This window comes from Lutra lutra, chromosome 7, assembly GCF_902655055.1.
Source record: "Lutra lutra chromosome 7, mLutLut1.2, whole genome shotgun sequence".
Lineage (NCBI taxonomy): Eukaryota > Metazoa > Chordata > Mammalia > Carnivora > Mustelidae > Lutra > Lutra lutra.
The window spans coordinates 99,870,285-100,080,019 of NC_062284.1; the positions used below are offsets into that span (position 1 = coordinate 99,870,285).

Genomic DNA, 209,735 nt, shown 5'->3' on the forward strand with positions numbered 1-209,735 from the left:
TGCACCGTGTCAAGAGCACCAGACTGAGAGCTAAGACACCCAGTATCTAAATGCCTCTCTGCCACAGTCTAGCCAAGGGAACCAGCAGCAGAGATTACTGTGGAAAAAGAGTACTGAACTGGGGCCAGGAGCTTGGTCCTCAAGACCTACCACAATCTAGTGTGTTACACTTTGAGCACCTTTTGCCCATTTTTAAAAATTGGGTTGTTTGATTTTTTAGTTTTAAGAGTTCTTTATATATTTTGGACATGAGTATTTATCAGATAGGTGATTTTTTCAAATACTTTTCTCATCTGTAGATTGTCTTTTCCTTCTATTAATGTCTTTTGAAGAGTGGATGTTTTAAATTTTGATGAGGTCAAATTTAGAAAATTTGTCTTTTATAGATCATGGTTTGGGTGCCGTATCTAAGACGTCATTGCCTAACCCTATGTCACAGAGATTTTTTTCTATGTGTTCTAGAAGTTCTGTGATTGGGGTTTTACTTTTGGTCTCTGATCCATTTTGGTTTATTTTTACATGATGTGAAAGTGTACCAAATTTCTTATTTGTTTGTTTGCAAATGGATATCCAGTCGTTCCTGCACCATTTATTGAAAAAGCTGTCCTTTCTCCATTGAATTTTCTTTGCATCTTTTTTGAATGTCAATTGGCCAGATATATGTAACCCTATTTCTAGAATCTCTGTTCTGTTCTGCTATTTGTTTATCTTTCTGTCAATACCAGACTGTCTGATTACTATAGGTTTATGATGAGTCCTAAAATTAGGTAGTATAAGCCCTCCAAATTTGCTCTTCATTTTCAAACTTGTTTTGAATATTCTTGGTTTTTTGTTTTGTTTTGTTTTGTTTGTTTGCATTTCCATGTGAATTTCAGAAGCAGCTTTTCAATTTCTACAGAAAAGGCTTCTGAGATTTTGTTTAGGATTGCATTGACTTTACACAGATTGTAAGATTCACCTCATTTAAAAAAAAAAATCATGTCTCAGGGGGTGCCTGGGTGGCTCAGTGGGTTAAAGCCTCTGCCTTTGGCTCAGGTCATGATCTCAGGGTCCTGGGATCAAGCCCTGCATCCGGGCTATCTGCTCAGTTGGGAGTCTGCTTCCTCCTCTCTCTCTGCCTGCCTCTGTCTACTGGTGATCTCTGTCAAATAAATAAAATTTTAAAAAATAAAAATAAAAAATAAAAATCATGTCTCAGGAGTCACAGTCCTTTGTTTTCTAATATCCATATTTTTGAAAACCATTGTTTCTCTCTTTCTTTCTGTCAGTGGTTTTAGGTGAGAATTATAAATCTCTTCCCTGTAACTCCATCTTGACTGGAAATGGCAGATGAGTAAACTAAGGTCTTTGACCCCAAATCCTGTGCTCTTTCCTTAAGAAGACTGATGGAAGAGAAGGTGAGTATAGTCTCACCTTCAAACCAACAAACAAAAAAGATTTTATAAGAAGTTAAATTTTACTCCTGTTACTACCTTCAATAAATGTTTAAAACCCTGTCCCCCACCACTTGATATAATTGGGTTACTACACATCAATTTTTAAATTCCCAAATTTTGATTTTCATACATTAAATCTCTCCTTTTTTTCCGATTCTTTGTATGAAAAGTCACAGAAAAACCAATACTGGAGCAAATTTACAGACATGGAAGAGATGCTGTTTCCTCTGTAATTCTGATAGTTAAATGATCTCCTCATACACAGGACATAGCCATTCAGTATGAAAAGTGGGACTGATTTTTCTGATAAATCTCATCTTGTCACAAAACAGCAGAACCCAGGACCATGGGATCTTGGTGGTTCTAGGCAGAAACCCTAATGATCTACTATATGTACTTAGCTTTTGACTTCATTAACTTGGAAATGAAACTGTTGGGAAAGCTAATCTAATGTCATCCATTAAATAAGAAAAATAAAAATTAGATCATTAAAGTGACGGTGGCTGGTGCCAAGGTGAACATAATGAAAAATACTTTATTACTCTCCCTTATTTCAGAGCAGTCCCTTAATTAAGATTTCTTCCACCAGCGAAACTAATTTCATAAGTTTATACAGCCAGCAAATTTCAATTTGCACCTCCCAAAAGTAACCCTTTTGCATTATAGGGAATCTGTGTTTATTCTCCAGGAAGGAAACGAGGCCGAAGGCAAGAGAGACACCTCCATATGGCGGGGCGATGACTCTCCGTCCTCCGCCAACAGTTGCATTTCCAATTCCTCAGACTCAATTTGGGCTTATCTACTTTGCACATCAAGAGCTAGTCTAAGAACTATGGCTAGAGATAGCAGGCTGGCTCTGGATTTTATCCCTCCTTGAATTTGTTGATGAAAGTAGAAGCCTGAATAGCGGTATTGTTCCCGTCGCTGGTTTCCATGAAGATGGGGCAGCATAAATTCAATAACTGTTCAGAATATTAATTTAAGCTTCAGCCTGACAGCCAATGATCACTGGAACATACAGTACTGACCCAGCTGCTCAGCTCTTTCAGAAATGACTTAATTACACAGTCGGAACAGCTGCTAGCGCCCGCCAAAGACAAGGGGGAAAAAGCCAGTTAAAGGAGAAACAAGACAGGATTAATTTGTGGTCTAACTCATTAAGACCTCCTGCTGCCACCCTTTGCCAAGCCACTGAGCCTTCACTTCTTAGAAAATGATCCCATACCTCCAGCCACTCTTAGTAGTTCCCTTGATTTTTCAGAAATCATAGCAACACCCAGGAGTCATTAAAAGCACCTGGAGCATGTAATCTGTTCCAAATGGGAAAAGCCTCCCCTGGGGGGACCAGGGATGGTCCACAGAGCCTCAGCCCTCCCCTCCGTGGGGGGGACTCTCCCTCTAGACGTAGCCACGCAAGCCCAGGGTGCCTCTCACTTTTCTTCCATCCCCTCCTACCCCTTCTCTCATCTTTCTTCTTCCCTTTTTCCATTTTTCTTTCTCCCTTCCTTTGTCACTCTCTGGCTGCGGGATCGAGGAAGAGGAATTGAGGCTAAGAGAGCTTCTGTCATTCCTGTAAGGCCATTGTACTGGTTAGTAAGCAATTTCTTTCTGCTTCAGAACCAATCTTTTCTGTGATGCTGAGGCCGGACTCTGCAAGCCACATTTCTGCTTTGTCACTGGCTCCTCGTTGGCAGGCCAGCAGGAGACTGTCAGGCTGGGCAAAGGAGAAGGGACTGCTGCTTCCCATTTGCTTCCCAGTAGGGTCAGCATCTTGCCCGTAGTGGTTTTCACCACTTCCTACATCCTCAGAAGAGCCCCTCAGAAATACCAGTGTCAGTCAACCCAGAGCTCTGGGTCCCAGTTATAAAGGGTTCTGCTCCGAGCGCTAAGGTTCTAATACCCTCGTCCTCTTCTCTCTGCCCCGCTAGCCCTGCAGGAGTCACTGCCTCCTAAAGTCACCATCCCTCTGTGCCTCCATGGCCTCCTTTTTTTTTTTTTTTTCATGCTGCATCTCCACTATCCATTGAACCAATTCTTCTGGTTAAATCCTTTTCTGTTAAAGTTACTGGCTTGGTTTCTGTTTTCCTAATATGCAGAGCATTCAAAACCATTAGGATTCAAAACCAAGTATGTTTGACTCCAAATCCAGGCCCTTGATACCCGCTCTGTGCTGTTCCCTCTCACTCCCTTTTGCTACCTGAGGCAAAGAGGCATTGATCTACTCAACCTCCTAATTTCTTCTCCTAGGCCCATCCATGCACCACATTATAAAAATCTACTTTTGTCAAGAACCCTGCTAACTCAGTTTGACCAGAACCTTCCACCCTCGGTATCTGATCTGGCTGCCCATCCTCCGGCACCCCCCAGGTGATGTCTGGTCACACCCTGACTTGTCTTCAGCAGGAATTCAGTTTGGTCAGTTTAGCCAGACCAATCCCCCTTACCCCACATGTTTCCTCTCAGTAATTCTCTATCTACTGACCCTCACCATGCTCCTTGGCTATAAATTCCCACTTTCCCGTCCTGTATTCCAAGTTGAGTCCCGTCTCTCTCTCCCACCATGAAATCCCGTTGCAGTGCTCCCCATACATTCATAATGGTCCTCGATACAGTCTGTCTCACCACCTTCAACAAATATCATAAAAAAATTTTTTTAATTAACAGTGTCATTCAAAAACCACTTTGAATCAAGTATCATTAGGAACTCAAGTTACAGTCTTTGGGTGCATTCCTTGGGGAACGTCCAAAACATTGTCATATTGGTGGTGGAAGGTTCCATCCACTGTTAATGGTTTGGAAAGCACCTAGCATAACATAAGTGAATATAAAGCCTCAGATAAATAAGACTGAGCTCTGATTAATATATTCCTAAAAAGATCACAGAATTGACACACATTTGCAAGTCATAGCAATAATGGGAACTTACCAGCCCTCTGAGTTTCAACGGGAAATCTCATTTCTCTAAAAGCAGAACATACAGTATACTTTTGACCTTGTCTTGCTGATAATTTCATTTTGCAGAGGAAGAGAAAGAAACACAAGGAACTTTCCTCCTAGATTTAATTCTGACCTTGGAGGAAGAACTAAAAACTGATTATTGAAGCAGAAGTGTAGGAAGCTGGGGGCCTGGGAATCTTTCACATTGGGGGTTAAAATGTCCAAGAAAAACCATTTGGGGAGGCTTTGATATGGATCCTAAAGTCAGCACACAGCTCTCAGAAGTTCAGAGGAAAGGACAGTCTGATCCCATAGCCAGATGATCTGAAAGAGAAAATAGTATATGAGGGGTGACCGGATCTCAAAAATGGAAATCTGGGGATGGAAGAGTATGGCTCTTGGCAAGGAGTGAAAGAGATCGGCCTCCAAAGATGCCAGTGTGCCTGCACAGAGAGTAGTCTACTGAGCTTAATTTATCAAAGTGTTCGGCAAAAGATGGGAGAGATGTACAGCAGATGGTGATCAGTCCATGCCCCTTTGTTACAGGTGCCATCTAGAAGTGAGCTCTCTAGGTCACTGCCTTCAAGATATTTACCTCCCAGGGAAGAGACAAATAAGCCAAAAAAATAAGCAATAAAACCATAAATACTTAAAGGATGACAGGTAAGTATAATAATGTTATGTGTATGTGTGTTGAACCAGTGGAAATTGACACTATTCTACCATTTTTGACCTACAAAGATGGTCATTTCATATGGGGTGACCCACCGTATTGTCGGGGGTTCGGGGTGACTTTCCACATAAGGTCATGCGCCAAGGCCTCTCAGAGGAGGTGGCAGATGAGCAGAGACCTGAATACAGGGAGGGAACAAGCCATGTCGAAACAGAAGAGCAGTTCAGATGTAGGGGAAAGCAAGGTTCAAGATTTTGAGGTAGGAGTACTGAGTGAGTGAGAAGAATGTCTCAAGTCCAGTGGCAATACAATGGAGGAAGAGGGGCAAGAGCAGGATGAGATAAGACGGAAGGGGCGGCCGGAGACAGATCATGGAGGGCCTTCTGGGGCCCCCAGGTCATGACAAAGACTTTGAGTTTGGTTCTGGGAATAAAATGAGAAGCCCTTAAAAGTCTGAGCACAGAGGTGATGTGATGAATGGACAATCTTGGGAACCCTGTGAAGGGGCAAGCATGGAAGTAGGGGTCTGCTTGGGAGGCAGTAAAGAAGGTGAGAACAGATAGACATTAGGACGCAAAAGTGGCAGGATTTGCAGATTGGATTGGATGTACAGTTGAGAATGAAAAGCTCAAGATGAAAGAACGTTGGCCTGAGCTGCTGGCTAAGGGGGCATTTACAGTGCTAGGAAAGAAAGAAGGTGAAAATTGACTTGGGTGGAAAAAATGAAGAGTTTGGTCTTTGATACCTTGAATTCAGCATTCTTCTCAGATATCCAATTTGAGATAACAAGTTGGAAGTTGGATAAACAAATGCAGGGTTTTAAGAATAGGACAAAAGGGGAGTTATTAGCATAATGATCTGTTTAATGCAAGGGAAGGGGAGAAATCCCCTAGGGAATGACTGTAGATAGAACAGAGAAGAGCACTAAGATCAGAGGTCCGGGCACTTCCGCACTTAGAGGCTGTGAGGAAAGGGATCCGGCAGAGGAACTCAGCAGTGTCAGCGAGGACAGAGGACAGACACACACACACTTACACACATGATCACTCTAAGTCCCAGTCCTTGCCACAGCCCTGTTTGGAAGAGGGACCTTTCAGAAGGCATAAGAGAAGCTAGAGAAGGATCCAAGGAGAACCCTCAGGCATCATCGGTTCCCAGAACTATGAGGGCGACACTCCAGAGGCTCTCCATCCCATGAGAATGAACCTCTGTGTCACCCCCTCCCCTTCTGCCACCTCTTCCAAACCCTAAGTGACAAAAGTCAGGTCCACATATTTCAGGTATTAAAAACTTCTCTTGTCTTGCCAATGGTCACAACAATTACAACTCACAAATCCTCATCCAACGGCCATCACTTGCTAGAAGTCCATCCAAAAGCAACTTCCTGCCTAGGATGTGAACTATCCGGGTCCAAGGAAACCCAGAGGAATTCTCAGACAGGAGTCGGCAAAAATACGAAAAGGCTTAAGATTCAATTAATTAGAAGACTAGACAAAGGAAATCAGAGGAGAGTCCAACAAGATGATCAAAGATAAAGTAAATTGTAAACAGAATCCCTCTGGGCGGTGCTGTTTGGAGACAACCTGGATTACACAGTCACAAATCTGCCAAAAAGAATTCTGGAAGAGGCTGGGTCTCTGTTACTGAGGACAGTTGGGTCACCGGGGCTTGCCAGCAGTGCTTATCTGCCCCTCTGGCTACAGAGTGAGGGAGAGATACCTGCCCACAGCCCCCTCCCTCCGTAGTCAGTCAGAAGAATGAGACCCCCAGCGGGAGAGGAGCCCTCCTGGCCCGTACACATACTGATCAGAACAACCTCTGGATTCAGGGCGCCTCCACCAGTTGCAAAGTATTTTATTCTAAATATTTCTGTAAATAAGTCAACAGACAAATGCAGATCTTGAGAGCACAAGACTTTTACAAAAGGCATTCAGAAGTTATGAGTTTAAAAAGCATTGATCCCCTTGTACATGGCTATGGGGATAAAATGATGCGGCCACAGTGGAAACCACCGGACAGTGTCTCATCGAAATGAAACCCAGACTCACCGCGTGACCCAGGATTGCCGCTCCTGGCATTCTTTCACAGCTCTCAAAAAAGTGAAGACAGGGCTCCAACTGGTATCTGCACACTCATGTTCATAGCAACGTCATTCACGATAGCTGGAAGGCAGAAGCCATCTGAGAGTCTGTCAACAGATGGATGAATAAAAAAATTCCCCTGCGTACAGGGGAATATTATTCAGTCTAAAAAAGGAGAAAGGGGCACTTGGGTGGCTCAGTGGGTTAAGCCTCTGCCTTCGGCTTGGGTCATGATCTCAGGGTCCTGGGATCGAGCCCTGCATTGCTTCCCTGCCCCCCTTTCTGCCTGCTTCTCTGCCTATTTGTGATCTCTGTCTGTCAAATAAATAAATAAAAATTTTTTTTAAAAAGGAGGAAATTCTGACACCAGCAACAACATGGATGAAACTTGAAGACACACTGCTGAGTGAATTAAGTCAGTCACAAAAAGACAAAATCCTAGGCTTCTCCTTATGGGGGATACCTAGAGTGATCGATTTGTAGACAGGAAATAGAAAACTGGCTGCCAGGTGCAGGGGTGGAGGGGGGAGGTCATGGGAGTTATTGTTTAAGGGCAACAGAGTTTCGGCTTAGGACAATGAAAATGTTCTGGAGGTGGATGCTGTGAATATACTTACTATCATTGAGCTGTACACTTAAAAATGGGTAAAATGGTAAAAACAAGATCGCAAAGTTCAAAGAGTATAAGGTTAAAAGGTGACTGTTCATTAGGCAAATGTGTCCCAAAAGGCGTCCTGACATTGCTTAGTTGGAACAAAAATCTCATTGTTAAAGAACCCATCTTTTAAAATAAGTGGAGGGGGGCACTTGGGTGGCTCAGTGGGTTAAAGCCTCTGCCTTCAGCTCAGGTCATGATCCCAGGGTCCTGGGATCCAGCCCTGCATCAGGCTCTCTGCTCAGCGGGGAGCCTGCTTCCCCCTCTCTCTCTGCCTGCCTCTCTGCCTACTTGTGATCTCTCTCTCTCTGTCAAATAAGTAGATAAAATCTTTAAAAATAAAATAAAATAATGTAAGTGGGAAGTGTGGCATGCAAAACTTGGTGTATGTGTGACTGCAGGTAATGAATTTGTGTGGCTCGCCTTTAAGATTCTTTCTTTCTCTTCTCTCATGTATGTGAGAGCTATAAATTCATCATTGAAAAATTACAGATCTCAGTATAATTCTGGTAGCTGGGGGGATAGTGTATTGTCAGGTGTGCTGGAGAAAAAAGAACTGGACTTTAAATAATTAAGCCAAATTGATTGCATTAATTAACTTACGTCCTTAATCACTAATTTCATTTTTTATATTTCCCCTGACTTTTGGGGGAGGAATAGTCTTTGTCTCAAAAGCAGACTTTAGTGACCTAACAGTTTGAATAGCAACCAGAGATAACAAAGCAAATATATTTAAATGGAAGCATGCCAGCAATTATTAGTTAATGGAAAGCTTTTATGATTTTGGCCTGAGGTCATTGCTTTGCCTGCTAAGCTATAATGTGGGCAGGGGAGAGTAACAACTTTGTTTTCTTCTTTTTTTTTTTTAATGAAAGTACTGATAAGTAATTTTGAAGTTTTTATTAAATTAAAAATTAAAAGTTGGTAAAATAGTCTAACAATATAAAAACTCTGTTATAGCTCAGTTGAGAGATTTCCTTTTTAAAATATTTTTAAATTGAGATATAAATTGACATATAATATTGTATCAGTGTCAGGTCTACAACATGGTGATCAGCATATGGAAATGCAGTGAGATGATCACCACAAGAAGTTTAATTACCCTCCATCACCACACATAATTACAAATTTGTATCAAATTTCTTTTGTTTACAAATTTGGAGGCTCCCCCCACTTAGCAACTTTCAAATATATAATACAGCATTATTAACTATTGTCACCATGCTGTACATTACATCCCCAAGACTTACTTGTTTATTTTATAATTGGAAGTTTGTAACTTTTGACCTCCTTCACCTATTTCTCGCCTCACCCCCTGCCTCTGAAACCACCAGTCTGTTCTCTGTATCTACGAGTTTGGCTTTTTTTTTTTTTTTTCCAGATTCTATGTTATCAGCGAGATCATACAGTATTTGTCTTTCTCTGCCTGACTTATTTCATTTATGTTCATCTGTGTTGTCTCAAATGGCAGGATTTCCTTCCTTTTTATGGCTGAATAATATTATATTGTGTGTGTGTGTGTATATATATATATATATATCACATCTTCTTGATCCATTCATCCCTTGGTGAGCACTAAGATTGTTTCCGTGTCTTGGCTATTGTTGATAATGCTCCAATGAGCACAAGGGTGCAGATAATCTCTTTAAGATAGTGACTTCATTTCCTTTGGATATATACCCAGAAGTGGAATTTCTGAACCATATGTTACTTCTATTCTATGGTACTTCCTCAACATTTTTGAGGACCTCCATACTGTTTTCCACAGTGGCTGCACCAGTTTGCGTTCTAACCAACACTGCCTAAGCGTTCCCTTTTTTCCACGTTCTCACCAACACTTGTTACATCTTGTTTTTTTTGTTGTTGTTTTTTAATAATCGTTATCCTACCAGGTATGAGGTAGTATCTCATTGTGGTTTTGAATTGCATTTAGCTGCTCATTAGGGATGTTGAGCATATTTCCATATATCTGTTAACCATCCATATGTCTTCTTTAGAGAAATGTTTATTCATGTCCTTTGCCTATTTTTAAATCAAATTGTCTGTTTTATATTGACTTATATGAGCTCTTTATATATCTTGGAAATTAACCTCTTATCAGGTATACCTTTTGCAAATATTTACTCCCATTCCACAGGTTGCACTTTCATGTTTTGCTGATGGTTTCCACTGCTATAAAGAAGCTGTTCAGATCAATATAATCCCACTTGTTTGTTTTTGCTTTCAGTGCCAAATCCAAAAAGTTGCTCCCAAGACTGAGATCAAGGGGCTTTCCCCCTATGTTTTCTTTATGGAGATGTATGGTTTCAAGTCTTATGTTCAAGTCTTTAACCCGTTTTGAGTTGATTTTTGTGTATCATGTAGATAATGGTCCAGTTTCTCAATTTTGCATGTAGCTGTCCAGTTTTTCCAATGTTATTAATAAGACCATTCTTTCCCCATCATAAGTTATTGGTTCCTTTGTCATAAATTAATTGACCATATATATGCAAGTTTATTTCTGGGTTCACTATGGGGGATATTAGAAGATAAATCCATGTGAAATTGGGGAATAAATTTCTATTGGCAAACTTTATTGGTAGTAGCTATACAATTCCCACAGAATGTATAATTGAGCGGAGAGTTCCAAGCACAGTAATTATTAAGATGAAAAAATGTGGATACTTAACATCAAAACAATACAACCTTTCTCTGTTAAACTTTATATAAAATATCTGAGACTATTATAAAATATGGGTGAAAATTGTATGGAAAAATATTAATAAAAATTGAGCTAATGTAATAATGATGGTAGAATTTTAACTGAAATATGCTTTTAGTTTAACTACGTAAATATTTCAAAAAGATTTTATTTATTTATTCATTTACTTATTTGAGAGTGGGAGTAAGTAGGGCAAAGGGAAGAGGGAGGGAGTGGGAGAGAATCTCAAGCAAACTCCTTGCTGAGTACAGAGCCCAATGTAGGGCTTGATCTCATGACCTCAAGACCATGATGTGAGCCAAAATCAAGAGTCAGATGCTTAACTGACTGAGCCACCCAGGTGCCCCTACATATGTATTTTTCATAATCAGTATTGATGAATCAGACCATCTTGTGAGTAAGAATATAACCTTGTTTTCTGTACTCTTATATGTATTTCACTAAAAAAAATTGATATGCATTTTAACCACATTTTAAATTACTCAAATTAAAGATTTAGCAGAAAGCCCTCAATATGACAGATTTCTCTGGCACCGGTTTGGTCTAGAGTTAAAACATTAAAACATCTGCCAAAAAGCCAACCTCGTGAGCAGGACTTGCTTTGCTGAGGAGGTTATACTTCTACTTTTTAAGTTTCTGAAGAAATGAAGTCCTTTATTTTATATCTTTAGTATATTAACAACTGATCATTAAAATAAAATACTATGCTCTCATTAAGAGAAACAGAGTGAATTAGCACAGGCTCAAAAATAAGATGAAAGAATGTTACCTTAAAAAATTCAAATGTTATAATGACTCCCCAGGGTAAGTGTTGGGAGAAAGTCTTTACACAGCAAGAGAAGATACAACAGGGAAGGTAATACCATAAGATTTTAAAAATAAAGAATAAGGAACTGGCTTGTCACAAAAGATGACACCCAAATGGCCAGCCTGTATATGAAAAGGTATTTGGTTGCATTCCTCATAGGGAAAAATGCAAATTGAAACCACATTGCAATACCACTGTGCACCCACCAGAATGGTTTTTTTTTTTAAAAATAAAGATAGAAAATATCAAGTGTTGGTGATAATGTGGAGCAAATGGAACCCTTTTACACTAATGATGGGTGTGTGAATTGGCACAACCACTTGGGAAACCTGTTTGACATTATATACTACAGTTAGACATGTGCATATTTATGACCCCAAAATGCCACTCCTAGGAACCAAGAGCAATGCATATGTGTGTCACATAGGTTCACCAAAAGATATTGACAAGAATGTTTATAACAGCACTATTTCAAATAGCCCATAAATGAAAGCTGCACAAGTGTTCATCAACAGTCAGATGGATAAAGTGTGGTATGTTCACACACTGCAATGCTATACATTACTAAAAACGAGGGATTGGCTAACTAACCCTCAACAGTATCCATGGGTCTCACAAACACACTGGTGGGTGACAGAAACCAGACACAAATGAGTAAATAGTGTATGATTTCATTTGTTTACATTATAAAATTGGTAAAATTAGTCTATGCTGTTAGAAGCTAAAAGAATGACTTGGTTGGGAGGTGTGGTAGTAACTGAAAGGAAATGCAAGGGGATTTCTGGTTACCGGTCATCATTAATGTCTCACTCTAGGTGCTAGTTATACGGGTTTGATCAGATTTTTAAAATTCAGCAAGTTGCACACTTTCCGGTATGTATGCTATATTTCAAAAATCGTTTAAAAATAAGGAGGGAATGAGGGACATCTGGCTGGTTCAGTCTGTAGAGTGTGTGACTCTTGATCTCGGGGTTGTGATTTAGGTGTAGAGACTAGTTTAAAGTTTTTTTTTAGGGGCGCCTGGGTGGCTCAGTGGGTTAAGCCGCTGCCTTCGGCTCAGGTCATGATCCCAGGTCCTGGGTTCAAGCCCCACATGGGGCTGTCTGCTCAGTGGGGAGCCTGCTTCCTCCTCTCTCTCTGCCTGCCTCTCTGCCTACTTGTGATTTCTCTCTGTCAAATAAAAAAAAAAAATTGTATTTAAAGTTTTTTTTTAATATTTAAAATATATATATAAATAAATAAGGAGGGAATGAAAACACTATTAATAGGAAAATATAAAAATGGATTCCATAACAGGGCCTCTCCTTGTCATACTAGGAGCTGCATGCCTTTGAGATTGCCTTGAGGGATAGTCCTCTTGAGGGACGTTATATTTTGCTTTTCTTTTCTGACAGCTGGTGCTCCTCTCTGATATGACCAACCAACAGATCAGAGACTCTGCACTGTTTGGAACAAGTTCCCAGGTTTTGAACTAAGAGTTGAGAAGGAAGGAAAAAAAAAATTAAAAACAAAACTAAACTAAACATGGCCACCACACTTTCCCATGACATTTCTACTTATGTATTGTTTGTAAATCACATTTAGTCACCCTAAGACCTAAAATGCAGCTTCTAGAGGATCATAAATGCTCTGAGATCGGGAGTGGAGGTAATATCTGCTGCTCTGGGCAGCCCTTTAATTCAAATACAGAATTTTATGTGATAATATATAATACAAAATGTCAAATTTGATAGGAATATATATATATATCATATATATATAAAATACATATATATGTATATGGTACAAACATGTGTATGTGTGTGTGTATGTAAGTATGTACAAAAGGCTTGGAAACTTACCTATATATTTAATAACAGAGTTCAAAAACAAAGGGAGGGAACTAGAGCAGGTGAATTGAATGTATCAACATGAACTAACGTTTTATGGCAAGGTTTCTAATGTCAACAATGTTGATCTTGGAGCCAGATAATTCTTTATGGTGGTGGCTGTCCTGCATATTGTAGGATATTTAATATACATGGGCATCTAGTGTGTAGATACCAGATGCCAATAGCAAGTCTCCTCTCCCCAGTCCTGACAAGTAAAAATGTCCCCAAACTTTGTCAAATGTCTTTTAGGGGATAAATTTGCCCAGACTGAGAACTATGCTTTATGGTACATTGTGCCTTTGGCTCTGACATTCCTGCAGGCAAAAGTCACAGTAAAGTCTGGAGTGTAGCAGACTCCACATTCTGACCTGTCTCAGTATTTGCCATGAAAAGGAGCCAGAGTACCTTGGCGGATATAGGAACCAGTCTTAGAGAAAAAACAAGATAGGCTGAAAACATTCTAATACCGTCAAAAAGTAAGAATACTTTTAGAAAGTTCTGACTAGTGTTAAAAGAAAAGCAGATTCCTACTATTAAGATAGAAAAAACCTGAACAAATTTATAATAATTAATAGTAATAATAGTAGTAGTAGAGTCCATTAGAATAAGTTGTGTCCATCAAAAGCATTATGCTATAAAAATAGTTCATATAAAACACATATACAAGGAGGTTTGTGGGACACACAACAGTTTACAATACTGTAACCAATTCTCCCACGCCCCCCCCCATAAAGCTGTTTATTAATTCATTTAAACTAATACAATTTCCATTCTTGTTTTAGACAACTCCTATTATACTGGCCATCACTGATAAATAGAGATAGGGAGAAAACCATTTTTAGGATTGCTAATACAAATCTAACAATTTGAGAGTTGCTTGTAAATCTTAACTAGGCAGGTCCTAGGCCGTATGTTGAAGCTGTTTTGTTTTGGTACCATTTTGCCCAGCATCAGTGTGGGAGTAGGAGACCCCTGGATTTCCTAATGGATGACATTAAGGAAGAACCAGTCCTAACAAAAGGTGGCCAGGAGGTTGTCTGGAGGAGCTAAATGGGACCGTAAGGCTAATCCTTAATGTCCCAGCATTGTCCTCCTAACCCTGCCACGATAGCAAGCACAGTCAATAATGAGGCTACTCCAGAATGTGTGTGTAAAGGATCTTAGCTGTTAAGGAAGCTAACCTAACCTCACAGCTTCAGAAAGAGGTGAAGGCCTATTAATTGGGAAATAAATAAAATTCAGCCAATCCATTTCCAAGTTGGAGGAAGGAGAGCTGAACACAAGAGTGAGTGTGCACTCCAAACCAAACAGCCCTCACTTCCAAGATTCCCCAAGCTTCTGCCCCTAAGCATACTCTCCATTACCCTGCTGCTAAGACAAGAGGAAAGAAGATAATAAAACAAACATTAAAAGGACATTTTGGGGTTTAGACTGAACTCTCTGAGACAACCTGTCTTGACCAGAGGGCTGTAACATGCTTTCTTGAAATGGGTTTTTGATAACTATAGAGTGTACTGTTCCATAGTAAATGGTAATAAGGATTAGTCATGATTTACTCTGTGGAGAACATTCATTTAACTTTCCTTCAGGAAATTCACTCACATTTGTAATCACAAATTTTGGTAAAAAAGACCTAGTCTTCAGAGCTAATGGACAGGCTTAAGCCAATCAGGGATGAGTGTGTAACCCAATTCAGACCAGTGAGATGGAGAAAATGCCACAATCTGTAGAGTGGACCAGTAGCAAAGTGTGTGTGGGGGGTGAAATTCTGAGGCCAGAAACAGTTGCCTCCCTGTTGCTGCCATGAAGGGAATGGGCCTGATGATGAAGGAACAGCTAAGAGGTGTAAAAAGTTGACTTCCTGAAGCCAGGACTAACTTCTGAACTATTCAGTTCTGGAAATCAGTTATCCCCACATTCTTTTTAAAATTGAAGCCAGCGCATGAAGAGTTTTCAATGACTTGTGACATAAAATATCTTAACAAATATGGTATGTTCCAAAAATTTTTAGAATACACACAAAACATGAAACTCAACAGTACAGTTACCTCTGTGGAGGGGTACTGGGAGTCTAGGTTAGGAGGAGGCTTCCTTTCCACTGCATAGGCAAATGGACTGCTTTAATTTTCTCTTTGCTTCTTACTGTGTGTGTCTTTCAGTGGAAAAAAGGTAACTAAAATTTTTTTAAACGTGTCTTAAATCTGTCAAATTTAAGGCTCGTTGCATCCATATCATTCCAGGAGCTAGTTCAAACCACAGATTCTCCCTTGAAGAATCTGATTTAGCAGGCCTGGGATAGGACCCAAGAACCTCTATCCTCTACAGTTCTCCCACTGATTCCAATAGCCAGCCAAGTAAGGACATCATTCAAATTCGTGGTTCTCAGCCCTGACTGCACATTGGAAGAACCTGGGAGAACTTGCAAAAGTGCTGATGTGTGACTGCTGCTCGAGAAGAATTACATAAGTCTCTGGGTAAACGGTCACTTATAAAGCTCCCTAGGCTGAACTTTGAAAAATCGAGTAATATTAGCTGTTGGAGAAGACATAGAGCACCCGGAATCCTCCCACATTGCTGGTAGGAATATAAATTAAGACAATGGGGCAGCCAGGTGGCTCAGCTGGTTAAGTGTCCAACTCTTGGTTTTGGCTCAGGTCATGATCTCAGGGTGGTGAGGTTGAGCCCACCTTGGGCTCCATGCTGGGTGTGGACCCTCTCTCTCTCTCCCTCTGCCCCTCCCCATCTGCTTTCTCACTCTCTTTCTTTCTATCTCTCTCAAAAAAAATTATTTAGTTAATACAACCATCTTGGAAAATGTTTGACAGTGTCTACCAAGGCTAAACATATGCCTTTCCTACAACCTAGAAATTCCACTCCTACGTATATGCCCAAGAGAATTTGGTGTCTGTGGCACCAAAAGACAGGTACAAGATTAGTCACAGAAGCTCTATTCGAAATCACCAAAAACTGGGAACAATCCAAATGTCCATCCACGGTAGAATGAATTTCCAGAGTTGAAACATTCTGAAAGACTTACTTGTAAATGAAATGTTTAATTACTTAAATTTATGTATCATCTATAGCAGATACACCACACAGGATCAAAAGCTACAGAGAGAGAGAGAGAGAGCTGAGTGTGGAAAGTAAACTTCCTGTCCTGTAGTCACTCAGTTTCCTTTCCCAGAGCAATTGTTAACAGTTTTTTCTAGAATATTTCATGCACACAAAGACAGATCCATTTGCTTCGCCCTGAAAAGAAAAGCAAACAGGAAAATGATGAAACTGATATATTCATATGTTGGAATACGACATAGCATATAATATATATATCATATATATATAACATATAATATAAAAGAGCAAACTGTGCAAGCAACAACATAGACAAATCACACATTCTATTCAGTTAAGAAAAAAACCCCAGATGCATAAGAATGCAGATTGTATGATCTTATGTATATGAAGTTTAAGAGCAGACGAAATTTGTTCATGGTGATAGGAGTCAGAAGAGTGGTTACCTCTGGGGAGGCTTCTGGGGTCCTAGAAATATTTTTGATCTGATGGTATACACAGGTAGATGCCCTTGTAAAAAGTCATCAAGCTGCACACTTAAGATTAGTGTACTTCACTATAAACATATGTCATGTTTTGATAAAAAGCACAAATAAAAAAAGCAGGAAAAAAATATAATGATTCTAATGGGCAGCCAGGGTTGAAAGCCACTGTTCTGTAGCCCCAGCCACAAACTGGCATTTAACAAATAGGTCCCACTCCGTTTTGTTAGTGAGGTCTACCTAGTTCCTCTTATTTCCCTAAAGCGCTTCTTTCAATGGATTCCACTGAAATTTGCCTTCTCGTTGTTAATCCCCACTGGCCTGAGTGTTAGTGAGAAGGAGTGAACTAAATGCTATGAATGTTAAACTATTTCTCTAAACCTCTATTTTGAGTTATAATAATTTCTTATACAATAATAACACTGGAAAGGATAACTAAAATTCAAAATTCATCTGGATATTTTCCTCTCCTGTGATTTTTCTAAATACATTTTCTAAACTGTATTATGGATTAGGAGTTGTTTTTTAAATACTGTACACTAAAGAGGTTTCTTGACATCATAAGCTGAAAATGCAACTAATCTGAAAATATCTACCCCTGCCTTCAAACTCTGCTCACAGCTATCTGACTAGGAAACCAATCACATTAACAGCATTACAGCCCCAGCTCTAGCACTTTCTTAATAAAGTGGTATACCTCGGGAGGAAACCAGGGCTGGCTGACGCTTCTTGATTCTGCCCAATAACAGCATCCAAAATGAAAACAAGTAGTCACAGTTTTTACTTCAAATTAAAGGGGCCAATTCAGTTTCTGGAATGAACAGAAATCCTATTCAAGATTAGGATTATAAAATCCTTAGGACTTCCACTATTTAAGATTAGAACCTTCTATTCCAAGTAGAGGACTTATCCTTCACCCTAGAAAATACTCTTTTTCTTATTTAGTAATGATGAGAAGCTACCCTGCATAAGGGACTGTGGTCAGAATACAAAGCAAATAAGACCTAGTTTTAACCCCAGTGAGGTTTATCAGAGGCGTATCACACATGCAAAAGGAAACATACCCGGTTACGGACAGAGCAAGACTTAACGAACCTAAGTTCAGACAGAGTGGCCCAAGGGTTCAGATGTGGCTAAGATTACTTCAGATTAAGAGGATATAACTGGAAGCCTGTCTTGACCATCTCCGCCCCAAGTCTCCTTTAAAGAAAGAGCAGTTAGAGGGCAAGAATCATTGAAAAGCAATTCAGACCCCGCAGAGCCTCTTGAAGAATGTCAAAGGACGCACAAGGGATCACACAAGAGTAAATCTTGTGTCCCTCTCCATTTCTCTCTATTTGCCACACACTGTGGCTCCGGGAGCCAAGTGAGCAAAACGATGGAACATGGGAGAGACTGTGAAAAACCCCTGCTAATTTTTCTTGTCCAGTAACAGATGGCTTACCTCGTCTTCTTCCATAAGCCTTTGATGTTGTTCCTCCTTCCTCCGTGCCCTTCAGAACAATAAGAAACTATACATCTAGCACTTGAGTGACACTAGTGATGTGGTTAGCCTAAGTATCTTTTCTTCACTTAATGTTGACAGCTACCCTCTGAAGCAGATCTCACTCATGTACATTTTACAGATGAAGAAACCAAGGCACAGAGGAGTCAAGTAGCTTGCCAGATTCACACAGATTCACATGCGAGAGCCAGAACCTGAATCTGGACTCCAAGCCCATGCTTCTTAACCTCTAGATGATATGCACATTCTAGGGCGCTGCTCCTTGAGGAAGTGTTCCGTGACAGCAGGAGCTCACACTTACAATCCACACTCTCATTTAGCCTCAAGGTGTTTCTTAATGTTAATATGTTGCCTTCAGCTAAAGCAATCCTGAGGGAGAAGAACAAAGCTGGAGGCATTATACTGCCTGATTCAAAATGCAGCACAGAGCTGTAGTGATCAAAACAGTATGACACTGACATAAAACAGACATCTAGAACAACGGGACCGAATAGAGGACCGTGAAATAAATATACGCATGTATAGTCAACTGATCTTTGACAAGGTGCTGCAAACAATTGGGAAAAGATGATCTTTTCAACAAATGGTACTGGGGAAACTGAATATCCCTACGCAGATGAATGAAATCGAACCCTTATCTCATGCTATATACAAAAACCAACTCAAAATGGATTAAAGACTTAAACACAGGACCTAAAATTTAAAAACTACTAGGAGAAAACATAAGGGAACAGCTTCTTGACAATGGTCTGAGCAGTGATTTTTTGGCTGACTCCAAAAGGGTTCAACAAAACAAAAAAAGATAGGACAGTATCAAACTAAAAAGTTTCTGCACAGCAAAGGAAACAATCAACAGAGTGAAGACAACCTAGAGAATGGGAGGAGATATCTGCAAACCAGACATCTCACCATGGGTTAATATCTAAAACATTATGAGCAACTCAACTCAAAGGGAAACAACCTGATTTTTCAAAAATGGCTAAAGGATCTGAATAGACATTTTCCAAAGGAAGACATACAAATGGACAAGTATGTGAAAGGTGTGCAACATGACTCATCATCAAGGAAATACAAACTAAACTACAACGAAATATTACCTCAGACTTGTTAGGGCGGCTGTCATCAGAAAGACAAAAGATAAGCATTGAGAACAGGGAAAAAAGGGAACCAACAGTGTATGGTACAGTCATTAGGGAAAGAAGTGTGGAAGTCCCTCAAAATTTAAAAATAGAACTATATGTTCAAAAGAAATTAAATCACAGTGCTGAGGAGATACCCACACTCTCGTATTCATTGCAACATTATTCACAACAGCCAAGATGTTGGAACAACCCAAGCATCCACTGATGGATGAATGGATAAAGAAAATGTAATACATGTACCCACACACACAGTGGAATATTATTCAGCCTTCAAAAGGAAGGAAATCTTACCATTTGCAACAACACGGATGAGCCTGGAGGACATTATGCTAAGTTAAAGAGGCTAGACACAGAAAGATACTACATGATGTCACCTGTGTGTAGGATCTAAAGAAGTCAAACTCTCAGAAGCAGAGAGTAGAATGGTGGTTGCCAGGGGCTAAGGGGTGATGGAAATGAATAAATATTCATCAAAGGGTATTAAGTTTCAGATATGCAGATGAATATGTTCTGAAAAGCTAGTGTGCCGTGGGGTAACTATAGTTAATAATAATGTATGGTACACCTGAAACTTGCCAAGAGAACAGATTTTAATGGTTCCTACAAAGAAATAGTAATAGTGAGGTCGGGCGCCTGGGTGGCTCAGTGGGTTAAGCTGCTGCCTTCGGCTCAGGTCATGATCTCAGGGTCCTGGGACTGAGTCCCACATCGGGCTCTCTGGTCAGCAAGGAGCCTGCTTCCCTTTCTCTCTCTCTGCCTGCCTCTCTGCCTACTTGTGATCTCTGTCTGTCAAATAAATAAATTAAATCTTTAAAAAAAAAAAGAAATAGTAATAGCGAGGTGATGGATATGTTAATTAGCTTGTTTAAACATTTCAAGGTCTATACATTTTAAGTATATATAATTTTTATTTGTCAATTATACCTTAATAAACCCGGAAAAAAATATGTTACCCATTTTTGTCTGTTTATGCCATCTCCACATCTACATTATAAGCTGCAACTCCCAGGACCCATTAGAAATCCCATATTATCAGGGCTCAGTAACCAGAGTGTGGGCTCAGTAATATCTGATTCTCTTTTCCTGCATCTCATCCCCTTGCTAGTACCTAACACAATGCTATATCCACACTAGGTAATCTCACAATATTGCTTGAACTGAAGACAATAAAGACACTAACTAAATTTATTTCAGAATTTTAGGCATAAGCTCTACACAGCACTTTCATCTCTCAGACTACACTTGGCATATTTGGGGCTATGAAACAAAAAAATTAAATAATTGCAGGAAAGCTTATTACAGAAGTTTCAGATGAATTATGGCAAACTAATAGCACTCTTGCCCCAAAATAACAACTGAACTAATGCATTGGTATGATGACTCTCAGCCTCTGAGTGAATTTCAATCATTTTCTTCTTCCTCTCTCTCTTAGAAAGAGCAATGATTAATCTGTTTGTGAAAGATCAGAACTGGAAAAATAAGGCTCACCGCCACAGAGCATGACTAATGGTCAGAGAGCGGGACTAGCAATACCCACAGAGGTCTGCCCTCGGCTCCCAATCTATTCTTGTAGCTCGGCCCCACTCCTCTTGCCACATGGTCTTTGTGCTTTGGGCTCTGCGTTCTGTCATGTGTCGTGAGGGCTGCTGGCTTTCCTGCCCAGACTCTCCTGCTGTAAATTGCGGCTGCCCGGGGCTCCGTGTGCTGTGCGCCAACACTGGAACTGCCAATATTTAGAATCCGGTAGACAGGCTTCCTCTGCAGACTTCTCCTTCGGGTCTAAAAAGTGCCCCTGCGAGAAAAAAGCATCGAAATACTGGGAGTCTAAGTCTTAATAGAATGAGGTTTGAAACTATTAAATTAGGAAACCTGAACTTCGTTGATTTTGAGATTACCTTCTAGGGCAGAGGATGTGTATTTCCAGCTTCATAGAAATAGGGGTTTTATCTAAGGGGGAGTGTTTTGAGAAGCTGAGAAAGACGCATTAAACACCTTCCCCTAAAATACCCCTCCTGTAATCTTGACTAAGTCAAGGCATTTTGAGTAAGGATGTCTCCTTAGGGATTACTCCCTTCCTCTAGCACCCTCTGCCCTGGAGCCTAAACCCCAGGCCTAGCCTGACTCCTTTTGTGTTCTGTGCCAGCTAAGAAGTACTAGATCCACCAAACGCCGACGACAGATCACATTTATGAAAGCTTGCTAAAGCCAGGCGCTGTTCCAATGCATTGTATTCACTCATTTAATTTTCAGAACAACCCAGTAATGTAGGCTTTTTCTCCACCTTCTACATCATTTATGATTGAACAAACTGAATCACAGAGAGATCTTGTAATTCGCTCAAGCTCATGTTGTAGATCAGGGGCAGAGCTGGGATTCAAACATAGTGTCCCCCACCCCAAGCACTGTGAAGTGGCTCTTCTAAGAAGGAAGTTGGGTAGTGATGGTGAGAATAAGGGGAAGAGGATGTAGAAGAAATGAGATGGCACAGGAAATCAAAGAAGGCCGCAGGTTCTCTGCCATGTCTCCCTTCAGGAGACAGAGTCTATCTGGCCTGGCCCTGTGATTGCTTTGACCAGTAGAATGTGGCACAAGGGACGTTGTATAGGATACAGGTCTGAGTTTTAAGAGGCCCAGCAGTTTCTGCCTTTCTCCTGTTGGAAGCCAAAGGTCAGGAAGCCCAGAGTATCCTGCCAGAAAGAGAGTCCACATGAAGAAGACTGGAGAATGCGACATCTCATGGAAGGAGGCTAGGAGGAGGAGGAAGGCACCCCAGCTGACAGCACCAAGCCCCCCAGGCCTGTGAGAAAGGCCTTCATGGACTTTGAGTCCAGCCCTGCTGCCAGCCAGTTGGAGTCTTGTGAGAGGCCCTGACTAAGACTGACAGAAGAACCACCCAGTCAACCCACGGAAGAGTAAGAAATGATAATCTTGTTTTAAGACACACAGTTTTAGGATGGTTTGTCACATAACAATAGTTAACTGATACAGATGGTTACTGAATTACTTGAAGTTCCTTCTTGCCCTGAAAGTTGATGGCTCATGAAGTGGGATAAGCATATTTGGGGGGTACAGAGTGCTAATGTAGGAAAAAATTGGAAGGTAAGTTAGGCACCAGATGAGGTGGGCCTTTAGGGCCAAGCTTAGGAATTTCAACCTTAGCTGGTAGGTTCTGGAGATTTCTGAGGAGGGAGGTGCCATGAGAAGATTGTTTTTTCAGAAGACTAACGCAGCAGCAGCATATAGAACAGACATAAGCATACAGGACACAGGTGAGAGGGAAGAAGGCAGAAAGACCTGATTGCTGAACCAAAGACTTGCGTAGAAATGACTGAGCAAGAAGCCACAAAATGCAGAATCAAGCATTCTGTCCTTAAAGCACAGAAGTTTTCTGCCTTAACTACAGACTCAAGTAACTCTTTATCTTTTCCAACTATGTGTGCTCTTTTTAAAAAATCCATGGAGGGGTGCCTGGGTGGCTCAGTGGGTTAAAGCCTCTGCCTTTGGCTTGGGTCATGATCTCAGGGTGCTGGGATCGATCCCCGCATTGGGCTCTCTGCTCAGAGGGGAGCCTGCTTCCCCCTCTCTCTCTGCCTGCCTCTCAGCCTACTTGTGATCTCTCTCTGTCAAATAAATAAATAAAATCTTTTTAAAAAAAAATCCATGGAAAGATACCTGGTGTGTGATTAAGGGCTTGGGTTTTAAAATAAGAAAACTTTGGTTTTACCCCTGTTCTCTGCCACCTTCTAGCTGCGTGACTCTGAGCAAGTTACTGAACTGTGCTACGTTTTATCTTCCTCGTCCATAAAGTGGACATAATGAAAATGCCTCACAGGCTCCGATGATTGTTTCTCTTCCACAGAATAGCCCACAATGGAAGTTTCAGACTGGTGGGTGGCTCTTCTTTTTTGTTTTTTGTTTTAAGTATTGTTTTCCCCTTTCACCTATTTCACCATCCCCACACCACCTCTCCTCTGGTAACTGTCTGTTGTTCTCTAGAGTTAAGGTTGTTCTGGTCATGCCCATTCCCAGCAGGAGGGAGGAGAGAGCGTTTAGAGGAGCACACCTAGGAAGTTTATGGGGCTGACCCAGAAGTGGTGCTCACTTCTTCCTCTTCCATAGGCAAGGACTTGGGTGTACAGCAGCAAAGAGGCCTGGAAAAATCCCAGCTATGATTCCATTCGGTGGGAGACAGAAGGGGAGAGAAGACCTGGGTATTAATTAACATGACGGAACTACTAAACCCGCCACAACGTATCTGCCACCAAACTGCACCCATCCCTTGGGTTGCAGCTTGAACATCAGAATTTTATTGTTTAAATTTATTTTTATAATTTTTAAAATTATGTTATGTGAATCACCATGCAGTACATCATTCATTTTTGATGTAGTGTTCCATGAGTCATTGAGCAACAGGATTTAAAAAATCTCCTCAAGTGACTCTAATGTACAACGAAATTTGAGAACCACTGGCTTAAGCCACCACCACCAGCGTTTGCTATTCCTTGCAGCTGAAAGCATTTCCAACTCGCAGGTCTTCTGGGGCAGCATTTCTCCACCTTCTGTGAAATTAGAATTACCCCGGGGGGGGTGGGGGGACTTTAAAATTTTTCAGGGCCTAGGGTGAATTCCAGACCAGTCGTATCTGAATTTCTAGGAGTGGGCCTCAGCCATAGGTAGTGTTGAAAGCTCTCCAGGGGATTCCAGTGTGCAGGCAAGTTGGAGAACCACACTCAGAAGAGGGAAATTGTCTCTTGCACACTTTTCTGTCTCATGGGCTAAGCCCACTCTTCTCAAACTTTCATGAGCATAGGTATCACCTGGGGTCCTTGTTAAAATGCAGACCCTGGGTCTGTGGGTCTGGGGTAGGGCCCGAGAGTCTGTATTTCTAACAAGTTCCGAGGTGAGGCTGACCTACTAGTTCATGGACCACGCTTCAGGTAGCAAAGGGTTAAGCAATCATATGGAGTCCTGGAACTTAAAATTTAGCAGTTCGTTCTAGGAATAAAGATTTGTGATAATTAGTGAAGACCATATGTAGGTTACTATTCTTTCCTTCAAGGGAACTAGCATCCCATAGTAAAAAAAATATGAATACTTTCATATTTCAAAGTTGCTAGAGGGCTGTTTCAAATTATCCCATGAGACATTCCAAAAAGGGAATATATGATAGATATCCTCTCTTTGAGAAGAAAATGATTTGACCTTTTGTCCAAGGAAGTTAGAAAACTGTGGGAAGAGAAAGTTTGAGGGTCACCATCTTTTATTTTAAAATAAAGTTTTCATTTTAACAAATTTAAGGTAATAAGAAAGCTTGAACAATAATTTTAGAGGAGCATGTAGGAATGCTCTCTTAAAAAGGGCACAAAATAAATACAGACCACAAAGGAAATGGGTAAGTTTGCCCTGGAATTAAAACTTCTATACATCAAAGTCCACTGAAACAGTGAACACACAAGCCATCTCTGTCTCCACCTCCTCCCATTCTTTCTCGAACTTCCTCCATTCAGGCTCCCCCACGACTACCATTCCCCATCTACACTCACCAAACTTTGATCACCTGCCCTTGGAGAAACCCAATGTTCAATGCTCAGACCTCCGCTAACTCAACTTTATTCCCCAGAAATTGTGTTCACTTGATTACAGAATACCTATACCTTATTCTTTCTAAGTTAATGTTTTAAAATAAATATTATGTGTACATACTTAACAATTATATTGTACTTAAAGCTTCATAAGTAAAAAACCAAAACCCATCATCTCACTCCTTGCCTCTCTTGATTCCTGTTCCCCAATGGCAACCGCTTTTACCTCTTCAGCTCTTTCTATCAATATTTAGGTGAATAATATTCTTAAATTGATATTTTGAATCATCAATTTTAGCTCTTACCTATTGACTTTCCACCATTTCTTCTGCTTCCTGCTCCCTACTTCCCTTCCAAACACACACACACACACACACACACACACTCACTCACTCATGTAAGCACACATCCATTTTCAAGTATATCAGATAACTCTTGATCCATTTCCCCCCAGAGAAAGCATCCTTTCCCCTGAGATTTCTGTCTTCTCCCTTCAGCATAGGAATGCCCTCTGCCTCTCTTCCATGATGGCCCTCCTGTTTACTAGGTTTCATGTTTTCCTCTTCAGTGGTCAACTCCCTTGCCGATCATCCTCCCACTGATTGACACATTGCCAGATGGAGAATTCCAGTCTGAAAATGATTTCCCTGGGACATTTTCAGGTACTGCCCCATTGCCTTTTAGTGCAGAACACTGTTTAGTTCTTTTCCTACTTCACCAGCTCTTCCTTCTTAGCTGGTTTTCGTTTGTGTTGTTTTGTTCTTGTTTTGTATTACTCTGTTTTTTTGTCGTTTGACAGTTTCTCTTCTTCCTGATGATGTCTACATGTTGACATGTCTCATGGTTGGGTTCTCCAGAAATCTTTTCACCTTCTTCTGTACTTACTGTTTAGCTGATCTCAATCAGTTTCAACATGTTTGATACTGTCTCTTTGTTGCTGACTTGCAGATTTCTATCTCCAGCCTGAAGGTCTCCCCTGATGCCACGCTCAGATAAGCAAATGCCTACTAAACACCTTGTGTCTAATAACTGTGTCAGACTTCACATATCCAGAACTAACATTTGGATTCTTTACCCCCCAAATGTGCTCTTCTCACAGCCTTTTCATTTTAAGAAATAGTAAATCCTGTCCTTTCAGTTGCCCAGGCCAAAAAGTCATTCCTGATCCCTCTTTTTCTCTCATATTCCACATACAATCTGTCTATAAATCCTGATTTTTTTTTTAAGTTTCCTGATGCTAGTCACTTCTCACTGTTTCCTCTGATTACCGTCCATGTTCAAGTCACCATCATCTCGTTCCTGGTAGTTAGCAAGAGCCCCCTAACTAGTCTATTTCCACCCTGGTCCCCCATAGTCTCTTCTGGACACAGCACCCAGAAAAGGAGTCTAACATAAGTCAGATCATGTCACTTCTCTGCTCAAGAGAAGTGCCTTCCTGTCTGTAAGGTCTAGCAACAACTTCTGTCCTTTGTCTTCAGCTCTCTGATTTCATCTATTTCTCTTTTTTTACCGTAGTCATTCACACTGCCCTCTTTGCTATTCCTTTAATACTCCAAGCAAGGGCCTTCCTGGACACTTTCTGTTCTCTCCATCTAGAATATTTTCTCCCCAGATAGCCCTGTGGCTCACTCCCTTGCTTTCTTGTTCTTTTCTCAAGTACCAGTGTATGAAATGTGACCTCCCTCACTGCCTGTATTGGTTTCCTGTGACTCCTTTGACAAATTACCACAACTGGATGGCTAAAATCAACAGAACATTATTGGCTCATTAATTTGGAGACCATAAATGTGAAATCAGTATCACTAGGCCAAAATCAAGATGTCACCGGCACTGTGCATCATCTAGGGGTTTTGGGGGTGAATTGATTCCTTGCCCTTGACAGCTTCTGGTACTACCAGCATTCCTGGACTTGGAGCCACATCATTGCAATCTCTGCTTCTGTGCTCACACTGCCTCTTCCTCTTCTCTATGTAATCGTCTTTCCCTTGGTCTCATATAGACACTTATAATTGGATATAGAGCCCACTAGATAATTCAAGATATTCTCCTTATGCTAAGGTCTTTAATCACATCTGCAAAAACTTTTTTTTTTTTTTCAAATAAGGTAAAATTAACCAGTGCCAAGAATTAGCATGTGAATCTTTGGGGAGGGGGAAGCATTTTTTAGTCTATAACACTTTGTCCTCTGGCCCCAAAGATTCATCTGTCTCCCACATGCAAAATGTATTCACCCAATTCCTATATTTACAAATCTAGACCCATTAAAGCATCAATTCAAGACCAAAATCTCATCTAAATTTTCTCAGCTCCCAAGGCCCATATCACATTATCTAAATTACCTAAGACAGGAATGAGGTATACTCTGGGTATGATCCATCCTGGTACAAAATTCCTCTCCATGTGACCCATGAAACTAGAAAAGATATCTGCTTCCAGAATACAACGATGGGACAGTTAAACATTACTGTTACAAGAGAGAAAATGGAAGGTAGAAGGGAGCCACAGGTCCTAAGCAATATTAAAACCCCATTACTCTTAAAATGTAAGTTCACTGAAGGCAAAGACTGTTTTGTTTGTTACTGTATTTTCAGTACTGAGGATAGTACCTAGTATAAGGTAGTTGCTCATAAAGACTTGTTGACTGAAAAAAATAAATGAGAGAGTGAATGATGGAAAAGAAATAGGAACTCTCACTTGCTTCATCTCATGGAGATAAAATTAGCTCCCTACAGAGAATCTTTTGGTAATATCTAGTAAGTCTGAAGATGTACATACCTTTCATCCAGTAATGCAACTCTTAGGAATAATACATTAGAAAAACTCTTGCACAAATGTCTATGAATATATGTGCAGGAACTTTCATTGCTACATTATTTTGTAATAGCAAATAATTGGAAACGACCGACTACCCACTAATATACTGACTGAGGGCACTAATCATAGGCATCTGAATCATGCTAAGTGAGGAACCGTATTGACTTAGAGTCACAATGAGAAACAAAGCTAATGATTCTGGTAGAACTACCCAAAAGAGACTTTGTAGCAAAGGCAGGCAAATTCTTTAATATTTAAGGACTAAATGTCAAACAGATACAAAAGCTTAATTATAGTAATACCTTATATTTTTCTGTTTTCAGAAATAGTGCTATTATCATAATTTCTTTCTCTCTCAGCCATCCTTAAAATCCACACGAACACACACAAACGTGTTGTAGCACTTGCAAATAAATACATTATGATACTTAATGTCTAAATATTTCAGCTGCATCTCTTAAGAATAAGGATGCTTTTAGATTTAACCAAAATACCGTGATCATGTCTGAGGAATGCCTAATTCCCACAATATCATCCATTATCCTGTCCATATTAAAATTTCCCAATTATCCCAAGAATGTCTTTTATACACCTCTTTAAAAACAAAACAAAACTTTGGATTTAATGTAAGTTCATGTGTTACTACATAGGATCACTTTTCAGAGTAATCCAGGTTTAAATGCGTATTGCTAGGTGAAAGAAACCAGTCTGAAAAGGCTACATAGTGTATGATTCCAACTCTGTGCTATTCTGGAGAAGGCAAAAGTATGGAGACAGTGAAAAGATCAGCGGTTTCCAAGGAGTGAAGGGAAAGGATGAATGGATGGAGCGCAGAGGATTTTTTGGGCAGTGAATCTTACTCTGTATTATACTAGAATGACAGATGCATGACGTTATACACTTGTCAAAACCCATAGGCTGGATCATGCAAACAGTGAACCCTAATGTAAACTATGAACTACTATTAGCTAATGATAGTGTATTAATATTTGTTAATCAACTGCAACAAATAGAAGAACTAAATGCAAGATGTTAATAATAAAAGAAATTTCAGGGGTTGGGAAAGGGTATATGAGAAGTCTGTGCTTCATGTTCAATTTTTCTGTAAGCTTAAAACTGCTCTTAAAAAACCAAGGTATATTAAATATGAAAAAAGCGCAATCCTACTCTTTTTATTATGCCATTGTTTTGAAGAATCTAAGACAATTGTCTTACAAGGTGTATCACATTCTACATTTGTCTTATTGTTTGCTCATGTTACTATTGACTTCTCTTTCCCCTCAATTCAAGTCTAGAGGCTTGATTAGATTCAGGTTAAATACTTTTGTCAAGAATACATCAGAGATGGGGCGCCTGGGTGGCTCAGTGGGTTAAGCCGCTGCCTTCGGCTCAGGTCATGATCCCAGGTCCTGGATTCAAGCCCCACATCGGGCTTTCTGCTCAGCAGGGAGCCTGCTTCCTCCTCTCTCTCTGCCTGCCTCTGCCTACTTGTGATTTCTCTCTGTCAAAATAAATAAATAAAATCTTAAAAAAAAAAAAAAAAGAATACATCAGAGATGTTGTGAACTTCATGTTGTATCATATCAGAAAGCACATGCTGTCAAATTGCTCCACTTTTAGTGATATGAAAGTTGATCTTTTGGCTAAATCTCTTCCTTGCTAAAGGACCATCCTTCTCTTTGCAATAAATAAACTGTACAGTGACATTATCTAGTCCCCTAGCAATCTTTCACCCAATAGTTTTAGCATCTATTGATTTAATCATTCTTGATTTAATCAATGATTACACTGGGGGTTGCAAAATGATTATGTTAGTAAATATCATTATGATAATATTTCTTATCTTGCAAATCTCTTCTCCTTTCTTTTCCCTTTCTCTTTGTCTTTTCTATCACTATTATTCAGTGTGTTGCCATTATTGAGACTCATTATTATTTCTGATGGTCTAGTCCTTCTGACTTTGACTAGTGCGAGCCCTTTGATCTGGTTCTTAAAACCTTGTGACACAATCCCATTAGCCTTCGAGCATTTTCTTTCTTTCTGAAACAGTATGTCAAGACTCACCTTGTGCTTTTCCTGCCTTCGACATGGACTCAGACATTTCCCTCAGAGTGCCTTAGTTCCCTTTACTGGAGAATGCTTTTGTGTTGTTTTCTCATTTTGAAGGCAATGCATGTCATTGTAGAAAACCTGGGGGAAAAAGTATAAAGAAGAAAATGAAACACTATTCCTCTACCATCTAGAGCTAACCATTCTTTACATTTATTGTACTTATTTCCAGGTTTTTAAAATACATATTGGGGCGCCTGGGTGGCTCAGTGGGTTAAAGCCTCTGCCTTAGGCTCAGGTCATGATCCCAGGATCCTGGGATAGAGCCCCACATCAGGCTCTCTGCTTGGCAGGGAGCCTGCTTCCTCCTCTCTCTCTGCCTGCCTCTCTGCCTGCTTTTGATCTCTGTCTGTCAAATAAATAAATAAAATCTTAATAAAATAATATATGTATCTATAGGAAAATATTTTAAATTTAAATTATGGGCAGATATTATATATTTGGTATTATATTATGCTTTTATTTGCTTTTTTATTTCCATGTCATTAGATATTCTTTAAAATCATGATTTTGATTTTTTTTTTATAGAAACCGTGTCTTGGGTGCCTGGGTGGCTCAGTGGGTTAAAGCCTCTGTCTTCAGCTCAGGTCATGATCCCAGAGTCCTGGGATCGAGCCCCATATCAGGCTCTCTGCTCAGCAGGGAGCCTGCTTCCTCCTCCTCTCTCTCTCTCTCTCTCTCTCTCTGCCTGCCTCTCTGCCTACTTGTGATCTCTGTCAAATAAATAAATAAATAAATCTTTAAAAAAAAAAAGAAAGAAACCGTGTCTTAAGTTTTTTTTATCTTTTGCAGAGCATCACGATACCTATTCTGACAAAAGGAACACCATTCCACAGCCACTAAGCTGTATTGTAAAGCTCCATTGAGGAATTAAGGTATCAGTCAAGTACAAAAAAAAAAAAAAAAGGATGGCATAGAATGAACACATGCTGTGAAAACAGAAAATTTCCAAAAGGTGGTTTGTTCATGTGAGATTTACTCAACTAGTTACTGTGAGTGGGTGCATTTCCTCGAATCTGGGTACTTCAGTGTCCTGAAAGACAATCACCTGAGAAAAATACACCAAGACTATTTTAATTGCCCAAAGTCAAATCAAGTTTTAAAAAATATAGTTGACCAACAAGTAAAAAGAGATTACCCTTCTGCTACTTCCTTGCTCTATGACCATGGGATGTTATGTAATTGCTCTGTGACTTGGTTTTCTCATCAGTTGACTAGCGCTAGATCCTTCTACAGGGCATTGTTGTGGCAGTTAAGTAATCATTAAAGTGTTTATCACAGAGCCTGGCATACAGTAAGGGCTCAATAAGTGCTAATAGTTGAAATTGTCACTGCAGGCTGAAATGGTGAGTAGGGTTGAGCTAACATTAATGGGAGAGCAGGGTTTAGGTTGATGGGAGAGGCACCTAGAGCCCCTCTGGAAGAAAAAGGAAATGCTAGCACAGAGTTCAAGACACACAAGGTCTGGGGTGAGCCTGTGGAGCAGGGTGGGTATCACTGTTGTGAAGATTCAACAAGATTGCCCTCATGATAGCGCTGTAGTTCAGAGTAAGCATTTACCTCCTGTCCTTCTTCCTTGGCGTTTTTCTTCATATACAAGTCTAGTGTTACTGATGACTTGGTTAAAGCATTAGAGGTATTTTTTATAGGGAAAGAGTTGAAAATTTCTCATTGGAAGTAGACAAAATATCAGCCAAACCCATGCCAAGATGGGTTTTAGTAGTGCCCAAAGAGTTCTTTACAGCTTTGAAATAGTTTCAGTGTCCACCTGACCCAAAATTCTCTCTGTTCTTGCAGCCTCTTTCAGATCTAATCAGTTTCTTAGAGGTACCCTGGCCCCCCAGTGGGATTATAAATTGGCCAAGCATAGACCACTTCTAGCCATGCAACTACAGGAAAACTGCTTAATCCCCTGGGTGCCTCATCTACAGAACAATTACAACTATAGTGTCTACTAAACAAGGTCATTGTAAGAATAAAATGCAATGTCAAATATGTAGCACCCATTGTGATGCCAATAACTCATATCTATAGGATAAACAATAAAAATGTAGTATTTATTTATGATGATATAAGGTGGAAAACCCACTAGTTTCAGGTTTCAGATCCTCCCTCCCATGACATTATTTCTTATCCAATTTGTCAGCTAGACTGTCTGCCTGATACATAATAAAAAAAATAAATAAATAAAGGACTTGGGGACATTTTAAAATTATTTTAAAATAAATAAATAAATAAGAAAATAAAAGAAATATGAGGTACTAGGGTGGCTCAGTCGATTCAGCAGCTGGCTTTGGCTCAGGTCATGATCCCAAGGTCCTGGGATCTAGCCCCGCATCAGGTTCCCTGTTCAGTGGCAAGCCTGCTTCCCCCTCACCCTCTGCCCTTGCTCCTGATCTCTCTCTCTCTCTCTAATAAATAAATAACATCTTCTAAAATATTTTTAAAAGTAAGTGTCGGGTACTTAGATCTTAGGAAAGAGCATCCTATGTCTATTTCCTCTCCTGTTATCCATGAATCTTACTCATTAATTCCACAAATTGTATTGAGGACTGTGTTAGGTTTCACTGTGCCTGGATCGTGAGCATTCACAGAAGGTATGTGTGGACAGAACAGGTGGAACTATTCAGTCTGCTGTGAGATTGTTCAGGGTTGAAATTGGGAATACACGTCTGGTTATGACACCACTTAGTAAGCAAGTGTAATATAGGTGTCTTCACTCCTTGGAAGTTCTCCTTACTCTCTTTGCTAGTACTAAAGACCTATATTAGTTAGTACCTGTTTTCGCTCAGTGAAAGAAATCCAAAGAGGGTTTTCATTTTTTAAAAAAGGGGGTAAAAAGTGAAAACAGCATGTTCAGTGATTGTTTTCCAGGCCCTGCTACGGAGGCAGAGGGGCCCCACACAGCTCCTTCCCGGAGAACCACACTCAACATCTCAGCATCTCAGCATCAGGCCACCAGGGCTTTGAACTGGGTCTCTGAGCATCTGGGCTTTATCTCAATTTGTTCTGTGAGTCAGTTAGCAAGATGTATCCCAAGGTGTCAGAAATGCCTAAGAGAGGTTCTTTAGGGGGTCTGGGAATACTCAAAAAATTTTCATGTAAATCAATGGGAACTGCTTTTTTGTTTTACTCCATTTCTGCTTACGGAAGCTTTCATAGGAATGCTCTACTTTTGGATAGCGAGGGAAACCTGAGTTCAAATAACTGTAAGATCTAAGCCTTTTAAGAAGACACATCTTCCAAAGAGCCTCAAAATCAAGGTGGACATGGGATAACTTTGTCTGGGAACATAGTCTCTGGATTATCACCATGAGTGGGTGAGGGACATGGCTACATCTCTGGAACATTCCAAGTTCATTTTTGAAGTCTTTGCCATGGCCATGGCGACAGACTCATGCAGCCATCCTGTCAGAGGAGCACGACAGGCTGGGGGACTGGAACCAGCAACATGCGTTTAAATCCTGGGTGCCTAAGCAATATTTTGGGAAGGGTTCTCTTCTAGCCTACAACTTCTAAAAATGTTCTGGGCTTAAAGTTTTGGCCCAGGGGTTGAGGCAGTGTGCTGTAGAATGCTTCTGGAATAGTTCAGTGACCTCAGACAGGCTATTCCAAGTCTTCCTAAACCACCCTGCATAGTTCAGTTATGTTCTGCAAAGAGCATCTAAACAAGTAAAAGAGCACAACTTATTGGGCTGATGGGTAGGGGGAGAGGAAACTACGAATGGTCCCACCTGCCTTAGCTTCCCTTGTTCATCCATTTACACGTCATCTCAAGGACCTTTTATGTACCAAGCACTCTGCCAGCTGTATAAACCTTGCAGGTTTCAAGGCATTCCTCTCCTTGAGATGAAATGACTCCAAGACATAGTATTAGTTATAATTACTAATTAATTAGTGCTAACTGCACCAACCACAGATCCCTCACAGATCACTCAGGTCCCCATCTTCATAGTCCCGGAAGGGATTGAAATGTTAGGGGTCAGGGAAAAGCCATCTACACCAGCCTCAGCTCCTATGATGAGAGAATCACAGGTCTCTCTTCCTCAAGTCTTATCAGAAGTAAGAGTGTTATTTCTCATTGGCTCCTTTCCCCCCAAGGCCCCATCAGGGAAGACAGTCTATTATTGGTTCGATTTCTCGATCTTCTTTAGAGACATAAATTTAATAAATCAGAGCGCTCTTCTGGCTGGGTCAGGTTGACCAGGATAAAATTAATGTTTGCTTCAGGACACATGTTGATCTCGACCCCTGTCTGCATCGAAAGTTTTTACCTTCAAGAGGGAGGAAATTAGTACTGTTCAGCATTGGAAAATGCTAAATATACAAGCTGATCCTTGATGTACCTTTTCTTACAAAAAGCTGGATTGAGATCATCACAAACAAAACTTTAAAAAAAAAAACCCTCATCACTTGCAAAGGGACTTTCAGGGGAAGAAACAAACCCCCTAACTCAAACTACATGAAAGAATAAAGAAACAAATGTACATTGTGGTAGCACAGGAAGCTCACAGGTTAGGCAACCTCCCAAGCCGGTTGATTCAGAGGGGCAACAAAGTCCACAAAGACCCAGGTTATCTTTGTGTCTTCACCCCACAATCTTTTGTGTTGGCATCATCCTCAGGGGAGCAGCATGGTGCTGGCAATAGTTCAGGGTTATCAAACCTGGACACAGCAATATTCTTCAGAAGGAGAGAGATGGACTCTTCTTACTGATCTGTCCTAGGAGCCTTTCCTCAGAAGCCCCAAACAGATTTCAGCCCTTCCCCCGCCCCGTGCCTCACTGATTCCTTAACACTGGCAAGGGGAATGGGATTACAGTTGGCCGATCAGTGCCACCCCCCCACCCCCCAAACCTGAGCTGGAATCAATATCACCTGAGCACCTCGCTGAGTGGAGGGGGGAGGATATCTGACCAATGTCAGGATTCTGCTCATGAAGAAGTGGGAGGATGGATGCTGGATAGATGACATATAGTTGCAGGAAACAGAAAACTCAATTTACAAGTGGCTTGGGCCAAAAAGCATTTTTCTCTCTTCGCATCAATGATTGTATTAGCTGGCTGCTGGCGTTGATTCAGAAGCTTGATGATGTCATGGTTAGAAACCCAGTGATGCTCTTGACCTTTCCGTTGTGTTTGGTTACCTCTTGCTCCCAAGATCACCCTTCCAGCTCCATACATCATGTCCAGATTCAAAGCAGAAAGAAAGGGGGAAGGGGCACAGGCTGCACAAAGTACCAAGCCCTGGAATCCATGGGGCAGATGGAAAACTAAACTTCATGTCCCAATTTTACAAGGATCTACAGTTCACATGGGAAGACAAAGGATAACCTAGAAGCCACGGAACAATGTCAGGACCAGGAGGAGCCTGCCAGCATCTAGGGGGCTTGCACCCCGAAGGGAGCAGATCTGTGTCTACACAGATATATATATATGAATAGACATTGCTTTTTTGTGGGGACAGATAAATGTATCAGAGGCTCTTGGATGACAGTATTGCCCTGGCAGGGGTTCATGGTGGCTGGAAATAGAGAGCATTTAATGAGTCTAGCAGCAGAACCGTTGAAGTGCAACTGAATGTAACAGGACAAAAACTTCTCTGGCGATGACACTGTCCGAGCCTGGTTGGTCTCTCAGCTCAGGTTTCAGATGGGGTATGTATTGCTGAGAGCTGTCTAAGCGACATATTAGATTCTGTGACCATGACTCAGGTTTGGAAGAGGTTTAAGAAAAGTACTTATTCTTTAGCTAGTCATTTGAGTGTTGCCTGTCTCCCATAACATCTTAAATTCAGTATGGGCAGGAATATATGCCTTACTTGCCTTTATACCAAGACCCTAATGTCTGGCACATGTGGGTTTCCTCTAGATGTTAGTGACATCCTCCTGGACCATGATAATGCCTTCACAACACTATTAGTCCCCAACTCCCATCTTCTCGTCCACCTTTCCACCTTCTCTTTCTACCTTGCTCCTCCTTTGTTCACAGATTGGACAGAAGGTCTGGCTCCTCCATGACACTTCATCTCTCATTCGTTGGACTCTCTGTAGCACTCAGTACCTTGAACCACAGCCCTCTACCACATGGCTTCTGGACCTCACTCTCATGTGGTTTTTGTTTCTTGAGGGATTCTTCTCAGGTTCCTCTTTAAATGTGTTTTCCCCTGAGCCCTGTCCCAGGTTCTTGGCTCCATTTCCCACTCTCTACATCTTCCCTGTGTTCTCCACCCAAATTCATGCAACTCAGACCTTTGCTTCTATCTCCCAAACTCTTATCTATTACAAGACATCTCCATTAGTATAGCCCACAGGTACCCTGAACTCAACATGACCAAGACTGGGGGGACAGCATCTTGTCTCCAAACAGCATTCCTATCTTATTAAAAGGTATCAGTACCTTTAAGCCAGAAGCCTGCAAGTCATCCTAGAATCCTCTTTTGAAAGCATTTCATGTGATAGTCACTCTGATTAAGATATTGCCATCTGAATATGTGACAAACTTAACCCCCTCTTCAAACTGTCCATCATGGCATGTCATTATTTGGTGACCCTCATGTGAAATTTGCTCCTGCTGCCATTTCTTCTCCAAGCCAGTCTGAATTAGTTGCCCTATTTCTGGGATCCAAAAGCACCAATAGTAGCCAGTCCCTTCTTCTATTATAGAACTTACGATTAGATCTTTTTAAAGATTTTATGTATTTATGTATGTATGTATTTATTTATTTATTTATGTGTTTGAGAAAGAGAGGAGAGAGTATGAGTGGGGCAGAGCAGAGGGAGAGGGAGAAGCAGATTCCCCACTGAGCAAGGAGCTCAGCGCAGGGCTTGATCCCAGGACTCCAGGATGATGACCTGAGCCAAAGACGGACACTTAACCAACTGAGCCACCCATGTGCCCCATGACTAGATATTTTAATCATGGGTTTTCTTCCTCATCTTATTCTTGTTTCTATACTAGGCTGTGATTTACTTCAGGGCAAAAACCTTGTCTTAACAATTTTAGAATCTCTGGGAACTGGCACACATAGGACCTCGCACACAGTAGTTTTGAAATCGGTGTTTGTTGCACGAATGATTTGACAAATGGCTGACAACATTTTTAAACTACAAAAATTCATCAATACATTTTGATTCAAATGGAAAAGAGAAAAAAGCCACCTGTGGTCTCACTACCCAAACTGAACTACAGTCACATTTAAGGTTGATTTTTTGTTTTGTTTTATTTTGTTTTGTTTTGTTTTTGAGAAAGACAGAGAGCACAAGGGAGGGATAGAGGGAGAGAGTGAGAGAGGGAATCTCAAGCAGGTTCCACGCCCAGCATGGAACCTGATGAGGGGCTCCATCTCAGGACGCTGAGACCATGATCTTGGCTAAATGAAGAGCTGGATGCTTAACCAACTGAGCCACTCATTACCCCTCATTTCATCTTTACTTCTTTGGATATGATTTATTTTTACCTAAGTATAGATAGACTGTACTTATAATTTTGAATTCTACTTTTCCACTAAGAATACCATAACTTTTTCATATTGTTAAATATTTTTTCCAGCCTTATTGAGATATAATTGACACATAACATTGTATAAGTTTAGGATGTCCAATGTGGTGGCTGGATATACTTATATATTGCAAAGATGGTTACCACAATAAGGTAACCATCACCTCCCACAATTATATTGTGTGAATGTGGTGAGAACATTTAAGATCTACTTTCTTGGCACTTCCAATACACAATACAGTTTCGTTAACTATAGTCGCCGTGTTGTACATTAGGTCCCTAGAACTTACTCCTCTTCTAACTAGAAGTTTGTATCATCTGACCAACATTTTTCCCATTTCCCCTACTTCCCAGCTCCTGGCAATCACTGTTCTACTCTGTTTTTATGAGCTTGACTTCTTTAGATTCTCTGTACAAATGACATCATATAGAATTCGTCTTTTTCTGTTTGACTTATTTCACTTAGCATAATGCCCTCTAAGCCCATCCCCATTGTTTTAAGTGGCAGTATTTCCTTCTTTTTTTCAGCTGAACAATATTCCTTTGTATTTGTGTGTGTGTGTGTGTGTGTGTGTGTGTGTGTGTGTGCGCGTGTGTGTGTTTTGGGGAACCTCCATACTGTTTTCCACGATGGCTATCCTGATTTACATTCCCACCAACAGTGCACAAAGGTTCACTTTCCTCTACATCCTTATCAACATTTGTTATCTCTTATCTTTTTGATAACAGTCATTCTGACAGGTGTGAGGTGGTATGTCATTGTAGTTTTGATTTGCATTTCGCTGATGATGAGTGATGTTGAGGTATTTTCCTCTGTCAGCCATTTGTATATCTTCTTTGGAAGAATGTCTATTCAGATCCTCTGCTCATTTCAAAATCAGATTGTTTTTATTAAATTGTATGAATTCCTTATATGTTTTAGATATTAACCTATATAACATATATGGTTTGCAAATATTTTCTCTTATTGCATAGGTTGCCTTTTCATTTTGTTGATTCTTCTGATGTGCAGAACCTTTTCTAGTCTGAGGTAGTCAATCATAATTTTTTATATTGGTCATGGTATCATGAAAAAACATTTTTGTTTCTTTTTTTTTTTAAGATTTTATTTATTTATTTGACAGACAGAGATCATAAGTAGGCAGAGACGCAGGCAGAGAGAGAGGAGGAAGCAGGCTCCCTGCCAAGCAGAGAGCCTAATGCGGGGATCAATCCCAGAACCCCAGGATCATGACCTGAGCCAAAGGCAGAGGCTTTAACCCACTGAGCCACCCAGGCGCCCCACATTTTTGTTTCTTTTTAAAAGCAGATGCCTACTGATGGTTGATACTTTCATCAGTTCAGAAAGTACAAAGATTAAGTAACAATCAACTATAATTCCACTACTCAAAGGTACAGTTAATATTTCACATGTTTTATTATACTCACTAAAAATGAATTCTCCATGCCTGAACTACATTTTATACTGCTACAGTTTCCTTTAGTTATTATGAAATCAGAAACATTTTTCTTTGTCATTTGAAATATTTCCCAAATATTTTTTTGAAGATTTATCCATTTATTTATTAGACAGAGATCATAAGTAGGCAGAGAGGCAGACAGAGAGAAAGGAGGAAGCAGGCTCCCTGCTGAGCAGAGAGCCCGATGCGTGGCTCCATCCCAAGACCCTGAGACCACGACCTGAGCTGAAGGCAGAGGCCTAACCCACTGAGCCACCCAGGTGCCCCCAAATATTTTTTAATGACTGCATAATAGTCCATTATATGGTTGCTCCCTAATTTCCTTAACTACTCCACTAATGTAGGACCTAAAGGCTATTGGTGATTTGTTAGAAATTATTGTAAATAAACATAACATTCTTATACATATATTTGTGTGTGGTTCATAATGTAAATTCCTAGCAGATGAATTGACCTGTAAAAACATATGAATATTTTAAAGGCATTTGATACATCCTGTCAAAATGCCTTCCAAAAAGTTTTGACCCGTTCATTCTCCTATAAATAAGAGGAGGCATTTCTTGCTGCCTCTCCCTCAACATTAGGCAGTTATTCTCCATCAGATTGACAATTTTTTTTAAAAAAATGCGATTTTACTGTTGCCTTAATTCTTATTACTTCCATTGCTGATGAGGGTGAAACTTCAACATTTTTAAATAGTCATTTATAGGGGGAGGCTATGCATGTTAATAGGAGAAGGCTATATATTGGAACTCTCTGGACCTTCTTCTTAATTTTATCGTGAACCTAAAACTACTCTAAAAAATAAATCTTTAAATATTGAAAAAAGACAAAAAGAAAATAAAATGGCCACTTATAAATAAACTTCTTTTATAAATTGCTTATTCATATTTTGCAGATGCTAGTTTTTTATAGAAATATTACAATTTTCCTATTGATTTAAATGTTTTCTATATAAAATATTTGCTTTATTGCTATTTTCACTATTTTTGCTTGTTGTTTACTCATTAATTTTGTTAATAATTTTACTAACATGTAGATTTTGCTGTTTATGTAGTCAATTCAGTATTCTCCTTTATGATTTTTTTCAGTTGATTTTAACCTTTTCTAGCAAGGGCTTTCCTAGCCATAAATCAGATAAATCTTTAGCTATCTTTCCTTCTAGTATTTTTATGTTTTTGATGGACTCATATTTAATGCTTTTATTCACTTGAATTTATTTTGGCATGTCATGTGAAGAAAAGATCTAACTTGACTTTTTTTCTCCCAAGAGTTAAGCAGTTTTCAATAATAAAATATTCTGCATTATATGGCATTTCAAGACAAGATTGACAAAAGGAAGTTGAGATAATGTTTCTGATTAAATAAAGCCTTATAATGTAATTTGGAACATGAGTGAAGGGTATGGAGGAGGATGCGGGGGCAGTTTGAGGCCAAGTATGAGACAGGCCTTGGAAACAGGAAGGGTCTCATTTCTGGAAGTATCTTCAGGCTGGTGCAGGTGCAGATAGAAAAAGCAGGCATGTACTTTATAGAACCTCTCAACCCCAGGAGCCTTCACACATAACAGGATTACTTGAGCAATGCCTAGGTATGTTGCCACTTCCATCCTTTTAGAGAGGCCTAGAGATACAATAAGGTGAGAATAAAAGCAGATGGGAAAGATATTATTTTAATTTTCACTACTTCATACCCCAAGCCCCATCCTGAACTTATGTTAAACAATGACTCCTATCTCTACAACTTGCTAAATGTATTAAAGCCTATAGGAATGCTGTATAAACGGAAGGCAGATCTGTCTGTGAAAATCTGGGCTGTTATCATAAAGATGTGCAATTCACATGTATATTTAAAAGTTGGGGTGATTTTCCAGTAGGAAAGGAGTCACTGATGAGGCGATTCCATTCACCACAGAAGAGGATCAAGAAGGTCAGTGCAAATGACAGGGGACTGCCTTCACTTAACAGATCTGGATTTTGTTGGGAAACTCAAGTACAACACTTAACATCACTTGCCAAGGACCTCTCTGTAGTTTGGTAGGCCAGGTAAGCTGACATGCCCATGCATAGTACTGGGAAATTTGCCCTGTGCCCTTTTTAGTCATTATAACAGAAAGACTTAACTTCTTACAATATCAGCACTGTCATTTTGCAGAATTGAGTGCATCAGCAAAAAAAAGAAAAAAAAAAAGAAGAGAGAGAGAGATTGGAAATTTGCAGCTGCACAGGCAAGAGCATACACATACATGTTTGGCTCAGCCTTACTGATGAGATCTTGACTTGGAAAAGAAACAGTTTTGTAATTCATACAATTTAAAAACCAGACCATAAAACATCACTAAATAAGGAGTTGTCACAGAAACATAACAAATCCTTAGGTTACCCAGCCACAGCCTATATACAAACTATCCAGACTCTTCTCTAAAAAAATGATGGAATGTTCAAGCAGTACAGAATTCAAACCATATTGTTGTACAACTCCCTTGTCTTACATTTTGAGGTTTTTATCTTGATTTTATGGTGCTTTTTATCATTTACTAGTTGTCTACTAATCACCATTTCTTAGCTTTCTTTCCCAGCCAGGTTACAGGTCCCTTGAGCACAAAGGCTGCATCATCTTCCTTGTGTGGCTCTCCAGCCTAGGGCCTCATGAGTGAAAGATGCTCAGTGAATGCTGGAGATGGTCCTGGTGCTTTACCCACATCCTTCAGTTCAGTCCCAGACAGAAAATACTACAAGCATTTATTCCATGTTGTTGAAGAGCCCTAAAGGATGAACAAGACAAGCTTTAACAATAGTTAATATATGATGATGGCAAAAATAACTGGTATCTGGCAAAAGAAAAAAAAATGATTTGACTATCTTATCATTCAAGAATCATGATCTAATTTGTGGGTTAGCCAACCCCTGGCTTTCCTCTCCTTTATGAAGAGGAAGTGAAAACAGAGGAATGCAGACTTTTCAGTCTGGGCGTTAATGGCCAACTCCTCCTATCAGTCTGGTCAGATGCAGGGTTGACCATTTTCATGAACTCCTGGAAGCTCCCAGAAGCCTCTTCCCTACGTGTACAAAATAACTGAGCCTGGAGCTGGGGGGACAGGTGGTTATTTTTTACACCATATTTGAAAGTGTTTACTAAGTTTATAGCAGCAATGTCCACAATAGCCAAACTATGATAAGAGCCTAAATGTCCATCAACAGATGAATGGATAAAGAAGATGTGGTTCAAAGGGGCACGTGCACCTGAATGTTTATAGCAGCAATGTCCACAATAGCCAAACTATGGAAAGAACCTAAATGCCCATCAACAGATGAATGGATAAAGAAGAGGTGGTATATATATACAATGGAATACTATGCAGCCATCAAAAGAAATGAAATCTTGCCATTTGCGACGACGTGGCTGGAACTAGAGGGTATTATGCTTAGCGAAATAAGTCAATCAGAGAAAGACAACTATCATATGATCTCCCTGATATGAGGAAGTGGAGATGCAATGTGGGGGGTTTGGGGGGTAGGAAAAGAATAAATGAAACAAGATGGGACCGGGAGGGAGACAAACCATAATGTCACAAAACAGAGGGTGACCAGGGGGTGGGGGGTAGGGAGAGGGTGGTGGGGTTATGGACATTGGGGAGGGTATGTGATATGGTGAGTGCTGTGAAGTGTGTAAACCTGGCGATTCACAGACTTGTACCCCTGTGGCTAATAATACATTATATGTTTATAAAAAAATTTTTAAAAAGTATTAAAAAAAAATGTGGTTCATACATACGATGGAATACTATGAAGCCATCATAAAAAAAATGAAATCTTGCCATTTGCAATGACCTGGATAGAATTCCCTCCAATTCTATTATTACAGAATTAGATATTATGCTAAGCAAAATAAGTTAATCAGAGAAAGACAATTATCATATGATCTCCCTGATAGGATTTGAGAAGTAGGGCAGGGTGTTGTGGGGGGAAGGAGGGAAAAAATGATACAAGATGGGACCAGGGAGGGAAATAAACCATAAGAGACTCTTAATCTTAGGAAACAAACTGAGGGTTGCTTGGGGGGCTGGGTAGGGAGAGGGTGGTTGGGTTATGGACCTTGGGGAGGGTATGTGCTATGGTGAGTGCTGTGAAGTGTGTAAGACTGATGATTTACAGACCTGTATCCCTGGGGCAAATAATACATGTTAATTAAAATAAGTAAGTAAATAATTAAAAGTTATCCCTCCTTGGAGATAAAAAAAAAAATGGAAATTTGGTGCAGTGGTAATTTAAAGAACTGAGTTGGTCACTTCTTTAAAATATAATTTTATCAAGGTAAAATAATCTCACTTTAGAGCATTTTCCTCACCTCAAAAACTTTCCTCATGTCCATTTACAGTTAATCACAGCTCTCATCCCCCAGCACTAGGCAACTACTGATCTGCTTTTGTTTCTATAAATCTGCCTTTTTTAAACACTTCATGTAAATGGAATCAGACATACAATATACAGTCTTCTCAGTCTGGCCTTCATCACTTAGGATAATGTTTTCGAGTTTCATCCTTATTGTAGCATAAATCAGTGGTTCTTTCATTTTAATTGCTGACTATTATTCCATTGTATGGATTTGCCATATTTTGTTTATTCACCAGTTGATGGATATTTGAAAAGTTTCCATTTGGGGCTATTATGAATAATTCTCCTATAAACATTTACATCTACATCTTTATGTGGACACATGTTTTCATTTCTCTTATAAAGATTCCTAGGAGTGGAATTGCTGGATCATTTGGTAAGTTTATGTTTGACTTTTTAAGAAACTGCCAAACTGGTTTCCAAAGAGGCTGTATCATTTTACATTCCTGCCAGCAATGCATAAAAGTTCCAATTTCTTCACATCCTCACCAACATGTGGTATTATCTGTCTTTTTTTTTAAATTATAGTCATTTTAGTGGGTGTGTAATGGTATGTCATTGTGGTTTTTAATTTGCATTACCCTATGACCCATGCTGTTGAGCATCTTTTCATGTTCTTCTTTCCATGTGTATATATTCTTTGGTGAAATGTCTATTCACATCTTTTGATTATCTTCTTATTACTGAAATGTAAAAGTTCTTTATATATTCTTGATACAAGCCCTTTACAGGTACCTGAATTGTAAATATTTTCTTTCAGTCTGTGGCTTATATTTTAACTTTCTAAATGGTGTCTTTTGAAACACAGACGTTCTTGATTTGGTAAGGTCCCGATTTAACAGTTTTTTCTTTTAAATGTCGTGTTTTTGATGTCAACTATTTTTATATTGTGTCAAAATAAAAAATTTTATAAAGAAAACATTGACCATCATACGCATAATATGTAATTTTATATGAATGTACAGTTTGATATTAGATGAAGTTAATGTTCTGAGGAAAGTTAGCACCAAAGCTTTCTCTGCCGTCCCTCCTAAATTACTCTGTACTTTGCATAGAAGCAACAGTAGCACTCTGCTGTAAATTAGTGGTAAGGTTTTTGACAGCCATGATGAAAGAAATCCACAGTATATCACTGAGCCCTGAAGACTCAGTCTGACACCTGGGCCACAGTACCGGTAAAGTCACACTTCCTAAGCCAAGGTTTATTTAATTGTATTGGGCAAACAAAACTACACAGACACTCTTTTGTCTGCCTTGCTGGTTTCCTTCCTGGAGTGTGCTTCCTGTGTGTGTTTTTGTCATTTTCCTTCTTCTTTTCTTTTCCCCCTGCCTCTGCTGGAGTTGTCACCATGTGAATAGGAGACCCTCAAATCCCCAGACAACGGGATTCCCAAAGGGTTGCTGGATTTGTTGTTTCTTCATTGTGCTGACAGGAGCTATGTGCCTGACTTTTGTTGAACAGTAAATATGTGTTAGAAGCCAAAGTATCAATAATATAATGCCTTATGCCTCTGAGGCATTGGTGCTTCGCACAGTGAACAAAGAAGTTATGTTTTAGAAATAAAGACAAGTGTGGTGTTGACAGTATACGCAGAGTCCCTTGTCATGTGGCAAGGCAGGAGGGAAAAAGAAAAAAAAATTAAGACCAAGAATTCTGAATACCAAATTCAAAAGCCTCTAAAGGAAGCAGCTGGAAGGATTTACTCCTATTTTTGAGTCAGCCATCAGTGGGCAGCAAGGGCTGAGAAATGGTAGCTGGGATGTATCTGAGAGAGCAGCAAGGAAAGGAGGCAGAGGCAGAGTCTAGAAGGATGAGGAGCTGGAGCAGAGGGTGCAGAGCCAGCAGAGGGGAAGGCAAAGGTGTGTGGAAAGAGCATGTAATTAATGGTGCCAAATGCTGGGGAAGTGAGGGTATTGTGTGGCAAGATGGAAGTGTTGACCTTGAAATGGAGTAGGGGTGCATCCTCTGAGATGAAGGAATAAAAGAAAGGGTATGACTGATGAAGTTCTAGAACATAGGTGAGGTTCGGTGGGATGAGGTCCGCAGCCGATGACCAAGAAAGAATTCTTGAGATATCTTTGGTGCAAAATGGTGGTTTTTTAAAGCACGGGGACAGGACCGTGGGCAGGAAGAGCTGCTGCCCCGGGTTTTATGGGGTGACAGGTTATGTACCCTGGAGTTGGGGGGGAGGTAAGGAAAAGGGAGGTTTCAACCGAACTTTCATATGCTAAAGAGGACCTACAAAGATACCTGATACAGGAGGAGGCTGGCACCGGAGGCCTTGCAGGCATCAAGGTTGTTTTTCACTTTTAGCAAGCCATTAACATGAAGATAGTTGGGAGATTCTTAAAGAACATCACATTTGTCCAACCCAGGAGTGGGGGTGAGGGGGAGATTGCGAGGTGTCAGCCGTTTGCTTTGTCCTCAGCCAGCCTTCTGCTCCCTCCTCATGACTACAGATAAATTTGTCATTTGGATAGAGTATAAAATTGAAAGAGATCATTCCTGTTGAAATCAATTTTACTTGATGAAGTAGAAGGTCACCTGAAGCGTTCACATAGGGATATTAGAATGGTGAAGTTTTGAAATTATTATTGTTAATTATTAATAATGGTTATTATAGTGAGGGAGATGGAGACTAGAGAGAACCAAGAAGAAGTTAAAAGCCAATGAGTGAGCACAACTAGGGTGAACCGTAGAATGAGAAAACTATGTGGTTTTCTCCAGCCACACTTGATGGCTCGCATTTAGGAACAATGAGCAAATGGATTGACTGACACAGGTTTCCTGAGGGGAGGAGGCCCACACAAGGATCCAGGTGGGAGGTATAGTCTGGATGATCAACCGTATAGACAAGGATGGGTAGGAGAGGAGGGGAAGATAAAAGGTCTTGATACCAGCTGTTTACAGGCTTACCTATATACACAGCCTCACCTTAGGATCTCTTAAAAACTTCAAAGCCCAAGCTAAATTTCAGGTGAATTAAATCAGTCTCAGGGCATGGAATCCAGACACAAACATCCCTCCTTTTCAAAGTTCCCCAGGTAATTCTGATATGAAGGTAATTTGCGAACCATCGGCACATACACTAGCACAGTGTTCTCAAAAGTGTGGCCCCCAAACCAGCACATCAGCATCACTTGGGAACTTGTTAGAATGCAAATTCTTGATCCCCACCTCAAACCTATTGAGTCAGGCATTCTGGGGTTGGGGTTCAGCAATCTGGCTTAACAAGCCCTCCAGGTGATTCTCATCTTGTTCAAGTTTGACGAATGCTGAATTAGGAGGAAAAGGAATGTTGGTCCTGGTAATCCCTTGGAGAGCAGAGATAGGGAGAGAGCTAGAAGGACTGGTATCCTTTCCTGCCAAGCATTTCCAGGCTGTAACTAGCTCAGCTTTGATGCTGGTGTTTTGGATAATCAACCACACGTATGTTTAAATATCCCAGAATTCTGTCGGATTTGGGTGCAGTGAGAAAACTTACTATATAGGCCACATGCATAGATTTTCAGTGTTTACGGGAGATAGAAAACAGTAACATCAAGAGTCACAAACCTGGGCAGAGTTTAGAAATGGTGGAGGAGCAGCACCAGGGAGCCGGGAGAATCCTGACTCCAACCCCTGCCTCCAGACTTGGAGGAGAAACAGAGGCCTCCACAGGAGACGGAAAGCAGAGACTGCACACCTTTGGGAGAAGGTAAGCATTGGGAGAGGGTAGGCTTTGGTTGATGGCGGTGAAATAATATTGTCAAGAAAAAAAAACGGGGAAGCACTTTCTGTGGAACGGTGCCTTACAGAGAGCATGGTAGGAAGGGTGGAAAGTTTGGAGAAAGGGGTTGGGAGTGGGGGGAGCAGACTAAGGAAGCATAAAGCTACAGAAGACAAAAGAACAATGCTGGATAGATTTTGGTATCAAGAAGGGTGGGGGAAGTGGGCCAGTTCCATTTGCCTTTGGGGCAGTGGCCACGATTACCTTATCAGTATGACCCGCCTCGGTAAAAAAATGACTAGCTTCCTCAGCTTGAATTATTTGGTGCCTTCGTGGCTGATGGTCCCAAAGAGCCCTGTCACCACCCCCCAGGGGGCTGAGTCAGCATGTGGTGAAAGCCACAGGCCTGGGGAAGGCAGTCTCACGGCGGGTGGAGCACTGCAGGCCGCTGGAGGACACGTCGAGGTGGATGGGTGGTGGTTGGGCCTGGTCTTCAATTCACTCTTTCATTTGGGAGGCTTTCCTCCTTCCCAGAGCTCTGGGTCTTCCACCAGCAGAGATGTGCCCGCCTGAAAATGCTCCCAGGCCCCAGTTGTTATCATGAAGGAAAGCCGAATCAGAAGACCTTGAACACTTTTAGATATGGCTTCTCCTGGCTCTGACTGATAAGGGAGACCGGAGGAGAAAGAGAGGAAGGAATAAATCAAGATGATAACAAAAGCAGAAGAAAACAGATCCTTTTTGCTGGGCTCTGAAGTTTGGCTTATGATCTCTCTGTGACTCACAGAATTTTGGAATGAATCATAGGCATGTATGAATGAAGTATTCCTTACAGCTTAGTTTATGGACCAACGATTGCTTGGGTTGGTCCAAGGCTAAATTGTGAAACTGGTGAAATTTGTTTCTGATTGGGCTTCATCTGAGGGCCATTTTTTTCCCTCTGGAAATGCTTCTTGGGTTTTTCTCTCCCTATAGTCAGTCCCACGTCCACCTGAGCTGGTCAGGGATAGAGACAGCACGGAGGGTTATCCTCGTCCTCCTACCTAACGTTTTGACGTGCAGTTATTACAGACCCCCACTCTCTGAAGGCTCTTAGCCTGTTGTCACACTCCGCAAATGCTCCTATTACAATTCTTGGGATTGTCAAGATCCACAATGGTGAGACTTTCAGTTGCTTGGACTTAGGAATAACCTTCATAATGTGGACCAACTGATAAGGCCGAGACACTGACCATCAGCCAGAACAGACCCCGCCTCCAGAAAGCAGCAGGGTGCATCCTGCCCACCCAGCTTCGCCATCCTCCCATGGTCCTCTCTGCCCTGCCTCAACTGTCCACTCCCATGGGTATATCCTGGACTTGCCATTGCCATCAACAATGACCCCTTCTCCATCCCGGCCACCATCTGCTGACCTTTCAGCTTCTCTCTCCCACTCTAAACATCTTTAATTCCAGCAGCCCTTTGACACACCTACAGGCTATGTCCTACCCCCTTTTCTAGATCCCTCCACCCCTCATTCCCTCATTTTTTTTTTAAGATTTTATTTATTTATCTGACAGAGAGAGATCACAGGTAGGCAGAGAGGCAGGTTCCCCGCTGAGCAGAGAGCCCTACTCGGGCCTCAATCCCAGGATCCTGGGATCATGACCCGAGCTGAAGGCAGAGGCTTTAACCCACCGAGCCACCCAGGTGCCCCTCATTCCCTCATTTTATCTAGCTCACATTCCACAGCACATCATCATTATCCCTCAAGCTCCTCTCACTCGCCTCTTGCTACAGTGTACTCAGGTGACAGCTCTCATCATCATGAAACTCCCCTCATCCCACACTACAGACTCAGGTTTGCATCCTATTTAATACCATCTTAAAAACAAAAACCCTATCTTGATCCCACATCACCCTCCAGCCACTGAGCCCTTCCTCTGCCCTCTTTTATAGTAAAATTCCTTGAAAGAGTTGTCAGTCTTCACTGTCCTATCTCTTTCCTCCTGTTCTCTGTGGAACTCAGTCTTACCAGGATTTCCCCTCCACCATGCCCACAACGCTGCTCTCATCAGGACCCCCAGCAACCTCCACTACAAAATTCAGTGGACAGTTCTCAGTGTTCATCTTATTTGCTTGATAGGTAGCATTTCTTAACTAATCACTCCCTTCTTGAAGCACTTTCTTCTTGAATTCCAGGATTCCTTACTTGCCTGGATTTCCCCTCTATCATTAGCCATTCCTTCTCAGAGCCCTTTACTGGTTTGTTCCCATCATACCGACTTCTGAATGGGGCTGCACTTAGTGCTCAGGCTTTAGACCTCTATGTAATCAGTCTCTTACTGAGCTCATTTCTTTTCATGGCTTTACTTGCCATATTTTCCTTGATTATTCCAATTTTATATTTCTAGCAGAGACCTTTCACCTGAACTCTAGCCTCACATGCCAACTGCCTATTGGACATCACTGCTTGATAGACAACCCGCATCTCATGTTTGACAGGTTCAAAATGGAACTCCTCCTTACCTTCAGACGGTTCCTCCTACAATTCTTCCAGCTCAATAAATAGCAACCATAACTACCTTTCCAATTACTCAGGTCAAAAATCATAGAGTCATCCATATATCTTCTTTTTACTCTCAGACTCTACATCTTATCCATCAGCAAACTTCAATATATATCCAGAAGTTAGCCACTTCTCATCACTCCAGTGACTTTCACTATGGTCCAAGCTGCCAATGCTTCTTACTTGGTTATTGCAATAGCTTCTTAATCGGTCTCCTTACTTTCATTTTTGCTCCTCCTCCATTCAAGCTTCAATACAACAGCCAAAGTGATTCTTTTCAAACATTCAATGGCAAAGCTCCTCCTCTAGAAACTTCCCCAAGGGAGCCATTTCCCTGAACGCAAGAGCTAAATGTTTAATATGGTTGACAAGGCCCTACAACACCATGTGTTTCTTGCCCCCTATGCTTCTCTGACCTGTGTGCTTCTACTCTTTCTTTTGTTCATGCCATGCGGTGGCCTCCTTGTGAGTCCTCAGATGTATCAAGAGTGTTCTGGCTTCAAGGCCTGTGTACTTGCTTTTCTTTCTGCCTGGAAAGCTCATCCTCCAGACATCTGCTTTGTTAGTTCCCCAACTCTGAACATTGTTTAACGCCAACAGCTTTATTGTCCTTTTTCCAGGAACCACTGTACTTAACATTTCAACTTATCTCCTCATCCTCGGCTCTGGCTCTTCTTACCCCTCTTTGTTTTTTTTTTTTTAATTTTCCCAATACCTAACCACCATCCAACACATGTATTTGTTTGTTTGTTTATTGTATGTGTTCCTTAATAGAATATAATCTTCATGGGGCTAGGACAGGGATTGTTATCTGTTTAGATTCCTGTGTTGTCCTCTGTACTTAGAACAGTGTCTGGCACATATTGTGTGTCCAATAAATATTTTCTCAATGAATGGATGAATACAGGTGAAAAGAACAGTAAGGGGAGCCATCATCCATAAAACCTAGACCACCAATATCAGAAACCACAATCCATTAGGAGAAGTATTATAATAAGAGGGGTCACAAGAGAGTACTATGTTGCATAAGCAACCAATCCCATGAGAAGGAAGGGAGGAACTAATTTCCTTTTAGCAATCAGATATTATCTGGTGCTTTTTCCTCCTCATCTCATGTCTAGTAGGGAGGTGAACCTCAAATGTTAATCTAAACTCAGACTTAATATAAATCTGGAGAAGTCCTAATATAATTGAACTACCTCACGGCCAATGCCAACACAGTATCCCATTTGAAAGAAATCAGTCTAATATCTAAAAAGGAATTTATACTTTTCTTCCAGTTTTATTGAGGTGTAATTGACACACAACACTGTATAACTGTAAGGCGTGCAGCATAATGATTTGACATGTATATATATTTTGAAATAAATACCATGATAAGGTTTAACATCCATCACCTAGTGCAGTTATAAATTTTTTTTCCTTGTGATGAGAACTTTTGGGATCCACTCTCTTAGCAACTTTCAAATATACCATACAACATTTTTAACTACATTCATCATGTTGTTCATTACATCCCCCGTACTTACTTATCTTATAACTGGAAGTTTGTACCTTTTGATCATCTTTACCCAATGCCTCCCTTCCTCAGCCTTCTGCTTCCGGTAACCACAGATCTGTTTTTTGTATCCATTAGTTCACTTTTTTTTTTTTTTTTAATATTCCACATGTCAGTGAAATCATATAGTATTTGCCTCTGTCTGTCTTATCTCCTAGCATAATGCTCTCAAGGTCCATTCATGTCACAAATGGCAGGATTTCCCTCAGAAAGAACAAGCCATTCTTTTGAATGGCTGAATAATATTCCTGTGTGTGTGTGTGTGTGTGTGAGAGAGAGAGAGAGAGAGAGAGAGACAACTTATTTATCCACTCCTCCATTAATGGACAATTGGGTTGTTTCCATGTCTTGGTTATTATAAGTAATGTTACCGTGAACATGAGGATGCAGTTATCTCTTTTCTGTTGTGATTTAATTTCCTACTGGTATATACCCAGAAGTGGAATTGCTGGATCAAAGGATAGTTTTATTTATAATTTTTTGAGGAACTTCCATACTGTTTTCCATAGGGGCTGTACCAATTCACATTCCCATCAAGAGTGCACAAGGGTTCCCTTTTCTCCATATCCTTACAGACATTTATTATCTCTTACCTTGTTGATGACAGCCATTCTAACAGTATAAGATGACATCTCATTGTGGTTTTGATTTGCATTTCTTTGATGATTAATGGTGTTGAACATCTTTTCATGTACCTGTTGGCCATTTGAATATCTTCCTTAGAAAAATCTATTCAGGCTACTTTGTCCATTTTTTAATTGGATTGGTTTGTTTTGTTTGGCGATTGAGTTATATGAGTTCTTTATATATCTTGGACATTAGCCCTGTATCAGATATATGATTTGCAAATATTTTCTTTCTTTTCATAGGCTGTCTTTTCACTTTGTAGATGGTTTCTTTTGCTGTGCAGAAGCTTTTTAGTTTGACGTAGTCTCATTTGTTTATTTTTATTTTCTTGCTCATGCTTTAGGTCTCATATCCAAAAAATCTTTGCCAAGATTGATGCCAAGAAGTTTACCCCCATGTGTTCTTCTAGAATTTTTATAGTATCAGGTCTTATACTTATGTCTTCAGTATATTTTGAATTAATTTTTTAAAGTGGTATAAGCCAGGGGTCTGGTTTCATTCTTTTACATGTAAATATCTAATTTTCCCAGGACCATTTATTGAAGAGACTGTCTTTTCTCCATTGAGTATTCTTGGGTCCCTTAGCAAATATTAGTTGACTGTATAAGCATGGGTTTATTTCTGGGCTTTTCATTCTTCTGTTCCATTGATCTATGTATCTTTTTTTAATGCCAGTATCCTACTGTCTTGATTACCATAGCTTTATCATATAGTTTGAAATCAAGAAGTATGACACCTCCAGCATTGTTCTTATTTCTCAAGAATGTGTTGGCTATTTGAGATCTTTTGTGATTCTATAAGAATTTTAGGCTTGTTTTTCCAAAATATTATTTAAATCTTTACTAAAGACTCATTAAGCGATACTAAGTAGAATTTACTACACAACATGTGGCATAATTCCTAAAGAATTCTCTTCCCTGTTGAAAGCATTATTTTTAAAATTAAAAGCACAATTTTTTTTTTTTAAGGATTTTATTTATTTATTTGACAGAGATCACAAGGAGGCAGAGAGGCAGGCAGAGAGAGAGGAGGAAGCAGGCTCCCTGCTGAGCAGAGAGTCTGATGCGGGCCTGGATCCCAGGACCCTGAGATCATGACTTGAGCTGAAGGCAGAGGCTTTATTTAACCCACTGAGCCAGCCAGGCACCCCTAAAAACACAATTCTTATACAAGTACATAGTGAGTGTATGTCAGAGTTTTATTTTAACTCATTAAGATGATGATGAAGCCATTCAAAGATGGTAAGAGAATATAATGTATATGTAGTTTAGTGAAAGGAAAAACGAATGAATGCAGGAAGAAAATTGTTAGATACAAAACTAGTTTATTTCTTAGGGACAAATTAAACCATTATCTTTGGAGTTGTCTTTTCTACTTTCAGAAGTAATTTGCATCTCTGCAGAGCAAAAGTTATTTTCTACAGGTGTCTTAGTCAACTCAGGCTGTCCTAAAAAAAAAAAAAAAAAAAAGGTCATTGGTTGGGTGGCCTAAACAACAGAAATTTATTCTCTCACAGTCCTAGAAGGTGGGAAGTCCAAGATCAAGGTGTCAGCATGATCAGTTTCTGATATGATCTCTCTTCCTGACTTGAGGGTGACCACCTTCTCTTCCCCATATCCTCAGGTGGCAGAGAGATGGAAGGCAAATTTTGCTGTCTTTTCTATTTGTTTTGTTTTGTTGGGCTTGGGTGTGTGTGTGTGTGTGTGTGTGTGTGTGTGTGTTTTAATCCCCCCTAGTGTCTCTTCTTATAATGGCACTAATTGCATCAGAGGCACTCCTCACCCCCCTGCATGAACTTATCTAAATATGTTAACCTCCCAAATGCTTATCTCCAAATCATACTGGGGGTTAGGAATTCAACATACAAACTGAGGAAAAGTGGAGGGAGGCTCAATTCAGCCCATATCAATAGGCAAAATACATTTGCATTAGCAGTTTTCTGCAAGTTTAAAGGCTACCCTTACAAATTGTTAAATGGTCTAATAAATAACTGGTAGTAAGTCAGACAACTTTATACCCTTCTGAATCCAGAGGACCCTTATGAAGCCCTATGAGACAGGGTCCTAGAATGGAAAGGAAGTCATTTCACCTTTCAGTGTTTGGAACATTTTTTCTTAACGTCATTCATTTGCTTCTCTATAGACCCATTCACGATCCCGATTTATGAGGTCTGAAGTTTGTACAGTTGTAGGAGGAGTGCTCTCTATGAAGAACAATATAACGTAAGCGTGTAAATGCAGTCCTTGAGTCCCAGCAACTTAAAAAGGGGTCTGTGCTAGTGAGAACTTCATGGAAAATCCATCTCCAGCCCTTTTCGTAAGCAATTTCCTTACCTCCCTCCAAATCTTTCTTCTCTTCTAAACATTCCATAAAAATCTTCACCTTTCATTAATTCTCCTTTCCCCATTCAAAACTCGTGTGTGTGTGTGTGTGTGTAGTAAATATATGCAACAAAAAATTTACCATTTTAATCATGTTTAAGTATACAATTCTATGGCATTAAGTACATTCACAATGTCCTACAAGCATCTCCACTATCCATTCCCAGAACTTTCCATCATCACAAACATAAAATCTGCATCCATTATAAAATAGCCCCCACCCCTCTCTGCCCTCAGTCCCTGGGAATGTTTTTCTACTTTCTTTCTTTATGGATGTGCCTAGTCTAGATACCTCATGTAAGTAGAATCATGCAATATTTGTCCTCTCATGTCTGGCTTATTTTATTTTATTTAGTGTAATGTTACCTTCCCATTCAAAACTCCTCTCCAGCTCTTCTTGGCCCTTGACTTTCTTCTCATGTCTTTCTAAAATAAATCATTGTAACAACTCCAAGCAACTTCTAGTTCTTGCTACCCATTATCTCTACAGCAAGAGGTGAAAAGAGCCCTTATTAGAACAGGAGAGGAACTGGATAAGATGGTGAATATGAAGATAGTAATATGTGCCCCCTCAACACTTACACTTTGGGAAAAGTTGAATACTTCTTTACACTAAGTATGAAAGAGTAATAAAGCCTAATGTGTACCTTTTGAAACAAGAATCAGGAAGCCTTAAGTCAAAAGAACGAAAACCACTCTTTGTGGAATTTCAGGTAGAGGGGACAAGGTGTGTGATATTTGAGGGTTCTAAAGAATGGCTGTACTGATTTTTTGAAAAGTCACCAGGAACACTCAGTCTACAGAATATCCATCCCCTGTCCCATACCAGTTCATCATAGCATCATCCCCGTGTGCCATCTGCTGGGATGACAAATGAAATCACCATCCTATCAGAACCGCCACCACTTCTCCTTGCCATGTTCCCCCCTCTTTTTACAATGATATTGGTGGCTGTCATGGGTATGGGATACACCGTGTTTTCTTAGCTTATAGTAGCTGGCTGGAGATCCACTCGACATGAGCATCAGAATGCCTGTAAGTCACCTTCATCGTGCACTACCCCTTGAGTTAGAGATGCGATCTTACTCTGAACAATGACTGAAAGAGGCAAGAAAAAAAAATGGCAAATAGATTTGCAGAATGTTGACTTCATTCAGAAGAGTGCATTAAATAAATAATGTAGTGAGGCTTTTGGAGAAGGTGACAAGACAAATGCAAATGCCCATTTTTCTATATATTAAAAAAATCCTCCAAAGCATGGCTGGCACTCAGCATGTCGAATCTGCACAGCCGTGTGGGAGTGCTGGCTCTGTGACGGTCTCTGTCCTGGGCTTGCTGGGCTGCTGCCTGCCCCAGCTTCCCTGCTGAGGTAAGAGCCACACGGAAGTGAGGCCTTCCCTGGTGACTGAGAACAGAGCTTGTCAACCAGCTGGGAGACAAGAGTCAAGCGCTGGGAAAAGGTGGCAGATGAAAGGCTGGTGAGGCGCTAATGTTATTCCCCCCAGAGGGTAGCAAGTTGGAAGAAAGGCTTTCCTGCAATAGGCTTTGTGCTCATGGGCCCTGTGGATGCCATAGCCACTGGGTCGTGGGTAAGGAAAAACACCTGCCACTCAACACTGAGGTTGCTAAAGCCACTTTAATTTTCCAGGAGAATCCCTTTTATGTGGGAGAAGGAAAGCATCAGGGGCATTGCTTAGCAGATTCTGGAACACAATGAGGGCTGTAATGAATGCAAAGTTGTTGGGTACATGGCCTGAAGTACTCATTAATAGAATGCAAATGTTCTAGAAATAGATTTTCTTTTCCATTCCCTTTAGGGCATTCCATGTATTTCTGCTATGTCCAGAGAAACCTATTTTCCTTTATGCTCTGAGCTGAAACTCTTTATTATATGACTGGTTTAAAGATACTTTAGATGTCTACCCAGCTAACGTATACACAGAGAAGGGCAAATTCCATGCTAAAAAGAGCAGGGGACTCTGATGGTCAGCAAGGTATTTACCAAAGTCGTGGAATGCAAATGAACAGACAGTGAACTCTGTAGAATTAGGCTTTAGTGCCTGGAATTATTACCCAGACTCGGTTTTCTTCAATGCCCTCAGAGGAACAAGCAAAAGAGGAGACAAAAGAAAGCTTCTAGGCTAATCTGATGTTTATTAATGGCCCCAGGCTCAGTGGAAGAGCGTGGAGCTGAGTTTCAGTAATTACCATGTAAAGCAGGAAGGAACACTGAGCTAATCATATTAGAGAAGAGACATAAAGCCAGAAAATAGGAAGTGAAGAGAAAGACCAAGCATCCAGGTTTCTTATTCCTTCATCATCTAAACCTACCTTCTTACCCCAGATCTTTTATGTTGAGAAGGAGAAAAATTACTTTATATTCACACCCCCAGATCTCCCAGCTCTCTTACCTGTAATATTTCATAGGTCCAAGGCTAGATAGGCAAATAAGATAGGGGTTTTCAGAGTGAACTCTCTGGTTTCCTCTGCCCTCCCTGACCGGGCAGCATATGGACCTTGAACCTGCTCCTTCACCTGTTCCATGCTTCTTTACAAACACTTAAACTGATGTACCTGAAGAAAGACTTAATGAGGCAGGATCTTCACTCCTGCCGCTGAACTTAAACTTCCCATTAAGGAAAGACCTAATTTATGAGGCTCCCAAAGTCTCTTCCTTTCAGAGTTGGGAATGAATGTTATCATTTAACAAAATAGAAAATCTTAGCTAAAATACCATATTTTTCTGTTTCCTACTGTTCTGTAAATGTTAGTCTTGTTGCTAATTGCTGGATCTCTTGCTGATAGGTGCTTCAAAGGAAGCTCCCGTGTTCAAGCTCAGATCCTGCAGGCTGAGATGCTGTGGCGCAGGGAAGATTAGGCCACAAGTGGATTTCATGGGTAAGTAGAAGCAGTGCGGTGTGACAGGACAAGCACCTGACTCTGGGCTGGTCTCAGCGCGGTCACGAATTCATCCACGGAGGGACCTTGAACCCTTCATACCTCTGTTTTCTTTTATGCAAAATGGAAAAATACATTTTATGGTATTCTGAGAGTCCAATGAGACCATATGTAGGAAAAGTTTTTAGAATTACAGAAAGCCATGCAAATAGGTGTTTTATAGTTAACTCCATGTATCAGCTGCCTCACCGGTATTTCCTCCCTCCCCACAATCCCAGCAAGCACCCAATAGTCACCTACCATTCACTTTTAGATAACCTGACCAAAATATATCACATCTAACCCACCTCCCTTTCTCATGGTCCATGTTCCTCTACACGCTCTTAAAAAGACGCACCTGGAAAAAAACAAAACAAAACAAAACATTGAACGGTACATTTATAGGATTGTCCAATCTCGCCCCTAAGCTCCAATTTCCCAACTGAAGAAAGAACTCAAAGCCAGTCTACAATAAAAAGCTTGTTTTTATAAATGCAGTAAAAGATTTTAGCATTATTTTTAAAGAATCTTAACATGGTTGAAATAAATATACATTCATCATAAAATCTGTTATCAAAGTAACACCTCATCTTGTATTGTTTCACATACCTAGACTTGGAAGAAAGGAAAAAAGTTGGATGAGAATAAGAGCTAAAATTTATTGAACATCACTATGAGCAAAGCACTCTGCTAAGTATTGTCAGATCTAAAGTTAAAAGCACGACTCATTCAAATATAAAGGGAGCACATGTCAAAGATTTCTTAACTCCTGAACAAGGGAACCGCAAGAAAGTTCAAAAAGAATTAGAAGATGGAAGTATTTATAGAAATCGAAAAAGGAAGAGGACCACTTGAATAAAACTTGTAGTTTAAGTATAGATCTGGTTCATGTCCTAAAAGGCATAACAGGATAATCTTGGGGTTATCTTTTCAATCCAGAAAACAGCTGTATCTCTTCTGGATAAAATTAATTTGCATTTCTCTTTCACAAGAACCATTTGCACTGCTAGCAATTTTCTACAAGTTAGTTTTATACTTATAGAGTTCCAAAATATCCTAATCAATAGTAAATAGCAACTCAAACAAAGTATCCACCTAGAGAATCAGAATTCACCCAACAGGTCTACATACAACCCTTGCTCAACACTGAAAAGACTTACAGATTTCCAAATTTTGGATAACTGCTTTTTTAACAGTACTTTATGTATAGTGTGTGGAAGCATTTAATATTTGTTATTTTGTGTGATCTACACAGTTCTGAAAAGTGGTTATTATTAATTCCATTTACACAGATGAGGAAACTGAAAATCAAGGAGACAAATTTGTTCAACATCAATATAACAAAGGTTTATCTAGATTGTTAAATATGAAATCCTTGCTTTTCTAACTACAGTGTCTATACTGGCCAAAGAAAACTATTTTCATTTTCTTTATTGAGATACAGCATACATATGGTAGAGTGTAGCTATCTTAAGTATACAGTTTAATGGTTTTTACATATAAGGATGTGTGTGTGTGTGTGTGTGTCTGTCTGTCTTTTGCCAAACACATATTACCATGACCTAGATCAAGATGTAGAACATTTCTAGTTCCCTGGAGGTTCTCATGCTTCTTTCTACTCAATAGCCACCATCCTGACTAACCTTAGGTAAACATTGTTTTGGACATCTCTCACCATAAATTAGTTCTGTCTGTTTTTCAGAAAATGGGTCATACAGTAAGTGCTCTCTTGTGTCTGGTATCTTTTGCTCATATTTATGTCTATGGCATACACCTATGTTGTTGCATGTGCTAGTATTCTTTTTGTAAAAAAACTGTTTAGTATTCCGTTGTATGAATCTACCCAAACTTATTTATCTGTTCTCTTACAAAAGGACACTTGAATTGTTTCCAATTGTTGGCTATAATTCATAATGCTGTTAAGAGTATTTTTGTCTATCCTTCCACAAGCATGAGCATATATTTTTGTTGGCTGTTTACTCAGGAGTGGAATTGTTGGGTTGTAGGTTATATGTATTTTTAGTTTTAGTAAGTACTGCCAAATATTTTTCCAAAGTGGTTGCACCACCTTATATTCCCACTGGCAGTGTATGAGAATTCCAGTAAGTTCATGGCCTAAGCAACACTTGATATTGTCACTTTTTCATCTTAACTATATTGTGATATGATTAACTATTTGTTTTTACTTAAGTTTGGTGACTTTCCTGTTATTAAAAAAAAAAGAAGAAATAATACGATAGTTCTATAAAGCACTAGGTTTAGGAAAATGAAAGCAAATAATATTAGTTCTATCTGAAATGAGTGGATGGATCCCAGTTCTTCTAATTCAGGGGCTACTTTAATAGGTGAGTGTAACATACTGAAACAAAATTATGCTTTTCTGATACATTCCCTTCTGTTCATTTTGGGTACCTTGATCTTGGTGGTATTTACCAATCAAATCTATTTGATAAAAATATTTAGTAATGTTAGAAAGCTTCTTTGAAATTTAGCACATATAAGAAGACTGTTAGGAACCTAATTACTACTAGGTAAAGAACTATGCACATTTAAATAAATCTAACCATAAATAGAAACAAACTACAATTAATATGGAGAGCTCTAACTTCAGAGTGCTCCCTATACTAAGGAGATGGTGAACACATGGTGCTCAGTAAATGTTTATGAATGATGCTGATTGCATACCTCTTCTTTCATTATCTGTTCTGAGTGGAGCTTTGACTTTTTTGGTTGATGTTCTGTGTTTTTTCCTGGTCCGTATTAGAACATTTACCTAAATCAAGGCAGACTTGCTAATTTACAGAAAATGTGCAGTTTCTGCAGATGTCCTAGATTTACATTTTTAACAAAATACAACTGTATTTCTAAATATGTAGTTATTTTCATTCCTATTGCACAAATTAATATAATTTAGGAGGACTGCTTCATTCAATGGCCAGACTGAGTTTGCTGTCTCTTCCCTTTATTACCATGAGTGAGTCTTTGATAAATAGCTATGATTTGGGGCAGGAAAAAAAAAAAAAAAAAAAACAAGCTGCCTGGTTTTCAATCCTATTTCCATTACTTAACTATGTGTCTTTTGCCAAGTAACTTAACTTCTGTGTACTTCAGGTCTCATCTGTAAAATGGGAGTAATAATAACTCCAACCTAAGAGGATTGAGAATAAAAGGAGTTATTATTTATAAAGCATATAAACAATATCAGACACACAGCAACAATCTACAGGTGTTTGTTACATCAAATAAATTAAAAATCTTACCTCAAACTCTCTTCCCTCAATCTCTCAAAAAATCTCTTTGGATTCCTGTATGCCCTGTTTGAATGTCACACGCAGGATCCACAGGTCCTCTCACGCCAGCGTATACACAACACTCTTAACAGCAGAAGAGTAAAATGTCCAGCAATGAGTGACCCAAAAAACACAGGACAACATGGACAGATCACCAATGCACTAAGCTGAGTGAAAGCCAGACACAAGAGGCTGCATATTGTATGATTCCATTTATTTGACATGTAGGAAAAGGCAAAACCATTGGGATAAAGAGATTGGTGGTTGCCAGGGTCCAGAGGTCAGAGAGGAGTTAACTGCAAAGGGGCAAGAGGAAGTTTGGGGGTGGGGGAGGTGATGCAACTGTTTTATATCTTGACTATGCTGGTGATTAAACAACTTAAGAGTTACAGAACTATCCTTTTAAGAGGGTACATTGTGCTATATGCAAGTCATACCTTAATTCTTTATAAGGGGGAAAAGAACAAAAGGTACCACAAAGTGTTTTACCAAAAATGGTCATTCAATTACACATAAGGAGTCCTAGAATGTGTGCAGAACCATGTCTAACTTCAGACATGGCCAGTTAACTGCAGTTCTAGGAATAGACCTCCAACAATCCCGAAACTGGCCAGTTGCAGGATGATCTTGGAGAATTCATCTTTGCTTACCTATCTTGCAGGGAACACTTGAACTGTGCTATGGTTGTTTTGCATCAGTTACTTCCATCTGGCAATTAAAGGTCTGTTAAGGACTCAAGAAGGTATAGAAATAGCTATAAGAATGGGCAAGGTGAGCTTCTCATGTCTGATGAAACCATTACTCCGCCTGGTTGGCTTCATAGGAGCTCTATGTCATTGTCAAAGCCTGGGAACCTGAAGCCATACAGGGTCTGAGAGCATGTCCCCTTGTCTTTTGCTTTGCTTGACTCCAAAACTTCATCCTTTATCATTTAAGCATTATGAAACTTCTTGTTCCTGTCCTGTGTCTGTTGGCATCTTTGCATCAGTCATGACCCCCATGATAGCTAGGAAGTGTTCCCCACAAAAGCTACCTTCAACAGAAAATCAGAGGTAGCTCATTGAGCCTGTTGGGCTGTCCCTCCTTAGTGAGCTGAGTCTCAGATCTACTCTCTAGATTCAGGCCCAACAACTGCCCAGTTCCTGATCTCTTGAAGGAGTCCCTCCTTGGTTCTCCCCCTCCCATTTGTCTCCCAATCTCCCAAAACCCTCTGAGTCTTTGATTTTGCCCCTTAGCCTTGTGCCTAGGTGGCCACTTATTCCATTTTTCCTGGAGAGAGCTGAAGAAGGCTTTGGATCCAGCGAAAAGATGATGAGAGAAGAAAGCCGCATTTGCCCTTCTGCCCCTCGTTCTAGCATCCAGAAGAAGAGTCTAATTTTTCACACCCCTCTAAGTGACTGCCTTTTGGCGTGACTCCTTGTAGTTTATAGCTACAAGAGAGCCTTGCCTTCTTTCTACATAAGTTATTACATAAGCAAGTCCCCGAAGCCTGTCCTACCTTATAGTATCTGGAGTCCTGAAACTAAGTTGATTTACTTGCATCTATGATGCAAAAATCATATTACCTCCCACCATAGCAAACATAGATTAACTGGAGCCCTCATGTATCTATCTGGTCTTTTTTTTTTTTTTTTCCAAGAGTGGAGGTCATAGACACTGAGAAGTGACCAGAAATGTATAATATGACACCAGTTTAGTAAGAAGATGGGTGGTTCTACAGAGGTCCACCATAGGTAGGCAAATCCAGCAAATGCTACAAAATCTGAGATTTGCCATTAGGAGACAATAGGACATGGGGGAAGCTCAAGAGAATGGGAGGGAAGAGCAAGGACTGCATGACAGCAGCTGGAATTTTAAGTTGTGGTTCTTAAAGGCCACTGCATGACTTGGTTGCAACAAGCCCCTCTCCGGACTGAATCCGAATCTGTGGCAGTGGACCTGGGAATCTGTATTTAAAATATCTCCCCAGGGGATTCTGACATTTGCCCAGGTCTGTGAACCCCATGTGTAGAGGCTTCACCAGGAAGAAAGAGCCCTTCACGGTGCTATATTCATTCACGCAAGGCTCACAATGACTCTGGAAAGAAGGTCCTGTCACCCCCATTTTACAGAGGAGAACACTGAGGCACAGGGGTCATACAGGTGGTGGAACTTGGATTTGAACCCAGGTAATCTGGCTTCAGACAACATGATAATATTTCAACAGAATTATTAAAAGGAAATAAAACAAGCAAAATATGAAGTATGGATTAACGTATTTAAGAAAATTTAACGCTTAAGATGAGCTAACTCTTCACACCTTGCACCCAGAAAACCCCTTCAAAGGAAACATGCTAATCTCTGAACATTCCTCCTAAGGAGGTTTTTATTACACTGTGTTTTATTTTCTCATTGTGTAGAAGGCCTCCTTTTTTTTTTTTTTTTTTTTTGGTCTAACCTAGATGAACACCATGATGTCATGCTTCTTCGCCCTTTCCTGACCTAAACAGTAATGAAATTGAGGTCCTCGAAAAACTTCCATTCAGAGCCAGGACACTAAAAGCTTATTCAGATATGAGACAATTGTCCTGATATTATCTAGTCTAGACACAGGGACTTATGAAAGAAGGTACAATTAGAATCTTTTAGTCTGGAGTTGAGGTCTTCAGACACGTTTTCTACATCTCTGATTTTAATATGCGTTATTTTTGTAAAGAAAGTGAGAGGGCAAACCTCTTTCTCAGGTCTTCACGAGAGCAATTAATGATTTTGACATCCTCTAGAACTGTCCAAGTCAGGAACTGAACCTGCGACCAGCAGGTAGAATTTCTTTTGCATCAGCCACAGGACTCTGTACACCTAAACAACCGAGAAGCTGACCATTCACCATCCCAGCGCAGGAGTAGCATTTCCTGAGCTCCCACCAGAATAGGCATGGACTTGTTCAGGGTCCAAAATTAATTTATTAAGTTTGGCCTAAGTTGCCAGACAGATGGCCCCTATGTGACCATTTTTCACAGAGCACAGTTATTGCCAGAACTGAAGACAGACAAAAAAAAAAAAATCCCTTTCCTCTGGAGAATTCTGCTACGAATCTTGGTGCCACTGAATTAACAGACTGAAATGCTGTGGCAAGAGACCCACCCGTGTTGTCAGAAAGCAGTAGAGACCAACAACACAAGTAAGGTATAAGTCGCTGAACTATTTCAGGTGCTTCCAATCAACACTATTCATACTGGGAATCACAGGGAAGGTCTTCAGGACAAAGAGAGGGAAGAGATGTTGTTTTTCTGTTAATGCAAAGCACTAGCTGTCGAATGGAAAGATGAAGGCACAGCCACCGCGTGTGGTTATTTTGCTCTTGTGAGTAACCCTCACCTCCTCTTTCCCGCCCTTCTCCCCCATCACCTTCTCCCAAGACATTCGCAGATGTTCCGTGCTATGGAAACCCCTCCAACATTTTGCGGGTCTACTCTGCTCTCATCTTCCTCCCTGTCCCCGTTCAAAGAAGCCTACCCCACTTTGTCATGGAATAGTTTTTCCAAAATACAAATCTAATTCTATCAGTCCTCTGACGAAAATCTTCTGTGGTTCCCTTTTTTCCACACTGGTTGACATGTCATAGAAGGTACTTCCCAGACTGATCCCAGCCCACCTCTGTAGTCCACAGAATACCTCCCCAGGACAGCCTGACCATTTCCTCCCACGATGCCAAACCACGGAGAAATGTCCAAGACCTGCAGTTTCTCCTCCCTGTCTCGGAAACCATTCATGGTTTACAGAATAAGTCCTGCTCTGTCCTACCCCCATTCTGAACAGACAGTTACCCCTTTCCTTTTACTGAGCCCTCAGCCACTGTCATAGTTGCTAACTTTGCTCATAATTGCTAACTTTTGCTCTCTTGGTGATCAGGCAAAATAAATCTATCTTGTCTCTATGCTTCCTCTTCTCAGTTTGCCCCATCTGTGCTCCTACATTGCTTACATGGCTGTCCCAGCACTTAGCCAGTTTGATTGAAGACACTCAACTTGAGGTTAAAACACAGACCCATTTTATCTTTCCCATGGCTGCTAACCCACTTTGTTCCAGTCAGCTCTCCTTTCCCTCTGGGTAGCCAGCTCCCTTAACAATACTTCATTCTGCCCCAGAACTCTTCAGTCACTTCTGTTTGTTAAGACAGTCTGGTTTTGTTAACTATCTTGTATTCGGCACAAATCCCTTTCCAGGGCAGACAGGAGAAGGCTGGGTTGGGGGTGCATCTGCTTTCTGACATGGTCGTCTTCTTCTTCTTCTTCTTTTATTTATTTGAGAGAGTGAAAGAGAAAGAGAGCATGCAGGAGTGGGGTGGGTGGAGGGAGAGAATCTCAAGCAGACTCCCCGCTGAGCGAGGGGCCAGAAGCAGGGCTTGATCTCACCACCCTGAGATCCTGACCTGAGCTGAAATCAAGAGTCAAATGCCTAACTGACTGAGCTACCCAGGCACCTCTGACATGGTCCCCTTCTTAAAGGATCAGAGTAAGGAGGAGGAGGGGCAGGAGAAGGTTCCCTTTGTCACTTTTCTCTTCGTCTTCAGTGGAATCGAGGCCCCTGGCAATTCTGTTATTTCTCAGAGCTGATTGGTTGCAGGAAAGAGGAAGAGTAGTCTTATAAAGAGTTGATGTGGTCAGATGGAAGCCCCAAAATTTCCACTGAAGAGAAATCAGTTCCCAAAAGCCCCCTAAGCATTGGTGGTTCCTTCCCAAGAGAATCCATAGCAACTCTGGCTGACCTTCCCCACACACCCAGTGGAGGCATCACTCACATCCCTCTTTGCTCCTCGCCACAACTTTTGCTGAACAATTGAAAGGTCTTGTGGGGCTTACTGTTAAGAGAATTTCACCTGTTTGGGCACCTGGGTGGCTTAGTGGGTTGGGCCTCTGCCTTCGGCTTGGGTTGTGATCTCGGGGTCCTGGGCTCAGGCCTCACGTCAGGTTCTCTGCTCGGCAGGGAGCCTGCTTCCCTCCCCTTTCTCTGCCTGCCTCTCTGCCTACTTGTGATCTCTGTCTGTCAAATGAATAAATAAAATCTTTAAAAAAAAGAGAATTTCACCTGTTATACCTATAGAAGCAATAATAACACCTTGACAAGAAAAAGATTTGCTCACATGCTCAGATTCAAAGTAAATATTCTAAAAGCACCTAATTTACTGTGGATTCTTTTTATTTATTTATTTATTTCATTTCTTCTTGGCTTTCTTAAGAATCCGTCTATGGGCTAAATTAGGGTGTCATGGAGCCAATCGCTTTTTAAAATTTTGTAATTTTAAATCAGAAACATTTGGATGTGAGGGTGATCTGGCTGCGACATCTGCACCTCATTGATTGCCAGGGTTGATTCGGCTGATCCGGCTGGCTAGGTGGGTGTCCCCTTCCTCCCTCACTGCTCCATGTGCGTCCTTCCCAAAGCCACGTGCTCTGTTGAAGAGGACGGCCTTCCCTGATAGAGGAGAGGACCATTCTGCAGTCAAGGGTATATGAGTAGGTGCGCTCCCCTGCTAGGACCTCCAAACAAGCTCTCAAGGTCCATAAATAAACATTTATGATCTTTAAGTTATAATTAGATTTTAAAGAAATCTGGCCCAGCATTTCTCAAAGCATGCTCTGAGGAACTAGAGAAGTTCTGTGAAGACATCACTCTGTGGTCAGGTTCATTTGAGAAACAGCATATTGTCCAGAGCCCCCTCCTGGAGAATCACCATAGATACTGGAATATCAAAATCCCTGAGAAGTTGTGCAGTAAATAAACCTGCCTAACATTCTTGAACCTAAGATTTTGCAAAATTATCTGAGCTCTGAATCTCCTGCCCCAACTTTTTACCTTGGGTGACACTTACTGACCCAGTTTGGAAAATGCTGGCTTTTGCGATGCGGTGGGGTCAAATGCCAGAAGGAATATTAAGAAGTGAAGTTACAGGGCCTCGCTTAGTCTGCTTTGTACTCTGGAGTACCCTGGGCACAGAAATTTATCTCCTGTGTCACTTCTCTAGCATCTATAAAACATGGAAGGTTTTAACTCATTCCAGCTCCAACCTGCCCCAAGATAAGCATTCAAAACAACTACTTTGTGATTCAATGCCAAAAATTAATAGCAAAGCACCAATAGCTCTCCTTATATGCATTTTCCAGCAAACCTATGGAAATTCTGCCTGATTAGGTTTTGGAAAACCTTTATATGAAACATGAGGCAAAAGGCAGAAAGATTTTTCTGGAAAAGAAACAACAGATTAATTTTTTTTTTTAATTTTTTTTTTTATTTTTTCAGCATAACAGTATTCATTATTTTTGCACCACACCCAGTGCTCCATGCAATCTGTGCCCTCTACAATACCCACCACCTGGTGCCCCCAACCTCCCACCCCCCACCCCTTCAAAATTCTCAGATCATTTTTCAGAGTCCATAGTCTCTCATGGTTCACCTCCCCTTCCAATTTCCCTCAACTCCCTTCTCCTCTCCATCTCCCCTTGTCCTCCATGCTATTTGTTATGCTCCACAAATAAGTGAACTCATATGATAATTGACTCTCTGCTTGACTTATTTCACTCAGCATAATCTCTTCCAGTCCCGTCCATGTTGCTACAAAACTTGGGTATTCATCCTTTCTTTCTTTCTTTCTTTTTTTTTTTTTACAGCTTTATAAACATATATTTTTATCCCCAGGGGTACAGGTCTGCGAATCGCCAGGTTTACACACTTCACAACACTCACCATAGCACATACCCTCCCCAATATCCATAACCCCACCCCCTCTCCCAACCCCCTCCACCCATCAACCCTCAGATTACAACAGATTAATTTTAAACCATTTGGTTCTACGATATGATGAGAAGTCAAAGAGGCAAGTTATCCACAACTTTAGTTTTTGTATACATAGAGTGATACAAAATAGAGCCTATATATTTCCTGCCAGTGCTTTTTTTAGGTATTACTAAACACAATTAACACCTGGCTATGAAAATTGTAGAAATCTGAATTAATCAATATTTGGCATATGGTTTTATCAGGATGTTACAAATAAATTTTTTAAAAATTAGAAAAATAGCATTTTATTTCTCCAAAGTTATTGGATAGAAATAAAAATTCATTGTCAAGCATTGAGCATTTGGAGCATTTGGAATCTTAATTATAAAATAATGCAAATAATTCTAAATGATGTCCACAAGACTTTTGTTTTATTTTGTTTTCAATTCAACTTGATTCTTCCACCTCAGTTAAATAGTTCAGATTTCCTCTCTGTGGGACTCAGGCTGATTACTGAGGGGTTCCTGCCACCTGAGAATGGCATCTGTCTTCCTGTCACCATGCCAACTCCACTACAAAGGAGGGATTTCCCCTTCTTTTTCAGTATTCCCTCCAGTGAGGGAGAGACACACTCCTACCTCAGGAAGAACACTGTTTCCAATTACGATTGGTTCTTTCCTCTGCCTTTGTGTGAGAAAAAGGCTTGCGATGAAACTCTTTGTCTTTTTAAATATGATTTTTGTTTTCTCACTACTCTTACTGACGTCTTTGTGTGGTGTGGTGGCTGGGATCCCACAGCATTTACATGGCAACCAGGAAATCAGTCATTCAGAGTTGCTATAGCAACCAGAGTGGGGGAAGGGAGAAGTCCATTTTATCACAGTAGGCTGTGTCCCTTCCCGGAAGCCTACAGAATTTTTAGAAAGAGGTCATTCTGAATACAACAACACCAACAACAAATGCCAGTTGGCATCAGGGCAGCTGTGCACCAGCATCACAAAGCTCTCTGTAGAGGAGGGTGCCAGTGAGCCTGTGGGCAGGCATTCCCTTTCCCCCTCAGGGCACTGGGTGCTGACTTGGTCTCCTAGCACGTCCCTCCAGGGAAGGCCATCAGCACAAGCTCCCGAGCCGAATTGCCCAGTTTTCTCTAAAGTTTTGGGTCTGCCAAGGAAAGGCAGGTAACTGATGTTGTGTAAGCAGGGTGAGTGTCTGGTTTGGGTTTGGGGCACAGCTCTACTTTTATGGTAGAAGAACCTTGAACTGCGGAAATGGGGCAAAGGGTGCTGTCCCAAGAAAAACGGAAGTGTCTGTTGAGTCTTGTTTCCTGCCACATCTGCTTCTGGAGCTGAGGGTAGTCATATTTCAAATTTTTTTAAAAAGAAAGTCATGTGAGGTTAACCAGTGAGATTATCTTTTACAAGCTTGATAATTAGAATCCTCAACTGATAGGCGGATCGTGTTTTATAACAGACAACAGGCACTCTGGAACCCAGGAACAGACATGGCTTCCGGATTTAGTTAGTCTGACCTTTGGGGAGCCAGAACTGACCCGTAACTGATCATATTTATAACTAAACCTAAGAATGCACTACTTGATTTTTAAAAAATTTTCTAATGGCAATACCCTAATAGGCAGGGAAATAGGAAAGTTCCTCTGTAAAGGAGATCCTCTGTTTCGTAAAGTGAGAAAAAAAAAAACAAAACCTCTCATCCTCCTTTTTAACAGCAGAATGTTACTCTTTGCCTCTTTTGAAGATGAAATGAACAAACTCTTGATTTCTGCCCCTCCTTCCTCCAAACTGCCCTCCTCTGCTCCTTGTTTTCCATCTCAGTAAGTGACGCCAGCATCCATCATTCACTTTGGAGTCTTCCTTACCTTTCCTTCTCTCACATCCAATTTAGTAGCGAATTCTTACAGGTCTGGCTTCAAAACATACCCTGAATTCAGTCTCTTCTCTCAACCTTTATTACCTACAATACCCAAGCTGTCCTCATCTTCCTGAGTTCTAAAAGAGCCTTCTGACTGGTCTCCCAGTTCCTATCTTGGTCTCACAGGGCAAGGCAAATTAGATCATGTCATGCTCCCACTGAGATCTCTCCCAACCCACCCCAGGGCTGTGTACAACACTCAGAATGCAACCACGACCTGATGTGGCCTCTGCCTAGCCCTCCATCCTCATACCCTGACTCTCCCATTTGCGCATTCTAACTCTCTTATGTTGACCTTGCTGTTCTTGAGCACATCAAAGATCGTCTCATCTCAGAGTCTTTGCCCCCTGGGGTACTCTTCCCCATACATTAGGAGGCCTCCTTCCCTCACTTCCTTTGCGTCTCTAAATGTCCTCTCCTACAGGGAGCCTTTTGCATCAGTTTGAGTCTTGGATGGAAATGAAAGTCACACAGGTTTTAGGAGAATGAAAGGACTTGTTCACTGTGTGCAGGGACAAGGAAGCCAACAGGGAGATCAGAGGCCACAGGTGGTCTTGAAGGGGGCAAAGGGAAGAAAGAGTATTACAGGAGCACAAAGAGAGTTGCATCCTGAAGACCCATGGAGCTGCACCGAACAGAATGCTAAGGCATAAGCCACTGACCTCACTGTCTGTGCATTGGCCAACACAGCTGGAAACCATAGCGTAAAGGAGTCCGGGTAATACAGTCGGTTTTGGGTGCTCTAGAAGTTATCTCTGGTTGTGCACCAGATTGCCCCAAAATGCAGTGGCTTGAAAGAGTAAGCTCTCATTATCTCCTTCCGTGGCTCAGGAATTTGGAAGCAGCTTATCATGCTGTTTCCAGGCCCAGGTCTCACATGAGACTGCAGTCAGAATGGCAGTTACATGAAGACTCGTGCGGGATGAAGGATCCGTTTCCAAGGGGTCTCACTTACGTGGCTGGTGAGTCGTTACTGGTTGTCAGCCAGAGACCAAAGATCCTCCGCGTGTGGGTCTCTCCACAGGGCTGCTTGAGAATGCTCACAGCATGGCGCCTGGCTGCCGCCAATGAGAGATCCAAGAGGGCCAAGGTGGAAGCTACGATGTCCTTTTTGACCTAGCCTGAATGTCACATCCGGTCACTCCAGCCCCGTTCTAGCAGCTCTGAGTCAGTGTGAGAGGAGACCACCTGAGGGTATGCACCAGGACCCAGTAATACCTGGGGGCCATCTAGCTACCATAGCCCAAAACACAGCAAAGAAGGGCGAGAATGAATGGAAAGGGGTAGGGAAAGGTAGAAATCAGGGAAGAGTGAGCAACCTTAGACTTCAAACGTTGTATGCCCCGGTGCCTGGGAAGTGCGGTCAGTTAAGCATCTGACTCTTGGTTTCGGCTCAGGTCATGATCTCAGGGTCCTGAGATGGAGCCCTGTGTTGGGCTCTGTGCTCCATGTGGAGTCTGCTTGGGACCCTTTCCCTCTCCCTCCCCCTTGTCCCTCTCCTCGCCCATGCTTGCTCTCTCCCTCTCTCTCAAATAAAATCTTTAAAAAATTGTATGTAATCTTAATTTTTTTTCCATAGGACTTGATGCTGCCTGACATATATTTGTGTGGTAGTGACAGTGGGCCCTTGAATAACACAGGAGTTAGGGGCTCTGACACCCCACACAATAAAAAATCCACACATAACTTTTGACTCCCACAAAAGTTTACTACTAGCCTACTATTACTGGAAGCCTTACTGTAACATAAATAGTCAATTAACACACATTCTGTTATATATTATATACCGTATTCTTATAATAAAGGGAGCTAAAGAAAAAAATGTTAAGAAAATTGCAAGGAAGCGGAAATATATTTGTTGTACTGTATGGAAAAAAAAATCCACTTGAAAGTGGACTCGTGTAGTTTAACCCACTCGTGCGTTCTTTGAAGGTCAGCTGTGTTTTACTTTTGATTCCCTCCACTATCATATAAACTTCATGAGGTAAGAGATGGAGTCTATTTTGTTTCCCACAGGCGCCTAGCAAGCTCCCAATAAATACTTGTGTATTTCAATGTATAAATTGTATCCAATTTTAGATAAAAAGTAAATGTTTTTAAATGACTAATTCTGTAATATCTGTACCCTTTTTAAACTAAAAGCTTATCCACCCCGACGTGCCCCCCACCTCCGCCCCAACCTCCCACCAAAGAGTACTGCTACTCAGTGAATTAGAATTTGCCTCTGGGAGCTTTGCAAGCAACACGGTTGCCTCTTAATCCCATCACCCTCTTCTGTTTGCTATTCCTTTCAAGTATTGTTGGTGTTTTCCCTTCATTTTAAAACCAGGTTTTCACATTTCTCCCTCTTAAAAGTAAATTAAATTGTCTTCTGTTTATCTGGCTCTCAGTTGAGTTCTGTTTTCAGAGGTCTTGTTTAAAAAATGGTTTTCTTGAGAAAAAGAAACACTTCCCTCCTAATCTTCCCCTTTATTTCCCCTCTTCGGTTTCTTGGTTTCTTCCTGAAATCTGCCAAGAGCACCTGTGGAAATTTCTTGTCCTCTGTGGCACTTCTGAGGTGAAAGAGGTTGCTGACCTCTGGTTACTGACAGAAGAGAACAGAGAACAAGCAGAAAACAGTTCTCCTGCCCTGCCCCCTGCAACCCCTCACCACCAGGGAGCCATGTCCATGCTGTTTTATCCCAACTAACTGATTGTAAGAAGGCAGCCTCCAATCCAGGGTGGGTGGAAGGAGGTTTCTCTTCCAACAGCCCTAAAGGGTGCATTATAAATGAACACCTTTTTAGCTATGAGTTGGGGGAAAGTTAGTCATGAAGCAGGAGTGGAGGACACAAGCTGGTTGTTAAGAGAACACGGTGAGCAGACATGCATACCACGTGTGCACCCGTGCGCCACATGACGTCTACACAGAAGCCTTCGTGATAATTCCTTTTGGTAATGAGGCACAGCTATCCGGAATCCACACCAGAACCAACAGCTTTATCTCTAATTAATACTAAACCTCATCACTTACATATATTATGAATATGAAGAGTGACTTTGTTACTGTAATGTTCACTCACTTCACAAAGATTTAGAATTTACTGTGGACCAGGCACCAACAAGACATAGGCTAACTGAGATTAAGCACAGAGATGTAGGAGTAGAAAGGTGTTTTGATTTTGCCATCTGATGATTGTCAGAAATGGTGGGTCTTTGAAGAATTTCCTTAGACTATTATTCCAGAATAAAATGGGAGTCTGTTTCACTAATAATTAAGAAAATCTATTCATTTTGATCACTTTCACTTCTTCCTTGAAATCTTATTTTTCTCTAGTGGCATCCCCTCAGTTATGAGCACATACATTTTGTCCATCTTTATATTATTTGAAGTTGTTGCTGCCACTTTCTTCAGATATGAAACCACTGGCACATGTAATCCTTAGGTAAGAATACAGGTCATGTAGTTTTCGACTTTTAAATGTTAGAGTGCCAAGTGTGTTTACTAGGTATTGGTGGGGTTTTCTTTAGTCATATTTATGCTATTACATTTTAGTTCATAAATATCTACCTACTTTCTAGATGCAAAATATGAGGTTGGGGAGTTAGGAGAAATGTACATAAATATTTCAGTAGCAAACAAATGACTTGGCTGTGGTCTGGGTGAATTCCAGTATCTTGAGCTCGGAAGGATGTAATGACAGTAACTGATCTTGAGCAAGTAACCCATTCTTTTCACTTGAAAACAAAGCCATAAAGGACAATGTTCCAAAAAATGACAACCTTGCTTACCAACAAGATACTCTAGGACCATATTAATTTTTTTAAAATTACAAATAAATCCACAAATATTTGGCTTATAATATTCCTGCTTAAATTAATTTGTGTACCTTACTTGGGACACTTTTGCCTTTATTCACACATGCAACAAATATTTATTGCATACCAACTATGTGATGTGCATGAAGCATTGTGGAAACTGCTAGATATACTGCCTAGTAAGACATTACCTGTGTATTCCAGAATTCCACATAGATTAGAGGATAGAGAAAAAGAAACACACCATGACAATCAAGTGTGATAAGAACTATAACCAGGAGAAGCAAGAGGTGATTTGTTGGGGGGAGGGGTGCTACACCTAACCCCGCCATTTTCTTTTCTTTCTTTCTTTTTTTTTTTTTTAAAGATTTATTTATTTATTATGTGAGAGAGAGAATGTGAGTGACTGTGACAGGGGCACGGTGTGGGAGGGAGAAGGAGAGAATCCCAAGCAGACTCCCCACTGGGCACGGAGCCCAACGCAGGACTTGATCTCACCACTCTGAGATCATGACCTGAGCCCAAATCAGGAGTTGGATGCTTAACTGACTGAGCCACCCAGGCTTTGCCAACCCAGCCATTTTCTTTGAGAACACATCACATGTAAAAATAGTAATTTCCTGAGGAATCGTCTTGCTTATTTTTGTTAGGTCAATAATTTGAGACTTCCACATTTACTATACACCACCCAGTTCTCTGCTGAATTTGCTTTGTGCAACACTTAAAGAATGTGGAATAATTTCTTACTCTATAACTGATGTCATTTTTGTAAAGTTTCATAGGAAGTTACGGCAAAGGTTTTGCATTACTAAAGATGCACCTCCCAGTGTAAGGATTTGCAAGTAATCAGTGGATAAAAACTTTATTGGAGCTTTCCACATATGATGGGACCTCATATCATCTGAGCAAATAATGGATTTTCATACTAGTTTAATATCAGTCAGTTGGTAACGTCTTTTCCACCTTCCAGGTCTGCTAATTTTTCGATTTCTGGGCACATTTTGGGTGGTATTAGAAGCAGCCATGGTGGTTTGTTGGCTCATTCTCTTAGAATTTTGTAAAATGTATGTTCTGGTGTTTTTGCAGTGGTCAGTAGTACTCCTAAGTGTCTCCCACTGGGTCTGATTGTTCAGATTCAGTTAAAGTCACCAAACGTGTACTGAGCACACACGATACGCCAAGTGCTAGGCAAGGCGCTGAACCCCCAGAGAGGCACAACCCTTGTCCTCAGCACTCAGGGGGCTTCGTAGACTGGAGTGGATTCTGTAGGAGAGACAGACTCACCACCCAACACCTCACACCACAGAGCCTTCTTCAACGTTAGCGCATGCTTCTGTTTCTGAAATTTTATCATAGGAAAATTCAAAGTGAGAACCTAGAAGGAAAACAGAGCTCGGTGGGTAGGACCAAGGTCATAAGTAAACCTATGAATCCTCTTTACGTTAGGGAAATCAACAAAGACACCACGATTTTGAGGCCTCCCAACATCTCCTTTGGTTCTCCAGCCTTTTGTTAACCCATTTCCCGTGGAAATAGATCACCCTTCCTGGTTGACATATTTGGACCTGAAAAATCACGTCCTGCCTTTCTGCCTTGCCCACAAATGATGGGAGTTCTTACTATATCGCTTTTCTTCCAAGACACTTCAAAATGGTTTATTTGCGTGATGTTAATCTCACGGATTTATATCCTTTAATTCTGCTATTCCTTCCAACGGTTGTTTTTCCGAGGCTTTGCTGCACGCTGCGTTCTCTCACCTCTGTCATACTTGGTTGCTGATCCTGTTCTTCTTGATCCTGTTCCTCACTTCCTGTTGTCCCTGATTTTCTGTGTGGATCTTCAGAGACTTTTAAGAGGGAACACGTTGTATTTGCAGAGCTGCTGTTCCTGTTTTTATGGTAACAACACACTTGATTTAAACTCTTTTATCAACCCGGCCGATGGTCCGGCTCCCACTTCTGCCGCTGGAGGGTCTGGAACGTTGTCTTCTTTTGGGAAGACCAGAACAGCAGACACATCGCAGTCAGTGTCCACTCGGGCAGTGTCTAGCCTTCTTCAGCCTGGCCAGAATCCCCCTGTTTGGCTGCACATCCAGGCCTCTCTGACTTACTTCCAGCTCTGATTCTGCCTCCCTCCCCATCTCTGGCCTTCTTCCTCCCTGGTTCCCTCCATAATTAGTGTCTTTTCCAGCTTCATGGTTAGCGTCCCTGCTCCGAGCTTCCAGCCTCCCTCAGCTTCTGAATCCACCCCCACCCTTCCCATCAACGCTTGGGTTTGTTTTCTCATGAGGTATTAGGAAAGCGAATTTCTAGAACTCCTTCATCAGTGACAACTTCCCCAGGGCTTTATGTATGTAACAGACACACACACATATATTTTTGGGTTAATAACCCAAATTTAATTTTGGTTACATTTCAGGCAATATCAGAGGAGTATCTGGGGGGCTTCACTCTATTCCATTTAATCCTCCTTGTTAGCCCTGCCCAAGCTAAAGGGAAAGTGGAACTCATGCCTTTAACATCTTGTCCTCTAGAGGAACCCTTGGCCATTATTCTGCAGACCCCTGGTCCTGCTAGGTTTTCTCCTGGACCATGAACCAGGGACTGCCATTTTTCATTAGTGAGGGGTAGCCACTATCTATCTAGAAAAAGCTACTCTCTCTACCTCCCTTACCTCCTGACTCTCTTTAAACCAAACATGAGTCAGTCTTCTTTCCTCCTAACGGCTGGAGGTAGGCTCAGACGTCTGGGCAGAGGCAATGACCTGGTGACATATAGATCTGAGTGGGACAAGATTTATTTGTACGTGAATTCACCTTCTTCCCATTCACTCTCTTCTTTGTGACAGCCCACACGTGCACTCCAAGAATGGCTCTGCTGGTTTATGGCTCCTGCCTGGTACAATAGAATGAGGAAGGAGAGACTTCAAAACTGAGACATGGACAGAAAAGGAGGGAGGGCTTAGCCAGAGAAAGCAAGTGAGTCAAAATAGTAAAGAACTAGTAGGCAGACGAGGGCGGAGGAGAGAGAGAGGAACAATATTGTCAAGAGATTGGAGAAGAGTTTGGGGATCTGGCATGTGAGAGCCTCTGGGACAGCTGCGAGGTGGCAAAAACTGGAGTGTGCAGGAGGGAATGTGAAAAGTGCTTCTGGCTTATAAATTAGTCTCTTTAAAGTTCATCCAGAAATGCAAGTAAAGAACAGCTTTCTTTCCTTTTTTTTAAAAATTTCTTTTTAAAATCTACTTTTTAAAATTACTTTTTATTGCCAGATTGTGCTTCTTTATAAGCAATTCCAGACATAGAACCAGGATTCACCTATATAATAAAAATACAGAATTTGGTGCTCGGGTACGATGCTTTTCTGCAACTTGCAAAAAAATCGAGGGATTATTGTTTTTTATCCCATGACCAGGTTCTTGTATCAGACCTTTCCCTTTTCTTTTTTCTTTTTTTTTTTTTTTAAAGATTTTATTTGTTTGACAGAGAGAGAGAGATCACAAGTAGGCAGAGAGGCAGGCAGAGAGAGAGAGAGAGGGAAGCAGGCTCCCCGCTGAGCAGAGAGCCCGATGTGGGGCTCGATCCCAGGACCCTGAGATCATGACCTGAGCCAAAGGCAGAGGCTTTAACCCACTGAGCCACCCAGGCGCCCCAGACCTTTCCCTTTTCTTTCCCTCCCCTGGCACCCAAAGGAATACAAAGGCAGGTCTGGAATTTCTGCCCATGATGCCTTTTTATTATACAAACATCTGTTAGCGAGCTGCTCTGGGACATACAAAGATGAATGGAACATGGCCCTAAATTTAAGGGGCTCAAGTAGTCACAGGTGAGGTGGATCTATAAGAGCTGATTAAAGCCAGGCAGTTCACACTGACACAGAGGGAGGGGCAAGGCACCATGCATTCTTGGAGGGGGAAATGCCCAATGCTACATGTGTGTTCAGAGTGATCTTCTGAGTAAAGCTGCGCCTGAAGGGGTTAGTAGGGGTTGCCAACAGACCAAATGGAGGAAGGGAAAAGGGCGTTTCTGGCAAAAGGAAGAGCATATGCCAAGATGCAGAGGAGAAAAGAGCACGGTCCCTGGTGAAGCGTGCCGTGGAGGTGGCCTTGCAGCAGGCTGGGTATTAAGGTGAGACCGTAGCTGGATGACGTTCTACAAGGTCTTGTGTGCCAGGCGGAGGAATTAAGACGTGTCCTGTAGGCAACAGGAAGGGGAGCTATGACAAGGTACAGTAGTACAGTGACAGTATCAACTGCTCATGTTAGCACTGTACTTCAAGTGGACATAACTTAGAGACTGGAGGTAGAAGGATAAAGTCCAGAGTCTTGCAGTCATATAGGGGAAAGCAAAGCCTTTATGTAATAAGGCCATGACAAGGAAAGAGAGAGGAGGGATTGGGTCAAAAGGATAGTTTGGTGGTGGGAACGAAAGGATGAGGAAACTTGAATTGGACACAGGGTAACCGAGACAAATCGTTCTGATGGTGTTCCTATATTCCTTCTGTGGGCAACTGGTCTGTATGCCTCATTACATGAAATGGAAACTATGGAAGGGGGAATAAGCTTTGGTTGGGGCAATATATAAAATTTGGGGAAGGTTAACTTCAAAGGACATTCAGCTAGAGCATGCTGTAATACAGGAGAGATATCAGGCCAAAACGATGGCCTCTTTATGACCATCAACCTCTTCTACGTGGTGGACACAAGAAATACAAGTTATCAATGACTACCAATAGGGCCATTGATGAAAGGTGAACTGTTCTACAGGTTTTGTGTTATGCATTGATAAAATGCATTGAGGATAGGCTCATATTTAGTTACTAACGGCACGAATGGTTAATGGTGAGATGTAATGATATCTCCTAAGAAATGAACACTTTGTAGACTTAGTGTGTACTTACCACACTTGTGTTAAGAGATCTGAACAGGATTAATCTTCTCTCTTGGCCAAGCTACACCTGCATATTTTTCTTTCTTCTTTAGAAAAAGAGGCAGTTAGGACCAGTTGAAAGCAATGGGTTTAATGACAGAAAGAGAAAGATCTTAAAATCTTGGTTTCAGCTGTGAACGGAGGTTGTTTGGAAGTTCACAGCAATGGCCAGGTGAACCTGCTAAGAGTTTTCTAAGGGCCAGAGGTGGAAGAGCTAGTCAGAAGGCAGCAGGCCAAATTCCTGGTAGATTTCATTGTCTGAAAGTGATTTTCCTATATAGAATACCACTATATAGGAACCACTCTCTACTGGTTGAGAGAGTGTGTGAGAAGGAGAGAAAGAGAGAGAGAGAGAAAGGATTAAAAGAAGAGACAGAACTGTTTGAATCCAGAGTTACCACCAAAATCCCCTAGTCTAAAATTAACTGGAGATTTGTTTCCATAATCTTTTCAGTCATTAATAATTGCGATTCTCATTTTTTTGTTTTTTAAAGATTTTATTTATTTATTTGACAGGGAGAGAGAGAGATTACAAGTAGGCAGAGAGCCAGGCAGAGAGAGAGGGGGAAGGTAGGCTCCCTGCTGAGCATAGGGCCTGCCGAGGGGCTCCATCCCAGGACCCTGAGATCATGACCTGATCTGAAGGCAGGGGCTTAACCGCTGAGTGAACCAGGTGCCCCGATTCTCAATTTTTTTTAAGCCTTGCATCATATATACTGTATTTAAATTTTTCTTTAAAAGCTCCTGGTAACCTTTGATATGAAGATTTGTGATTTGGAGGAAATTCATGTCTGATTTCCATTGGGTTGCAGGACACAGTGGGAATCTATATGTCCCTTCTTTCCCCCTCCTACAATTCTGTTTGCTGGTGATTCAAAAGTAGTTCTTTATTTTTAATCTTTAAACAATCCATTTTGTAATTTTCTGATGTTAGTGAGTTGACATACGGGTCCTTTTTGATCAAAGATTTCCAGAAAGAAAAGCAAACTCTGTTCACGGATCATTCAATCAAAACACAGGGTATACTAGGACTGTCTGAGACCATATCATAGAAATTAAATTCTGTACCTTCCTTGTTAATGTGCTGTGCTCTCAAGGTGGGTTAGGAAGACCTGCTGGAGGATTACGGCAAGACTGGATTAAAAAAGGTGGAGCTGGGGATTAAATCCGTTGGTTAGGGAGGATTAGCTTTCCGTGCACTGAAAACTAGAGAGACTTTCTTAACAGCACTGCAGGGATACTGGAAGGATTTTCCCATGCCCCCAGGCCATGTTTAATCTGTAGTTTCCCCCAAAGCAGCTTGTATTAATACTGAGGCTGAATAAATTGTCACCAAGATCATGGGGGTATAGTGGTGAATGTACTAAGTTTGGGGAATCCAGAAACCAAGGAAAGGTCCTGATGTGACCGCTGATGGTCAAAGTCCCATGCTGTCTCTGAGCTCCCACATCCTCTAAGAATAATAGCAGCTAATACGTACTGAATGCTTTCTAAATCCCAGGAACTATGAGCATTTTGTGTACATCTCTTTAATCCTCACAGTCTCCTGTGGGCTGGGACTATAATCCTCTCTGTTTTGTAGGTGAAGAAGTGAAAGACCACAGAAGTTAGTTTCCCTAAGTTCATATGGTCAGTATGACCACTTGGATTCCAATCCTGGTAGACAGACTCCCTTACCCTGAACATTACACCATGTCCTAAAATGAGGGAAAAGGATTAGAGGATGGTGAGGGTCCGTAGAGCCCTACCAGTGTGAGTCTGTGAGTGTGTAGGTGGGGGGCAGAGGGAGAGATCTCTTTCTAGGCTGGGAATACACACCATTCAGATCTAGCCCATTCCCTCCCACCATTGAGAATCTTTTGGGAATATGTCTTCACTGCTAGGCTACAGGTAGCAGTGTGGGACTTGGTTTGGCTCCGGTGCCCCACAAGGATACTTAATCAGGGCCATTCCTTTCTGAGCATGTGGGTTAAGATCTCAGTGGTAGTGGGACCTTGGAGAAATGAAGCTGCCGGAATGTTGGCTACAGAGCAAAATGCTGCAGCACGAAGCGGCAAGCTGCAGGCTCCCAGCTGGCTGCCTTGAGAGGGGACCACGTAAGACAGGAGCAGCCATTGAGGCTGGTGCTGGATTTCAGGGCCAGAACCTGGCCAGCGGCTGTGGCCCCCCAAAACCAGCAGCAGCAGCAGCAGCAGCACCATCACAGCTGGCCAGTGCAGGCTAAGCAGCCGGCTGCAGGAGGGGAAGCCGGGGGACGGACAGGCAGTGGCTGGAAGCTGTCGTGGAGGTGAGGGGAATGAGAAGGGGGAAGGAAGAAAGGAACAGAGGCACCAGAGGGACTTGGAACAAAGGGGGAGCGGGGTTCTGGTCACACTAGTGTGAGCAGCGCAGGAGGAGGCGAAAGCGCGAGCTTGAGTGAGAGGGAAAGAAGCAAGGGCGCAAAGCTACCCAGAAGAGGAGGAAGTGGGAGATGCGCCGCTTCCTGTAGAAAGCACGATGATTGAAGACAAAGCTGGGTGGGGACTAGTCCCTGGGCTGCAGGCGCCGCTGCTACACACGCACAGCGCACAGCGGCGGCCGCTCCGTGGCAGCTCCTACTACTGCTGGGCTGGGCGGCGCGGGGCGGGCTGCGCGGGGCGGGCTGGGCGGGCTGCTCCGGGGCTCGCCTGCACACTTCGGCTCCCACACAGGAGACCCGCCGCTCTCTGACCAGCCGCGGGCGCTAAGGTAAAGGGGACGCTTTTCCGCTTGCTCCTTTTTCCGTGAGAAAAGGACCACCGCCTACGGTTTTTCGGGCCAGATTTCTGAGGGAAGATAGGGACTTGGCTTCAGGATTGGGGGAAAAGGATTAGGATGGGTTCTTTTAGAAGGGCTTTTGAGAATGATCAAATTTGTAGCACATTCGCCTTAAAAAAAAATCATTGGCGTCTAGCTTTAGTGATTCGTCAGGAAAGCACGCTCCATGCAAGGAGCCCTTTGCATAGTTCTCTTGGAAGAAAAGCAGGGATCAGTTGAAAGGAATTGGGGCTCTGAAGCTGTGGGCTCATCATCTGAGCGTGGCAGTCCCCTCATTTTGAGGGCGTAAATGGTGGAAAATGTTGGTTGCATTATCTTTCTTACATATTTCACTGAGGTGTCTTCTGTTTTGCAGTATAATGACTGATTTTAGTCTTTTTCTTTCTGTTCTTTCTTTCTTTCTTCTTTCTTCCTTCTTCTTCTTCTTCTTCTTCTTCTTCTTTTTTTTTTTTTTTTGTTAAATCCTTTTGTACTCAGGATTTGCCAACAAAGACTGGAATAGCGTATGCGAGGGGCAATATTTACCATTTAAAAAAAAGGTGTCTTCCTCCCTGGGCTCTGTGCAGCTGCTTTCAGGGTAGCCTCAGAAACAGCTCCCATTTGCCAGTAGGTCTCCTCCTAAAGTTGCATCTTTTCTCAAAGGAGCCTGGCGGGTTTAACTTGTCCAGAATCAGATATATATGGATTTGATGTTTCTATGGATTTTATTCATCTGTAGGTCAAGACACATATTAACTTCAGTGAGGGACAAAATGTGGAAGTGGAGCAGGGTTATTTCTTTACCTCTATGCGCTGTAAGCAGAGCCAGATAGTAAAATCAGAATGCAATTTTGTTCTTTGCTTATCTTGAGCCATGGCTCCTGTTAATGAGAGCCCATAACCATGACTTGTTCAGATTTATGAATGATACGTGAAAGTCCAATAAATAGGTCTAACAGACTGGAAAATGACATTGTGAGATTTCTTTGGCAGGATATGGAGGAGGAAGAGTTTAAGACCCTAGTGAAGCATGATTTAAGAAATTAAGCTTTGTCTCCAACAGAAAGTGTGGGTGAGCAATAAATGGTCATTGATAAAAGGTTTTTTTTTCCTTGAATTTTTAGAATGAAAGGATTAGAGGATTTTCAAAGGAAAGAAGGAATTGCTTATAGTGGAGTAAAAAATAGTAGAAAGGTCATATTTAGACACTCAGATTCTTAAAATACAGTTTTTAAATCCTACATATGCCATTGAGAGTGAATATGCTTCCTCCTTTATCACCATTCTCAATTATGAAGAGCTGTAAGCCCTTTTTTAATGCCATCTTTCTGAAATCGATTTGGTGTCTCAAAATTTGTGGTGTAGCAGCACGTTTTCAGAGATAAGAATCCTTAGTCACTAAAAAAAATGTCACTTTTTTGAGCTTACTTATTAAATTAAACTTGTACTGTGCCTAAGGGGCAAAATATCGCTGGTGTGGAAACCATGGAGTTTCCTTGTGGATTCATTGAATTTAATCAAACCTGTAGGCGAGATAAGTCATTCCCTTTCTTTCACAGTTGCACCTCCCATTTCCCTCCTAAAGAATAAAATATGTAAAGATAATCTTCCACGGAGGAGATGGAGGGTAGATCTTGGATCCAGAATGCCCCTAATCAGAGTTCCATGATCAAGCCGCCTATCATTAAATGAAGTAGAAAGTTGGGAATCTGGGCTGTATGAGGATGGGGCTCCCCCCTTGGTCCTTACTCGTCTATGGGCTGGATATTCAGTCGATCGTGCTAACACCCTGCTTTGTTTGGGGATGTGTACACAGTCTGTGTTATTCTCCTCTGTGTGTTTCACAAGAGTGAGAAAATGAAACCTTGGCCCTTAGGCACAGGGGAGTCAAAAGGACCCCCCATTCTCTTTCACAAACAGCTGAGAGTTGCCTATTTTCTGCACCACACAAAACATTTCCTTAATTGTTCAATTCCATCTTGAAGCACAACATTAGTGAGTAACAGCTGATCAGTAACTGCGATGGTAAAAGGTTTAGGAAAAAGATAAAAATGCTTCAGTGCTATAAAATGAGACTCCTTCCACTTGTTCTGGCCATATGGAATATTGAAAGACATAATGCTTTTGCTCAGAGTATTCCGGGGCCTTTGAGGGAGTCGACCTACACTGAAATTTTAATCATATGTTTTTTTTTCCTGCCATATGGCCAATGGCTGAGTGGAAACATGACTCCCATTATTTTGTGGCCAGCCCTGGGCCTCATATGGTAGGCACGGAGTGAATGTATTTGGTTGATGGACTTTTTTAGCTCACTTCAGAAGGCAGGTCTAACTTTTAAGTATAAAAGCTCTATCGTCAAAGCAGAAAGCCAATTCAAAAAGACAGCTGTGGGTAAAATAAAAGAACATCGAGGAGTGAAAAGAACACGGGCTTTGAGAGTCAGGCAGATCTGCCTTTGAATCCTACCGCTGGTTTTTACTATTTGACCCAGTACGTTAACGTATAAACTTTAGTTTCTTCATTGTAAAGACAAGCTAATAGTGCATAATCAAGGTTTGATTTTTGTTTGTGTTGTGGTGTTTTGGTTTTGCTTTTGTGTGTGACTATGTGAGTGCGTGGTACCTAGTAGGTACTCAGATGTCAGTTTTCCTTCCCTGGTGGCATAAGGAAAAGTTAGCATGTTGTCCGCCTTTGCTACCACCGCCAAGGTTCCAGGAGACATTTTTTTTTTCTTTATTGGGGTAAAATATGTATAACATAAAATTTCCCATTTTAACTATTTTTAAATAAATCTTCTGTGGCATGAAGTATATTGCATTGTTGTATAACCATTACCACTTATCCACCTGTAGATCTTTTTCATTTTCTCAAACTGAAACTATTCCCACTAAACAATAACTCCCCATTTCCTTCTCCCCACAACCCCTAGCAACCGCCATTCTACTCTCTGTCTCTAGGTACCTCATAACACGTGGAATCCTGTAGTATCTATCTTCTCCGGCCTGACTTCATTCACTTAACCGTAATGTCTTCAGAGTTCATACATGTTATAGCAGGTGTCAGAATTTCCTTCTTTTTTGGGGCTGGATAATATTCCATTGTGTGTATATGCAATGTGTTGTTTATTCATTCATCTGTTGGACACCAGGGTTGCTTGCATGTTTTAGCCGTTATAAATAATGCTGCTGTGATCATGGGTGTAAAATTATCTGTCTGAGTCCCTGCCTTGACTCTTTTTGGGTACCCAGAATTGAATTGCTGGATCAAATTGTAATTCTACTTAATTTTTTGAGGAATGACCATACTGTTTTCCACAGTAGCTGTACCGTTTTACAATCCCATAGCAGTGCACTGGAGTTCCCGTTTCTCCTCACCCTCACCAACACTTGTTATTTCTTAGGGACTTTTGTTTTTCTTGATCGTAGCCATACTAAGGGGTATGAATTGGTATTTCTTTGTGTTTGACATTTGCATTTCCCTAAGGATTAGATGTTGAACATCTTTTCATAGGCCTAGTGGCCATTTGTAAATTTTCTTTAGAGAAATGTTTACTCAAATCCTTGGCTCATTTTTTAATTGGGTTGTTTTCAAGGAGACATTTTAAAATGGATGCATCTTAACACAGTGTGTCCTAAAGATCCTGATTATAATATTTGAATTTCATCTAATGCATATACCAGTATTATCCCTGCCCAAGTAAAAATACTTCTCTCAGAAGTAACTTTTAAAATCAAAAGGAGAAAGTAAGAAAATCTTCATAGCTCCTGATAATTGGTGATATCAAGAACCTGATAGTGAAATCCAGTCCCTTATTGTAGACAGTCACACTAGTGACACTTCTGGTCACATGTGGCATTGTCCTTCCAGTGTCTTTCTAGTTTCTTCTCATCAGCTGGATGAGAAAGAAATGCTTAATAGTTGGCAGTGTCAGGAAAAGGGAAGAGCATCTGAAGTGCTAAATTGTTTTCCAGCTCTTTATAATGGAGAGGATTAACCTATGGAGAAGGGGCTATAATCGTTAAATAACAATAGATTTCTGAGAGAGGTTTCTACTAATGTAATGGGATTCTAATCTGAATTTCACTTTTGAAAATGGAGAATCCTTCTGGGTTTCATTTCTCACTACAAATTTCACCCCTGATTCTGAAACTGGTGAGGCAGTGTATGGCCAGGGCTGACGGGAGTTGGACAGGAAGATGAAGGGGGACTCTGTTAAGAGAAACAATATCTGGGATTTATGGTGTTGGTTAGAGGTTGACCTTGAATGGTTTGAAGAGCTCCTGAATGATCATATGTGAAATTCTTGTAATGGACTCTTTGTGTGTGTTGGTTGGTTGAATAATGAACCCCATTTTGTTTACTTTGCAAATCTGTTTTTTCTACAATTACTGGGTTTACTAGATCCAGGTGGAGAAGGGAATTACAGAATTATGTTAAGACTTAACCCCTGGCCTGTGACCTCATGGAATGGTACAACTGAAAAAGACCTGGGGATGAGCTTGGCATGTATCAAACTCTCCATGGTGGATAATAGAAGTGGCCCAGAATTTAAGTTACCTTTTTAGAGTTGCACAGATGATTAATACCTTGCGTTCCAATTCTATCTCCATTTCATCTCCCTCCGTGTTAGGTCAAATGGACAGAGAAAGTCTTTACACTTTGTCATTTTTAAAATTTTAAGACAAAATTATTTTCTTTAAAAAGAAGACCATAATGTTTAAATTTAACATTCTATATAAGTATGCAGTTTCTGCATTCAAATTTATTTCAGTGTAAAGATGGCACAGTGGAATTTGAGATTCAGATTTTCAGGTAAGAGCATTAGAGATGTATAATGTTCCCCCAACCTCTTATGTTAAAGAAAATAAGTTGTATTTAATGGGAGTCATTGTTCAGACAATCCCTAGGGGACTTCATTAAGCATTAAAAAGAGGGAGCTCAATCTTAAATTCTGGTGATAACATGTTTCTTAGAAATGGTACCACTGTATGCCAAGGTTTGAGATATGACAGGATCAGCTCTTTTATCTCTTGGCAAATATATGTAAACAGTTAAGCTCTTACTGGAGAGGCTTGGGAAAACCAGTCCCTTGACTCCTTCCTCCCTGTTTCTTTGGCCTTTATTTGTCTCCCTGCAAGCCTGGTTGTCAGGGTCAGACCTTCCCACAATACTCTCCTCAAGCACCTGGCATTCAGAGCTAATAAAGAAGCTCTAGAGCTGGGTTCTACTGCAACATCAGCAGGGCCATTGTTATTCTTCAAAACCCCTTTTCTTCTTTTTTTGAATTTCATATTTTACTATCCCCTATGCATTTTCAGTAAATCCATTAAGCCCAAGTCCTACCTTTATTTATTACAGGTGACCTTGCTTTTGTTTGTCTGAGAAGGCATATATTACAGGCTTCCTCAGCCTCATTACTTACCATCTTAAAATTTCTCTGTGTCTCCGTTTATTCTCTTTCCCTGTCGTCCTAGGTCAAATTAACACAGCCTTTTGCTCAAGCCATGAGTAAACTCTACTTGCACTCTCTTTTCCATTTCCTTTTACATTTAGGGGACTATGTTCTGATAGTAATTCTATTCCTTTCCTACGTATTTGGTTCCTTCCCTTTATTGGCCCTTTCCTCTTTGCCTGCAGGTGTGATTAGTTCACACATATAAATTTAAAATTAAACCTGCCGCCAACAAAGCTTCCCCTTGACTTTTATAACCTCTACTAACTTATTCTCTCTCTAACCTTAGGGGAAGATAAATAGTTTTCCCACTACCCTTCTAAGTTCTCATCTGGGAACCGTGTAACAAAAGGAAGATTAAAAAGAGAAAAGCACACAGGTTTATTAACATGTTATACCTCATGTATAACCAGGGAAAAGTGAGTAACTCTCAGCGGTGGCTTAGAATTCAGGCTGAAATACCATCTTCAGCTAAAGACAGAGGAGGAGAAGTGGAGGAGGCCAGTTATGGGGAGGTGACCAGGTAAAGTATGGTAAATAAGAGTAAGATTTTTTATGCACTCTTAAATTCATGCCTATCTACTGACTAGAGTCTAGTGATTTAGTCATCCTTTCCTTTCAGGTAGGAGAGAGAGTCACCCTTATAAGTGGAGATTTCCTTTATAAATGTAAATTTCCCTTACACAAGCAGTAACTTCTAGTCTGTTTTCAGAATTTCTCCTGTGTCTGCTGTTTCCCAAAATAACCTGCTCAAAATAATCCTTATGTCAAGGAGGCATATTTTGGGGTGGCACATTCTGTCACCCTTCATAGTTCTCTGGAGGCTCCCAACTTCCCCACTGACTCCCAGGTTCTATTCCCTAAATATGTTTGTTCTCAAGATTTGAATTTTCTGCCCCTTAATTTCTCCCTCCCCCTTTATCAAATCTTTTCTATGATTTCTGTCATTATCACCATGCAGGTCAGTTCCAAATCTGATCCTTCATCATGATCACTCATCTGCTTTCTAAACTTGTACATCAAGCACCCTACAAACATTCAAGCCACTGAAAATGAAACTTAATGTCCAAATCTGTGCTTCCATTGCCTTTCCCCACTCAAAACCAGCTCTTACCTGATTCCCTGACTATTAGTGATACCCCATTCTCTCAGTCCATCATTTATAAAATCTCAATTTCGGTGTTTCTCAAAACACAGTCCAATCCCATTATAGCCAATCCCATAGCTTTTTGCACTGTCATTGGGAGCATATCTTGACACTATCTACTCTTTTCCGTGTTGATAACTGGTGTCTTAGTTCAGGCCCTCCTAACCTCCAGCTAGGCTGGTTAGTTTGTGTTCTTGCCTCTCCCTAGAAAAACTTTTCTACTTCCTCTACCACACTTCACCCCACGTCTTACTTCTCTGAATAGCCAAATTCCATTTGTTCTGTAGATGCTACTTCTTCCATGAAGCCTTCCTGCATTTCTTCTCTACCCTCCCCAGTAAGAAACAATCTGTACTTCCCCTGAAATCTTTTGTTCTTTCTTCACAGCAGTTAGCACATTCTAGTGTGTATAATGGCAGTCTGCATTTTTTCCCCTTCCGCCAGCTCTTTGAGGACAGTGGCCACACCCAGTTCTATCTTTGTCTTTCTTATAGTACACAAATACAGTTTTATGGGGGTTTTTTGTTTGTTTGTTTGTTTTAAAGATTTTATTTATTTATTTGACAGAGATCACAAGTAGGCAGAGCAGCAGGCAGAGAGAGAGAGAGGGGGAAGTAGCCTCCCTGCTAATCAGGGAGCCCAATGCAGGGCTCGATCCCAGGACCCTGAGATCATGATCTGAACCAAAGGCAAAGGCTTTAACCCACTGAGCCACCCAGGCACCCCTGTTTATTTATTTATTTTTTTTCCAAGATTTTATTTATTTATTTGACAGACAGAGATCACAAGTAGGCAGAGAGGCAGGCAGAGAGAGAAGGGGAAGCAGGCTCCCCGCTGAACAGAGAGCCCGATGTGGGGCTTGATCCCAGGACCCTGAGATCAGGACCTGAGCCGAAGGCAGAGGCTTTAACCCACTGAGCCACTCAGGCTCCCCACCTGTTTATTTGTTTTTAATTTCAGATTTATTGTGGTATAATTGACAAAATGGTAAGATATTTAAAATGTACAATGTGACCATTTGGTACATGTATACATTGTGAAGAGATCCTCACTATTGAGTTAATTAACACACCCCTCACTTCACATATCTGTTATTTTGTGCATGTGTCTGTGTGTGTGTGTGAATATTTAAGTTCACAAATGTAGTTTGTTTATAATTCGTTTATTTAGTGAACTTTCTTTTGTCACTTATTTTTGTCACTAGGATAGATATTCTAGGAGCTCTCTAGGAGCTCAGAAACTACAGGGGAAGCAGGCAAATGCTGACATAATTACACTCCAGTTGGTCAGTGTGTCCACAAGTCTTAACTGCATGTCTGCAATGTGCCACGTGTCCTGCAAGGGGCTGGGGAGACTTGGATGAACAAAACAGGCCAGTTCTTTGTTTTCTTGGAACTCACATTCTAGTGTTGGGAGAGATCCAGTAAACATATAAACAAATGGCTTTTAGATCTGGCTGCATATTCAATATTACTGAGGGGTACTTTAGGAAAAAAAAAAAAAGTACCCAGGTCCCAACCTCAGCCCAGGCTGATTAGATCATAGCCAGGTGTGGACCCCATCAGCAGAAACATGTTCTAATACAAGAAAATATGTGGTAGTGAGAAGTGTGGAGATGGATGAAGATAGAAACAGGTTGAATGATGGAGATTATGCATATGATGGTGGTGGTGATGGGAATGTGTAATCCCTGAAGACCCCTCTAAGGAAGCAACATTTGAATTGAGACACGTGGTGAGGAGAACACCATGTGAGGATCTGGGGAGAGAGGGTTCCCAGGCAGGTGCAGGTGCCTTCCTGATGTAAGGATGTGGTGAAGTCCCAGAGGAAATGTTCTTTTCATCTACGTGTATAATAATCTATGAAATCAGTCTTTCCTCTCCAGAAAGCAGCTTTTGCTTTAAACTAGGCAGACTCCAAATGCAGCACACTTGGTGGCTCTGTTGAGTACTTGGTCTGGGTTAAATTTTATTCAGATCAAATCGATTTACACAGTCAGGAAGACTGCTTTGTTTAATTATATTTTTCTACACTACAGTCGGCACTGCAGGGCTTGTTATCTGAATTAAATGCCAATGTTATTGTTTAAAATAACCTTAGGAATTTGGTATTATCTCTTAGATGAACAAAGTAGAGAAAGCAATGATTTCTGTCCTTAATTCTGTTTGGGGGAACCAAGGAAAACCTTGCAGAGGAGTCATTCAAACCACACAGAGTCAAGCGCTTGCTCATGGTTGAACGAGCAAAGCTCAACACCTTTCAGCAATCAAGTTGAGAACTGGCATTTGCCTGGCATGCTGTTTGTGCTGCTGTGTGCTGAGTACTTTATGTACATTACTGTTTGCCATGAGTTTTAAAAATCACCCTATGAGATGGGAAGAGTGTTTTTCTATTAGGGCACTTTTGGCTGCTGGTAAAGGAACACCATACAAAAATGGCGTAAACGATGGAATTTGCCTCAAGAGGTCCTGAAGGAAAGGTAACCCCAGAGTTATTCACAACTGGGCACTGTTCTTACCAACCTGCATTCTTTCCTTCCCCCTGTTCTGACATCTTCAGCAGGTGGGTGCACTCTCTTAGGCTTCTCCCTTCCCCACGCTGAGGTGGCTGCTTTCAGACTAGCGGCTGGATTTCAGTATCTAGAGGCACAGTGAAGGGACTCATTTCTTTTCACGTACCTCTTATTAGTGTGACAGAAAAGCTGCCTCCAGCCGAATTCCCCTCACAGTGCACATGCCTTATCTCGAGAGACTAGGCAGATGGAACCGCTGTGACTAGCTCACGTGAGAGCTTCTCCTGAGGCAGTGGGGGTGGAGGGGGAGGTGGGGGGGTGGTGAGGTGGGGAGGTCACCCTTCCTCTCCGGAGAGCACAGCCACCAGATCCCAGAGAAAAGGTCTGATTCTGTTAGCAAAGAAGAGGGAGTTAATGATTATCAGGTAGGCCATGGTGTCATGGAGTCCGACACCATTATTACTCCCGGTTTATAAGGGAAGATATGAAGGCTCAAAAAGGTTAAATAACATCAAGATCACACAACTTGGACAGTGTTTCCATGCATTTCCCGTTGAAAAATACATAGAACTTTTTTTTTTTCATGGTGGTGATCTAGGTAGATTGGAGAACGAATCCTGAAAGAAAATACAAAATGGCTAATGTGAGACTTAGTAAAGAATGGCCTTCTAAACATATCATTCCAGAAGAAAATACATCAGGTCCTATGAAGCAATAAGAATATCATTTACTGCTGGGGCACCTGGGTGGCTCAGTGGGTTAAGCCGCTGCCTTCGGCTCAGGTCATGGTCTCGGGGTCCTGGGATCGAGTCCCGCGTCGGGCTCTCTGCTCGGCAGGGAGCCTGCTTCCCTTCCTCTCTCTCTGCCTGCCTCTCTGCCTTCTTGTGATCTCTCTCTGTCGGGTAAATAAATAAAATCTTTAAAAAAAAAAAGAATATCATTTACTGTAGACAACAATTAATTTAGTCTTGCATTATCTCCATTGTGAACACACACACACACACACAAATTTAGTTTTCCTGACTGGTCAGTGAAATCAATTTGATGTGAATAAAATCCACTCTGGGCCAGGACAGGAGCTAGAGAGGTTAAGGGCTCTGTGTATGGCGCCTGTTAGACTTAAATGAAAGCTTGTTTTCTCTCGAGAGGTGTGTATTACAGCACCTGTACAAGAAGAATGACTCATCTCTGGAATTCCTGATTATGAGTTATTTCGAAAATTGGTTTTCACTTTCCAACTCTGGAGGCAGCAGTCACTTCCATTACTGTTGTCTCTTCTTCATGGTTCCTACTTTCCACGGAGGTGGTGGGTGTATTTGAGAGGCCCCATATGTGAGGCAGCCATAGTGGAAAGGGAGAATTTTGAAGTGGAATTGCTGACATTACAGTGTTTTGACTGCCTGTCTTGAGGTGTGCTTTCTTTGCCTCCTCATCAGGGCAAACTAAGGATTAATAGTAGGAGTACCTTTTCTGTAATAAATGATGGAGTGCTTCCTACTCATATTTGCATTTTTAAACAAGAGAGTAAAGTTAATTTCTAGGCTTTGCCAACAGAACTCTGTTTAAGAAGGGTGTTTTTCTGATCTGTACAGAAATGAGAAAAATTGTGAAAAAAATTTAATAGGAAAAAAAATCTATAATTTTAGAGTCTTTTTGGAGAATTGAGCTGGTCCTTTGCTTTTATTAAAAAAAATCTCATAGGGGCACCTGGGTGGCTCAGTGGGTTGAGCCTCTGCCTTTGGCTCGGGTCATGGTCTCAGGGTCCTGCATCGGGCTCTCTGCTCGGCGGGGAGCCTGCTTCCTCCTCTCTCTCTCTCTCTCTGCCTGCCTCTCTGCCTACTTGTGATCTCTCTGTCAAAAAAATAAATAAAATCTTTAAAAAAAAATCTAAAAAAAAACTTATAAAAAAATCTCATAAATGATTGTTGTATTTAGGGAACATTGCTGTGGATGGACATTAAAGTGGTTTCACTAAGAAAAAAAAAACTTGCTATTGAACAGCCCCTAGATTTTAATTAAAATAATATAAAAGGTAGAGTGAAAATTTCTTGGTTAAAAAAAAAAATTACTTGTTTTTTACTGTGCCTTAATCCTCAAATATAGGCTTAATACACAGGCAAGCATAGTAGTTAAAGAACACCAGTTTGGAATCAGAACCTCTTGAGCAAGTTACTTTCTATGCCCCTGGTTTCATCACCTATAAAATGGGAAATAATAATGACAATACCTACCTCACAAAATTGTCAGGAGAAAATAATATTAAAATGTTTATGTAGCATAGTGCGTGACAATATAATATAGTAACTATTTAGTATATAGTATATAGACAATATATAGTATATTTAGTATTTTAGTATATTTAGTATATTTTATTATATTTAGTATATTTAGTATTTAGTATATAGACAATATAGTAACTATTTAGAAGTGTAGCTGTTCAATTATTATTGTTACCACAGAGCTGGAGTAGAGCATCTTTTAATCTATCAATGGGATTCCTATCAAATTCTAGCAGAAGTGATTGTTGGCCCAACATGAGTCACAGGTACAAAGAACTTGGAGTAAGGAATCACCCGAGGAGGCCTTTTTCTCTGGGGTAGACAGTTGTCGATGTTTTAACTTTGGTGTCTACTCAACCTTGCACTGTTTGTCCAGTAATTTATGCCCTCAGTCATAAATATTTCCTGTTTTCCTTCTGGATTCATGATAGGCTTACTTTACACTTCTCTGTCCACATTAGTTAAGTGTAGCCACATCTCTTGTAGTAGCCAGTAAAATGAGGGTAGAAGTGCTCTTTACCACTTCCAGGAAGAAGCTTCTGAGAACCAGGATGCTATTGCTGTCCTGGGCAATTGGCAGTGGTAGAAGCACAGAAATGGGGGCTCCACTCTTAAGCCTGGGTCTTGGGGTAAAGACAATATGGGGGGGTCCTGTCCACTGACCTGTGATGCGCATGTAGTGAGAGTGAGAAATAAACTTTGGTTCTACACCAAGATTTTGGGGTTGTTTGTTACCATACAGTATAATCTAGCCTATCCTGACAGATTCATTCTGTTTATCCCTTCAACCTCTAGAGGAAAAGTATATTATTGGTAACAGTACATAAAATATGTAGCCATTGGGAAACCGTAATTTCTAACAACTATTTTGTGTGTGTGTGTGTGTGTGTTATGTGTTGTGTTCTATGTAAGCATCAGGAGATAGAGTTTTAAGTTAAACAGATTTAAAAGTTTCCATTTACATTTCTTTTAAAGTAAGGTTTATATCCAATTCATGTGGAGGAAAACTGACCTAACAAAATTACCAACCTATTTTTTTTTTTTTTTTTAAGAGCGAGTCAACCATCTTGCCCAAGTCAGGACTCTTGAGTTCTAGGCTCAATGCTGTTATTGGAAAATGGTCCCTTTCATTGAGAGCTTACCTAGAATGATGCCTTATGAAGCAAAGAATCTTTCCAAGATAACAGACTAAGCCACACCCATGGCCTTTGTCTCTGAAAAGAAAATGGTCTAGGATTCCTTAGCCCTGTGGCCCTGTTCCAGTTATAAACAATGACACTTGCTACATAGAAGGTCTTAAATAATGCGTATTGTATAAATGAATGGAAACAGTCCCAAGTTTTTCCAAATGTCTCGACTCTTCCATGTTGGCACTTTTAAAGATTTATTTATTTGAGAGCATGTGTGCATGCCTGTGTGCAGGGTGGAGGGGCAGAGGGAGAGAGAGAATCCCACACGGATTCCACGCTGAGGGGCTCCAGTTCACGACCCATGAGATCATGACCTGAGCCAAAACCAAGAGTGGGATCCTTAGCTAACTGTACCACCCAGGCACCCCCATGTTTAATGTTTTTATTTTGGACATTGGTTTAAAAACATCTTGGTACTAAAACTTACCTGTCTTCTTTTGTAACACTTCGCATGTGGCTGACCGTGTGCCCACAGATTTAGGCTATTTTATTTGATATTTTTCACTGCCGCTTTTATTTCACTTGATTATTTCATTTGGGTCTCTAAAACATTATGAAATACCTTAATTATTTAAATTAGGGACAGATTAATTATCTCCAGTGTACAAACTCAAATTAATTTCATTATTAACCCAAGTTTTAAATTGATTAATCTTGGAGCGGTTAAGGAACCAAGTGGGGTTTTTTGGTCATCCTCAAGGAGAAGGGCATATTTGATTTGATGAATCTCTCTCCATCACAGCAGTTATGCTAATAGGGGCAAGAAATTTGCAAGAAAACTTTGAATAGCTTTTATAAACCACCCAGAAATCGGTGTGTCTGGGGCTTCTGGGAGAACAATCTGTGAGTCATTTTAAAAAACAAACACACTCATAATCACAGTGCATGTTGTTACCATGGTAATTAGGCCTGTTGAGTTGGCTTGCTTATGTTCCTGTCAAGAGAAGTGGGGGAGAGGAACTGAGAATTCAGAGCTTGGACTATGAGCTTCTATTTGCCTGTTGCAAGAGAGAGTTTAGGGGGTTCTTGAAAACGTACTGGCATAGTCATCCTAAGAGGGAAGTGAGGAAACTCTGGCATCCTGCCTTTGTTATTGAATATAAGTTAGCCATATTAGTGTCGGGTGTTGTGATTCACAGGAGAGAAAAGGACCATTTGGTGTTCTCTTGGGGAGAAGGCAGGGGGAAGTAGGTGCTTTATCTGATGTATAATTATATATAAGTCTCTAAGGTCTACCTAGGGAAGTGTCTTGTGTGTAGGTCCACAGGGCTCTAATGATCTTCTAAAAGATACCAGATACCACGGGCAAAATGTTAGAGTGGATTAAGGGATCTGTTATTAAGTGTGTTATTCTAGGGGCACCTGGGTGGCTCAGTGGGTTAAGCCTCTGCCTTTGGCTCAGGTCATGGTCTCAGGGTCCTGGGATCAAGCCCTGTTATCAGGCTCCCTGCTCAGCAGGGAGCCTGCTTCCCCCCCCCTCCCCACCTCTCTGCCTACTTGTGATCTCTCTCTGTCAAATAACTAAATAAATTCTTAAAAAAAAAAAAAAAGTGTGTTATTCTATTATGGGTAGACACTGGTTTCAGAGCTGATCCCCAAGGAGACGAGGTTTCTTTTCTCTAATTTATGGAGTAGATGTGACTTTTTTATCTTGGACAGTCCTCTTATAATACAGGCCCAGATGAGGGAAGTTCTGTGAGCTCTGACAGATCGGTCACCATTCCAGAAGAAAGTAAAATCAAAATACAATGTTTGTTTGAGGGGGTTACCTGGGTGGCTCAGTCGTTAAGTGTCATCATTCGGCTCAGGTCATGATCCCAGAGTCCTTGGGATCGAGCCTCGGATCAGGCTCCCTGCTCAGTGGAGAGTCTGCTTCTCCCTCTTCCACTCTCCCTGCTTGTGTTCCCTCCCTCTCTCTGTGTCAAATAAGTAAAATCTAAAAAAAAAAAGTTTGTTTGAGGATAATCAACAAAGTTATTGGGCCACTGGACTTAACAGTAGGAGTGAGTCATTATGATTCTATCTGAGGGACAAACAATAGCCTTAAATTAAAGATATGAGTTAGTGCACATGAAGCTGTTTTTAAATGTTTCTAACTTTACTTTAAGAGGTCTAGGTATCCTCTTCAATGGAAAATTTTAATATGTTGACTAGAGTTTTATTTTTTTGAGAGTAGTCCTCGAGCAGATATTAAAGCAGATTTTATTTAAAGCTAAAGAACTTTTCTGTATTAAAACTATTTTTCAGAAGCCTTGAAATAAAGTGCCATGAAGTGTGATGAAAAGGTCATACAAACTCAGGGAGTTGGTATGTGATTTATGCCCTTGAGAAGATATAATAACTACTTCTTGAAATTGTAGATTTCATTTTTTCTCTCATATATGGACAGAAGGCAGTGTTGCTCAAACTCTATTCTCTGCTATCTTAATTTTCTTAAAATTACTAAACCATGCTTAACTTGAATTTTTTTTTCTGGTAAAGTAATTCATGGTGATTATTGAAAATTTGGAAAATACTTCAATTATAAAGAAATGATCCCCTCTGTTGATTAGGTTGGTTGAACTGCATGTAACAGAGGCTTGATTTCACAGTGGGGCGACAGAAGTTCTTTCTCTTTCACTTAATAACCCAGAGGTGGGTGGGTCCAGGGCTGGAAACATAGCTCTGTTCCCCAGGATCATCCAGGGACCTAGGCTTTTTCTATCATGTTAGTCCATCGTTTGAACCTGTTACTCTTGCTTTTTGATCTGAAATGGCTTGCCCTAAGGATCCACTTATGACCACCAGGAAGGAAGAACGTTGGAAAGGCGAGGGCATGGCCCAAAAGTTGCACAGATCATTTTTGCAGCGGTCCCACTGAACTTTGTCTCATAGCCACACACTTTGAAGAAATGGAGGCTGGGAAAAGTAGATATCCTTGACACGTAGGACTCGTACCTTAAAAATCTATTATAAACCTAGAAGAGCAGAGCAGATACTGGCCATATCTAGCAATTCCTGCTACTTCCATTATCCCTATAGGATAGAAGGAGCAATATGCTGTTTACATTTTGATGTACCTTCTTCCAATCATTTTCCAGATTGATTATAACATTTTCCAGAAAGATTATAACATTTACTAGAAGATATTATTTGTGATATACTAGAAGAATATTATATGTGAAAATATAAAGTGTATTTGAAAAATATATCTTAGAAAATATACTGAGGTCACACTATATATACTTTTGTATTTTTTCACATTACTTTATATCATGTGTATTTTTCCTCATCATTTAAGGTTTTGTGTCTATTGTTTCAAAGGTCCATTATGTAGAGTTTTTGTTTTACTTAATAAATTATATTACTTGTATTTAGGCTATTTCTAACACCTTGGCAAAAATTCTTTGTCTACCTTTTGGATTTTTTTTTTTTTTTTAATAAAGTCAAGGAGTGCTATCACTAAGACAATGATTGAGAATGTATTTGAAGATCTTGATGAAAGAGTCAAACTATTTCCCTGGGAGGCTGCTAGCACCAATAATGCTGGGCCCCGACCCCCCTTGAACAGGCTTCTTTTGCAAGTCCCACTAATCATTGTTATCCCTAGGGTTCATTCTCTGGAAGCAGATTGGTTTTGGCCCTTGGCTTTTTTATTTTTCTTTGCTGACATCAATCATGAGATAATGCTTTCCTAATAACTTTGGCTCATTTTAAAACATATGATCCCTTCCGGTCATCTGGGAATTTAATTGGTTGGGCTGAGACCCCAGCACACCTGGCAGTCTGAAGTCACAGGAGATCTTTATAGACATGGATATTCATTTGGTTCTAGGACCCAAAGTGAATTTCACTCAACATTCTCCAAAGTCACGTGGCCAGGGGTGTCCGTGTCTCTGCTTCTAAACAACCTACACAATGTTAGACACTAAAGATGCTTTTATAATTCCCAAGTTGTCCAGATCTACCCTCTAAAAGGGCTGGATACACACAAGTGGAAATCCAGCTCTGTTCATAGCTCCTGGAACAAGAACGTGTTCTGCCGCTGTCCCTTTGGTCCTGTTGGGAGCAAATCAGGTTAGTTCAGGGAAGAAAACTTCTTCTTAGTCATCTAACTCAGGCATCTCTGTCACCAAGAACTCTGGTTCCCTTAGGTTCCAAGCCTACTTTATGTTTCATGTTTTCTGACAGGCCAGGGAAGTTCACAAAGAGATTTTTTTTTTCCACATCTGCTTCTTATTTATTTATTTATTTATTTGACAGACAGAGATCACAGTAGGCAGAGAGGCAGGTAGAGAGAGAAAGAGAGGAGGAAGCAGGCTCCCTGCTGAGCAAAGAGCCCAATGCGGGGCTCGATCCCAGGACCCTGTGATCATGACCTGAGCCGAAGGCAGAGGCCTTAACCGACTGAGCCACCCAAGCGCCCCACATCTGCTTCTTAAAAGAAAAAGAGTTAACACAGTGTTTGTGTCCTGGCTCAGAAATGCAAGCCTCTGAGACCCTCTGCCCTTAGAGCTATTCAGCCGTTACCACCAAACTCTATTTACAGAAACACTCATTTGCTTATTCAGCTCTTATGTATCATGTTATTTTTCCTTTTTATTAAGGAAAAAACAAGAAGCATTCATTTTCCTCTCTGCTTTCTCAACAGCCCAGATCTGCCAGTGAGCCTCAGGCTTTGGGAACTGAAGAGGTAAGAATTAAGGAATATTTTCTCCCGGGATCTTCTTGAATCTAACCAGAACTTGAAACAGAAAAAAATATCCTAACTGATCCTGTAGACGAATGCATTTAACGTGTGATGTTTATCAATAAGAAATATGCATAGAGGCTTTCGCAAAATTAGCAGGACTTCAGGATTTAAGAAAAAAGCAGCTACCCTTGATAATAGTTAAAATCAGATGTCTTGCCCAGATTTTCCCATTTTCTTCTAAAAACCTGAGTTGGAGAGCCTTGAGGTCATAGCCTGAAAATGTATTCCTATGGCACCAAACCTGATTGATCAGTTGCGGCTATTGAAGACATACCCTGTGCAAGACAGACATCATAGTAGATTAGATCAGAGAAGGGTAAGCCCTGTTCTTAACAGACTGGTTATAGACATTGTCACGACTTTTCCAGCAGCAACAAACAATAACAAAAGGTCAATCTGATGCTGTAGGGCTTTCTTCTTAAAGAAGCTGACTTGGCTTTTGAAAAGAGCTAAAGCCATCTGAATCTGGTTGTAGACTTGAAAGGTCTTCACATTGCCCTGACAGGTGATAATGTGTTTGCCCTCCCTGACCTATAGTCAGCGACGTGGATTTTCTTCCTATTTTAAAATTTAACCTCATTAGGAAAAATTTCAAGCTTTTTCCAAAATAGAATAATATCATGGACTTCCACATCCCCATCACTCAATTTCCACAACTGTCAACTCATGGCCAGTATTTTTCATTTATCCCACACCTATTTCTCTTCTTTCCCCCACTGGACTATACATCAGTTGTTTGAATTTGGTTGTTGGATTTTTAATTGTTTATTTACATAACTATTTAGTGATTACAGAAGAGTGCTAATAAAAAATCCTACCTCCCTATAACCTGATTTAATTACTAGCTAGTCTTTTATCATGTATTTATTCAGCAAGTTTTGAGTATTTGCTAGTATTAGAAATTTAGAATCTCTGGTGTAGATGGGCACCTGGGTGGCCCAGGCAGTTGAGCATCCAACTATTGGTTTCTGCTCAGGTTATGATCTCATGGGTTGTGAGATCGAGACCTGAGTCGGGCTCCACACTTAGCAGAGAGTCTGCTTGAAGCTTCTCTCCCTTTGCCCTTCCCCCCCATTCTCTCTCTCTCTCTCAAGTAAATAAGTAAATCTTTAGGGGGAAAAGAAAAGGAACCTCTGGTCTAGAGCTTATTAGAAGAAAGGCCTGTGTGAGTGTGCTTTAAATACCATATATAGCTACCCCATAGTGAGGTTCTTTTGGATTTAAGTACTTAGTATCTTACAAATGAGTACGGAGCCATCCTTATATTCTACCAAATATAGTAATCCCCCTTTGTTTGTGGGGGATATGTTCCAAGATCCCCCAGTGGATGCCTGAAATTGCACGAGTACTGAACTGTATGTATTCTGTGCTTCCTCATACACACACACATACACACACACACACACACACATATATGATAAAGTTTAATTATAAATTAGGCACAGTAAGAGATGAACAACAGTAATAAAATAGAACATTTATAGCAATATATTATATTAAAAGTTATGTGACTGTGGTCTTTCAAAATATCTTACTGTATTGTGCTCACCCTTCTTGTGATGACACGTGATGATACAATGCCTACATGGGAGAGGAAATGAAGGGAATGACATAGGCATTGTGGCGAAACATTAGGCCGGGGATCACCTGCTTCCTCGCAGGTGACCAAGGGCCACTGAAACTGCAGAAAGTTAAACCTCGGATGAGTGGGGACTACTATATCACTAATAATGAAGATGGTCTTATATAAGTATTTGATGTTCTCTGTCTGATGTTTGTGTTGATTTCTTTCATGCTAATGAATGGACTTAAATTGCCTGGACAGTCCAGGCAGACTTGCTCCATGGGAGTTGCTGGCAGGTTGAATGGGACAATTCTTCCTTGTACTCTTCAGTATTCTTGTTCTTGGCTCACAAAAGGCCGATGGCATCTTCCAGTCATTGTGATATCCAGAGCACCCTAAGGAGACATTGAGGACTACTGTGTCTTTGCACACAACTTTAGAGGGGTTGTCATTTTCCATTCTCTAGCATTTTTGCTCCATGCAAAATTACAGATTTCACTTGTGCTCAGTGGTTCCTTATACAAGTGGTCATGTGCTAACAAACTAAAGAAAGAAACAAAACGAAGTAGACATGTAAAGAAAAATGGTGTTTTGTGCTACTGGAGGGATTTTGAGCAAATTTGCTCTAGTACCAAATCTGTTTTTTTAAGTCTATATAGAGAATTAAATTAAACACTGGGTAAGAAATGGTCAAATATTGGGGTTTAGAGCAAAATACTACTAAAGCATCATGAAAATTGAAAAGCAGCAGTGATGAAGGATATATTCTTGTTTGCCGACGTAACAAATTATCACAAACTTGGTGGCTCAAAAGCAATAAAAATTGCTGTTCTGTAGGTTTGGTTCTGGAGGATGGAGGGATCTCACTGGGCTTAAAGCAAAGTATAATAGAGCTCCCTTTCCTTTTGCAGGCTCTAGGAGAGAATTCTAGAGTTTACCTTCCTCTGTCTTCCAAGCCAATAGCATTGCCTCTCTGTCTTCTACTCTATCTACATCTCTTAACTCTGAACTCTTATTTTAAGTCCCCATGTGATAAGATTTGGCCCACCTGAATAATCTGGGATACTCTTCCCTTCTGAAAGTCCTTAATTCAAAGTCCCTTTTCCCTTGTGAATGTCACACATTCACAGGTTCCAGAGATTAGGACATGGACTTATTTGGGGGCTATTCTGTCTGCTACAAAGTGAAAGAGATTAGTTGTTCAGAAAAGCAGAAAGGCCTCAGGTACCTGAGGTAGGAGTGTCTAACATTTCATCGTGAGGGGTGAGACAGGGTTAGGGTTCCCAGATTGCTGAAGCAAGTTCCTGTCTTGACTCTGTAAATCCTGTTTATAGACATAGGCCCTGAAGGCTTTTGCTTTTCTTGGAGTATCTGGCATTGGATCTGGTGGACAGGTTGAAGTCCCACAGCTTCTTTCTTGGCCAGACCTTTTGGTACTATGGGTGTGGCCTCTGGAGAGCATGCTGATTCTGGAGTTCTTCTAACTCTGGGGTGTTTGCCCACAATGTGCAGGTTCCAAGGTCTTTGAATAGTACCAAAGAAATGGGAGATTTTTATTTCATGCTGTTATGTCTGCCTGTCATATTATGCAATATTTATTAGGCTCTAAATGTAGAAATTGGAGGAAAAAATAACATAATATCTTAGAACCTCACTGTAGTGGTATTTATTATAGCTAATTTCAAAGTATGGTTTAATTTCCATCATATATCAGGTAGGTCATCCCCACAAAGTAAGAAACCATTTCTTGCCTCATGAGTGAAATAGACCACTGAGTTATTTTTTGAAAATCATCTCTGGAGTAGAATGTTGCTGGAAATTTTTGCTGGAGATTTTCAGCTATTTTTGTAGCAAATCCCCTCTCTATCCACGTTTAGATTCCAACAATGCAGATCTGAAGACCAAACCTAGGACTAGCAATAAGTAGCAACCATCCTGATGTGTCCAAGACTGGAGGTTTACAGGCACACAGAACTTTTGGTGCTAAAACTGGGCTAGTCCTGGGCAAATTGGGACCGCTGGTCACCGCACCAGATGTCTAACAAGTGGCTCTAGTGGAAAGTAGCTGTCATGTCCATGAACTGTTAAAAGAGAAAAATTTTTTTAAAGATTTTGTTTTGAGGGTGCCTGACTGGCTCAGTCAGAAGAGCAAGAGACTCTTGATCTCAGGGTTGTGAGTTTGAGACCCGTGTTAGGTATAGAGACCAATTAAAAAAAAAATTAGATTAAATAAATAACTAAATAAAGATTTTATTTTAAAAGTAATCTCTACACACATTGTGGGGCTCAAACTTAAAATCCCGAGACCAGGAAAGTAACTCACTCCACCGACTAAGCCAAGCGCGTACCCCAAAATAGAAATTTTGATTGAACTAGGTAATGACAACAACCCCCAAGGTTTGGGTTGAAGATAGAAGTGACTCCTACTCTTAGAAAGTCTGTATCCACATACACGTTTGCCCAAACCAACTTAAAAAAAAAAAAAAAAAGACAAACCCAAAAAACACTGACTGTCAGATTCAGCACTAAGAACCTGTGACATTTAGGAAGTGTTACATTTCATGCCCTACCCTTTCAGTTCTCCAGTGTTATCAGCACCTTCCTACAAGATGCCTTCCATGAATACATCTTTAATAACTTTGTCACTGAAGTGACCACAGTATCTCACCACATCTTTTTCTCAGCATGTCAGCATGTTTGGAAATGATAAAAACTGAAGTTTGCCAAAGCAGCGCAGGGCTCTCTCTCTCTTAGTTTGAATCCAGTCTTTTGTATGATGAAATGGAACTTTCCCACCTAAGAGGCAGCATAGACTGTCCAGAAAGAGGTAAGAATTAGGAAGATATTGTTGAAAGCCTGAGGGGAAGGGATTGGAATGGATCAGGTCTTGGCATGTTACACAGCTCAAGAACTTGGTGCTTCCTGACCTTCCACATGGAGAGTGTGAGCTGCTTGCCCAGATCTAAGTAGCTGCATCTGGGTAAAGACTTGTTCAGTCCTTCCTCCTTGTTTCCATCATACACTGCCCTGTGTTAGCCACAGCAAGCCAGGCCAAGAAAACGGGAATACTGAAGGTCCTAGGGTCTCACTTTTTACATTTCTGTGACCTTTATTTGGATATTTTTGTTCTTTAAGCCACTGGGACAAAGAGAACTGCAGGAACAATGAATTAGCTTCCCCAGAACAGACTTTTTTGACTTCCAGAAGCTGACACTCTTTTTTCTTTCTTTCTTTCTTTTTTTTTTTTTTTTAAAGATTATTTATTTATTTATTTGACAGACAGAGATCACAAGTAGGCAGAGAGGCAGGCAGAGAGAGAGGAGGAAGCAGGCCCCCTGCCACGCAGAGAGCCCGATGCAGGGCTCGATCCCAGGATCCTGGGATCATGACCTGAGCTGAAGGCAGAGGCTTTAACCCACTGAGCCACCCAGGCGCCCCTCTTTTTTCTTTCTTTCTTTCTTCTTCTTTTAAATGTATTTAATTGTTCCCTATCTTCCAAACTGCCCTAGTTGGTAGGTATAAGGAATTCTTCAATAACCAGCACTCCCCCACCCGCCACCACTTTCTTTTTCCACGATAGATTGAGCTCTCTCAAATCATGGAGGTCGGTCTGGGTTTCTGACAAGGAGAGGTCTTAGATAGAACTGTGGATTATTTGGGTATCTTCCTCAACCTCTTTTTTGGGTTCCTTCCTTCTAGGGCAACCAATCCTGATTTCATTTTGTTAGGACTAGCATCATTTCAGCTTTAGACCGCTGCTGTTTTTTGGTGAATCAAACAAGTTCCAGAAGAAATGAAAGTGTACCCAATCAGTATGCTGTCATTTAAACCCAGATTCTTTTATTCTTTGCCAGCGAGAAATTAGAGAGTAAATAAATAAGGAGGTCCGAATGACTACTCTGGGTGCCTGACTACTCTGGTTCCTTTGGGGGTAATAGAAATGTCTTGGAACTAGAGAGAGGTGATGACTGCATAGCATTTTGGATGTACCAAGTGCTGTTGAACTGTACACTTTAAAATGGTTAACGGTTAATTTTCTGTTATGTGAATTTTACTTCAAAACAAAACAAAACTGATTGGATTTCAAGCGGGGTTGGGGGGGCGGGGAAGACTGCTTCTCCCTCTCTTTAAATTCTGGAAGAAGTCTGAGCCATTTTAATGCACTCGTGTTAAGTTTCTAGACCAAAATTATTGTTCTATCCTGTCCCATTACTCAGAGAAGATATTTAGACATAAAAGTATCTGCAAGGCAGCACTGATGAAGAAATGCTTCAGGGGGTGAAGGAGGGACATCTCTGAGAGTTAAGATACTAGTTGTTCATTAAGATGTATAGTTTTTGTTACTAGATTATAGACTGGCCTATACTTGGCAAAGCTGCTCACAATAAAAATTTGTTTTCTAAGTTGAACCATTTAAAACACTGTACAGTCTTCTGACGTTCATGGGATAGACGTTGTGTCAACTAGGGTGGACAATTTTTTAATATCCTGTCGTTGCAGACTGCAGTTGGATATGATCAAATGGAAAGAGCCCAGATGTGATAACTTTAATGAAATGTGAGCAAGGTAACAAATTTCAGATACAGAAATTCCTTTTATTAAAACATCTCCTATGATATCCCCGGGAGCTGTCACGTGACCCAAGTCTCATGGGGACTTGTTTTAAGGGATGCTTACATAAGGGCTCACACAATCCTTGGTTTAATTATGAAGCTTTAACATTTTTTAATTCCTTCTAGATTCAGAGGCAACCATTTTGATCTTTCAGCAGAGAGGTAACTAGGCAACCAGTAACAGGACCTAGCCAATACACAGCATCTGAACTTCATAGCCATTGCATCATTTTAAAAAATACCATTTAAGTCTGTCTTTTAGCTCTGGCCTATGCTGCCGTGTAACCTTTCATTTCTTAGAAAATATCATGCAAACCCCCAAATGTAAAAGAGAATGGTTCCTAGAAGCCCAGGCCTCCGAAGTTCATAGGCAAGTGTGCCTATAAGAACAGCAGTAACAGAATTGTGAGGTAGCTGCATGTGCTGTGCTTTATAGTTGGGAATTAAGAAGGTCGCTTTCATGTTTGGTGTGTGAAGGTGTAAGAGTTTAAAATCCTATCCTCAGCAGGTGGCCATGAATATTCCTCACTGTATGATTAATGGAAAACATGTACAGTTACAGAGATGAAAGCTGGCTTTTATTCTAATGACGTTGATTTTTACTTTGCTGGAAGGGTAGTCACTAGAAATACCTCATTTGATCAATAAATAAGAACTCACTGAAAGCTTTTTCTGTGTCAGACCCTATACTAGGTGTATACTATCATCCTTTTCTGTGATAACCATGGTTTTAATTTAGTTTTGTGTTATGAAAGGCATAGGATAGAAAGGAATAGATAATAATCAAGCAGTCGAGACAAACACAAATGAAAACTAGAAGTTTCTTTCCAAACACTAATTTCTAGCCCCACCCCCTGGAGGCTACCACTGTTAAGAGTCTCTTGTGTGTCTTCCAGAAATGTTCATTTTTTTGGTTAATCTGTATGGGAAAGGTGAGTTTGATAAGTGCCACTAAAACCATCTGTTAGTAAGCTGCTCTTCTGGACTCAGTCTTTTAATTTGGAGATGCTCCTTTCTGAGTCTTTCTTCTTCTTCTCAGAACTTCTTTCTGAGTCGTGCATTTTGAAAACTGAAAAAATATCAGCACCAAAGCGATGCCAGTAGAGCATAGTGGGAGGGAAGACGACACTGAAGGATGTTACTGTGTAATTTTAGCCTCCCTTAAATTTACATTTACAACTTTAGTAATAAGCTTTCAGGTAGTTCCTTATAATTTTCAGAGTCCTCTGGAGTACATTATCTCCCTTGATTATGTTGATGACCCCATGACCATTCTCAGAGGATAAGTAAGTTGTCCATGAGCACAGCTGACAAGGGAAAGGATCAGGACTTGAACCTGAGTCTATTCTAAGTTATATCCTTGTGCCAGACTACACTGATAACTGTTAGGAACAGAGAGACCCACAACCCCTTGGTGGCTCCTGCATGACTGGGCTGTGCTGTAAAGTGGATGGCCGCTGGACTTGCGCTCGGACGATCTGGTTATGGCGTCATTCTGACTCTGCCCCGGGACAATGTATTTAATGCAGTACATACAAATTAGGGTGGCTGGCTCACTGCTCACAGTTTCTTCACTGACTCTGGCTATTCCTGTTTTGTTTGTTTGTTTGGGTAATACTGGCCACAAGGGTGGGGACTTGGCCCAAGCTGGGGAAGCCACAGTATTTCACACCCAGACCACAGAAGGCGGTTCAAAGGGTGGACGTGACCCAGCGGGGGCCAGTAGGTTCTTCCTCTGGAATATTCCAATGCAAGTGGAGGGTGAGGTCTCATCCTTCCTCATCTCAGGCCAGTAAGACTCACATAAGGCTGTGTTTGAGTCTGCTGAAAAAAAGAAGTATGATGCCCAGAAAGGAAGCAAATGAGAGGGACAGATAAAGGGAAAGGAGAGCACTCACTAACAATCGGAGACCATGAATTCGGTTGATGTGAGTCAATACATTTCCATTTCCATTTTTTACTTAAGCTAATTCAAGCTGCTACAAAGAGTTCTGAATGATATCTCCAGGTCTGTTTTCTCACCCGTAAAATGGGAGTTATAATATTTCCCCTAACTATGTTGGAACTGCTGCAAAGATTAGTTGAGATAATGAGTTGGAAAACACTGTAAAGTGTAAAATGCTGTACAAATGCAAAGCAGTATTATTCATTGATACGTTGCATTGACTTAGGGAAAATCAAAAGCATGAATTTACCACTCATTTGGAAAATAAGTAGTGAGAACATTATAAGAGCCATCTGGTGTTATGCAAAATTAAATGGAAGCTGCCAGAGTCCTCCCCAATTCTTTTTCTTTTTTTTTTTTTTTTTTTAATCTTCTCTCAGATACTCTTTGAGTTCTTATAGGCACTCATAATGAATACAAAGATAGAGCTTACCTTGCTGGCTCAAGTTACTTCAGTGAGTTTCTCTCCTTGATCTGTGGCTGTAATCTTTAGCAAACATGAACACACACACACACTCATACACACACTCAAACCAAACAAAAATAAAGTCCCATATTAAATAACAACAACAACAACAACAATAGTTAGCTCTTTTTTTACTTAAAAGATTTGTGCTACGTGACATTTTGCCTTCATTACCGAAAAATCATCAATGAAAATCAGCCTTAAAGTAGTTATGTAGTTATTCTAGTTATAGAATTTTCTTCATTTGGGAATAATACAGTCGGGTTAATTCTGGAGACTGGAGATTAGTTGTTTTGGGCTTAGATGGGATCAGATCCATCTTTTTCCTTAATGGACTTATATCTTTGATATAGGCTTTCAGTAATCAAAATCTGTTTGAGATTATAATTTATGTCTGACATGGAAGCATCACTTCACTTTTATAGCATTTTTTACTATATATGATAATACCTCTCAATGAAGGAAAACAGATGGTACCTCTGAAATCTGCTCCCTTTCCTAGATTTGCCATTTAGGCAGTTTTTATTGTAGCAAACATCTCTTTCTTGTATTGATCGTTAGACTTCCCCAGAAGTGGTTTAAAGTCTCAATCTAAGTAATGTATGCAGAGATGTTGAAGGTGCCATGGAAATATGATTTGTAAGCATGAAGAAGGATGATGGAGTAACCTGAAAATGTCTTACGTCTCTCACATTTTAAAATCCAAGAAATGCCTCCGCCACCTTTCCTGTGCTCGTAAATCTTGTGAATATGTCTTTGTGTTACATGACTGCTGGTGCAATAAGTTTGAATCAGTGCTGTTTGAGCTCTCCATGCCACATCTCACCTAGCTATTGTTTATTTTTGCCTGGGCTTGGTATCAACCCCACGAATGTCAGTGTTTTCATATAAGTCGAAGACTTGGAGTTAAGTTCATTTTCTGAATAAGGCATACTGTTAGCCCTCAGAAAATGTCTGTTGTGCTGGAAACAATTGGCATCCTCAAATTGGTTAATTTTAGGAGAACTTAATAAAGAGAATATTTGCGAGGACATGGGCAGAGTTTAGGGAAAGTGCACTTCTCTTGGGCTCCTTTACTATTATGGGACTGAAAGGATGAGGGTGGGGAGGAGTGGCCTCCTGAGAGAAGCAGCAGCCTCCAGGAAAGGGGTGGAGCCAGATTATAATGACTCTGGAGACAGGGATCCCAGAAAACCTATAAGCTGAAATGATCCTTTCTCCCTCTGAACTGCTTATGGTCTCCATTGGCCAAACCCAACTGGAAGACAAAGAACAAAGAAATCTGCTGAGTTCATCCAGTTTAGTTTCCTGAGTTATAGAGCTTGGCCGAATGGGATGGAGAATGGGTCTGAAGGGGCAAATGGAAAATATCTAGCATAGGGAACCTTCATTATGAAAGTCTTGCATGAAAGAAATGGCATTCCTTCCTCCCCCCCAATTTAGCTATCTTACCAAAACAATTGTTTTAACCAACTTGCATTTTTTTTTCATTAATTTTACTTACTTCAGGGTATAGCCCATGATCAGAGGGGGCCAAGCACAATGGTAGCATTTGGACAAACTTCAGCTGTGAATGTACATGGTAGGGTGATCTGGAGGTTGTACAGAGGTGAGGAAGTGATTCTGGTGCTTGTCCCATACAGAGAGGGGATGGCAACCTCAACCTAGAGCCCAAGTTTAGTGCTAGGGGTGGCCAAAAGCAGATAGACACCTCACGGCCACTTTGACTCGTCCACGTTCTTGGACCTCCCATATTCAAAAGTGGAACCTATAGTCCCAGTGAAGTACAATGCTCAGCTAGTGAGTTGAGTGGCTAGCTTTGTTTTGTCCAGCTTGCTTTTAATCTCAGATGAATCATTGTCACTTCTTTGACCCAGGGACCAGGATTACTTCCTTGATCTAATCCAGATTAACTACTCTGATCCACTGAAAATGAATAAATCAACTGACTCGGACAAATCCCCATAACTGGAGAGGTATTTGTGGGAGCATACCATGATAGGCAAGAGGAAACAAATTTGGAACACCACAATAAAGCATGAACCTCTTCTGTGGGCCAGAAAATTCCCTGACTGGGGAAGTGCTGGGACCCAGGGATTCCAGAAAAAAGAGTTGGGTCTGTAATAGGAACAGTGACTGGCAGTGTGGTATAGAGAAAAGAAGGTGAGTTTGGGGTTAAGAGTAAGAGATCTCAGTTTAATACTGATGGCTGCCACCATGGCTAATTATTGAACTCTCAATCTCAAGTTCCTTTGTGCATAAATGAAAATAATTTGACTTGTTGCAAAATTAATTAAAACCACATATGCAAAACAAAGGCAGTTTTTTTTTAACACAGTAGTCATTCAGATACTTTTTTGGGGAGTATACTCACTTTTTTAAAAAGTTTTTTTATAGCTTTATTTAGATATTACTGACATACAGTAAATGGTACATATTTAAAGTTAATGAGTTTTGAATGAAGACACCCGTGAAACCATGACCACAATCAAGATAATGAGCATTTCCATTCCAGAGTTTCCTCATACCCAATAACTGTCTTTCCTTCCCATGCTCATCTCCAGGCAGTCACTGATCTGCCTTCTGTCACCCTAGAAGAGTTTACATTTTCTAGTATTTTACATAAATGCAATCATTTTATGTATTTTTTCTGGCTTTTGCTCAGCATGATGGCAGGAGACACATCCTGGTTGTAAGGATCAGGAATTTGTTTCTATTAATATGGAGTAGTATTCTGTTGGATTGGTGTGCCACCTTTTGCGCACCCACTGGGGGTCATGTTTTATTTCCTTCTCCCTTCTTCTTTCTTCATTAATACTATAAGAAAAAACTTTCACATATTCCATGTAACCATGGTTGACCTTTTCATTGATATCCTCTGGGAGTAGGGTGGCTACTACAGTTGGGTATAAATGCAGATAGAACAATAATTGTGTTTATTAATCCCTAGTTTAAGTTGATTCTGAACTGAAGCTCAGTTCCTTCTGCTTCCTCAGCTTTCTTTTGCTCTTTCACAGAAATGAGCAACCTGTAGCATACAGCCCAAATGTCCATCAACTGATCCCTGGATGAAATTGCTGTGTATCTATGCAATGGAATATTATGTGCATAAAAAAAGACTGAAGTATAGATTCATGCTTACAGTGTGGATAAACCTTGCAAATATTATGCTAAGTAAAAGAAACCAGACACAACAGGCAACGTGTTATATGGTTCCATTTATTGAAATCTCCAGAATAGTTAAATCCATAGAGACAGAAAGTAGATTAGTGGCTAAAGGGCCTGGGGTGGTGGAAGGGGAAATGGGGAGTGACTGCTAATGGGTATGGGTTTTTTTGGGGGGGATGATGACAAAAATGTTCTCGAATAATAGTGGTGATAGATGCATAACTATGAATATTCTAAAAGTTACTGTGCTGTATACTTTAAAAGAGTGAATTATACAGTGTGTATTATATTTCAATGAAGCTGTTATTTTAAAAAAAGCAGTCTGTAAAACTGCTCGGAGAAAAAAATTCAACAGCAGCCATTAATTTAATTTCCCCCTTTTTAAATAAATTTGCTAGCGGAAAACTCAAGGCTATTTTCCTTATTGGTCATGCTGCACCTGCATTTCCAGGTCTTGAGCACCACGTGGAACTTTCTAGCATTAGGAAGTAAAAATGTCATGTCTGTACATAAGTCATATTTTGGAGGTGGCTCAGTATCCTACTGTTTTGGTTTACTTGATATGATAAGGGGCCTAGGGCTACATTGACTTTTTTGTCTTTTCCTTTCCTTTTAAAAATAACATGTATTCAGTTTGTCTAATCACTTTTTCCTTTGGCCTCTGTTAACTAGATGCAGGATATCCTGTCAATAAAGCGTCTTAGCTAAATCAGAGTATTCACCAAGCTCCCAACAGCAGTAGACAGAATAGAGTGAGTAAAGTCGAAGTCCAAATATTCAGAATAATCCTCGGAAGGGAAAAGAAGCCGGTAGCTCAGAGTTTGTAGTGATTCAGTCAGAGGACTGTAACTTTGATTTCAAGCAGCTCTAGAGGATGGGAATCAAGACAGATTTCCTCCCTTTCTAATTGCTTTCCTTTACCTGGTGAAACACCGCCTTATTTAGAATCCCCTTAGCTGCCCCACTGCTGTGAATCAGGACTAACACCGTAATGTCTGGAAATAGAGCTCCATGTGGTCTGCTCTCAATAAATCAGTGTTTCCTGGGTACTCGCAATTTGTAGTGGATAAAAGTCACTTTTATCCTGGGGGCGCCTGGGTGGTTCAGTGGGTTAAAGCCTCTGCCTTCGGCTCAGGTCATGATCCCAGTGTCCTGGGATCGAGCCCTGCATCGGGCTCTCTCCTCAGCGGGGAGCCTGCTTCCTCCTCTCTCTCTGCCTGCCTCTCTGCCTACTTGTGATCTGTCTGTCAAATAAATTAAAAAAAAAAAAACTTAAAAAAAAAAGTCATTTTTATCCTACTCTTGGCAATCTTTTTTTTTTTTTTTTAAGATTTTATTTATTTGACAGAGAGAGAGAAGGCACAAGCAGGGGGAACAGCAGAGGGAGAGGGAGAAGCAGGCTCTCTGTGGAGTGGGGAGCCCCATACAGGACTCGACCCCAGGCCCCAGGGATCATGACCTGAGCTGAAGGCAGACACTTAACCAACTGAGCCACCTAAGGGCCCCTACTCTTAGCAATCTTTATAGCCGTAGTTTGAGTATTGGTGTCATATGGTTTAAATCATAACATGAATAAAATATGAACCCAGGGTGAAAGTAAAACCCATGGAACTCTACTCAGCAATGTTGCCTTTGTTTTTTGCTATAACTTAGCAAAGGAAGTTTTCCCAAGGTGACATGCTGTTTATCTGGGATTTTCTGTGATATTCTGTCCAACCTCTGGTGCACTACAAAAAAATTGCCTAAGAGAAATTTCTGTTTTACCTTGATCCTGGAAGAGGTGGCTCCCAGGGATGTCCATCCATTTATGGAGTATATCCATCCATTCGAGAAATATATATTGGGTTATATTCTATATATCCTTTCTAGAAGTATATATATAGGGATAGATTATATCTCTTCATTCTAGAAATATGTCCATTCATGTATGTATTAAGCATCTATAATGCAAAATATGCCAGGAAGATGTTTAAGTGACTTCTCCAGTAGTAGGACAAGCTTTGTAGGCGTAAGCAGACATTGACCTAGATTCTTTCTCTGTGGGTGTTCACGTGTGCCTGAGTGAAAGATACCATACGTCAGAAGAATGCATTCACATACACACACACTAAACACTATTAATATAACATGCACACATACATTTCCCCATCTTCCCCCCTCCCTACCAGCTTTATTGCTAAGTATCACTTTTAAAGACTCCCATTTTCCCATCGTTGTTCCTTTCCTTTCTCCCCATTCCTAGAAAGCCGTGTTCTGGACTTTTTATCATTCCCCTGCCCCCCCCCCCTTTTTTTTTAATTGTTTAGTGTTGCCTGTTCCTGTAATGGATTCATGCTTTTTCTCTCATTTGGAATTTATTCAAGATTATATTTTAAGATTCATGCGGGTAGATAGCTATAGTTATTTTTACCACGCTCAAGTATTAATTAGTATATCAATACTGTTCTTGCACTGTGTGACATATACCATACTTGATCCATTCTACCCATTTTGGTTGCTTCCAGCTTCTTGCTTTCATGAAAATGCTGTTCTGTACCCTCTGTCCCTCTGTACATCTGTCCTCATCATCCAGGAGTTTTCTAGGACATGTGCATTGGAGGTCAGTTGCTAGGTCATAGAATATGCAGTGTTCAACTATATTAGGTAATGCCATATTGTTTTAAAGTGGTTATACCAATTTATTCTTCAGTAGTAGTATAAAAGTGTTTTTGTTGCTCCCTTTGTCGATACTTAATGTTCTCTGAATTTTCGTTTTTACTAGTCTTGTTGCAAATGTATTCTGAAATTCTTTGTTTTAAATAACAAAGAATTGGTTTGCAAAAAATTGGGTGGGGGTTTTGCTTTGAACTACCTTGGTGAAAGAGACAAGGAAATAAATTGCTTTTTGTTTGCTACATTTGATAAAGTTAAACAGACCATTACTATAGGGGCACCTGGGTGGCTCAGTTGGAGTGTGTCCCTCAGGTTCAGGTCATGATCCCAGGCCCTGGGATCGAGCCCCACATGTAGGATGCCCTGCTCAATGGGGAGTTTGCTTCTTCCTCTCCTTTTACCCCCCACCTCCCTGCTCATGCTTTCTTGCTCTCTCTCTCTCTCTCTCAAATGAATAAGTTTAAAAAAAAAAAAAAAAAAGAAAGACCATTGTTCTAGATTTTGCCCCTAGATATAGGTGTTCAAGTAATATCCAGCTTGAGTATCTTATTTCTTTGCTGTTTTTTCTTTAACTTTTTTCTTTATTTGATATTTTTAATTTGCAAGTTTAACAGGTAAAATAGTGCAAAGATGTATCAAGAGTTGTTTATTCACCCTTTGCTTCCTTATCTCCTCCCTTCTCCAGATAACCAGTGTCAATGCCCCAGGCTGTATCCTTTCACATTTTTTTCATGCTCATACATATGTAATAATCATATGTTAGATTGTGACCTATGAAATTGCCATTTTATTAGATCAAAAGCAGTTATATATCAGCGATATTTGTATAGCTCCATCATACACACATATCAGTAATTTTCTACAGTGAAATGACACACACGTGCATACTGTGTTTTAAGATTTCTCCAATGTGGGGTGCCTGGGTGGCTCAGAGGGTTAAAGCCTCTGCCTTCGGCTCAGGTCATGATCCCAGGGTCCTGGGATCGAGCCCCACATCGGGCTCTCTCCTTGGCGGGGAGCTTGCTTCCTCCTCTCTCTCTCTCTGCCTGCCTCTCTGCCTACTTGTGATCTCTCTCTGTCGAATAAATAAAATCTTTTAAAAAAAAAAGATTTCTCCAATGTAATTATTACCATCAACTATGTTTTTACATGATAAATGTCACATTCACGCAACTCATTGGTATGGATCTGACGCACTCATGTTAGTGAGTGTGTAGTGTTCACTGCACCGTCCCCCATGGAGAGAAATTAACCTTGTCTCCCTTGGTTGTGGTTGTATTTCCCTGGACGAATATGTCTTTATACATCAGTGCTTCACTCTGGTTGAATCCCAGGGCAGAGGTATGGGGAGGAGTGTTGTTGAGTCAAAGGGGATATAGATCTCAAATTTTAAAATGCGTTACCAGATTTCTTTCCAAAAGCGTTTACAGTTCAGGCTCCTGCTAGCAAGTATGAGACTGCTTGTTTCCTACATTCTGGTGACCACTGGGTATTATTCCTCTCCTGAGTGAAGAATGCTATTCTATCTTAATTGATATCCCTTGAATTTTGGTGAGGTTGAGCATATTTTCATATGCTTTTATAGCTCTTTTGCATTTCTTCTGTGAATTTTTATTTCTTTTGCCCATGTTTCTATAAAGGTCTCTGATTCCTCAGTTTGTAGGGGGCTTTTTGTTTATTAGTGATGGTAAGACTTTGCTCTTTATGTTGTAGTTACTTATTTCGTGGTCTCCCATTTGCCTTTGATTTTTTTTTTTTTAAGATTTTATTCATTTATTTGACAGAGAGATGCTGCGAGAGAGGAAACACAAGCAGGGGGAGTGGGAGAGAGAGAAGCAGGCTTCCTGCTGAGCAGGGAGCCCGATGCGGGGCTTGATCCCAGGACCCTGGGATCATGACCTGAGGTGAAGGCAGAGGCTTACCGATTGAGCCACCCAGGTGCCCCATCATTTGCCTTTGATTGTGTTTATATCTCTTTTGCCATTCAAAAAGTATTTTTTAGGGGCATCTGGGTGGCTCAGTGGGTTAAAGCCTCTGCCTTCGGCTCAGGTCATGATCTCAGGGTCCTGGGATCAAGCCCCGCATCGGGCTCCCTGCTCAGCGGGGAGCCTGCTTCCCTTCCTCTCTCTTTCTGCCTGCCTCTCTGCCTACTTGTGATCTCTGTCAAATAAATATAATCTTTAAAAAAAAAAAAGTATTTTTTATATTTAGTCACGTGTATGCATATTTTTCTTTACAGTTTCTTATTTTGCTTAGGGAGGTTTCCTTTATCTAAGATAATATAAATATTCTCCTAACTCTTCTTCTTCTAATACTTTTACTGATTTATTTTTATATGCATATATTAAATCCATCTGGAATATATTTTGTATCTGGTGTCAGGTAGGAATATAACTTTATGTTCTTTCAAATGCGTATCCAGTCTGATGACACATTTATTTTAAAGATTTTACTTATTTATTTGACAGAGATCACAAGTAAGCAGAGAGGCAGGCAGAGAGAGAGAGGGAAGCAGGCTCCCTGCTGAGCAGAAAGCCCAATGTGGGACTCGATCCCAGGACCCTGAGATCATGACCTGAGCCGAAGGCAAAGGCTTAACCCACTGAGCTACCCAGGCTCCAGCCAACACCATTTATTTTAAAAATGCTATTTTCTCTACTGAATTTCAATGGCACTGTAGCCCTATATTGTTTCATATATGCTTATATCAATTTCTGTATCTTGCCTTAGAGTTCTTGGGTCAATCTCTTATTCCTGCGTCAATATGATACTATCTTGATTTCAGTAGTTTTGTTTTAGGTTGTAATATATAGAAAAGCAACCAAGTCCCATTTCACTCTTCTTTTTCAATATTTCTTGGTGTTATTTGTTTTTTTTTTTCCATATAAACTTGGTAAGTTCATTTTGTTACAGTCTAAAAAGGGGCTAAAAACCATTGGAGATTCTGATTAAAACTGCATCATATATTAATCTGGAAAGGATCAACTTTTTTTATATTCTTTTTTTCCCCATGTCTCTCCATTCCAAGTCTTGTTTTATATCTTTCAAAAATATTTTGTAATGGTTTTCAAATAGATACTGAACTTCAAAAAAAAATTGTGTTCCTCAATATATAAGAGTTTTTGTTTCTTTTAGAATTGATAATTTGGTTAAATGGCTAGATGTAAGATAAATATAAAAATACATAGCTTTTTTTCTCTTAGTGCTAAAACTTGTTCTTAGACTAAAATACAGAGGAGTTCCTAATTCCAGTCCCCAGGGATAGATGTGATAAGCTGACTTAAAGAATAGTAAAGAAGAGCTTTGTGCTACTTGATCTCATTCCAGCGTTGCTACTATGGCACAGCATTATTGTAGATGAAAGCAGCTCTCTAAGCTTTGTGTGGTTAAGCATGTTGTTTCTTCATTTGGCTCTGGATTAGCCAAGACTTTCTTAAAAGTAGGATCTTAACAAAGGAGACTAATTATTTACATTTCAGTTTTCTTTGAAACATAACTTTATCTGTTGAACAGAGGCTCATAAAGACAAAATCTTAAGTATAAGGTAGATGAGGAATATTACTTATTGTAAGAATTTTATCCTCAGTTTAAAAAACACCTACAGTACTCCTGTATTTACTTTTAAAGCATAGAATTAACAAGTAGAGATTTTTTTTGCCCCTTAGAAACTAATGGCTTAAGTAGCAGTATAAACAGCCTTCTTCATAGTAAACTTATTAAAATGCCAATGAAAATGTCTCAAAAATCTTCAATAAAATAACCTCAGTATCCAAAACATTAAAAAAAAAAGTGAAAAAGAATTTTCAAAATAACCTAACTAATTTTTAAATGTTGGAATGCCAAAGAACAAAATCATGAAAGAATAGGAAAAAAATTAACTTTGAAATTGTCTGGTACAGAACAACCAAAATAGTCTCAGTTGGAATTCAAGAAATGACTTAAATAGACTCTACATGATAATAAAGAAGATAGAAAATCATGAGACAAACGCCATGTAGTAAAAATTGGAATAACAGTAAGGACATTTCTAGAAGTAGTAAAGCGTTTACATAGAGAACTTCCAAATAGTTAATTATGCTTATTAGCTAGAGATTCAAATCCAACATTAGACGGCTTACGTAAATATGTATAAATAATGGCAGACCACAATGACTCATGGCTAGAATTGAGCACGGTGTTTTAACTTAAAAATAATAGAGTCAGTACTTAAGCTAATAGAAGAAATACATTTTAAAGAATCAACAATTGAAGGTGAGACGTGTTTCCAGAATTGATCCAAGGCTTAGCCTAGACATGGATATTAACATCTAGAGAAAAATAACAAGACATTACTTATAACTTTTTCAAACTTCAGTGAGGAAGAAATCTTACAACATCTGGAAGAAAGGCCAGATAATATTCAAAATACTGATTTCAGAAGTAGCTGCAATTGAGACCATAAACTCCCCAGGGAAATGAAACATCTGCAGTTCCCTTTATGGAAAAAAATTATCCAGGCAAGATGTCATTCATTTGGGAAAGCTAAAGAAAGATTTTCACATATCCCACCAACCCTAAATAGTCACTGACCTTGTGCTTTGGGTCCTAAATAGGAATTTCTTCATATTGTGGCTGTCTTATCAACTCTGAGAGACGAGAAACCCTAAGTAGAACAAAATAAGATGGAGAAGGGCTTTAGCCCATAGCTCAAATGTTCTCAGGAAAAGAAGCCTAGGAATTTTGGGCTTTCCATGACTATAATTAGAAGTTACCAGAAAAATCAATTTGATGATTGTCATGATTGTGTGCATGTGTGTGTGTTAGCGTACAGATCTGGCTTAAGTAGAAATAGTTTTATTCACTGCTTTCTTCCCAACATACTTCAAAAGAGATGGAAGTGTATATACAGTGTTTGGTTAATACCAGTGGCATGTATTAACCAAAAATTAAAAAATAGCAAAAATAAGGGGAAATAATGACAGGTGATGGTCCAGATATAACAGTCCTAACAGATATAATTTATCCCACGTGAAAAAGATGCACTCAGAAGTTCATATATTAAAATATAAGGTTGGACTGTGATACATTAATTAAACAATAAGGAAACTGAGAATAGTGATATCTGAGTACTAGTATCACAACAAAATGGCTAAAGGGGAAAAGTGTTAGAAACAAAAGGAACAAGCAAATAATGTTGACATGCACAAGTAATGGTATTAGGTTGGGGTCTGCTTTGGGTGGCATCATTCCAAGAGTGAAGGTTAATTTACCATGGAGCATATTCCAAAAGCCCTGAGAGCCAGGGAAGAGCTTTGGCCTTTTGAAATTTAGGAATAATTGTTGTATACCTCCCGGTTTACTAACACGGAGTAGAGTTAGACAGTCAGGCTTTATCTCGACTCGGATATAGTGGAGTCAAACCATTCATTCACTTACAGCTAGGAAATATAGGAGTTTCCTTGGCTTGATTATCTTGGAGACAAAGATGCTTCCTAAGGTCAGCCAGCTATAAAAGAGATTGCTCCAAAGCTAACGAGAATGGAACTGGATTTGGAGGCAGCATTGCCGCAGTGCACAATTCCAGGGAGGATAAGTCTGTGATGCAAAAGGGGTGATGTTAGAATTAAGAGGTTATACAGTTGGAACCAAGTTTCCAGTTGAATCCATACTCTATGGTAACTTCAAGGAGAGATGTATTGAGAAGGTTGATGAAAAAGTTAGTTCCTAGGTGGGGGAATTCGTGACCAACTTTGCTTTCTAGGGACATAAGGCTATCTGTACTGTTTCCTGTCTTTCCCTGAGTAGATTCCCAAATAGTTTGGGATCCCTTCTTACCCGGTTTCGAGACAACAGAGAACTCCTTTGGTGAAAAGCTAGTTGGAAGTGAACTTGGCCACGTAGACAGAGCATGTGATTGACTTCACTATGAGGCCAGAGTCCCATAAGATTATAACAGCTGCATGTCCCACAATGTGTTGAAGGAATAGGGTTTTAAAGGAAGGTCGTGGGAAATATCTGCATAATAGCAACATTCTTTTCAAGTTCCACTTTGAAATGAAGCTATTGGGAGACAAGCCAATATGAAAGGGGCTCTATCAGCAGAGAGACCCTCTGACTGTGGATTTAAGACTCTTTATCTCTTCTCTACAAGGTTCTTGCTCTCTGGGTATTGTTTTTCATCTATTGTATTTTCCATCTATGGCTTGGACTTCTCAAGTAAATTGTCTCTGTCCTGTGGTTACATATGTTAGAGACCACAGATTCTAGTTTACAGATCTCATGTTCTGAAAACTTTGGAATGGTATTATTCTAACCATTTCCCTCATGCTGCCTTTGAAGCTAATATTATTGCTTACAGATGATTGTGAAATATTTAAATTATACAGGAAAGGACAGAGCATTTACTTTTTTTTTCTTAGTGGTTCTTTCGAATGGCTTGCATAGTGAATTTTAAGGGACTGTTGCCCCTGCGTTTAGGTTTTGCTGGGTCTCCCATAGCTGTGCATTAAAGTAGATATATAGAAAGAACACCACAAGCTTGGCCGAGAGAAAAGATTGCCCTCATAGTTCTTTCCTTGCTCCCTTATCCCCACTTAATAAAAGTGAAAAAATGCAGTAAAGCAACATGAAACAAAGCTAAAAAGATCACTCATTAAAACAAGAAAGAGAAAATTGTCAAAATAATAGTGAGCAAAAGCCCCATGGAACAAACAAAATAGCCACAGAGGACAAAGGAAAGTTCTTTGTCTGAATTAAAAATAACTACAAATGGTAGGATATGCATTGAATACAAATGTGGGTTTCACTGCAGAGCCCGCCAGCTCTGTAACTGCACAGCCCCTGAGATGGGGTGCCTTTGCCACGTTAGGGAACAGCTTCCCAGACAAGTGCTACCAAGTCACTGTCTCCTGCCTTCTTGGGTAGTCGACTAGAGTAGTTAGACATCGTCAGCCTTGCCTTCAATTTTCCTGCCTCTGAACCATGAGGATTCGGTAGAAATAATACAGGTAGGGTGGTCCAGGCCAGGATTTAATAAAGACCTAAGTTTTGGTTATATTTCTCCTTCAGCAGGAATGAGAGATGGGAAAGAAATGGAAGGAAGGCTATTTGTAATAAAAAATCTCCATCTCTGATAGTACCTCCTTAACGTTCTGGAAACCCATGTCTATCTGGAATTGACCTTCAAGGACTTGTGTCCCAGCTTGTTTGAGACTCTCGCCTGTCTCTGCAGCATACCTCTGGTTCTGATGCCTTGCTGACAAGTAAGAGTTTGCTTCTGGGCTCTTTGGGGGAACTCAGTGGTTTTCCCTGTCCCAGCCCATTTCTGCCCATCTGCTCTTGCAGGGGCCTTGCCTCCGCCAAGATTGAACCATTCTGGGGCGGAGCCCACAGACCCTGAAGGAGTCCCTTACCCTGGGACTCAGGCCATCCCCAGCCCAGGTCTTCGTCGGAACTGACGCAAGAATGGTGCCAACAGTAAGACAGAATTGTGATTTACACTAAAATTAAGGGTAGAAAAAGGAAAATAAACATCGTGGGTTTTTTGAGGTTTCATCTTTTTAAAATTGTGGTAGAATACACATAACATACAGTTGACCATCTCAGCAATTTTCAAGTGTACAGTTGAGTGGTATTAAGCACATTCTCATTGTGTTGCCATCACCACTAATGATCTCCAAAACTCTTTTCATCTTGTAACACTGAAACTGTGTCCTGATTAAACAATAATGTCCCATTCCTCCTTCTCCCCAGCCCCTGGGAATCACCATTCTACTTTCTGTCTCTATGAATTTGACTACTCTAGGTACCTTATGTAATATTTATAGACAGAATTTGGTTTTTTGTGACTGGCTTATTTCACTTAGCTGAATGTCTTCGAGTTTCATTCATGTGTCAGAATTTCCTTTCTTTTGAAGGCTGAAAAATAATATTCCACATTTTGTTTATCTGTTCATCTACAGATGGACCCTTAGTTTGCTTCCACCTCTTGGCTATTAGGAATAATGCTGCTATGAACATGGAAGTACCACTAGCTCTTCAAGACCCGGCTTTCGATTCCTTTGGGTATATACCCAGAAGTGGACTTGCTAGATCATATGGTAGTTAAGTTTTTTATTACCGAGGAGCCACCATACTCTTTTCCGCATCAGCTGAACCATTTTATATTCCCACCAACAGGACAGGAGGGTTCCCTTTTCCCTACCTCCTCGCCAATACTTGTTATCTCTTGTCTTTTTGGTAATAGCCATTTTAACAGATGTGAGATGATATCTCCTGGTTTCGATTTGCATTTTTCTGATTATTGAGCATTGTGTCATATGCTTATTAACCATTTGTCTTCTTTAGAGAAAAGTCTGTTCAAGTTCTTTGCCTATTTTTTTAGTCAGGTTTTTAAGAATTAAGTTTTAGGCATTTTTTAATATATTCTGGATATTAACCCATTATATGATTTGCAGATATTTTCTCCCATTCAGTGGGTTGCCTTTTCATTCTGTTGATTGTGTTCTTATTTGCACATTTTTATCTTTGACGTAGTCTAACCTGCTTGTTTTTTTTTCTTCTGATGCCTGTGGAAAACAATTTTTTTTTCCCTCAGACACATAGGAAGTTATAAAATGTATTCTCTACTTGAACACATGGGAAGTTTCAGTAAGAACTAGGAAATCAGAAATCATGCCAGAGGTCACATTTTATGAATATAGTACACCTAACTCCAAAACAGTTCTAAGGGAAGTTCTATATATGAAATAATTAAGTTGTAGATGAGCAGCACCAAGGAAGAAATGTATCACTTTCAGGATTGCTTTATTCTTCATTTCTTTCATCACTCAAGTAAAGAAAAGTGCTAACTGGATAGAGAAGAGAAGGGGTCTGCAGTGTTTTAGGATAGGTAGACGCAAAAGGGCAGAGATATTTTGGAGAAATTGCAAATGGACAGTAATTAGCACATGCTGATTTATTAATTTCTTATATTGGTATCGCCAGTTGAGAGTATAAAGCCCCAAACCACAGTTACTGAGCAGCAGATCTGGGATGGGAACCAAAAGCTTATTTTTTCCTACCCTATCACCAAGTGAACGAATTGTTAAGTAATTATTAACTAGTAGTTAAGAATTTCAGTTGAAATGTTAACAGGACACTTGGTTAGAGTATAACAAAATTATTCCAAATCTAATTGGTAAAAATTAACTTTCAAACCATCAAAGAAAAAGAAATAAGGATGATTCAATATGTATTATAGAGTCTGATAATTCAAAATAGTGTGATATAGAATTAGAAATGGAAATAGATTATTGTGACAGGATAGAGACCTCAAGAATAAGCCTTCATACACTCAGGTTTTAATATATAATATGCTGAGCTTAAACAGTTGTCAGGAAAAAGCAAATCATCATTTTATTAAGGCTGAGATGAGTATAAATCCACATTTAGAAAAAGTAATAGACCAGGGTCTCCTACTAACTAGTATTAGTTTTGTTTGTCCAGAGGTATATGTGAGTGTGAGTGTGTGTGTGTGTGTGTATGTGTGTGTCTGGATTCGGTGCTCCCATGTTGGCACATCTAGGCTATGGTTTGCCAAGGACTCTACCATTCCTTGCAATTCTCATCTTGTCACAGTTACGTTTCTGTGCCTACCTGGCCCCTCAGCCATTTAAGCTATGGCTTCTGATGTATTCTCACTCTAGTTGAGTGTTTCTCAACTAGAATCATGTAATTGATCAAACATCAGAATCACAGGGAGGTCTTGTTAAAACACAGATTGCTGGGCCACACCCCCAGAGTTTCTAATTCAGGAGCCCTGAGATAAGGCCCAAGAATGTGCATTTCTAACAAGTCCCCACATACAGTGTAGTCCCTGGACTTGGGATAAGTGCATAAATTGGAAGTGAGCATTTAGAGACTTTTCTACTTTTAAAAGGAACTTCTGTATTACAGAGTCATTTGGATTCTATTGAATCTAGTAATAAAATATGGGTCTATATTTTCTATGACCTTTAAAATTTCACTTTTGCGGAAATGTATTTTCACTGAATTTTACAAAAGCCTTGGTCCACAGGTCTTGGAAATGTAAAAACCAACAAATGAACAAACATGTCCACAGCCACAGGTTATCTGAGAAGCACAGTTACCAGAGTTCTGACCAGCTGGCATTTCCCTTGGTGCTGTCACGTGGTCTGGGGTAGGCCACAGCCTGGGGGCCAGAAACTTGATCTAGTAGGAGAACCAGAGTTGACTAAAGTCACAACGCAGACACACGCTGTCCGTTCCACAAAGTACTGGAATGTAAAACCACATGCCAATGACAGTTTATTAATCTGCAGAAACTGCAGCTAGATGGGTTGCTCATATTGGCCTGACCCGTGAATCATTTTCCTGCCTGAGAGACCAACTTATAGTCCAGAGGTTACTCAGTGAGCATGAACATGGCAGAAAAAAAGGGCTAGATAAATGGTCTGTGTGTTAGTGACATCAGGCTCTTTGCCTACTGAAGACACAGAGATACACCTGCCAAGTGGACTTCACATCCCCCCGGTCAGTGCTTCGATAGATGGACGTTTACTCATGAAACTTCTATTGCTGAACCACCAACTTTCCCTTCCTAACTGACAGGTGATGAAATTAATTTAGTCAAGTTACTGTCGTCAACCTAGCCAGCCTTGTCTGGAAGTAATTCTGTCTCTTTGATGATGTCTTTGCCCATCTTCACTGCAACCTATTAGGTTATGAGTGTCAAAGTCAATTTTGTAAAAGTTGAGAACATGAATCTCATACACATACATAATGACTACGTATAAAGGATTTAATTAATTCATGAAAGGAAACAACGAATGCAAAACCTGATTTGAAGACTACAAGAAGTGTATATGGTCAATGGAGAAAGGAGTGCCATCACCGAGTTCCATACCAAACTGGCTAATCCTCTATTGAGCAATACAGGCATAAGTCTGGGGGTCAGTTTCCCAATTAAATAATTTGTATTTCTACCAGAAAGAAAAATCATCTTTAATTTATCAGTCTCCTCTCGGTGACTCTCTAGCTTTTGTAGAGTCTGGGTCCTAATCAGCAGTAAATCAAAAAACCATCCTTCTCTGAAGGGTCAGATGAAGCTGGGGAAGCTTGTTAGACCATGCTCTTGTATCATTTTGAAAGGGCACATGAATCTTTCTGCTTTATTTCTGAGTTTTGGAAAAAAAAGTTTGTAGCAGATTTAGTAGTTTTACTCTTGGAGAACAATCTGATTCCTTATTCGCAAGTGCTGTGGAAGAGGGTAAGCTGTTCTGAGGGCCGAGCAGAGGGAAGCTTTTCAGTCCCTTAACTATCACCTTTCTGAGCTCTTCCCAGCTAGAGAGACTTGGCCTCAAAGGAATTTGGATCTACTGTTTGTCTAATTGCCAGAAAGAGTAGCTCAGTACTCATAATTGGATAAAAGTGATGGTGTAAATTTGCCCAGAGGCATTTAAATGCTCTCATCAAGTCTGACTGTGGGTTTTGTTTATTTAGATTAGATATTTGCAATGCATGCAAATTTCAAATGTGGAGCATTGAAGGATGATTCTAGTGTGTTCCCCTGTTCCCGGCAGGTTGACTACCTCAGGTGTTTAGGAATGCTTAGGATGTATTATCTAAGCAGATGTCAGATCTATAGGAATTACATTTCTCAATAGTCATTTCATATGAAAGTCTTATCTTGGGTTAGCCAGGCCTAATAATCAGCTGGCACATAGAAATAGAGCTGCACTGGATGTTAAAACACTGAAATGTTTTCTTATCGGTTGGTGAAGAGAAATGATCTCTCCATTGAGATTTTGAAGTATCTAATGATGTCTTCCATCAGTGGCCATGGAGGTGGCAGTGGACCTGGGAGGAGCACGGCGCAGGTACTCAGGGCCCCAGCAGCCACTGAGTGGTTTGGGAGGCAAGGATGGAGGGGTGTGCAGCACCCTCCTTCGGCCTGGGGATGTCCAGAGTTGGTAAGGGTGGCAAAGTGGGCACAGGCCCTCTGGGGAGCACTGGCATCCAGGTATACAGCAGTTGTGAAAAGCCTTTGGCATATCCAGCTGGAACAAAGATCCTGGAGATCTAATGGCGGTTAATACAATGGTGAAGTCATTGACATGGTTCTTACGTGATTTGAACAGGTGCATTATAAAAATCAACAAGTGGTTTGGAAATTTCTAGAATGTTTTGGTGAATTATTTCCCCCATAATATATAATTTATGAATATTTAAGTATATTGTTAATTTAACAAATAGAGGAATGTTAAATATATGGTGGTTAAATATTTTGGCTTATTACATTACATCTTAATATTTTATTTTGCCAGTTGTTAAATATTTATTGAATAGGACTTTTATTTCTGCCTATATAGAAATTAAAGTTATTCAATCAAATCATCAAAACTAAGGAGGGGTGCCTTGGTGGCTCAGTTGGTTAGGTGTCTGCCTTCGGCTCAGGTCATGATCCCAGGGTTCTGGGATTGAGTCCTACATCGGGCTCTCTGCTCATTACCCCTTTTTCCTCTCTCCCTCTCCCCACCATTCCCCCCTGCTTGTACTCTCTCTCTCTCTCACTCACTCACTGTCAAATAAATAAATAAAATCTTTTTTTAAAAAAACCTTAAAAAATGAAATGGGAAGATTTTGTTAATAGGTGAAAATTTATTGTCTAAATTTAAATAAATAAGGTGCTTATTCAAAACCAAAATGATGACACAAGCCTCCAATAGGCAGACAGTTGAATGTTAGCAGGCAGTTTGTATAAAAGTAAAAATAGGCAGAAGGGAAGTTCCCTAAGCGTAGGGACAGTGTCTGACACAGGCCTGGTCTCCTGGTAGGGATTTGGTAAATGCTAATTGACTAAGTGAGTGACTGAATCAATATATGAAAAAGCTTTTCATCCTCACCAGTAATTAAGTAAATGCAACTAAAACATTCATGAGATATAATTTCACACATACTAATTTAGGAAATTAAAAAAATAAAATCAGTGGTAGAGAACCACTGGGGAAATGGGAAAACTTGTCACCACTTTTCTGAAAGGCGCTAATTAATTTATTACTAGCAATCAGGGCTGCTTACTTTCTTTATCCATTGGGGATTTATCCTTAGGAAACAATGTTAAAGGAAATGAAAACTTTCTTTAAAAACATTTATAGTAGCGATGTTTCTAATAGCAAAAATTGGAACCAATCAAAATATCCAGCAGCTTGGTGAAGTAGTGTGCTATCCTTTGAAATGATACACATGAACGATACATAGAGAAGTTTAGAAAAGATGTTAACTAATATGCATGGTCTGCTTGCAGCCATGTTTGAAAACCACACAACATCTATCTGCGGAAAGAAAATCTCAGGGCCAATGGAGAGAATCTAGATGAAAAGCTGTCAGGGTGTAGTTCGCATTAAGCTGCATTTGCTTATGAATGAACAAGAAATGTTAAAAATTTACCTCCCTTACAGATTGCCAATTGAGGATGTCACTAAAGATCATCGTTAGCACATTAATATTTAAGCCCAAATGTGTTTTCTGAAGGTTATTTTCTCCCTGCAATTTACATTGCTCTTCAAAGATTTATGATACCTCAATTCAAATGAGGGTGTGTAGTAACCATGGTCAAAAGCAGTTCCTGGTATCCAGGAAGATTTTTGTGAACAAAGTATAGTCAATCCTCATTATTCCATATTCCATATTTGTGAATTTGCCCAATCACTGAAATTTATTTGTAACCCCCCAGTCAGTCCTCCTGATACTTTGTGATAATTTGCTGGCATAAACAGAGTGAAAATACGGAGTTGCTCAACACACATTTGCCCAGCTGAAGTCAAACCAAAGCAACGTTCTGCCTTTTTGTTTTAGCTCTCATACTGGAAATAAGTGTTTTTTCCATGGACTGTTTAGTGCGATGTTTTTCATATGATTGCGTCTTTTTTGTTGTTGATGGTGATTTTACTGTTTAAAATAGCCCCAAGCATTGTGTTCAAATGCTCTCATTCCCAACTGCAGAAACGCTATGTGTGAGGTGACTTTTGGAGAAAATATGTATGCTAGATAAGCCTTGTTTGGGCATGAGTTATAGTGCAGTTGCTCAGTGTTCAGTGTTAATGAATCAATAATAGAGTGTCTCTCTATTATTATATCTCAAGCCCTCAAGTGCAGGGCTTGAACTCATGACCCTGAGATCAAGACCTGAGCTGAGATCAAGAGTTGGACACTTAACCAACTGAGCTACCCATGCACCCCTAAAGTGTCTTAAAAAAATTATAATAAAATATCTTAAATAAGGTATCTTTGAACAGAAATACACATAAAACAAGGTCGTATATTAATCATTTGACCAAATATTGTGACCAGAGGCTCCAAGGAACATAGCCCTGCATTTCCCTTGGATGCAATGCTAATTAACATTTGCTAATTCAGTGTTTGTGGTAACTTCATAGAACATAACTACCATGAATAATGAGAATTGACTGTGGTTTTAGTGGGAGCTTAAACTTACGTGTTCACAGCTGGTCCAATATCATCAAACAAATCTTGGGCAAGGCAGAAAATGACATCTGTTTTTAGTTTATGGTAAATTGTTTTACTCTGGTAGTGAACACACATGGTTCTAGACCTCAGTGACTTCCAATCCCTTTTTCCCTCTAAGATCAACAAGAATATTGTTATTTGAGTAGTGTAGACCTGCATAATAAATCCCAAGAAGATGGCAGGAACCTTAGTAGATAGATGTTTCCAGTATTTTTCCTTATGTCTCCATGAGATCAGAAACTGGCTACTACAAATTCTTTGGTTTGGGAAGAACTCAGATGTGTGCCAGGGTGCCTGTGACCTAAATCTTAGCCAGATAACCCATGCTGGACATCAAAAGACTCAAGCCTCAGAGAGCTGTGCTCTGTTCCCCAGCTCTATCCACTGTGGGTACTCTTAATTACAAGCAGTGGTAAATAACTTGGGTGAATTTTACCGTAGAAGGAATTTATCAGCGGGGTACACGATGCTCATCGAATCTCCGGGAGACACGGAGGATCTTTAGTTGTAGAGTATAGAGAGTCAGAAATAATAGCCAAATCATGCCACAGAGCTGGTCCAGAGACGATGTCAACATTGACTTTCTGGGAGCAAACACTGTAGCTCACAGCAGCTGCCATCACACCCACATCCACCATCCCCAATTCTCCACGTTTCAAGTTTCCATTTTGAAGTCAGCAGCAAGTTGGGTGATGTACCTGTACTTTTACCACAAGAAAGCCGGGGAAGCAAATTTTAGCCTCTGCCTCAAAATTTAGAAAGAAAAGTAGAAAAAAAGGGGAAAAAGAATGATGAAAGTACCTTAACATCCTGCACAGCTTATGTGAGGGTAGTTCATGCTGTTGCTTCTTTCCTCCTCCATAGTTTATTATTTCATATTAAAGTTTTTGGCCTACTGGAAATTATGATATAGTGTATTTTATATGCCATACTTACTATATAAAGAGACTGCTTTTCTTTTTAAAATGTGGATGTAAATGTGGATGTAAATCTATACTTAAAGTATGATTTGTTTTAATCAGTGTATGGAATCTTCACATTCAGGGAGTGGGTAAAACGAAATGAGAATGCAGTTACATCTCAGTGAAGAATGAAAAATTTTTTATCTCCCTGATCCTGTAACAACTCTAGAACAATGGTACTCAATGTATCGATTGGAAAAGTCTTTTTTTTTTAAGTAAAATTTTACAAATTTCACTATATAAGTTGTACTTTTTTAAAAAAAAGATTTTATTTATTTGACAGATCACAAATGGGCAGAGAGGCAGGCAGAGAGAGAGGAGGGGAAGCAGGCTCTCTGCTGAGCAGAGAGCCCGATGCAGGCCTAGATCCCAGGACCCTGGGATCATGACCTGAGCCGAAGGCAGAGGCTTAACCCCTTGAGCCACCCAGGCACCCTATAAGTTGTACTTTTGATATCCATTTGTTAAGAAAGCTATTAAGAAGAGTGCTTTTAAATGGATTTGCATTTGGTGGGTCACACTGGCATCTACTTATATTTGTGAAAATAGAAGAACACGCATGTGCAGAATGTTTGAGTTTGAGAACTCCCTGTAGGGACTCCATGACTTTATTACTAAGCCATACTGGAGGCACAGACACACCAACTCTAGATTTACTCAGGTTGGTGGCGACTACAAAGTCTCCTTAGACCAAGCTGGCAGTGAGTGAGTGGTGCCTTGGGAGAGATTGGCCCTCCTTGGACATGCTGGCTACCTTCCCTGAACTCTCATTGATTTTTGAGGTGGTGGATCATACACACATTTTTTTTTTTCAGTTATGCAGAACTGTACAATACAAGCACAAGCCATTTTCAAGCAGAAAATAAAAGCCATTTCTAGAATTATTTGAACAGATGCTAATGGCTAGATTAAAAACCAAGGGTCTTGAGTGGAAAATCACCAACAGTAGATCAGAAACATCTTCAATGAAAATGAAAGCTCATTTCCTTCTCTGTGCTTGGCATTAAGCAGAATTAAACCTACCGGTGAGAAGAGTCCATTTCTTCTTTTATCAGAGACCTCACTTGGCAAGGAAATAATGGGCAGATTTTTGAGCTGTTCAGTCCTTTTCTTTAAATTATGGGTGTTTTCTTGTGACATTTAATGTGAACCATTGCCTAGGTCAATAATGTGATCACTTGATTGGATCAGATCTTTAAAAAAGGCAGAAGTAAAAACACAGAATTTTCATTTGAAGCCTGGAGACCATATCAGTTCCAGCTCTGGTGTCTCTGGTGACCTCTCTTGGATTCAGTCCCCACCCCTCATCATTAGTGGCACGCTCCTGAGGACAGGACAAAATGTCCTATACTAACTTTAGTTGCTGGTCTTTACCAATTTGAGGTTGGTACAAAGCAGGAACCAATATGCAACTAAGTTTTGAGCACAGAGATGGTAACCTTAAAGGACTGTTTGGGGAGATTAGGAAACAGGCACTAAAACTTGCATAGGTGATCGGGTCCTGTATTAGTGATCTGCAGCTCCATAATAAAGTGCTCCATAATAAAGGTGTCTTCAAATGACAAACATGTATAATCTAATGGTTTCTGGGGGTCAGGAATCCTCAACCGGCTTAGCTGGGAATTCTGGCTCAGGTACTCTCGTGAGGCTGCCACTAAGTTATCAGCCAGGGCTGCAGTCATCTGAGACTTGACCACCGGGTCTGGAGGACTGGTTCCAAGCTCATTCATATGGCTGTTGGCAGCAAGCCTCACTTCATCACCGCAGGGGCCCCTCTGTGCAGCTGCTCATGACATGACCTCCCCCGGAGTGAGTGATCCAGGAGAGAGACAACTCAAGACCAAAGCCCCAGTTTTTTATAACCTAATGGTAGAAGTAACATACCATCAGTTTTGCCACATGCTAATGGTGGCACAGGAGGTGAGTACCAGGGGACAGGAATCATTACTGCACATCATCCTGGAGGCTGCCTACACTGGTTCAAGTGACTGGCTTTTCTAGAAATCATGAATTGGAGAGTTGCCTTCTTTGTAAGTCTGAGGACAGCATCTTGATGGAGTGAACAAGGACTTATCCTACTTTGAAAATAATTTTTATCTTTGTTTGAAAGCATAAGCATTATGATTTTTAAGTAACATGCAGTTATAAAGACTATAAAGAATAGATACTAGTGTACAATATAGAAATTTAAAGTTTTCTATGAACCCCTTATAATCACAATTTATAATATGTTTGTATATCACTATAAAATGTACTTATTTAAAAAAATTCTGAATCTGAACAGGATATTGCTTACATCTTTCAAAGTCAAGAGTATACATTCATTTTGCATAAGTTGCACAGTATTAAATGACAGTAACAAATAGGATAACTGTACCAGAGTTTTCTAACCAGTCCCTGCTGTTTGACAGTTGAGTTTTTCTCCCATTTTTTGACAAAATAAGAATCATGTTTGTACATATATCTTTGCATGCTGTATGAGAATCCTTCAGAGCAAATTTTCGAAGTATATCCTTGGGTAAAAAAGAATGTGCATTAAAAATTTATTAGATACTGCTGAATTGTCTGCTAAAATATTATATTCACAATATTTTATGACAAAATTACCCCAAACACCTGCCTTCTAATGTCAGCATTACCTGGATACTCCTTGCTGTGATTTTGAGGGAGGCAATGGTGGTATACTTGGCAGAGAAACCTCAGAGACAAAGAAGGGTGGCGGGCAGGGGAGTCCTGCAGTGAGCTCTGACAGTTATCAGGGAGAGTGGTCCAGAGTTCGCACAGTACCAGAGCCCCGGCGTGGCATCTCTGTCTTGAGTCTGAGCACTGGGCATGTTTGCTCTGCTCCTCTCTTAATGAGATGACTCTGATGAGTGTGCATCAGTGAAGGAAGTAATAGAACAGACCAGAAGATAAGTGGATAGAAAAATCAGCTTAACCCAGATCTTCCCAGTAGTCCCCCACTATTTCTTCCTGAAAATCTCACCATGGCTTTGCCTGACACCTTGGACTCAAGATCCTTTAAACAGCACACAGATTGTCTGAGAAAAGTAATGTCAGTATCAGCCACTGATATGCAAGCAAAGTTATTATTTCACCTTAGTTGAAGAGACTAAGACTCTGAATGCATGGAGTTCGTTCATTCATGAGTTCGTTCAACAAAGAATAACTATTGAGTACCCACTGCAGGCCAGAAGCTGTCCTAGGCCCTGGGTATGTCATCATGAGCCAAAACAAGGGCCAACATAGAGCTGGCAGTTAGTGGAGAAGCTGGACAATATTCAAATAATCTTGTGATTGTATGATACATATATGATACATTTTTACAAACTATAATCATGTCTAGGAATGAGCAGTAAAATTTCAAGGAGCCAGGAAAGTGGAGATCTAAAGGTTGAGTTTGAGGGTTGCTGCAGGGTATGGGGAGGAGGAAGGGGGTGACTGGGCAATGGGCATTAAGGAGGGCACGTGATGTAATGGGCACTGGGTGTTATATGCAACTGATGTATCACTGACCTCTACCTCTGAAACGAACAATACACTATATGTTAATTAACTGAATTTAAATATAAATAAATAAGGAAGGAAGGGAGGATGGATGGATGGATGGATGGATGGATGGATGAATGAGTTTGAGGTCAGTAGGAGAGACCCTGGGAGAATCACACTGGGCAGAACACAAAGTAACAGCTAGTGTGCTTGCAAAGGCCTTGAGGTGGGAAGGAGCTGAACTGTTTGAGAAACTGAAAAAACGTCTGTGTGGCCAGAGGGAGTAAGAGCTGGAGAGACTGAAGGGGCCCTGAACCAGATCGTGCAGGTCCTATGCATTTTGCTAGAAGAAGTGGTTTGAGAAAGGAGTTCAGAAGAAGGCAGAAAGTGAAGGACATAGGGCTGGAAGGGAGAAGTGGCGGCTGGGGAAAAAGCTCATCTGCTCCATTAGGCACGCGCCTCCTGTACATCAGTGTCTACCGGGTCTTCATGGGCACAGTGCTGTCGGGCTGGGACCCTTCGTGACACATAGCACATACTCAGGGGCAGAGCAGCCTTGCCAGGACCTACCATTCTCCCCTCATAGACTTCAAAGTCTGTGCCCCACTTTGCCTTCCAGCTGCCTGGGAGGATTCCAACGAAAGTCCATGCCCGATTCTATTAATTGAATTACAGAGGAAAGGCCCTAGTGTATTTTCATCAAACCTTAATCCATCTCCACATTCCCTTACAATGTTCAATGTTTTAAAAAGCCCATGGCAGCATGCCTCTACAGCGGCACTTAATTGACATAATATGGGTCACCTGTCTACATGGAATTAGCTGTCAGAGCTTCCAGAACAACCTACTTTTCCTCCCTTTTGCCTTTAGTTTTTGAACTTCTGAAAATGCATCACGGCTGCTCAAATCAGTTTTGAGCCATTATTGGCTAAAGAGGGGGTTGAGTGGAGAGCCGTGCCTCTAGCGCCAGCATTTGTCCAGTGGTGCGGTTGGGGGTGGGAAGGGAATGTGGTCAGGGCCTTGGGAACTGGGCCAGGGACCTGTCCTTGCAGCTCACCAAGCTGGTCGGCTTCGGCGTTTGCAGTCGTGTAAAATGAAAAGTATAACATGGCTTGATGTCATGCTTTTAATGTCAGGCTTTATAAAAACTGTGCAGGTGTGTGTGTTTTGTATGGGGAAAATGAATGAGTTCTGCTTTGGAGCAGGGAAGGAATTCTCATCCAGCTCTGTGGGAATGAGATAGCCCCTGGGCACAGCCTGGTGTTCCTGTGTCCTGATCAAGCCAAGCAGGTGGCCTTGGAGATGTACCATCTGAACTCAAATCCTGGCACCCCCCCACTTACTATCTGGGAAACCTTATTGATTTAATGAACTTAACTGAGTTTCATTTTCTTAGGAATAATGGTAGCCTCCTCACGTGGGGTTTTTGTGAGGATTAAGAGTTGAGGCATGGAAAGGCCTCTGTTTAACATGATTATTTAGTAGATTTAAAATAGAGCTAACAGGGTCGACTAGGTGGTTAAGCAACTGCCTTCAGCTCAGGAGGCTGGAGTCCCGGGATTGAGTCCCATATCAGGCTCCCTGCCCAGCAGGGAGTCTGCTTCTCCCTCTGACCCTGCCCCCTTTCATGCTCTCTCTCTCTCTCTCTCTCTCAAATAAATAAATAAAATCTTAAAATAAAACAAAATACAGTTAACAGTGCCTGGCACTGTTCTAAGTGCCTTGAATATATTAACATATTTAATTCTTCCAAGATCCCAGGAGGTATGCATGACTATTCTCATCATCCCCACTTTCCAGATGTCCAAGATCGACTGGCTGGGAGATGGCAGAACTGAGACCCAAACTTGGACGGTTGGGCTCCAAGTCCTAGCAAGGCTGCCACAGCGCTTCTCAGCCTTATATATGTGTCAGCTGTCGTTATTCTTAGGGAGGGAAGAAAGCATGGGAGAAATACAGTAGAATATTGCCAGAAATGCGAGATGAGAACACTCAGATTCCTTTGGACCTTGGACCTAACTGTAAGCCTCTCCACCCTCCACCTGCCCCCCCTCCCTGCTACCCCTTCACCTCCCACTCCCACATCCCTTAATTCCAGTGTCTCAGGCTAAATACCAAGTATAGCTTAAATATCATACTGAAACCTCTTGATCCCACTTAGACCAGAGAGAGAGAGACTTTCTGCTGTTTCTACAGCTGCCCTGGTTAGTGAAGGCCGGCCAGGGGTCTATCCAGGGGTACCATATGCCACCATGGCCAGGGCAGATCCCACTCTTGTGGGTTGAGTCCTGTCCACTTTCATTACTGCCTGGCTTCTTCCAACAAACCAGAAGTCCCCAGGTGAAATTCTCAAAACAGAATTGGACGATTGACCAGATCTGACATTCTGGAGGAGACTTACTCCCTGCAGGGTTACCAGCCTTGATTCTTTCTTCTAATATGTCAGTGATTCTAATATGGGGCCAAAGTCCCCACACTGGGAAACAACATTGTGTGGACAGTCCTTTACCAATACCTCATCCCAGACAAGATGTAATCCATGTTTCAAACACTGCAATCCGCATTTCCGTTACCTGGCCTGGTTTGTTTTATTTCCTTGAGGTGGGAAATGGCCTAGGAAAAGCTAAAATACGTATTTAGATAAAACTGCTGAAGTTCACTAACTTCTGCTGGGGGTTATCTGAACCTGTAATCCATAGTTCTGCTTTCAGAGGGGTGGAGTCTAACCATGTCTGCTACCTCGTTTATAATGGTGGGGAGGGAGACAGGAAGCAGAAGTGATGAGGGCACATCTGGGCCGATGGTATATGGGCGTTCATTATTTTAACGTTTCTGTGCCTTTGCAATTTAAGAAAATAAATTGGGGAAAAAATAAAAGCATTAAGATAGGTTTTGGGGAAGAAGTAAAAATAATAATAATAATAATACAATTGCTCCTGATGGGATCTTTGCTCTGTGGGAGGGCATTACAGGATTAGTGTTATTTTCCTCCAGGCCATCATGCATAGTGCCAAGGGGAGCAGCAGAGACATGGAGAAGTTGTAGGGGGAGTAATGAATGGAAAAAGGGTGCTCCTGATAAAGATAAAGAAATAGGTGTCCTGGCTGTTCATACTGTCATAAAACTCAAAGTTATTGTGGGAGTGAAGCTTTCAACCTTTAAATTGCTTTCATAAGTCTAATAGCTCAAGGTGTTCCATATGTTCCCTTGAAACTAATTCAACGATAACAACACAAATGTTGCACATGTGTCCGGAAAAATTTTTTCATATATGTAATTTCATTCTGTATATATATTATGAATAATGGAAAGAATATCACTAAAAATTAATCTTTAGATAGTAGGATTACAAATGACTTTTATATTTTCTCTATTACCTCTCTGAATTTTATAGACTTTTTTCAAGTGACAGGTTATTTTATAATCCAGAAAAAGTCATTATTATAATAAAAAATAAATGTTATATATGTAGTTTCTCTAAATAACTTGTTTTCTATATTATCCACTATTAACTGTGGCATCAAATGGAAATATACTCCCTTAATCTGGAAAATAAAATTAGAAATTTCCAGAGAGTGTGTCCTGTATCTTAAAAGGAAATAATGAAAAAAGCCTTTGATGGCTTTATTCATACTCCTGATTTATGAATTTTGACCACCTTAATAATTTGCCTAATTTTGAAGAGTTTTGCACATTTACTGATTTACCAGTGCTTTAGGCAGTACTTCCACAATTTCGCCTTTGCTTTTTTTTTTTTTAACTCTTTGAGTACCATCCTGGTCTGGTAATTTATCTAGATGCATGTAGTCAGTCAGTCTGGTCAAGAATGTTGTGTGTATTTACCACTGTTTTTGATTTAATTGCTCAGACATTTCTCTTTCATAAGATTATTTTCAATGGGAATCTTCCCAGTGGCTTCCTCAGAAAAGATCCATGCCAATAATTCATTTAGTTTCTTGACAAACATATTTTCATCCCCAGGCCCACATTATGTCCACAAATAACCAAATGATTTTTTTTTATTTGTATGAATACGTTTTATAAAGGATATACAAAATTCTTTCTGGCCTAATTTAAGTCTTTTACTCAGTTTGCCATATTAATAGGCCTATTGGATCTGGGTTTGGATAGGAATTTCCACTGGGTTACTTAATATTGGGAGTCACTGAGTCTTTGCTTGCTTGCTTGCTTTTTTATTTACTTTTGCAGGAGACACTTAAACATTTTGTAGTCTTTTTTTTGGCTCTTGTGTAGGTCTGTCACCACTTTTATTCCAGGGACAGGCTGCCATACATGGCAGTGCCATTGCACAGGGCTCATTAGGCAACATAAAATGGACATCAAGACCCAAGGTAAAATGGAAGAAGACCGCCATCTTGGGCAACCTCATTAAGTCCACAGAAATCCTGGTGAAGCAGAGCTGACCACATTAGCTATAGTTCCTGCTTTAATCCTTTCTTCCTGAATCTTTCTGAAGGATTCTCCCTGCTCAGGGTACCCAGGGTAGAGGAGGAGTTAGGAAAAACACGAATGGTTCTGGGGGGAAAGGTTTGATAAATCATCTTGTATGCTAAGCTCCTTTGTAACATTACCCAATTGTAAGGAGATGTCAGCAATCTCTAGCTATTTAAAGCTTTAACTAGACCACATGAGTAATGTGCTTCAGGTGCTTATCACTAATTAATTAATTCATTTGTAAGTGAAATACCTAATTAAGGCAGCCTAAGGGAGCTTCTGTGCAGCCCTGATGTGGTGGGTCCAGTAACAGAGACTTCAGTTGGCGAAACTTGTTGGACAGGTTCCCCTGGGCCAGTTAGCTTGATCAAATTTCGTTTGAAGTGTTTTGTGTGTGTGTGTGTGTGTGTGTGTTTTAAGTGTAGTATGGGTTTGAACTGGTATTTAATATTGGTCAGAATCACTCACAGATTCTTAGCTTTGGAAGAAACTTGAAGATAATGTGGTTGGGATCTCATGCTAAAACAAGGGACATGGACAAAAGATACACATGACCTGATGTGATGCCTTATTGCTGTGCGCGCTGCCATCAGGAAGGGCCAAAGAGCCTGTCACTTCCTGACTTCTTCCTTGCCTTTGATTTCAGGGACATTTCTTTCTACTTAAAACTTTGCTTTGCCTTTACCCTGCCGGAAAACTATGTAACCCAAAGTGGTCGCCATTTTGCCTCAGCTAGTAAGAAACTTTAGCCATGTTTAGCGCTCAAGTATATTAATCAGTTTAATTATCTGTTCCCTATGCTCCCTTTCATCTTTTGTTCTTTTCTTAGAATAAGGACATTGTCCTTAAAGGAAAAGAGCCTTGTAAAAGCCTTGTAAAACTCATGGATAAAAATGCAATTTGGGGTTAAGAAATTTATATTTAGTCGTATTGGGCCTCTGTTCTGTTCTAAGGGAAAAGGACACATTTGAGTATAATAATTATGACTGACTTATAATGAGATTTGTTCCTTATAAACTGTTATTGCCTCAAATAAAATGAACAGAATAAAGAGCAGGAACGAATGCAGCAAAGATACCTAAGCTGCTCTCAAGATATAGGACAGATTTAGAGAGGCAGCAGGAAAACAGATTAAACTTGGAATAAATGGAAAATGAGAGGGAAAATGGATATATAAATATATCCTATTAGAAGCTACCAGTTCTTTTCTGCAGTCGACTTATCAGTATGGAGTCTCCTCACACTACCTTTCACACAGTGCTCACTGACGCCTTCCCCTCTAATCACAGCTAATGTGACTTTTCTTGAAAAACAAAACAAAGCAAAACCCTTCCTCTATACATTTTAGATCCTTAAAAGATTGTCTCTGCAACACAGAATGGATGTTTTTTTCTGAAATGTTTTGTAACAAAATGCTCTTCGAAAAAAAAAAAAAAGTGGCACTGCTTTAAATTAGTTCTTTGAAAAAAAGCACATACTTAGCATGAAGTAGTCCTTTTTGCCTACCCACGTGAAGTAAGGGTATGTGCTGAGAACTTTGGAAATAGTTGCTACAGTCTTTTCTCAGGAAGAAACACAAGAAAGATACCATATCCAGGCTTTTCTGTTCTCCTGGATGTCTGACAGGAGGTAAAAGTTGCAAAAAGATTTGTTGTAAGGTAAACCTATAATTACTGTCATTTTTAGAGAGGGAGGCATTAGAAATACAAAGGATACAGTGGGACTCTAAAAGAATATAAAAGTCGACCTCAAAAATATATTCCTGAAGAATAGGAACCTCTTTCGGTTTATTTCTTTATCCCCTGTTGTACAACATCCTACATAGAAGAGGCATCAGATGTATATAAAGAATGATTGACTTAGTGGCTGAAATTAGGCATCATTCTATCTACATAATCATTTTACTTCTGTAGGAAATTTCCTTGTGTTGAGTGGTAGCTGATAGTGTCTAACCAAGGGCTAATTTTAGATGGAAAGTTATGTTTTAGATCTATTATTATTTTAGCCAGAAGAAAACACAGAAATTGAGTGGGTGCTGGAACATATCCATTATTTGCCCCCTGGAGATACATGGAGTAGTTGAGAATAGTGTACTGCTGGCTGGCAGAACATGGTGGGAAAATTTGCACACTGGCTTCCCACAAGGACCTTGTGGGAAGCCAGTGTGCAAATTCTGGGTTGTTATTTCATATTTCAGTCACTGGGATGCCTATGTTTTAACAATTTAAAGTGTTAACATTTCACCACCAAAATAATTCTGAAAAAAAAAAGAAAAGAAAAGAAACGGAAATTAATCACATTAAGCACACTGTCCTGGGAGATCTGGATTTGTGGCTAGTGCATCTTCGTCCATGGCTAATGAGAGGGGAGCAAGCCAGGAGCAGAAGAGTGGGGCCCGGGAGGCCTAGCTGCTTGCAGTGTGGTGAGGGGCAGTATGGGGCCACTTCGGACCACACCCAGGTTGGTGTAGCTATCCCAGCTGTGCAGTGTGCTGGACAGAGGATGTCAGAGAATAGTGTAAGGTTCCAGGGTTATCTGCCAGCTGCAACCCTGCCTCCCATTTAATAGTGTTTATTAAGATTCAAGGAGGAAGGTCTGGCAGAAGGCCCAGCCAAATGGGCAGAATGTAGGAAACATGACCTGGGTGCCTAGGTGTTCTTCAGTTCTCTGGCTCTGCTGTAGGGCTCAAACCACACCCACTGCTGAAGATCTGATTGTGTATATAGTGCCAGGCTTGTTCAGGGCTGGCTTGGGTACCATGTCAGCAGAGCCTGCTGAAAACACGGCTGTCTGTTGCTAGAAAGGCGAGGAGGTGGTGGCTAGGAAAGACCTGCCTAATGGACTTGACCTAAACCTTTGGTGGTCCTTTGGCGTGGAAGCCCATCTCCATCTCCTCCCCCAACCCCTTAAAATGATGTCTCCATTTTGAAATTTCTTCCATCAGAGTAGAAGCAGTCCCCAAATGCTCTCAAGTCAAAAATACCCAATCACACACTTCCCAGTGAAACTCAGCTGCTGCTGGCAAGAGGGATGGAGAAGGAGCAATTTTTCCATAGATGCTGTTGTGCAGCCCCAGGAGGAAAGCAGAGGAAAATTGCAACCCGTTTGTCAGACACCAATGACATGACTGGTTTCCTTCATCCTGCAGTCTCCTCTGGAATCTTCCTATAAGATGCAACATGGTCTAGAGAATTAGAACCAGAACATTAGCCCAGTGCCAGGTGTATTAGAACCATGTCTTTTTTACTACTTAACATCCAGAAAATGGTATAAATCCTGCACACACTGACTTTCCTCCGATTCAAGGTATTTAGTATTAATCAAGGGAGATTTTTGTTCCTTGAAAGTAAAAATCAGGCTTTTTATTTATTTTTTTGAACCATACCATTGAGCTATTTTGCCATGGTTCCTTTGACCATAAAAGCAAATCTGTATTTTTTAAATCATTTTCTTACCAAACATCAGAAATACTGTATTATTTTTCAAACTAACACACAAGCAACACCTCCCTCCCCAAAAAAGGGAAAGGGACCAGAGCGACAGAATAAAGAGCCAGAATGACAGGGGAAAAGCAGTGGGATTCAGTGGCATAGAAGTGATCCATAAACCACTTTTTAAAAAAGATTTTATTTATTTATTTATTCGACAGACAGATATCACAAGTAGGCAGAGAGGCAGGCAGAGAGAAAGGGAGGCAGGCTCCCCACTGAGCAGAGAGCCCTGATGTGGGCTTGATCCCAGGAGACTTTAACCCACAGAGCCATCCAGGCGCCCCTCTAAACCACTTTTATTTAACAGTGTCAAAGACACCTGCCGAGGTTGTGCCCTAATAAGATTTGGCCACATCGCCAAGATGGAATCATGCATGTTGCTAAAGAGTGGGGCTGTCTCTCCCCGCACAGAGCACCTTTCTACTCACGCTGCTTCGTAGTTGTTCTTACATAGATGGAAGTCCCCAAGAAGAGCACTTAAAACAATGAAGTTGACTTCTATCTCCTTCATTTCAAGGAAAGAGCAGATCTTGTAGTTTCATCTTTATAAGACGAGGCTAGGGTTGAACTCAAATTTAAAAACTGTCTATTTATCCCAACTCTTTTCTAAAAATAAAAGAGCAGTTTTTCATCTCTGGCATAGTCCCTGGGAAAGTGCTTATTTACCTTGTGTTTTGCAGACTCTTCTCCAAAACGCTAAGTAAACAAGTAAATACACTAACGTTATATAGCACAAAAATAAGACAGCTTTTACTTGAAGCTGGCTGTGGAGTAGAATTGGTTACTTAACACAAAATTAACACTGCTGACTGGAATCTGTTTTCCTGTGAAAGAATTAAAGTCTAGTGTTGTTGTGTTTTAGAAGATATTCTTGTACATTACCATTGAGGAAATAGAATTTAGAAAACTTTATAATTCAACTAGCGTAAAAGCTTGGTTAATTTAAATCCTATTAATTCACAGTTGGTTTCTTTTCTGATAGTGACTGGATTGACATTGTACTCAACAAAACTTTTCTTTGTGGATAATAAGGCATGTGATTAAAATGCAGTAATTTATAAACAAGATTGTAACCATAGTGCTTAAACTGTTAAAAGAACGATTTGGTTTTGGACATCTTTGATGTCTTTGGAGATGGCTCTCTACATATAAATAGTGAACATGCCAAACACAGATTGTTTTTTCTAGTCTTTCAAGCAAGTCACTAATGAAATATCGTATAGTATGTTCTGATCACATACTTTGGGATTCACCTCAGAACTTAAAAGTAATACGTTTAGGGGTGCCTACGTGGCTCAGTTGGTTGAGTGACTGCCTTTGGCTCAGGTCATGATCCCGGATTTCCAGGATCGAGTCCCACATCGGGCTCCCAGCTCCTTGAGGAGTCTGCTACTCCCTCTGACCTTCTCCTCTCTCATGCTCTCTCTCACTCATTCTCTCTCGAATAAATAAAGTCTTTTTAAAAAAAAAAGCAATACGTTTACCCCAAGATAGTCCATTATTTAGGACATTTTTGATTGGTCTTCCTGTCTATTAGTTTGATGACTGAGGTTTAACAATATAGCCAGCCCCACCGAGGGGGTTCCTGGGCCCTGAATAAAAGGTAAATTTACAAGTCAACTAGTTTGCTGCTGACTGTGACTTTGTCTGTTTGAGCATGTTCTGCCCTAGGAATGGATGTGATCCAGTGATGGGGGGGGAGGTAATGACCACTGAGGAATAGATATTTTTAGGCAAAATGTGACACAGCCTAAGATCATCTTTTATTACTGTATTACTGAGTCTAAGGGATAAGCTCATTGAACACATATTAACTGAGTACCTACTAGATACCAGGTTCTGGGTATTTGTAAGCAAATAGAACAGATATGGCCCCTGTCCTCATGGAGCTTATAATCTATGTGAGGAGACAAGAAGTAAACATACACACAACTATATATGCATATACACATACACACGTACATACACATGCTCTAGAAGTAGAAGGATGGGAGTGAAGTACCATGAAATACAGTACGGAAGACTTAGTTTGGATACAGTGTATACATGGAAAGGTCCAGGTGAGCATCAGAGATTTGAGCTTGTAGAATAGTATCCTTTGAATGGTTCTTAGCCCCTCCTTCCCATTCATGCTTTGTAAACAATGGAAGATGACAGGAATGCTCCAAACATGAGTTTTAACCATGTTACCACCAATATAGACCTTTCTATGCCAAGGCATCATGAATTTATACAGACCTAACAATTGAAATTGTTGGGACCATGGAAACACAGGAGGCAATGTAGAATAGTAAAAAGCTACTGGGCTACTGGGCTCCTTAGGAAGACCTGAAATCTTCTGGGGATGGAGAGGAGAGAACAGAAGAGAAGAGGACAGAGGTTCTCAACCTCATCCATTTCCAAAAATGTAAGATGGGGGAGAATATTAGTACCCACCGTATAATGTTGTGAGAATTGAGTGAATCAATTTAAAGTAAAGTACTTAGAACATGTCTGCCTCTGGCAAGTTCTTAAGAAGTGTTACTATTATTACTAGTGTTGCTATTGTTACTAGTATAATGGTGTTACTACTATTACTGAAAGGAGGTTACCTCCTTCAAGGATGCCAACAGAGGCAGAATGTTTAGGACACTGGAGCAAACTTGTAAACAGAATAGTGTTATGGAAACCAAGACTTACATTTCCACAGTTTCTACCACTCCTCCCTTTGTTTCAAGCATGTTCCTAAAGGGCCAATTTTTTATTGCTCGAAGAGGGACCATAAGCCATGGAATGCTTTATTTGATATCTACAGGCTCTGTCTTCTTCCTTAGGACACAGGCAGATAATTTATGCCTCTGGGTATGAGGTGTGTACAGGATATTAAACTAGTGCTAATTTCATAATGCTGTCACACCTGCAGCTGGGACAAGACCACAGAGATAAATGCCATTACCAGAGGTACTTAGATAATGGATTCTCTTAAGGCAATGAGTTGTTCTTTTTAAGCAACATAATGAGACCGTGTAAATTAAACCTGGGAAGGGTTTTCAAAATCATGAAAAAATGTATTAGAAAAATATAAGTATTAACTGTAGCTGACTTCTACATAGATATTCTCTTAACAAAGCTAATACAGAATTGCAATAAACATCATCTTTTTCTCTTTACTTCTAAATGCATACAGATCTCTGAAATCCTGTCATTTTTTTCTTTGTACTGTTTCCTTAGAATTTCCTGTAGAGGTACCACTGGAACTAGATCCAGTTACATTATAATAAATTCTTATTAAGTATTTAACTAACAAATAATAAATGAAGGAGACTTTACTATATATCCCATTTGTTCTGTGTATGTGTGTGCACGTGTGTATGATCATGTGACAAACATGCCAAATTATAAAACTCAATCCTTTTCCTACACACGCCTCAGTTTTGGGGATGTCTGAAATAGTTTAGGAGATTATGTTTTTTTAGCAAAAGAGAGAGAAATTAGGATAGTATGATGGGAAGGAAATTGCTTTTGAACTTGTGAAATATAAGATGTAGCTTTTTAGATAAAAAGAAAAGGAGAAGAAAAAGACAAGAAGTGGAGTCTACTCAGAAAACAAAACAAAGCAACAACAACAAAAAAACCGACAAAATTCATTCCCTGGCATTTTACTGGAGGGCAGTGCACTGGGATCTCTCCTAAATGTTCTGCATGTAGGTAGCTCCCTTTCCGGGAGGGAGAAGACCCCAAGTGGCTGGGACCAGCCAGTGCCCCTTAGCCCTGACCCCACTCCCTGTCAGCCAGAGACACTGCAGGTTTTACCTCCGAAGTCTGACACTTGGCCGTACCCCTCCTTTGTCCCTGGCTGAGCTGCATCCCCCATTGAGCCTCCTCCCCATCTTAGTTTCTCCTCCCTCTCCAAAGACCGCTCAGAAGAAGCTCAGTTTTTCCTAAAGAGTAAGAAACAAAAAAGTCTTTATGTGGGAGTCTGTTTAAGAAATAACCGACTCCTGTTTATAAAGGCCCCTTTCATTCTGCTTGCTGGTATGTGCTTCCTGAGCAGCCGCGGGTGGGACGGCTCAATGGAGCCCAGTCAAAGACTGGCACTGCTAATTTCCAAGGCTGCCACGGGGGTGGAGGAGAAGTGCTGTGCCTGTGGCCCTGTAGGTACTACCCGCAAGAGTTACTCAGACGGGCCCCAGGAGCTCAGCCTTAAACAGCCTGACACACGTCTTATTAGCAGCGCAGTTCTTTCTGCCAAATAACTTTCTTTATGCGTTTCCAGGTATGGGGTGGTTTTCTTTTTCACAAAATACCCTTATTTAAAAATAACAACTGAGGAGAGAAAATAACAGGCATTAAGTAGGAAACCTTGGGTTTGGGCCACAGCGTGTGTCGCATTTCCGGCGGAAGCCATCAAGATGGCGCCCAGGGCCGGGCAGAGCAGTTCTGCGAGAGTTCCCTGTTGTTCTTGGGTCTTAAGTGAGAATTACATAGTGGTTGGGGCGCCAGGGTGGCTCAGTGGTTGGGCTGCTGCCTTTCGCTCAGGTCATGATCCGAGTCTTCCATCTGACTCACAGCTCAGTGGGAAGCCTGCTTCTCCCTTTCCCACTCCCCCTGCTTGTTCCCTCTCTCCCTGTCTCTCTCTCTCTCTGGAATACATAAATAAAACCTTAAAAAAAATTACATAGGGGTCACCAAGCCTGGAGAAAATCTGAACTGTAGAAGTAAAGAGACGGGTGGCTTAGTGATGCACAACATTTTTGAAGCTGTGAAATCAAATGGTTACTTTGAGTTTTCCCCATACATATACAAATATGTATGTAAACACATTTGCATTTTTCTACTCTGTACTAGTAGATGTCTCCGCCTGTGTGTGTGTGTGTGTGTGTGTGTGTGTGTGTGTGTGTGTGATTTAGATTTAAGTAAAAAGACACATGTTTGTGGGACTCCAAATGGAGTTCATAGTGCCTCCTTAAGTTGGGAGAATGCAACCCCCGACCAAGATTAATATGGTAAAAGTTTCACTTAATTTTATTTAAAAATTGTTTTATAGTAAAGCAAACATGGAATAGAATCCAAAGTGGATATGAATTTAAGGCAAAAGTGGAATGGAAGCTCTTGCTTATGACTGGAAAGGCCCACAGATTCCTGAGGGGCATAGGTTTACTCTCTCCTCTCAGCTTTAGCAAATACTCTGAGATCCTTCAGTGTACAGAGGTCCAGCAAGAATGGGCAACAAAAATAAAAAAGATTCTCTGCCCAAAGCTACTTAAAGTCCCACTCCCACTTTTATCCTACAATTATAAATTTATTAGTCTTTCAGGTTTCTCTTTTTAAAAGCGTATGTCTCTTCACAGGTTTAAGCTGTTGGTCATTCACATCTTAGTATGAGTTACCTTATTAGCTTCATCTAAATAATTACCTACTAGCTTTCCATTTCGACGGGCTTTACAGACCAAATCAGAAACTGTGAGTTCCTTATGTAGAGTTAGTTATCTGTGGACTAGAGCAAGCCAGTTCATTCATTTGAGCCTGTTTCCTAATCTGAAAATCCAAATGCTAGCATCTTCTTTGCTATCACAGAACAGCTATGAAGGCAAAATGATATAATTCACATGGCTGACCTCTATAAAGTTACAAAGAACTATTTAAATATCAGTTACCACTCAGTACTTTTAGGTGACATTAGTGGTTATCCTTGTGGTTATTAATACATTTTAGTTGAGATTCATTAATAGATGATGAAGAATGGCACAGGGAGAGGTAATTTCGAAATGTAAGACATTTGGGGAGATCAGGCTCACAGCATTACCTCACAGAGGGACTTCGCTATTTGAAAGTATTACAAATCAGAGGAGAGAAGGGAGAGAGGAAGGAGGCAAGAAAATGCCAGAACAGAGTTCTGTTCTGCATTCACCGTAGGAGCCTTGAGGTAGAAACACCCAATGGCCCCAGCTGCTATCCTAGAAAAAATCGATAGTTGAGAGTCATCTTTAATTGTTAGGCAACCCCCAAGAAGACACAGGCTTTGGAGTTCTGAGTATCATATTTCTCCAAATAAGGATCTGCCAAAAGTATACATAATTAAGGTAAACACTGGTCCTGTTTATCTTTCAAAATATGTAATGCTCTTATCTACTTCTGATAACCCTGTGCATAATCTCTTCTTTGGTGTGCAATATCTAATAATTGTAGCAACCACATACTATGTCCTATGTAGGTACTATATTCATGCACTAAGCATATTCTATGAATGGGGTACTATTCTAGCATTAAGATCTAGGTACTATAATACTCCCACTTTACAGGTGACAAAACTGAGGCCGAGTATTTAAGTAACTTGACCAGGTAGTGTATGGTAGCAGATCCAACTAAATAAGACCAGGTAGCATGACTTTAGAACTGGACAGACTCTGTGTCTCCTTCCTCCCAACCAATGGCAGAACCATTGTGAGCAAGAGTAATTAAAATGTGCAGAAGACAAGAAGCGCTCAGAATCTGCTTCTGTGGAAGTCAGAGGACAATCTCTTCTTTGGGATCTAGTGCTCCAATTCTTGTACAGGACTAGGACTTGACTTTGAAGACTTAAATATACTTGGAGAGGTGAGGATGGAGTGGGGCCAAAAAAGAGAAAGCTCCAAGGAAGTAGTCAGTTTTCTTTTTGTTTTGTTTTTTAAGCTAAATAAGAGTTTGAGAAGAACAGATTTGAGGACATTGAGAATGTAAAGTGTCCATTTTTTAAAGAAGTGCCCCCTTTCTTTTTTAAGATGTGAACCCTCAGATCTGCTGTTAGCCATAAGTTACACTGAGTTATTTTGCTGTCTTGCAAGTCTTCTGAAATCATCAGCTTGACATTATGTTTGCTTCTGCCTCCAGGCTTCACTAAGGCGCATCTAAATTTATTTAGAGAAAAGTCATGAAGAGCAAAGCAAAAATAGTGGACTTTATGCCTTTGAAAAATAAGCTCTCTTTCCTCCTAAACAAGTCATAGAAATTCAAGGCAAAAGTAGATTCATAGGTAAGGGGCAAGGCAGAAGTTTTATGTTTGATTCAAGAATGAGCTCTGGACTAACTTTTTCAGGCACAGAGGGGTACGGTGGGGAGAAATGTAGGGTGAAGTTTGATGTCTCAGCACCCCACGACAGACCCCAAATCACCACTGACACAGAATAGTGTTTCCAATGCTGTCCTCTGTCACAGACTTCTATTTTTCCTTAATTTGGGTCTTGCTGACACACAATGCCACAGTTTCAGGTGTACAACATAGTGATGGAACAAGTCTATATACTATGCTGTGTTACACCATAAACAGAGCTCCCATCTGTCACCACATCATGCTACTATAATATCATTGACTACATTCCCTGTGCTGTACTCAATTATTAGTTTGTGATTCTAGCCAACTTTTTGTTAAGTCAATTATAGTCAAGGAATTAAAGTCACCAAAAGGTAATCATCTTTTTGAGAAAATACTTAGATATAGGTACCAGATATTTACATTTCTCTATTTTCAGACTCATTCATGTTAAACAACTTTTTAGTTATGGACTGATCAATAGTAATTGGAATGCATGGAGACCTTTTCTGAGCTCTTCAACAATGAGGAAAAGGCAGTTGTTGGAAGCAGATGGGACTGTCTAAATTGAGGCAAGTTGCCAAACACACTTCAACTGGTTCCTTTCCTTGGGCTATTAATTGGAAAAGGCTTTCTTCATTCCTGGGCTGTGCTGGCCTTCTCATTTTTTGTCTCCCCTGACCATTAGCAGTTCCATTTGGTCAGATAATTCCATCTGAGTGCATAGGTAGTCTGGCAACACGGTAAACAACTTTGTCTGGAATCAGATGTCTCCTGTTTATCTGGAACTGGTGTCATTTTGAATTACAGTCACTACACTTATTTTCTCCGTCTTCCTTTCCCAGTTTAAGAGTATTAAAATTGTCCAAATTCAGATTTTCTTTTATAATTCAGTGCCTCCAGTTCGATTAAGACCCAGCTGCCATTAAATGAATAACAAAAAATAACACCAGACCTGCAAAGTCAGTCAGGTCTGATTATTTATGTCATTGGCTCAAATTGTGATTCCACAGTGTCCCTCATACAGGAATTGCAAAGCAAGTTCATAGTAGTGGTGATTTTGTTTTCTAGGGGTACTTTTTATGCACCAGATTCTTCTTTTTCCCCTCTAGCTTTATTGAGATATAATCAGCATATGACATTGTGTAAGTGTAGGTTATGCAATATGATGATTTGATTCACGTATATAGTGCAAAATAATTACCACAATAAGGCTAGTTGACACATCCATCACATTACATAATTACCAGTGTGTGTGTGTGTGTGTGTGTGTGTGTGTGTGTTGAGAGCATTTAAGATCTCAGCAACTTTCAAGTACCTAATACAGTATAGGTAGTATAATATTATACTAATACAGTATAGTAACTATAGTTACCATGCTATACATTGTATCCCCAGAACTTATTTATCTTATAACTGAATGTTGCCCATTTTGACCAACATCTCCCCACTTCCCTTACCCCTGGCCCCTGGCCACCATCATTCTACTTATAGAGAAATTCTTATTTAACCTAACTGACCACTATATTTCACATTAGTGCTTTAAACAATTTCTTCCTTTCTTTTTCTGTGGGGAAAAAGGGTTCAGGTGCCCCTCCTGGGTTCTTCTGGCACCTGGCCTTTCTCATGTCTTAGTCTATAAGACACCATATTGCAATTGCCTACTTATGGATCTGCCTTTACCTTTAGGGCATAAGCTTCTTGAACACTGAGCTCGTGTCAGCTTCCCTGGCTCCCAGCACGGTCTGGCACATGAGTCTCTAGAATACACTGATATTTGATAGAAAAGTAGTGCCAGAGGGCTGGCAAGAGTTCTGTTTAATTGCCCAGTTAGATTAAATAATGCTACCCAGATGTTAAGGAAGAATGATCTGTTATGTAAAGAAAAACTGAAAGTTTTTGAAACCAAGTATTCTGGTGTTCTTTGCAAATGATGTTAAGGGAGATGAACTGATCCCCTTGTGTCATTAGAATCCTAAGGATTTGTCATGACACCAGAATACTTCATGGAAACCAGATCTTCTCTGGAGGCCCTGTTGGGTGTTTGCCTTTTTTCAGACTTTGTACAATCACAGCATCTGGTGTGAACTGAACCCTTGTTTCTTTGTTCTCATCAAGTCACAGCTTTAGTAATTTTAAAAGACTTTTATTAAAGATTCTTTTCTGTCATTTGTGGATATGTGGAGCTCTTAGGAATAGAAGCATCTCACGGACAAGTGGGATTACTGACATTAGGGTTTTTAAGACCAAATCCTAGGAATTACAAATGACTCAGTAATGTCAGAGTATTAATTAGATCTCTGTAAAATGAATTGGGCTCATTTGCTGAATCAGGGATCCCCTGAATGACAGACCCAGCGAATAAGCTAGCTTAGATACAGGATCAGTGGTGTGTTGTTATTTTTCCAGCTATTTTAAATCGTTGCTGTAATGGGGACCACTGACTGTTTCCGTTCTTCGCATTCCTATCTACCCCCAATGGTGGATGCGGTTGCTATCTGCAAGACCCATCTAACATTTGCTGAAGAGGGGAAAGCTGGGAGGGTGCTTGGAATCCAGTCATTCATGAAGCAGCCTTGTAAGACACACAGTGTTTCTGAAAAAGAGTATCCATAAACCACAGAGTTTTCTAGCAGCTCTAGCAGAATTTGCTTCTCTAAGAGAGGCAAAACATAAAGAATGTGAAGCATTAGTCATGAATATAGGCTTTATGTGCCTAGAGCCAAAAGTAATTGGGTGTGGGTGAGGTTAATGAAGATACAAATGCTGAAACAAAAAGTCTGTCCACCTCTCTTTCCTACTCATTATTGGTTTGAGTTTCATGGAAGTATTCTTTAGGATGAGAGAAGACAGAACCCACTGGCCACAGGGACTCCCCTGATCCTTCTGTGCTTGGTAGGGCAGGAAACATAAGGAAGGTGGGGAGCTGGCATTGAGAGAAGAGGCTGGCAGGAGTAATTGATGGAGGTTGCTCTGATACCAATTTGGCAGGTAAATGGACATTTTAATAGGCAATTTAATGCCTTTGGGAAACTGTTTGCTAGGACAATATTATCTATTCTCATCAGACAGAAGAAAACCTATCATCCTACTTTTAAACTCACCAGTAATGAAAGCATTTACCTCTAGAAATTCCAGAATATGTTTCTATATATAGATGACTGATCAGCCTGTCCCTGTCTGGGAAGTGTCCCATTCATCCTAGCCTCAACCTGTAGACTCTGAAGAACCCTCAGCCAAGCAAATAGTGATCCAACCAGGCACAGAAGAGCCAACCAAGGCTCTTCAAATATTCCTTTGGCATATTTGGTTAGCACACTGTATAAATATGGTTGGAACGCTCTCATTCCTCTTCAGCAAGATCAGCTTTGTTTTGTTGCAGGATTGCAGAAGTGCTTGGTAAATCCTACCCTGCCAGATCCCTTGGAGATAGGGGACATAGGAGCCATGAGCCTGACTAATCCAACACTACCATAAGCGAAGTGATTCTGGGTGTCAGCTCTGTCCTTACACCTACTTTGTGGAGGAGACTAGTCATTTATGCAGGAAAGACCTGGTAAGAAATGGGATTCAATCTTCCGGGGTAAGTGGAAGTATTAGTGAGAGATGTAAGAATTGGCTTATTGTCACCATCTGTGACCTTGGTCAGGTCACCTGATCTTGCTATTGTTTCTTCATCTGGAAGTCTATTTCTGGTTTGTCTAAGAGGTGTTTCCCCAAAACAGTAGAAAATACAATAGAAGTTCATGAAGGTAACCTTCCACTATTATACTTATCATTCTGTGTTGATGGCCTAAAATTAAATGGAACAAATAAGCCTCAGGAGTATCTCTGACAAGTTAGCATCAAATCCCCCACAGATTATAAAGACAATGTTTAGAGGTTCCAGAGGAAACTTTTTTTAAAACTAACTTCCTGTAGGCCTTTCTAAGAGTTCCAAAGTGCCCAAGCTCTCAAGGCCTATCTATAAATAATCAATAGAAGCAAATCTCCTTCTGGAAAAGGTCTCTTTTGACAAAGGCATGATAGGTGCCTCATTCATTCTATAAATAGTTACTGAAAGCCTGCCATGAACCAGACACTGATCTAGGCACTAGTGATTGAGCAGTGATTAAAACAGACTAATTTTCTGTGCTTTGGAGCTTATATGTTAGTAGGCTATACTAAGTAAATGCAGGCAATACAGGGAATGAAAGTAAAAATAAATACAGATACAATATGTCAGTTAGTTCCAAGTACCAAAAAAGAACACAAGGCTGGGTAGAGAGCATGAGAAGTATAAGAAGGGGAGGTACTTTTTTAGACAGGGAAAGGTTCTGATAAGTTGATGTTTGAACAGATACCTGAATAAAGTGAGGGGGTAAAATATAAGAAGAACAGCCCAAACAGAGGGGTCGGGGTGTGCAAAGGCTCTGGGACAGGAGTATGTCTGTCATATTCAAAGAACAGGAAGGAGACACTCTCGCTGTATTCAAGTGGGCAAGAAGAGACTGGTGGAAGGTGAAATGAGAGAGCTACCCATTGACGTTATCATTCAGCTCTTGTAGACCGTGTAAAAGTCTGAGCTTTTACTCTGAGTAAGGTGGGAAGCTGTTGGAGAGTCATAAACAGAGGACTGACATCATTCTGACATACATTTTATTAACATAAACTCTAGCTGCTATATGACAAACACACTGAAAGGGGCAAGAGCAAAATCAGGGAAGACAGGCTGATACTGAAATTTTCAAGCAGGAAATAAAGGTGGCGAGGGTCAGACTGGTAACTGTGGGAGGAGAAGGAGCTGGGTTCTGGATATATTCTGAAGGAAATATTCAGGGATTTGCCGGGAGATTGGAAGTGAGCTGTGAGACAAAGAAGAAAGAATGTCAAAGTTTTTAATCTGAGTATCCAGAAGAATGGAGCTGCCATTGACTGCCATGAGGAAGACTGTAGGAAGAGCAGGTTTGGGGAGAAAAATTAGAAATTTGGTTTAGGACCTATCAAGTCTGAGATGCCCATTCCTGTGGAGAGGTTGAGTAGAGAGTTGGTTCTAGATTTCAAAAGCAAGACGGATAATGGAGATAGAAGCTTGAGGGATAGAAGCCAAGGGCTCATAATTCAGCCATGGGTCTGAATGAGATCACCTGGTTTGAGTGTAAACATAGAAAAGTGTAAACATAGAAGAGTGCGAACACACTGAGACCTGGGGATCAAGGAGATGAATAAAACCAAGAGGAAAGACTGAGAAGGAATTGAGAGGAAAGACAAAAATCTAGAAAATAACAGAAAATAACAAGGGTTGTGAGAAGATGGATAAATTGAAACCCTTGTGCACTTCACTGTTGGCAGGAATGTAAAATGATGCAACTATTATGAAAAACGGTATGGAGTTTCCTCAAAAAATTAAAAAAAAGAACTACCCTATGATCTAGGAACCCCACTTCTGGGTGTATATCCTGCAGAATTGAAAGTACAATCTATGTGCATAGCATCATTATTCCCAATAGCCATGTTCTTCAGTGGATGAAAGGATAAACAAAATGTGATATGTATATAATATATATATATATATGTATGTATCTCTGTGTGTGTGTGTGTGTGTGTGAGATATATGGGATGCTAGCCTTAAAAAAAGAAGGAAAACCTATCACATGCTACAGTGTGGATAAAATAAGCCAGCTGCAAAAAGACAAGTACTGTGTGATTTCATTTATGTGAGGTGTCTGAAGTAGTTGAACTCATAGAAACTGAAAGTAGAATTGTGGTTGCCAGGGGTTGGGGAGACAGGGAAATGAGTTGTTCAATGGGCATAGAGTTTCAGTTTTGCAAGATGAAAAAGTTCTAGAGATCTGTGCAATGTGAGCATGGTTAAGATGGTAAATTTTATGTGTCTTTTACCACAATTAAGAAAAGTGAATGAATGAATGAATGAATCAGTCAATCAGTGAGTCTAACAGTCAAGAAAAAGCCACATCCCTGGAGTCCGGTGAAGAGGCTATGTAGGAGTTGGAAGCAACTCCTTAACACTCACTGTGTTAAATCCTGCCAGGAGGTGGTAGTAGCTGAATAATGGCCACCAATGATACCAGGTTCTAATCCCTGCAATTGTAAATGTAACTTTATATGGGTAAAGAGTCTTTGCAGATGTGATTAAGTTCTTGACGTGGAATCATTATCCTAGATTACCTTGGAGAGTTCCAAATTCAATGATAAGTATCCTTACAAGACAGAGGCAGAGAGAGATGCCCCACAGAAGAGAAAAGGGCAAGGTGATCACAGAGACAGAGCCTGGAGTGATGGGACCACAAGTCAGGGATCTCCAGCAACCACCAGAAGCTAGAAGAGGCTAGAAATGGAGTCTTTCCTTGAGAGTCTAGGAGAGATCATGGCCCTGCTGCCACCTTGATCTCCCTTCAGTGGAACTGATATTGAATTATTATCTTCCAGAACTGTGAAAGAATAAATTGCTGTTGTTTGAAGCCATCAAGTTTATGGTAGTTGGTTCCAATAACCACAGCAGCCTGAAGAACAGGTCAGGTAAGGAGAGGACTGACCAAGTGATGACTGGATTTGAAAAACTGGAAATCGAACCTGCTGCTGACCTAGACAAATGCCTACCTAGACAAATTAAGTGGAGGAGAACCCATTTGGAGGGATCTAGGAAAATAATGAAGGAAGGGAAGTGGATACAGTGAGGCTAGACAAATCTTCCAGTCATCTGTAAGGGAAAACAGAAAAATGGGATTCTTGCTGGGAGGGCATGCAAGGTCAAGGGACAGGTTTTGTTGTTTTTCCAAAGATGGGAGATGTTTTGGCATGTTTATATGCTGATGGGTTCTCTCCAGTAAAGAGGAAGGAAAATTGATGATGCAGATGAAAATGAAAGAAAAAGGACAAGGCTCAGGTACTTTAATAGGTAAGGTGGGAGCCAGTGTTGAAGTGAAGGGGCTCCTCACCAAGATATTTAAAAAAAAAAAAAAAAGAAAGAAAGAAAGAAACCAACAGCAGCAAAAACCAAGGCATGAGCAGTTCATCATCACAAGAGAAGAGAAGGCAGTTATTTGTGAGCACAGATGTGCATGTGCCTGTGAGTGGGTGATGGTGGTCATGGGAGAGCATAGATGTGCTCTTCTGGGTACTGCCGGGTGCTGTTTTTTAGTGAAATGAGAAGTGTGAAGCAAAGTCATCAGCTGCGGATGACAATGGGGACTGAGGATGTATTAGAGGCTTGAGGAGAGAGGGAAAGGTGTGGAAAACATTACTGGAGGTTGACTAAGGAAATACGGAAGAAAAACTGGGCAGCGCTACTGACCTACTTGAAGTTAATATCTGTGCATTCGTGGTTATGTTTGACTTGGCACTCTTCAGCTGCTCAAGGATAGATTGAGAGTTGGAATCCATCAGGGTTGGGGATTTTTATAAGCTGGTATGACTGAGGGAGAGAGAGGCCGTGTTGCTGTGAATTTGAAGGGAGTGGACCGCACAACAGACCATGGAGTCTAAGCCTGGTAAGGTGGCACGTGAGGACACAAAGGTTTTGAGGGATGATGAAAAGGAGGCATGCTCAACAGGTGGGTGTCCTGAATTTTTATAATCAGGGTCCAGCAGGAATGATCTGGAAAAACAGAAAATAGAAAGCTTGAAATCTTCCTTTCAACCGAGTTCCTCTCGGTCTTGGGGTTTTAATGCATATTTGTCCACTCTCTTTGGACATTTAATTTTGGAATTGGGGGCTGACACTTAACTATGTTGAGAAAGTCCTGGAGCTGTGGGATTCAATGGTACACTGACAAGAGTGAAACCATATTAGTATCTCTAAAACAACCAACAAGAATCAATCATTCATGTCAACACTCTCATTTTACAGAAGGGGAAACCAAGGCCCAGAGGGATTACAATGACTCATCTGTGATCACTGGACAAAGCTGATACTCGAATCCAGACCTCCAGCCTTGGAATTCAGCATTCTGTATTACCCCATGCTGATTCCCACATTTTCTTTGTGAACATCCATCAGTTCAGTACCTTGGGGAGTTGTGGATGTCAGCTCAGAAAACATCTTCACAGCTCTCCCTAATTCCATGCCCCTCTGTCTTCCCTTCATGCTCCCATCCAAAGACACCACACATGTTCCAAAGAGATGGCCTCCAGAAAATTCCTTGGAGAGCTACATAAGTTTCTCTTTCCACACAACATTAAACCCATTTTGTAAAAGTATAGAGATCGGCTTGGCAAATACTCTTTACTCACTAAACAGGGCACCTGGTAGTCAAATTTGCCCGTTATTTACATTCTTTACAAAAACAGCACCCACGGGGGCACCTGGGTGGCTCAGTGGGTTAAGCCGCTGCCTTCGGCTCAGGTCATGATCCCAGGTCCTGGGTTCGAGCCCCGCATCGGGCTTTCTGCTCAGCAGGGAGCCTGCTTCCTCCTCTCTCTCTGCCTGCCTCTCTGCCTACTTGTGATTTCTCTCTGTCAAATAAATAAATAAAATCTTTAAAAAAAAATAGCACACACGCCCACACACACACACACACAAACACACCACACACACAAAACTAAGGTGAGAAAATTAAGTCCAGTGCCTCTAGCCTTAATAGATCAGATAGTCTCACTGTTGGGTGGTGATCATCGTGACGTGGCGGGGGTGGGGGCGATCGGCAGAATGAGTGGGATCATATTTTTTCATTTCACCAACTCCCCACCCCATTCTCCTGATAGAGTTTCTTTAGGGGTGACCACACATGGGGACAGGGTGGGACTTACTTAGTGAGAAATCTGAAGAAATTTGAACCTTAATAATTCTGATATTAGGCAGCCTCAGGAAACAGGGTTAAGTCCTTGGTTCTGACACTAGGTGATGGCTCTGTTTCCAAGGCAATGCATTTCATTGCTCTGCCCTTAATTTTGTTGTTGTTGTTTTTACCTGTGAAGTAAGGTCTTGTTTCAGTGAGTTTCAAATGCCTCGTATTTAGCCTCGCTTTAAGGGTTAGTGGCATACGTTTGCAGAGGAGTCATTTTGGAGTCATTTTTTTTTTAACTTGCTCATTCTTAGAAAAATCCTCACCTCTCACCCTGCAGAGGCCTTCCTGCCTTGAGCCCCCAGGGGCTGCCAAAACAGAACCAAACTTGTTAAATGAAACAGTGCCAACCACAGGCTCCAGACGTTCAGAGGCATTTTTGAAACCTATGTCACAAGTGATTTTCATCACTTATACTTTGGCATATTAAATCAGTGATTATAAAAAAAGATTTGTTGTGGGTAGATGGTCCTGCAAGATAACTTCTGGCTCCTGCCAGTCTCTGAGGTTTCATACCTCTGTGAACTCCATGTTAAGGAAGGTCAGTCAAGTGCACAGTCTTTGCTTTCCTGGAACTGCTCTTGGTACCTGGGGACTAATCTCAAAGTTGTGCATTCTGAGAGGCCAGGCTAGGAAAGGAGGAGAGTGAGCAAAGTGGCTAAGTAGCTCCTGAAAATAGTCTGTGTAGCTTTGAGGTGGTTTCAAGATTGCATATACATAGTTAGATGGTCATCGGCGTGCTGAAAATGGTTGAATTTTAATGTATGTGAGTTATATCCTGATAAACCTGACTTTAAAAAAAGAAGTATCTGTAAGACGATCTCTGGTCCCCAGGTCATCATTTCAGACAAATCCCTTTACCTTTTGGAGATGGCGAGTAAACATCTGTGCTGTGGAGTAGGGTCCCCTTCTTTTTTTTTTTTTTTTTTTTTTAAGATTTTATTTATTTGGGGCGCCTGGGTGGCTCAGTGGGTTAAGCCGCTGCCTTCGGCTCAGGTCATGATCTCAGGGTCCTGGGATCGAGCCCCGCATCGGGCTCTCTGCTCGGCAGGGAGCCTGCTTCCTCCTCTCTCTCTGCCTGCCTCTCTGCCTGCTTGTGATCTCTCTCTGTCAAATAAATAAATAAAATCTTTAAAAAAAAAAAAAAAAAAAGATTTTATTTATTTATTTGACAGGCAGAGATCACAAGGAAGCAGAGAGGCAGGCAGAGAGAGAGGGGGAAGCAGGCTCCCTGCTAAGTAGAAAGCCCGATGCGGGGCTCGATCCCAGGACCCTAGGATCATGACCTGAGCTGAAGGCAGAAGCTTAACCCCCTGAACCACCCAGGCACCCTGAGAAGGGTCCTCTTCTTGATGCCCTTCCCCTCCAGTCCAGGGGACTTGCAGGGTAATCAGCGTGGGTGAGAGTTGTCTGTGTCCTTACTTAGTGATAAAGTAAAAGAAAGGGTTACGTGCCCCTTCACCTTTAATTTCTTAGCCTTTTTTTCCTCTACCCAATCTTTATAATCAAAGATATATCGGCAGGACAATTTATTTTATGCGCTTAGAGTAGTAGTTGTAAAAAAATATTGTTTAGAAGAATAAAAATGGCTCTGTACTACATGTCAGAGATGTGTGATAGCCTTAAAAGAGGATGTAAAATGTGACAGTTGAGTAATGGGAAACATTAAAATAACTTCATTCTCTTATGGATATGGGGGGGATGGATAAATCTTACAGTGTGCCTCATGGGAAAACATCTCAGAAATTCAGCATCGATGCAAGGCCCAGAAAATGATTATGTGTATTAGTTAATATTATCTTCCCAACATGATACTCCACACCCAAAAAGTAAGCATTCCAAGTTGGGGAAAGGTACTTGAAAAATGGCTGGCAAGTTTCCTTTGGCTGTCTCCTGATAGTACAATATAGGGGAGTTTTGCTTTCTGAATCTCTATGTTTTCCAGTTTTCTGATAATGGCTATGCATTTCTTTTACGTATTTAAATATTTTTAAAGTAAAAAAAATTAATATTTATTTTTTAATATCTTAAAATATTTCAAAAAGTCAGTTCGAGACCAACGTGCTCCTTGCTGTCCCTGACACTAACCCAAGAAAAGGGAGCCAAGGCCTTCTGTGCTGCATTTCAAGGGCTGTGGCCTCACGCTGGGTTTCTGCCTGAGCCCGTGGTCACTGCTCCGTGAAGGCTGGGGGAAGGTGAGGCCAAGACTACAAAGGAGCTTTGAGCATCACACGGATGTTTACACTTTCAAACAGTGTGTTTGTGTAACTTTGCAACTGAGAAAAGTTATTGATGATTTATATGTTGCCAAAAACAACCTACAGGGCATGTGGTTCCCTGGGGATCGGTTTCTCTCTTGGCGGTAGCCAGGAAATGAGGAGAGGAAAGAAGGTATAAGTCACAAGCTTATCCTTTGCCCCAGTTATGTGGGGATACTAAAAGATCAGATGAGATCCAGAGCCTGGGAGATGCCCTTTTAGGGAATATGCTCCATTAGCCCATTTGCTACCAAACTAAAGCCACCATTAGCAACCTGTACTGAGGAGCAGTGTTTGATGGGGCTATCGTGAGGGGCATGGATGATTCCGTGCTCTGGGTACTCATCCTCACAAGCAGCAAATGTGTACTGAAGCGTCTAAGACCCAGAAGGCCGGGTGCGGAGGGTGCTAAATGAAGGACTTTCATTCATTTAACAAATACTTATCAAGCACCTACTGTGAACACCACAAGCTATTTGCTCTTAGTTTATATTTAGAGGAGGAGAAAGATGGATGCTATAAAAATTCAGTGACTTCAGATGATTATAATGCATTGAAAAGAAAAAATAAACAGGGAGCTTTGCCAGAAGAAGGATGGGCTAGACAGGACACTTTATTATACAGTGTAATCGGGAGACCTGGCATTTGAATGTCGGCTCAAAAGAGAAAGCAGCAGCCATGGGCACCACCAGCCAAGGCAATGCAGCATGGCAGACAGGGAAGGCAGCGAGTGCAAGGGCCCTGTGGTGGAGCCTGACTTGTCCTGTTCAACCGGTAAAGAAGGACAAACAGGGCAACTTTGGAGATAGAAGGATAGGTGTAATAAATATTTATGGGAGAAAACCCAGATGAAATACTAATGATAAGAGCAGTTAGTGCAATATTTATTTTCTTTCCTTTTTTTTGTTAAAGATTTTATTTATTAGACAGAGATCACAAATAAGCAGAGAGGCAGGCAGAGAGAGAGGAAGGGAAGCAGGCTCCCTGCCGAGCAGAGAGCCAGATGCGGGGCTTGATCCCAGGACCCTGGGATCATGAGCTGAAGGCAGATGCTTTAACCCACTGAGCCACCCAGGCGCCCCTGTGTGCAATATTTATTAAAAGGCCAGAGAAGTGACTTGGTTTCTACTAGCACAGGCTCCTGGTTTGGTATGAGTTTGAGGGCCTGAGGAGGTCGCTGGGGTAGGTAGTTGCTGAGGAAGGGTTCTCCAAGGAAGGGAGGCTAGGGCCTGGCTGCAAAACATAGGTGCACGTGAGGGAATAGGCCATACAGGGAGCTCATGAACTCCTCGGGCATGGGCTGTGTTGGGTGAACAGAAAACAGGCGTTTTTGCTGAAAGCTAGGGCTGGTGAGGTGGGGTGGCGACAGACACTGTAGATATTGATGGAAGAGCTGCTGTGTATCCAGTGATGCTCTGCCGGTCTTCACACACAGGAAATAGACCCAAGGAGGAAGCAGAAGACAATTAGCCTCAGGTGCTTGTCTTGCAAGTTTATTCTGTGCCCACAGGAAACCCTTACAAACACTGTAGGTGGTTGTGAGTATTCCCTCCAAAAGATAGCAGTAAAAGATAGCAGCACCTTCTTAGAATTATGGAGGGAGCCCATAGGGTTCTCACATCCACTTTGTGGCCCGTTTCCGTAGAAACTTACTATGTTTAACACATGCACATGCTTCTGAGTCACACACTGTAAGCACTTAATAAATCCTTGTTTACTAATTTTTTAAAGGTTTTATTTATTTATTTGACAGAGATCACAAGTAGGCAGAAAGGCAGGCAGAGAGAGAGAGAAGGGGGCAAGCAAGCTCCCTGATAAATGGGGATCCTGATGTGGGGTGCGATCCTAGTACCCTGAGATCATGACCTGAGCCAAAGGCAGAGGCTTAACTCCCTGAGCCACCCAAGAGCCCCCCTTGTTTACTAATTTTAAATTGCAATTGATTTTCAAATGATCGCCATCTCTTTAAGAAGTCGTCAGTGCAAATGAGAAATTTCAAAATCAGATGTGAATATTTACCCACCTCCCCCCACCCCACCCAAAGGTCCTGGTTAATAGAGGCACAGTTGTTCATAATCCTAGATATTTTTTCTCACTGCCTTTCTTAGTCCCCGATTCCTTTTCCATGTACCTTGTTGTGAGGGTTGGAGATTATGTATGTAATGTTTCTAGGTTATAGGGCTTAGTAGTTGCTCAATAAATGGTGGTGGTCATTTCCTGTTCGTGCCTGTTCCTTCTGTAGCAGTCCATACTTTATAAGGTGTTATCACAAACATTAGGGACACTTGTACAGCCCTACAATCCAGTTGAGCTCCTGAGGACCAGAAAGATTAAGTGATTTTTTCCCACTGAAAAGAAACAAAACAAAACCAACCAACCAACAAACAAAAACAAAAACAACCCAGCCAGGAATGTCAGAATGGACCAGAATTCAGGTCTACTGTCTTCTAGTACCTGTTTCTCTAATCTTGTACCACCCGTCAATTCTATCACAGGAAATATCCCTAGACAACATGGTGGTACCAAACATCAGTGGAGGGGCTCCAGTTCTTACCGGGGAAGCTGCATTGAGGAGCTTGGCCAAAGGACTTTGGGTGTTACCATTTTGAGAGCCTAAGGATCCATCTGAGCAGAGAGGCAAGGAAACAGGTGCGCTAGTCTCCCCGAACTCCCGGGGTTGCCTAAGGCTTAAGATCCACTGAGGACTTAGAATTGAAGCAGTGTTTTGTTTTTTTTTTTAGAGAAATTAATTGACCAATAAATAATTTCCTACAAGGAGGCAGAAGGCCTCTGCCTATCAGCTTCCCCTTGCCTGCTGTTGTGGAGCATTAGACATCAGTAGGTTAACAAAGCCATTTCTATGGAAACAAGCTCATTTTTTCTCTTCGGTTGGAACCCTACTGGTTCACGGTCAAGTTTTCCTTTTTTTTTTTTTTTAAAGAAAATCCAGCACATACCACACAAAATATGGGTCTTTTTGCCTTCATACAAACAACGCCCATCTAATATCTGAGAATGCCAGCTCCCATTTGTGCATACAGCCATCTGCATTATCCAGGGTTCCAATAAAAACTAAAGCTTGCGTGTCATTCTTAAGTTGCAGCATGCTCTATTCATTACTGTTTTATTTTACAAAATCTGTGAAACCCATGATTTCGAACCACGTTTTCCAAGGGCTATGTTTTTGTCAAGGTTGGTTAGAAGCTAACCAGTGATGCTCTTTCCAAGCAGAAGGCTGCATCTCACAGAGATGTTGTTTCAAAAACTGCAGTTTACTGGAAAGCAGAGAGCTGTCATTTTCAAATAATGGTTTCTGGCACCCAAGTAAGTCAGGGAAGCTGTGTTGTGTCTTACTCTCTACCTATACAGCATAGATAGCTCCCATGCTGATTTGAGGGAAATCAGATGCAATCTTGTCTTTCTCTCATTTGGTAAGTGGCAACGTCCCAGCAAAACCACATGTTTCCTGAGTAGAGTTTAAGTTGATACGTTGCTCCCTTGGTTCATATCCTTCCCCAATGGCCCCATAACATTTTTGTTTGGTACAACTTCTGCACCAGATCTCATTCCCATTAACTCTCTCCGTAGCTACAAAGACCATAAAAATTGCTGTTATGTTTGTGAAATGGCCAAACAGATACCACAGTCCCCAGATTAGGATCAGTCTGCTGCATCTAAAAATGGAAATTGAGAAGGGCTGGAAGAACATTTTTCCCTGGTGGGGGCTTGCTTTAGAAACACCCATCTCTCTAATGTTCCGACTTAACCCAAGCCTTGGTTTCCTCCAGCTAGGGATGCAGTACTTCTGTCCCTGGGGTTGTGAGGATGAAACGGAATTGGCCCAGGGCCTGGCACATGGCAAACCCTTGGTTTATAAGCGAATACTCATTTTTAGTATGAGTTCCTGGTCCTCTGGTAAAAGAACAAAGCTTTTGGCCTGTAAAACCAAATTTCCAGAAATGAGAAGCATTGAAAGATGGGGAGGGGAGAGAGGAGGCGGGGGAAGGGGTTTGGAAGGTTCCTGTTTTGTTTTATTTACAAATCCATCCTTAGCCAACATTGTGCAGTCTCGTTCTCTGCATTCTGGGTGCTCAGGAACCCCCTGCGACTCCTCTTCTCCCTTCCCTGGGGCTCACCTCCCCTCTCTGGCTCTCCCCCTCTCTTCTCCCCTATTCAAATACTAACTAGTGCCCCCTGGAGTCCAACATCATTTCTCATGCATATCTTCTGTCCCCAAATGCTTCCACGCTGAAGTCTGTGTGGACATCCTACCCTTTTCCTGACAATCCCCTCCCCATTCTCATGTCCTTTTTTTTTTGCCACCTGTGGCCTCCATACGCCTACTCAAAAATGAGCAAAGGCAAGTGAGGAAACCGGGACATTATGACACCCAAAAGATATCTTTGTGATGGCTCCAATTGTTGAAACACGTAAGATTGGGAAAGAGTGAGCCCGTGAGGCAGATTCCAACCCTGACACTCTGGGGCTTGAAAGTGTTGAAGGAGAAGCAACAAGCTTCCCAAATAAATCCTCTATTGATTTAAAATTTCCCCAGTGGTGGGAGAACCAAAAAGAAATTAGTGTTTGCTGATTAGTAGAGATGGAAATGTGCTATTTTGGTATTTTCAGGTCAACGTGGCCAACTGGTAATACGAGGAGCTATCTCATAAAAAAGTACCGTGAAACTAGGCAGGCTGTTTTTACAATTATTATTCGACTCACGCTGCAGCCACAACTCAGAAATTCACTTGTGTTCTGACTGCGAAAGCCCTTCCCTGGACCCTTCGTGTATATACTCTCATCAATTTGGTGATGGTGGTTCTTACTTGCTACAGAATGAATTAGGGTAGGGATCCAAAAAACAAAATCAACAAGAAATGAGTTTGGCAAAATGACCAAACTGAACTTGTGCTGAGGTATAAGCCATTAACAAAAACATTTACCCAGGTGACTAACTGTAGAGGCTCTGAAGAATTGCAAATTGAAATTGTTAGGAAATGGTCCTCTAATTCAAACCCAGCCAATAACCGATCCCCAACAATATGGCTAACTGACAATTGAGGATAATGAAGATATCATCAAATAACTGGGAGACTGTAAACCTCTGATTTGACTGTAAACCTAGAATTGTTTGTTTTATTGCCAGTGTCATCTTAACCTGTAAATATATAAAACAAGTAAATCAAGCCCCCTTACCACCAACTGCAGATATCAAAACACAGTTCTAAGGAACACACAGTTGTAATTAAAATGAAAGGCCAGAACGAAGACTGGATGCCGTGCTTAAAAAACACCATTAGAACCTGAAAAGAATGGCATCCTCCCCAATTAACCTATACTGTCTAAGGCAAAGGTCTCATTATCAAAACATTTATTTATCTTGGTGTCACAGAAATAAGGAGTTGTGTGTTAACTCCCAAGCCTAAATGACAAGAAAATGTATGGTTTCTTAACAGAAGAGTTCCTCCTGAAAGAAACAAGAATGCTGGATGTATTTTTAGAAGAAGAAAACTCATCTAATGGTTATTATTCTATAACAAGCCCTACCTCTCATGTTCAGGGGGTTGGGGGAGGAGGGGTGCTTATCTCATCAGTGAAAAGAGTAAAATGCCTTCTGTATGATTCTCAGGCTTGGAATTCAGGTGGGATAATTAAGACATTCTTCCGGAGTCCTACAAATCTCTCTCACACAAGCTCTGTAATTGTTCTAGGAGCTTCGGTTGTTTGTATTCTTTTTGCTTACTGGTAGATATGACCCAGCATAATCTCACTCCACCAGCACATTGCAAGAGATTGTGCTCTCTTTTAAATAAGCAGGGACTAAATATCCATAAAGCACAATAATGCTAATGAGAATTATGAGCACTTAACACTTATTCATCCCTGGGAAGGTAATAGGGATCCCAAGACATAATATAAAAGCCAGTTTCCTTGAACCTTTCCTGGTGGAGTACTTTCTCTGAGCAGATTTTTCATGCATGGATCTATGACTGTGTTTTTGTTTGTTTTTTTTTTTTTTCCAGTGTCCTTTCTGATGGAGGGGCTGGGAGCAGTACAATTCACTGTTGCCTGGCACTCCAGGGCATTAGAGTTTCTGCCTCCGCTCTCTAAATGCCATTAGCACCCCTGATGACTGTCATAACCCAGGCCACCCCCACACATTTCCAAATGCTTCCTAAGGGGTTGCACTTCCCTTGGTTGAGAACCATTGCCAGTGGGTTTAGTGTGGGGCTTGGAAAATAGGTTGAATCCCATTTGGAATTTCCAGAGGGTAGATTGTTCAAATCTTGAGAAGAGATCTTGGCTGTGGAATCTGAAAGAATTAATCTGCGGAATTCTAGCTCTCCAATTCAAATCCAGAGATGTGCAGTCACCCATTTCAGTACTTGGGAGGGGCTACCAACTGCTAGACAGAAGAGGGTCACACCAGCACTACCAACCTTTGATCATCACCCCAGTGATTGCCAGAGGTGTTTTGAGGTTCCAGAAGTGAGCTCAGGACTTCAGAGTCTCCCCAAGAGAGGCAGACACTGGCTCTATTTCCCTCTGTCCCACTGATTTCTAGAAGAGTTAGAATCCACAGATGGGTGCATCTTTGAGGTAGGCCTCTGATGGTTCTGGGGCCAGGCTGGACCCCTACAAAGGTAAACTATGGTGTATCGTAAGGCAATCAAAGACTAGCTGATGGGGGTGAGCAGGGAGCGATCTATAGGAATTAATCATTCTCTCTTTTTAATGAAAAGTTTTTTGTTGTTTGTTTTTTAAAAGGGGTGTACACACACCTGTGTTTTTAAGCTTTGTTCACATGATCATTTCAGCAGAATTTTACTTTTTCTTTTAGCGATTTCAGTGGTTGCTATATTCAAACCATTTCCTTCCCTCTTAAAATAATGTCTGCCTGATTTCAGCCAGATGTAGAATGAAACAGGAACCTTAGTAAAGGGTATCTGATATGCATCTGTGCTTCTGCCTAAGCACCTAACAGGACTCTATCAACAACTTCTCTTGGCCCGATGTGCTCACAGGATGCAACACCCTTTTCTCAACAACACTTCTCACCACATGCAATCGCTGTCAGCTTAGGTAGGGACAGAAGACAAAAGTTTTTGTCTCCCCCATTAGGAATCTGCAATGTAGCACTTCACTTGTCTACGTGAACAAGGAACAATCTGGAAAGGATATTAAGGAAACAATTCCATTTGACAGTAGTGTCAAAAATAATAAAATATTTAGGGACTTAGAATAGAATTAACTTGGGATTAGAGAGCCCAGAAATAAATCCTCACATATACAGTTAAATGATTTTCAAGAAGGGTGACAAGACCATTCAACTTATAAAAGACAATCTTTTCAACAAATGGTGCTGGGAAAACTAGTATCCACGTGTAAAAGAATGAAGTTGAACCCTTACCCAACACCATATACAAAAATTAACTGCAGGTGCATCAAAGACCTAAAGGTAAGAGCTAAACCTCTATAACTCTCAGAAGGAGAACATAGAGCAGAAACTTCACAACATTGGATTTCCTGGATATGACACCAGAGGCACAGGCAACAAAAGAAATTTGGACTTTATGAAAATTAAAAACTCTTGTGCCTCAGAGCACAATATTAACAGAGTGAAAAGGCAATCTATGGAATGAAGGAAAATGTATCTAAACCCCATATATCTGAGAAGAGGTTAATATCCAGAATATATAGAGAGCTAAAACTCAACAACCAAAAAAACCTGATTCAAAAATAGGCAAAGGTGGGGGGCGCCTGGCTGGCCTGGTTGGTGGAGTGTGCTGCTCTTGATCTCAGGGTTGTGAGTTTTAGCCCTACCTTGGGTGTGGAGATCATGTAAAAGTAATAAAATATTTTTTTAAAATAGGCAAAGGATTTGAACAGGTATTTCTCCAAAGGACATAAGCAAATGGTCAATAAGTACTTGAAAAGATGCTTAACATCACTGATCATTAGGGAATGCAAATGAGAACCACAATGAGATACCACCTCACACCCGTTAAGATGACCACTATCAAAAAACAAAAATGGAAAATAGTGTTGGGAAGATGAGAAATTGGATCCCATGTGCACTTTTTGTGGGAATGTAAAATGGCATAGCTGCTACAAAAATCAGGATGGCTATTCCTCAAAAAGTTAAAAATAGATTTACCATATGCCCCAGCAATTCCACTTCTAGGTATACACCCAAAAGAATTGAAAGTAGGGTCTTGAAGAGATATTTGTACACCCTTGTCCATGGGAGTATTATTCACAGTAGCTAAAATATGGAAGCAATGGAAGTGTTTTCAACAGATGAATGGATAAGCAAAATGTGGTATAGACACGTAGTGAACTATTACTCAGCCTTAAAAAGGAAGGACATTCTGACACATGCTATGACAGATGTAAACCTTGAAGACCTTATGCTCTGTGAAATAAGCCAGTCATGAAAAGATAAATACTGTATGATTCCACTTCTACGAGATACCTAGAGTAGCCAAAATCATAGAAACAGAAAACAGAAGGTGGTTTCTGGGGCTGAGGGAAGGAAAGAATGGGACTTCTGTTTATTGGGTACAGAGTTTCTGTTTTATAAGATGAAAAGCATTCTGAGCGTGTCCGTGTGTGTGATGCATTGTCCAAGTACCTCAGGCTTAGAAGACAGAGTAACTTTTCTTATTTACCATAGCCACTTTTTAGGAAAATGCATATTTCTTTGGAACACTGGTCTAGGAACCTATAGCGCTTTCAGTCTTCAGGAGAAGAATTTTATGGGAACACAGCTGGAGGTGAAAAAGAAGAAAATGCACAAAGTGATTCTAACAGCTTGAGGCGCCTGGGTGGCACAGCTGGTTAGGTGTTCCACTCTTGATTTTGGCTCAGATCGTGATCTCAGGGTCCTGGGACTGAGCCTTGAGTCAGGTTCTGTGCTCAGCATGGAGTCTGCTTGAGCTTCTCCTCTCTCTCTGCCCCTCCTGCTCACACTTGCATTCTCAATCTCTCTCTCTCTCTCTCTCTCTCGCCCTCTTTCTCAAATAAATAAATATTTTAAAAAATAAATAAATGTGACACTTGGCTTTTTAAAATTTAAATTCAATTAATTAACATACAATGTATTATTAGTTTCAGAGGTAGAGGTCAGCAATTCATCAGTCTTAAATAGTACCTAGTGCTCATTATATCACATGCCCTCCTTAATGTCCATCACCCAGTTACCCCATATCTCCAGCGCCTTACTTCCAGCAACCCTCAGTTTGTTTCCTATGATTTAGAGTCTCTTATGGTTTTTCTCCCTCTCTGGTTTCATCTTGTTTTATTTTTCCCTCTATCCCCCTATTTTTCCTCTTCCCCTATGCTCTGTTTTGTTTCCTAAATTCCACATATTGAGATAATATAATTGTCCTTTCTGATTGACTTATTTCACTTAGCATATAACCCTCTAGTTCCATTTACGTCATTGCAAATGGCAAGATTTCATTTTTTTGATGGCTGAGTGGTATTCCTGTGTGTGTGTGTGTGTGTGTGTGTGTGTGTGTGTGTGTGTGTGTGTGTATACCACATCTTCTTTATCCATTCATCTGTCAATAGACGTGTGGGCTCCTTCCATAGTTTAGCTAATGTGGACATTGCTGCTATAAACATTGGGGTGCACATGCCCCTTCAGATCACCACATTTGCATCTTTGGAGTAAATCCCTAGTAGGAAACACTAGATTCTTTTGGGTCATATAGTAAAACTAGAACATTGAGGATGTATCTTCCTAAAACTAAAACCAAAGCCTGTGTTTACTTTTTCTGCTAAGTCCATTTAGTTTTCAGAGGTTTTCTCTCCCGAACATTTCTAGACTTGCATCCTACCCCTTCTCTCTTCTTTTTCTATCTCAGTCCCCATATCCCCACTTCTCTCTTCTGCCATGCAGAGGTCTTCTTCCATAGTAGAATAAAGTCCCCCAAAAGTGTCCATGTCTCCATTCCTGGAATGTACGACTATGCTATGTTAATGGCAAAGGGCAATTAAAGATGCAGATGGAATTAAGGTTGCTAGTCAAGCTGGCCTAATGATAGGGAGGTTGTCCTGGGTTATCTGGGGTAGGGGGCAGTAGAGTTGCCAGGTTCTTAAAAGTGGAGGAAGGAAGAGAGCAGAGTCAGAAGGGGATGTGACTGTAGAAGAGGTCAGAGTGATATGATGTAAGAATAACTCAACTCACCTTTGCTGGCTTTGAAAATGAGGAATAGGACCAAGAGCCAAAGAATGCCAGTAGCTCCTAGAAGCTAGGGAGAGGCAAGGAAATAGATTTTCCCTTACAGACCCCAAAAGGAATACCGCTCTGCTGATACCTTGATTTTAGCCCAGTGAGACCTATTTCAAACTTCTGACCTCCAGAACTGCAAGATAAGAAATTCCTATTGTTTAAGCTCCTACATTTGTAGTAATATGATATGGTAGCAATAGAAAACTCATACACTTTCTATCTTATTCTCCTAAGACAGAAAGCCATAACTTTCCCAGGAAACATGAACAGGCATTAGAACATAGAATTTCCTAGATACTCAAATGAAAATACTGGGTCATTTACTCAGGTGATGGTAAATCTATTGTCCAATGGCAGAAATACTCTTAATAATGGTGGTGTAAACAAAGTGGGTACTTATTTCTCTTCACATAGATGATAGCCAGTTCGCAGCTGGTATGGTGGCCCTACAGTACCAGTATGTGTCCAGATCCTTCCTGCTTACCCCAGAGTATAAACCTAAAGGTTCAAGGTGAAGCTCTGTAGTCAACAAGACCATCTTCCAGGCCAGTATCAGGAGGAGGGGGAAGCAAAGAGCACACCCTTCTCCTTTCAAGGTCGCTTCTACTTATTCCTCATTGGCCAAAACTTGGTCATCTAAGTATACTGACCAGCAAAGGAGGCTGAAGAATGTATATTTCAGTAAAGTATGCCCAGCTAAAATTCAGGGTTCTTGTGGGCTCTGTGAAAAAGAAAAGCAAATTGTTATTACCAATAAAGAAGAGGAGAAGTGGTATTTGGAGGCAAGCTATGGTTTCTGACACAGGTTACTGTGTAATCTGATTTAGATTCAAGGGCAGATGAAGAGCTGGCCAGACTCCCACATCTCCCTCGGGCCCAATGAGGATTTGGCAATTCTGTGATAATTTGTATTCTAGTATGATAAATTCTAGTTTGGAAGGAATGTTAGCTTCACAAAACAGTGTCCAGGGTCTTGTAGATCATGACTACTTCCAACTTTGGATGAATGAAAAGAGTTAGGCTATGCTTCTGGGTAAATCAAGATTCCATCTTGGTCCTGTGACGTTTTGCACGGGTGTTAGATTTTTGTTCGATCTGGGGACATATAATTTCCTTGTGGGGCTGAGATGACTGGGTTCCTAATTATGCTGATGAAGTCATAGTTGTTAAAGCCTCTTCTTGTTTTTTTTTTGTTTTGTTTTCTTTTTACATAAAGATCCCTCCACTGATCTTCAAGCACATGGAAGTAGAACTCAGAGATCTTTGTGGATTCAAAATCCCTTCAGTCTTCCTTTCCATTTTATTGTCTCTGATGCCTTTGAAAATAAGTGGAGGGAACAGTTAATTATCTTTCAATTATACTGTAAATGCTATGCTATTGGGGTGGCTGATTTTGCAGTTTTCTTTATAAAATAACACTATGAAGGGACCTCTTTGTTTACAAAGACTTATACATAATTTCTTCTTTTGCCTTGAAGAACAAGATACAAAGATATAAGTACCAAAGAAGATAATTTACATATTTATGCTCTTTTGGTAATTAAAATTGTTTTTTGATTTTACTGAATACGTAACAGTCTTATATTGAATTTACCAGGGATTATATTTCATTTCCCAGGTTTTCTATGTGTCCTCTTTCCTTCTTGAGATGGTTGCCTGATTTTACTTTACCTCTGGATAAAAATATTCCCCAAAGCTAGCAGAAGTCACACTCTTTAATATGTCTTCAGAACAGGATTCAACTGTTGACTGAAGCAAGGCTTGAATGCCTCTCATTTCTTGGGTCATGCACTCCAGCTAAATTGCTGCTCTCAGACATTGCTTCACTGTGGGGTGTCAGTGACCTCAAAGAGCACATTTACACAGACCCAAAATAGCATATGGCACCTTGACATGGAGCGAGACCTGATCAGAGTGTGGAGGAAATGGGTCCCCAAAATAAAATAGGGTACTTTCCGTGATGAACAACAACAACAAAAAATTGAGATGGTGGGTCAAGAAAGAATTAGAAGAGAAATGAAATTGGGAGGGGACATGAAGCGGGTAGGGCAAAGGATGGGGAGGAGATCTAGTAATCCCAGAGGCAAAGAAACCATCTCATAATTTACATAAGTACAGAATTCCACTCTCTAAACATTTGTGTCCCATTTCCATATTTATAAAAGTAATAGTCCATTATACTGAATACAGAATTCTGCTGGTGAACTCATTGATGTCATTAACAAGTTAGACATGGCAATCCTTCCTCCTTGACATTGCAGATGAAGAACTGTGAGTGAAGTAAATAGTTGTGTCTAGCCATATTTCAAATAGAGAGAAAGGCTATTTTTTTTTAAATGGTGGATAAACAACACTGAAGAACCACACATCCTATGCAGCGTCTCTGCAGTGTGATAGACTGAGGTGGCTACAGTTAACTAGAAAGTTAGTGTTGGAACCCACCAGCAGAACATTATAAACTTGGTGTCTTTAATCCTAAGGGATTACTTTACCATTCCTCTCTGCTTGCCTTTCATTCTTCATCCTCTGAGGGCACTTAAACAGAGTATCTGACCATAGTAGTACCTGAAAAATAACAACACTTATAACGCCTGCTGTCACCCTTACCATTTTGAGCTCAGTTCATACATTAAGATAATTTTAATGACTTTCTTTCTTAATCAGTAGCACATCTTACTCCTTTTTTTTTTTTAATTTTATTTATTTGACAGACAGAGATCACAAGTAGACAGAGAGGCAGGCAGAGAGAGAGAGGGAAGCAGGCTCCCTGCTGAGCAGAGAGCCCGATGTGGGACTCGATCCCAGGACCCTGAGATCATGACCTGAGCTGAAGGCAGCGGCTTAACCCACTGAGCCACCCAGGCGCCCCAGCGCATCTTATTCTAACTGATTTGGTAAACAGTCTTCATTGGTTTTCCCTGAAGAAGGGGTAGAAGTGCAGAGGGGTATGTGTGTGTGTGTGTTGGGGTGGGGTGGGGGGGTCTGGAAAACCACAAGCACACAGTCATCTCCTGGTCTGTCTGCAGTCAGACTTGGCACTGGACTGGGGATGGAGAGGGCTGGGAAAGCCAGGCCTTGCCACAGCCACTCTTTCGAAGTTCCCCCATGATGATGAACCTGTACGTTTGGCAGCTCCTGAATGCCCTGATGCATTCTTCCTTCCTGTGTTCTTTCCTAGTGTATCCGAAAAACCCACCCAGCATTCCAATGGCTAGCAACAATACCGCCAGCATAGCACAAGCCAGGAAGCTGGTAGAACAGCTGAAGATGGAAGCCAACATCGACAGGATAAAGGTAAGGACCACATCACCTACACAGACCCTCCAGCCTTCATTATAAGGAGCATGGTTTGCAGGCCTCTGTTCCTTGACTCCCCTTCTATGGAGAGTTATGAAAGCAGTGAGGGCAAGAGAGAAACTTAATAATTGGGCAAAAAGTTCATTTTTCTAATGTGCTTTATCTTTTCCAAATTTCTCCAGAATAAAATGACAGCATAAATTAAAACTGGTTCTCCACGTAGAATTCAAAACAGAATAATAACGGCAAAAGAGACAAACAAAAAACAAACTCATGGTTGAATTCTAGCCAAGGAAATTGGAAAAACCACAAAACTTACCAGGTCACCAGCTGACCTCCCTGATTCTGTAGAGACTGTCTTTTCATTTGGGTTTTAGCTTTTCTGTCTTGGTTTAGGTTCTAAGTTTAATTGTCTTTCTGTCATGACTAATCTTTCTTTTCACCGCTGTAGGTTGTATTTAATAACTTATTGGATTTTTTTTTTTCCTTCAAAACACAAAAATCACACATGGTCTCCCTAAGAAGTCAAACAACATAGTGGGTTAATGAAAGTATTTTATCAAATGGAACTCAGAAACATATCTCATTTTTTAAAAATAAAGCTAGAACATTCATCCAAGTGCCAAAATTCCTTTTTAAAACTAGAATATTTTTCCTGTTTCCTCCATACCAGAGTTAGCAACCTGAACAACCCTCCCAACCTTGGAAGTATGCTTCTAGAGCAAGGGTCAAAAAATTAAGGCTCATGAGCCAGATCAAGGTTTTATTAGAACATACCCATTCATATACACATTTTCTATGGCTACTTTCTCACCACAATAGCAGAGAAGAGTAGTTGCAAGAGAGACAATGTGGTCCACAAAACAAAATATTTACTGTCTGGCCTTTTACAGAAAAGTTTGCTGATCCCCCGTCTAGAACAGTGGTTCTCAGCCCACCTGTACATTCACATTACCCAGGGAGCTCTGGAAAGATGAATTCTAAGACCATACTCTAGAACAATTAAATTAGAGTCTCTTGGGCTATGAATCAGGCATCAGGTTTGGTTTTTTGCCTTTTTTTTTTTTTTTTTTAAGTTGTCAGTTAGTTTCAATGTATAGCCATGGTAAAGAACCTAGGGGAGGGGCACCTGGTTGGGTCAGTGAGTTAACTGTCACCTTTGGCTCGGGTCATAATCCCAGGACCCTGGAATCAACCCCCAAGTGGGGCTCCCTGCTCATTGGTTAGTCTGCTTCTCCTTCTCTCTCTCCCTCCTGCTCATGTTCTCTTTCTCTCTCTCTCAATTAAATAAATAAAGCCTTAAAAAAAAGAAGAAGAAGAAGAAGAACCTAGGAAAAAGATTTGCTCCTCCTCCTCCATTTTTTTTTTTTAAGTAAACTCCACACCTGATGTGGGTCTTGAACTCATGACCCTGAGATCAAGAGTCTCATACATGCTTTACTAACTGAGCCAGTCAGACACCTGGGGTTTGCTCCTTCTAACTCCCATCAGATATGGACTGGAGAGTCTTTCTTCATAAATAAGCTGAGCAAATATCCATGGGCATCTGTCTGTCCTAATCTTTTTTGAGTTCTGATAATGGGGCCATGTAGGCCCATCTTCTCTTCTTTCCACAGCTTTAACTCTTCTTATTCATGAACGAGATAAATACAGGGAACTCACCATTTGCCTTGCTCCTTTACAACACCTTCCTCTTTTCCTCTTTTCCCTTTGCCTCTTCTTTTTCACTCCCTTGCTGAAAAAGTACAGTGTGGAAGGGGGCACAGAATCTGCTGCAAGAAGTGAGGGGGTTCAAAGACAATGGCATCAAAAAGAGTCATTTGGTGCTTCTTTGGGAGGGATGGGGAGAGAGGAAGCTTCTGCCCATGGGCCTTCTGGAAAATGTCACTTTGCCTTTCAGGGTGGCCCAACTAAGATAAAAGTATTTGTGAAGCGCTATTGTGGTTGGCATTTTCTCTTACACCTCAGGATCCTCAGATCTGGCTCCTGAAGGAGGTTGTGATGGTGTTAGAGGTGATGAAAAGCCAGCAGTGGGAGGAAGAGGACGGAAATAGGCCTTTTCAACCGTAAATCAGACCTCCATCCTCCCTCACCTGAATTACTGACTGCAGGGGGCTCCTAGTTGATCCCTGAAATCCATCTCAACCTTGTCTCCATCCTTGCCATCAATTATCCTCCACATTGCTACCAAAGAAAATTTTCTCTAAGAAAATCTCATTATGGGGCACCTGGGTGGCTCAGAGGGTTAAGCCTCTGCCTTCAGCTCAGGTCATGATCTCAGGGTCTTGGGATCGAGCCCCACATCAGGCTCTCTGCTCAGCAGGGAGCCTGCTTCCTCCTCTCTCTCTGCCTGTCTCTCTGCCTACTTGTGATCTCTGTCTGTCAAATAAATAAATAAAATCTTTAAAAAAAAATCTCATTATGTTCCTCTCACACAGAAAATCTTTTCCTGATTCCCATCACCTTTAAAATAAAATTCAAACTCTTTAACAGAGTATGCAAGGTCCCTCTGACCTCTGCCCCTCTTTTTGGCTTCATCTCCTTTTTTTTTGCCTAGAACATTCACTCTCCTCCTTTCAATTCTTCTGCTTTAAACTCTGGAGACTCCGTGAAGACTAAGATCAATCATTACATCCTTTGAGAAGCTTTCCCGGACCTTCATCATAAGGTTGAATTTGGGCCAATTTTCAGTTGTTCATTTATTCTTTTATCTAATAAGTACTTTGTTGACAGCTTTTTAAATGGCCAGACCATGCTAGGTCCTAGAGATACAGAAGTGGAGAGAGAGAGGAAGACATGGCTCTTGCCCTCAGGGATCTCCTAGTTTAGGAGTGGGTTACCAAAAAATAGGAACAAGACCTATCACATAAATAAGATACACGGGAAGCATAATCACCAGATATTATCGGAAAGAAGGCAGCACCACACCCTGACTCCCTTCCTATACTACTTCTCAAGACAACAGAGGCATGGCCACTGTAAGAAAGAGAAAGCATTTATCTAACAAACTGAGTGCTAGGTGGTGGTCTTCCTAGGTGATCTTCGCATCCACATCTCTGGACCCTTGCTCTGTCATTAGACCTCAGGTTGTTGGAAGTACAGCGGCAGCTTGTCACTCAGCCTTTGTCCTGCACATCAGAGCCAGGCAGGCATGCTGTGGCAAAGTGTCAGATTATTTTTAGTTCAAGCTGTTGGCTAAACTGCGACTGTGTTGACAGTGTTGTCAGCTAGCTGGTTTAGGGCTTGGCTATTTGCCTAAAGGACTCCCTTCAAAGGCTTCTGAGCACTGGGGCTTCTCCACCTACTTTCCCTGCATGATCCTGTCGGCAAGAAAGGGCTTTTCTCTGAAGATCCCATGTATGTGATTCTGCAGGCAGAGAAGTGACCGCTTTGAGTTCTGTATGGCGGCAGTGGCGTTATGTACATCTGGCAGAGCCCACTGTGACTGAGGCCATGAGAAGCAGGGGGCAGGGGACACAGCTGGCACTGGTGCTTCGAGAGTCCCATCAGCAGGGGCAGCCTCATCCCTCCTGCGGCCTCCAGGATAACTCGGGCTGCAGAGAGAAGCTGTACTATAACAGGATCTGAATAGCATATTCATTTTTAAACCTTGTGTCCTATCCCTCTGCATCATAGATCCCGGGAGAATTGAGCTAATGAACCCATTATCTGTTCATAAGCCTCAGGCATATATAAATTATACTCCCAGCCTTTCTGTGTTTCTTTGTTAGCATTTCATTCAAGGACAGAAAGTAAAGAGAAATCAAAGGAAGCTGGGAAGGGATCTAGGGACAGGGACACAGAGGGGCGTAGAGACTGTGACACTCAGATGTACGAGACAACAATATAGTCACAGAGATGTTGAGCAAAGACGGATGAAAGGAAGCTTGTCCTTAGAGCACAAATTGAGAGAGCACGTCCAAAAGTAAAGGACAGCAGGTTTCGGTGAAGTCTATTTATTCACCACTCTGTTAGGGCTCGTTGGGTTTCTAATAATAGAAGCCTAGGCCAAGTTCACTTAAGCAGGAAGAGGGGATTGATTATAAAAGATAGAGTGTGTCTCAGATTCCAAGAGCAGAAATGTAGCCGGGTAAGCCATAGAAATAAGAGCTGAAGACCGTCAGAGACCAGGAGAGCTCTGTTACATGCCCTTGCCTCACTCTGTGTGTCTGTCTCTTTCTTTTCCTGGGAAGAATAGATTTCTCAGCTTCCTGTTCCATGTGGCAGACATGATGGCTGCCCACAGCTCCCAGGATCCCATGTTACTTCCAGCTCCATGAAGAAAGAGATCGGTTGATTCAATTACCTTCAGTCTCAAGTGCATATTGCTAGAATGGCATCTCTGTTCTAGTAGAATGAGTGAACCATCTGCAGTTCAATCAACGGACATTAGAATCAAACCACAACACTGCTCTAGGAATTAACCCACACTTCATAGTTAAGGAGGAGTGAGAATCATTGTAAGCTAGAAAGATGCTCTTTGACAGAGGGCATCATTAGCATCATGAAAAATAATGTAAATGTAAGAACAAAAGAAACCAGGGCCAGAAGCATGGGTGAAATGATTGCTTCTAAACTAATTGGATACTCCATAAATTGACCCCACATAAAAATGTCAAATTTCTTTCTCATTTCTCCCAAGTATTCCTAATAGACCTTTCCAACTTGTTCCCCTTATTATCCCAAAAGTATGCTATGTAAATTCCTACTTCTCTGGTTATTCTGGGTTCCTCAGTGAGAATGCCCTTCCCCTCATTCTTTTCCTGTCTACTACAGACTGAATGTTTGTCTCTCCCCACCCTCCCAAGATTTTTGTTGAAATCCTAACCGCCAATATAATGATATTTGGAGGTGGGGCATTTGGAAGATGATTAGATTGGGAGGGTGAGCCCTTATGAATAGGATTAGTGTCCCTATAAGAGACCCCAGGGAGATCCCTCATCACTGCCACCATGCAAGGTAATAGTGAGAAGACATCTGTAAACCAGGAAGTGACGTCCACCAGACACTGAATCTGCTTGATCTTAGACTTTGCAGTCTCCAGAACTGTGAGAAATAAATTCCTGCTATTTGTAATCTACCCAGTCTAAAATATTTTGTTACAAAAGCCCAACCAACTAAGATCCTCCCCAAATCTTACTCACCAATTAGGGGTCAGCTCCAGTCCCCACTTGTCCATGAATATCTTGCCATTCTGACTATGTTTACTAATTGGTTTCATTTTCATCAAATAAATTTTTCCATAAGACTACATAGTCCTCAGGGCGCCTGGCTCAGTGGGTTAAAGCCTCTGCCTTCAGCTCAGGGCATGATGGGATCAAGCCCCACATCGGGCTCTCTGCTCAGCAGCGAGCCTGCTTCCCCCGCCCCCCCGCCGCCCTTCGCCTGCCTCTCTGCCTACTTGTGATCTCTGTCAAATAAATAAATAAAATCTTAAAAAAAAAATACTACACAGTCCTCAAAGTCAAAGACCATGTAATTTATTTCTCTGTATCCTTCAGGGTGCTGGGGTACAGGCATTTAAGAAACCTTTTTTTTTTTTTTTTTTTTTTAGTGGATAGCTTCAAGTTTATGTACTTAGAATGTCATATAACAGAACATCAGAAGCTATATTTCACATGACATTTCCAATGACATTTATGGTTTAGGAAATTGCAAGCATGGTCACATTGGCCAAATAAAACTATGGTCATAGGGGCACTGGGTGGCTCAGTCGGTTAAGTGTCCAGCTCTTGATTTTGGCTTAGGTCATGATCTCAGGGTTCTGGGACCAAGTGCTGCGCTGGGCTCTGCACTCAGCAGAAAGTCTGCTTGAGGATTCTGTCTGTCTCTCTCTTTCTCTCCCTGGAAAAATAAATAAATCTTTAAAAAAGAACTGTGATCATAGGAGAAAATTCATTGAAATACAAAAATGAAGAGAGTACAGTAAATACTTTCATGTGTTGTGTTTGATTATAAGAAGCCAGCATTTAGGGGCGCCTGGGTGGCTCAGTGGGTTAAGCCGCTGCCTTCGGCTCAGGTCATGATCCCAGGTCCTGGGTTCAAGCCCCGCATCGGGCTCTCTGCTCAGCGGGGAGCCTGCTTCCTCCTCTCTCTCTGCCTGCCTCTCTGCCTACTTGTGATTTCTCTCTGTCAAATAAATAAATAAAATCTTTAAAAAAAAAAAAAAAAAAAAAAAAGAAGCCAGCATTTATTGTATACTTTCTTTTTGTAGTAATTCAACATAAAAACAGATTGATTTTCATAACTGACAAATATGTATAAATTATCAAACAAATGCAAATGTTTCTAATGATTAAATCATCTTTCTGATGACTGATTCATAAAAGGTTGGAATTGAACGTCACAGAAAATGGTACTGAGAAATGGACCAGTTAGATATCATCCTTGGTAGTAGAGAAAGGACATATATCCTAGGTTTGGGACTTTTGAAGTATTTTTTCAGAATTTGAAATGAAATTTTTAACATCTCTTCTCTAAAATGCTGCATTTGAGGGGCGCCTGGGTGGCTCAGTCAATTGAGTGTCTGACTCTTGGTTTCAGCTCAGGTCATGATCTCATGGGTGGTAAGATTGAGGCCTTCATCCAGCTCCATCCTTGGTGGGAAGTCTGCTTAAAGATTCCCTCCCTCTGCTTCTCTTGCCACTCACACACACACTCTCTCTCTCTGAAATAAATAAATATTTTTGAAAAGATGCTTGCATTTGATTGGGGAGAATGAGATACTATCCTCCTTATTGACCAGTTATTTTAGGGATAATAAAATCAGTGTAGTATGTCAAAGGACATAAAGAGGAAGGGGTCATATTCACAGTTGGCCAGTCCTCATTCATTCAGTTTGCTGAAAATGAAGCAAAAAACATAAAATTGAACTCACACATACATTAGTAACTAAGCTTGACACTTCATTTTTATGAGAGTTGATATAACTTTTAAAAATTCCGTATTTATTAAGCACCGTGTACATGCTTAACTTTATGCATTGTGTCTAGGAGCTATAGCAGTAGTACTGTTAAACCTTGTTATTTGAAATCCCTAGGAAAAAAGAATTTTTCTGAATAGCCCAGTTTTCAGGCCAGATGAAGTCTCCCTTCTTAAAAAATGTAACTACTTTGGATGACACTTTGAATGTCTTTCTTTTTTTATTAAATAGAGTAAATTAAATATAATGTGCTTTTTTGATGATTCATTTGAAGTTATTAATTTCAAGAATATTTCCTATTTCATTTTTTAGAAAAATGCTATTGATGTACCATTCATTTAATACCACCTTGGAGGAGAGGGGAGGGGAAGACCACTTAGATGAGTCACTCATTATTTTACAAATAAAAAATAGTCAATATTTATTTATATAATTTTACTTCCTCTAGTATCATAATCAAAGTTTGATCTTGGGCAGTCTTCACACCCAGGAAATATCCTTTAGACTTAATTTTGGCCACCAGCTGTGATGCGGGTGCCATGATGGTGTGAGACATCATGGCAACTTGCTGCCTTTCATTCCCAACATTAGTAGTCTTGCTATCCATAACACCTCTCATATTTTCAGTATGGTTCCAAGGCATTTCAAAGAATCCTAATGTTTTTTTCTGCAGTCACTTGTGTTTAAGCTGGATGTTTTCATTTTTTCTGACTTGAATTACATTTTAATGATTCAAAGAAATATGAAGACTTAAAAATAGCCAGTTGCTTTTGACCTGAGCTAAAGACCTTTCTAGATAAATGTCAGACCAGTCTCTCCTACTTTGGAAATTCTATCTCATCCCAGAGGTTTCATAGTTTCTTTTGTCTTCAGGTACATCGCCAAGCCAATGGCCGACGATGAACATCCCATTTCAAGCCTGCATCCCAGCACAGTTCTTGAGGTCTTTTTAAGCAACAAATTCAAGTTAAGTCAACCCTTACTGGTGCCTTTAATGCAGGCAACTCAACTGAAGGACTTGACTGAATGACTGATGCCCTTACCACACATGTGACTTCCCACACATAGAGGCAGTGACCCCCTGTCAGTGCTCATATCTTTGCCTGATGGCTTGCAAGCATTTTGTGACATCAATTTTAAAATGTGTCTTCATTTCAGAATGTAATGAAGACAGAACTATATCCTTACAGACTGTTTAAATTCTTAGGTCTGATTTGTATCCTGACAACTGCTTCTCAGAGCTGTCAGAATGTCTGCCTAGAGTTGGTTCCTATTTTTTCAGAGCCTAAAATCAAAGTTTGGTAAACTTTATTGGGACTCTCTAGGGTCACCTTTTCTTTACTTCCAATTTCTCAGCCCCAGTCTAGCTGGAGAGGTTGCTGGATAGCTGGGTTTCAGCAATGGTCAATCTGAGAAGATCCACGCTCTTATCAAATGTAATTCCTTCACATGTGCATCAGTTCTCATCTCCCTAATCCAAGGTCACACTCCATCACCTGTCCATCCTGAATCATCAATTTTGATTCTCTATGTCATCAGTGTACAAACGTAGTATTATTTCTCCATCTTAAATAAAATTTTATTTTTTTCCTCTGAATTGCCCACTTCCTCTTCCAGCAACTGCCTCATTTGTTTGCTCTGCTTTGCAGAACTTCTTGGAGAAGTTGTCTATACTCACTATCTCTAATGTCTCTTTTCCCTTTCTTTTGAAAAGTTATTTTTACTCTGGAAATAATCTCAGAAATACAGCAGGACTGCACTGCAAATGCCATACAAAGTATTTTGTTTTCTCCTGAACCATTTGAAAATAAGTTGTCAAAAGTTACCCCATCAACACCAAATACTTTAGTATGTGTTTCCTATAAGTAAAAACATTCTTCTACATAATCATAATGCAGTCATCAGAATTAGGAGACTAACACTGATACATTACTACTTTCTAGTCCTCAGACCCCATTTAAGTATTGCAAATTGCCCTATTCTCAAAGCCCTTTGAGAAAAGGACCCAGTTCAGAATCATGTATTGCATTTAGTTGTCCTGTCCATAGCGTTCCTTGAATTTCATGGTCTTGACACTTTTGAAGGTTACGGGACATTCACTTTGTAGAACACCACTCAAGTTGGGTTTGTCAGATATTTCCTTATGATTGAATTCAGGTAACAAAACAGGAACATTAGGGGCGCCTGGATGGCTCAGTGGGTTAAGCCGCTGCCTTTGGCTCAGGTCATGATCCCAGGTCCTGGGTTCGAGCCCCACATCGGGCTTTCTGCTCAGCGGGGAGCCTGCTTCCTCCTCTCTCTCTGCCTGCCTCTCTGCCTACTTGTGATTTCTCTCTGTCAAATAAATAAATAAAATCTTTAAAAAAAAATGGGAACATTAATACAGAATTGATGGGGATTTTTATCTCATTACATTTTATCAGTGGCATATGACTTCAAATTGTCACTTACTGGTAATGTTAACTTCATTACTTAATTAAGGTGTTATCTTCTAGTTTTTTCATGTAAAGTTATTCTTTTGTCTTTTGTAGTTAATAAATACTTGGATCTTGGGAGACAGACCTTGAGGCTATATTCACTACCCTACTCATCACCAAAAATTTGTTTTTAAAATTGTATTTAATTATATTGATATTAGACTCATGGCTTCCTTTTATTCAGTGGTTTATAATCTGCTACTATCATCATTTATTTCGATGTCTTAATTGGCACAGACTGAAAAGCTAGCTACCATGTCCTTCTGACGTGATTCCATCTTTCTTTGACTGCTTCCTTAGTGCTTGGCACAAAAAGATGTTATAGGGTCCTTTTATTATTTCCCTGCCCTGACCTTAGAATCACCCTTTTCTCTAAGAGCTAACTAGTTCCTTTGAGAATGGTATTTAGAAATGAAACTCTGGATGCTACTTGTTCTCATTGCTAAAGTGTTTGAAGTGTTGCTGCTCCAAGTTCCTCTCAGTGGATAGCGTTAGAGAACACTATACATGTCTATTTATTTCTTTATCTTTGTATCTGTATATATGTAGTCATGAGTTCACACCAACACCACCAGTTCCTGTCCTATACCACAGAGTATATTCTAGCTTTCTGCTTCCCATATTTGTAACTCCCTTCACTGACAATGAGGATCCTTGCTCCCCTGGTCTGTATTTGGCCAACTGTCCTGTAGGGAACCAAGGTCCCATTCCATGACCTCTCCTCCCGACATGGATGCATTCACATCCCACTTGAGCCCCTACACACCTCACCAGGCTATCCTATACAGATGCTCTCCTCACCCTGCTCAAGCTCTGACCTCCCACTGTGGATCCCTGATCGAGTGTGGAGCCCACTTTGCTTAGTCTCACCCAATCCCTTTAAGACTTTAAGAATTGTTCATGAAGAAGAAGGAGAAGGAGGCCCCAATTGCTTTTAACCCCATTCTGGTGAGGCTTTCACTCCCACTATTCTCTTGAGCCTGCTCTCACCAAGGCTGCTGATGACTACAAATGGCAAAATCTAATAGTCAATTCTCCATTTCATCATACTTGACCTACAGGCAACATTTGTCATGGCTGATGATTCCTTATGCCTTGAAGCATTTTCTTCAGCATTTGGTTCTCAACAGTCCCCACTCTCACAGAGGACTATGTCTAAATTTCCTGTTCTGGCTCCTCCTGGGCTCCCCAGTTTCTTACACTGAAGTGTTCTGGAGTTCAGTACTTGTCCCTCTCTTTTCTATCTAAATATACTCTCTACTTTGACTCTTGACTCCCACAAAGTAGTCACTGCTTTCCCCACAGCATTCAGAGTACAAGGAGTACATTGTAAAGGTACAATGCAAGTCAGTGCTTCCCCTCCATTCTGTAAGTTTTCACCCAAAGATTAATTGCCTTCTCCATTAAGCCTAGCTGCTGCTTCTCCAGTAGTTCCCCAACCCCCTACACACACTCATATTCTTAATCCCTTTTACCCTGCTCTACTTTTCATTTCCTTATAAAACTTACTACCCTCTGGGGCACCTGGGTGGCTCAGTTGGTTAAGTGTCTCAATTTCAGCTAAGGTCATGATCTCAGGGTTGTGAGATTGAGTCCCGTGTTGGGTTCTGCAGTGGGTATGGAGCCTGCTTGAGACTCTGTCCCTCTCCCTCTACCCCTCGCAACCCCTCTCTCCCTCTCTAAATAAATAAATAAATTAGTTAATTAATGAAAACTTATACCTTCTACCATTCTCTATAACTATTGTACTTTCTTTTCTGTTCTCTCCCTTCTCCCATTCAAATACTGTATCAGCAATTTGATGATGCTGTTCATTGGTGTAGTTGAGTCCTGTTTCTTCATTTGGGTTTTGTTGAGTTACTTGAACCTGTGGGTTTGTTGTTTTCATCAACCATTATGCATTTTTCAGCCGCTATGTCTTCAGATATTGTTTCTTCCTTCTTCTGCACCCACAATCTTTCTCCTGTCCTTCAGAGACCCCAATTATTTATGTATTCAGGTCCTTAAGTTATTGTCTACCCAGGTGTTCTATTCATATTTTTTCAGTCTACTTTCTCTGTGTACTTCATTTTGGAGAGGTCCTGTTGTTATCTTCAAGTTCAATCATCTCTTCTTCTGCAGCATCTAAATCTGCTGGTAATTCCATCCAGTGTATTATTTATCTCCAGAGATTTGATTTGGATCTTTTAAATATCTTCCATATCTCTTCTTTTCATGTTTTGCTTTCCTTTACCTTCTTGATTTTATGGACAGTATTTACAATAGCTATCTTAACAAGATCCTTATCTATTAATTTAATCATCTGTGTCAATTCTGGGTCTTCTTTGTAGTAATCCTTCTTCTTGTATGGGAGAGATTTTTTTTCTCCACTTAATTATATGCCTGAATTCTTTTTTTTATTGGATTCTAGATATTGTGGCATACTGGAATTTTTTTGTATTCCTTTTAATATTTGGGGGTTTTGTTCTATGGTGCAATTAAGTTACTTGGAAACATTTTGGTCTATTCAAGACATACTACTTACTGAACATTGGCATGTGGGTCTGTAACAGCCTTTAACCTAGGCCAATTTGGCACCACTCCTGAAGCAATACTCCTTATAGGACTCTATTCAACCCTCCAGTGTTATGAGATCTTTCTACTCTGCCTGTGGAGGCACAAACTACTCCAGCCCTGTCTGATCATCAGAGATTATTCCATTTGACTCTTTCTGAATATTTTTTGCACAGCAGTTTTCTCCCACATATGTGCTGATCAATATTCAACTAAAGACAAAAGGAATCCTCTGGAGGCCTCCAGAGCTCACACTTTCTCTCACCCTCTTTCTGTGTCTGTGAAGCTCTTTTTTCTCTGTTACTCTCTCCTCAACTCAAGGAGATTCCTTAACTCTGTTTTGGTGGCCCCTCCCTGTATCATGGCCTAAAAACCCTTTTTACACAGTCAGCTGGGTCAGTCATGGGGCTTATGTTGTCTCCCTTCTCTCACTGATCACTATCTTCTGCTGCCTGTTGCCTAACATTTATAAACTGCTTGTTCCTATATTTTTCCAGTTTAATTAGTGTGTGTTTTTTTCATCATAATCTGAATTAGAAATCTGGAAAAATACATAAGTTCTACAAGGACAGGAATCTTTGTGTATTTTCTTCCTTTCTTATTCCAAGTATCCAGACCTATGCCTGGTTTATTAGGTACTCAGTAAATATTAGTTGAATAGAATATTTGTTGAATAAGATTATGTTTGAGAACTCCTTCAGGAATTATTTGAGTGTCTACCCTGTGTCTGGCACTGATCATACAGTGGTAGATAAAGCAGATATAGTTTCTGTCTTCCTAGAGTATAGTGTCTAAAGTGAAAGACAAATATCAAACACAAATAAACAATGGTTGTCGTTATAAATTGTAAGAAGTGTTTTCCTATAAAGGAAAAGAATGGGATGAAAGTACATAATGAGGAAAGTCATTATTGGATGAAATGGTCATTGAAGACTCTGCAAAGAGGCAATATTTCAATTGACACCTAAAGGAACAGAAGGAGTCAGGCTGTTGAGAAAATGAGGAAAAGAATATTCCGGGGATTGTATATGTGAAGCTCTGAGGCAGAAAAGAACTTGGAGCTTCCATAACATTAGCGGAGGTGTGTGTAAGGAGGGAGGAATGCCACACATGAAATTGGAAAGATGGGCAGGCCCAAGCATGCAGGCTGTTTTAAGATGTTTTGGTTCTCTACAAAGTACAATGGGAAACTATTAGCAGTTTTGAGTAAGAGTGGTATGAGCCAATTTATATTTTTAAATTAACTTTCTAGCTGCAGTATGGAAAATACTACTCTTGGCACAGTAGTAAAAGCTGGGAATTCATTTACAACTGAAATTCTTAAACTTTCTTCTGCCCTAGACCTGTTTGGCAGCCTACTGAAGCATATGGCCTCCTTCTCAGAGTGATGTTTTCAAATTACAAAGGAAACTAATCATACTGAAATACAGTTTATCAGAATAGTTTTTAGAAAACTATTTGTGATAGAGTTATATAGGTACTCCTTTATTGGCTGATATAGAAGACCTAATATTGAGTCTATAATTATACAGTGGATAAACATAAGTGAAATGTTGCAATGTTTATAACAGTACTTATAATGTGATGGGAACTATCTGACTTCTATGGCTAAACCAGTCAGAGGGACTGCTAATGCTACTGTTTATGTTGTCTACATCTGGGAATGTAATGGACAGAAATGCTAAATCTCCATTTGAGGTTAGTGAAAATAAAGATGTAACTTTTATCATCAACATTCACAGACCAGATCACCCCCTGAATTCTATCTGTTGACCCTGTGTTAGTCCATTTGAGCTGCTGTAACAGAATACCATACTGGGTGGCTTAGAAAAACAGACATTTTTCTCACAGTTCTGGGGCCTGGGAAGTCCAACATCAAGGCACTGGCAGATTCCATGTGTAGTGAGAGCCCGCTCCCTGGTTAATAGATGGTTGACTTCGCACTATGTTCTCATATGGCAGAAGGGGCACAGGAGCTCTGTGATCTCTCTTATAGCACGAATCCCATTCATGAGAACTCCAAATTCCATCACATTGGGAGTTAAGTTTCAACATATAACTTTTGGAGGCTATGAACATTCAGTTTATAGCAGACCCCTTGGAAAACCCAAATTAATCGCTTTTTAGTTAAGAAATTATTTCCATAAACATGGAGAAAGAAGACGGGAACCTAAACTTGGGTAGTCACCACAGCAATGACAATAAGGAGACAAATGTGAGGTATTTTTGGAGGAATAAGCAGTAGGACAGGAAAGAGAGAGATTGAGTAGGGTTACTGGAGAAATCTTAATGGAAGAGTGATATATAGTGTAAAGGACACAGTGTGCAGAACGTTAGCAGGGATAGTCAGAAAGAGACTTGCCCATTGCTGTGACTCATTGAAGGCAGGGGACAAGGATGACACTATGAGTTAGAAAAGAAGGATTAAGTCAAGAACGCTAAGACTCACTACTCACGCACTCATGATCTGTGAGACCTACAGCAAACACCTTCCTAATGAAGCCTCAAATTCACATATTCAAGATGAGGACAGTAATAGCTTATGACCCATAACATTGTTGTAAGTATTAAATAAGATACTATATGTAAAGGGGTTAGCACAGTTCTGACATATAGCAAAGGCAGAGAAATATTAGTAATTATTCTCATTATGGCTAGGGTTCTGAAAATGTGTTGGACTATCATCCACAGGGAAGTGCAGTCTAGTTAAGGAAAACAAGATAAATCTCAGAAAATATTTTGAGAAAGAACGTATTTGGAATCAAGTGTTCAAATATAAGATGTAAACAACTCCTAAGCTCTTCATTTTGCCCAATATAGCACTTTCTGTGTCATAAAAAGATTTTGAAAATTTCTGCCACGCACAGGCCGACCTTGTTTTATTGCACTTTGCTCTACTGCCCTTCTGATACTGCAGTTTCTACACATTGAAGGGTTTTTGGCAGCCCTGCATTGAGCAAGTCTATCTGAGTCATTTTTCCAACAGCATTTGCTCCCTTCACATCTCTGTATCCCATACTGGTAATTCTTGCAATATTTTAAACTTTTTCATGATGTGTTTTGGTGATCTGTGATGAGTGATTATGACTTGCTGAAAGCTCAGGTGATGGTTAGCAATTTTTAACAATGACGTATTTTTGAATTAAGGTATGTACATTGTTTTCTTAGGCATAATACTGTTGCACACTTAACAGACTGCAGGATAGTGTAAACATAACTTTTATATGCCCTGGGGAACTAAAAAATTCATTTGACTCATTTTATTGTGGTATTCACCTTATTGCGGTAGTCTGGAACTGAACCTGCAATATTACTGAGGTACACCTGTGTTTGTGTGTGAATGCTGTATTTGTGTGTGCTGGTGGTGCAAGTGAGTTTTACATATTACTCTTGCCTAGTCTTCGCTGCTTACAGCTGAGCTCCTGTTTGGAGTAATAATGACTGTGGCTCAAACAAGTAAAAGGCACACACACAAAAAAAGTCATTGAGATTCAGTCTGAAAGTCTGTCCTTTGCTTTCATTTAGAGGAGCTAAGACAAGAACAGGCTGTTTCCTTTCATTCCGTCATGGTAGCATTTCATAAAGATGCACAAGGAATTTCAATTTCAGCTTTTGGAACTAGCCCTGCATTTGAGTAGCTCATATGTAGATAGCTGTGGCTTAATGGCAAAGCATCAGGGTTCAGTTCTTTTTCTGCCAAGAGCTTTGCTATATGACATTGAACAACTCAAGCCATCTGCTGAGCCTTAATTTGTCACCTATGAAAGGAATTTAACACTTCTTACCTCGGGATTATTGTGTAGAGCAAAAGAGAAAACCCAACGTCTGAAACATAATAGGAGCATAATAATATTTTTATAAGAGATGTAGTGTCGATTAAAGAGCAATGCTTTAAGCCAAAAACTGTAACAAGAGACAGATGTCCTTACATAATGATAAAGGGGTCAATTTATCAAGAGGATATAACTATCATAAATATATATACACCCAACACAAGAACAACTAAACATATTAAGCAAATATTACCAGACCTGGGATGCCTGGGTGGCTCAGTTGGTTAAGCATCTGCCTTTGGCTCAGGTCAGGTTCCAGGGTCCTGGGATCAAGTCCCACATTAGGCTCCTTGCTCAGCAGGGAGCCTGCTTTTTCCTCTGCCTGCTGCTCCCCCTGCTTATGCTCTCTCTCTCTCTGACAAATAAATAAATAAAATCTTTTTTTTTTTTAAAAAGGAAATGTTACCAGACCTGATGAGAGAAATAGACAATAATAAAATAATAGTAGGAAATTTAACAGTGGATAGATCACCCAGACAGAAAATTCATAAGGAAACACTGGACTTGAACTATACTTTAGACCATGGATCTAAAAGACATGTACACAACTTTCCATCCAACAGCAGTAGCATACATGTTCTTCTCAAGTGTACATGCTACATTCCTCAGGATAGGATGAATAATAGGCCCCAAGATAAGTCTTAGCTAATTTAAGAAGACTGAAATTGTACCAAGAATCTTTTCCAACCACAGTGATATGAAACAGCAAACCAATAGATCAAAGAAGAAATAAGAAGGTAAATCAAAAAATACCTGAAAACAAAAAAGTGGAAACACAACATCCCTAAATTTATGAGATGCAGCAAAAACAGTTCAAAGAGGGAAGTTTCCTTTCACCTACATTAAAAAGGAAGGTTGGTCTGTCCTAAGTAACCTAACTTTAGACCTCAGGAACTAAAAGATCAAATTAGGGCTGAAGTTAGCAGAAGGAAGGAAATAAAGATAAGAGCAGAAATAAATGAAATAGAGACCGGAAAAATAATAGAAAAGATCAATGAAACCTAGCGCTGGTTTTCAAAAAGATGAACAAAACTGACAAATCCTTAGCAAGGCTAAGAAGAAAAAGAGGGAAGACTCAAATAAAACCAGAAATGAAAGAAGACATTGAAGTTGATACCACAGAAAAACAAAGGGTCATAAGAGACTAGTATGAAAAAATTATATGCCAATAAATTGGATAACCTAGAAGAAATGGATAAGTTCCTAGAAGCATATCCCCTTCCAAGACTAAATCATGAAGAAATAGAACATCTGAACAGACCAAAAAAGAGTAAAGAGATCGAATCAGTAATTAAAAAGCTCCCAACAAGGAAAAGCCCAAGACCAGATGGTTTCCCTGGTGAATTCTACCCAATATTTAAAAAAGAATTTATGTTAATCCTTTTCAAATTCTTCCAAAATCAGAGAAGGGAATACTCCCAAACTCATTATAAAAGTGCAGAATTACCCTGCTACCAAAACCAGATATGGATACTACAAGTTAAAACTACAGGCCAATATCCCTGGTGAATATATGCAAAAATTCTTTACAAAACATTAGCAAACCAAATTCAACAGCACATGGAAAGGATCATACGCCAAAATTAAGTGGGATTTATCCCTGGGATGCAAAGATGGTGCAACAAATCCATAAATGTGACCCATCACATCAGTAAAATGAAAGATAAAATATAATGATCTCAATAGAGGCAGAAAAAGCATTTAACAAAATACAACATCCTTTCATGATAAAAATTCAATAAATTGGGTATAGAAGGAATGTACCTCAACGTGATAAAGGCCATATATGACAAGCCCACAGCTAGCATCATCCTCAGTGATGAAAGATGGAAAGCTTCATCCTCAATGATGGAATGAAATGGAATGAAATGGAAATGAAATGATGGAATGAAAGATGGAAAGCTTTCTTCTAAAATCGGGAACAAGACAAGGGTTCCCACTTTCACCTCTCCTATTCAACATAGTACTAGGAGCCCTAGCCAGAGAAGTCAGGCAAGAAATAGAAATAAAAGGCATCCAAATTAGAAAGTAAGAAGTGAAATTGTCTCTGTTGGAAGATGATATGGTCATATATAGAAAATTCTAAAGATCCCACACAAGAAAACTTAGAACTAATCAACAAGGTAAACTAAGCAGTAAAGTAGCAGGATAAAAATCAGCATCAGACATCCATTGTGTTTTTATACAAAAAAAAAGAAATAGAAAAAGATATAAAATCTCATTCATAATAGCATCAAAAACAGTAAAATACTTTGAAATAAATTTACCCAAGAATATGAAAGGAATGTGCTATGCATGTTTAAAGAACCGGTCCCCTTGATGAGAATGAAAGCCAAGCTAGGGTCTCAATGAAAGAAATTTAAGACACAAATAAATGGAAAGCTTATCTGTGTTCCTAGATCAGAAGAATTAATATTGTTAAAATTTCCATACTACCCAAAACCATCTACAGATTCCTGTAGTCCATATCAAAATTCCAATGGCATTTTTCACAGAAATAGAAAAAAAAATCATAAAATTCGTATGAAACCACAAAAGACCCTAAATAGCCAAAGCAATCCTGAGAAGCACAAAACTGGAAACATCACACTTCCTGATCTCAAACTGTATTACAAAGCTGTAGTAATGAAAACAGTATGGCATAAAAAATAGACACACAGACCAATGGAGTCAAATAAAGAGCCAAGAAATAAACCCCAGTATATCCCATCAACTAATATTTTATAAGGGAGCCAAAATACTCGGTAGGGAAAAGATTATCTCTTCAATAAGTGGTGTTGGGAAAATTGAATAATCATATGCGAAAGAATGAAACTAGATCCACATCTTACACCACTGAGGAAAACTAACTCAAAATGGATCAAAGGCTTAAATATAAGACCTGAAGCTGTAAAACTCCTAGAAGATGACATAGGAGATGAGCTTCTTGACACTGGTCTTGGCAATGATTTCTTGAATATGACAGCAAGCATACATGCAACAAAGGCAAAAGCAAATCAGAGGTCTACATAAGACTAAAAGGTTCTGCAGAGCAAAAGAACAATCAACAAAATGAAAAGGCAACCTTTGGAAAAAGAGAAAATATTTGCAAACCATGTATATGGTAAGGGGTTAATGTCCAAAATATATAAAGAACTCATGCAAGTAAAAAAATCTGATTAAAAATGGGCAGAGTAACTGAGTCGACATTTTTCCAAAGAAGACATATAAATGCCCAATCAGGATGTGAAAAGATGTTCAATGACACTAATTAGGAGAATGCAAATCAAAAGCATAGTAAATATCACTTCACACCTGTTAGGATGACTATTATCAAACAGACAAGTGATAACAAGTATTGGTGAAGATGCAGAGAAAAGAGAACCCTATATGCTGTTGGTGGCATGTATAATGGTGCAGCCACTATCGAAAACACTGTGGAGGGTCCTCAGAAAGTTAAAAGTAGAACTACTGTATGATCCAACCGTCCCAGTTCTGGATAAATAGCCAAGGGAAATCAGAATTTCAAAGAGTTATCGGCACCCCCCTTTTCATTGTAGCATTATTCACAGTAGTCAAGATATGGAAACAACCTAAGAGTTCATCTATGCATGAATGAATAAAGAAGATGTTTTATATACACACAATGGAATGTTATTCAGCCATGAAAAAGGAAATCTGGCCTTTTGTGACAATATGATGGACCTGGAGGGCACTATGCTAAGTAAGATAAGTCAGACGAGAAAGACAAATACTGTATGCTATCCTGTGAAACCTAAAAAATCCAACTCATAGAAACTGTAGAATGGTGGTTGCCAGGGGCCGGATGGTGAGGATATAGGGAGATACTGGTCAAAGGCTATAAACTTTGAGTTATAAGATGAATAAATTCTGGAGACTGAAAGTATAGCACAATGACTATCATTAACAATACTGTATTATACACTTGCAAGTTGCTAAAAGAGTAGATCGGAAATGTTCTCACCACACACATACAGAAAAAGGTAATTATGTGAGGTGTTAATTAACTTGTAGTCACAGTTTCATGATACAGTAATATATCAAATCATTGCAATATACACCTTAAAGTCACACACTGTTATTCAATTATATCTCAATAAAGCTGGAAAAAAGGTTAATAAAAAATTTTAAATGAAAAAAAAAAAAAAGGTGAGACTGACTTTTATGCAACCATTCGAACAGTATACCCTAAACCTACCTGGAACCTTAGAATGTGATCTTATTTGGAAGTAGGATACTCATAGATGTTGAGATGAGCTCATACTGGATTAAGGTGGGCCCTAATCCAATGATTGGTAGGTAGGAAATTTGGGCACAAAGAAGAGAATGCCATGTGAGGACAGAGACACACAAGACAGAAGGCCATGTGAAGATACAGGCCGAGATTGGAGTGGCACATTTATAAGAAAAGGGACACCAAGGATTGTTGCAAACTACCAGGCGCTAGCTAAGAAGCATGGAACAGATTCCCCTGGGGCCCCAAGGGGGAACCAATCCTACTGAAACCTTGATTTTGAACTTCCAGTCTTTAGCACTGTCAGAGAATAAATTTCTGTTGTTTTAAGTCACCCAGTTTGTGACAATTCGTTAAGGCAGACTGAAGAGACTAGCAGATATGCTAATACCTATACCTCTTTATATCAGTCAGAGTCGACTAGGGTTTGTTGCAGTAACAAAAGGTCCTCTCCTCCCATTCTTAAGGGCTTACAACAACAAAGATCTACTTCTTACTCCCACCACATGCCCTTTATGGATTATCTGCCACTCCACACCATGTCACTCTGAGCAGGGACCCTGGCAAAGGCAGTAGCCTCTGTCCAGAATATTGCCTCTGTCTGGCCTATGATGAAAGGAACAGAGAGTCCGAAAATTCAAAAAGACTTACAGGGTTGGAAGATGAAAGAAGTAAACCATAAAATTGAAAGGCCCTTAAGTGACACAGCTCGAATCAACTCAGCCATAAGGCAAGGACCAAATCAAGGGTGTGGCCACTGTGACTTTTGTTAAAACCTCCGAATCCATTAAAGTGGTTCTCAGTATATTATTCAGTTGGACAACTTGGCAGAGAGAAAGAGCTTGGCAAACAATGCATTGGGTCTTGATGCTTCTGCCCCAAAGTGACCCACATCACTTCTCTCACATCTCATTAGCAGAGCAAGTCTGATGTCATTGTGTGGGTATGTGTAATCCACCTGTAGGGTGGGGCAGTGAATTTTTTTTTTTTTTTTTAGCAATGGTATCATCCATTCCACTCTTATAGAGGAATATCCTTTCGGTAGTCACTTTGAAAGGCTATCATAGGACTACAGTGATGTTAAAAGCTCTTGGAATAATCTCCAGAGCAAGTATGTCATGTGAGAAAGTGACTCTTAACTTTATGGTTTTTGAACCCAAATTGACATTCCTCAGGTGGATCATTCACTTAGCCGCCAGATGTAGTTAAAATTGACCTCTGGTTTATCTTCCCAAATCAAGTCTATCCTCAAGTAGTGAAAATTTGCCATTCTGAAGGCTGGTTGAAGGAAGGTATTCCAGACTATTCCCAAGACGAAGCTACAGAAAAGTGAGAAATGGCTGCATCACTGAAATCACTGACCAGCCTTGCAGTGGGACTCCTCCCTACAGGATACAGTGCCAGACTGAAGTAATATATATTTCAGATGTATAATAAATTATATGCAATGATGCAATATATGAAAACTGAGCTTGGGAGGCTCAGTTAAGCGTCTGCCTTCCACTCAAGTCATGATCCTGGGGTCCTGGAATGGAGCCCCACAAGGGGCTCCCTGCTCAGTGGGGAGTCCGCTTCTTCCTCTCCCTCTGCCCTTGCCCGCCCTGCCCCCAGTCTGCTCCTGTGCACTCACTCTGTCAAATAAATACAATTTTAAAATACATACCTACATAAAAATGCATAAATAAAAGTAAAAAGGAAATTAACATGGCTTCACCCTTTCCATGTGTGGAAACTAAGCAATTTGCATGGATTATCTCCTTTAATCCTTGCAGTCAGGGCTGGGACTAGGATGAAGTGGGTAAGGAGGCACAAAATGTATGGAGACCTGCATTGTCTGGACTGTGCAAATGCAGGGTTGAGCCTCACGTGACCCTAACAGCGAGCACCCCATTCCGTTTGTGCCCTAAGAGCCTCACTCACCTCGCCCTAGTCTCTTACCTGCCAGAGACAGCCGCGTGAATCAAGATCACCAACCCCCTTCTTTGCAGAGAAGGAAACCGAGGCCCTAAGGAGTTTGAGTGCCTCTTCCCCACCCCCCACCGCCTCACTGTGACCTGCGCAGTCCACAGAGCTGAGCCCAAGTCCTTGGGGGATGGAGGGGTGGGACAATTAGACTCAGAAGTCGGCCCTGGCCGCCTGCGCATGCCTGGATTGCTTCCGCAAATGCTTCTTCTCAAGGTAGGGTTGTTTTTGTCCTCTTCTTCAGGTATCCAAGGCCGCCGCAGACTTGATGGCCTACTGCGAGGCTCATGCCAAGGAAGACCCCCTGCTGACCCCGGTCCCGGCTTCAGAAAACCCATTTAGGGAGAAGAAGTTTTTCTGCGCCATCCTTTAAGTCTTCGCGAGGAGCCTGTAGAGCCACAGGGCTCCTGGGACACTGATGTTGGGTTTTTAGCAAAGTGGGCACCTTTCTAGTCCACAGCATTTAAAGAGAGGGAGGAGAACCATCCTGGAAACTCCAGGCTATGCATGTTTAAAGAACCGGTCCCCTTGATGAGAATGAAAGCCAAACCACATCCTGAGTTAAGAGATCTGATATCTGCAGAACTGCCTGGAGGAGGGGAATATGTAAAGATAAAATCCGCCTCGTTTCTTTTCTGCTGTCCCTTCCCAAACCTTATGTTTATGCTTCATATTTAAAAAAATAAAAATAAAAACAGACAGCTGTACTGAGCTAAGATATGTATGACCTTCTTGGAATGAATATTGCCTTTAGAATACCCTTTGATAAGCTGAATTGTCCAGTGTAGCTGCGGTTTGGTTTAATGGCATTGATGTTTAGTCTTTGTGCCTTTTTCTTTTTTCCTTCTCTCCTGCCTCTCCTTCCCACCCCTTCCTGTTAGAGTAGTGCAGAGCAAAGACTGGATTATCTGCGAGACTGAACTCCAAGGATGAGCACCCAAGTGTTTAGGGAGCTGTTCCCCATGGTTTGTCCTCATGGTGATAACAACAAAAAATGTCCAGTTGTCTGTGTTCTCTTATCACCATTCCTAACATTTGTACATGATAGCTTTGATTCTGCAAGTAAAAGTAAATCATGTGTTGTGACTGGTGCTTTCATATATTTGTGACGATTTTTGAGTAATACTGCATGAAAATGTCCCTATGTTACATCCATTCAGAAGGTTTGTTGTTTAACTCAAGTTTGGAACAGGAATAAGAAGGAAAAGAAGCTGGAGAAGAACAAACTCAGTGTCTTAAAAACTGAGATGACTTCAGAGCCTTAGCCATGCCTAAAATACCTCTGAGTTCACGGTGGCTTAAACGCCTCTTCAACGTATTTTCCAGAATCCAAAGCATTTTGGTTGTATCCAGGATCTAGGGCAGCACAGGAACCAACGGGCAGGAGAGGGAAGGAAGGATTCACCATCAGTGGGGAGGCCTTTTTGTCATAGAATAAGAGCCAATTTCATCTTCCCCTGCATCGTGGAAATTTTAGATTGAACAAACACTTTCTGTTCATTCAAATATCAGGAGAAATAAACCAATGGCTCCAGAGAAGACCCATTCTCAGAATCCCGGCTGTTCACCTGCCAGGGAGAAGGAGGCAGGTAAGGGCCCGCCAGCACCACCAGAAAGGGTTCTGGCTCTCTTTTGCCACTGGGATAGTCTTCGCTTTTCACTCAACCAAATTTCTCAAAAGAGCCTTTTCTGGTTTTGTTCTCCATCTTGTTTGTTAGAGTCTCTCAGTCTTTCTTTACAACTTCCTTGCAGCTAGAGCTCTCTCTTCCTGAGAGATGATATTGAAACTGATTTTTCATTTCAGCTCTAGCCTTCATCAGTAAGGGAAGGTTCTGGAAACCTGCATCACTTTTTTCTGTGCCATTCCCACGCAAAAGAGGACTGGTCTTACAGCTCGCTGTTTACTTTGAAATTGCAAAAGACCATTTCCAAATTAATTCTATTCTCTTTCCCTTCTCTTCCTTCTGTTAAAAAAAAAAAAAAAAAGTGAGGAAGGAAAAGAGAAGATATAAAAACTTAATAGGCCAAGGACAGATTTCAAAAGAGTTAGTAAATATTTTCCTTAGCTCCTTTTTAAGGGCATGATGGTAAAAGAATAAATATAACCAACTGGGGCAGGGGCAAAGGAATGCTGAGATACTTGCAAAATGTATGGCTCTACTTCTACAACCGGGTACTTCTGTTCAAACCTTGCGATGTTGTTACAGTCAGAGAGACACTAATGAAGATTTAGTGGGAAGACCCTGGCCGAGTATCATTAAACTATATACAGTGTTGTACCATTATAGCTTCGTAATACTGTGGAATCAGCTAAAACCATATCACATTTTAAAAATTATCCAAAAGAGGAATTGAGTATGTGGTCACCTAAAAACTAGTGTGAATAAAGCACCTTTTGATGGTGATTAAAGCGTCATTGTAAGACCCCAAGGATTTTCATAATCCACACCATTTATTTTTCTTAGAGGGATGCTTATGTTTTTAGGTAAATCTTGATCTTTGGAGCAATTAAAATGGAATTAAAACTTGAAGGAAGCACTGTAATATGGCTCTGGTAATTAAAAGTTAAGGAAGTTCCAAACTTGTGACCTTGTTTACAAAAGAGGAAAAGCAGAAAATACACAGCCCATCTGAAATTAAGTTTAAGGAAAATGTTTTGGCTTTTTCATAACTTCATGTCCTGTAGTATGGCACTATAAAATCAGAGTCTTTATATGAGTTTTTGCTTATTGGTATTTTTACTTGTTAAGGGGGAAAGAAATCTTTTGATGACCTATACCTCTAAAGAGCTTTAATTCTGTTAGAGATTCAACAATCATGTCCACCAGCATAATTTTATCTTAAGGAATAACTAATAGGAAATATTAACTTAATTTTTCAAGGCCCTAATTTCTGTATATAACGTATTGGATAGTAATAGAAATCTGTCATGCAGTTAGCTTAAACTGTAACAATAACCCTCACATTAAGAAAAAAAAAATTCTTGCATTGTCTTCAATATTAACTCTGATTTATTTATTCTTCCTTCCTTTCTTTCTCTCTCTCCCTTCCTCCCTCCCTTTCTTTTTTTTTCTTTTTCTTTTCTTCTTTCCAATTTTAAACCAAGAACCATTTAATTTAAATTAGAGGTTCCAAAACAGTACTTTGATCCAAGATTAATTTTTATAATAATATTTGAAAGAGATTGCTTACCAAGGAAAAATTAAAAACGATTTCTCTATATACTCCTATTCACAAATGGGATTTGGGGAAATCAAGCATGCTGTCTTACATTTTTGTAGCTTTCTTGTTTTTGCTTTTTGTTTTTGTTTTCAAATGTTTGCTTTAAGCTGCTCCTGGCAATGGTGAATTGTTACATATCATTAATGTTTTCCCAACCCAAGGATTGTTCACCTTTTTTCCTATATAAGATCTGTGGAGTGTGTCTTTCAAAGAGAGGGAAATACAGGAATGTTAAAGCAGGAAAACCTGAATGTGATGTGCACATTTTCATCCCACATGGACAATGTATTTGTTTTAATAAATGGAATTTTCAAATTCATTTCATATGCAGTCAAGTTCATTATGAGGGCCTGGGGGCCCGCTTGCCCATCGATTCCATGGTTAATTTGAGAAGGATGATGACACATAACAGGAGGGTTGGGGAGATAGGAATCCATTGATTTTTTTTAGGATTTTGTTAATAGAAGTGTTCTAAGGAAGGGCTCACATGAGACTCTTTAAAAGCCTGTCTCCCTGGGTCTTTACGTCTTAAAGGCCCATGCCTGGGGACAGAGAAAGGTGATGCGGAACAGCCCAGGGCTATGGCAGGTTGGACCATGAGGACACGAGCTACACTCTAGTGTGATGCACTGGGGGTTTTTCCTTCACCAAAACAAAACAAAACAACAACAACAACAAAAACCACAATGCTGTCCATAAATTGTTCATGATTTAAAAGGAGTTCTGGAGAAGACAAAATGCTTAGAATTCTAGATTCAGCAGCTCGTCAGAGATAGTCTCAGTCAACAAAACCTTCTGTAGGCTCATCAAATGATGCCATGAATAATAGACCCCGTTAGGAAAGAAGGAAGGGCGGGCTCTCCCAGGAGTTGTGTCAGGGACAGCCACATCTTTAAAACTGATAAAAGGAGCCACTTGGAGTTAGTGCACTTGTCCACTTACATCGTTGTTTCGCTGGCAGGGGTCCCTGGACCACCTGCTTCAGAATCGCAAGTGGAGAGGCAGATGATGGGCCCCAACTCAGAATCTCTGGCAGGGGCACTTAAAGATATGGGCCCCACTGCATGCTGGAGCCTGAGGACCACCGACTTAAGTATTTACGACAGACAGCTTTTCACAATGCCTAAGGGGAGGCACAGACCAGTCGTACGTGTGCTCACTTATTCCCACAGCCACAGGAAGTGCCTGACCAGGAGTAGACATAGAACCTTTTCTACCATAGAAAAGGTAGACAGATCCTCCGTGTCTCCATGGGACACGGAGCCGAGGCAGCTGGTGGTTTTTGCCTCTGCTCCTGTTTTGTTGAGCCCATGTGAAAGGATGGCCTCCAGCTCTGGTTCTTTAATAAGCTGGTCACATTTTAGACAGCACTCACAATGACGTGGGAATTGGAGCTGGGTCAGCTCCAATCCACAAATTGCAAATAATTTGCCAAGGGAAATCCCTTTCCCTTTGGTTCTGCCCCAAATCTACATTTTCTTCTATTTAGAACCAGGAGACTCAGGCAGAATTTATTTTTAATGAAAAGGGTCATGGGCTCCCGGGCCTTTCCTTGGTAAGGACTCCTACTGTTTCTCCATGTCCTGGGGATGGGGGTGCACCTCCATCCTGAGGTGACAGAGAGACGGTGCCTGTGACTTCATACTGTACCCATGTAGGAGTCCATCTAGCATGAGCTAGAGCATCAGAGCTAGGCCCCAGTGTTCCCCCATGACCTTGGGCAAGCCTCTGACTTCTCCACACTATAAGATGGGGAGAAGAATACCTGCCTCATTGCTTCACCAAGTTGTCAAAACTGATTGAAAGAGAGAAGGTATGAAGGCATCATGAAGGAAGAGGTGATAAAGAATCATTAGACACTGCTTGCACAACTTTCGAAGAGAGGAAAATTCTCAATAGTTCCTTCTCACCACTTGACTCACCTCCTTTCCTCTCGGCCCTCACACTACCCTGTTCAGACCCTCGGTACCTCACATTTGAATTTCTATCACATCTACTGGTGTGGCTTATCTCCTCATCACCTTCCACTCTGAGCCATCCCACTGACCCCAGGTATTTGTTAGAACTCCTTTGGTTGCAAGTGGCAGGAACCTAACTGAAACTGGCTAATAATGGAAGAGCTCTGAAAGAGGTCCCCCTTCAAGTTCAGCTGGATCCAGGTGCCAAGATGATGTCATCAGATGTCTTCATTTATCCTTTGGTCCTGCTTCCCCCTGCACTGGTTTAAGTCTCAGACGGACTCTCCCCTGCAGCCTCAATATAGTATCAGCGATTCCAGGCTTGCTCTCACCAGCTGAGCAATCACAGAAGAAAGATAATAACAGCTCCAGCACAAGTCCCTGGCTGTGTCCTTGCAACACTACCTAAGACTCTCATTGGCTGGATCTGATTTGTGAACCCAGGCATGGAGGTGGGGTCACTGTATCACAGGGGCAGAACAGCAGATCTAAGGAGATTGAAGCATGACCACTAGCGGCAGAGAGATGGAAGGTCAAAGGCAGGAAAAACCTGATGCCAACCCCATCTTGCCAGACTCCTGGAGGCACCCTTCAGTTCCAGCATGCTCACACACCAGGGTGCACTGCCTCGTGGTGCTCTTCCCAACCCAGCAGATCCACACTCCAACCCTGGGGAGGCAAGTCCCACCCTACTAATTCTACCTTCTTTTCTAAACTTCCTTGCGGTTCATCCAGTCTCCCATAAATATAATATTTTCAATCCTACCTCCATGTTTTGGTTTATGACATTACTCCCCTGGAATGCCATTACTCAACCCCTCAAGTAAATAAATCTTGCTCATTTTTCAAATCTCGTCTGAACTCCGTATTGTCAGTGAATGACTTCAGGAAATACTTCTCTCTTTCCTCTCAACTCCTATTGCCCTTGTCATCAGCCTCAAATAATTTGGGCATTTGACTGTGCTTGAGGCATGTGCTGGGGTAGACACCGCATGCGTGCCTTCACGGGCTTTGTGGTTTAGTGGAGGAAGGAAACCAGGAAATAGTCAATTACCAATCGGAATGACCAGTTGTAGAACACAGGAAGCTGAGGGGAGGACTGGGGAGGTGGCGAGGTTGGAATCTGTGCTTACTATATGAAAATCTTGTCTTTATGGGTAAATCTTAATTTCCTTGAGAGTAGAAAACCCCAGGTGAACAACCCTCAGGGCCTCACACCACACTGAGGGACGTTAATGTCATTGCCAAGTACTATGTGTCCAGCGCAGCACACGTGCCTGCAGAGAGAAATGGGCCAAGGCAGAGGCGGAACCAGTAAATGCTGGTCTTGAGAGGCTGCCAAAGGCAGCTAATAAGGTGACTCCCTGCTGCACTATGCTCAGCAGCTGGCTCTGTGCACAGAGCAATGATCCAAACTGCACTGAGCTCGTGGTCTCCCTTCCCGCGAGACAGTGCTGGCTAGTGTTGTCGGGACTCCATTCTCTTCCACCAGCAGCCCCTTGGCCCCAGTGATACCACCACCATCCTCCAAACCAGAAGTGAGATCTAGTGGGTACCTGCGGGCCCAGGGGCCAGGTGAATTACACCCCTGGCCACGTGGCCTTCATCTTAGCCCCAGGGGCAGGGTCTTGTCCAAGATGTGCTGGGAACACTCTCCTTAAGTGGCCTCTACTGGGTCTCTATGTGGCTATTTAAACTGAGACAGAAATTAACTAGAACGGACTAAAAGCAAAGATTCAGTGCTTCAGCCACACTAGCCACATCTCAAGTGTCCAAGAGGCTACCATTTAGGATAGCAGAGATCTAGAACATCTCCATCATTACAGGAAGTGCGATTAGACAGTGGTGCTCCAGGGCCATGCTAGCAGCCTTTTTTACCACCCCACACAACTGAGAGAATGTACCTTATCTTCGTCCCAGATTTGGGCAAAACACACACATGCACAAACAAAAAAGGAGAAAATCAGAGTACCGTGATAATCACAATTGGCCGTAGGTCATGGTAAATCCTAGAGGCTGTAGTATGGAAGACATAGGCTATGGACTATAGATCATTCCTGGAGCCCCCTGAGCCATCAAGTTACCCCCGTGTCTCTCATTCAAGAAAGTGCATGAGAATGGTCACAAGGATGACCACCATAATAGCAGTGGCAACGATCATGCCAACACAGATTGGGCACTTAACTGTGTGCCAGGCACAATGCTCAACATTTTAAGATACTGTTGCATTTCATGCTTATGGTGGCTCTATGACATGGATGTCATCTATCTCCGAGAGCAGATATCTTATGTGCCTCATGTCAAAGCCTGTGACCCACTTTGATTTCAGCCACAGTTTGTGGTGAAGATTCATTTTTCCCAGGGAAAATTCATTCCTCCCACCCCCCAGGGCAGTCCTCAATCAATGAGGGAGGAGATTAATGTCTCCGGCACCCACCCTTCAGAGGATAATTCTGGGGGTACATTTCATATTGTTTCTCAGAGGGTCTCTGGCAGGATTGAGCCTCAATTGTCCAGAATAGTAACCAGCCCAGGAATACACCCTATTGATTTTTTCCTTCTTATCTGTCTCCTTTTTTTTTTTTCTTCCTACTTTTCTGCTTTCTGAGATCACCCTTGCCACCATTCAACTATGTTCCCCCAAGGTCTAGATCCAGGCTCAGTTTCAGGAGACACTCGAACTAATTTGCCTCCATTTTACAGCTGGGGACTTTGAGATCTGGAAAGGCTGACATTTCCCCCAAGTTCCCGTTGCTATCAAGTGGAGATCAAGGATAAGAACCTACATCTGTCTTGATCCCAAAAGTTTAACCGTTCATTACTATCTCATCATAGATATTGGAAGGCAAGTACTTGAGAAGCAGGCTATTAGAAAGTTCTGAATCTGTTCTCATTCGTAGAATAAGTAGATTTTTTGTAAACATCAAACCTCTGGACTGTTTTTCTGGAAAGACGAAATCAGGGAACTCTTTCTTGTAAATCCTTGCCTTATCTTCACTGTGGTCACGTGGTCACTTGCACAAGAAATAACTTCCTGCTTGGAGGAGCCCATGCAGGGAAAACCACGAAGGAAGAGGGACGGGGAAGGTCCGAAGTGTTTATTTTTTTCAGGACTTTCAGGAAGGGAAAATTCCTTCCCTTTCCAACTGCTGTTCTAACAACTGCTTGCCTGTAATCTCAGAGCCCAGTGACCCTCCTAGGGTCAGAAGCAGGGTGTGGGAGGCAGTGGAGCCTTCCAGGGGCTTCATTCCAAAAGCCCTGATTTGAGAAGGGATCAGGAAGAATCTCAGGACAGAGGCCCTTGCAAATGCAGTTTCAAGAATTCACCCAGAGCTTCTTGGAAAGAGATAAGAAAGGTGCTCATTCCCTTTCCCCTCCTCACCCCCACCTCATTTCCTGTCCCTACTCCAGGAATATGCAACATCCCACCACAGCCTGTCACACAGGATCCCAGCACAGAGCAACAGATGCTCTTGCATTTGCCTAAGTACACACAAAGCAAACTGTCGCTTTAAGAAAGGGGTCTGCATGATGCACTGGTACATCCCATCATCAAAAAATCACTGCTTCCACCTGTGGGACATCTTGGTTGTCTGGTCTCAAAGAATATTCCAGAACTCCTGAGGGTCCTGAAATCCTTTCTGTGGGTTTGATCGCTCAAAATTATAATGCTATGGTATGATTTGCCTTTTCTATTCTCATTCTCTCACGAGTGTACAATAGAGCTTCTAGAGCCTACATAATATTGATGTCACAGTAGATTGAATGCAAATGCACATATGAGTATCCAGCACTTGTATTAAGCCAAGCAAGAAAAGGATTTGCAAAAATGTAAATGCCGTCTGTCTCACTGTACTTTTTGTTTTAGAACATAGTTAATTTCATAAAAATGTTATTTTATTAACATGTGATGGGTTTGTTATTGTTACTTCAATGAATTAGTAAATGCATATTTTTTAAAAAAATTCTGTTTTAATTTCCAATGTGATGAATGGCAATAGATGTAACCCACATAAGCCAAGCCTTAATCATTCAAGGGTTCTCAATAATTTTAAAAGTGCGAAGGGTTCCTTCAACTGTAAAGTTTGAAAACTGCCACTTTATGATGTTTCTCCTCCAACCTCTTGCTTTGCAGTTGGGGAAACGTGTCATTCAAAGTCTTATAACTATTTAGTGTCAGAGTCCTGAGTAGAATATAAGAGAATATAAATGGAACATAAGAATATAAGAGGAGATGATTCAAAAGGGCAAGAAATGTGTTAAGTTATCCCATAGGGTGCTGTTCAAATGTTTTCCAAAAAGACATTCCTGAATTCAGATTCACAATTAAATGCTGTGTGAGGAGATAATTTTCCACAGAATAGTTAAAAATCATGACTCACACAGGTGTAAAATACAGACATGTGGAAGATTTCATTTAACTCATTATTGATAAGGAAATCAGGTAGACGTTCCAACCTGTTTCAAAGTAGAAGGCAAAAAGCAGAGATATTTGCAGATCAGAAATACTGAAATGAATTTGCAAATGGTACAAAACTGTCTACTTTCACAAAGGGAGAGGGAAGTCAGTTGAACCTCCCCAAGACAGAATTGAGTTGCGTGTGTAAAGTAAGAAGCATTTCACATGGCTATCCGTTATCCATAACTCACAGGGCTCTAAAATAGCTCAAAGGCAGGAAAAGGTGCAGAACCCCATGGGATCAGAATCAGGTAAGTGGGAAGCATGTGCTCAGAGTGATGCACGGCTTTCCATCAAGGCACAGGTGTTTCTCCCTTAGGTGCCAGGCAGTGATTAAGCGAGTCAGAAGAAGAGGAACTTTGTGTGTTCCCTGCTCTCCAGGATCTTACCATCCATTCATATTACCGTATCTACACACGGAATGTTTGTGGCCCCCGAAACTCATCTGTTGAAATCTTAACTCTCAATGGGATGGTATTTGGCCTTTAAAAGGTGATCAGGTCATGAATGGCGTTAGTGCCCTTAGCAAAGAGGATCTTTGGATCTGGATCTCCCAGCCTCTTGATCTTGAACTTCCCAGCCTGCAGAATTGTGAGCAATACATTTCTGTTTATAATCTACCCCGGCTATGGTGTCCAGCCCCCATGGACTACGATATTCCATGATAGTAGCCGCCCAGATGGACTACAGCACTGCATAACCCAGTGCTAACGTTGGAGCATATGCTGGTTCCTGTACACCAATGAAGTATTTCTGAGGGGTCATTTCTATCTTCTGGGTAATGAAAGCTACCGTCCAGTTAGCGCCTGCTACATTTCAGGTTCTTGGCGTCCTCCTTAATGTCGCTTAGGATAGAGAGTATTATCCTCTCACTTCACAGAGAAGGAAAGAGCCACTGACGAAGTTCAGTCACATGCACGTCCAAGACCACGGTGGATGTGGCTTTGCTTACACTCTCTCTGCTAGCTCAGAGCTGATGCAGAAGAGCCTCCCCAGCAAAACATGCATTTTGCAGCAAATAGTCAACACCAGAAAAAGCAATGAGTTGTGTTGACTCTTGAAAATCACTTGTTTTTAATGAACCTCTGTACCCAGGGCGGAATTTTCCACAGCTTTCGGCTCAGTCGTAGTAGGACCTCAAAGAGCTGTTTTGTTTCCTTCATCGTTCTTGGAGGATATTCCTGGATAGTCTTGGGGAGAAAAATTTACAGAGACATTCTGTCAGAGAAGAGGTGTTGCAATTACAAAGGGAGTTAAAAGTTTGGGCCAACGGATGGCTTAGAGCGGGAGTTGGGCAAACCACAGGCTATGGGCCAAATGTGGTCTTTGTGATGGCCCACAAATTAAAAACGGTTTTTACATTTTTAAATGGGTGGGGGAAAAAACGTCAAAAGAAGAATGACATTTGTGACTTGTGAAAATTAGACAGAATTTTAAATTTCAGGATCCGTAAGTGAAGTTTTGTCAGGAAACAGCCACACCCATACGTTGTGTAATTTTTGTGCCTGCTTTTGAGCTACAATGACAGATTTGGGAAGTTATGGCAGAAACTGCATAGCCTGTGAAAGTGAAAATACCCATTATTACCAGAAGAAATTTTGCCAGCTCCTGGCTTAGGGGGACTTTCTGCATGAATGTCAAGAATAATTTCTCAGGAGCCCCAGAAAAAGTAGTTTCGACTTTGATGCGGCATGACTTAAATGTGGCAGGTTTCAGAATTACTTGGGGAAAATTCTATTATTGCAGGAGTCTGGGTAAGGAGGCAACCCCCACTAGAGGCTTTAAATCCTCATCTGAGCACCACTTTGGGAAGGCTCTCCGCTGGGTTTCCTGCCGTTGGCACCTCTATGACTCTGTCCCTGTTCTGGTTTATGTCCTGTGGAAGCTCTACTTGCATTTACCATTAATTACAATAATTAAAATTAAGTGGTGCCTCCTGTGTGGGAATTTTCCAGTCTCTGAAAAGCAGTTTCCAAGTAATTCTTTTTTCAAGAGCTCCCTCTGCTGGTAAATTCTCAGAAGGCACCACGTCATCGCATTTCCCTCCGCAGGTGGGTTTGGCCGCGGGGAAGGAGGCAAAGGCCGATTTGGATCTTGAGACGGGAAGCCGGAAGCTTCGTCTCAGTGCCGAGGCCAGGTTTCTCAAAGCACACCGGCATTACCTCTAAAGATAAAGAATTTCACTGTCGAACTTGGTGAGAGAACCAAACTCCCCTTGAATGCAAACTAACAGTCTCCTCGTTAGGTAGGAGAAGCCTAGAGAAGACAAATCCTTGTTGACTGCCGGCTTTCCAAACAACCTGTTAATAAGGCGAAGATGAGTTTATTGCTGACCACCAGACGGAAGTCTGATAGTGTCTCGGTAGGGAAAGGGGAAGGTCTGATAAAGACTCTGAGGTCTGGTTTAAGGTAGGGTGTTTTTTGTTTTGTTTTAAGATTGTCTTATGCTTAAGTCATCTCTACACCCAGTCTGGGGCTTGAACTTAGAACCGCCAAGATCAAGAGTCGCATTCTCTACTGACTGAGCAGCCACACGCCCCTAAGGTAGGTCTTCTAGTGTGAGGAGAAGGAGGTTTGGTTAGGACTGGGTAAGGATTGGGTTAGGAGGGATCCCCCCTCCTCTTTCTCTGCTCCTCTCTCCCCCCTCCTCTTTCCCTTGTTTCTCCTCCCCCCCTCCCTCTTCCCCTGCTCCTGTGCACAAGCACAGCTCTCTCTCTCTCCCTCCCACTTATTCTCTCTCTCTCTCTCAAATAAATAAAATCTTAAGAATAAATAAAAATAAAATAAATCAGTAAACCTTAAAAAAAATTGAGCTGAAGGCAGTTAGCAACAAACCCAGAGGGAAAAACCCCCTTTTCTGAATAGCAGCAGGAAATAAATTCTTCTTTTACTGGAGTCAGATTCCACACAGATGGAATCAGAGCAATCTACAAACAAATCTTGTTAAACTAACTCTTATCTTCCAAGGACTACCTAGCCCTAGTTGGATTACCCTGAGGCCCAAATCCCTTTGTTTTGTTAATTCCTCACAAATTCACTGTTCCTTTGTCTAAATGACATAAAAGCTTCCTGCTCCCGTTACCTTTCTCTCTTGTGAAGACTTATCTTGTACACCTAAACATTTAAAAAATGTGTAGGTTTTTCTCCTGTTCATCTGTCCTTGTCAGCTTAATTTTCAGACTTAGGTAACCTGAGAGGGTAGAGTAAAATGTTCTCCTCCCCAGTGCCTGGAAAGGGGTTGATCTCCACAGGCTGCCGCAGTACTGGTTGGTGTCTGCATTGGGCCCCAGGGGGGCCGAGGCAAATGAGAAACCACCATATCCCCCTCTAGTAGAAGGGGCCCTCATTTAAGAGCTACTGAAGGTGCACAGGGGACAAGCACCAGACTTGGCTGGATGCAGGGAGAAGTCAGGAAAATCTACAGAGTTGACAGTAGAGCTGGGATTCACGGGCAGGTGGGAAATCACCAAACTGGGAAAGGAGGGCCCACGGGAAGGTGTCCCAGGCCCAGAGGCAGGAAGGCTCCTGTGTTCTGGGAATGACAAATGGTTCTGTGTGGTTGGACTCCAACATGCTTTGGGAACAATGCAGGAAAGAGGTTTGGGTCAGGTGCTCAAGGGTCTAGTTTGCGAGAGTGTTGATCTTTATTCAGGAGGTGGTAGCAGAAAAAGTTTTCACAGGGAAATGCCATGATATTGATTTGTTGTTAAAAATCTCCTTCAGCTGCCGACTTGTGGTCAGGTGCAGAAAGGACTGACCAGCCTAGAAGCTGTTGTCTCAGTAGACTGAGGACCTTCACTAAGAAGGTGGCTTTCAGGGCACAAGGAGGAAAGATTCAGGTTGAAAGCACAGAGTCCCCAGGCCTTGCTGACCCACTGAATGTGCATGAGGAAGAGGCAAGTTTTTCTGGCTTGGATGAGGCAGCAGACTTTGGTTAAATTAACTGAGATGGGAAAGGCAAGAAAACAAGTGCACTATTGTGGAAGGTGAAGGGTGAGAATTTGCCATCCCCAAATAGGCCCCATTGGCATAAAGATTATTTTGAGTTGATTATTTTAAGAAACAGTAGACAGAGGAGAAGCTCTGAAAACAGAGTAGAAGTTACCCTTTTGTAAGGGAAAATTAACGTTTATAAAAGAAACCTGCATATGTGAGGTTTTTTTCCCTTCTATACCTGGAAGAGATGGATGAGTGAATCTTAAAAAGGTCTTATCATTGGGGAAGCCACCAACTTAAATCTGCATAATAAAACTCTGATGGACCAAACTTTCCCCGGTTATCCCCATACACCGGCCTTCCCATACCCTTTTGTGTTTCAAGCTGAAGATGGTATTTCAGCCTGAATTCTAAGCCACCACCTCTTGGAGAGTTTCTTTTTCCCTGCCCCCTCCCCCCCCCCCCCCCCGCCACACCCTGGGTATATCCCACATATATATGAGACATACATGCTAATAAACTTGTTTGTTTTTCTTTTGTTAACCTGTGTTTTGGAATAGGGGCCCCAGCCAAGAATTCAGAAAGGTAGAGGGAAAAGTTTTTCCCCCTCCCCTCAAAGGTGGTATGTTCAGCTTTGGACCTGTTGGCTGGAAGTTTCAGAGGATGGGGATAACCCAGGGAATGCCGCAGTAGAGCTTCTCTGAGAGGTGGGTGTGGAACAGACAAGATGATTAGGCTTCCTTGGCAGGTAGGAAGCTGAAGCATGAACTAGCTGAAATCAGCATGACTGACGACGGAGATGGAGAGGAGGTGAAGAAGCCCCTGCAGAAAACAGTAATACCGAGACAGAGAAACTGAAGGGACCCCAGGATGGGAAAAGCTGGATTTTTTTACCCTTTGCTTCTTTTCTGGCTTCTATTCTTGCCAGGACCTCCACCCCCACCTCACTCTACACATGCCTTGTAAAGCAAATAGTAGATGTCCTCCTTGTAAGAGACAAGGAGTTAACGATTTCCCTAGAATAGATAACATCTAAGGAAGGACCAGCTGAGAAAGACCAGAGGAAGGAAGTTATCCTGCGTATTCCAGACCACTGGTGCTAGACATCTCAACGAGACCCCTGGCTTCAGGGAATAAGTGACTTACGATGTCCACTTGGATCTTGTCCTCATTCTGACATGTTTCTGGATGTCTGAGAGGACAAGTGCACCAGGCAATCAGTAAAAACCCCAGAGCCCAAGAAAAGACCAGACTTCCTCTTTCCCTTTCCGAGTGTCCCAGATGCTCTGTCTGTATCTCTCACTGTACGTATTTTCAGTAAACTCTGCTTTTGCTTCCTGTTGGCTCACATTTGATTTCCATTCTGCACAAAGCCAAGGACCCTCCAAAGACCCCACTCTGGGTCTTTGGACTTGTCCTGCCATCATCAATATATATGCTGCTGTATCAAAGGCTGAGCAAAGCAAGATGGCTGATAAGGTCCTATGACTCTCCCTTCAGAGATAGTGGTTCTTCTCAGAGATCAGAGACACCTCTTGGGGCACCTGCACACATCTGAGGTCCTCCTGCCACCCTGCCCTATAGAAAGGGCCTTGACAACGTAGAAGACCATGCTGAGAAAAGGGAAAAAGATTACCCCACCTCATAGGACAAAATGAAGAGGACAGAGAAGGTAATTCGTTTTTATGGAACAGAGGATTTGACCTATTTCTTCCTCTGAATTTAATCAACTCAATGCCTAAAAGATTGGGAAACAATAAAGCAGGAAGGAAATTTTTCCAGTGAAGGCTGTGCCAGCTGCAGGAAAAGCAGGTGCGTCTGTGCTGTTGTTCATGTCTCAGTGGCTGAACCAGGATGATGAATGGTTCCCAAGGGAGTCAGGACTGAGCCAAAGCTGGGGAAAGGTTCTGAGTTAGAGACTCCTGGGTAGAGGAGGTCAGCTCACAGGAGTGCCCCAAGTTCTCTGACAGCCGATCTCAATCTTGAGTGCTTCACCTGGTGGGGGGGGGGAGGGGGGGATAAGGAGGGGGAGGTACTTGTTAAAACACAGATTGCTGGCCCTACCCTCCATCTCGGAGTCAATAACTCTGGGGTGGGGCTGGAGAATTGCATTCTTAACAAGTTCCCAGGTGACCAGGGACCTCCCCCTTTGAGAGCCACCAGTGTCTGAGATTCCCCAAAGGGTAATGAGCATGCCATCACCCAAGATCATTTTAGAGAGCACGCAGATGAATATTCTACATTGTTACAGTTATATTTTTATTTTTAAGTGTATTCAAAAGTGCCGTTTGCATATCAAATTCATGACTTTAAGAATATTTTTGCTTCAAACAAGGCTAAAGGCATAAATAAGTGATGAATTTAAATAAAAATGTTGAGCCAAAAAATGAGTATAGGTAAAATTTGAATATAGGAAAAATGAGAAAGTGGTTTACAAATGACTAATATTTACGAAATACGAGACGAAAAGGAAAGCAACTTGACATTTATACCTAGCGTGTAGCAAGGGGTGAGGGTGGCTGTTTGAAACTAACAACCAGAAAGGCATGGCACTGCTGGGTCAGAAGGGACCCAGCCCAAAGTAGTCCATTCTTCTGCAAAAGTTGATCCAGCTAAATGTCATCCCCGGTAGAGTAGTTAATTGGGGATGAGGAAGTTGAAGTTAAGCAAAGTTGTTTTCCAAGATCACAGTCAAATTAGGGGCAGAGATAAGAACAGCAAAATGTACGCAGGGCCCTAACCAGCAAAGCTGGCCATATTTCTGCTATCCTTGCCCCCTTCCTCCACTACCTGGGAAATAGAGGGTTTCTCCCACTGTACCTACACTGTGTCCTCCTTCTTATCCTGTCAATGGCCCAGGCTCTCCACAGGGGTCATTGGTCCACACTTACGCATGTGTCTATGAGCCCTGCCTATAGATTTTTTTAGATTGCACTTGCTCAACAAATATTTTGTGAGCCCTGTTCTGTGCCTAGAGACTGTGCTAGAAGATGAGTGCACCAAAGCAGTAAGACATAAATGCTACTATCAAGGAGTTCACAGTCTAGTGCTGGGGACAGATAAATAATTACATGAAAAAAAAAATATCATGGAGTGGTGATATGCCAAAGGGAGTTGCACATGTGGAAAGGACACCTAGCTGGAGAGAAGGTGATTTAAGGCCACCTAAAGGTGGTGACTTGCTCTGAGTCAGGCGGACAGCCAAATGGAGGGACAAAAGGAGGCTATTCTAGGCTGAGAGAGGAGTAAGTGTAAAGGAACAGAGAAGAGAGGAAACCACTATTGATTCAGGTGGTTCAAGCATTGAACATGAGAAGAAAATAATACAATGTGTACTATGTTGCAAGCAGTTTATATACATATAAGGACATTCCTTGTATATTCATGTATATACATATCTGTACACATGAATTAACATACACACAAACCTATATGCATGTATATATGTGCATAAAACATGCATATGATAGGTA

The 209,735-nt window shown here is 40.9% G+C and overlaps 1 protein-coding gene across 3 annotated transcripts; it reads left to right on the plus strand.

Annotated features, from left to right (window-relative positions):
- The first annotated feature begins 80,196 nt into the window (after positions 1 to 80,196).
- GNG2 (G protein subunit gamma 2) lies at positions 80,197 to 196,228 on the plus strand. 3 transcript variants are annotated; one of them, XM_047737496.1, is made up of 4 exons: positions 80,198 to 80,407; positions 97,666 to 97,707; positions 170,588 to 170,703; positions 192,932 to 196,228. In XM_047737496.1, exons 3-4 carry the CDS (start codon positions 170,617 to 170,619, stop codon positions 193,058 to 193,060), a joined length of 216 nt encoding a protein of 71 aa, XP_047593452.1. In that variant the 5' UTR covers positions 80,198 to 80,407; positions 97,666 to 97,707; positions 170,588 to 170,616; the 3' UTR covers positions 193,061 to 196,228. The 3 variants fall into 3 exon arrangements, with proteins under 3 accessions (XP_047593453.1, XP_047593452.1, XP_047593451.1); XM_047737497.1 differs by lacking the exon at positions 97,666 to 97,707 and having other exon boundaries at positions 80,197 to 80,407; XM_047737495.1 differs by lacking the exons at positions 80,198 to 80,407; positions 97,666 to 97,707 and adding an exon at positions 152,558 to 152,647.
- The last annotated feature ends 13,507 nt before the right edge of the window (positions 196,229 to 209,735 follow it).

Bases quoted from the DNA above. Each gene is read 5' to 3' on its own strand.
- GNG2 (XM_047737495.1), top strand. From the start codon at position 152,602: ATGGTAGTTGGTTCCAATAACCACAGCAGCCTGAAGAACAGGTCAG. The intron at 152,648-170,587 runs GTAAGGAGAGGA...GTTCTTTCCTAG, and splicing joins CAGCCTGAAGAACAGGTCAG to TGTATCCGAAAAACCCACCC. The intron at 170,704-192,931 runs GTAAGGACCACA...CCTCTTCTTCAG, and splicing joins CCAACATCGACAGGATAAAG to GTATCCAAGGCCGCCGCAGA.